We start from the raw sequence: 288,358 nt of genomic DNA, 5'->3' as shown, positions 1-288,358 counted from the left end.
CGACAATTTTTTTTTTTTTTTTTAATCTCACGTTAACGCCGTTTTATTATTGTTCTGCCTTTCAAGCAAGTCTTAGTTAATTTATATATACAGACTCTTATTTTGAAACTCATGCTTTTATTTTGCCGGTCCACACGCCGGTGCTGTGTGTATGGCTGAGAGGAGAAAAGCGAACTTTACAAGTAATGCTGAATCAAACTGTGTGTAACTCCTGCAGTTCAACGCCTGTATGTATCAATCATTCTGTTGTTTGCTAAATAATTTCACATGCAAACGTACCGTTAGAAACATGTTTATGACGTTATTTTGGATATGTTTATTACAATGTGTTATTAACATGTTTAAGCTAATTCGTTTATGCTAGCAGTCGGAGATGGGTTGTTAATTCTTTATGCAGGTTCATGCTAAGTTTATATAAATTCATTGATTGTGTTTAAGTATAATATGCCAGCCTTTGAATTAACCTTTACTTATTTACGATGTGAATGTTGTATTAGCAGTCATTTTATCTCGATGCAAACTTGAATGGGAAAATCCATAGGCACGCTAACGATTAGCATTTACAGGTTAATTTAAGATTTACAACGTCTTTTTATTCAGCAACAAAGGCTCACATCAGAGATATTTGATACTATTCATTCTTACAACAACTGAACATAAAATACTCACAGGCAAACGTTTTTGGGGCCATACAAACAGAGTGAAAGAAACATGTCTGTTAGTTCTATGTCCGAACTGACTACGGTATTCTGATCACTTCAGGGCCCCTTTTGCTTGCTTTGAACAACTGAACATCAGATATTAATGGGCTTATTAGTATTAGTACTTATTAGTGGGTTTAAGACTCCTGTCAATCACTCACAACTGTAAATAAACTGGTGGGGACATAAACATGTGTAAAAGTAGTGGTTTTTTACATGGACATTTTCATTTTAAATGTCTTCAGATGGTGGGGTTGAGAAGGACACAGTTGTTTGGAAGCACTGACATGCAATTATTTTTATCACCAGAGTACTTCCAGTCTGGAATATCACTGAAAGGCAATACATGCTGTTGATGCGCCCCCCCCCCCAACAACTATGCGATTAATTGCAGAAATCCACGCGATTAATCGCAATTAAAAATTTTAATCACTGCCCACCACTAATAAAAATAGAAATTTAGTAATAAAAAAATATACGATGAGTTGAGAGAGACAATCCCAATCCATAAAAGACATGACAAACTGAAGCACTGTGGTACTGTTTATCTGTCAAATGTTCATTGTGGTCGGTTTAAGATGCTGCAGCTCTTTCATAATTCATAGTTTTAGGTATCTTTTTTTTCATTAATTATCAGCCTTGTAAATACAAGTTGAACTGACTGTACATATCAATAAAATTCTCACTTTGTGCAGTAATCTACACCTGGCTTTTCTGCCTCTGTCCATAAAAATAAACATTATATAGACTAAATGCTATCTAAAACAATGTATATTTGCAACATAGTATAGCAAACTATTACATGATCAAAAACAAATTAATTTGAGCAAAAAAAAAAAAAGTCTCCGTTTTGAATGTCTGGGGTTGCCAGAAATTTGTGATGTTAAAATGGGATCACGAGCCAGAAAAGGTTGGAAACCACTGATCTAATGACTAAACTTGTTAAATACATTTAATTAACCCTTTCATGCATAGTGGTCACTACAGTGGACAGCTATTCTCCAGCTGTTCTCTTATATATTCATGTATTTTGTTGTTTTACTTCCATATCAGCCAAAACAGTGGACACTTATGCATCATCCTAAACACTGAAATTCATACCATTACTGTAAATTTGCTGTTCTAGATAAACTTGATCTGCAGTAACATGTTTGAGCGTAAATTAATTGCTTGTTATTGTTATTAAACTGCAATTAAAAGTTTTTTTATTATTATTATTATCATTATTTTGCCTAAAATCTCCATGAAGTGAGTAATGACTAGTATTAGAGTATGTTAAAATGTGAGAAAACAACAGATTAGCTGCATTAAAAATACTTTTATTTCATAGTTTTCACACAATATATCAGTAAATACATGTTTCTTTGCTTCCAAAATTAAATGCATGGTGTCCAGCTGAGTGGACATTTTTGGAACTGCATAAAAAATAGGTTCATTAAAAAAAAAAAAAAAAAAAATTCAATTGGAATTCTTTTTTTCATGTCTAAAGAAGAAAAACACTCAGGAAAAAAATCTTGATTAAGGTTCTCATAATTCATGCATAAAAGGGTTTAATGTTTGTTGCACTTCATGTTAAAATGACACAAAAATAAGCTCACAAAATCTGTGTTGCTATGTGGTCTGCTAAATCTCGTGTGCACACAAACCGCTGTCACACTGGCAATGGATTGTGGTACCCAACCCTAGCGTTGATATGGAGCGGTTTGACTGGATAAAAAAACACTAAGGGGACACAGAATGATATTCCTCCCGGGCAATAAGAAGAGGAGATAGCAGCTGGTAAGGACGCTAGTGGGGGAGGGACGCTAGAGCTACAAGACGGGATGAGAATGATGATGGTTGAGTAGAAATACAAAGGCCTGGTTAGTTCGGACATGGAGGTTCTGCAGCGCTCGGCAAAGACTCAATAGGAGACTCAGCATATTAAACTTAATTGAATCTACACTCATCTAGTCTTCAAAGAAATTGGTCCAATATATGAAAGAACACTGGTGTCATTCTCTTTCCATTTCTACTAAATTGACTCCAGGTATCTGTAGCACAATCACACATTTTCTCAGTTCTTATACCAACCAGGGTAGTTAACAACAAACTATAACACGTTTGAACCGACTTCTCCAAAGGTTTTTAGACGGCGTATGCATCGTGTTGTGTCGGCCTTATGTTGCTGCTATTTGACAAAAACCTCAGCATATTTGTACTATTTTGGACCAAATACATGGGCTATATTTTGACAATAGTAAGAAGAAGCCAAATCACTGTTGGAGTAAATAATATTCAACATTTTCCTAACTATGCATACATTTGTGACAGCTGCGGTGTTTCCTATTCCAATTACCTAGACCAGTTGTTCTCAGTTGGTCTCACTTTGGGACCTACATTTTGCCCTGGATATTAAGTCGTGACCCAGTTAAAATAGAAGGGTAAATATATGCAAAGCCACTGTGACTTAAAAAAACAAAAACAAAAAAAAACATATGCATATTTTCATCCCTACCCTCATATCATATTGGGAAATAATGACAATGCAACAGTAAAGAATAGTGTAATAAACTGGCTTTTTTACTTTCCATATATTTTTGGATACTATTTTTTTCTAAATATTCAATGTATTTCAGTTTTTTCCATCCGTATTTAACCTGTAAGGACCCAGTGTGACTTTGTTGTGGCAGTTCCCAAATGAATTTTTCTCTCTATTTAACCTTTCCTAAGTGATTTGTCACCATTTATTATAATATTTTCCACAGAATTTTGCTTTTTTTTCCCAGTGAAAATCATCTATTTCTTATATTTAATTGACTGATCATGAAGATGTTCATAAAATGTAAAGTCTAGATGAACTGGGATTGTGGGTGTGAAATTATGGAATGGACCTTATGATGCATTTAAGTTATCCACTCCTTTGGGGAAGTATAAAAAAAAAAAAAGGTACCTTAAGTTTAACATTATTCAGAAATATTGAATTGAGACGGTACATATGTTTTTGGTTTTTTTTATTTTTTATTATTATGGTTTGAATGCTCAATGCTGCACACATTTAAGTTGGTGTAAGCAGTGCATTAGTTGAAAAGGATAGGCAAAAAAAAATAAGCTTTTGCTTCTAGCCTATTCCTTTTTTGATTTTTATGTTTGTTATGATTAATGTACTGAGTACAATGATTGATGTGAAACAAAAAAATAAATTCATTCATTCATTCATTCATTCAAAGCTCAGAGTAAAGTCAAAGGTTATTGTATTAAAACAAAAAAAAACTGAAGAAAGGTGTCTTTTTCAGTAAAATATTGCATTAACTGGATATAAACCAAGTGTCTCCATCCACCGTCATTGATCCAACTCCATGGGTTTTACTGGTGAATCAATGTTGTAGAAGGTGACGGTGTTTCCACGTTCACTACGGAGCTTCTGAACGTTCAAATGGGTCATATCTGATGACCATGAAAAGATGACAAACTGCATTTTACAGTAATTACCTCCGCCAAGGAGGTTATGTTTTTGCCAGGGTTTGTTTGTTTGTCTGTCCGTTAGTGTGCAACATAACTCAAAAAGTTATGGACAGATTTTGATGAAATTTTCAGGGTTTGTTGGAAGTGGGATAAGGAAGAAATTATTAAATTTTGGTAGTGATCGGGGGTGGGGGGGCCCACGGGGGGGCCACTGATCAGCCTTGGCGGAGGTCTGCGCTCTCCGAGTGCTTCTAGTTATTTACATGGATTGATAGGATTAGTGGATTAACAGTTTAGATCAGTAGATGCTTTTGGTCGACGATGGATGTTTGGGTTTTTATGGGTTAATACATTTAGCATCAAGTTTGTACTTCATTTTTCCTACAAACCTGCCTCAAACAAATCTTTGATAGAAGTCTCACATCAGGGATCTATGTATTTTTTTTCCTCCATATATTGTGACCCACACAGAATGGGATTGGAACCCAGTTTTGAGTCAAGGCCCACTGGTTAAGAAAGCAGGACCTAGACCGTAGTGGCCTTGGTCACACCTTTAGTGTTCTATATTTATTCAAAATGTATTCACACTCTAAAATTCAGTTCTGTACAGTTTCTTTTCCAAAACATGAACATAAATCAAATTTAGTGCAGAAGCAGCACCAGCAGATCATGGAGTTCCTGTGGCTGTTATGCTGTCATTTTTTCATTAGCAGCAGCAAAAAAAAAAAAAAATAGGATGCACAAAAATTGTAGGTTGAAGTGGATGAAATTAACACTTTCAGGGCATAAAGGTAATAAAGAATACTGTACTTTCCGGAGTATAAGACACTACTTTTTTCTCGTTTTGAACCCTGTGGCTTATACAGCGATGCAGCTCGAGTATAGATTTAGATGGGCTAACGGCCTCCAGGGGGCGCTCTAGCAGGAAGCGCAAAAGTGACAGACAGATGGAAGAGGTGATGAAGAGGAGAAGTTTTAATCTTAACTTTTAACAATCATTTTGCGTGTCATGCACAAACTCTCATCATGGAAAATACATGAAGAAATGCATATTTTGCAGCTTTTAAGTTAAAAGCAATCGATGTGTCTGTCTAAGAAGGAAACAGAGCTGCAGCACGGAAGTGCCATTGAGCAACAACAGAGGAGAGACGTAGAAGGTGTGTGACGGAGCCTTTGAGGCTGTTCAACTCCAACACTGAAGAAGACGACTGCAGTGGTTTCAATGAGCAGAAGGAAGATGAAGATAGAGATCAACGACTTTTCTGGGTTTTTGAACCGGCCTGTGACTGTCATTTTACTGCCGTGTTACAGGCACTGTTTGGGAAAAAAACAGTTGAGGTATGGAAATAAATATTCAAATAATCTTTCTGTTTACCATCTTTCTGTGTAAATATCTCATGTCACAATGTGGACACCTGCGGCCTATAGTCTGATGCGACTTAACCCTTTCATGCATGAATTATGAGAATATTAAAGAAGACTTTTTTTTCCTCTTTAGGCATGAAAAAAAGTATGAAACACTTTTATGAACCTATTTTTCATGGCGTTACAGAAATATCCACTCAGCTGGACACAATGCATTTAATTTTAGAGGCAAAGAAACATGTATTTACTGATACACTGCATGAAAACTATGAAATAGAAACATGTTTAATGCCACTAATCTGATGTTTTCTCACATTTTAACAAACCTGCATGGAGATAGTATTAAAAAAAAAAACAAAAAAAAACTTTTTGTTTAAAAATTACAAAACAGTTAATTACATTCTAATAACAATTAGCAATTTTTTAAACTCAAACATGTTACTGCAGATCAGGTTTATCTAGAACAGCAAATTTACAGTAATGGGACGAATTACAGTGTATGGGATGATGCGTAAGTGTCCACTGTGTTGGCTGATATGGAAATAAAACAACAAAATCCATAAATATACAAGAGAACAGCTGTAGAATAACTGTCCACTGTAGTGACCACTATGCATGAAAGGGTTAAAGTCAGCCGCGGCTTATAGTCAGTTGCGGCTTATATTCCGGTGCGCCTTATAGCCTGAAAAGTACGGTAAATATAAACACTTCTTGCTTCTGTTATAGTTTCTATACCTGTTCTCCATTTTACCACAGATGACCAAAGTCTATGCGTTTCGGCACTTTCTTAAAAATCTGCAGGCCTTGACTGTTTATATCCAAAATAGACAGAGTTCATAAAATGGGCGTGGTGGTCACATGATGAGCCCATCTTGAATCAATACAACATTGCACCCTTGCAACAGCTTTTTCAGTTGACATTTTAAAAGGACGTGTTTGCTGGGTGGGCAATAGAATGGTGGCTATTGTTCCTTTGTGGTGCTCAGATTGTTTATCGACTAGGTGAGTGTGCATCCGTAGCCCTCTGTCAGTGTTCAAGTCCTCTGGAGACGACTGAAAACTGCTGTTCATCTGTGCATCAATACACGAGTTGCATCAGAAAACTGAGGGTCAAACAACTTTTTCCAGTAATACAAACACGTATATAGGGCATGCCCAGGCAAAAGAGTAAACACACAGAGGTATACCCCAGAAAGAGGCAGCCGGACCTCCAAAGAAGGAGGAATCTTTCCCAGCTCATATAGTCAGGTTTTTCATAACCTGATGCAAGCATAGGGCAAACTATTGTAACATCTCAGGCTGGTGGTTCTATGACAGTTCAACACAAGATTAGAATTATCTCATTCACATCTCATTCAGTCTCTGAGTACTGACATCCTGGACACGTGAACTGTCTAAAATAATGCACATCGTCACCACTGTGGATTGATCGACTGTGATACTTTATTCTCTAGTTACTTCATTACCATCGGCAGCTATAGATGGGTGCAGTTAGTTATTCACTGAGGGGATGATTAAAAAAGATTCCAAACATGCACCCACTCAGATAATTACAAATTAGCTAGTATTTGCATAAATAAAGCACTGCATCGATTATTAAAACATACCTCCTACCATGCCTATTCTTTATGCATCTCTTATGAATTGCTTTCATTTTGCATTCAGGGCTGCATTAGGCAACTTCAAATTAATGCCATTCAGTTCCCAAGTCTAATCCCCAATATCATGATTAAAATTCCCATGGCTTTTATTCGCCTTATCAGAGTTGCTCCATGTTGAGATAATGCGTGTCTTTACGACTCTGACAAAGTTGCCGTGCCATTTGTAGGTACTCCTGTGATATTTGATGGTTGACATTCAAATGCGTTCCTTTCTACCTGGTTGCTGCTGCTCGCTGTTATCTGTTTCGGCTAGGTTGAGCGAAAAGGTGCATAGGTTGGGCGCTGCAGGCGATGACAGATCTTCAAAACATAATGAGGGTTTTGCCGGGGCGCCTCTGTGCCTGGTCCCTTTACAGAAAAGGAGGAAGATGCTTCTGTACTCTGAGTCGGGGTGTATAGAGGCCTTACCTTGGGCTAATACGCTGGGTTTTGAATATATGCAGATCACTCAGTAATTAGAATACCAAAGGCTTCTTCTCCTGTTTTCATTTTAGTGCTTGTTAAATGAAATGTCGGTACTGCTTTCTCATTGGCTGACCATTACACACTATGACGGTATGTTTTTAAGTGGTAGAAAAAAAAAAAAAGGTAAGTCACAAAAAGAAACTAAGAAGCAGTACAAAGAATATTCCTGTGTGTCTGTGTGTGTTTGAAAGCTTTGATTGTTCTTATATGCTCGACTGCACAGGATTTCAGGCAGGCAACCTTTATGCTTGAAGCTCCAAAACTTCTCCTCTCTTATCTCTCTCTCTCTTTCTGTCTCTGTTGCTCTGCCTGTTTGTCATTCTCTTTTTTTTTTTTTTTTTTTATATCCCTCTTTCTCACAGTGTTGTAGTTGTATGCCTCAGCTAAGGTGAAACAGCAAGGATGTGATTTCTATAGCTCTGTTGGAGACCAGAACCTCATCACAAACTGGTCTCGGCTGGTTGGGTGAGCGAATCAAATCCTAGATAGCACGACCAAAATGATTTCGGTTGGAGACTGGAGACTCTGCCTCACATCTCAGCCATTGGCGCGCGTTCAATTGGATGCATTCGATTCAATTCAGGTCATGTACAGGAAGGAACGGGGGGGGAGAAAAATGTTGAAGGACGGATGAGGTTAGGAAACAAAAGCTCGAGAGGGATATGAGAACTTATGAATTTTAACCAGTGGGATGTTCTCTGTTTTGTCTTGTGTGTATACAAGATTAAAAACTCAGCATCTATATTATAAAAGCCAAGCGGCATCTGTGTTTGTGCGTGTGTCTGGGGATTCACACAAAATCCGGAAAGCGCTGACTGCTACAGTTTGGCGTATTTATAAATTTATGGTCAAGGAACAGACTAGTGAAAACGGCAAGTTGATAGGACCAGTATTTTGGGAGATATTAGTAATTTTGGAATACAATAGCCTTATAATCATGTTGCTATGGACAGAATGCTTTGGTGGCAACTGCTGGGTAAATGCGGTATAGCATGCATGATGGCTAAAATTTGCTTAGAGGTCTTATTTATGTCTTTGTGCATAAGAAATCAATATAAGTGAATCCCCAAAGGAACTTTGTGTTGGTAAATGCAAGTTATGCAAATTTACAGGATTTCAGTTCTGTTGCAACATGTTGATGGTCATATGAACTATGTTTTCAGCTCAAAAATGTCCAATTTCATCACAATTAATGCTATATTTTCATGTCACAAATGGCCAAGTTATATTTTAACTGAATTTACCTGAAAAACAAATATTCTATTATTTTAGATTCCCCAATTTTTCTTACAAGATTATATACTACATATGACATGTTTTATTTTTACAGGTTGCAATATGGAGTATGGTGCTGATCCATCCTGCTTATGTTACGCCAATACATACATTAAGAATGTCACACGTCACTTTTTAAATCAACAGTTTTCTAATAATAAGCATTTTATAAAGAAATAACAATTCTATATTGTTATTTACTCTTTAGTATGATGATAAACTATACAATAAATAATTATGATACTAGTTTTTGCACAGGGATCATTTGTGGAAACGGTGACATGGCTGCCGAGCATCAGTATGATGGGATCTGTAACAACCATGTCACATCCATCCACTGCCACATTTTGTGTTTTTGTGTCAGCTGTTATTGTTTTAGATCCACAATACTAACATTTATGAATAAGAGGAGAATTAGCAATAGTAAGTATGTAAGTTTATTCCTAATAAAGTACTGGTACTGACCAGATCATCATGGGTAATGTCACGTCCGTCCACCAGCAAAAGTTTTCACATACACATGCTATTCCAAATCCAATATTTCTGAAAATATAGCTTCCACTCTCAAATAATATCAGTAGTCTGTGCACAAATGTATTAGCATTATTTCAACATAGTTCTATGCATTTCTTACAACTTTTTTTTTTTTTTTTTTACAAAATAGCCACTCATTGGACCCCCTAAGTAAATTTTAGCCGCTGTGTAAAAGGGGCTAATGTTGTAGAAGATGACAGTGTTTCCACGTTCACTACGGAGCCTCTGAATGTCCAAATGGGTCATATCCGATGACCATGAAAAGATGAATATCTGTATTTTACATGTATTGATAGGATTAGTGGATCAGCAGGTAGTCAACATTCACATCAGTAGATGGTTTTGGTCCCTGGTGGATGTTTGGGTGTTTATGGGTTAATATCACATATTTTTTTTCTTATTTGCTGTTTTCTATTTGGTAAATTTTAGCTGATGAATACACAACAGCATAAAAACTACCCCATCTAGAATGGGTCAACGCTCTAGTTACCATTGAAACTCACTAAGCCACTGAATTCCCATGAACAGAACTGTGCAGATTCATGATCAGTCTGTAGAAAGAGCAGAAACAACTAAAAACATGATGTTGTTAAATGATTTTTTTTGCTCCTGCGACTGCCAGTATCAGCAGTTATTGTTCAGTTGTTGCGGTATTTTAGAAAATCATTTAACAACAATTGAAGGCTATTTAAAGCAGAGCGCCTCAGTACAAATGTAAGAAGGCAAATGTGGTTGACGTCATACTGTGGTACTTAAATGCATGACTTTGTACATTATTAATTGGGATTGTTCTTCTTCTGAGTAGTTAAGTGGCTGTTAAATCCTCCTGGCTCCTAGACTCGCCGTATTTTCTCGGTCTTCTGCCGCTGATGTCATTCTCGTTATGTCACCAGTGCTCCACCATGTTAAAGGGCTACCACCACATTGGTATCAATCTGATATGAGATAAAGCCTTTAGATGACTTTATTCGTACTCATTAAAATACTGCAGGTGAAGATCGGTCCATACAGCAGGACGTAACGCAAGAGACGACCAAAGGTTGAAGGTCTCCATTAAGGCTGACCGTTGTGGTTCTTCTCAACCTCCTTTACCTCCTCCACATTTTTATTTTCTTTTTACCCTCTTTCTACACCTCCTTCTTGACCTTCTTCATCTTCTTCACCTCCATCTTCATCTCTGTCTTTACCTCCCCCCTTCTTCATCTCCTCCTTCAGTGTTTTCTTCACCCCTATCTTCACCTTCTTCTCCAAGTTCTCCATTTCATTGTCCTCTTTCTTCACCTCTGTCCTCACCTCCTTTTTCTTCGTCATCTCCTTCATGTCCCGTTCCTTCATCCTTTTTTTCACCTCCATTTTCACCGTCTCCTTTTTATTCTCCACCGTCTCACCTCTGTTTTCACCTTACTTTCATCATTCTTCTTCACCCCCATCTTCATTTTTTCCTACTTCATCTCCTCCTCCTCCAATTTCCCAGTTTGGGATCAATAAAGTCTATCTATCTATCTATCTATCTATCTATCTATCTATCTATCTATCTATCTATCTATCTATCTATCTATCTATCTATCTATCTATCACCTCCTTTCCTCTCCTCTTTTTTCCTTTTTCACCTCCTCCCTTTTCTTCTTCATCTCTTCCTTCTTCTTTAGTGAAGAAATTACATTTTTGTCACTTCATTATAATGTTAATTAACAACATTTAATCACCACCTTGCAACCAAATAGTATTACAAAAATAATAAACCATATCCCCAGTTATAGTTCGGTTATATATGGACTGTACCAGCCTGTAGTCTGTAAGCAACTACCTTTAGGCGATTGAGATTGATTGTCTGTGTGTCTGTTTAAAAGACTTCCAGTCCTGAATCACACCTTCTCCGTGGTGAATAACGGAAGCTCAGAGCATCACCTTTGCACACTCCTGTTGCCCACGGATCCTTTATACCTTCCAGTACAGTACGGTTCAACAAAATCATCTCTTCTGTGTGTGTTCACTTGTTGGTGATGTTCATGTCTAGTATTTTAGAGTTAAATGTTTGTCCTGACCTGCAATGTCTTTTCTATTGTGAGTCTGTTATTAGTCTGACGGTCACCACAGACACAAAGAGAATTCCTTAAAGGATAATAAATAGAACTTCAAAGCATCTCAGAGGGAACTGATGTATACGGTGTAATAGTGTACGCAATGCTGCAATAGCGCAAAAGAACTACTTAGAAAATGTGACGAAATGGCACCTGGCATGTTGTTATGCAAGGACGACAGTGGCCAGTTGGCTCAGTAAACTCCAGCTTCTCTGTGTATATGTGTTTGTGTCTGCACTGACCTTTTTGTTGATTGTGAATTAAGCGTCAGATCGTGCTTCGGGGTCTCGGCCTTTGAAGGTTATACAGACAAACTCCTTAGCTCTGTTTACCCCTCGACTAATAAACAGCAACGACAGAGGACGACTAAATCCCCCTCCTCTCTTCTCCCTGACCTCTTGTATCCTCACGTCTTTTTTTTTTTTTTTTTTTTCTGAACACGGGATATCCTCACACTCGCTCACTGGGAGATGGAGAGATGCTGAAAATGAAAAGAAAAACAATTAGTAGCGCTGATGGGTCTGTGTGAGGTAATGAAATCGCGTGTCTCATTGTAGCGTGTAATGGAGAGCAGTTTGAAGTTAATTGAGGGAAGATAGGACACTGGGCCACTGTCTGTCTGAGTATTGTAGTCGGGCACAGGGTTTATCAGTGAGAGAATCACTGAACCCAGAAAAAAACCAATTCCTTATCAGACCTCACAAATGAGAATTATCTTGCTTTAACAGACCAGATTGCGAGATCAATTGTTATAGTAATTAAATTCATATTCTTTTCATCTGTTTCTGATTGAGGCTCTTGAAGGACTTTCCAGAGCACCACTCAAATAAATGTTTCAGCCACCCCATGTCCAGATGTTAAAGATCCTTTTCGTTATTTCTTATTTTCTATATATATTAAAGCTTCTTGACTTCAATGTAAAATGAACATTCATTTTTAATAGTTTACATTTTCAGCAGCCAAGAATCTGAGGAATATGTGTTAGCGGTTTACTATTGAGCAACTTCTCTGGCTGAGAGTGTGAGTTGGTTTATAGAAGGAGATAGAGTGCCACCCTCTGGTGAAATCAACAAATGATATCAGAGTTCTGGTCCACAAGCTTATATTTAGTGTTCTTCTGAATGTGACTTATATAAAAAAAAGCAAATATAGCAATTAAAAAGCAACTGTCAACAAGTACATGAATAATAAGAGACACTCTAACACAGTTATACTGCAAATGTGAGATTTTGGAGCATAAAAATTAATGATTTTTTATTTAAAAAAAAAAAAAACAGATCCCCTGCAGGAGTGCAAAAGGTACAGAAACTACACTTTTTCACTTTGTCCTTAAACAACCTCATAAAACTGTTGAATTATTAATCCCTTTTTTTCTCCACATTGAACCTTTCCTAAGTTATTTATCGTCATTTATTATAAATATATCCTCTGCATTTTGCATTTGTCAGTGTAAATCAGATACTTCTCTATATCTAATTTACCAACCATGTAGATCAGGGGTGTCAAACTCATTTTAGTTCAGGGGCCACATACAGACTAATATGATCTAAAGTGGGCTGGACCAGTAAAATAATGTAAATACTAGGATAAGAACTTAGAAATAATATCAACTCCAAAGTTTTTTCTTATATTTTTGTGTGAAAAAAGTCAAATTCCATAATGAAAATGTTTACATCTACGAACTGTACTCGAATATACCACGAACAAATATGAACAACCTGAAAATTCTTAAGAAAAATAAGTACAATTTTAAGAATATCACACCTTAGTTTATCATTTATACAGATCACAATGGGTCTACAAATACACAAAACATTTAGTAAAAGGCAGAATGGTGGTAAAATTTCACATACTTCTCTTAAGACATTTTAGGGTGTTCGCATTTTCTGTAAAAGGTTAGTCTGTAAATGTAAATATTTGTGTAATTTTACCTTTTTTACACTAAAACAAAGAGATAAATTTGTGGTTTTCTTTATTTATAGGTTATTCTGATAGTATTTTACTGGTCTGACCCACTTTAGATTGAATTAACCTAAAATGATTTTAACATCATTGATCATTAATAACTTCAGTGTAAATTTTGCATTTCACAAATTCATCCCACGGGCCGCATTGGACCCTTTTGCGGGCCGGTTTTGGCCCCTGGGCCGCATGTTTGACACCTGTGATGTAGATGTTCATAAATGCTCAGAGAAAATTCAAAGGTTATTATATCAAAACAGAGAAAACCCAAGAAAATTCGATTTTTTTTTTCAGCAAATAATCATTACTTGGACATAAAACAAGTGTTTACAACCATTGTTACTTGTCAAACTATGTGAATTTTACTGATGAATCAACGTGCGGAAGATAACAGTGTTTCCACATTTACTACAGGGCCTCTGAAAGTCCAAATGAGTCTTATCTGATGTCTGTGAAAAGCTAAGAAATTACATTTTACCTGAATTATGTACTGAACTGATAGGATTAGTGGTTCAAATTAAACATTTTTGAAACATTTTAGATAAGGAGATACTCTTTAGGTCTTTGGGGGGTTAAACTGTTTTATCTTTATAACCTGACTTGTTAAACTTTTCAAGAAAACAAAAAAAGAACATTTAAGTTGTAATGCAGAGAAAGAGCAAAAAAAGAAGAATAGATCAATGCTTGGCGGATATGGAGGTTGGGCAATGCGCTTCTCTCCTCCTCATAGTGTTGACAAAAGACAATTAAACGCAGCTTGCCTACAGTATTGATCATGTCTCCCTGATAGGCAGAGCAGAACCACAGCACCTGTATTCATTAAACAACCTGTTTAGCAGCCATGCGGCGGAAGGAGAAGTCAGGCTCTGTTTGTGAAACAAAGTGCCACAGGCCAACGCACACACACACACACACACGCACAAGATCGCACGGAAACTTTTCAATGGAGCGTGACGGAAGGAAAGGAACAGAGAGGAAGCAAAGGACAGCTCATGACCTTGTCTTGTACAGGGAAAAGGGAAAAAGAAGAATGGTGAAAAACAACAAACCAAACACCATCGAATGTCAATTATTTGTACGTTTATAATTGGAGTACAACCAAGGTTATTTATTGCTTCAGTGTTTAAGATTTGCAGGTGAATGCTCAAAGTCTGACGTGATTTGGCAAGTCAAATGAGTCTATGAATATTAAACAGATCCTGTATATTGAGGCCTGATTTGTTTTCATAGACTTCTTTTATACAGAGATGGCTTAAACCTGTGCTTCACCCACTTAAAATTCAACAGAAGGCCTTTCACTCTTCAGTGGTGACTCTTCTTTGTGAAAATCTCATTGAAAATAGGTCATTTTCTTACAGATGTACTATAAATGGCAGCTCATGGACGTGTAGGTGCCCATAAATAGTCAGGGGGTTTAAAATGCACTGTTATAGACCCACTTATGTAGTTTCTTACTATATGTGCTGAATCTGTTGCTATAATTATTAAAGAGGTTAACATATATTCGCTCTTGTGCAGTATTTTGCAGCTGGATATAGGTATAAAAGAAAACATGAGAGAAGGAAAATGTGTCAAAGCTGCAAAAGGTTTGATTTATGGTCCTGCATAAAAAGGAAAATACACAAAGATTTTTGTTGAAATGTACGACATAAACAAGAGGTTATTTCAGGCCTTTTTTTTTTTTTTTTAACTGGTCTTCATCTCTAATGAGCCTGACCCCACACTGAATCATTGGGAAGCAAAGCGCAAAGGCTGCGTGATCTCAATTGTCCTCATTTAATTCCTAAATCTAACAGACTGGAGCGAGTCTATAAATTAGAGCTCAATAAAAAGTCGTAAAGCTGTGACATGAGGGAGAGCTCAGTGACTGCCCTTTGTTGTCTGCTGTTATCCATCAGACTCGACCCTGACCCCATGCTACAGCCGAGGACATCTCAAGGGAAAGTGAAGACTGAGACAACCTGAGGTGGAAAAGATTTTCATATGCCACTGAATGACCTGCTCATAGATGAAAGGCTGCACTCTGAATTGATTTTTGTGTTTTTTTTTCCAACAGAGGTGACCTTTGGGTGCAAGTCTGGAATGAAGTAAACTCAGTCAAAGGGGCGAAGAGGTGCTTGAATAAGGGCACGAGAGGAGGGGGACCGTTTTTTGGAGATCAACAGACAAAAACATTTCATAGGAGATAAACTTACCAAGGCTAAAAAAAGAAAAGAAAAAAATTCATTCATCATTCAGCATGTCATTGTCATTTACCAAAATACCACAGGGCTTACTAGGGGTCTATTTTTATCTACAATAGTGAGACAAGCAAAAAGGGAGGTGGTTGGGCTTATTAACTGTTAGTCATGGGTCATGGCTCTGAAATTCCACAGTGCTCTTTTGTAAAGCCTTTAGTGTAATATTATGTTCTCGGTATTGACCTTTTGTTACTCTTTCTTCCGCTTCAGGTTGGTGAGGTTGATTATTAATGGTCCTCCAGTTTGACAGCATGGCCTCGTATGTATGTAATAATTAGCATTTTCAAAACAACTGTCGTATTTGACATTATAACTCAATCATAAGTTTTAATGTTCTTTTAATGTTTAAGTTCTAATGAACCTAACCCCCAAGTATATTATTGTATTGTGTTATTTTTTTGATAAAAAATGGTTGCAACATTGGTTAGTAATAAGATGGATCATTATGGTTTACACACACTTGTGTATATCTTGATAAAGACACTTGAACGCGCTTGACCCCAAGATAGGCCTTATCATCAGAATGACAATTCCGATTCATCATAAGTTTACAGTCTACATCTTATGTAAAACCCACTCCTGAGGCACAACTGAGTAGTGGTTAAAGTAGATGTTTAAGACATGCACATGAGTGTGTGTGTGTGTGTGTGTGTGTGCGTGCGCGTGTGCGTGTGTGTGTGTGTGTGCATGGGTAAATGTGAGGCTTTGTAAAGCACTTTGGGCACCATGAAGGTGTATAAAATGCACTATATAAGTGCAGTCCATTTAACATGTCATATCTAGGAGCTTCCATTGGTGATGAATTTGCTATATTAGGCTGCTTAGTCCAACTGTAGCAACAATTAATAATGTGTTTGTTTTCCTAAGAAGAACATGCTGATGCAGTGTTTTGATCTGTACACCCCTAATTAAACAATGATTATCCCTCAAAATAATTGCTCTGCCTTACATATTATTATTATTATTATTATTATTATTATTATTATTATTATTTGCAGATGCATTCAAAAAAATCTCCCTAATTATTCTAGAGTGAATAATTCAGTTAATTCCTCTGCTGAAACTTCCTGATTTTTTTCACATTGCAATATATCCATATACATATGAATACATATACTGCAGTATGATGTGTGATGGTATGTGGACTACAGTTATCTATCCTCTTATTGGAAAATATAGAATATAGACAAGTCCAACAGTTGTTCTTGAGAAGGTCCTGTGTATTTTGTCATAATTACCTCTGCCAAGGAGGTTAAGTTTTTGCCAGGGTTTGTTTGTTTGTTATGTCCGCCAAGGAGGTTATGGTTTTGTCAGCGTTGGTTTGTCTGTCTGTTTGTGTGCAAGATAACTCAAAAAGTTATGGACAGATTTGGATGAAAATTTCAGGTGATGCTGATACTGGCACAAGGAACAAATGATTAAATTTTGGCGGTGATCGGGGGTGGCAGGTGGGGGGTGGCCACTGATCTGCCTTGGCGGCGGTCTGCGCTCTCTGAGTGCTTCTAGTTTGTTTTTTTGTTGGTTAGTCAGCAACATAACTGAAAAAAGTAGTTACAGTTCTATGTGACTTGTAATCTTATATGATTCACAAGTTGAATCATGTCTGTGTTGGCTGCTGTGAGTGATAAGAATTGAAACCTAATGTCTGTTCAGCGTTTACATCCATGTGCAGTAGCACATTTACACAATTTGGGACTGAAAGCTGTTTATTTAAAAGCACCAGTTTCCCATCTTTGCTCCTACTCTTTGACAGAAACGTCATCTTCTTTGGTGTTGAACAAAACCTGTCACTCAACCAAGGTTAAGAGGTCGTGAGGTGGGATCTGTGGGCCAGTGCTTCCTCTGGGTTCTGGCCCATTCTCTTAGTATCTTTCAGCATATTCTGATTCATCTGGTCTGACAGGACACAAGTTTCTGCATGTACACTTTCCTCGCGTTATCAGACTGCAGAGAATCTACTCCATGATGGTGATCACATTCAGTCAGATGTGAAACAGACACAAACTACTCGTTTCAACAGGTGAAACCACTCGTCTGTGTGCATATTTATATGTATATTTATTTATTTAGTATTGATTTGGATTGAGAGGAAAGACCTGCAGACAGAGGGTGTGTATCTTCAGATGGTGCCACTTTTACCCACATGTTTTATGTGGTGCCGCTGTAACATCTGCGTGTGTGAAATCAAACAAGGTGTTCATGGGTGTAATTTCTCACTCTCTTTTGATAGAAACATGATGCAATAAACAAGGATTATGGCATCAAGTGATCACATATTTTATTATGTCCTCTAACTGACCTACTTACTGATTCTTCCACTTCATGGGAGTGAGATTGAAATTAACGGCCTGTCAGTTTAGTGGTGTGGGCAAGTGTACCATATTTAAAAAAAACAAAAACTAAACATGATTTATATTTATTTACATTTATCAACATATTTCCATTGAAACTTAATTAGAAATTGTTATCCTTCCTTAGTGCAAGGGTGTCAAACTCATTTTAGTTCAGGGGCCATATCCTTCCAATATGATCTGAAGTGGGCAGGACCAGTAAATTAATATCATAATAATATAAAAATAATGTCAACCCAGAACATTTCAATATGTTTTATAGTGAGAAAAGTAAAATACATTATGAAAACATTACATCTATCTTTTTAAAAATGTGAATAACATGAACAACCATGAAAAAACTGAAATTTATTAAGAAAAATAAGTCCAATTTTAACTATATTCTGCCTCTGCTTATCATTTATAAATGTGCATTACAACTTACAGATCACAATGGATCTGCAAATACACAAAATATTTTAGTAAATGGCAGAATATTAGTAAAATTGCACTTACTTCTCTTGGGACATTTCTAGTTTTTCCTATTTTTTGTGAAAGACAACTTTGGAAATGTACACATTTTCATGGAATTACACTTTTTTTACACTAAAACAGAGGAAAAATTTGGAATTGTCATTATTTGTAGGTTTTTATGATAGTATTTTACTGATTTGACCCACTTGAGACTAAAGTAGGGCTTTTTATGGCCCCTAAAGTAAAAGGATTGACTGTTTTGTATCTTGAGTGTAATTTTTGTATTTCACAAATTCATCCTATGTGCCGGATTGGAACCTTTGGCGGGCCGGTTTTGGCCCCCGGGCTACATGTTTGACACCTGTAATTTAGTGGGAAAAAATTGTTGCCACATCCATCGTTACCGGTAAGAAGCATCATTATGTTTCATATGGTTGCGCGTAAGTGACGATAAGTCGTCTGAACACACTTGACCTTGAGATAAGCCTTATCAGCAGACAATTCTTACTCATCATTAAAATGTTTATATCAAAAAATAGAGTCCTGCTGTACTATCATACCACTATCTTTTCTCTATGTAGGTGACTGTTGTTTTGCTGAGGTAACTCTGTTCCAACTAAGGCAATAAGTAACTGCATGTAACAAAACATTAACTGAATGAAGTCAAGCATATTTATGGTATTTGCAGATCTCTGTCAGTTGCTGCCTGGCAGACCGAGTACACGTTTTTGACTAGACACCGCGGTGCCAAACTTCATTTCATGCTGATGTCTTTTTCATAAATGGGATAAAAAGTCCTTCCTTCTGTGTCTCAGTTTCCGTGGTTTTCATCATACCCAAGACACCTGAGCAACACTTAAGAGTAAAGACAGATTATCTGTTGTGAAAATTGAGATTTTGTTTTTGATAAGGATAGCTCACTACCTGGATTACATATTTACTCAAATTTATACTGTGCAGACTTTTTATTACATGCATATTCGGTACGGTCGCTTCACGGATCCTCAACAAAGGCCTTCTTTGGTGTGGATGGTTTTAAAAGGTTCTAATATTTGTTTTTAGTCATTCTCTCTATTGGCACATACCAACCACACTCCAGGAATGTCATAATAGGTGGATGAGCCAGCACTCCCACACAAAGTATCTTTCTTATCACCCGTTTTTCCACAGTTCTTACTGTGTGCAATGCAATCAAGCTGACATACAATAGATATAGTCTGGCAGGTCCTACTTCAGGCCTGCTTTTACAACAGTGTTATCAGCTCCAAATGTACACATCCATGTATAGATACACTGTGGATTGCATAAGGTTACTTCTTGTTTCTTGTGTGTGTGATGCAGTTGGAGGCTTTGTTCAGATTTAAAGAGCAAAGGTTTATATTTAACCCTTTCATGCATAGTGGTCACTACAGTGGACAGCTGTTCTCTTGTATATTCATGGATTTTGTTGTTTTAGTTCCATTTTAGCAAACGCAGCGGACGCTCACACTGCAAAAATCTAAATCTTACCAAGTGTATTTTTCTTATTTGTAGTCCAAATATCTCATCACACTTAAAATAAAACAGAATCACCTAAAGAGTAACTTTTCAGTGAGATATAAGAACTTATTTTTAGACAACAGATCTGCAAAATCTGATTTCAAGTAATCTTGCCAAGATAATTTTCACTTGTTCCACTGGCAGATTTTTTTTGCTTGAATTAACCCTTTCATGCATGAATTATGAGAACCTTAATCAAGATTTTTTTTCCCAAGATTTTTATTCCTCTTTAGGCATGAAAAAAAAAAACAATGCGATTGAATTTTTTTTTTTTTTAAATCAACCTGTTTTTCATGGAGTTACAAAAATGTCCACTTAGCTACACCATGAATTTTATTCTTGAAGCAAGAAACATGTATTTAAAACCCAATATCATAAAGTGATATGAAAACAGTGAAATGAAACCATGTTTAATGCAGCTAATCTGATGTTTTCTCACATTTTAACATATTTTAATACTAGTTAAAACTCACTTCATGGAGATAATATGCAAAAAATAAATATTAACAATTGATTTCCACTCAAGAACCAATCAAGAACAGCAAAGTTACAATAACGGTATGAATTGCAGTTTATGAGATGATGCATAAGTGTCCACTGTGTTGGTTGATATGGAACTAAAACGACAAAACCCATGAATATACAAGAGTAAAGCTGTAGAGTAACTGTCCATTGTAGTGACCACTATGCATGAAAGGGTTAAGCAAAAAAAATAAAAAAATTAAAAATTACTCTTTAGGTGATTATGTCTTATTTTAAGTGCGATGAGATATTTTGACTAGAAATAAGAAAAATACACCTGGTAATATTTAGATTTTTGCAGTGCATGCACCATCCCATACACTGCAATTCATACCGTTACTGTAACTTTGCTGTTCTTGATAAATCTGATCTGCACTAACATATTTGAGTGAAAATCAATTGCTTGTTATTGTTATTAAACTGTAATTAACAGGGTTTTTTTTTTTTTTACTTGTTTTTTTTTTTTGCATTTTATCTCCATGAAGTGAGTAATGACTAGTGTTAGTATATGTTAAAATGTGAGAAAACATCAGATTATCTGCATTAAAAATGTTTTCATTTCATAGTTTTCACACAGTTTATCAGTAAATACATTTATTTGCTTCAAAACTGTAAACATCTAGTCATGTTCTTTGGTGGAGGGTGTGTTGGAGTCAGGGAAGTGCACATCTGTTGACATTAGCTGATTACATTTCTAAGCTAACAGTATTGGACGGGGTTGCAGATGTAGAAAAGCAAAAAAAGAGACACTGAAGAACATAAGAGGAACTCATTGGTTTCTGAACTGCCATTTTGAAGGCAGTTTATTAGTTTATTAGTTTTGATCCCCATTAGCTGCAACACACCACAGCAGCTACTCTTCCTGGGGCCATTGACAACATAAAAACAAAGCACCACAACTTCCCACAACTCGCTCAACAAACAGGATGTACGTACACTCAACACAACACGAAAACCAAAATTCAACAACAAGCACATAATGCAAAACAATCACAATAACAGTAATAGTACCAACGACAACAGAAAAAAAAAGAATAAATAAATAAAATAAACCCAAGAAACAGGCACAGAAAACAGCTCCACAACAAACAAAAGATGAAAAACAAACCATTTAGATGATGTCACTATAGGATGTGCAATAACTCAGACAGTTACTCTTGGGGAAATATGAAAAATCTTTTCTTTTAGAAAAACTAACTGCTTAAAAAATAATAAAATAAAATAAAATTAAATTAAATTAAATTTAATTTAATTTAAAAATATAAAAAATAAATAAATAAATAAATAAAAATTAAAACAATTTTAAATAAAAAAATAAGTAAATAAATTTTAAAAATAATTTTAAAAATTTTAATAAAAAATTTAAAATTTAAAAATAAAAAAATTTAAATTAAAGAAATTAAAAAATAAATAAATAAATAAATAATAAATAAAAAAAGAAAAACTAACTGCTTGAATTTCTGAAATTAAAACTTGTGGCAGTGTATTCCACGCCACCATTGCCCTATATTGCACACTTCCCTGTATTTGATTCGTCCTACAGGCAGGCTACAGGAAACGTCTCTCCACTGGTTGGTGTGTGGAATATTGATGGATGTCACAGACAAAAGTCAGTTTACTGTAAAGGAGTTCCAGTGTTTTTGTAATTATAATATTTCTAATAAATTTAACCAAAGATTATCTAATTCTACCCTTTACATGTAACCAGGCCAGACAGCTGTGAGTGTCTCTGGTACTTGTTCTGCTTTGTTTTGCGCAATTTGAAGTTTATTTAGATTTATTTCTGATGTATTTGGCCAAATGATTGAACAAGAATCTAAATGGGACAGAACTAATGATTCCACTAATGTTTTCCTGATTTGATGTGGTATGCAGTTTCTACATCGTTTAACAGCACCAATGCTTCAGCCCATCCTATTTAATATTTGCTTTATATCAGAATTCCAAGTCAACATATTATCAACAGTCACACCCAACAGCTTAGCCTCAGCTACTTGTTCAGTGATAGTTCCTGCTACAGACAAAATTCAAAACAGTCTTTTAAAAGATGTCTTGATCCCAACACCATACATTTACTCTTCTCAGTATTCGGCACTACTTTATTTTCTCTCATCCAATATGCAGTTAATTTTAACTCTTCATTTAGAGCTTTATTAAGTTTGCCAATATCAGGATCAGACAGATACAAGGTAGAATCATCTGCGTACAGAGCAACGGTGCAGTAGTTTGCATTTTGGCTATGTTGGATTTTTTTTTGAGTCAGAAGCATCTGCATGTGTAATGTTCCAGTCTTGTTAGTGTAGCCCAGGGGTGTCAAACTCATTTTCCTCTAGGGGCCACATTCAGCCCGATTTAACCCTTTCATGCATGAATTATCAGAACCTTAGTTGAGTTTTTTTGTTTTGTTTTGTTTTGTTTTGGGGTTTTTTGAGTGTTTTTATTCCTGCTTAGGCATGAAAAAAACAATGAGATTGAGGTTTTTTTTCATAGATTTACAAAAATGTCCACTCAGCTGCACTATGAATTTTATTCTTGAAGCAAAGAAACATGTATTTAAAACCCAATATCATAAAGTGATATGAAAACAGTGAAATGAAACCATGTTTAACCCTTTCATGCATTAATTATGAGTACCTTAATCAACTTTTTTTTCCGAGGGTTTTTATTTCTTTTTAGGCATGAAAAAAACAATGTGACTGAAATTTTTTTGTGAACCTATTTTTTATGGTTCCAAAAATGTCCACTTAGCTGGATACCATACGTTTCATTTTTGAAGCAAAGAAACATGCATTTACTGACAAACTGTGTAAAAACTATGAAATATATATTTTTTAATTCTGCTAATCTGATGTTTTCTCACATTTTTAACATACTATTATACTAGTTATTATACACTCAGATAATATGCAACAAAAAACAACTTTTTGTTTAAAAAAAAAAAAAAAAACTCTGTTAATTACAGTCTAATAACAATTAGCAACTGATTTACACTCAAATATGTTACTGCAGATCAGGTTTATCAAGAACAGGAAAGTTACAGTAATGGTATGAATTGCAATGTATGGGATGATGCATAAGTGTCTGCTGTGTTCGCTGATATGGAACTAAAACAATAAAACCCATGAATGTATAAGAGAACAGTTTTGAATAGCTGTCCACTGTAGTGACCACTATGCATGAAAGGGTTAATGCTGCTAATCTGATGTTTTCTCATATTTTAAAATATTCTAATACTAGTTATTACTCACTTCATGGAGATAATATGTAAAAAAAATAACAATTAACAACTGATTTCCAATCAAGAATCAATCAAGAACAACAAAGTTACAGCAATGGTATGATTTGCAGTTTATGAGATGATGCATAAGTGTCCACTGTGTTGGTTGATATGGAACTAAAACAACTAAACCCATGAATATACAAGAGAACAGCTGTAGAATAGCTGTCCACTGTAGTGACCACTATGTATGAAAGGGTTAATCTGAAGTGGGCTGGACCAGCGCAATAATAGCATGACAGCCAATAAATAATAACTCCAAATTGTTTTAGTGCAAAAAATAACATTCAATTATGCTAATATTTACATTTACAAACTATCCAAACAAAAAGGATGTGAATAACCTGAGAAAATGCAATTTGTTAAGAAATATAAGTATAATTTTATCAATATTATGCCTTGACTTATCATTTATACATATACATTACAGAGCAGATCTACAAAGGCACAAAACATGTAGTAACAGGCAGAATATTGTTAAAATTGCACTTAATTCTCTGTAGCCATTTCAGGTTGTTCATATTTATTCAGGTTATTCACATTTTATTGTTAAAGGATAGTTTGCTAATATAGACATTTTCATAATTTAATGTTTTTTGCATTAAATCAAAGGGAAAAAATGGTGTTGTCATTATTTATAGGTTATTATGATAAAATTTTTGAGTTTGATACCCTAACTTGCACTTTGCAAATTCATCTCGCGGGTCGGATTGGAACCTTTAGCGGGACGGTTTTGGCCCCCGGCCCGCATGTTTGATACCTGTGGTGTAACCTATTAACCACAACTGCATTCCAGGTGTCAGGAAAAATGTACTTTATTAAATAAATAGGAGGTCCTCAAATCCATCTCAGAAGGTCAGTGAGCTGTTATACCACCCTGTCAATCACAGCCCGACACAACGCATCAAAGCCTTCTATTTGACCTGAGATCGTATGAGATCTGAACCACTAAAACACTTATTAGAGGCACCATATAAAAGGAGTCCTGAAAAACATCATTAACCCTTTCATGTATAAATTATGAGAACCTTAGTCTAGATTTTTTTTCCTGAGTGTTTTTATTCCGCTTTAGGCATGAAAAAACAGTGCGATTGAATTTTTTTATTGAACCTATTTTTTATGAAGGTAGATTTGTTTCTTTTTTGCTCTAACCATAAAAAAATATTTTCGATCAAAAAAAAAAAAAAAAAGAAATGCAATAAAAAAAAACCTTTTCAATCAAAGAAAAAAAGTGTTGAATGCAAAAAAACATATTTAAGATCCAAAAAAATTGCATTTGAACACTTTTTTTTGTTTGATTGAAAAGTTTTTTTGTTTTGTTTTGTTTTTTTGAGTGAAGTGAATTTTTTTTTTAAATTGAAAATATTTCTTTTTGGTTTGTACTTGTAGCACAGTAAATGTACTGTGATTCATTCTACTACTAGAAAACAAAGTCAAATAAAGCAAGTTTGGGTGATTTAACTGATAAAATACTCAACAAAATAATCAGAAATATAATTAAAAGAAACAAAATAAGATGAATGCACAAAAATATTTAAGATCCAAAAAATTGCATTTAACACCTTTTTTTCTTTGATTGAATAAGGTTTTTTTCTTGAAGTGAATTTTTTTTTTTTTTTTTTTGGTTAAAGCAATAAAGAAACAAATCTACCTTCATAATTTTTCATGGAGTTCCAAAAATGTCCATTCTGCTGGACACCGCATGTTTAATTTTTGAAGCAAAGAATGCAATATCAGAAAGTGATATACTGTGTGAAAACTATCAAATCAAAACATTTATAACGCAGCTAATCTGATGTTTTCTCACATTTTATCATATTCCCAATTTTTATTAGCAATTGATTTACACCCAAACATGTTAGAGCAGATCAGGTTTATCAAGAACAACAAAGTTACAGTAATGGTGTGAATGTCAGTGTATTATTATGGGATGGTGCAAAAGTGTCCACTGTGTTGGCTGATATGGAACTAAAACAACTAAACCCATGAATATACAAGAGAAGAGCTGTAGAAGAACAGTCCACTGGAGTGACCACTATGCATGAAAGGGTTAAACTTATGGGAGACGGGAGTTTTTAGAGTCAGTACACAGAGGCCATCACCACAGTTATACTTCAGGATACTTTAAGTCTTTGTATGTCCTGTAGTGTGATCGTGTGATACTTCTGTATCTAGAAGATGATATTCTCCTCTTAAGATGTCTTCCTGTATGCTTATCGTTGTTTCATGAAAATTAGTCCATCAGATTTTAGAGAATCCTGCCAGGAAACATATAGACAGGAGTGATCAGATAACCTCTGTGGAATATCTGTGTTGAAGTGTGGAAGTTTCATGTATGCTTGTGTGCTCACATGACATTCATGTTGGTGTTTGTTTCCCACTGGAGGCTGGTCATTACACGACATGAAGCATTGATTTGTATATAGAGGCCATTGACCAAACTGTGTACAGAAATCCTGACCAGTATGCAATGACTGTGACTGCAAAATGAGGCTGATGGGAAAATTACTGCGTGTCCCTGTTGTGTGTTCGTAGTACTGATTAGTCTTACAGAAGTGTCCTTATCTGTTATGGTTTGTATATCTGTTTGTATATCCTGTAGTGTGACTGTTCTTTGTATCAAGAAGATGATATTCTCATCTGAAGTTGTCATCCTGTATCCTACAGGTGTCAAACATACGGCCCGTGGGCCAAAAGCGGCCCACTGAAGGGTCCAAACTGGTCCCTGGGATGAATTTGTGAAATGCAAAAATTACACTGAATATATTAACAATCAAGGATATTAAAATCATTTCAGTTCAGGTTCCACATATAGACTAATATGATCTAAAGTGGGTTGGATTAGTAAAATACTGCCAGAATAACCTGTACATAATGAAAACTTTTTGTCTTTGTTTTAGTGTAAGTAAGTAAAATTACATGAAACCACCATTACAAACTATGCTTTCACAAAAATGTGAATAACCTAAATAAACATAAACAAATAACTTGGAATGTCTTGAGAAACAAAAGTACAATTTTAACAATATTCTGCCTGTTAGTATAAGTTTTGTGGATTTGTAGATCAGTGGCGATTTCTCATAGACTGAAAGGGAAGCCCGGCTTCCCCTAAAATTATGAAAATTAAATGGTTAAATATGTACGGTTGTGTTGACATTTTATTGACTACAAACGTGTTAGAACACATTCATCTCAAAGATGAGTTCGTTCAGAATCAGCTTTATCACAAATCAACGGACTCGATGTTGTTCACTTCTCCTCCATTCCCATTGCGCTGTTTTCTCATACGATCTCTGCTCAGTGCATTTGTCCGTAGACGCCGGGCGTCTCAGGGCTTCAATGGGACTGAGTGGAACAGTTTTTTTCATTGCTTCAAAACTGGACGGTAATTAGATAAATGCCATGATGTTGTCCCGCCCCCGGACGCCGGGCATCTCTGGGGGTGAATGGAGCTGTGGGCGGAGCTCGGCCGGGCTGGACGCCAGAATCCCACGTGCTGATTGGAGGATCAGTCGAAAGGCTGAATCCCGTTTGATTGACAGATGTTTTCACATCTACTCCTTCACTGACACAGTTCAGTTTATTACCGCCGCGCATTCTGCTGTGAAATCAAGAGAGAAACCACTACGAAATTACTCGTTCATTTCTTGCACTGTAAATAAAACACACTCATTGTCCTTCCTTGTTTCAATTTAACATAATTTCAGCGTTTTCTTGTTTCAGTTACATAATTTAATCATTTCTTGTTCGAGTTTAATATTGTTTTGTAGATAGTTAAATCAATCAAACTGTCGGCTAGGTCGGAGTGAAAGGTGCATCTCTAGTTAAAAAAGGCTGAAGTCTTACACCCACAACACAATGGGCCAAGGCCGTCTGAGCAGCCTAGCTCTGCTGGACATTCAGAGGACACTGGTCCAGTCCCTGGAAAAGACGCCTACTTGGTATGATAAGGTCACTGACCATTTTCTTAAAAAGGAACGCAGGGCCGAACTTATGTTTAAATAACCTGACAATTTTTTTTTTCTATTTTTTTTTTTTTTTTTTTTATGTAAGCCGACAATGAGCTTCCCCTGTCTGAAAGACGAGCAGCCGCTGTTGTAGATCCATTGTGATCTGTAAATCGGAATATACACATGTAAATGATAAACTGAGGCATAATATTACTAAAATATATATTATATATAACATTTAAAATATTTCAGGTTGTTTATGTTATTCAGACTTTTAAGGAAACTTTGTAGATGGGTGCTTCTATGAAACTGGTCCCTAAAAACAGGATAGAGGGGGTAAAAATTCAAACCAGATGTAGACTAATGTTATAAATCCAGTTTGGAAGCACTTTGGTCTATTTTAAAAGTAAATATTTACTGAGATAAAAGAGAAACTATTTTTCAGATTAAACACATTTTTCATTATTTTTATATTATTTCTATACAAAATTCCACGTGTAACATGGCAAAAGGGAAAATTGGCAAAATTACGCGCTACTATTTATTTTTTTATACATATATCATTGTATTCTCTCACAGGTACATTTTGGGAATTGAACTAATGATGCAAGGCAGAGTGTTTCACAAAAATGACCGCCGTTGCAAAATCACTCACGATTTATATGTGTTTAAATGAGCAGGTTCTGCATGTAACACCAGTGGACACGACGGGTTACACACGAAACCTGGAATGAGACTGAGATTCATGAAAAACCCACATGTGTGGATTAGAAAAACCACTAGGATCGACAAATTTAGCACAGTGTCTTTATTTATAGTGGCATATAAGACCATTTCAAGCCATGTTTTCCAGACCAAATGCACTGACAGCTAGGCAGCTTTTCATGTCCCAATTCCGGTCCTATTTTTGGACCCAATATTTTATTAAAAATTCATTAATTTTGGGATGGCTCAAAGCAAGAGTAGAATTTTTTTTTTTTTTTTTTGCATTTATCTGAGGTCATCATTAGGTACATCCTGGGGGGAAATATGTCGAAATTTCTCTTTTATTATTGGGTCTAAAAAGCTGCCAGATACTAAAATGAGCCCAGTTTCATAGAAGCACCCATAATCTAATATGACTTTTTTTCACTGTTATTATTTTACTGGTCTGGCCCATTTCAGATCATATTGGGCTATACATGGCCCCTTTTTGACACCCCTGCTATATGCTAATTATCCCATGTGTGAACTGTTATCTTTATCATGTGTCTAATGCAAGTAAACACCTGACATAGAGACTTTTGGGTGTAAAAGTGTCTTCCTTTAGGATGGTCAGAAGAGATCTTTCCTCACATCTGTCTGTGGTTGATAAGTTAGGTGCTTACTGCATGTATTAGACACATGATAACAATAACAGTTCACACACAGGATGACGATTAGCTTACAGGATGACAACTTCACATGAGAATATCATCTTCTTGATACAAAGAACAGTCACACTACAGGATATACAAACAGATATACAAACCATAACAGATAAGGACACTTCTGTAAGACTAATCAGTACTATGAACACAAACAGGGACACACAGTAATTTTCCCATCAGTCTCATTTTAGAGTCACATTCATTGCATAATTGTTAGGATTTCTGTACAAAATTTGGTCAATGTCCTCTATATACAAATTAATGCTTCATATCGTGTAATGACCAGCCTCCAGCAGGAAACAAACACCAACATGAATGTGACATAAGCACACAAGCATACATGAAACCTCCACACTTCACCTTTAAAACCTTTAAAACGCACTTCAACGCAAATATTCAGCTTGATTCTAAAAAATCTGCTGTACTAATTTTCATGAAACTCTCAAAATCAATCAATCAAATTTTATTTATGTAGCACTTTACAACATGAAGAAGACAAAAGTGCTTTACATCTAAAAACACAATTAAATTATAAGATAGAAACAGTTTAATCAAATACCATAAATATGCATAAATCAATAAGACACAATTCACAGTGATAAAAAAAAGACCACACATTAAAACCTAATAGTGTCTCAGCACTAAGGGATAAAAGCCAGTCTAAACAGGTGTGTCTTTAACCTGGACTTGAACAGGGGCAGGTCAGTGAGGACTCGCAGGTCAGGAGGCAGCGAGTTCCACAGTTTTGGTGCAGCGACAGCTAACACTGGTCAACAACAAATTAATTGTTTAAGTTTTTGGAGTTGATTTAGGATAATTTTGGTGTGCTGAATCCAAAAATCACATTAATTTTGCTCAATCAGGTCAACTTTCTGAACTATGCTACATATTGGCTTTTTAACATTTTTGCTTATGTTTATGGGCATTTTCACATCATATGATACAAAATTCTTTCATATTTCTTGCAATAAACGAGTTCTGAAGATTTTACTTTTGCCAATTTATGATTAATGTTTTTTTTAATATTACAGGTGAATGAAATGGCTTCGACTAGAAGATCTTGCAAAAGTAAGCCTGACGTATTCTGCTACATCTGCAGTGAATACACCATTGTACCTAACAGGAATCCTGTTAGAAAATGATTTTTTTTCTCTGAAAACCTATTTTGGGTGAGAACTATATAAAAAAATCAACTGATAAAGTCACAAAAATGCAATCAATTTTGTGAGAAGATCACATTTTTCAAAATCAAATTAGCAAAAAACCTGACCTGATTGAGAAAAACAGATGTCATTTTTGGATTTAGCGGTGCAAAATGGTCCTAATTCAGTTCAAAAAACCTAGACAACTTGCAAAAAACATTTTTTTGTAACCCAGTGTAATGAACGATCACCCCATTGTTTATATCTGGACCTGAGGATGTCCAAAACCATCTGAGAGGACAATCGGAGGGCTCTGCTTGGGCGGTGAACTGTTAAAATCTCAAAAGATTCAGCCATACCCTTAAAATTTCAAGCAGATCCATAAAAGTAAGCAGAGGCTGAAATCTGCAGAATCACCTTAGCTTGGATTACAACCATTACAATGAATAATTCAATTTGATAATAATCCACTTTGATTCATTTACTTGGGATGCAGTGGCTTCAGTTTCACTATTTTTTCAGTTCAGTTTCATTTTTGTTTTATTTTTGTTTTTATTAATATCCGGTAGGAAAAGTTGTAAATGTGTATTATCATATTAGTATATAAAGGAAAAAGGATGTGTGATATTGTTTTACTGTTGTTATTGTTTTTGTTGTTGTTGTTGTTGTTGTTATATTAATATTCATACAAAATAATAATTGCTATATAATAATCATAAGGAATAGAAATTGGGGGCAGGAGTATATAAGTTTTTACTTCTTCCTGCTCCTTTTCAAGCATGTATAATTTCATTTCATTTGTTTTTATTATTATTATTATTATTATTATTATTATTATTTAATCATTTATTTTGTTGTTTGTTTGCTTATCAATCATTTATGTACCAGTACTTATATTTTGTTGGTAGATTTTTGTTTTGATTTCACTGTCTGAATGTTCGAAATAAAGATTTCATTCATTCATTCATTCATTCATTCATTCAATCATTTGCACAAGTTGCTCAAATAAAAGCTTGATAAAAACAGCAGAAAACTTTGATCATTATTTCTACTTTTTGGTGGTTTAATGATGTAGTGGTAGAATTGGTAGCAGAATTAATGATTGGCCTTTCTCATCTTGTTTTTTATTTTGTTTATTTTGTTTCTTTGTGTACGTTTACTGTGTGTTTTATGACTTAGCAACACAACACTCTGACCTAACCCTTTCACTATCTACCATGACTGTGTTATCTGACATCACTTGTTGAAAAGTTTACGCTCAACCTCTTGTCGTCCTGTTCTTTACTCTTCTTTCTCCACCCACTGCGAAGGTGGGCAGGGTTATAAATACGTAAAAACCTCCACTCTGTTCTGAGTACGGCACAGGTTGGACTGTCATCTACCAGTTTGTTTCTTCAGCTCATTAAACAAGAGGGTCAGTGAAGAGAGAGCCGCTCGGTGGTTCCTGTTAAGGGATCAACCATGCTTAGAGACATCTGCCGTGATTCACTGGTCCCACTGACTTTGCTTTTTCTAACTCTGACAGGAAACAAATGCAGGTGGGTCTTATGATAAACTTTCTATTTATTTAAAATGTATATAATTTACGATTTTTGCTTTTTTTTTTTTTTTTTTTTTTTTTTACAATTAATTGATCTTCATGTGTGTCGGATCTTATCCTTCAAAGGTCAATCATGATAAGTTTTTTTTCTTTAAATACAACTGTTTTGATGCTTGATGTTTTATTTCAGTGCTCAAGACCAGGTTCCATTAGTTACTCTACCAGGATGGAGGGCAAATGCAGGTATGAAGTATTGGAGTTTGTTGACAATGTAAATTGGCTAAAATTTACTTAGGGGGTCAAATGAGTGGCCATTTTTGTAAAAAAAAAAATAGTTGTAAGAAATGCATAGAACTGTGTTGAAATAATGCAAATACATTTGTGCACAGACTACTGATATTATTTGACAGTGGAAGATATATTTTCAGAAATATTGGATTTTGAATAGCACGTGTATATGAAAACTTTTGCTGGTGGACGGACGTGACATTTGAGAAAAGGGGGAGGGACATTGAAATTAATAAAATCAGTATAGAACAGAATATAGCATAGCATATAAAATAATAATACAGAATAGAAGAAAATAAATTAGAATAGAATTCTTAAAATAGCATTAGAAAGAGCATAAATAACTGGTGGACGGACGTGACATTACCCATGATGATCTGGTCAGTAACAGTACTTTATTAGTAATAAACTTATATACTTATTATTGCTAATTCTCCTATTATTCATAAATGTTAGTATTGTGGATCTAAAACAATAACAGCTGACACAAAAACACAAAATGTGGCAGTGGACGGATGTGACATGGTTGTTACAGATCCCATCATACTGATGCTCTGCAGCCATGTCACCATTTACACAAATGATCCCTGTGCAAAAACTAGTAGCATAATTATTTATTGTATAGTTTGTCATCATACTAAAGAGTAAATAACAATATAGAATTGTTATTTCTTTATAAAAATGCTTATTATTAGAAAACTGTTGATTTAAAAAGTGATGTGTGACATTCTTAATGTATTGGCGTAACATAAGCAGGATGGATCAGCACCATACTCCATATTGCAACCTGTAAAAATAAAACATGTGATATGTAGGATAGAATCTTGTAAGAAAAACTGAGGAATCTAAAAGAATAGAATATTTGTTTTTCGGGTAAATTCAGTTAAAATATAACTTGGCCATTTGTGACATGAAAATATAGCATTAATTGTGATGAAATTGGACATTTTTGAGCTGAAAACATAGTTCATATGACCATCAACATGTTGCAACAGAACTGAAATCCTGTAAATTTGCATAACTTGCATTTACCAACACAAAGTTCCTTTGGGGATTCACTTACATTGATTTCTTATGCACAAAGACATAAATAAGACCTCTAAGCAAATTTTAGCCATAATGTATATATGATAATTATGTGGTGTAATCTTTTTTCCTTTTTTGTAGAATATGTTACACAATGTTTCTACAACTCACAACACATTCGACAGTGCGACTGGAGCTGGGGCCAACAAAGTACAGGTAAAAAAAAAAAAAAAGATTAATTAATACAGTGATAGAAGGCGCTGATGATTGAAGCCCAATAAATGGGATAATGATTAAACCAAATATGCTTTATTTTTGTTATCAAGAAAGAGTGTTGTTCAATTCAGGTATAAGTTCACTCCCATATAAAAGATAAGTGAAGCAACCTTTAATTTTCTCCCCCGCTTCTGGAGATGAATTGGAACGCTGGTCCACAGTTCTATTTTAATCTCCAGGCAGACTGTGTGACTGTGTATGTGCTTTGCTGCATATCACTAATTGATCTGAAGCAGGCTAATAATCTTTTATAGCCTGATGTTCTCCTAGGGGCAAGCACAGTAGAGGACCAGCACTCGAGATTTAAATTTAGCACAAAATCCTCTAAACAGCTACTTTGCATTTAATTATAACTGCACCGCACAACAGATGTATTCATAGTTTCATTACAATAACAAAAAGAAGCTATTTATGCAGTGATTACAATTCTGATTTATAACTTGTCTGGTTTAACATGGTGCAATATAAAGTTATTTATTCTGAGTGAGTATTGAGGTCATTGAATTCTCCCCCAGAAACATAAAAATAATGTGTATATCTGCATTGTGTGTGGGGTTGAGTCTATCTAATACACAGGTGTCAAACATGCGGCCCGGGGCCAAATTCGGCCTGTCAAAGGGTCCAGTCTGGCTCTTGGGATGAATTTGTGAAATGCAAAAATTACACTGAAGACATTAACAGCCCTCATAGTTCAGGTTCCACATACAAACCAATTCAATCTCAAGTGGGTCAAATCGGTAAAATACTATCATAATAACAAATAAATACTGACAACTCCAAATTTTTCTCTTTGTAAATGTAAATATTTTCATGTATTTACACAAAAAAAACAAAGTATAATTTCGCCAAAAAATGTGAATAACGTGAACAAATATGAACAACCTGAAATGTCTTAAGACAGGGGTGTCAAACTCATTTTAGTTCAGGGGCCACATACAGCCTAATATGATATATAGTGGGGCAGACCAGTAAAAGAATAGGATAAGAACTTATAAATAATATCAATTCCAAAGTCTTCTCTGTTTTTGAGTGAAAAAAGTAAAATTCTTTAATGAAAACGTTTATATCTACGAACTATACTTGAACATCACATAAAAATATATGAATAACCTGAAAATTCTGAAGAAAAATAAGTGCAATTTTAACAATATTACACCTTAGTTTATAATTTATACATGCGCATCACAACTTACAGATCACAGTGGATCTAGAAATACACAAAACATTTAGTAACAGGCAGAATACTGGTACAATTCCACATACTTCTCTTAAGACATTTCAGGCTGTTCTTATTTGTTCAGGGTATTCAAATTTTTTGTAAAAGGCTAGTCTGTAAATGTAAACATTTTTGTGTACTTTTACTTTGTTTACACTGAAACAAAGAGAAAAAAATAGCTTTTTTCATTATTTATAGGTTATTATGATAGTATTTTACTGGTCTTACTTAAGATTGAATTGACCTAAAATGATTTTAACCCTTTCATGCATACTGGTCACTACAGTGGACAGCTATTCTACAGCTGTTCTCTTGTGTATTCATGGATTTTGTTGTTCTTGTCGTTGTTTTTTTTTTTTTTTTTTTTTTGTACACATATCTTTATTAAAGTTTTAAGACACTGCATATCTTTTCTGACATGAATTGGTAATATTATGTAGATCTCTACTGAGCATAAACCCCCAGAATCACAAACCCTCTGCATATTTATCAGTAAATACATGTTTCTGTGCGTCAAAAATTAAGCGTGTGGTGTCCAGCTGAGTGGACATTTTTGCAACTTCATGAAAAATAGGTTTGTAAGAATTTTTTTTTCATTATTATTTTTTTAATGTATTTTTTAATGTATTTTTTAAATTATTTTTATTTTTTAATTTATTTTTCAGAAGAAAATTTTCAATCGCATTGTTTTTTTCATGCCTGAAAAGGAATCAAAACACTCAAAGAAAAAATTTTGATTAAGGTTCTCATAATTCGTGCATGAAAGGGTTAACATCCTTGACTGTTAATATCTTCAGTGTAATTTTTGCATTTCACAAATTTATCCCACGGGCCAAATTGGATCGTTTGGCGGCCCGGATTTGGCCCCCAGGCCGAATGTTTGACACCTGTGTCTTAAGAGAAGTAAGTACAATTTTAACAATATTCTGCGTGTTACTAAATGTTTTGTGTGTTTGTAGATCCACTGTGATCTGTACGTAATAATGAACATGTGTAAATGATAAACTGAGGCAGAATATTGTGAAAATTACATTTTTTTCCAGTTTGTTCATGTTATTCACATTGTTTGAAAGGATAGTTTGCAGATGTAAACCTTTTCATAATCTAAATTGACTTTTTTCGCTCTTAAACATAAAGAAAAGTTTGGAGTTGACATTATTTATATATTATTATGTTATTAATTCACTGGTTCGGCCCACTTTAGCTCAAATTTAGCTGAATGTGGCACCTGAACTAAAATGAGTTTGACACCCCTAATCTAACATATTACATATTTGTGTGTCTTTCAGCTTCAGGTGTGACAAATGTTTTAAAGAGTGGGGCGCTGCAGCTTAAAGATGAGGCCTGTCTGGAGTTCTGGTACTTTTTCCAAAATGTGGGTAGGGTTACCACACTTCAAGTTCAGCTCAGAAACAGTAATGGTCTGATAGATATGTGGACCAAAACTGTTGTTTCCTCGAACTCATGGAGACAAGTGTTTGTCCCACTTACAATGATCGGGCAGTGGACTCAGGTAAAAAAAAAAAAAAAAAATAGAACACATGCTTCAATTGATTTAAAATCTGTACAAAACTTTATTGGTATGAATGTTACTTTTGTCTTATTTTTAAATCAGATTGTACTCATGGGGGAAGGGGCCACATTTGACTACATTGGTGTGAGGAGAGGCTCATGTGGTGAGTATTTATCTCTTTTAATAGCATCCAAATTACATTTACTCTTATTTTTTTATACGTGTACATGTATGGAAATGATTTCTGTAATGTGTCAGTCATAATCTTTATAAGAGTAGTTGTCAAATTACTACAGGGTGAGGTCAGAGGCGTCACAGATGAACAGCCCATTACTTTTTGATTCATAACTTTTGAATCAGACAAGTTTAAAACAAATATTGCACATAATTGGAAAGGTCTAAATGCCATCTTAAACATAAGATTTAGTTTAGAAGATTTTTAAATGAAAAATATCAAAAAAATACTGCGTCAAGGAAGGACAAAAAATTAACATCTATTTTTTTGCAAGAATTACAAAGTTCTCAAAAGTAAATTTTCATCCTAAATTTTATTCCGTTTATACCTTAAACCCTCTATTTTACAACTTAATAATCGGTTAGAGGAAAAAAATATTTGATCATACCTAAAAAGCAAGAGTTTTGACAAATGGCAGCGTCACAGATTTATAACAAAAGTAAATATCAAATTAAACATTTTTTATTTCAATTATCAATATCATATACTTTTTTCTTTTTTTTTTTCTTTTTTTTTTTACAATATTTACAACATACAAATAATATTAATATCATATTTAATGTATTTTGCATAGATATATGTATTTATTAATTTTTAAAACTGTGTGTTTAGAATATGACATAAATGATATAATAGTGAAATATCAATGTATTTTGAAAAAAATTAGTTTATTTATGAGAGTTTATAAAATGAACCCAGAATGATGGCAGAAAACTTTGTCATTTTCCCAAAAATTCACACTCATAAAACTCTTCAATTTTTTTTTCCACAAATTTTTTCTCCTTTCAAAATATATTTCCCTGAAAATATTAGTAATTACCTACCAAAAAATATAAATTTGATGTAGATTATTATAATTACATTTTTTGACCAGACGTTAACCTTCCCTTGACTTCGCCCTATAACTCCCCTCAAATGTCTTTGATTATCATTTTAATTAATTCATGTATCACATATATTTCTGACATTGTGCTGGTTTATGTGCTTGGAAAAAAAAAAGTACTACAGTGGTTTTTAAAATTCTGTCAGTTTCATGTGTTAAAACATTTCAGGTTTATCATGTATTATGATGGTTGTGTGAATATATGAGTTAAATGTGTTACTTAGTCATACAAAATGGAACCACGTCTGAAGTCATCAATATGCACAAAAAGGTGCAGATTGTGAAAAATAAAACATAAATTGCTATGCAAGCAGCAAAGTAGTAAAAACAGAACTTGTAAATAGCTATGCTGGCAACTTTAAACTGTATCATTACTATATAAATTATTAAATATATTAAATATTTAAGACAGTTTTACAAACACTATAAATTGGCCTAATGTATGTTAGTGTTACACATACCTTAACCCTTTCATACATAGTGGTCACTACAGCGGACAGCTATTCTCCAGCTGTTCTCTTGTATATTTATGTTTTTTGTTGTTTTAGTTCCATATCAGCCAACACACTGGACACTTCTGCATCATCCCATACACTGCAATTGATAACATTACTGTAACTTTGCTGTTTTTGGTAAACCTGATCTAACATGTTTAAGTGTAAATCAATTACTTGTTGTTACTAGACTGTAATTAACAATATAAAGTTTTTTTTTTTTTTTGCATATTATCTCCATGAAGTGAGTAATGACCAGTATTAGAGTATGTTAAAATGTGAGAAAACATCAGATTAGCAGCATTAGAATGTTTTTATTTCATAGTTTTCACACAGAATACCAGTAAACGTACATGTTCCTTTGCTTCAAAAATTAAACGCGTAGTGTCCAGCTGAGTGGACATTTTTGCAACTCCATGAAAAATAGCTTCATAGAAAAATTAAATTGCATCATTTTTTTTAATGCCTAAAGAAGAATCAAAAATACTCAGGAAAAAAATCTTGACTAAGGTTCTCATAATTCATGCATGAAAGGGTTAAATCCAGTGTTTTAGTCATCCTGAACCCATCTTCCTAAACTGCCAGTTACAGTGGATATGTGGATTAGATTCCAACTGTTGCCAGAAAGTTAAACTGCCAGTAAAAAGAGCAAGAAAAAGAGAGAAGGCTACTCAGTGAATAAAAATATGATTCAGTTCCTACTTTTGAACTCCATCTGTTTTCAGCTGTTACTGTGTGGAGGTAAATGAAGAAATCATCTAGTACAGGGAATTAAAATGCGTACACTGGTTCATTTGGTATATTACCCAGCACTAACTGAGCATAATTTCTCATTAACGATAGTCTTAATTGCAGACGTAGTGTTGCAGCTCTATTACAGTTATTGTCTGCTTGGTCACATCCATTACAGGACAACAGTGTGAATCTAACACAGTGCAGTGGACAGACGAATCCACCCTTTGTGTCTGCACGGCTGGACAACTCTCCTGCTCTTGCGTCGAATGTCCTGATGGCCAGATCTGTAGTCCTCAAACACAAAGCTCCCGTGGGACATTGAGCTCTGGGACATGCACTATACACAGTGATACAGACTGCAGCACGTTTGATGGAGTGCTGTTCCGGTTCATGGCCCCTTGCACTTACACACTCGCCAAGACCTGCTCACCGACTGAATCCCTTCCCCTGTTCGCTGTGGAAGTGGTCAATGAGCAGAATGGGAACTCATCTTTGACAACTGTGAAGCAGGTCATTGTGATCATAGAGGACTTCAGGATATCCCTGCTGAAAAGCCAGACCCACCGGGTTGCGGTGAGTTACTGTAGATACTACTGACGCCTCCAGCAACATCTAAAACAGGGGTGTCAAAGTAATTTTAGTTCAGGGGCCAGATTTAGCCAAATTTGATCTGCAGTGAGCCGAACCAGTAAAATAATAACATAATAATATATAAATAATGTCAAGTCCAAACTTTTCTCTATGTTTTAGAGCGAAAAAAGTGAATTTACATTATGAAAAGGTTTACATCTATAAACTATCCTTTCAAAAGATGTGAATAACATGAACAAACTGAAAAAAATAAGTGGAATTTTAACAATATTATGCTTCAGTTTATCATTTACACGTGTTCATTATAACTTACAGATCACAGTGGATCTACAAATACACAAAACATTGAGTAACAAGCAGACTATTGTTAAAATTGTACTTACTTCTCTTAAGAAATTTCAGGTTATTCACATTTTTTGCAAAATTATACTTTGTTTTAGTGTAAATATATGAAAATATTTACATTTACAAAGAGAAAAATTTGAAGTTGTCATTATTTATATGTTGTTATGATAGTATTTTACTGGTCCTGCCCATTTGAGATTGAATTGGTCTGAATGTCGACCCTGAACTAAAAGGATTGTTAATATTTTAGTGTAATTTTTGCATTTCACAAATCATCCCAAGGGCCGGACTGGACCCTTTAGCAGGCCGGATTTAGCCCCCGGGCCGCATGTTTGACACCTGTGATCTATAACAAGCATTCCCAAACTTCTGAATATCACATCTAATCATCAACAAAAGTATATTTTGCATATATTTATATATTCCTTAGTTCCCAACCAGTGATGAAGGAAATGCTTAACACCCTGTCTTGTTCTGCACTTTTTTAAATCAGCAGATCCTATATATCAGGGGTGTCAAACATGCGACCCGGGGGCCAAATGCAGCCCGCCAAAGGGTCCAGTTCGGCCCCTGGGATATTTTTGTCAAGTGCAAAAATTCCACAGTCTTGAATTCAATTAAGCAAAAAAAAAAAAAAAAAAGCTTGAAATAAGGAAAAAATCTTGAATTAAGCCAAAAAAAAAAAAATCTTCACTTAAGAAAAAAAATCTTCAATTAAGCCAAAAAAAATCTTCAATTGAGTAAAAAAATCTTCAATTAAGCAAAAAAAAATCTCAAATTTAGCAAAAAATCTTGAATTAAGCAAAAAAAAAAAAAAAATCTTCAGTTAAGTAAAAAAAAATCTTCAATTAAGTTAAGCCCAAAAAATATCTTTAAGGGAAAAAAATCTTGAATTAAGCCAAAAAAAAAAAAAAAACAATCTAGAATTAACAACTTAATTTTTTTCCCCCTTGTTTTAGTGCAAAAATCATTAAATTATGAAAATATTTACATTTACAAACTATCCTGTAACACTAAAATGTGAATAACCTGAACAAATATGAACAACCTGAAATGTCTAAAGAGAATTAAGCACAGTTTTAACTATTTTTCTGCCTGTTCCTCAGTGTTTAGTGTCTGTAGATCTGAGCCATAATGCACATGTAGAAATGATAAGTTGAGGAATAATATTGTTAAAATTGCACTAAATTCTCTTACATTTTTAATTTAAATTTCAGTTCATTCAGTTTTTTTTTTTTTTTTTTTGGATAGCTTATAAAAGTAAGTATTTTCATAATTTAATGTTTTTTTTACACTAAAACAAAGACAAAAATTTGAAGTTGTCATTATTTATAGGTTATTATATTATTATTTTTCTGGTCCGGCCCACTGGAGATCAAATGTAGCTGAATATGGCCCCTGAACTAAAATAAGTTTGACACCCCTGCTGTATATAAACAACATAATATTATAAACTTAATGGTTCAGCCTAAGAATCATAACACGCATTTACAGATTACACAAATGAAACTTGATCATTGACAAAATTGATTCCATCTAATGTAATGTTTTTGCTGGAAGCATATTTCTCTCCTAGTATCCCGAGTCTCCATTTCATATTGATCTCAGCATCATAATTACAACAGTAATGTCTGTGCAGCCTCATTTTGCGGTACACTGGCACTGGCTGTTAGGAGTGTTATAAGCTGAGTAATGTCCTGGATGAAGTAGGTCCTGTATCTGCAGATAAACTGAGGTTATCATAAAGTGCAGAGTTTAGTGATACAATGTCCTCAGTCTTTTGTAGATGATATATGTCCTCTGAAAGCTGTGTTTGGTGCGAACTGTTAAAGTGGGTCTATATTGCTGATAACAGCTGTTAAGAAAGTCTAAACTAGTGCTGTACTTTAGGTTAACGGAATCTGGAAGAAGCTTCCTCTGACCCTCTCCAGCGGCACTGTCATCCAGGGGAACCGTGCTGCTGTTGTCGTGGAAACCGGATTTGGTCTTTCCGTTTCCTACGACAGTGCCGGTGCCGTGCATGTCAACCTGCCAGCCCCTTACTCTGATAAAGTCTGTGGCTTGTGCGGAAACTTCAACCGCGACACAGGAGATGACCTCCGCATGCCTGACGGTACAGATGCCCAAAATGCCACAGAACTGGCTGAGAGCTGGCAGACGGGAGACACCACCTCGTCCTGTGAAACCATTCTCGTGCCTCATGAGTGTGACCAGGTGCAGGAGGCTGAGTACGCCAGTGAGCTGTACTGTGGAAGCTTCCTCTCCAATACTGGACCCTTTGCTGGCTGTCTGGCAGTTTTAGAGGTGGAGAGCTACTTCAGGCGCTGTTTGGCCGGCATGTGTTCTAGTCATGGTGACCCGGCGGTGCTATGTGACACACTACAGGCCTACACTGAGATCTGCCAAGAGGCTGGAATGAATGTTCCCACATGGAGGAACTCCACCTTTTGCCGTATGTTACTTTATTTCCTTTTGTTTTAACTTACACTGGTCTACAATTTTTTAGAAATGATTTGCTTCAGAGATTAAATGTGCTAAATGTTACGTATTTTAAGAAGATTAATTGGAAAATAAATGACAAAAGTACCGGTTTGCTGATGTTTTCAAGGTATATGATTAAGTGTTATTACACATACAGGGTGGGGAAGCAAAATTTACAATATTTTGAGGCAGGGATTGAAAGACAGTGTATGACCAATTAGTTTATTGAAAGTCATGAGAATTTATTTGCCACAAGAAAACTGACATAATAGAAAATGTTTTTATTCTACAGGGTGGGGAAGCAAAATTTACAATGAACATTTAGTTGTTTTTTTCTCAGCAGGCACTACGTCAATTGTTTTGGAACCAAACATATATTGATGTCATAATCATACCTAACACTATTATCCATACCTTTTCAGAAACTTTTGCCCATATGAGTAATCAGGAAAGCAAACGTCAAAGAGTGTGTGATTTGCTGAATGCACTCGTCACACCAAAGGAGATTTCAAAAATAGTTGGAGTGTCCATAAAGACTGTTTATAATGGAAAGAAGAGAATGACTATGAGCAAAACTATTACGAGAAAGTCTGGAAGATACTATTAAAGAAGAATGGGAGAAGTTGTCACCCGAATATTTGAGGAACACTTGCGCAAGTTTCAGGAAGCGTGTGAAGGCAGTTATTGAGAAAGAAGGAGGACACATAGAATAAAAACATTTTCTATTATGTCAATTTTCTTGTGGCAAATAAATTCTCGTGACTTTCAATAAATTAATTGGTCATACACTGTCTTTCAATCCCTGCTTCAAAATATTGTAAATTTTGCTTCCCCACCCTGTATGTGTGCATTCAGCAAATCACACACTCTTTGACGTTTGCTTTCCTGATTACTCATATGGGCAAAAGTTTCTGAAAAGGTATGGATAATAGTGTTAGGTATGATTATGACATCAATATATGTTTGGTTTCATAACAATTGACGAAGTGCCTGCTGAGAAAAAACAACTAAATGTTCATTGTAAATTTTGCTTCCCCACCCTGTATATATTGGTTTATGTACATTTATATAATAGTTTTATAAATCTTCCACTAAATAGAACCTGTAAAGTGAATGTATTCTAATGTGCAGACAGTGTTTTGAAGCAGATCTTGTAGCTCTGAGACAAATATTCCTTTTGAGTCAAACCCATTCTCTCGTTAATTCTTGAATTTCACATTTTGACCCAAGGCTGTATCTCAGAAAGTTCAGCCAACCAGCATTTTTTACTTGATTTTTCTTTATCAGTGACTCTCGTGGTAAAATTTCCTTACTTTTATTCTGGAAGCATTTTCCTTGTAGACCAGTGTTATCCACATTCTGTTACAGAAATAGCAGAAAAAGTCATGAATATTGACAATAACAATAAGGTCACGGTCCATGTCACTTTTGCATTCCCTGCAGCCTTTCAGTGTGACGAAAACAGTCACTACAACTCATGCGCAGAAGGTTGTCCAGAAGTGTGCTCCGGTTCAGATTTAGCTGGATCCTGTGGAAGCTGTGTGGAAAGATGCGAATGTGATCCTGGTTTTAAACTAAGTGGGGGAAAGTGTGTTCCAGCAGAGGACTGTGGGTGCTGGCTTGATGGACAACACTATAAGGTAAGTCAAGCTAAGTATTCATGAGGGGAGTTGTAATTTAAGGGGGAAAATTAACTTTAAAATTCACTTAATACGAACGACTAGGAAGGGTTTTTGTGTTTCTGTCAGTGGGGTGAGACTGTGGAACAAATTCAATATAGAGTTAAAGCAACGTCCAAGCATGAAAGAATTTAAAAGGAGGTACAAAGACACAATTTTTCAGAGGTACAGGGATGAGGGAGGTGTTGGGGATCACTGGGTGATACAAAGATGTACTAGTATGTGGTAAGTGTGTGTATATGCATGTATTAGTGTGTATATATATGTAGGTGTATATGTGTGGGTGTATAGATCTGTGTATGAATATGTATTCACATGTATGTGTTATTGTATTATGTGTTTATGAAAATCATATTATATTTGTTCATAATAATATAAAGCCAGAAACCAAATTATTTAATAGTAAGTATCAATCATATTATGGTATATAGCAGGGGTGTCAAACTTACTTTCATTCAGGGGCCATATTCAGCTAAATTTAATCTGAAGTGGGCCGGACCAGAAAAATAATAACATAATAACCTATAAATAATGACAACTCCAAATTTTTGTCTTTGTTTTAGTGTAAAAAAAAACATTAACTTATGAAAATACTTACTTTTATAAACCAGCCAAAAATAAAAAAAAAAAACCTGAAAAAAGTTAAATTTAAATTTAAAGTTTGTAAATGTAAATATTTTCATAATTTAATGTTATTTTTTGCACAACAACAAAGAAAAAAATAACTTGTTAATTCTAGATTTTATTTGGATTAATTCAAGATTTTTTGCTAAATTTGAGATTTTTTTTTGGCTTAATTCAAGATTTTTTGCTAAATTTGAGACTTTTTTTTTGGCTCAATTGAAGATTTTTTTTACGTAATTGAAGATTTTGTTTTAGTTTAATTGAAGATTTTCTTTTACTTAATTGAAGATTTTTTTTTGGCTTAATTCAAGATTTTTTCCTTAATTCAAGCTAAAATTTTTTTTTGCTTAATTCAATTCAAGACTATGGAATTTTTGCACTTAGCAAAAACATCCCAGGGGCTGAACTGAACCCTTTGGGGGGCCGCATTTGGCCCCCGGGTCGCATATTTGACACCCCTGGTATATAGTATAGATATGATTAGACTAGGAAGGTTATTATTGTTATTAATTATATAAGGAGAAGGGATGGGAGTTTATAAGTTGTACTTCTTCTCACTCCTTTTTGAATATGTATTATATGTCTTATGTTTAAGTGTTTTATTTATTTTCTTCTGTTTGACATTCATATTCAAAATAAATACATCAATCAATCAATCAACTACGAAAAATTTACTTCATAGCTCTGTAAATTAACCAACCGACTCTATTTTGCTTGCAGAAAGGGGCAGGATTCGTGCAAGGAGAGTGCACACGGCAGTGTCTGTGTATGGGGGATAATGTTGTAAAGTGCAGCGCAACAAAGTGTTCAGACAACGAGGTTTGTAAGGTCAAGAACGGGGTCAAAGGATGCTTCTCTTTTCAACCTGCCACCTGCAGTGTGTATGGCGATCCACATTATATCACTTATGACGGCTTCGGATATGACTTTCAAGGTGGTTGCTCATATACACTAACTACCACATGTGGAGGAGAAAGCTCAGTCAAATTCACAGTGACTGGACACAACATGCACCCCCCCCATCAGAACTACACCCGATCTAAGCTGGAAGCCGTGACTCTTCAGGTTGGCGATCTTCATCTTACTCTTAATCAGAGTGGAGCGGTCTATGTAAGTATGAGAAATCCCTATAACTCATCCAATGCAACACTCATACTGTTTTACTGTGGCACAAGCGGTCATAAAATACTGTTCCATGCTGTCCAAGAAAAAGTGTTTCTTCACCTGCAAGTGCCCATTTTACTGGACTGGACTGTCACTGTTCTGTATCATCTACTGTGATTAAGTTACGACACCTAATAACTTTAGTATCACACACCCATGTTTATGGGGTCTGTTATTACTCTGGGTCAGGCTAACAGAAGGAAGCGGTTGTTTGTCATTTGGGGTTTACAAGAATACACCGACTAATTCCTGCCCCACCTCATTTTCCCTGAACTTTTGTTTAGTAACTTAGTGGTTGCATAACTTGTCTTGTAGCAAAAGCATGATTGAAACTTCTGTTCTGTTAGAGCCTTGCAAAAAAAAAAAGTTTAATTTCTTATTATTCACAATATGCTGTCTTCTTTTCAGGCAAAAAATGGTCCACTGACCCTCCCCTTTTCTGTTCATGGTGGATACGGCACAGTAAAGGTCTACACACAGAACAACTATTTTACTTTGGAGACGACCTTTGGCCTCAAAATGATCATAGACGGGCAGAATAGATTATTCCTACAGGTGGATGAGCACTACAAATATGAGCTGTGCGGACTGTGTGGCACCTATTCTGACCACCAAGATGATGACATGGTAACACCAGGGGGCAAAAACGCAACAGGGCCGTTTGAGTTTGGGGACAGCTGGAGGGTACAGAGTGACACCGAGTGAGTATACACCGAGAATCTGCACGTTTCCCCCACAAAGTTCATGAGAATGAAGACCATAAGGCCAAACATTTTACAACAGCAAATAATAGATTAAACATATGGATGCATCTATTTATTTATTTGTTTATTTTTACAGAAGGTGTTCATTTGTGTTTTATTCATTGAGTTTTACAATAGGGCTGGACAATTAAATGTAACTGCAGTCAAATTCATAAGGATTATTACAATCAATAATGTGCAGTTTTTGCTTACTACGAATGGGATCTAAGAGCCTATCCAACAGCCATGGTCCAAAATTACAACAACTTAAGTGGCAGATGGGTCTGTTGTCTGCTTTAGAGACACATAAATTGGACCTTTAAGGTGCATTAAGGTGTACTTTTTAAACTGTGAAATCTACATTGATTTGAAAAACAAAATATATTAACAAAACTTTCATGATACATAGTTAAAACAGGGAAAATTTATACTTTATTTTCCATCAGTTAAGCTAATTTCAGTCTTTGCTTTCTTACTCTTCTAGTATTTTAAATAATTAAAACCTAAAATCATTGAAATATTCCATAAGAGGATTTGTTTTTTTACTCTATTAAACAAATTATGAGTCCATTCTTGAACAATAAATTCCCACATACCTTTGTGATAATTTTCAAGTTGCCTTACAGTACCAAAACAGTATTAATATTTTCAACAATATTTATATTTTTCCAACAAAAAAATTCAGTAGATTATGATAAACATTACTATTAACAAGTGGTGCCAGGCACAACAAACCCCAACCCTTGCACATATTGTAACTTATTTGGTAAGGATCCAGCTGATGTCAGCATATCAATTGCCTTTATATATGTGCCAAGTTTGAAATAAATTGAAACAAAATTGTTGTTTTTAAAAACATTTGAAATGTAATAAATAAATAGGAGATGAAAAAACATTTTAAAAATTAATTAAAAATTTGAACTTTGACCTACTTTTCCCAAAATCTAATCACATGTATTCTGAGTCACTATCAGTCTGTTAACTCAGTTTTGTATGAATTCAACCAACAGTTTTGCTGCTACAGACATGTGAAATTTCACCCATTATAAGTAAATGGGGCAAAAAAAAAGTTTTTAAAAATTCATAAAATAATTTTAACTTGACCTGTTGTACCCAAAATACAGTATAATCAGAACTATTCTGGGTCACTGGCAACCTATAAACCAAATTTGGTATGAATTCAACCAATATTTTGCTGCTAGAGTGTTAACAAACGAAGAAACAAACAAACAAACTAGAAAAGCACTCGAAGAGTGCAGTCCTCCACCAAGGCAGATCAGTGCACCCCCCCTCGATCACCACCAAAATTTAATCATTTGTTCCTTGTGCCAGTATCAACATTTCCTGAAAATTTTATCAAAATCCATTCATAACTTTTTGAGTTATCTTGCACACAGACAGACAGACAGACAGACAAACAAATAAACCAGCGCCGGCAAAAACATAACCTCCTTGGCGGAGGTAACTAGAAAAACACTCTGAGAGTGCAGACCTCTGCCACTACCCCCCCCCCCCCCCCCCCCCCCGATCACCACCAAAATGTAATCATTTGTTCCTTGTGCCAGTATCAACATTTCCTAAAAATTTCATCAAAATCTGTCCATAACTTTTTGAGTTATCTTGCTATCAGACAAACAAAAAAAACAGACAAACCCCGATGAAAACATAACCTCTGCTGTCCTTAGCAGAGGGAACAAACCACACCACACCCTTTGCCTCTCCTTCAGGGGGTGGGGTAATAACTACATCTGCATGATTAGATTTTCTCATTGCCCAGCCCTATTTTATAGCCCCTCAAGCTCTGGTATGAAAACAATATTATCAGATTGATCAACAGCCAATTCCCATGTGATTACCAGTTAGATGAAACATGGGAAGTTGAATTTATGGGTCATAAAGTTATAATGTTCCAACTTCATCTTTCTAAATGTCAAAACCTTCACCTCTAGGTGTGTCGCATATCCAAACAAACCCACCCAATGTGATGTTAATGAAGAAAATGACGGCTATAGGGAGTGTAACACACTACTGAGAGATGCCTTCAAGCCTTGCCATGAGGTTCTTCATCCAGAGGTGTACATCGACAGTTGTGTGTACGACTACTGCGCGACAAGTGGTGACCGATACACACTCTGCGAGTCTCTGAAGTCCTATGCAGCAGCATGCCAGGTTGCAGGAGTGGAGCTAGTCGACTGGCAGACCGACACCGCCTGTGGTGAGTGTTTTACTCAGACATGAGTCACAGACATGACAATACAGTCATAAACTTGCAAGAGGAAATTAGCCAGAAAGATTGAACTTATGATTAACTACTGTCACGTAACGAACATGACATTAATTAGCACTGAACATCCTGTTCTACTTGTCATATTTGCCCCTGCTTTGTTGCCCTGCCTCATTAAATGTCTTCTTTTTCAAATATTTATTTTATTTTATCATCACTGTGAGCACTTCTATCAGATGTATGACTGAAAGGGGGGTTTAATTGTGGAGGGGGTGGCTGAAAGTAAAATATTTTTCATCGTGCCAAAAAGGCCAATGTGAAGAACTCATTTCTTTTTTATTCCTTTTTTTGTTTGTTTGTCTGGGTTTTTTCTTTCTTTGTTATTCTCCCCATTTCAGCTGACCCCCCAACCACTGCGCCTTCTCCAACAACTTCAGCTCCTACCTCTCCAACATCCAATCAGACTAGTAAGAGCTTTCGTTGGGGAGTGTTTGGAAGATTCTGTTTATTACTGGTTTGGATAATCAGTGGCATAACTCAAAATATAATGGATAAATATTAAAAAATATAAATATTATGTTTATTAATATTTAGCATATTATAATATTTATTATTTTATGTTTGTCTGTGATTGGCACCAGAGGATTTTACAAGGTTTCTTAGTGATAAAGTTTTAAATAAATCAGAAAAGCAGAGTGTGAACAGATTGGATGAGTTAATAACTAAGAACATCCACTGTGTTTATATGTTTTTCCTTAGTCTGTCCCATAAACTGTGACTTTGACAAAAACCTGTGTGGGTGGGTGCAGCTGATACAGGACAGTTTTGACTGGACAAGACATTCAGGTGCCACCCCATCACAAGGAACTGGACCAAATCAAGACCACACCAGTGGAGGTAAGATACATCAAGTCACACAATCACATCCATTGTGTTTCTGTGCAAAGTTATTATCGTTAACGAAAACTAACGAAATGACAAAAACTAGGATTGTAAAAACATTTTTGTTAACTGGAATAAATAAAAACTATAATTAAAAGAAAAAAACGATAACTAACTGAAACTGTATGAGAATAACTGAACTGCTTACAAAACTAACTAAAACGTATAAAAATTCTGGATAAAATTCCCTTCATTTTTTGTCTTTGTCAATGTTGGATCGATACAAAATCAGTTTTATTTCCCTCAAGCAATTTTAGCTAGTGACACCATATGATATTTAACGGTCCGTCACTTGTGGTCACTTGTGGTTTCCAGTCGTCTTCTGGTCCCCACTCTACCTAGAAACATGGAGACTAAAGTTGGGAGAAAGCAGCAGAGTCCTGTCTTGGATTTATTTGAATACGACGGAGAAGAAGAGAAAAGACAGAAAGAAACTAAAACTAAGCATTTAGTAAATAACAAAAACAAATAAAAACTAGCAAACCTGCTCTAAAAACTCATTAAAACTAACTGAATTAGAGGAAAAAAAAGTGAAAAGTAAATAAAACTAAACTATAATGAAAAATCCAAAACTATTATTACCTTGTTTCTGTGTTGGTTTTTCATAAGTCATGCTTACTGCGCCGTTTTTCCCCAGCCGGCTTCTACATGTACATAGAGGGAAACAGTGCAACCCATGGAGACTCAGCACGTCTGTTTAGCTTGAAGTGCCTTCATAACGGCCCGGTCTGCTTCAGTTTCTGGTACCACATGTATGGTTCAGCCACAGCCATGGCCCTCAACATCTACGTGGTCACAGGCACTAACGCCCCAAAGATCTGGTCCAGGTTGGGCAACCAAGGGCAAGAATGGCATCCAGGTCAAGTGGAAATCACAGTCTCTGGCCAATTTCAAGTAAGTCTGTGACTATTATGAGCAGAATATAAAGCCCAAAAGATGTTGAAAGTTGCCTACAAAAAGACTTTATGTAGCTAATTTCTTTTTACATATTCTTTCAGTTCATCGTGGAAGGAATTCGAGGTTCTACAGCTGAATCCGACGTGGCTATAGATGACATTTCCATTCACATTGGATCATGCCCAGGTAGCACTGATAAAAACAAACTGTATCATAAAATTACATGTCACTTTATTGATGGTGAATTAGCACTGACATGATAAGAAAAAGGATGTGTACATAATCAATGTCTTCCCGTGGGTACTTCATCCAAACTGGTTAGTGGAGGTGTACTTTCCTCATCAACTAGAGAAGTGCTTCCCTCAAACTCGGGTAATAACGTAGGAAGTTACATTTTATGAGTCAATTGTTCATTAAAAGGATTATGCTTGGTTATAGATTAACACTCTTAGTTTAGGAATTACTGAATCTGCAGTTTTGCAGGTCATTTACCGAGCATTTTAGGAAGTTACATACAATAATAGCTGAGTAGTCCTGTTAATGTTTCGTAAATGTTTCCACTCCAGTTTCCAGACTTGACTGCAGCTTTGATCAGGGCTTTAGTACACAATTATAAGTAAATTGTTAGATAATTACATGATCAATCACTTCCCTTAGGTAACTCCCCAGGGCTGATAAACGCAACTGGACTTGATTCTGACCTTCCAGTTACAATTGCAGAAGTCCTCACTGCAAACACTGGTATGGGAGACTTTTTACTTTGTTGAAAACAAAATATGTTGATGTGTCTTTGTTCAATTTTATACTACTTTTAAATTACCTGAATTACATTATCTGGGATATGTCACCATGCAAGTTACATTGCTACTACAACTACTCACTAACTAATTGCACAAACATCTAATCATAAATGGAGTTGATCAACAAATGAACAGACTAATGGACAGCTAACCGGAGGAAGCTTATATACAAATTAAAAATCTTCACTTGTTTAACAATTACTGAATCCAGAGTTTCTGCAGATCATTTAGTCAATAGATTGTTGACAATTTAGGAAGTTAGCTAGAGTAACAATTCAAAGAGTAAAATTAATATTTATATTTATATAACTCCCCAGGGCTGACAAATACAACTGGACTTGATTCTGACCTTCCAGTGACAACTGCAGAAGTCCTCCCTGCAAACACTGGTAAGGGGGCAGGAAGGGAGATTGGATGGGTGATTTCTTGCTCTGTTGACAACAAAATACGTTGATGAGTCTTTGTTCCATTTTATACTACTTTTAAATGATCTAAATTACATTACCTGGGTCATATCTCCATGCCAGCTGCATCACCACTAACACTACTGACTAATTCCACAAACATCTAATCATAAATGGAGTCGATCAACATATGAACAGACCAATCAGTCAGTTAACCAGAGGAAACTTATACACAAATTAAAAGCATTAACTTGTCTGACAAATACTGAATCCAGAGTTTCTGCAGATCATTTAGTCAATAGATTGTTGACAATTTAGGAAGTTACCAAGAGTAACAACTCAAATAGTAAAATCAATGTTTGTAAATGTTTCCACTACAGTTGCCAGCTTTGACTGTAGCTTTGACCAGGACCTTTGCAACTGGAATCAGATGATCACAGATGCTTTTGACTGGACATGGCAGAGTGGCTCTACACCAACCCTGATGACTGGGCCCTCTGCTGACCACACTGGTGGTAATGAACTCTCCTCTGTGTAACACTTTAAAGATGACAAACTCAACACGGTGTTATGGTGTGAAGAACATCTGTACCACTGCCTGACAAATCTGCCAATATCACCTGATTTCTAGGTGGACACTACCTTTACATCGAGGCCAGCTCTCAGCCGTATGGAAACACAGCTCGTCTCATCAGCCCTGAGTCCTCAGACTCTGGTCCTCAGTGTCTACGGTTCTGGTACCATATGTACGGCTCCGCTGATACAATGGGCCTTCATGTGTATTTGGTTCAGGGCAGATGGGCTCAAACTGTTTGGCGGAAGAGGAATGACCAAGGAAATGTGTGGCGTGAAGCTTGGGTGGACTTTACCCCATCTGGACCTTTTCAGGTGAGTTAACTATAAAATACATGACTTCTTGTTAGGTGTCAGTTTCCTAGCAAAACATTTCAGAACTACAAGAAAGAAAATGTACAAATCTAATTAAAATATGAATAAAAGACTGACTTGAGTACTTGATCTCCACTCCCTGGGGTTTGACATGGAAAGTAATAACTCATGAGTCTGCATGTTTAACAGATATTTCGTACATAACGCTCAACAATTTTTTCTTTCAATGAATATCAGGTAAAGAACATACTTCAACCATGTTTTATTTTTCAGATTAATATTGTTATGCATCTATCTTTTATTGTTTAGTCTGACATTCTGTCACTATTATAAGCAACTTGTGTACTTGTACAATTGTAGATCGTCTTTGAAGGGAGGAGAGGTTCAAATGACCGGTCTGATGTGGCCATAGATGATGTAAAACTTCATCATGGGCCTTGTGCAGGTAATAATTTTCCTATATATTTGCATTATTTGAACTCTCTGCAGACCTGTCTGAGTCAAAAAACATATTTCAATAACATGGTAATATACCTGTGAAAGTACACAATTGTAAGTAAATTGTTAGATAACTACATGATCAATCACTTCTCTTAGGTAACTCCCCAGGGCTGACAAATACAACTGGACTTGATTCTGACCTTCCAGTGACAATTGCAGAAGTCCTCCCTGCAAACACTGGTAAGGGGGCAGGAAGGGAGATTGGATGGGTGATTTCTTGCTCTGTTGACAACAAAATACGTTGATGAGTCTTTGTTCCATTTTATACTACTTTAAATGATCTAAATTACATTACTTGGTTTATATCTCCATGCCAGCTGCATTACCACTACAACTACTGACTAATTCCACAAACATCTAATCATAAATGGAGTCGATCAAGGAATGAATGGACCAATTAACCAGAGGAAGCTTATATACAAATTAAAAATCTTCACTTGTCTAACAAATACTGAATCCAGAGTTTCTGCAGATCATTCAGTCAATAGATTAACAATTTAGGAAGTTACCAAGAGTAACAACTCAAAGAGTAAAATTAATGTTGTGTAAATATTTCCACTACAGTTTGCAGCCTCGACTGTAGCTTTGACCAGGACCTTTGCAACTGGAATCAGATGATCACAGATGCTTTTGACTGGACATGGCAGAGTGGCTCTACACCAACCCTGATGACTGGGCCCTCTGCTGACCACACTGGTGGTAATGAACTCTCCTCTGTGTAACACTTTAAAGATGACAAACCCAACATGGTGTTATGGTGTGAAGAACATCTGTACCACTGCCTGACAAATTTAGCAATGTCACCCGATTTCTAGGTGGACACTACCTTTACATCGAGGCCAGCTCTCAGCCACATGGAAACACAGCTCGTCTCATCAGCCCTCAGTGCTCAGACTCTGGTCCTCAGTGTCTACGGTTCTGGTACCATATGTACGGCTCCGCTGATACAATGGGCCTTCACGTCTATTTGGTTCAGGGCAGATGGACTCAAACTGTTTGGCGGAAGAGGAATGACCAAGGAAATATGTGGCATGAAGCTTGGGTGGACTTTACCTCATATGGACCTTTTCAGGTGGGTTAAATATAAAATACATGACTTTGTTAGATGTTAGTTTCCTAGCAAAACATTTTCAGAGCTACAAGAAAGAAACATAAGGCAATGCAATTTTTCTTTTAGTGAATATCAGGTAAAGAAGGTACTTCAGCCATGTTTTTTTTTTCATATTAATGTTCTTACGCATCCATGTTTTATTCTTTAGTCTTCCATACTATAATTATAATAAGCAGCTTGTGTGCTTGTACAATTGTAGATCATCTTTGAAGGGAGGAGAGGTTCAAATGACCTGTCTGATGTGGCCATAGATGATGTAAAACTTCATCATGGGCCTTGTGCAGGTAATAATTTTAATCTTTACAAACATGGGTAAACCAAAATATACATTCACAAAAGCTTAATCATATATATCTTTGATAATGCATCTTTAGTAATCAATTATTTATTATTATTACCATAATTGGTCATTTCCCTTAGATATCTCCTCTTCGCTGCCAAGTGCACCTACGCAGCCCTCTGAACCTTCCACTGCTATCCCAGACACCCTCCCAGGTAAGGACCCAGAAAGTTTCATTTAATGGGTGAGATTATATCTCATTTAGCAGTAACATACTACATGTTCTGTTTGACATCATTTAAATTACCAGCTTAAATTACCAACATTGTAAAAACCTCCTTACCTGAAAATCAGTGGTGGCTGCTCGTCTTTCAGAGACAGGAAGCTCATTGTCGGCTTACATTAAAAAAAAGTCAAGTTATTCAAACATAAATTCGGCCCTCCGTTCCTTCAAAGAAAATGGTCAGTGACCTTATCGTACCAACTAAACAAGAAAACACTGAAATGATGTCAAATTGAAACAAGGAAGTACAATGAGTGTGTTTTATTTACAGTGCAAGAAATGAACAAGTAATTTCGTAGTGGATTCTTCCTTGATTTCACAGCAGAATGTGTGACAGTATTAAACTGAACTCTGTCAACTGAAGGAGTATGTCTCAAAATAGCTGTAAATCAAATGGGATTCAGCCTTTCGACTGATCCTCCAATCAGTATGTGGAAGCCTGGCGTCCAGCCCAGCCAAGCTCCGCCCACAGCTCCATTCACCCCCAGATATGCCGAGCGTCCGGGGGCAGGACAACCTCGTGGCATTTATCCAGTTACCGTCGAGTTTTGAGGCAATGAAAAAAACTGTTACATGAAGTCCCACTGAAGTGCATGGACGCCAAGCTTCTACATGCAAATGCACTGAGCAGAGATTGTATGAGAAAACTGCGCAACGGCAATGTATGAGAAGTGAACAACATCGAGTCCGCTGATTTGTGATAAAGCTGATTCTGATTGAACTCGTCTGTGAGATGAACGTGTTCTAACACATTTGTAGTCAATGAATTGTCAACACAACCATACACATTTGACCATTTAATTTTCGTAATTTTAGGGGAAGCTTAGCTTCCCTTGCAGTCTATGAGAAATCGCTTCTGCTGAAAATATTTCAGGCAGTCTGCATTAGCACTAAAGTTATTTAGTTCCAAAGCTTCACATTTATCTGGCTTGAAATAACCAAAAAAAATATTTTGATCAGCTAACAAAATGGACATAATGGTCCACAATAAAACTTACCTTCTTCTAGAAGTTTAGAAGGTGCAAGTTTGGTCACTAATTAAGAATCTAGTTCAACAGTCGCTTAATATGTAGTGTTGGAGGTTATTTTTGTTAGAAATTCTTGACATTTTATATTGAATTTCTAAAATAATCTTATGATGTGTTGTTGTTTTTTTTCTTTTTTTATAATTTTTCCGCTACAGTTTGCAGCCTCGACTGTAGCTTTGACCAGGACCTTTGCAACTGGAATCAGATGATCACAGATTCTTTTGACTGGACATGGCAGAGTGGCTCTACACCAACCCTGATGACTGGGCCCTCTGCTGACCACACTGGTGGTAATGAACTCTCCTCTGTGTAACACTTTAAAGATGACAAACCCAACATGGTGTTATGGTGTGAAGAACATCTGTACCACTGCCTGAGAAATCTGTCAATGTCACCTGATTTCTAGGTGGACACTACCTTTACATCGAGGCCAGCTCTCAGCCACATGGAAACACAGCTCGTCTCATCAGCCCTGAGTCCTCAGACTCTGGTCCTCAGTGTCTACGGTTCTGGTACCATATGTACGGCTCCGCTGATACAATGGGCCTTCATGTGTATTTGGTTCAGGGCAGATGGGCTGACACAGTTTGGCGGAAGAGGAATGACCAAGGAAACATGTGGCATGAAGCTCGGGTGGACTTTACCCCATCTGGACCTTTTCAGGTGAGTTAAATATAAAATACATGAGTTCTTTGTGAGACTTTAGACAATTTCCTAGCAAAACATTTTCAGAGCTACAAGAAAGAAACATACAATATAATTTTTCTTTCAATGAATATCAGGTAAAGAAGGTACTTCAGCCATGTTTTATTTTTCATATTAATTTTCTTATGCATCTATGTTTTATTCTTTAGTCTTACATTCTGTCATTATTGTAAGCAACTTGTGTACTTGTACAACTGTAGATAGTCTTTGAAGGGAGGAGAGGTTCAAATGACCGGTCTGATGTGGCCATAGATGATGTAAAACTTCATCATGGGCCTTGTGCAGGTAATATTTTTCCGATATATTTGCATTATTTTTCCTCTTTACAAACGTGGGTAAACCAAAATCACATTCACAAAAGCTTAAATCATATATATCATTGATAATGCACCTTTATTAATCAATTATTATTATTTCATTACCATAATATGTCATTTCCCTTAGATATCGCCTCTTCACTGCCAAGTGCACCCATGCAGCCCTCTGAACCTTCCACTGCTATCCCACACGCCCTCCCTGCAAACCCAGGTAAGCACCCAGAAAGTTTCATTTAATGAGTGAGATTATATCTCATTTAGCAGTAACATACTACATGTTACGTTTGACATCATTTAAATTACCAGCTTAATTTACCAACATTTTAAAAACCTCCTTACCTGAAAATATTTCAGGCAGTCTGCATTAGCACTCAAGTTTAGTTTCAAAGCTTCACATTGATCTGACTTGAAATAACCAAAAAAATTGATTTTGATCAGGCAACAAAATGGTCCACAATCAAACATACCTTCTTCTAGAAGTTTAGAAGGTGCAAGTTTGGTCTCTAATTAAGAATCTAGTTCAACAGTCGCTTAAAAATATGTAGTGTTGGAGGTTATTTTTGTTTGAAATTGTTGACATTTTATATTGAATTGCTAAAATTATCATATGTTTTTTTTTTTTGTTTGTTTGGTTTTTTTTAATAATTTTTCCACTACAGTTGCCAGCTTTGACTGTAGCTTTGACCTGGACCTTTGCAACTGGAATCAGATGATCACAGATTCTTTTGACTGGACATGGCAGAGTGGCTCTACACCAACCCTGATGACTGGGCCCTCTGCTGACCACACTGGTGGTAATGAACTCTCCTCTGTGTAACACTTTAAAGATGACAAACTCAACACGGTGTTATGGTGTGAAGAACATCTGTACCACTGCCTGACAAATCGGTCAATGTCACCTGATTTCTAGGTGGACACTACCTTTACATCGAGGCCAGCTCTCAGCCACATGGAAACACAGCTCGTCTCATCAGCCCTGAGTCCTCAGACTCTGGTCCTCAGTGTCTACGGTTCTGGTACCATATGTACGGCTCTGCTGATACAATGGGCCTTCATGTGTATTTGGTTCAGGGCAGATGGGCTCAAACTATTTGGCAGAAAAGGAATGACCAAGGAAATATGTGGCGTGAAGCTCGGGTGGACTTTACCTCATATGGACATTTTCAGGTGAGTTAACTATCTACATCATTTCTTTTGTACACCTGTTAGATGTAAGGAACTTACCAAACAAAACATTTTTAAAGCCACAAGACTATATGTATACCTATCTGACAGGGGAATGATTAAAAAAGTATTGTACAAATCTGCAATGTGTATATTTTATGCGTTTAGATAATATTTGAAGGAAGGAGAGGTTCCAATACTCACTATTATAAGCAGCTTGTGTACTTGTACAATTGTAGATCATCTTTGAAGGGAGGCGAGGTTCAAATGACCGGTCTGATGTGGCCATAGATGATGTAAGACTTCATCATGGGCCTTGTGCAGGTAATTTTGTTCTTTCTCTACTGACATTTTTTGTACTCAAACCAATATAAAATACATCAGTTTATCTTACTACCCTGACTGAACCAACAGCCCTCACTGACACAACCTTTGGTCATCAGGTTCTGAGATGCCTCCTGCAAATAATCCAACAATGCAACCCCCAACCACAACAGCGGGACCACAACCTCAAACCACAACAGCGGGACCACAACCTCAAACCACAACAGCGGGACCGCAACCCCAAACCACAACAGCAGGTACAAAACCCCCAACCACAACCGCAGGTACACATTGCCCAACCACAAAAGCGGGACCACAACCCCAAACCACAATAGTGGGACCACAACCCCAAACCACAACAGCAGGTACACAACCCCCAACCACAACAGTGGGACCACAACCCAAAACCACAACAGCAGGTACACATTGCCCAACCACAACAGCGGGACCGCAACCGCAAACCACAACAGCAGGTACAAAACCCCCAACCACAACAGCAGGACCACAACCCCCAACTACAACAGCGGGACCACAACCCCCAACCACAACAGCTGAACCACAACCCCCATCTACAACGGCTGGACCACAACCCCCAACTACAAAAGCGGGACCACAACCCCAAACTACAACAGCGGGGCCACAACCCCCAAGTACAACAGCGGGACCACAACCCCAAACTACAACAGCGGGAACACAACCCCCAAGTACAACAGCAGGACCACAGCCCCCAACCACAACAGCGGGACCACAACCCCCGACCACAACAGCGGGACCACAACCCCCGACCACAACAGCGGGACCACAACCCCCAACTACAACAGCGGGACCACAACCCCCAACCACAACAGCTGAACCACAACCCCCATCTACAACGGCTGGACCACAACCCCCAACTACAACAGCGGGACCACAACCCCAAACTACAACAGCGGGGCCACAACCCCCAAGTACAACAGCGGGACCACAACCCCAAACTACAACAACGGGACCACAACCCCCAAGTACAACAGCAGGACCACAACCCCCGACCACAACAGCGGGACCACAACCCCCGACCACAACAGTGGGACCACAACCCCCAACCACAACAGCGGGACCACAACCCCCAACTACAACAGCGGGACCACAACCCCCATCTACAACGGCGGGACCACAACCCCAAACCACAACAGCGGGACCACAACCCCCAACTACAACAGCTGGACCACAAACCCCAAGTACAACAGCAGGACCACAACCCCAAACTACAACAGCGGGACAACAACCCCCAAGTACAACAGCAGGACCACAACCCCCAACCACAACAGCGGGACCACAACCCCCGACCAACACAGCGGGACCACAACCCCCAAGTACAACAGCAGGACAACATCCCCCAACCACAACAGCGGGTCCACAACCCCAAACTACAACAGCGGGACCACAAACCCCAACTACAACAATGGGACCACAACCCCCAACCACAACCGCAGGACCGCAACCCCAAACTACAACCGTAGGACCGCAACCCCAAACTACAACAGCAGGACCACAACCCCCAAGTACAACAGCAGGACCACAACCCCCAAGTACAACAGCAGGACCACAACCCCCAACCACGACAGCTGGACCACAACCCCCAACTACAACAGCGGGACCGCAACCCCAAACTACAACAGCAGGACCACAACCCCCAAGTACAACAGGAGGACCACAACCCCAAACCACAACAGCGGGACAGCAACCCCCACCTACAACAGCGGGACCACAACCCCCAACTACAACAGCGGGACCGCAACCCCAAACTACAACAGCAGGACCGCAACCCCCAAGTACAACAGCAGGACCACAACCCCAAACCACAACAGCGGGACAGCAACCCCCACCTACAACAGCGGGACCACAACCCCCAACCACAACAGCAGGACCGCAACCCCAAACTACAACAGCGGGACCACAACCTCCAAGTACAACAGCGGGACCACAACCGCCAACCGCAACAGCGGGACCACAACCCCCAACCACAAAAGCAGGACCACAACCCCCAAGTACAACAGCGGGACCACAACCCCCAAGTACAACAGCAGGACCACAAACCCCAACTACAACAGCAGGACAGCAACCCCCAACTACAACAGCGGGACCACAACCCCAAACTACAACAGTGGGACCACAACCCCCAAGTACAACAGCAGGACCACAACCCCCAAGTACAACAGCAGGACCACAGCCCCCAACCACAACAGCGGGACCACAACCCCCGACCACAACAGCGGGACCACAGCCCCCAACTACAACAGCGGGACCACAACCCCCAACCACAACAGCGGGACCACAACCCCCAACCACAACAGCGGGACCACAACCCCCAACCACAACAGCAGGACCACAAACCCCAACTACAACAATGGGACCACAACCACCAACCACAACAGCAGGACCGCAACCCCAAACTACAACAGCTGGACCGCAACCCCCAAGTACAACAGCGGGACCACAACCCCCAACCACAACAGCGGGACCACAACCCCCAACCACAACAGCCGGACCACAACCCCCATCTACAACAGCAGGACCACAACCCCCAACTACAACAGCAGGACCGCAACTCCCAAGTACAACAGCAGGACCACAACCCCAAACTTCAACAGTGGGACCACAACCCCCAAGTACAACAGCAGGACCACAACCCCTGACTACGACAGCTGAACCACAACCCCCATCTACAACGGCGGGACCACAACCCCAAACCACAACAGCGGGACCACAACCCCAATCTACAACAGTGGGACCACAACCCCAAACTACAACAGCGGGACCACAACCCCAAACTACAACAGCGGGACCACAACCCCAAACTACAACAGCAGGACCACAACCCCAAACTACAACAGCAGGACCAAAACCCCAAACTACAACAGCGGGACCACAACCCCGAAGTACAACAGCGGGACCACCTCCCCAAACTACAACAGCGGGACCACAACCCCCAAGTACAACAGCAGGACCACAGCCCCGAACCACAACAGCGGGACCACAACCCCCGACCACAACAGCGGGACCACCACCACAAACCACAACAGTGGGACTGCAACCCCCAACCACAACAGCGGGAGCACAACCCCCAACTACAAAAGCAGGACCACAACCTCCAGCCACAACAGCGGGACCGCAACCCCCAACCACAACAGCGGGACCACAAACCCCAACTACAACAATGGGACCACAACCCCCAACCACAACAGCAGGACTGCAACCCCAAACTACAACAGCAGGACCACAACCCCCAAGTACAACAGCGGGACCACAACCCCCAACCACAACAGCGGGACCACAACCCCCAACCACAACAGTGGGACCACAACCCCCAACCACAACAGTGGGACCACAACCCCCAACCACAACAGCGGGACCACTACCCCCAACCACAACAGCGGGACCACATCCCCCAACTACAACAGCGGGACAACAACCCCCAACCAGAACAGCAGGACCACAACCCCAAACTACAACAGCGGGACAACAACCCCCATCTACAACAGCGGGACAACATCCCCCAACTACAACAGCGGGACAACAACCCCCAACCAGAACAGCAGGACCACAACCCCAAACTACAACAGCGGGACAACAACCCCCATCTAATACAGCGGGACCACAACCCCCAACCAGAACAGCAGGACCACAACCCCAAACTACAACAGCGGGACAACAACCCCCATCTACAACAGCGGGACAACATCCCCCAACTACAACAGCGGGACAACAACCCCCAACCAGAACAGCAGGACCACAACCCCAAACTACAACAGCGGGACAACAACCCCCATCTAATACAGCGGGACCACAACCCCCAACCAGAACAGCAGGACCACAACCCCAAACTACAACAGCGGGACAACAACCCCCATCTACAACAGCGGGACCACAACCCCCAACCACAACAGCAGGACCACAACCCCAAACTACAACAGCGGGACAACAACCCCCATCTACAACAGCAGGACCCCAACCCCCAACCACAACAGCGGGACCACAACCCCCAACCACAACAGCGGGACCACAACCCCCAACTACAACAGCGGGACAACATCCCCCAACTACAACAGCGGGACAACAACCCCCAACCAGAACAGCAGGACCACAACCCCAAACTACAACAGCGGGACAACAGCCCCCATCTAATACAGCGGGACCACAACCCCCAACCAGAACAGCAGGACCACAACCCCAAACTACAACAGCGGGACAACAACCCCCATCTACAACAGCGGGACCACAACCCCCAACCACAACAGCAGGACCACAACCCCAAACTACAACAGCGGGACAACAACCCCCATCTACAACAGCAGGACCCCAACCCCCAACCACAACAGCGGGACCACAACCCCCAACCACAACAGCGGGACCACAACCCCCAACTACAACAGCAGGACCCCAACCCCCAACCACAACAGCGGGACCATAACCCCCAACCACAACAGCGGGACCACAAACCCCAACTACAGTTAGAACACAACCTGCAGAAACAACAAGTATATCACTATGAAGCTGGAACTTTTGTCATTTTATGTCAGTATATATGGGTGATTCTCCAACTATCAAAGAATTTGTGTCCCAGACAGAAATAAGAAAAACAAAAACACATTTTGTCTTTTTTATTTTTGCCACACTTACTTGACACCAAGATGAACTCTGTAAAATTTAATTATAGGTCAAGTACTATTTTTAGTTTATAAAATATGTTATTTTATGACTGTTTTTTGCTATGTTTTCTTTGTGCCTGGGTCAGATTTTGGACAAGCCTCATTATACTTATTTAATTTTAGTTTAATAGTAAGTTTATGGACAACACACACTACAAAATGTAACTTTATGGATCTTGCAACTGCTTCAGTTGTAATGTGACAGGAGCGCTCATGGACGGAGACCAGAGTTCGCTCCATGGACAGAAGTGAAACGAGGAAAATCAAGATAAATTCTCATAAAACCAAGAGTAGATTTATTGGTCATCATTTCCAAACAGCTCATATTTCTTTTCAATGTACAAATGAGAAAAATAACATTTAATATTGTGTATTTTGAGTATAGTTAACACTATCTCTACAACAGACATTGTGACATTTAAAAATAAAAGTTACACATTGCCATTTCCAAAACTAATTTCCATCGATTTATTTGTTGTGATGGAAAAGATGAGCTGTGATTGAAATGACAATGCCAGTGTCATAAATATATTTATTTGGCTAATGTCACTTAAAATACTGTGCTAAATAGTTATACTAAACACTTCAACTAATTTATATTGTGAGTATGTGAAACTACAAGAATAAAATTTTAGATTTAGATGTGATGCCACCTGTTCTTTAGATGGCACACATGGCCACAGCAGAGAGATCAAAGGCATACAGAGAGAGGATTAAATCAGATCCACTTAAATACCAAGAATTTCTCAGAAGACAGAGAAAGATACCTGAAAAAAAGAATGAGGTTGTCAGATCTGTGACACACAGAGAAAAGAAGCATGAGAAGACAATAGAGAACTTCTCAACAAACAGACAAAGAAATCTGAAAAGACTGGCTGAAGCTGAGAAGTTCTTTGGCTGGAACAACCACCACCCGAGTTTCCAGAAGACACTGGTGTTGAGTATGCCACAGTGGACAACTCTAGTTCCACTGAGCTACATTAAACACCTTTACTGCCTGCACCTTAAAACTGTACATGGACAAGAGGGAAGAAAAAGGTTGCAAGGACAAGGGTAAAGGTCTATAGGTCTTATATCTTTATGCAACTACTGTGAAGCTTGAAGGTTCTTTATGTAAAGTGGAAAGACAAGAAAAGATGAAAACAACTTCAGAAGAAAATGAAAATGGTCAATTCTCCAAAGCTCAAAACCAAACAGATGAAGCAAAGAACAAATGATTTAAGAAGAACTTTCCTGTTTCAGAGCACAATTATTTTACAGATAAAAAAGAAATACCAAAATATGTACACTGCTAGAGATCAACAAGTGATCTCTTAAGTTGTACCTGGTAAACTTCTGAAGAAATATCACCTGCTCTTCTGTACCAAAAAGGAGTTTAGGTTCTTCCCTAAGCTGATGAAGACAAATTTGAAATGAGCCACCAAACTCCAGTACACCCAAAAAAAAAAAAAATGCAATGCAACAAAGTCAGAGAAGAAGTGGAAGAAAAGATCATTTTTTGAGCATGATGACAACAGTAGAATAATAACGGGAAAGAAAGAGACAATTACAAAGGGCAAGAAACCAATGCAATAACGCTTCCTCTTTGAGTCCATGAGAATACTTCACCAGAAGTTTAAAATGGAGCATCCAGAGACTTAAGTTTCTAAGAGCAAATTTTGCAAAATGCAACCTTTCTGGATTGTTAAACTAACAATCAAGGACAGAGACACATGCAAAATACATGCAGACCTCCAGTTTATGGCAGAGAGACTTTTATCACAAAGTGATTACAAGTGCAAACCTTAATGACCTCATGGAGTCTGTAACAAGTCCAACAAAGGAGTGCATGTAGAGGGAGTGGCCTGACTATAAGGAAAAGAGACTACTGACCTCTGACTTTGATGGAGAAGAGCAAACCTGGCGGTTTGAATGGAGAAGCAAGGTTGAGGAGAGCAAGAACACTAAAAAACATGGAACAAACAAAAATTTTAAAGCTCATGTCACAGTCAGGGAAAAAGTTCATGGGACTGTACAAATTCTGCTGGATGATTTTTCAAACAAACTTTCAAAAAAGATGGGAAAACACATCTACCACATCATTCATCGATATTCTGCTCTCAGGACCCTGAAAGAAAATATCAAAGGAGAGGAGATTGTCTTACAAATTGATTTTGCAGAAAACTACAAATGTAAATATACAAATGTGATCCGTCCATTTTGGCGCCATTTTCCCACCAACAGGCCACTCTCCATACAGGTGTGGCTCTCACCAAAACTGGGGTGGTGTCTCTTGGTTCCATTAGCTCATCAATGTGCTACAACCCATCAGCTATCTGGGCTCATCACAACACAGTGCTACCTGACCTCAAAGGACTGAACCCAGTTGCAACCACACTGCATATCATCAGTGATGGGCTAACCAATTTTCCATGTCATTTTAAAATGGAAAAATCTATGGTTTGAGTTTGATCACAGTAAAGAGTCTTTGTTTTGTTTCCAGCAGCCAGTCCAACTTTTAACTTGTTTGTGGTTTAGAGAAGGAGCCATTTTCTACCCTCTGATTAAATGTCCACTATTTTTATAAAGTTTAAATAATGTTTTGTTTAAAAATTGATCATGACTTGTGTCATGGATAATAAAAGTGAACATTGTTCACCAGTGCTCTGTGTCATCATTTCCAACATTTGCTGTTTTTTCCATCATGCAAAGCCATTTCCATCACAACACATATTTTTGTATAAAAAGCCATAATAATAATAACAATAATAATAATAATAATAATAATAATAATAATACAGTCACACTAATAATATTTAAGGGTTTTGAAAATTATGCATTTATGATTGCAGTTCATTTTTGAGATTGAAAACTCATGATTGTGTCCCTCGATTGAAAGACTTCAGTAAAACGGTTAAAAGGTTTGTCCTCTAAACAATGGGAATGTGATGTTTGGTAACCTTCTTGTTTGCTGGATCCACAATGCAAGACTCGAAGCAAGGCAAAAATGCAAACAGAAGAGAGGGTTTATTGAGAAATCAGGGAAAAGGGGAAGGGGAGAAGAAAAAGGGTAGAGGTTTAACATAGCAGTGTTGATTGCGTGGCAAGACCTGATGTAGCTGTAGCATAGCAACAGCATAGTATGGAGACAGTGGCACAGTGGATGTAGCCGGGAGACTGTGGCTCAGCAGATGTAGCAGTAGTGTAGCTTAGCATGGAGAACAATGGCTTGGTGAGATTACTGGCTCTTGGAGGCTGGAGCAATCCATGGCTTGGTGGTACTCTCTGCAGGTGTGGTCCTTGGAGCATGCAACGAGCAAGCTGTGATTCCCATGTAGAGTGGGACAATCTGGCGATCTGCATCCATCCGACCAAATCTTTTAAGCAGCAGTAATTGCATATTGTCTGCTGCTGTGCACCGCATTTCCAAGGAAGGGACAATGCCTCCCGCTGCCAACAGATGGTGGCATTGGATGCATTATAGGGGACCAGAGAGATGTTTCCTAGTGTCTTACCTGGTTTCTTGAGATGGAGTGTGTAGAAATTCCTGAGTAGCGAGGCGTCAAGAATGAGAGAACAGGAGATCCAGGACCGTTCCTCTAGTCCATGTCCCTCCCAATCCACAGGGTATTGGAAACTGTTACCACGGCGCCAAACATCTAAGATGCAGCTGACGGTTTAGGCGGGGTGTCTGTCTATCATCTGGGAGGGAGTGTCAGTTGGTGGTTGCAACGGGCTCCCCAGGTAGTGTTTGAGGAGGAAGACACGAAAGACGGGGTGTACTTTTAGAACTGAGGGCAAACTGAGTCGCACCGCTACCAGGTTGATCACTTTGTCAATCACATACGGGCCAATGAATTGGGGAGCAAGCTTGTGACTCTCCACCTGTAAGGGTAGGTCACAAGAAGAGAGCCAGACTTTTTGACTTACCTGATACTTAGGTGCTGGGGTGCAATGGCAGTTAGCGGTCCTCTCTATGCCTTGCATAGTAGGGTGGCTCGAACTGTCTTCCAAACTGAGCAGCACCACTCGAGATGAGCCTGTACATAAGGGACTGACACTTGCTCCTGCAAAGGGGGTTGGAAACCCATAGCACACATGAATGGTGACATACCTATGGCCGTGCTGGTCAGTGAATTATGGGCATATTCGACCCAGGCGAACTGCTTGCTCCACGAGTATGGGTGTCACACTGTGATGTATCATAGAGCCACCTCCAGATCTTGATTAGATTGTCTTGTCTGCCTATTTGATCGTGGATGGTAGTCTGACGTGAGGCTGGGCAATGCTCCCAGAGCTTGACAAAAGCCATGCCACACGTGATGAAAACTCTGGTCCACAGTCCGACACAATATCAACCGGAATCCCATGGAGCCGGGCGATATGTTGGACCAGGATGTCTGCAGTTTCTTGAGCAGTGGAGAGCTTCTGTAAAAAGCATGAAATGTACCGCCTTTGAGAAGCAGTCGACAATGGTCAGAATGATGGTGTTACCTACCTATGGAGGTAATCCGGTGACAAAGTCGACTGCTATGTGGGACTAAAGCTGGGAAGGGATGAGGAGAGGATACAACAGCTCCACCTGTTGTTTATGCAAGGCTTTGTTGCAGGCACAGTCTCACACACAGTAACAAACTCCTGGGTGTCTGAGGCAATGTGTGGCCACCAGAACCTCCTCTTAATGAACGATAGAGTCCTGTGGATTCCTTGGTGACATGGCAGCCTGGAGGAATGTCCCTACTGAAGGACTTAGGACCTGGCATCTCAGGGGACAAAGAGTCAGTTTGGTGGGGTCTGTGAGGGAGCTGGTTTGGTTCACTGGTATTCCAGACATCAACTCGCGGGAACAAGAGTCAGAAACCCTAGACAGTGCATCAGATTTACTGTTCATAGTCACAGGGTGGTAGGTGAGAGTAAAATCAAACTGACCCAAGAACAGCACCCACTGTGCCTTGCATGAGTTGAGACACCTGGCAATGCTGAGGTAATCAAGATTCTTACGTTCGGTCCAGATAATGAAAGGATGCTGGGTACCCTCCAGCCAGTGATGCCATTCTTGGAGGACAACAGTTCTTGATTTCCTGCGTAATAATCTCTCTCAGAATCCGACAGGTGTCGTGAGAGAAAGGCACATGGATGGCAAGTTATTTTCAGCAATAGTGTCATCACATTTGGTGTGTGTTCAGTGTAGGAAGAGAGGGTAAAAATGGGCTTCTAAGGGAATTTCTTGTGTGCATCAGATGGACCAATCAGAGAAGTGCATGCTGTGTCCTGCGTAATACAATTAACCAGCTTCAAGATTTTAGAGATTTGTGCATATGTAGCATTTTTTTGAGTGTATAATTACAGTGTGAAGTGCAGTGTGAGTCTGTAGTGTAGTTGTTTTTTGTTATGTGCATCTGAAAAATGCTGCACTATTTCCTGGAGGATTCTGTTGGGTCTCTGTAAACTTGATTTGATTCTGATTTGAATTGATAAAGCACTTTGTGACTCTGTCTGTGAAAAGTGCTCTACAAATAAAATGTACTTACTTACTTACTTACTATTTGAGCAGGGAGTGCACATCAGAGCACATTAGAGACACGGTGCACAAGTCTGAACCAGAAAGTGAGTGCTCTGACCTTCTGTAGTTTTGGGAGAAGAGAGGAAGACAAGCCACCAACACACACCCAGGGTGCTACCTGGTGGTCTGCAGGTGGAGGAGGTTGGGGCAAGGGACACGCAGCACAGACAGGTCCAGATCTCTGCTGGCACAACTGTCAGACCAGCTGATCCAGTATTACTCCACACAAAGGATCTGCTCACTGGTACATTTACCGAGCATTTTAGGAAGTTACATACAATAATAGCTGAGTAGTCCTGTTAATGTTTTGTAAATGTTTCCACTCCAGTTTCCAGACTTGACTGCAGCTTTGATCAGGGCTTTAGTACACAATTATAAGTAAATTGTTAGATAATTACATGATCAGTCACTTCCCTTAGGTAACTCCCCAGGGCTGATAAACCCAACTGGACTTGATTCTGACCTTCCAGTAACAATTGCAGAAGTCCTCCCTGCAAACACTGGTATGGGAGACTTTTTGCTTTGTTGACAACAAAATATGTTGATGTGTCTTTATTCCATTTTATACTATTTTTAAATTACCTGAATTACATTATCTGGGATATGTCTTCATGCAAGTTACATTGCCACTACAACTACTCACTAATTGCATAAACATCTAATCATAAATGGAGTTGATCAACAAATGAACAGACTAATGGACCAGCTAACCGGAAGAACCTTATATACAAATTAAAAATCTTCACTTGTTAATTCAATAGATTGTTGACAATTTAGGAAGTTAGCTAGAGTAACAACTCAAAGAGTAAAATTAATGTGTAAATGTTTCCACTACAGTTTCCAGCTTTGACTGTAGCTTTGACCAGGACCTTTGCGACTGGAATCAGATGATCACAGATGCTTTTGACTGGACATGGCAGAGTGGCTCTACACCAACCCTGATGACTGGGCCCTCTGCTGACCACACTGGTGGTAATGAACTCTCCTCTGTGTAACACTTTAAAGATGACAAACCCAACATGGTGTTATGGTGTGAAGAACATCTGTACCACTGCCTCAGAATTCTGTCAATATCACCTGATTTCTAGGTGGACACTACCTTTACATCGAGGCCAGCTCTCAGCCACATGGAAACACAGCTCGTCTCATCAGCCCTGAGTCCTCAGACTCTGGTCCTCAGTGTCTACGGTTCTGGTACCATATGTACGGCTCCGCTGATACAATGGGCCTTCATGTGTATTTGGTTCAGGGCAGATGGGCTGAAGCTATTTGGCGGAAGAGGAATGACCAAGGAAACATGTGGAATGAAGCTCGGGTGGACTTTACCCCATCTGGACCTTTTCAGGTGAGTTAAATATAAAATACATGAGTTCTTTGTGACAGACAGTTTCCTAGCAAAACATTTTCAGAGCTACAAGAAAGAAAGTGTACCAATAAAAGACTGACATAAGTACTTGATCTCCACTCCTTGGGGTTTGAGATGCGAAGTAATAACTCATGAATTAGCAGATATTTTGTACATAACACTATACAAATTTAGTTTCAATAAATATCAGTTAAAGAAGGTACTTCAGCCATGTTTTATTTTCCACATCAATGTTCTTATGCATCTATCTTTGTTTCTTTAATCTTACATTCTGTCACAGTTATAAGCAACTTGTGTACTTGTACAATTGTAGATCATCTTTGAAGGGAGGAGAGGTTCAAATGACCAGTCTGATGTGGCCATAGATGATGTAAAACTTCATCATGGGCCTTGTGAAGGTAATAATTTCCTATATATTTGCATTATTTGTCCTCCTTACAAACATGGGTAAACCAAAATCCACATTCACAAAACTTTATTCATATATATTATTTAAATTACCATCTTGAATTACCAACATTGTAAAAACCTCCTTACCTGAAAATATTTCAGGCGGTCTGCATTAGCAATAAAGTTATTTAGTTCCAAAGCTTCACATTGATCTGACTTGAAATAACCAAAAAAAAATTATTTTGATCAGCCAACAAAATGGACATAACGGTCCACAATCAAACATACCTTCTTCTAGAGCTTTAGAAGGTGAAAGTTTGGTCACTACTTAAGAATCTAGTTTAACAATCACTTAATATGTAGTGTTGGAGGTTATTTTTGTTAGAAATTGTTGACATTTTACACAGAATTGCTTAAATTATGTTATGTGCTTTGTTTATAATGTTTCCACTACGGGAACTTAGCTAGAGTAACAACTCAAAGAGTAAAATTAATGTTGTGTAAATGTTTCCACTACAGTTTCCAGCTTTGACTGTAGCTTTGACCAGGACCTTTGCAACTGGAATCAGATGATCACAGATGCTTTTGACTGGACATGGCAGAGTGGCTCTACACCAACCCTGATGACTGGGCCCTCTGCTGACCACACTGGTGGTAATGAACTCTCCTCTGTGTAACACTTTAAAGATGACAAACCCAACACGGTGTTATGGTGTGAAGAACATCTGTACCACTGCCTGACAAATTTGTCAATATCACCTGATTTCTAGGTGGACACTACCTTTACATCGAGGCCAGCTCTCAGCCATATGGAAACACAGCTCGTCTCATCAGCCCTGAGTCCTCAGACTCTGGTCCTCAGTGTCTACGGTTCTGGTACCATATGTACGGCTCCGCTGATACAATGGGCCTTCATGTGTATTTGGTTCAGGGCAGATGGGCTGAAGCTATTTGGTGGAAGAGGAATGACCAAGGAAATATGTGGCGTGAAGCTCGGGTGGACTTTACCCCATCTGGACCTTTTCAGGTGAGTTAACTATAAAATACATGAGTTCTTTGTGAGATTTTAGACAGTTTCCTAGCAAAACATTTTCAGAGCTACAAGAAAGAAAATGTACAAATCTAACTAAAATATGAATAAAAGACTGACTTGAGTACTTGATCTCCACTCCCTGGGGTTTGACATATAAATTAATAACTCATGAGTCTGCAAGTTTAGCAGATATTTTGTACATAACATTAAACAATTGTTTCAATGAATATCAGGTAAAGAACATACTTCAACCATGTTTTATTTTTCATATTAATATTGTTATGTATCTATCTTTACAAGCAACTTGTGTACTTGTACAATTGTAGATCATCTTTGAAGGGAGGAGAGGTTCAAATATCCGGTCTGATGTGGCCATAGATGATGTAAGACTTCATCATGGGCCATGTGCAGGTAATAACTTCCTATATATTAGCAATATTTTAATTTTCTGCAGACCTGTCTGAGTCAAAAAACATATTTCAATAACATGGTAATATACCTGTGAAAGTATACAATTATAAGTAAATTGTTAGATAACTACATGATCAATCACTTCTCTTAGGTAACTCCCCAGGGCTGACAAATACAACTGGACTTGATTCTGACCTTCCAGTGACAATTGCAGAAGTCCTCCCTGCAAACACTGGTAAGGGGGCAGGAAGGGAGATTGGATGGGAGACGTTATACTCTGTTGACAACAAAATACGTTGATGAGTCTTTGTTCCATTTTATACTACTTTAAATGATCTAAATTACATTACTTGGTTTATATCTCCATGCCAGCTGCATTACCACTACAACTACTGACTAATTCCACAAACATCTAATCATAAATGGAGTCGATCAAGGAATGAATGGACCAATTAACCAGAGGAAGCTTATATACAAATTAAAAATCTTCACTTGTCTAACAAATACTGAATCCAGAGTTTCTGCAGATCATTTAGTCAATAGATTGTTGACAATTTAGGAAGTTACCAAGAGTAACAACTCAAAGAGTAAAATTAATGTTTGTAAATGTTTCCACTACAGTTTCCAGCTTTGACTGTAGCTTTGACCAGGACCTTTGCAACTGGAATCAGATGATCACAGATTCTTTTGACTGGACATGGCAGAGTGGCTCTACACCAACCCTGATGACTGGGCCCTCTGCTGACCACACTGGTGGTAATGAATTCTCCTCTGTGTAACACTTTAAAGATGACAAACCCAACATGGTGTTATGGTGTGACGAACATCTGTACCACTGCTTGATAAATTTGTCAATGTCACCTGATTTCTAGGTGGACACTACCTTTACATCGAGGCCAGCTCTCAGCCGTATGGAAACACAGCTCGTCTCATCAGCCCTGAGTCCTCAGACTCTGGTCCTCAGTGTCTACGGTTCTGGTACCATATGTACGGCTCGGCTGATACAATGGGCCTTCATGTGTATTTGGTTCAGGGCAGATGGGCTGACACTGTTTGGCGGAAGAGGAACGACCAAGGAAACATGTGGCATGAAGCTCGGGTGGACTTTACCCCATCTGGACCTTTTCAGGTGAGTTAAATATAAAATACATGACTTCTTTGTGAGATTTTAGACAATTTCCTAGCAAAACATTTTCAGAGCTACAAGAAAGAAACATAATGCAATACAATTTTTCTTTCAATGAATATCAGGTAAGAAGGTATTTCAGCCATGTTTTATTTTTCATATTAATTTTCTTATGCATCTATGTTTTATTCTTTAGTCTTACATTCTGTCATTATTGTAAGCAACTTGTGTACTTGTACAATTGTAGATAGTCTTTGAAGGGAGGAGAGGTTCAAATGACCGGTCTGATGTGGCCATAGATGATGTAAAACTTCATCATGGGCCTTGTGCAGGTAATATTTTTCCGATATATTTGCATTATTTTTCCTCTTTACAAACATGGGTAAACCAAAATCACATTCACAAAATCTTAAATCATATATATCATTGATAATGCACCTTTATTAATCAATTATTATTATTTCATTACCATAATATGTCATTTCCCTTAGATATCGCCTCTTCACTGCCAAGTGCACCTACGCAGCCCTCTGAACCTTCCACTGCTATCCCACACGCCCTCCCTGCAAACCCAGGTAAGCACCCAGAAAGTTTCATTTAATGAGTGAGATTATATCTCATTTAGCAGTAACATACTACATGTTACGTTTGACATCATTTAAATTACCAGCTTAATTTACCAACATTTTAAAAACCTCCTTACCTGAAAATATTTCAGGCAGTCTGCATTAGCACTCAAGTTTAGTTTCAAAGCTTCACATTGATCTGACTTGAAATAACCAAAAAAAATTGATTTTGATCAGGCAACAAAATGGTCCACAATCAAACATACCTTCTTCTAGAAGTTTAGAAGGTGCAAGTTTGGTCTCTAATTAAGAATCTAGTTCAACTGTCACTTTATATGTAATGTTGGAGGTTATTTTTGTTAGAAATTGTTGTCATTTTACATAGAATTGCAAAAATTATCATATTATATGTTTTTTTGTTCTTAATAATTTTTCCACTACAGTTGCCAGCTTTGACTGTAGCTTTGACCAGGACCTTTGCAACTGGAATCAGATGATCACAGATTCTTTTGACTGGACATGGCAGAGTGGCTCTACACCAACCCTGATGACTGGGCCCTCTGCTGACCACACTGGTGGTAATGAACTCTCCTCTGTGTAACACTTTAAAGATGACAAACCCAACATGGTGTTATGGTGTGAAGAACATCTGTACCACTGCCTGACAAATCTGTTAATGTCACCTGATTTCTAGGTGGACACTACCTTTACATCGAGGCCAGCTCTCAGCCACATGGAAACACAGCTCGTCTCATCAGCCCTGAGTCCTCAGACTCTGGTCCTCAGTGTCTATGGTTCTGGTACCATATGTACGGCTCCGCTGATACAATGGGCCTTCATGTGTATTTGGTTCAGGGCAGATGGGCTCAAACTGTTTGGCAGAAGAGGAATGACCAAGGAAATATGTGGCGTGAAGCTCGGGTGGACTTTACCCCATCTGGACCTTTTCAGGTGAGTTAACTATAAAATACATGACTTCTTTGTGAGATTTTAGACAATTTCCTAGCAAAACATTTTCAGAGCTACAAGAATGAAACATACCGCAATACAATTTTTTTTTCAATGAATATCAGGTAAAGAAGGTACTTCAGCCATGTTTTATTTTTCATATTAATGTTCTTATGCATCTATGTTTTATTCTTTAGTCTTACATTCTGTCATTATTGTAAGCAACTTGTGTACTTGTACAATTGTAGATCATCTTTGAAGGGAGGAGGGGTTCAAATGACCGGTCTGATGTGGCCATAGATGATGTAAGACTTCATCATGGGCCTTGTGCAGGTAATATTTTTCCGATATATTTGCATTATTTTTCTTCTTTACAAACATGGGTAAACCAAAATCCACATTCACAAAAGCTTAATCATATATCTTTGATAATGCACCTTTAGTAGGGCTGGGCAAGTTAACGCCTTATTACCGCGTTAACGCATTCATTAAATAACGCCGACAATTTTTTTTTATCTCCCGTTGTTAATGCTGTTCTGCCTTTCAAGCAAGTCTTAGTTGATATATACATACAGACTCTTATTTTGAAACTAATGCTTTTATTTTTGCCGGTCCACACGCCGGTGCTGTGTGTACTGGGCTGTACTGGGCTGAGAGGAGAAAAAAGCGAACTTTACAAGTAATGCTGAATCAAACTTTGTGTAACTCCTGCAGAAGCAACGCCTATATGTATCAATCATTCTGTTGTTTGCTAAATAATTTCTCATGCAAACGCTTCATTAGAAACATGTCTATGACGTTATTTTGGATGTGTTTATTACAATGTATTATTAACATGTTTAAGCTAATTCATTATGCTAGCAGTCGGAGATGGGTTGCTAATTCTTTCTGCAGGCTCATGCTAAGTTTATGTAAATTCATTGGTTGTGTTTAGGTATAATATGCCAGTCTTTGAACTAACCTTTACTTATTTACGATGTGAATGTTGTATTAGCAGTTATTTTATCTCAATGCTAACTTGAATGGGAAAATCTATAGACACGCTAACGATTAGCATTTACAGCTTAATTCAGGATTTACAACGTCTTTTTATCCAGCAACAAAGGTTCACATCAGAGATATTTCATACTATTCATTCTTACACGAACTGAACATAAAATACTCACAGGCAAACATTTTTGGGGCCATACAAACAAATGAAAGAAATGCGTCAGTTCGTTCCTATGTCCGAACTGACTACGGTAACACCGAAAGGACAAAACATACGTTAGTGACACTTATTCTGACCACTTCAGGGCCCGTTTTGCTTGCTTTGAACAACTGAACTTCACATATTATTGGGCTTATTAGTATTAATACTTATTCGTGGGCTTAAGACTCCTGTCAATCACTCACAACTGTAAATACACTGGTGGGGACATAAACATGTGTAAAAGTAGTGGTATTTTACATGGACATTTTCATTTTAAAGGTCCCGTATTATGCTATTTTTCAGTCACGTCATATAGGTCTCAGAAGCCCAAAAACATAGTATTTAAGTTTGTTCGCCCCAAAACCATCCTTTTTTCGGAGTTTCAGCGGTCGAAAAAGTCACTCTCACCAGCCCTCCTCAGAACAGGCTGTTTCTGGGCCTGCTTCCGGGTACGCAAATGAACGCATCTGTCCACGCCCACTCCCCCTCCCCTCTCTGGGAGAGGACAAGGCTTACGCTAGCGGTACTACGCGCTAATGTTGACTGTGAAGCCATCATTCACATGTCTCAGACAGAACGTCTTTCCAAACACTGGCTTTCTTTGCCTTGAGGCGTGATTGAGCCCCGAAGGAAAACGGCGGTGTTGTGTCGGGTTCGTGGACCTGACACAGAAAGACGCCTGCCGCCACTAATGCAGGCAGCTGCTAACAAGCTTGATGCTAACTATACTGATGCCAACCACAAAAGGCCCGTGTTCAAAGTAGTTATGTTGAATGTCTCTCGATATTATCAGCTCTTGCATGTTAACGGGGACGCAAACGTTAGCAGCAGTAACCAAGCTATGTTAGCTGCTATGCTAACGTTAGACGTACACATCAACCACCAGCTTATCCGTAATGTAGGGTTATGCAGTAAAGATACAAAAAAATGATAAGAACTTACATCTCCCACACTTGTACTTGGGTCACGAAGCGTTGGTACTGTGTCCATCTTGATTCAGAGTCTTTGTACTAAGCCGGAGCTGTATGGGCCCATGTTAAAAAAAACACTCGTCCGTGAAATGCCGGGCACACACATACAAGCGTTTGGGAATGTTATTTGGTCCATGACCGTCAAAGATATAATCCAGCCACTTTTTACGGAGAGGCTCGGAAGTGGGGGGCAAAAATAAACTATCGTGTTGGTGTGTGCAGCCAACAACACCACAACTTGCGTGTCTCGCCTTCGCCATGTTTGTTGTCCAAGAGGTACTTTGCCAGGGTGGGGCTCACCTTTTCATACAGGGTGGGGGCACAGTCAGGGGTAGGAGTTAAATCCGCGTATGTCGTCATAAGCGGACCCAACTCAAACTCGGCCGTTTGAGCAGGCATTTTCACAAAATGTGGTGTAGCAAGGCAGGGAGGAAACAGACAGTTTTCAAATTCGAACCTCATAATGAGGCTACTGCAGCACACACTACTATAAGAAAACTTTCACAAAGTGAGATTTGCATAATACGGGACCTTTAAATGTCTTCAGATGGTGGGGTTGAGAAGGACACAGTTGTTTGGAAGCAGTGACGTGCAATTATTTTTATCACCGAAGTACTTCCAGTCTGAAATATCACTGAAAGGCAATACACGCTGTTGATGCCCCCCCAACAACGATGCGATTAATCGCAGAAATCCACGCGATTAATCACAATTAAAATTTCAATCACTGCCCATCACTAACCTTTAGTAATCAATTATTTATTATTATTACCATAATTGGTCATTTCCCTTAGATATCTCCTCTTCGCTGCCAAGTGCACCTACACAGCCCTCTGAACCTTCCACTGCTATCCCAGACACCCTCCCTGCAAACCCAGGTAAGCACCCAGAAAGTTTCATTTAATGGGTGAGATATCTCATTTAGCAGTAACATATTACATGTTCCGTTTGACATCATTTAAATTACTAGCTTAATTTACCAATAATTGTAAAAACCTCCTTACCTGAAAATATTTCAAGCAGTCTGCATTAGCACTAAAGTTTAGTTCAAAGCTTCACATTGATCTGACTTGAAATAACCAAAAAAATTGATTTTGATCAACCAACAAAATGGGCATAACTGTCCACAATCAAACATACCTTCTTCTAGATGTTTAGAAGGTACAAGTTTGGTCTCTAATTAAGACTCTAGTTCAACAATCGCTTAATATGTAGTGTTGGAGGTTATTTTTGTTTGAAATTGTTGACATTTTACATAGAATTGTTAAAATTATTACATTTTATGGGGTTTTTTTAAAAATAATTTTTCTATTGCAGTTGCCAGCTTTGACTGTAGCTTTGACCAGGACCTTTGCAACTGGAATCAGATGATCACAGATTCTTTTGACTGGACATGGCAGAGTGGCTCTACACCAACCCTGATGACTGGGCCCTCTGCTGACCACACTGGTGGTAATGAATTCTCCTCTGTGTAACACTTTAAAGATGACAAACCCAACATGGTGTTATGGTGTGAAGAACATCTGTACCACTGCCTGAGAAATCTGTCAATGTCACCTGATTTCTAGGTGGACACTACCTTTACATCGAGGCCAGCTCTCAGCCACATGGAAACACAGCTCGTCTCATCAGCCCTGAGTCCTCAGACTCTGGTCCTCAGTGTCTACAGTTCTGGTACCATATGTACGGCTCTGCTGATACAATGGGCCTTCATGTGTATTTGGTTCAGGGCAGATGGGCTGACACTGTTTGGCGGAAGAGGAATGACCAAGGAAATATGTGGCGTGAAGCTCAGGTGGACTTTACCCCATCTGGACCTTTTCAGGTGAGTTAAATATCAAGACCATTTCTTTTGTACACCTGTTAGATATAAGGAATTCACCAAACAAAACATTTTTAAAGCCACAAGACTATATGTATACCTATCTGACAGGGGGATGATTAAAAAAGTATTGTACAAATCTGCAATGTGTATATTTTATGCGTTTAGATAATATTTGAAGGAAGGAGAGGTTCCAATACTCACTATTATAAGCAACTTGTGTACTTGTACAATTGTAGATCATCTTTGAAGGAAGGAGAGGTTCAAATGACCGGTCTGATGTGGCCATAGATGATGTAAGACTTCATCATGGGCCTTGTGCAGGTAATTTTATTCTGTCTCTACTGACATTTTTTGTACTCAAACCAATATAAAATACATCAGTTTATCTTACTACCCTGACTAAACCAACAGCCCTCACTGACACAACCTTTGGTCATCAGGTTCTGAGATGCCTCCTGCAAATAATTCAACAACACAACCCCCAACCACAACAGCGGGACCACAACCCCCAACCACAACAGCGGGACAACAACCCCCAACCACAACAGCGGGACCACAACCCCCAACCACAACAGGGGGACAACAACCCCCAACCACAACAGCGGGACCACAGCCCCCAACCACAACAGCGGGACCACAGCCCCCAACCACAACAGTGGGACCACAGACCCCAACCACAACAGCGGGACCACAACCCCCAACCACAACAGCGGGACCACAGCCCCCAACCACAACAGCGGGACCACAACCCCCAACCACAACAGCGGGACCACAGCCCCCAACCACAACAGTGGGACCACAACCCCCAACCACAACAGCGGGACCACAGCCCCCAACCACAACAGCGGGACCACAACCCCCAACCACAACAGCGGGACCACAACCCCCAGCCACAACAGCGGGACCACAACCCCCAACCACAACAGCGGGACCACAGCCCCCTACCACAACAGCAGGACCACAACCCTCATCTACAACAACAGGTACACAACCCCAAACCACAACAGCAGGTACACAACCCCCAACCACAACAGGGGGACCACAACCCCAAACCACAACAGCAGGTACACAACCCCCAACCACAACAGTGGAACCATAACCCCCAGCGGGACCACAAACCTCAACTACAGTTAGAACACAACCTGCAGAAACAACAAGTATGTCACTATGAAGCTGGAACTTTTGTCATTTTATGTCAGTATATATGGGTGATTCTCCAACTATCAAAGAATTTGTGTCCCAGACAGAAATAAGAAAAACAAAAACATATTTTGTCTTTTTTTCTTTTTGCCACACTTACTTGACACCAAGATGAACCCTGTAAAATTTAATTATAGGTCAAGTACTATTTTTAGTTTATAAAATATGTTATTTTATGACTGTTTTTTGCTATGTTTTCTTTGTGCCTGGGTCAGATTTTGGACAAGCCTCATTATACTTATTTAATTTAAGTTTAATAGTAAGTTTATGGACAACACACACTACAAAATGTAACTTTATGGATCTTGCAACTGTTTCAGTTGTAATGTGACAGGAGCGCTCATGGACGGAGACCAGAGTTCGCTCCATGGACAGAAGTGAAACGAGGAAAATCAAGATAAATTCTCGTAAAACCAAGAGTAGATTTATTGGTCATCATTTCCAAACAGCTCATATTTCTTTTCAATGTACAAATGAGAAAAATAACATTTAATATTGTGTATTTTGAGTATAGTTAACACTATCTCTACAACAGACATTGTGACATTTAAAAATAAAAGTTACACATTGCCATTTCCAAAACAGTAATTTCCATCGATTTATTTGTTGTGATGGAAAAGATGAGCTGTGATTGAAATGACAATGCCAGTGTCATAAATATATTTATTTGGCTAATGTCACTTAAAATACTGTGCTAAATAGTTATACTAAACACTTCAACTAATTTATATTGTGAGTATGTGAAACTACAAGAATAAAATTTTAGATTTGTGATGTGATGCCACCTGTTCTTTAGATGGCACACATGGCCACAGCAGAGAGATCAAAGGCATACAGAGAGAGGATTAAATCAGATCCACTTAAATACCAAGAATTTCTCAGAAGACAGAGAAAGATACCTGAAAAAAAGAATGAGGTTGTCAGATCTGTGACACACAGAGAAAAGAAGCATGAGAAGACAATAGAGAACTTCTCAACAAACAGACAAAGAAATCTGAAAAGACTGGCTGAAGCTGAGAAGTTCTTTGGCTGGAACAACCACCACCCGAGTTTCCAGAAGACACTGGTGTTGAGTATGCCATAGTGGACAACTCTAGTTCCACTGAGCTACATTAAACACCTTTACTGCCTGCACCTTAAAACTGTACATGGACAAGAGGGAAGAAAAAGGTTGCAAGGACAAGGGTAAAGGTCTATAGGTCTTATATCTTTATGCAACTACTGTGAAGCTTGAAGGTTCTTTATGTAAAGTGGAAAGACAAGAAAAGATGAAAACAACTTCAGAAGAAAATGAAAATGGTCAATTCTCCAAAGCTCAAAACCAAACAGATGAAGCAAAGAACAAATGATTTAAGAAGAACTTTCCTGTTTCAGAGCACAATTATTTTACAGATAAAAAAGAAATACCAAAATATGTACACTGCTAGAGATCAGCAAGTGATCTCTTAAGTTGTACCTGGTAAACTTCTGAAGAAGTACCACCTGCTCTGCTCTACCAAAAAGGAGTTTAGGTTCTTCCCTAAGCTGATGAAGACAAATTTGAAATGAGCCACCAAACTCCAGTACACCCAAAAAAAAAAAAAAAATGCAATGCAACAAAGTCAGAGAAGAAGTGGAAGAAAAGATCATTTTTTGAGCATGATGACAACAGTAGAATAATAACGGGAAAGAAAGAGACAATTACAAAGGGCAAGAAACCAATGCAATAACGCTTCCTCTTTGAGTCCATGAGAATACTTCACCAGAAGTTTAAAATGGAGCATCCAGAGCATCCAATTTTGCAAAATGCAACCTTTCTGGATTGTTAAACTAACAATCAAGGACAGAGACACATGCAAAATACATGCAGACCTCCAGTTTATGGCAGAGAGACTTTTATCACAAAGTGATTACAAGTGCAAACCTTAATGACCTCATGGAGTCTGTAACAAGTCCAACAAAGGAGTGCATGTAGAGGGAGTGGCCTGACTATAAGGAAAAGAGACTACTGACCTCTGACTTTGATGGAGAAGAGCAAACCTGGCGGTTTGAATGGAGAAGCAAGGTTGAGGAGAGCAAGAACACTAAAAAACATGGAACAAACAAAAATTTTAAAGCTCATGTCACAGTCAGGGAAAAAGTTCATGGGACTGTACAAATTCTGCTGGATGATTTTTCAAACAAACTTTCAAAAAAGATGGGAAAACACATCTACCACATCATTCATCGATATTCTGCTCTCAGGACCCTGAAAGAAAATATCAAAGGAGAGGAGATTGTCTTACAAATTGATTTTGCAGAAAACTACAAATGTAAATATACAAATGTGATCCGTCCATTTTGGCGCCATTTTCCCACCAACAGGCCACTCTCCATACAGGTGTGGCTCTCACCAAAACTGGGGTGGTGTCTCTTGGTTCCATTAGCTCATCAATGTGCTACAACCCATCAGCTATCTGGGCTCATCACAACACAGTGCTACCTGACCTCAAAGGACTGAACCCAGTTGCAACCACACTGCATATCATCAGTGATGGGCTAACCAATTTTCCATGTCATTTTAAAATGGAAAAATCTATGGTTTGAGTTTGATCACAGTAAAGAGTCTTTGTTTTGTTTCCAGCAGCCAGTCCAACTTTTAACTTGTTTGTGGTTTAGAGAAGGAGCCATTTTCTACCCTCTGATTAAATGTCCGCTATTTCGTAAAGTTTAAATAATGTTTTGTTTAAAAATTGATCATGACTTGTGTCATGGATAATAAAAGTGAACATTGTTCACCAGTGCTCTGTGTCATCATTTCCAACATTTGCTGTTTTTTCCATCATGCAAAGCCATTTCCATCACAACACATATTTTTGTATAAAAAGCCATAATAATAATAACAATAATAATAATAATAATAATGATACAGTCACACTAATAATATTTAAGGGTTTTGAAAATTATGCATTTATGATTGCAGTTCATTTCTGAGATTGAAAACTCATGATTGTGTCCCTCGATTGAAAGACTTCAGTAAAACGGTTAAAAGGTTTGTCCTCTAAACAATGGGAATGTGATGTTTGGTAACCTTCTTGTTTGCTGGATCCACAATGCAAGACTCGAAGCAAGGCAAAAATGCAAACAGAAGAGAGGGTTTATTGAGAAATCAGGGAAAAGGGGAAGGGGAGAAGAAAAAGGGTAGAGGTTTAACATAGCAGTGTTGATTGCGTGGCAAGACCTGATGTAGCTGTAGCATAGCAACAGCATAGTATGGAGACAGTGGCACAGTGGATGTAGCCGGGAGACTGTGGCTCAGCAGATGTAGCAGTAGTGTAGCTTAGCATGGAGAACAATGGCTTGGTGAGATTACTGGCTCTTGGAGGCTGGAGCAATCCATGGCTTGGTGGTACTCTCTGCAGGTGTGGTCCTTGGAGCATGCAACGAGCAAGCTGTGATTCCCATGTAGAGTGGGACAATCTGGCGATCTGCATCCATCCGACCAAATCTTTTAAGCAGCAGTAATTGCATATTGTCTGCTGCTGTGCACCGCATTTCCAAGGAAGGGACAATGCCTCCCGCTGCCGCCAGATGGTGGCATTGGATGCATTATAGGGGACCAGAGAGATGTTTCCTAGTGTCTTACCTGGTTTCTTGAGATGGAGTGTGTAGAAATTCCTGAGTAGCGAGGCGTCAAGAATGAGAGAACAGGAGATCCAGGACCGTTCCTCTAGTCCATGTCCCTCCCAATCCACAGGGTATTGGAAACTGTTACCACGGCGCCAAACATCTAAGATGCAGCTGACGGTTTAGGCGGGGTGTCTGTCTATCATCTGGGAGGGAGTGTCAGTTGGTGGTTGCAACGGGCTCCCCAGGTAGTGTTTGAGGAGGAAGACACGAAAGACGGGGTGTACTTTTAGAACTGAGGGCAAACTGAGTCGCACCGCTACCAGGTTGATCACTTTGTCAATCACATACGGGCCAATGAATTGGGGAGCAAGCTTGTGACTCTCCACCTGTAAGGGTAGGTCACAAGAAGAGAGCCAGACTTTTTGACTTACCTGATACTTAGGTGCTGGGGTGCAATGGCAGTTAGCCGTCCTCTCTATGCCTTGCATAGTAGGGTGGCTTGAGCTGTCTTCCAAACTGAGCAGCACCACTCGAGATGAGCCTGTACGTAAGGGACTGACACTTGCTCCTGCAAAGGGGGTTGGAAACCCATAGCACACATGAATGGTGACATACCTATGGCTGTGCTAGTCAGTGAATTATGGGCATATTCGACCCAGGCGAACTGCTTGCTCCACGAGTATGGGTGTCACACTGTGATGTATCATAGAGCCACCTCCAGATCTTGATTAGATTGTCTTGTCTGCCTATTTGATCGTGGATGGTAGTCTGACGTGAGGCTGGGCAATGCTCCCAGAGCTTGACAAAAGCCATGCCACACGTGATGAAAACTCTGGTCCACAGTCCGACACAATATCAACCGGAATCCCATGTAGCCGGGCGATATGTTGGACCAGGATGTCTGCAGTTTCTTGAGCAGTGGAGAGCTTCTGTAAAAAGCATGAAATGTACCGCCTTTGAGAAGCAGTCGACAATGGTCAGAATGATGGTGTTACCTACCTATGGAGGTAATCCGGTGACAAAGTCGACTGCTATGTGGGACTAAGGCTGGGAAGGGATGAGGAGAGGATACAACAGCTCCACCTGTTTTTTATGCAAGGCTTTGTTGCAGGCACAGTCTCACACACAGTAACAAACTCCTGGGTGTCTGAGGCAATGTGTGGCCACCAGAACCTCCTCTTAATGAACAATAGAGTCCTGTGGATTCCTTGGTGACATGGCAGCCTGGAGGAATGTCCCTACTGAAGGACTTAGGACCTGGCATCTCAGGGGACAAAGAGTCAGTTTGGTGGGGTCTGTGAGGGAGGTGGTTTGGTTCACTGGTACTCCAGACATCAGCTCGCGGGAACAAGAGTCAGAAACCCTAGACAGTGCATCAGATTTACTGTTCATAGTCACAGGGTGGTAGGTGAGAGTAAAATCAAACTGACCCAAGAACAGCACCCACTGTGCCTTGCATGAGTTGAGACACCTAGCAATGCTGAGGTAATCAAGATTCTTACGTTCGGTCCAGATAATGAAAGGATGCTGGGTACCCTCCAGCCAGTGATGCCATTCTTGGAGGACAACAGTTCTTGATTTCCTGCGTAATAACCTCTCTCAGAATCCGACAGGTGTCGTGAGAGAAAGGCACATGGATGGCAAGTTATTTTCAGCAATAGTGTCATCACATTTGGTGTGTGTTCAGTGTAGGAAGAGAGGGTAAAAATGGGCTTCTAAGGGAATTTCTTGTGTGCATCAGATGGACCAATCAGAGAAGTGCATGCTGTGTCCTGCGTAATACAATTAACCAGCTTCAAGATTTTAGAGATTTGTGCATATGTAGCATTTTTTTGAGTGTATAATTAGTGTGAAGTGCAGTGTGAGTCTGTAGTGTAGTTGTTTTTTGTTATGTGCATCTGAAAAATGCTGCACTATTTCCTGGAGGATTCTGTTGGGTCTCTGTAAACTTGATTTGATTCTGATTTGAATTGATAAAGCACTTTGCGACTCTGTTTGTGAAAAGTGCTCTATAAATAAAATTTACTTACTTACTTACTATTTGAGCAGGGAGTGCACATTGGAGCACATTAGAGACACGGTGCACAAGTCTGAACCAGAAAGTGAGTGGTCTGACCTTCTGTAGTTTTGGAAGAAGAGAGGAAGACAAGCCACCAACACACACCCAGGGTGCTACCTGGTGGTCTGCAGGTGGAGGAGGTTGGGGCAAGGGACATAATTGGCACAACTGTCAGACCAGCTGATCCAGTATTACTTCACACAAAGGATCTGCTCACTGGTACAAGACTGTTGCTGCACTCTCTGGACATTACCACAACAAATGCCTTCACCTTGCACCATGAGATCAGCAGTGCCAGACAGATGCAGCCCATGACGCAGAATGACTTCATGGTGGAGCTGCTGCATCAGCTTTGTGGTGTGGACAAGGCAGGTGTTCTCCAGAGCACGAGAGCAGATCATGGTCCTGTGTCCATTTGCCTGTGCGACAGACACAAGTCAGAGGGTCGCCAAAGGTAGACTGAAGTGCAGATGCTGCCTGGAGGTGAACAACAAGAGGGCTGACACACTGAAATTGTGAGGGCTGTGATGTGTCCCTCTGTGTTGAGGACAGGAACTGTTTTAGAGAGTGGCATAAGTGATCTATGTGATATTGTTTGTATATATTTGTAATAGTTGCATATTGTTTTCTGGGTTGTGAAAATGGTTCATTAAACATGTTTGTCCATCATATTGTGACACTAGATTGGTTTGGAAATATTTGTATATAGTTTTACTAAAAAAACACCTGAGGTATTGCTGCATTTTCATTTAAATAGTAAAATATAACTGTTATTTGTCAAATTTGTAATTATTGTTTGGAAGTTTTCTATTTATATGTTCATTCTAAGTTATGAGAATGGGTCATTCAACATGTTTTGGGTGAAAAACTGTAAAAAAGGACATTTTTTTCCTACTTGGATTTCGTGTTTTTTGTGTGATTTTTGGTTCAGGTTTATTAACACAGCATGTCAAATAAAAAAAATTACTGTACAGTCACACAGGTGAGGTTGTGCTGGAAAAAAATGAAACCAAATAAGGCAAAGTAAACAGATTTTTAATGAGAGATATGAAGGCAAAATCAAAAATCACAGACTCCAGAGGGTTTAACCATGGAGGAAAGTGCTCAGTAGGGCCAACTGATTCCAGCCACTCTCCACCGCAGCCATGCAGAATTGCAGGGTGCACTCGGTGACAGACATGCTTCCTTGTTTGAGGAAGAACAGGCACTGACCAGCTTCCTTGCCTTGTAAGGGATGGTCTAAGACCCTCTTCATCTCAGCTGAGAGCTGGCTGTAGTAATGGCAAATTGGGGAGTTAGTATTCCATACTCACTCAGAAGCCTTCCCCGTCAGGAGGCTGAGAATGAAGGCAACTCAGACTTTATCTGTGGCATAGGCTGTTAGTTGCCATTCAAAGATGAAGCTGCATTTTAGAAGGAATTCTCCAGAGGCACCTATGGAGCATCAGGTGAGTGACTACCTGAGGTTGAGGTCGTCTGGACGGTTGACTGCATGGCAGCCGGTCTGGTGGTCATGGCTTGAAATGGACGACTTTGTAATTGGGCTGAAAATTGCGCCATTAGGGAGCCTAATTGGGTGACCTGACTCGTGAGTGACTGTAGAGCAGCAATAATTCCTTGCAAATCCTGTCCACGCCTGCTGATTGCCCTACCCTGAGCACCAAGAACCTGGGTGATTGATTCCGGGTCAGCGGAATTCATAGTGGCCCAACTGACAGACTGTGATATTTGGTGAACCACCTTATTGCTGGACCCGCAATGCAAGATTCGGAGCAAGGCAAATGTGCACACAGAAAACAGGATTCATCAAGAAATCAGGAAAAAGGGGAAGGGGAGAAGAAAAAGGGCGGAGGTTTAGTATAGTGATGTTAATGGTGTGGCAAGACCTGATGTAGCTGTAGCATAGCAACAGCATAGTTTGGAGACAGTGGCTCACTGGAGGTAGCTTTGCCATTGCCTGGAGACTGTGGCTCAGTAGATGTAGCAGTGGAGTAGTTTAGCATGGGAGGACAATGGCTTGGTGAGATCACTGGCTCTTGGAGGCTATGACAATCCTTGGCTTGGCGGCACTCTCTGCAGGCGTGGTCTTTGGAGCGTGCAATGAGTGAGCAGTGATTCCCATGTAGGGTGGGGTAATCTGGCAATCTGCATGTGTGCGGCCAGGTCTTTTAAACAGTGGTAATTGCCGATCGTCTGCAGCTGTGCACCTCATCTTTAAGGAAGCCACATCTGCAAGAAAATGCCTCCTGCTACCACCAGATGGTGGCACTGGGGGCATTATGGGGGAGCAGGGAATAAGGGTAAAACGCAATGGGGAACCAAACTTTAATAGGGAAATTATTATCTTTAAAATATTTAAAATAAAATCAATTATACTTTTGGGCACATCTATGAGTGAATTTTCATTAAATGTTCAAAACTTTAGTTATATTAGTAATGTTGTCTGAAAAAACCCTTTTTGTGGTGTGATGGAAATGACACTTTCCTCTGAATGTTGGACTAAAATGACAAATATTATATAGTATTTAAATAATGTCATTACAACCACTATCAGAATGTGTTTCTACACATTATGGAGAAGTAAAACATATCAAAATATTTCCAAAAATATGTTCTTTGATTTTCTAACAATTTTCCATACCAAATTTGCCTGTAGTCGGAGAATCACCCATATATTTTTATATTTTCTTTCTCTCCCTCTCTCTAGCACCTTCTTGCCCAGTGAACAGTCACCACAGTACCTGCATCCCTGCCTGTAAACCGACCTGTGCACACCTGAACGGTCCACCTAACTGCAGAGATGATGCACATTGCCAGGAGGGATGTGTATGTGACGATGGTTTTGTGTTGAAAGGGAGGGATTGTGTGCCCATCCAGCAGTGTGGATGTGTGGATAGAAATGGAAACAAACATCAAGTAAGTAGCAGTTGTCATTGTCTTTTTGTCACATGAGAAATCATCAGAGTATATTCTGTTTTTCCATTTATGGTAGCAGATTGACTAACATTGTTTTTGGGGGTTTCCACTGCAGGAGAGCAGGGACTATGAGGAACTATCAGATACTATTACTAGCATAATTTTCATTGAGGTTCCAAGTGAGTAAAAAGGGATAGTCGATGTGATGTAAAACCATGAATGTAGAATCATTTCTGCATCAATACAAATATATGTCATTATGTCATGATGTGGAACACCAAGATGAAGGGTTATCTCTGAAAACATTTGAGCAAATTTTCCAGTAAGCTAAATAAAGACTATGCATCGTGATAACAAGAGACATGGTTAAAACATAGGTTTGAGAACTCTACTGTATGATACATTTTAAGTAGAAAGACCAATATTCTCACCTGAAAACATCTTGAACTGCTTTATTTTGGAAATTACAATTATGCATTTTTAAGATTCATCTTCCTCCATTGTTGCATTACTTGTGGCTACAGTCGCGCAGAAGATGCTCTCACAGTAGTTTACTCTGTATCATTATTACATCCAGCTATGTTGTGATAGTACTATACCTGCAGTGGAAAAGTAAAGTGCTTGAACGAGTTGAGCCAATCCTGACAATGGAAAAGCAGTTATGTACATTACCACTACTAGATTTCTTAAAGGGGTCATATTTTGCTAAACCCACTTTTATTAGTCTTTGGTACATTTATTTGTATATTGTATGCATGTAATAGTTCAACAAGTTTGAATTTTAACCCTCCAGGTGCTGCAAAGCTATCTTTATATTCATTCCGGCAAAAATCGAGTGGAATTCTACTACCCATTTCAATTCCTTCTTAATTTGTTACATTTTATAACTAGTTACGTCCAGAGTTGGGAATAACGGCGTTAAAATTAGCAGCGTTACTAACGCCGTTATTGTTTTCCAGTAACAGGTAATCTAATGAATTACTATTTGAAACGTTACAACGCCATTAAAGTTACCGGCAGTGAAATATGGCGCGTTACTCTACACTGATATCTAACAGCTGTTATCCATCCTGGCTTGCTCAGCCAGGCACTAGAGGTGGGACGTTGGCGGATGAGTCGAGTCTTTTGAACGGCTCTTTTCAGTGAACGATAAGAACCGATTCGTTACAAGTCGTTCGTTTACGAGCCATTCTTGTATTCAAATTGCCCACACTGCCTTCATGCTTCACCTGTGTGCCCCATGAGTCTGAGTTGTCCACGCTGCCTTCACCTGAACGACTAATGACATGTCCGAGTTTGAGTTGTCCGCAGCACACCCCATTCACTTGAACGCAGCTACGTGCACAGCTAATTTAGGGGAGGAGTTATCAGTGAGAGTCCGACTGACTGGACTGAAGATATTTACCACTATCAGGGAGGAGGGACTGAAAAAATTTGAGATGTGAGATTAACTGGAGGAGCATGTTCTTCCTATAAGTACAGATCCCCTTATGTGGTGGAAAAGCCGGGCCCTGGTGGACCCCAGCCTCACCAAAGTCATGGTATGAAGTACCTGTCTGCTGTTCTACTCTATGCAACGGGCCGTGAAACACGCTCAAAAATTAGTTTCCTTTTACATATTTGAAGGTGTTTCAAAAAAGTAACACAATTACTTTCCCTGGTAACGAATTACATTTATGAAGGAGTTATTCCGTTTTTGGGAAAGTAACTAGTAACTATAACTAATTACTTTTTTTAAGTAATTTGCCCAACACTGGTTACGTAACAACACGTCACATATAAGGTCAAGACTTCAGACGAACATTTCTCTGGGTATGACATAATTGTTTGTCAGCAGCAGCGGTTGTAGTCCATACTGAAAATATATCCAAACTTCAAGCCGATTACCGAAAATGTTCAGTTGTTGGTTGAACGGAGCAGAGTAACACAACCAACAACCTGGAGGGGGTGGGGCGTGAAGTGGCTCATTTGCAATTTAAAGGGCCAGCGCTCAAAACGTGTGTCATTACTCAGAAATAGGGTTGAAGATGGACCTATGGAGTTGAATTAATGAAGAATTCAGACCCAAGCATAGCATTTACAGTTTATGTAGACCACAGGGAAATGTTTTAAAATGCATAATTCTATTTAAAAAAGAAAAATATGACTCCTTTAAAGTCTAGTGTTCAGAAAGAAATGCATTCCCTACCTTATGGTGAGTCTCCCTGTCTTGTCAGTTCGATGAAGTGTGGCACAACAACCACTGCAGTGAAAGATGTAAATGTGAGAAAGATGATGGTGTCGGACAGATTGACTGTGATGACGAAGAAAAGTGTGATGGAGATTCTGTTTGTCTTCAAAGCCAAGAGGGCAATTATTATTGTCAGAAAACAGGTAGAGTGAGACCCAACACTAAATCTGTGATACTCATAAACTATGATCCAACCTTGCAGCTCAGTGTCATAACTGCTCTACACTTGTTGCTTCACAGATTTTGAAGATTGCAATATCGATGGAGACCCCGAGTACAGAACGTTTGATAATTTGAAGTATAGGTTTTTGGGTGAGCACTCATATGTGCTGGTACAGACCTACAACTTGCCAAATCACCTTAAAGACGTGTACATAGAGGGAATTAATTCACACATTGAAGATGATGGAGATGATGACAGCAGTGAGGAAAGCCATAGCCGCCAAGCCAGGGATGATGATGATGATGACAGTGAAGAAGATGAGGAACACCCAAGATTACAGGAACTCAAAATCAGAGTTTATAATCACACTGTGGAGCTCAAACCAGGAAGGAGGCTGGTTGTAAGTATGACGTTACTTATTGTGTCCGTTTGACAATATCAGGCTGTGTCTGCCAAACAAAAAATATTCAACTATATGAGGAAAAACAAAAACAAAAAATGTTTCCTGTGAGGTCTTATGACAGGGAGGAAGGGTTTGTTATGTGTTGGATTACACTGTCATATTTGATATTTCCCTATTGGAACGTTATGCATGTTTGCTTGTGTTTGTGTGTAAGGGCCAAATAAGAAAAACAGAGCAATGTGTCAGTGGTTCAGATTTTTTAATTATTATTATTCTCTATAAGGCTGTTTGAGAAAAGCAATTTTGAAGCTAGAATACAACATTTTGTCAGAGAATTTTTAGTTCATCTTTTGAATAGTGCTGGGCAGTGATTAAAATTTTTAATCGCAATTAATTGCATGGATTTCTGCGATTAATTGTGATTAATTGCATAGTTATATTGAGGGGGGGGGTTGCTGGCATCAACAGCGTGTATTGCCTGTCAGTGATATTTCAGACTGGAAGTACTCCGGTGGTAAAAATAATTCCACATGTCAGTGCTTCCAAACAACTGTCCTTCTCAACCCCACCATCTGAAGACATTTAAAATGAAAATGTCCATGTAAAGAACCACTACTTTTACACATGTTTATGTCCCCACCAGTTTATTTCTGCTTGTGAGTGATTGACAGGAGTCTTAAGCCGACTAATAAGTACTAATACTAATAAGCCCAATAATATGTGATGTTCAGTTGTTCAAAGCAAGCAAAGGTGGTCAGAATAAGTTGCACTAATGTATGTTTTGTCCTTTCGGTGTTACCGTAGTCAGTTTGGACATAAGAAGGAACTAACAGACACGTTTCTTTCATTTGTTTGTATGGCCCGACATACATTTGCCTGTGGGTATTTTATGTTCAGGTGTTGTAAGAATGAAAAGTATAAAATAGATCTGATGTGAACCTTTGTTGCTGGATAAAAAGATGTTGTAAATCTTAAATTAATCGATAAATACTAATCATTAGCGTGTCTGTGGATTTTCCCATTCAAGTTAGCATCGAGCTAATCACATCGTAAATAAGTAAAGGTTAGTTCAAAGGCTGGCATATTATACCTAAACACAACCAATGAATTTACATAAACTTAGCATGAGCCTGCATAAAGAATTAGCAACCCATCCCTGACTGCTAGCATAAACAAATTAGCTTAAACATGTTAATAACACATTGTAATAAACACATCCAAAATAACGTCATAGACATGTTTCTAACGGCACATTTGCATGTGAAATTATTTAGCAAACAACAGAATGATTGATACATACAGGTGTTGCTTCTGCAGGAGTTACACAAAGTTTGATTCAGCATTACTCGGAAAGTTCGCTCACTTTTCTCCTCTCAGCTACACTGGTCTACAGTGCGTGTGGAGCTCCAAAATAAAAGCATGAGTTTCAAACTAAGAGTCCGTATGTATAAATGAACTAAGACTTGCTTGAAAGGCAGAACGGCATTAACGGGAGATAAAAAAAAATTGTCGGCGTTATTTAATGAATGCATTAACGTGGTAATAACGTGTTAACTTACCCAGCCCTACTTTTGAATAAACATAATCTGATACTTTATCCAAAGTAATGAAGTAAACCTGTCTAAATGTTGCCAAACATAGCCCTTCTCATTTTCCTTACAGGTAAATGGAATAAGAACTGCTCTTCCTTTCTCACCAAGTCCGGGTCTTAACATCCGAAAGGGCACTCACATTTATCTGGAGACGGATTTCGGGCTCTCAGTAGAGTTTGACGGACGCCACAAAGCAGGTAACTTACCATCACTACAGTACACAAGCCTATCATTGAAGTCAAATGGCTCAGAATGAGAGAGTTACACAACAAATTAACTAATGTTGTTGTTCCTGCAGATATTACTCTACCACACCTGTACAGAGGGTTGGTGAGGGGTCTGTGTGGGAACTATGATAGGAGAAAGAGGAATGACCGGATGAAACCAGATGGTAGCATGGCTGCGACTGTTCAAGAGTTAGGAGAAAGCTGGAGGGTCTAATCATCAGATGGATGTAAGAAGATATGCCACAAAAATATCCTGAAGGGTTTTTCCATGAGAAGAAATACAACTGTTTCTGCTTAGAAGAGCCTTTACAATATAGTACTTTCCACTTTTGCTTAACCCATAAAGACCCAGTACTACTTTTATGGCAGTTCCAAAACATCCCCCCCCCCCCCCCATCTTTCTTAAATGACATATCACCATTTATTCTAACATTATCCTCTGTATTTGGCATTTTCAGTAAAAATCTAGTATTTTCCTATATTTAATTTACCAATCATGTAGATGTCCATAACAGCTGAAGGTTATTATATCTGTACTTCTATGAATCTGGTACCTAAAAGCAGGACATGGGAGCTAAAAATTCAACCAAGATGTAGACAAATATTACAAAGCAAGTTTAGAAGCACTTTGGGTGTGTTTTGAAAATAAATATTTACTGAGATAGAAGAGAAACTATTTTTCAGACAAAACACATTGTTAGATTATTTTTATACAAAAATCCGCATGTAACACGGTAAAAAAATGGACACAAAAATTATACTCTACAATAATATTGAATATCTTTTTATTCTCTCACAGGTACATTTTGGAAATCAAAGTAAATATGCGAGGGAGAGTGTTTCACAAAAATGGTCGCTGTTGCAAAATCACTCGCGATTTATATGTGTTTGAATAGGCAGGTTCAGCATGTAACACCAGTGGACACGATGGGTTACACACAAAACCTGGAATGAGACTGAGAATCATGAAAAACCCATGTGTCTGGATTAGAAAAACCATTAGGATCCTCAAATTTAACACAGTGTCTTTATTCATAACTGTATATACCAACATTTCTGTCCTATTTTTGGCCCCAATATTTTATTTTAAAAATCATTGATTTTGGGATGGCTCAGAGCAAGAGTATAATTTTTTTTTTGCATTTATCTGAGGTCATCATTAGGTACATCCCAGGTGGGAATATGTCTAAATTTCTCTTTTATTATTGGGTCTAAAAATCTGGCAAAGTATCAGATACAAAAAAAAAAAAAAAATCCAGTTTCATAGAAAGATCCATATCAGAAACAGAGAAAACTGAAGAAAAAGTGACATTTTCAGTAAAATATATCAATAACTGAATATGAAACAACCATCTCCATCCACTGTTGTTGATCCAACTCCATGGGTTTTACTGGTGAGTTAATGTTGTAGAAGATGACGGTGTTTCCACATTCACTATGGAGCCTCTGAACATCCAAATGGGTCATATCTAATGACCATGAAAAGACAACAAACTGTATTTACACCAATTATTTATATGTATTAACAGGATTAATGGATGAACAGATATTTAACATTTTAGATTAGTTAATGCTTTTGGTCACCAGTGGCTGTTTGGGTCTTTATGGGTTAATAACTGCCAACTGCCTACATTTTTAAAAAAAAGTATGTCACACTGTGGTCAAGGAAGAGACTGTATTTGACCAGTTTATGCAAATGGTTTTTGTTCAGTAAACAACTAGATTGCTCAAGAACCTGAAGTTGAGTGTACATTTGAGAGTTTGCATAGAACGTTATTCAAATCTCATTCAAATCTCTTCTAACATCACTGTATGTCAAATATGTGCTCCGAGGCCACATATGCACAGTACTTGAGAACTCTACTACTTGTTTCATGCATTGTATTTATTCAGAGATGATGTGCTGACAACTTTGCATTTATTAGTGTTTGCAAAATATACGCTAACGGCCACAATGTAACATATATACAGTACATTGTTTAATCGTAGAAAATGATTAATGTTGACAAATGGATTGATTATCACTTTCTCATACTGATGAAAATCTATGTTATAGCTCTAATATGGAATAAATGATTTTTTCAAAACACTGCCCTTGATGTGTTTTTACATCCTTGTGTCTCAGTCGCTTTTGTACTGAATCACTCCTGTCTTTCAAATGTGTAGTGCGGGAACAATTGTGCCGCCATCAGTCTAGCCGTTCCAGTTACAAGGGCAGCTAAAACAGCATTCTTTAAATAATTCCAGTCTGAAAAAGCCACCCACTACACAAATGTACCAGAGGAAATAAGAAACACATTATAGAGAGAGAGAGAGAGAGAAAAAAAAACAACTACTGAACTTCTGTAACATGATATTATTGTACAGTGGGAGGACAAGGTAGTCGTTTTATTCTCACAGACAACGCGATCATTGTTGTCAGGAGTGGATTACTGTGCGAGTGTGTGGGTTTGTGTTAATCACTGATGCTCAGATGCTTGTATAAGTTAGCCTCGGGTACACTCGGCGGCCGCACACAGTCATGGATGGGTTTTCATTATGCATCTGTATTCTGATGGGGTTTGTTCCTCTCTGTGCTGGTAAGTATTACACCGTCACATTTGCGGAACGATTTCATAAAACAACATGAAAAATATAGATATATCGAGAATAAAAGGTTAGAATTAGTTCAATTTTTTAAAACTTTTAATTATGTTTATACATGCTGCTTTTTTAAGAATATGCTAATCCATGGAAATTTGAAAAAACAATATTATGACTCAAATAACTGATGATTAAAATAAAATAAAATAAAAACTCAGAGATAAGCACTTAGGATAAAAAAATTATTTATTATAGGAAATAAATCATGGATCTTAACAGCATTTTCTGTGTCAGTTTCTTACTGTGACCTAAATTATAGTATATACTGAAGATAAACACATTGGTTGATTCACATGAGAGATTTTTGCTTTTTTGCCTCACCCATCTAATGTTCTGCGTCTTCCTTTCTGTTATATTTTTAACATCCCTTTTTAATTATTCATTGAAATACTAGGTAAAGACTACAACACGTGTGTATCTAAATTTTCAGGTATCAAACAACAGCTTGTGAAGGTGTGAAAAGATTGTTGTAAATCTTTTGTTAGACCTGGGTAGTGATCTTTCTGTAACTGCTTCAGGGTAACACACTTTTATTCATCTATATGGATCGAATATCAAAGGAAATTTCACTGAATTGGTACCTGCAAAATGTACTGCAACAAAGAAATCACGTCATTCTCTTTATCATTTTCTAGCTCAAACAACTCGCAGTACCAGACCAACAGGTAATTTCCACATTTTTTCCATCCTAGTCTATTTTCATCCCTCCAGTGCAACAGATGTTGGCTCCATCTCAGCCTTATTCTTGCCAAATTATCCCTAGACCATTGCAGTTGGAGTGTTTAAATAAGCTATAACTACCAGCATTTGTATGTACTAAGGATGTGTCAGTCGTTTGTGTGGTTGCTGTTGATGCAAATTTGACGTAGTGATCGTTCAGTAGTTGTTAATAAAACACAGTGCAGTGTTGATGGATTTAGTGTCATCTCTGCTGTTGTGTGTTGTGTGTTGCAGGCTGTGCTGGTCCACCAGTGCTGTGTTGCTCTGGGCAAAACTCCAGCTGTAATGGGGGGGGGTGTTTCTGTGATGAATTCTGCCGGCGCTTCTCTGATTGCTGTCCTGACTATGCATCAACCTGCAGAGGTGGGGAGTAACTACATACAAATATTTACTGGGATCTGGGAGGATATAATTGCTAAATGGAATGTAATATTCATAACTGCGTTTTCTGTAATAATTATAATTAGTGTACAATCAGACTAAAATGATTGAACCACTGTGTTTTTATTCTTTTGAATGAGTCTGGCATGTGGTGCCGGGAGGTTTTCACAGCTATGAATAGACTTTTTCTTCGTCTTCATCTTCTTCCCGTTTTATAGCAGGTGCCATCCATTTCTTGAGGTGTATTAACCCTATGAATATGCCTGAATGTAGACCAGAGTTAAACCTGCAGGACCCAAAAATAAAGGGTAAAAAAATGCCAAAACAACCCACCCATCCTTTGCAGGTCTCTCTTCTCTGTCCAATAAAATGACTGTGGGAAAGTGGAGACACTTTTCCAAGCTCCTGTGGTGACTCAAAAACAGATCCAAGAGGTAATTTACTAGATGTTTTCCAGTCAGACTGCTTGAGTACCAATACACTGAACAGTGGCGGCTGCTCGTCTTTCAGAGGGGAAGCTCATTGTCGGCTTAGATTTTTTTTAAAAATGGTCAAGTTATTTAAACATAAATTCGGCCCTCCGTTCCTTATTAAGAAAATGGTCAGTGACCTTATCGTACCAACTAAACAAGAAAACGCTGAAATTATGTTAAATTGAAACAAGGAAGTACAATGAGTGTGTTTTATTTTCAGTGCAAGAAATGAACAAGTAATTTCATAGTGGTTTCTCTTGATTTCACAAGCAGAATGCGCGACGGTTTTAAACTGAACTGTGTCAGCGAAGGAGTAGATCTCAAAATAGCTGTCAATCAAACGGGATTCAGCCTTTCCACTGATCCTCCAATCAGCATGTGGAAGCCTAGTGTCCAGTCCAGCCGAGCTCCGCCCACAGCTCTATTCACCCCCAGAGATGCCAAGCGTCTGGGGGCGGGACAACATTGTGGCATTTATCCAATTACCGTCCAGTTTTGAGGCAATGAAAAAAATTGTTCCACTCAGTCCCATTGAAGTGCATGGACGTCTACATGTCTACGGGCAAATGCACTGAGCAGAGATGTATGAGAAAACAGTGCAACGGTAATGTATGAGAAATTAACGACATCGAGTCCGTTGACTCGTGATACAGCTGATTCTGAACGAACTCGTCTGTGAGATGAACGTGTTCTAACACATTTGTAGTCAATGAAATGCCAACACAACCGTACATATTCAACCTTTTCTTTTTTTTTTTTTAATTTTAGGGGAAGCCGAGCTTCCTTTGCAGTCTATGAGAAATCGCCACTGACACTGAAAGCTATTTGTTTAGTGTCCCTTTAAAGTAAAAATCCCACGAGTAAAACAAACACTAGCTCCAGTAAGGAAAAGATCACATTGTTTTTGCTGAGGGGGTTACTCAGGGTACTGCTCACCCCCTCCCCACAAGTGACCACTAAAAAAAAGCCTCTTGTCTGAGCAAGAGCTTGTTATGTCTGTTCTTGGTTTAGAGTTAAAGGGATTTTAACTCTGGTCCATGATTCAACATGGCAGATGACAGTTTAATATGTACACCACCTGTGATTAAATGGAAAGAGGTTGTCTGTTCTGACCTCCTGTGGAAATGTGGTTCCACTACCTGGTCAGCAGGTAAAAAACATCACACTCTACGCTAACAAAAACACAGTGATTCTCATTTTATGAACACATCGGACAGTTAAGTTTTCCAGTATCTTCACTTGACTATTTAGTTTTGTGGCAAGTTTAGGGTATTTCTTCCAACATTTTAACTCAAATACTTGTACTTGCTGCTTTTTCCAGAACTAGCTTTTTACTTTAGTTTGAAGGCGAATTTGAGTATTGATTCGTGCATGTGAAATGTAACAAGATAAAAAACAGTGTAAAAGATGCAGAAAAAAATAACTGATGATCATTGTTTGCAATATATTTCTATTGTATTTTCAGGTAAAGTGGATTTAATCTGAATTATAATATGAGGTTCCATTAGCTTTGCACATCAGATATTTTATCAAAGGAATTAGGAGCTAAAGAAAATGTTTCACTTTTACTGAAATAGTTCAAGCATTTCTTATACTTTTGCCATTTAATAAACATATATCTGAACTTCTGCTTGAGCAAAGCACATATGCTCTTGTGCCACCTTTGCCAACTTGTACACAGTATTGCAGAAGAAGAACACAAACAGCAGAACCCCTGCACCATTCTGAAGACTCAACAACTGTTCAACAGATTTACTGTACATCAGCTTAGAGTTTGGGATTGAGGTAGAATTGAACTTACAATACAAACCCTTGTTCCTGCAGGTAATGTTGGGGCGCAGACCCAAACCCCCACAAGGAGCAGCAGTGCTGCATCTACAAATATCATCACAACTTCCTCTGATGGTTCTTCGACAACAGCACCCACTGCAACATCTGCTTTCTCAGATGTAAACGCAACCTCAGCATCCACATTCTCTGCTACTATGACAACCAGCCAAACAACCAATAACACATCTACATCAGCAGATAACAGCACAAATTCATCCTCCTATGTCTCTGGTAACACAGCAGACAATAGTACCATGTTAGCATCCACAGTCTTTACTACTACTACTACCTCACCTCATACAAGCAACAGCACCGTATATTCACCAGTAAATATCACTATATCATCTACAAATTCTAGTGTTTCAGAGTCAAACACACGAAGCAGTTTACCTACAACGTCAGATTCAAGCCAAACTTCACCTACTACAGACTCTTCCACAGCCACACCCAATACAACAAGCACCAACTTTACAATCTTAGTATCTACAGTCTCTACAACACCAGGCCAAACCATTAGCAGTACGACTACATCAGCAGATAACAGCACAAATTCATCATTCTCTGTCTCTGGTAACACAGCAGACAATACTACCATGTTAACGTCTACAGTCTTCGCTACTACTACCTCACCTGACACAAACAACAGTACCATATCTTCGCCAGTAGATATCAGTACATCATCTACAAATTCTAGTGTTTCAGAGTCAAACACACTAACTAGTTTACCTACAATGTCAGATTCAAGCCAAACTTCACCTACTACAGACTCCTCGACAGCCACACCCAATACAACAAGCACCAACTTTACAATCTTAGCGTCCACAGTTTTTACTACTACTACCTCACCTGACACAAACAACAGTACTATATCTTCCCCAGTAGATGTCAGTACATCTACAAATTCTAGTGTTTCTGAATCAAACACACTAAGCAGATTACCTACAACATTCGAATCAAGATTCATTTCACCTACTACGGACTCTTTGACAGCCACACCCAATACAACAAGCACCAACTTTACCACCTTAGCATCCGTAGTCTCTGCAACACCAGGCCAAACCATTAGCAGTATGACTACATCAGCAGATAACAGCACAAATTCATCCTCCTCTGTCTCTGGTAACACAGCAGACAATAGTACCACGTTAGCGTCCACAGTCTTTACTACTGCTACCTCACCTCATACAAGCAACAGCACCGTATATTCACCAGTAAATATCACTATATCATCTACAAATTCTAGTGTTTCAGAGTCAAACACACGAAGCAGTTTACCTACAACGTTAGAATCAAGATTAATTTCACTTACTACAGAATCTTTGACAGCCACACCCAATACAACAAGCACCAACTCTACAACCTTAGCATCCACAATCTCTGCAACACCAGGCCAAACTACCAGCAGTATGACTACATCAGCAGATAACAGCACAAATTTATCCTCCTCTGTCTCTGGTAACACAGCAGACAATAGTACCATGTTGGCGTCCACAGTCTTTACTACTACTACCTCACCTCATACAAACAACAGTACCATATCTTCACCAGCAGATGTCAGTACATCAACAAATTCTAGTGTTTCTAAATCAAACACACAAACCAGTTTACCTGCAATGTTACATTCAAGACAAACTTCACCTACTACAGATTCTTTGACAGCCAAATCCAATACAACAAGCACCAACTTTACAACCTTAGCATCCATAGTCTCTGCAACACCAGGCCAAACCAATAGCAGCACGACTTCATCGTCTCCAGTTTCTCTTAACACAGCACCCAGTTCAGCGAACAGCAGCATAACTACAACAGCAGATCTCAGCATAATTGCATCTTCTACCATTTCTAGTACTTTATTACCAAGCACAATAGGCAGTAGCATGACCTCAACATCAGCAGATATCAGCAGAACTTCATCACCTGCAGTTCCTGCTGCTACAACTCACAGAACAATGGGCGACAGCACAACATCTACAACGGTGGATGTGAACAAAACATCAGCACCAGCTGGGTCTGCAACGACAGCATCCACAACAATGAGCACAAGTACTGGTTCAGCAGAAACTGAACACACAGGCCCCATGACAACAGGTAAATAATAAGTATATGTTTCCATATTATCTCTTCTGCAAATAGGTTTCATGTGATCACTCCCATTTGTCTGCCACCTAGATTAAACTAAAACTACTGCATTAACTTCCATAAGAATTGGTGGACAGGTAAAGTATGGACCAAAGGCAACTTTGGACTGACTATGGTTTAATTTCTATTTATAATGGGAGAGCCCAGAAAAACTTTTAACTTAAAATGGCAAAATTAACATATATTTTAATGGGAAAAAAAAGTGATTTTGCTCACTGAAAGAAGTGCTTGTTTGATAAATAAGTGTAAAACTAGTTTGTTATACTTTTTAAAAATGGAAATTGTCATTTTCTTGAATCATGTAATTATTATAATTCCAATAGGAATTTAGTAATATTATTTTTTTAAAAAAGGAAAATTTGTAAAATAAATAAATAAAAATTTGTAAAGACTTGATCTAGTTGAAGGATGCTCAAACCTCCACCACATTTTGAGTCAAAATCCTGTTGATTAAGGTCTTCTAGTTATAAGGCATTAGATAAAGATCAATTAAACTATTCTGCCAATTATCGGCACCGATAGGACATTGTACCAACAGCTGGTTTCTGCAGAGCATGGCACCAGTAGTTCAGACATATAACCCATAAAGACCCAAACAGCCACTGGAGACACAAACCATTTATTCATGTAACTGTTTAATACCTGTTGATCCACTAATCCTATCAATCCATGTAAATAATTAGTGTAAAATGCAGTTTGTCATCTTTTCATGGTCATCAGATATGACCCATTTGGACGTTCAGAGGCTCCGTAGTGAACGTGGAAACACTGTCATCTTCTACAAACATTGATTCACCAGTAAAACCCATGGAGTTGGATCAATGACAGTGGATGGAGACACTTGTTTTTACAGTCAGTTAGCAATATCTTTGCTGAAAAAATAACTTTTTCTTCATTTTTCTCTGTTGATATAATTAACTTTGAATTTACTGGGGTTTTTTTTGGTTTTTTTTTTTAATTGGTGATAAATCAGTTAAGAAATGTAGGAATAGAGGAAAAATTCATTTGGCAACTGCCACAAAAGTAGCACTGGGTCTTCATGGGTTAGTGTATTTTTTACTTTGACTTCAATGTTCAGTCCAACAGTCATGGAGGTTTTAATTAATTGAAAGATAAGTAATGCCAGACATGGATAATGGATTTTCGCTGTCAAAATTTGGGAGGACGGGATACATTACAATATTGGCTATTAGCTAATTGGCTGTTGGCTTTCTCCTTCTCCTCATTATCATTATTATATCAGGCTTTAAGAATCCACTATTGCTCAGCCTCTATAAGGAATACATTTAATCTTGTTCAACAGTTGATGTAGAAGTTTATTGCTTTTTTTGTTTGTTTGTTTCATTTTCTGCTTTGGGGTATGAGTCAGTGAAAATCTTGAATGGTGAATGGTGCAGCTTAAAGGCGTGTGATTCAGGTAATGCAGCTGGTTTTGGTGGTTATAGACACTAATCCTTTCAACAGGAAAAACAACACTCAGTCCAACTTCAGATACTAGTACTGTCACATCTGTTCCAGAAGATGGCAGCACAACCTCAATATCTGAGAGCAATACTAACTTCTTAACCACCATCAGAGCAAATGAAAGTACAGTCAGTGACATGGTTGTCTTCTTATGCTGTCATTTTCTTTTTAAGTTATGAGTTAATTCACTTCTTTCTTTAGGCACCCAACAAGTGACTGTTCATTTAAGAGTGTCTGTTTTAACCAGTAAAGAGGAAAATGATGACACCATTTTGCGTTCCTTGTCTAATGTAAGTACAGAACCTCAAAATATGCTTCAAACCAGTATTTTATTATTGAGTTTTAAAAATAAATGTGTATGTTGTTGTCTTCTGTTGTTTCGCCCACAGTTTGTGTCCCAGGCTCTTCTTGCGCAAACATGTGAGGACTGCACTTTTACAATGAGACAGATCCAACGCACTTGAAAAACCATGCAGGCTGTGAACGCATCAGCATGCACTTCTGCTAGGACTACACACCACAACATTCAACTGCAGAATCATTTGTTAAATCCAATAAACGTTGACTGCCTCTGTTCAGAAAGCCTTTGTGGTTTTTTTGGGTTCAAGTGCTGATCTTATCCTACTTAGATTCCACTTAGACAACATTCACAAGAAAAACAGCATCAGTAAATTTATGATCACACATTCTCATATGCAACTAAAGCAGATGTTTACATTTTAAAACACTGTAACATTATAGCTTACGTCCATCAAGCAAAAGGTAGTACACAACAAACATATGGCAACAACAACACAACAGATGCACATCCAAAACTTGAAAAACAGCAAAGCAACAAAAAGATGAGGGACACCACCAAACTTAAAGTGCAGAGGCTTGGATAGTTTGTTTGACTTACCATAGTCTTTTCTGTCAAAAGTGAGGAAATCCATCAAGTGCTGTGATGGTCAGTGTCAAAACCCATCTTCATGTAGCCTAATTTTTATAAAATCCGGTTACATTTGCAGATAAATCACGTTGCTTTCCATCATTTATGTCTGCATGTGAAAGTGGCTTCAGTTTCACAGTTCACCTGTCATGGTCAGCTCACATTTCATCAACTTCACCTGTTAGTTTCAATGGGTGCAATACCATATATGACCACATAGGTTAAGTGACTCTAATCTGCCGTTACAACCCAGAGGGGCGCTGTTTCCCATCTTTTCCCATGACCCCCATCAGGCGAGTGTTTCATATTTAAACATCTGAATATGTGATAATATATGTTTAAGCTTTAAAATAATTGAAATACCCATAATATAATGTATATATGTATACATATTAGAAACATAATATATTTTCAATTGGCTACACTTATACAACTATGTATGAAATTGTTTGGATTTATATTATATTGTTTAATTTCTACATTTCAGTTTTTGTTTTTATATGTGCACATGGGTTTCACTCAAAATTTACATCCTAGATATATATATTTTTATATGGAAATTCAATTTATATACAGTGCTATGCAAAAATATTGTTTTTTCTTGTTTTTTGCAGAGTTGTAAATAGCATAGATATTAGATGCCTTCCCTTCATAAAAATGTGCACAACAATAAATCAGAACTAAATGGCTTCTACAGGTGAAACCAGAATTTAATGTGACCTCTATGTACCTCGTCTCACATGTCAAAATAGAGCCCAGACAATATGTACTGTTTGACCATGTGTTGAATGAAATATGGTGTAAAACACATAGAACACATAAAACAGTTCAAGACATGTCAAGTGCAAAAGAAGGTCAGACTAAATAATTAACCCTTTAAAAAAAAAAAAACAAAAAAAAACATATTACCTGTAAACATCTTAATTCCAAGACTGAAAAACATATTCTAGCTTGCTAAATCACCTAATGGTGACCTATTATGTTTCCATTTGGGTTGAGAAAACTCCATAATGATGCTTGTTATTAGTAGTAAATATCATTAACCCTTTCATGCATAGTGGTCACTACAGTGGACAGTTATTGTACAGCTGTTCTTTTGTATATTCATGGGTTTTATTGTTTTAGTTTCGTATCAGCCAACACAGTGGACACTTATGCATCATCCCATACACTGCAATTCACACTACTACAGTAACTTTTCTGTTCTTGATTAACCTGATCTGCAGTAACATGTTTGAGTGTAAATCAATTGCTTGTCATTATTATTAAACAGTTTTTGGGTTTTTTTACATAAAGGTTTTTTGTTTGGGTTTTTTTTTGCATATTCTCTCCATGAAGTGAGTAATGACTAGTATTAGAGTACGTTAAAATGTGAGAAAACATCAGATTAGCTGCCTTAAAAGTGTTGTTATTTCATAGTTTTTACATGATCTATCAGTAAATATATGTTTCTTTGCTTCAAAAATTAAACGCATGGTGTCAAACTTTGTGGACATTTTTTGAACTCCATGAAAAATAGATTCATAACAAAATTTTCAATTGCATTTTTTTTTTTTTTAATGCCTAAAGAGGAATAAAAACACTCAAGAAAATAAATTTTGATTAAGGTTCTCATAATTCATGCATGAAAGGGTAAAAATAAATTAGGATATTACTTTGGATAGAGAGGGAGAACACTTTTCCCATGAAAATGAAGAAAAACCCCTACCCTTCATCCTAACTTTTACTGTGATTCACAGTAAATGAAATAAATCCTTGTCTATCAGTCAGAAGTGAGCCACAGTTATGATAGTATCATGTCTTTACCAGCAGATGCCACAATATCCACAGTTTCAGGACCACCGACAAGTGACACAGAAGGATACTCAAGGACAAACTGCAAGATAAAATCCCAGTATATTTATTTTATTAGTAAATTGTTTTCATTAAAAGCCTGAAATTTAAACTGAGAAACACAAATTATTACATCAGAAGATTACAGTGATGATTCTACTCACTTTAACCCTTTCATGCATAGTGGTCACTACAGTGGACAGTTATTCTACAGCTGTTCTCTTTTATATTCATGTATTTTGTTGTTTTAGTTCCATATCAGCCAAAACAGTGGACACTTATGCATCATCCTAAACACTATAATTCATACCATTACTGTAAATTTGCTGTTCTAGATAAACGTGATCTGTACTAACATGTTTGAGTGTAAATTAATTGCTTGTTATTGTTATTAAACTGCAATTAAAAGTTTATTATTATTATTTTGCATAATATCTCCATGAAGTGAGTAATGAGTAGTATTAGAGAATGTTAAAATGTGAGAAAACAACAGATTAGCAGCATTAAAAATGTTTTTATTTCCTAGTTTTCACACAATATATCAGTAAATACATATTTCTTTGCTTCCAAAATTAAACGCATGGTGTCCAGGTGAGTGGACATTTTTGGAACTGCATGAAAAATAGGTTCATTAACCCTTTCATGCATGAATTATGAGAACATTAATTAAGATTCTTTTCTTGAGTGTTTTTATTCCTCTTTAGACATTAAAAAAAACAATACAATTATTATCTTTTTTTTATAGAGCTGCAAAAATGTTCACTAAGCTGGAGACCATGCGTTTAATTTATGAGGCAAAGAAACATGTATTTACTGATATACTGTGCAAAAACTAGGAAATAAAAACATTTTAATGCTGCTAATCTGATGTTTTCTCACATTTTAACATATTCTAGTAGTGGAGATAAAATGCAAAAAAAAAAAAAAAAATTTGTTAATTACAGTCAAATAACAAGGAATTCATTTACAGTCAAACATGTTAGATCAGGTTTATCAAGAACAGCAAAGTTACAGTAATGTTATCAAATGCAGTGTATGGGATGATGTATTAGTGTCCAATGTGTTGGCTGATATGAAACTAAAGCAACAAAATTCATGAATATACAAAAGAACAGCTGTAGAATAACGGTCCACTGTAATGACCACTATGCATGAAAGGGTTAAAAAATGTTCAATTGCATTTTTTTTTATGTCTAAAGAAGAATAAAAACACTCAGGAAAAAAAATCTTGATTAAGATTCTCATAATTCATGCATGAAAGGGTTAAACCTTGGGAAATAATAATAATAATTAAAAAAAAAAAAAAAAAAAAAAACAACTGAAGCAGTGTTTTGTGGCTTTAGGACAGGCTGATGAAACATCCCAACAGTGTTATTTCCTAGGTGGGTCTAAAAGTGGTGACCCCATCACTTCAAGGAGGAGGATGAGACAAAAATTTCATTAAGAGGGCAGAAGCGGAAACGGGTCCACATGGCCTCAGGGACAGGCATAACCTCTTGGAGCGGATAACTCAAATTAGACAGGCATTGTCAGTCCAGACCCACCTTTGGCCCTGGAGATTTAATGGGACAGAGGTTCAAAACGTCCCATCCATCCTGTGCGTCTTTTCCTGTGCGTCTCCGTGGGCATTACTGGATGGATGGGTGGGTAGGTGAGTGGGTGGGTTGCATCCTACCTGTTCATCTGCCACTGTGGCGCTAATCTGAAGCGTCCTCCCTCATCCCTCAGAGGTAAGGTTTTAGCGGTGTGTGGTGCAAATCAGAAGCGTGTGTTCCCTTTAAACTCCTCTCCACGATCCCGATACGCAATTGAAGTTAATTCACAGACCCAGTCTCGGGTTCACGTTTCGCCACAGCTTTGTAAACTTAGATCATGTGGGGTCACCAAGAGGTTGAAGCGGCCCTGTAGCTCTGCGTCAAGTCTCCAAATATCAGTTACAATGTAATCGCAAAGGAATGTCGCCCAGTCTTCAGCTCTGACCCACCATTTATTGCACGAAGCTTGGCTCTCATTAGAATCAATTTGAATGCACGATGTCATTTTATTTAACCCATAAAGACCCAGAAATATTTTTTGTGGTGACTTCCAAATGAATTTTCCTTTATGTTTAACCATTACCAAGTGATTTATCTTTTGTATTTTTTCAGTGAAAATCAGATATTTTCCTATATTTAATTTACTTAACATGTAGCTGTAAATAAAAGCTCAGTAAATTCACATTTTATTAAAAAATTCAAGGAAACATGACTTTTTCAGTAAAATATATCATAAAATCGACATAAAAACCTGTGTCTACAACAGGGGTGTCAAACTCATTTTTAGTTCAGGGGACACATACAGACTATTATGACATAAAGTGGGCCGGACCAGTAAAATAATATAAATAATAAGATGAGAACTGATAAATAATATCAACTCTAAAGTTTTTTCTTATGTTTTTGAGTGAAAAAAGTCAAATTCCGTAATGAAAATGTTTACATCTATGAACTGTACTCGAACATAACATGAACAAATATGAACAACCTGAAAATTCTTGAGAAAAGTAAGTGCAATTTTAACAATATTACACCTCAGTTTATATTTACACATGTACATCACAACTTACAGATCATAGTAGATCTACAAATGCACAAAACATTTAGTAAAAGGCAGAATGTTGGTAAAATTTCACATACTTCTCTTAAGACATTTCAGGTTGTTCACATTTTTTTGTAAAAGGTCAGTCTGTAAATGTAAATATTTGTGTAATTTTACCTTTTTTTACACTAAAACAATGAGAGAAATTTGTAGTTTTCTTTATTTATAGGTTATTCTGATAGTATTTTACTGGTCTGACCCACTTTAGATTGAATTGATCTAAAATAATTTTAGCATCATTGATCGTTAATATCTTCAGTGTAATTTTTGCATTTCACAAATTCATCCCAGGGGCCGGATTAGACTCTCCAGCAGGCCGGATTTGGGCCCCGGGCCGCATGTTTGCCACCTGTAGTCTACAACCATTGCCATTTGTGAAAATACAAAGACAACACTGTTTCCATTTTCATTGCAGAGACTGTGGATGCATCTGAAAAAGACACCTGATGCTGCTGAAATGCTAAAAAATGACATTTTCCCTGAATTACCTTACTGTATTGATAGAATTAGTGGTTTAAAAGATCAGTAGATGCTTTTGGGTCTTTAAGGGTTAATACATAAAACAGGGGTGTCAAAGTCATTTTCGTTCAGGGGCCCACATTTAGCCAAATTTGATCTGAAGTGGGCCGGACCAGTAAAATAATAACATAATAATATATAAATAATGTCAACTCCAAACTTTCCTCTATGTCTTAGAGTGAAAAAAGTAAAATTATGCAATGAAAATGTTTACATCTACCAACTATCCTTTAAAAAAAATCTGAATAACATGAAAAAACTGAAATTTCTGAAGAAAACTAAGTGTAATTTTAACAATATTATGTCTCAGTTTATCATTTACACATTAAATTACAATGTACAGTGGATCAACGAATACACGAAACATTTAATAACAAACAGAATATTGTTAAAATTACACTGTTCATATTTGTTCAGGTTTCTCACGTTTTTGTGAAATGTTAGTTTGTTTTAGTGTAGATACAGTAAAATGACATGAAAATGTTTACATTCATAAGGAAAAAATTTAGATTTATGAGTAATTATATGTTATTATGATAGTATTTTACTGATCCGACCCACCGGAGATTAAATTGGTCTGTTTGTGGAACCTGAACTAAAATGATTCATATCTTCAGTGTAATTTTTGCATTTTACAAATTCATCCCAGGGGCCAGACTGGACCCTTTGGTGGGCCAGATTTGGCCCCTGGGCCACATGTTTGACACATGTGTGACATAAAATGATGTCCATATACATTTTGAAACTTTATCTTCTTGGTGAAAATATTGGTCATAAATAAACTGCATTATATAAAAGCATGTAATAGAGTTTAGTCTTTGGAAAAACTTCCTTTTAGGCTTCATCTGGTCAGTTAAGTATTGTTTAAGAAATGGAAAATGCAGTTGTAGCTCAATACTCTCTGCCTTTTCCCCTTTCTCACACAGGGTCTATGCTGTCCACACCATCAGTCTGTTAAGGTATCCATGGTTCCCTGTGGTGTTTGCATGTCGAAGGCCCCGGTGTTATTGATCCTGATTGGGCCTCACAGGAGGAGATTCCGGCCTGCCATTGACCCACACTTTTCCATGTTTCCACCCTTCTCTCAGATCATCAGAGGCAGCCGTCTCCTTCTGACTGCCTGCTTGCGTGAGATTTCTGATTGTCATATGGAAGGGGAAAAGGGGGGAAAATGAAGTTACTACAGGGTTTGCAAAATCACTAGCAGGTCTTGCCTGAGAAGTGACGTTTTTCTGGCTTGGTGACTGTCAAAACATCCCCCATGCGTTCATACTCTCCCTCCTTCTGCTCAGAAAGCTTGTGGCTCACAGGCTGTTCTCTTCTTCAAAGTAAAACTTGTCTGCCATGTGGCCTGGGTTGAATTTTTGTGTTGACGGCTGCCCGGTATTTATGAACTCCTCGTAGGGGTCCTTTTTCTCCTCTTCACTGTCTATGAAGCACTTGAAAAGCGTCATGGCAAGGAAGGAGTAGAAGATCATGACGAAGAGGATGTAAAAGTAAGCATTGTCGTAGGTCTTCCTCGTACTAGAGATGTTTGACACTGAAGCGGAGCTGAACCCTGGGCTATCCGTGGTGTTGAATACATTCCTGGTGGTCTGATGTCCACTCGTTTCAATACCAGTGTCCTCAAGTATACGCTGGCATCTGGAAAGTACTGAAAGCAGGAGGGTCCTGTTCATGCCTTTCATATCCAAAGCGGTTCAAGAGAAAGTGAGCAAACCCTGGGAATCTTCACAAACAAACCAAACAACAACACAAAAGTGAACTAAGGTGTCTGAACTACAGATGGAAGTTGTGAGAGGCGCTACACCATTTTAGGAAAGGCACGCTATGAATCATCCACCCACTCTTCAAGGGTCTTGATAAGGTGGTATTTCACTGATAAAACCCACTCCTACTTGTTCCGATTGAAAACAGAAGCAAAACCATGACCTTTTGATCATAATAGCATGATTTTATAAATGTAAATGTGTAAGTATTTCCAACATAATTGATTAGAAATGTATTTGAACCAGTCATACAGTCTTATATTACTATTATCCATGGCTGAAAGTATTTTCCAAAACTCTCTTTTAACTCTTTTTCCAATCTAAAGCTTTTTTTTTTTTTTTTTTTTTTTCAACCCGTCCTTTTTGTGCTCCTTCCTTCACTTTCAATTTAGAAGCTTGGAAGCAGCAGAGACGCCTGGATTGTTGTCAGCTCCGGTCAAGTAGTCTACTCATTTCAAAGAGTGTTGGGGTCAGAGGTTAAGTTGTCTCCAGTGTGTTGCTGCTTGACTGACACTCCGCTCGAAAGCAAACCCTTTGGCTTTTTCACTCATTGTGTCTTACAAGTTGAGCACTTGTAAAAAGGAAAAAAAAAAAAAAAAAAAGTTTTCAGAGCGTAAAGGAAATACTGCAATGTGATCTTGGCTTGATCTTATCATTGGCCATGTTAGACACACAAATGCACCATAAACAAAAGCAAGAAAACAAGCTAACGCAAAAATATGGAATACAAATATATAACAATGGTCACAGTCTTGGCATCTTTATGGACGAATATCATGAATGACACAGACAGCTGCATATCTGATCCCTCAAACCTCTAGAAGTAAAAGGGGAAAAAAAAAAAAAAGAGGGCTCGGTAAAACCTTTGTAATCTTTGGAGGGGTTTGCCAACTGGGTGAACAGTGTTTTCGTTTCACTTTGGCAGCATGAGCAAAAGCCTCTGAACCTTGTACAGCCATGTCACTGACTGATGTCCCAGTGCGTCTGTGAACCACTGTGCTTATATAATTTACAGCAGCTCTGCTTTAGTCATTACAGGGTGTGAAGGAGCCCCTAGGGAGCAGGAATTTGTCCAAGAGGAGTGTTTATGAAAGGGGATATATTTATGATTTAGTGCTCCAAGAGTGTCCACAGAGCTCATTGTTCAGAGAGCAGGTATTGTCACTATACTGCACATCTGGATTTAGCTAAAGGAGAACAGCTGGAGTATTTGAAATTTAAAAAAAAAGACTGAAATTCTTGTTTAACTGATAAATGACTCCATAAATGATTCCCGACCAGATTCATAGCTTTATGCATTTTTATATAGTTTATTATAAATAGTAAATAGTGCTGTATTGTACACAAAACTTCTTACAACAAAATCATTTTATGCAGATGTAAAAGAAAATTATGCAAAACATGTAGTGAATAATGAACAATGTGTAAGACTTGCATAAGCACTTCTGAGCGCTTATTAAAGACATACATAAGGAGACACAACATTTGAACAATACTAAATAAATAAGAAATGGAGCTAGTGTTTGCAAGTTCCCGAAGAAAACCTAATTTAAACATGCAAAAAAAAAATTAACTGTCAAACTGAATAATGTATTCACTGGCAGAGAATTTTTTGGCTTAATGACATGACTACGTTTTTTTTTTTTTGTTTTGTTTTGTTTTTTTTAATTACTTTACGATTTCCCCTGACTGATCAAAGATCAACATAACTCAAAATGAATGACGATGAAACGAGAGAGCATATTTTTTTAGCATATAATCAGGGATGTTGACCTGTGTTAATTTACATCATATGAGGTATGAATGTATTGCACTTCTTTGGGTTGCAGTGGTTCCACTCCGACTCCACTCAGCTGCAGTTTGTGCCCTTCTGCTGGTTGTACATGTGTAGTCACATTTTGATCTTCAGTTTGTCAATGTCTTACACAAAAGTTACACGCATATAAAGTAAATATCATTATTCATAAGACACTGTGTTGAGGAAATACTTGAAGTATCAACATGTTTTCATCGGATCTATCAATGATATGAATCCACCCTTATCATAGTCCACTTCAACTTGCATTTCTGCCACTTATTACAAAAATCAAATACAGAATCTTGAATGTATTTACTCCCTCTTCCCCCCTTGTCCATTTTTCCTCTTGGAGCATGTACAACGAGCCACGCTTTGTCCTCGGAGCGTGACGTGACGCACAAAGTGAGTGCCAGGTAACAGGAGAGGTTCTGCCTTTGGTCCTGATTATTCCAGTCAACCTCCACCGTGGCTGTAACTACACCCGTTACACTGGTTCTCTTGCTGAGGGCGAACCCCTCAAATCCTCCACCCACCCAATCCTCTGGGTGTCCTCCAGCCCGGGGAGGTTTTAGCAAAGGCATGAGTGGGGGTGGGGGTAGGGGGGGGGGTCTCTGGCAATGAATGTCAGATTGACCGGAGGAAGCATCAGGCCATGCTGAGGCTTCATATAATGAAAGGCACCTGAGGAGGACAAAAAAAAAAAAACACAGGAGGGAGGTTATGGAGATCGCCCGATAGATTTTGCACAGTTACAACTGCTGAAAGACTTCGACAACAAAAAGTGTGAAGGGAAATACAAGTTTGAGCTGCAATATTGTCAGAGAGGAGTGTGAATGTGTGACAGGAAAAAAGTGTTTAAGAACAGGTGAGATCAGGTGAGAATGAAAACTGAGGTCTTAGGTTAAATAATAAAACTCCAAAAACTTGTGAAGAGTTTTGTGAATCTCCTTAGATGTTCTTTGAACCTATTGTGGCAGGTAAAACTAGCCTGAGACTAAGCTTCAGCCTGGATCTCTGGCTCTGCTCCACTGATCAATAACAACTCTAAATCTGACCTCCAGTGGGACACATGGTTCTAATCCTGCCCTGCCAAGGGCCATAATCGCCCCCTGTTAAAGAGCCCCTTACCTTCCCTTTATACACACACACACACGCCTGCGCTCACATATGCACGCAGACGCACACCCATTTCACCAAACCCCCGAAAGCTACATGCGAGACTCTCCCAAGACAGGCTAAATTAATGACATCAAGATGTTGCCACTGATGGGCAAGTCAACATGTGGTAGTGTACCTCAGATCAGCCCCTACAACACACAACCCCAACCCACACACTCCCCTCCCTCCTGTCAAACATGCTTTGGAAAGTGGCTCCTTTCATTTGGGCGGCTATCTTTGTTACACAGGGGTCATTACATGGCTAAGTGAGCTACACTAAAGGTTTGATGGGCGAGCTCATCATACAGGGTCAGGAAAGGACAGTGAGTGAAAATGTGTGTTTTGGGCTCTGACCCTGAGATGCCTCTACATTAGCCCACGTGGAGAGTTCAATGATGGTAATGTAAACTGAGGTAACCTGGCCGCAAGCACCGGCTAAAATACATGTAATTTTAGCACAGCGGGGTGATTTGAGAGGCTCGCTCATCAGAAGGGTTCGTACAATTAGCATGGGTTGTGAGTCAGAACTTCTCTGCTGAATAACACACACACACACACAGTAGGGTTTATAGACAGACTTAACTTCTAGTCCATTATAGATTACTTATATTAAAATTTAGAAATGCTGTAAAACTTCTCTTTGGCAGATTAGTGTGATACATAGTTGAGTAAATATTGAAGTAATATTTTGATTTCCACATAGAGCAGGAATCTGACAAGACAGAGGTTTATGATTCATAATTCATAAAATGTTCGCCATTTAACCCTTTAATGCATGAATTATGAGAACCTTAATTACAATTTTTACTCCCTGTTTTTATTCCTCTTTAGGCATGAAAAAAACCCCAATACGATTAACATGTTTATATGAACCTATTTTTCATGGAGTTGCAAAAATGTCCAATCACAAGGATACGATACGTTTAATTTTTGAAACCAAGAAACATGTATTTACTGATCTACAGTGTGAAAACTGTGAAATAAAAACACTTTTAATGCTACTAATCTGATGTTTTCTCATATTTAAACATACTCTAAGAAAAGTTATTACTCACTTCATGGAGATAATATAGGAAAAAAAACATTTTGTTAAAGAATAAATGATAATTACAGTCTATTAACAATCAGCAATTGATTTACATTCAAACATCTCACTGCATATCAGGTTTATCAAGAAAAGCAAAGTTACAAGATGCATAAGAGTCCACTGTGTTGACTGATATGGAACTAAAACAACAAAACCCATGAATATACAAGAGAACAGCAGTAGAATAACTGTCCACTGTAGTGACCACTATGCATGAAAGGGTTAAAGTATAATTTTAACTATAATTGTGGTTTAGAATATTACAGTACAAATGGTTATTTAGAACATATGTCACCCCTATAAAACTACACCATTGTAATCTTAACATTCCTGACATTTGTACTAAGTGTAATAAGGAAACAGGCACTTTGTTTCATTGTAATGTGGACCTGTGAGAAACTTCAGAATTTTTGGAAAGAGACTTTTAATTTGATTTATAGATTTACAGAATGTGTTATTCCTCTGGATCCAAAATGTTGTATTTTACACATCTTCCCTGAGTAGTTTCAAGTAATTGGAGGAAAAAGGAAACTTTTAAATTTTTGTTTATTACAAGCCAAATGAGTTATTTCTTTGAAATGGAAAGATATTCAAGGACCCACAGCGAACCAGTGGATTAAAGAAATGTCTTCTAACCTGACAATGGAAAAGTTGACGTACCTGGCTAAAGGAAAGATCAAAGACGTTTATAAGATTTGGACATGTTTGTTGCCAGTTTTAAAGGACTTGTCTGTATAGTCAATTAAGTTGTGTCCGTCAAGTATGTTTTGTTGCACTGGGAATGGATGCTATTGTGTGGATGAGGGTGGTAGGGATTGTTTTGATGTGTTATGTTTTTTGCTTGTTATTATAAAACAATGAAAAAGGACAATAAATATATCTATGAAAAAAAAAACTATAATTGTATAGTTTTATGTCAGGGCAGCTGTGGAAAGAAACATGGGTTACTATTGATCCATTATTCATTCACACTCTGATGGTGGTAAAGTTCGTTTGTAGCCACGGGGGCAGGTTGACGGAAGCATGGCTGCCAATTTGCACCAAACAGCCACTGGCCAACCCCTCCAAACATTCATACGCATTCATACACCAGTGTGAGTGACACTGGAGGCAAGGTGAGTGAAGTGTCTTGGACAGAGCGGGATTTGAACTGCCAACCCTTTGGTTATTGTATGACCCATACTACCTCCTGAGCCATGGCGCCGCAACTAATGAATCTAATGTATGCGCTTTAAGCAGGGGTCTCAAACTCATTTTAGTTCAAGGGCCACATTCAGCCCGATTTGATCTCCAGTGGGCTGGACCAGTAAAATAATAGTATAATAACCTAGAAATAATGACAACTCCAGATTTTTGTTTTTGTCTTAGTGCAAAAAAACCCCATTAAATTATGAAAATACTTACTTTTATAAACTATGCAAACAAAAACGAGGTGAAGAACCTGAAAAAACTGAAATTTCTTAAGAAAAATAAGTTTAATTTTAACAATATTCTGCCTCAACTTATCATTTCTACATGCGCATTAGGATCAGATCTACAAAGACACTAAACACTTAGTAACAGGCAGAAAATTGTTAAAATTGTGCATAATTTTCTTTAGACATTTCAGGTTGTTCATATTCGTTCAGGATATTCACATTTTATTGTTACAGGATAGTTTGTAAATGTAAATATTTTCATAATTTAATGTTATTTTTTGCAAAGACAAAAGTTTGTAGTTGTTATTTATAGGCATTTTGTAATTTTATTTTATTTTATTTTTTTTTTTCGCATCAAACCAAGAAGAAAATATATAGTCATTATTTCTTGTAGGTTATTATGCTATTATTATTTTACTGTAGATCATACTGGTCTGTATGTGGAACCTGAACTAAAATTAGTTCGACAGCCTTGACTGGAATTTTTGTACTTTGTAAATTCATCCCAGGGGCCGGATTGGAACCTTTGGCGGGCCGCATTTGGCCCCCGGGCCGCATGTTTGAGACCCCTGGCTTAAAGTATGCATTAATAGAAAATCAGTATATAAATCTAATCTATTATTATTATTATTATTATTATTATTATTATTATTATTATTATTATAGTTTTTGTATCTGAAATGTTTAACATGCATTATTATGGCACTACTTTGTCTGCAATCTGAGCAAAGGAACTTATATTTGCCTGAATCAGTATTAATGTGTTTTCATTAAGATTTCATACACAACACATCATATGTATAAGAGTATGGACATTTTAATTTTCCCATCATACCTTGCTCTGACTGTACTGTCCATACTGGTAGGATGGGTGGTGGTCCACAGCATAGGCCGGGGATGTGTAGGAGGGTGGGCAGTAAGACTGGGTGCTAGGCAGAGTGGGCATGCTAGGCAAGCCTGGTAGTGCCTCCAGACGCTGGGAACCGTGGCAGCTGGCAGCCATGCCCCCACTGGGCTCCAGACCTCCAGTCAGCGGGGAGAGGGCAAAGTCACTCTGGGTCTGATGTGGCACTCCACCTGGGTTCAGTAGTCCCATCACCTATGGGCAGAAATGTAGAAAAGATATGCATAAATATTAAAGACACAAATGCAAGGGATTTTCATAATATTCATGATAAGAGAATAGTTTATTGAATCCCAACAACTGTTACACGTGGAGTTAAATCTAAATGTGACGTGACACCATTCAATCAACGTCTACACTCCACTCAAGGTGGGCTCAACTGTAGCTTCTCTCCTTGTTCAGCGTTAGTAATACATTATTACTGGCTTCCTTCACACATGTGGTTCTCTTTACTCTGCTCGACTGACTGAGGAGCTGATGGTAGAGTTCAATCCTTCAGTTTTCTTGTGGTTTCTGTTAGAAATACAGTATATTTTCAAATATAGAAGAAGATTAACAAGCATATATTTCAGAATTTTTCTTTGTCTTGACACTCGTAGGCTTGTTATGAATAAGTTTTTTAAAAAGTCATTTAAGTCTGACTGTGGCCAAAAGAATATTATTTTAGAAGATTAATTTGAGAGAGTATAATTTGTTTTAATAAAATACGATGTCTGTTATATACACTTCCTCCACTGTCCTTGTCTCTTTCAGCTCTGTTCATCCTTTTTTCTGTTAATACTTTAACATTCGTATGTTCTTGTGGGGCCAGGGTAAAGAGGCCACAGTGTACGTGAGAACAGTTTGTGTTGGTGTATATGTGTGCGTGGTGTGTCTCCTGTGTGTTAAGTTGTGTATCTACCAGTAGGTGTGTGTGTGTGTCAGGGTATTGGTGATACATCATGAACAGCTGCACATAGGTTTGCGTGAGAAGTAACTCATGAAAATGTCTAAAAAAAAAAAAAAAAGAAAAAAGGAGAAGACAGGGTTTGGAGGGAAGAAGGAAGAGTTACAACCTATGTTGAAGAAATTAGAAGAAAAGTTGAGCTTTGGACAATAATAACCCCAAGAGCCTCGAAAGACAAGGTGAAACCAAAATATATGTACATATAGTGAAGAAGAAGCACTGCTGGGTAATGTAAAAACAAGGGTTTTCCCAACTGACAGCCAGCTGGCACACACACATGCACATGTACACATACTGAGGAAACCTCAGGTGTCTTTAATGTAAGAAATTTACAGTTGGTCTGTCAGAGCGATCTGACCTCACATATGTTGAGAACACAGCAACGCTGCCAACCGCTGACTCACTGGTAACTGCAGAGCATGTGTGACACAAAGTCAAACGCAAAGAGCCAGTGCCTATCAACAATAACTTACAGAGTAGCAGCTTTCTGGTGCATTTATAGACATTTTACTGTATAGTGTTGGAGTGTGTTATTATCCATGAAGTACAAGCATCCAAGTGTGTGCATCTATATGACTGGGTGTTCCTGCACTCTCTATTCTCAACTGAAACAGCAGCAGTTCCTGATGGTGTGTCTGTTTTGAGGTTGTTCCGGGGATTATGTCTCAGGGGGGTGCAAATCCCAGCCGCTCGCTTCCTTGGTGAGAAAGGATTCCTTTGGTATGCACCAGATCAGCGGTGAGACGCCAGAGACCCCGCACAACGGGAAACCATAGGCCTGACTGCTGCTCCCAATGCAAATCTAACTGCTCAGACAAGAATATCGCCTATCTAAAGCAAACCTTATCCGTGTCAAAACTGCGCTCTAATGTGACCATATCTGGAGTTAAATGAACCTCCAGAGAAGCTTTTATAGACAACACTGGAGTTAAGATTATCAGATAATTCCAAGTAAGGATTCAAACCAAATAGGCCAAGTTATGTAGATTTGAGAAAAATGCATTTGTAAAGTTTTCTAAGTGCATAGAGGTCTTCCTGTATTAACTGTCAATGTCAGTAAATTTAATCAATTCTCATTTCCTCTCCCTTATTAAGTTAAAATCAGGAAATTAATTCTATCCTCATCTGAAATAGAGAAAACTGTATTGCAATATACATTCAAACAGCTGCAGTGAATACATGAATTAAAACAAATTAGCCAACAAAGTGAGTCATTTGCATAAATTACACAGTTTGTTATGAGGAGATAGATTACTTCATTCCAATCAATTAAGACACTGGAACATTCTATGATTGCAATTCCAGACTGAGGAAACATTCCAGGCACGTTGTCCCTATGCAAGATGAGATGCCCATTCTGTACTGAGCTGCCCACTAAGGTTAATGTTGAAACCAGCCATGAGGCCACAGCACCTTTGGCCTCTTTATTGGAGTTAAAGTCACTCAGTGACCTTACGGGTATGTGAACTCATACCATAGTAATGCACCCTGTTACAGGCATATACATGTAGGCTCGCTCTCATGTTCCAAAACAAACGTATGTACTGATTACAAATACAGGGCTGACCCAGTTACTGTTAACTGTTACTCAGAACCACTCTGCTGAGGAGTCTATCACATCACTTACATCTTTTAGATTTGTCTGTTCCTTTATCTGTTCATTAAAATGACCAAGAACTGATGTTTATAGACCAAATGTGACCATTTCTGGAGGAAGATCAACAGACCCCAGCCCATAAGCAATGCTCTGAAATCAAAACTGTACCTCCAGTCACAGTTGCACCACAAACCAGTTTCCGACAGCGCAGCCCGGAAGCTGCAACAAAGATCTGCTGTTTTCAGTATACATACATTCTTAGGCATTTTCATAGAAACAAACCTGCCTGAGGCAGGTTTTTTATCTGTCCCTGACAGGAGTCTGAGATTCTCTCATGGGTATTAGTACCCAGCATGCATTGCATGTGGGCAAGCCACCCTTTGTGGTGGTTAAAAGCTCGTTTTCCGCCTGTTAGTCCATCTTCTGGGCTGGTAGGGAGCCACTGATGGACACTGATGACTGTGTAATCGACCATAATTGTCTTTTCAGTTTTGATTTGTGTCATCATCCGACATCCATACGTCCGTCCTCATGTCTGGTGTTTCTCCCTCCCCAAAGACTGACGTTTGCCACATTTTAAATTCATCAAACAACCCATCAGAGTAAACAAAAATGAAAAGCTACCGTGTTTTTTTGCCTAACAAGGTTTTCAATGTCACCACCCCGAGGTCACACAGAGGAGTGTATGTTTGTATGTATCATTATCCCTCCATATGTACCTCTCATAAACACCATAAACAGCAATTTGTCTCCTGTTTCCTACTAATGAAGTCAGTGTGTTTGTTGAGAAAGACTATCTGTGTGCATACAGCGCAGATATTCAAAGGTGTGGGTGTTTCTACACATATTTCTAAGTATTTCTTAAGAAGTAATGGTCTAACCTGTGGTGAGAGGCTGTTGCTGATGGTGGGGTTGACAGTGTTGGTATGTCCTGCGGGAGCCACAAAGCTCTCTGAGTATCCTGAAAAGCCGTGACGTCCAGAAGACAAGCAGTATGCAGAACCATCCTGGGAACTGGCGGATGAGCTGAGGCTGCTCTGGTGCACTGAGGTGGGGGGCAGAGGCTGTGGTCGGTGGACAGTACTGGGCTGCTCAGAACCTGATAATATGAATACATTTACTTGAAACCCCCTTTCTCTTATTAGAAATAATTTTGGCAGATGAATAATATATAAAGTAAACAAATAGACACAAAAGCATTCATTTTGTTTGGATATACACACCTTGAGCTATAGAAGTTGGAGGATAAGGGGTGTCGGACAGCTGATAGGGCTGCAGGCCCGACATAGCGGACGGAGGAAAACCACCGGGGATGAGGTGGTTAAATGCCATTAGCTGGTTGGCTCCTGCTTGCTTCCTCCACCGAGCTCTTCTATTACTGAACCACACCTGAGAGAAAATTAGTACAAGGTGTTTATTTATACACACACGAAGAATACTTAAACTTCTGACCAAGTCAAATGAATGGTCTGAAATGATAAGTGGTAAACAGACAGGGTTAAAGAAAACGGAGATGTAATAAAAATGACTTAAGGGTTTTTGTGTAGCAATTAAGACAAAGTAAGGAAGAACTTGAATGTTTTAAGAAATGATTCACAGACATGACATGTTGATTGCTTCTAAAACGTACGTATAAAAGCAGAGCACACTGTGTTGGTGCACCCTCTGCAGTATTATTCTGACAATACTGCACGGCAAGAAACAGTATATCATTTCCTATCATAATGGTGGCATAAAAAAGAGACAAACAGACCATTATACCTCCTAAAATTGAGGGTTTTCTGTTTTGAGAAAATGGATGAGAACTAAAACGTTTGACCAATAGCGTGCTTTGTGTGAGCTTTGCATCTCTGTATGTTTATGTGTGAGGCCTCCCTGACCTTTTACAAGAAACTGAACTGACAGAGATCCTACAATCTGCAGCCTGTAGTGAAGCCGCAGACATTACATCTTTGTGTGCTGCAACAAGTCACTGGGTTCAAAAATTGCCAGAGGGCTGCTCCAGCTGTTAAAGCCTGTATTGGCACACTATCTAACTGAGGCATCTATTTTTGGATCTTTACATAGCCCCTTTTGCAAAGAGTCGGACAAAAATAGGAAATTGTCTTGTACACAGAGGGTGCAGTGTATCTGTGTTTGTCTGTGTCTGTGTGTGTTTGTCTGCGTAGAGGGCCAGTAGCGCAGGCATGGGGTCGTCAGGGGGGAACACATGTCTAATAGCTGTAAGGAATGTGTGGCAACATCCCAAGGCAATTTAACGCCCACATGACACATATCCATGACAGACCAACACATTGCTTTCCTGTCAAGATTAAGTGTCTGAAACTTTAAGGTCAGAGAGTGTGTCCGAGTGTGTCCGTGTCTAACCTGAACTCGAGCTTCTGTCAGTTTGGCCCGCTGAGCCAGCTCCTCTCTTGTGTAGATATCTGGGTAGTGCGTGCGTTCGAAAGCGCGTTCCAGCTCTTCCAGTTGCTCTGCTGTGAAGGTGGTCCGACTACGACGCTGCTTCCTCTTCAAAGGGAGGCCGGGCTCCGAGTCCACATCAGAGCCCTCATCCGAATGACTGGCTGGAAGCAGAAAACAAACAAACTGATTAGATTAAGACTTAACATTCAGAGTCAAATGAAACTTAGGGGATACAAAAGCCTTAAAACAATACAATATGCTGACAGCGACACATTGCACAGTGCTACTTTAGATTGTCTCCTCTTGGTCTCTTAAACCTTTCAGTAGCTCCTGAGGGGATCAAAAGCCAGAGGCTGCTTGAACATGGATTAAACAGGACTAGATCCCTCCAGGGCATCTATTCCCTGGGACACTGTGTCTCTCCCAGTCCTTGCCATGCTGTGCTGTATGTTGATAGGGTCTCATACAGAAACACTGGCCGCCTTTTTGCAGGTGCTTCTTAATCTGTTTGCTCAGTTGAGGGCAGAGGAGAGAGACTGGGTAACTTGGAGACAGCTATTGGGATCTAATGCAGCAGAAGAAGGGAATCAATGAAGTCTTGGGATGAGAGACGAAGGACTATTGCTGTGTTACGGGGGGGAGGTTACCCATCTATTAAATAATGATTAGGCTCCACAAACTACCGTGACAGCCTGCCATTGTCTGCCATTACATGTCTGCAATCCCCCCATCTCTTTCTTAGCCATACGCACTCACAAACTTGCATCTGCTACGTCTGGGCTGTAAGCTTTCAGTCAATAAACCCAGTCTATATGACAATGTGTCAAACACAGATGGACACAAGGCAAAAAGAGTTGAAATCCACTCCCAAATCCACCAAAGACAGACCTTTTAGACCTCAAAGGAGGGTTCACTGCATCTTTTTTGACATTGAGACCATGCAGCGAACACCTTCACCGAGAAACAAGTGTATACGCAGAAAGGTTTCAGCTCAGGACTAAAGCTCGTCTGCTTTCCACAGACTTCTCATTCTCTCTCTGCCCTCCAGATTTAAAGCTTTAATTAAAAAGTGCCAAGTCAGACAAGGTGGAGGGGGGACAGGGATCTCCCCTTGCCTCTGGAGCCACTGGAGCCAAGCAGGAAATGTTTGTGCCGGTTGCCAGTGTGTGTCTGACCAGGCATTACACACGGATTTGGTCCCTGGGAATGCTGCTGCTGTGCTCTGGACCGCCGGCACACAAGATTCGGATGCTGAGAAGAGCTCTTTATTACATTTGAACCGAGGGCGCCACGCTGGCATATAGGCTCACAGGGGATTGGCTGGATATAGAGACACTCCTGGAACGTGCACTATGAGTTTGGGATGTGGTTTGTTTAGGTAAGGATGTGGCCCGAACCCAGTTGGAGCATTTTGGAATATAACAGGCATGAAGAGCAGGCCACACAGCGTGAAAATAAAACTTGATATTTTTCCTATAAACACATTTTAAAACATCTATATTGTTTTGATTAGTTAGTGCCACTCCAATTAATTAGTGTATAAACAACATTAAAGAAACAGCGAGCGAGGTAACACACACTGTCATTACCATTTTAATGACAGGGGAGCTGAAAAAGGCCAAGAACCAGTGACGGCGCAGAAATGAAAAGATTCCAGAGGGAGGGAATGAGAGCTCATAAAACTCATAGGAGAAAGCTCCCCATTGGTACTGTAACTCATGTTAACTGCAGAGTGGGGGTAGATCTCTCCTCCCTTTATTTCTGACTTTCCCTCTCTTTTTTCCCTCCCTGTTTTTATTATTAGTAACCAGAGACAAAACACCCCGTCACAGACTGTCTCTTAATGGCAAATGACAGTGTTGCTTTTGTCATCCTTTGGCTTGCGCTTTCTTTTTCTCTCTCTTCCTCTCCCACTCCCTGTCTTCTCTCTTTTTTTTTTTTTTTTTGTTTTGTTTTGGAAGTGATGTGGCCAAGCCTTTGTATCTTAGCAGGGAAAAGCCTGTGGCAGGGCTCTATTGGACCGATTACCACGCTCCATCTGTAGGAGCCATCAGGGACGCCCGGGCCCGCATTCAGGGGCCTGTCACCTGCCCAGCAGGGGAGTCGGGGGGGCTATAGGGTGAGATGGGGGCTGTAGGGCCAGGGGCTGAGTGGGGGAATGAGGGGTGGGAGGGAGGGGGACAAAGAGGTCCAGAGAAGGGCCACTGGGGGCTGTGAAGGGGCACAGCAGGGGAGCACCCCTTCATCCCCTCCCTGTTCAGCCTGAGGAGCACAGAGCTGGGGGGATGGGGGAGTTAAAGAGGTTGACATCGAAAGGAGATGGGAGGCTGAAGGCACCTGAAGAAGATGCTAGAGGAAAGGGTGTGTGAGTCGGGTGGGGGGGGGGCACTAAGGAGAATAGCGGTGCTGGTCATTCGTAAAATGGGCCTGTCCCTTCCATCTCATCCCTCTGTTTCCATGAACCCCCACCCTGCATCCACCACTTTTCCACCACTTCATTTCCAAACAAGGTTCTTACACTGTTGTTGTGTTGCGCACACTGATGCAGAAGTGGACTTAGAGCGGGTTGTTCCCACACATTCCCCACAACAAATGGCAGAAGAGGATACTAAACACACAAAAGGAGGCCTCGACCTCCTTACTTAAACACCCAAATCAAATTTTACGCTGCAGCTAAAGCACTGGGGAGCTGAAAATACTCCATAGCAGCTCACAGTTTGGCGGTGGCTCTGACAAGAATCTTAATAAGAAGATAGATTATTATCCCTCAAGCGGAAATTGGGGCTGCTGTAGAATTATGCACCAAAGTAAAATATTAAACAAAGTAGCATGTAAGTGAATAAACTAATTATAACCTAATTTAGATAGAAGATAGTGGAGCATTTATTTAATATTAGGTGTTAAAATGAGAAGCCTTCAGTCTGTGCAAAAGTTGAACGTGAAAATGATTCTAATCAGTCACATTAAAATGAGTATACATTAAAAACCTCAGGATTATGTTCAGATATAATACAATTGATTAAATATTAACAATAAATGATTGAACTACTGGGTGATTAATACTTAACAGTTATTAAAGCCACCTCACCTATTTTATTAAGTAAACGTTGCTTCTGTGTATTTACCATGTATTAATTTCACTCCAATTTCACTTTTTACAGCGTAACATTCAGTATAGTGTACTGCATACAGTAGGTGGGTACTCAACAAGTGACATCAACAGGTTCCTTTTATTAAACAAGTGCGATTACAGGTGTGTATAAGCACACACACTCACGCTATCACGAGCACAGCGTGGACAATGCCGTGGCCCCACCACTCCCTGTAAACAGAACCATTTATTGATCAAGAGAGGAGACTGACAGGCAGGAAAGATAAACTCCAAAGGGTCACAGATGTGAACTTGGGGAACGTCCAGATCCATTAGCTTCACCTGCAGCAGCCGTGCCTCTAACAGGCCAAAAAACCTAGCGAGGATTCCAACCACGAGAATAAAGACTGCTCTTGTTTACTGCGTCGACTACAGCCAATGCTCGCCTTGCCAAGCATTCATCCCCCTCCCACCCGTTCAAGAGATGTTAATATGAAGAGACATGCGCAGGCGAACAAATGTAAGCGTGCATGTGTATATAAATTCACACAGGCATCTTGAAACGGCAAAAAACGGCAAAAAGGGTGACACGATAACAGGAATGAAAATAAAAATGAAAATGAATGAGTGAAATTAGTAGTAAATTAAGTGAAGAGATAAAAGTGAGAAAGAAGGGAGAGAAGGGGTGAGCGAGAATGAACTGAAGAGCCACAGAGAAGACAGAAAGAGAAGTGGAGCATATGGAGCAGTTTATAGCATTGCCTTGGTAGGGGTTGGCTAGCCCTTCCTCCAGAGGCAGTTAATAGAGAAGGTAATTGAGCTGGTGACATGTGTTCGCTGCACAAAACAAAGGGCAGAAGAGACAAATGAACTAGTTATTTGCCCAGGGAAGTAGATCTGGTCCTTTCAGAGTGTAGGGCATGTTGTGAGAAGGCCACTGAATAAAATAGTAGCGGGCCACATAGAGCCAGAGCGAGCAGATGCACTGGGGGAAAAGAATGGTTAACTGACAGCTTATGGGCTCAGCTGGGGTTAACAGTTAAGGGAAAAATGGGAGTGAGTGGGCTGCTCACTTGACTTGCTAAAGAGACCCCAGGAACCCGCAGCTGCCTGGGAAAGAAGGGGGGCAAATAGAGAGAAAGAGAAGGAGATGATGATGTGATGAACGGGGGGAAAAAAAAAAAAAAATGGAGTGAATAAGCGCAGGAGGTTGGCACTTAACGGACAAAGAACTACCCGACGATATGACTTTGAAAGATGTATCTCTGTCCAATATTGGGGAAGTGACAAAAAATCACAAATGGCCCTGCATGGCTATTATGTGTGCCCAGTGTGCGGTGGTTATTATTTAGTTCCACTATGGTGCAGTTAGGTGACAGTTTCACGGTGGCATTTCCACCCCCAGGGCAGGGACAAAGCTAGAACGCAGGACCCACGCAGGGCAGCAGCAACAGGCCAGTCTGCCGCACGTTCCAGTCAAATGGAGACCGACCAAGAAAGAAGTTCACCTCATCACTACCTCATATAGACACGACTCACGACCAAAGAAACAGAGAATTCAGCCAGGGTCAAAACACAGTAATGTCCCGTCAGAGAGCGAACTTTAATCGATTGCCATTCCAACATTTATTTCAATATAAAGTAGCTCACAGGTGTCAAACATGCGGCCAAAGGGTCCGATCTGGCCCCTGGGATGAAGAAATTACACTGACGATATTAATAGTCAAGGATGTTAGAATCATTTTAGGTCAATTCAATCTCGAGTGGATCAGATCAGTAAAATACTATCAGAATAACCTATAAATAATGAAAACTACCATTTTTTCTCTTTGTTGTAGTGTAAAAATAAAGTAAAACTACTGAAAAATGTTTACATTTACAGACTAGCCTTTTACAAAAAATGCAAATAACCTGAAAATCCTTAAGAAAAATAAGTGCAATTTTAACAATACTACACCTTAGTTTATCATTTATATATATGCGTCACAACTTACAGATCACAGTGGATCTACAAAGACACAAAACATTTAGAAAGAGGCAGAACATTAGTACATATCCACATACGTCATATTTGTTCATGTTATGTTCAAGTACGTTTCGTCGATGCTAACATTTTCATTATGGAATTTGACTTTTTTCACTCAAAAACATAGAAAAAAAACTTTGCAGTCAACATTATTTATAAGTTCTTATCCTATTATTTATATTATTTTACTGGTCCGGCCCACTTTAGGTTATATTAGGCTGTATGTGGCCCCTGAACTAAAATGAGTGACACCCCTGAAGTAGCTCCTTGTTTTGGATAATCCCTTATGGTCCAACTAAAGCAAAAAGGAATTTAAAAGTAAAAATGTGGGTCATTTAGCAACACTAATCTGTCAGATAGTCTCTAAATGTCCCTTCTGAGAGATTTCGAATACCGTGTTTTGACCAGTAACAGTAAAACACGTGACAGACAACAGCTAAAAGTGGGAAAGTTATCGGTATGGATTCGTGGCTGTCTATCAGTCATCATTTTCACCCAAACATTATTGTAACCCTCTTTTCTGGGGGCCTGATAGTTTTAACAGTCAAGTGACCCTAGGTTAGCCCCTGACCTTTTCACAGCTACTGCAGAGAAAACAGCCTCACCACTGACCCCACAACAAAACTTCACAGACACTCAACAGAGATAGAAACCATCATCACATTCCATACCTTCTTCATTGGTCCTACAACATTTACAGAGCCTTATTTTTGGTTTTATGAGTTTTTCAAGCAAATTCACATGTGCAGTTTTTGCTCTATTCATTGTGCTTGAACAAATTTAATATATGCAGCAACTTGAGACATATGTAACATAGCCTAAATTTGTTCCTTACTTGTTAGCGTCTTTGTTGAGAGGGGAAAAGGCATTAATCAAAACAGCAGAGTTGCGCTGGCATGTCTATAATGTGCAATGTGCTGAACGAAACAGCGCTACAAAAAACTGAGGCTAAACAAAGTTAAGTGATTGACAACGCTGTCTGGCTTTACTCAATTAACTATCCTATTGTGCTCCTCTTTGCAGAGTCCCCTCGCCCCCGACCCTTTTCTCTTCACACTCCTTTATCCTCCCCATCACAGAGTTTTGCTTGGCTAATACTTCCAAGGAAATAGAGAGCTCTTTTTCTACCGGGGCTTCTCTCCTTGACCTTCCATTGCTCATTGCTCCTTTTTCAGTCACTTCACAGTGTCTGTGGGGTTAGTGGAGAGAATGTGGAGAGTACATCAGCGCTGAGGGGCCGGCTCAGGGCAGGACCCCGGCCCATTACTTCAAAGTTGGCCTGCATTCATTAATTGTCCTTTGAATTAATATTGGAGGATCACAATGTGGGTGCCAACAGAGAAAGAGGCTTTAATGAAGCATAGAGCCAGCATTCAGTTGCAGATCAGCTAGTGTGGATTTTTTCTTTCTTTTTTGAGAACGTGAAAGGCTTAAGAATCATAGCAATAAAAAACATAAATGTTTCAAGTGACAAAGAAAGTCCAGTAAATCTATCTATCTATCTATCTATCTATCTATCTATCTATCTATCTATCTATCTATCTATCTATCTATCTGTCTGTCTGTCTGTCTGTCTGTCTGTCTGTCTATCTATTTAGCTAAGTAGCTAGCTAGCTCTATCTCCCAAGGGACCAAATATATATTTCAGTTTGTTTTTCCCGACAGTCTATTGACATTATACACAGTATTAACACAGGAAAATACAGTGAGGCCCACAAATAAATTTCTCTATTATCCCGGCCTGGGAGGAAAATGGAAATGTGGCCGTAGCAGACATTCCTCTGGTTACATTGGGGCCTTCTGTCTCCAGTGACAGTCTCCTCTAAACCATCGATCTTTAACTTATTCACCGTGGAAATACAAGCACCGCTAATAAACACACATGTTCTAGGAGTTGGATGTGTATCTCACTGTTAACAGCTGTGGGTTGTTGCCCTGCTGCTTGACTGTTACAACCAACAGCGTATGAAAGGAATGTATCTGTTTGTGTTCTTTACGTCTCATGAGAATAGAAATTATGAAACCTTCAAATTGGATTGAATAGTTTGGATGTGCAAGATTACTACCGTTATCATTTTCCCGTTTAGTGATGCTCATAGAAATTCTGACCACTTGAAAAACAAAAATTATCTGTTTGCTCTGCTAACTCTGTAAATTTTCCTCACATTAAATCCATGCCAAAGTCACAGTAAGCCAGTAACTCGGTTTATTTACACAAACAAAGTTCTACTCAGCTCCTTTTACAAAAGCAGCTAAATCTTTCATGTTTTGTCAGCACTTGATTCCTCCTGTCCCTCTGGCTATTTGCCTGCCTCCAGACAATAGAGGCAGGAGAATGGCAGCAGATTGTTGGAATGCACCTCAATGAAACCAATTATTACATGTTGACTGCGTTCACCATGGCAGATTTGAAAGAACTGGGCTCATTCAATTTGGCACCGCAGGATTCCCTTTAAAGAAAAGTTATCCCTTTGACTGTTTGTATTTCTGAGCTTTCTTCTCCTTCTTCTTTTTCCCTTTCACCCCCACTGCCATAAATGGATTCTGCAAGAGTGGCTACTCCTCTGTGACTTTGGTTACTTTAATTAGTTAAATGGGGCTAAAGTGCTAACAGTAATAAATAGAGGAAAGGATGCTATCAATTTAGCCAGGAGCACTCATGACAAGGTTAAAATCTTAATATTCTTGCATCATTTCATCTTCCAAAGACATTTTTTAGAGTTATTTAGCAAAAACACACTTAGTAGGATACACTCGTGCTTCATGGATAAATATCACAAATAGCGTAAATCCTTTTAATCCAGTTCGCTTCGACTACAGCTGATGAGAATTACTCCAAAATAACACCAAATAAATCACTTTTAATTTAATACACCACTCTGACTTGTCCCATAACTCAATACTTAGCCTAAAGGACGCAAATAACTTAGCATCAGATTCAGCCCAGAAAACATCCTTTTCCCACAATGTTCCATGCACTTGCTAATGCCATGGAGGCCTGAGGCTGCCCAGTTTACTTTATCCCACAAACCTTTGCAGTCCTTTTCCCAGACAAATAAATCTAAATGAGTCAGCTTTGATCTTCGCACTTAAGGAAAGCCAACAATAGTGGTAGAGGAGAAAGGGGCAGAGAGCAACAGGCCTCTCTCTACCACAACAATAGCCTCTGCAAACACCTACTTAATCAATATTTGGCCAGAAGACACTCTCTCAGTCCCCAAAACCACTCTTTTCACATTCTAATGAAGAGCTATAAAAGAGAAAAACAACAACTACTTCCACAAAGAGACACAAGAATGAAATAGTGCTGTTCTGTATATGAATGGGGGAAGGCCTCAGAGCTGTTTGCATGTAGGATGTCACCCATTTGATGTAAAACAGTTAATATTATTTGTTTTCTCTGAAATATACAGACTTTTTATAAAGTGTGGATTAACTACAAACGTCACATTTTTACTGCATTTTTTACTTTTCTTATGTGCTATTTATATCCAACACATACTTCCATGATTGTCTCTTCTTTTTATTTACCTGAAGAGGATCATGAAGCTTAGATTTATTCACCAAATAAGAATGCATTCTAAACGGTAATTGTTCCTAATTAGAAATTTTCTGCAATTTGTCAAGGATGTAGAAAAAAAAAGACACCCTTTAAAGTGCAGAAACGTGAATTGAAGTTAAAGGAATTAACGGCTGCATCAGTATTGGGGATGTGCATCGCCTGGAAGAGGGAGAGGGAAGTGCCCACAGATACTGCGTGAATGTGTGCGCCCTAGGCAAAAAGGAAAGGGGCGGACTTTGTCTGAGATGAAAGTTTGGAGAAATAAAAGCTGAAATAAAAGGACTGAGCGTCATGCTCTCTGCGCAAAAACTATGACAAAAGCTCTGTGCGTAAAAGTAATGGCACTGTTCGGTTCGATTACGCACAAGCTTGGGAGTAAATTTAGCTCCCACTTTAACTTATTTAACCCTTTCATGCATAGTGGTCACTACAGTGGACAGTTACTCTACAGCTTTACTCTTGTATATTCATGGGTTTTGTTGTTTTAGTTCCATATCAACCAACACAGTGGACGCTTATGCATCATCTCATAAACTGCAATTCATACCATTACTGTAACTTTGCTGTTCTTGATTGGTTCTTGAGTGGAAATCAGTTGTTAATATTTATTTTTTGCATGTGATCTCCATGAAGTGAGTAATAACTAGTATTAGAATATGTTAAAATGTGAGAAAACATCAGATTAGCTGCATTAAACATGGTTTCATTTCACTGTTTTCATATCACTTTATGATATTGGGTTTTAAATACATGTTTCTTTGCTTCAAGAATAAAATTCATGGTGTAGCTGTGTGGACATTTTTGTAACTCCATAAAAAACAGGTTGATTTAAAAAAATAAATAAATAAAAAAAATCACATTGTTTTTTTTTTCATGCCTAAAGAGGAATAAAAACACTCAGGAAAAAAAAAAATCTTGATTAAGGTTCTCATAATTCATGCATGAAAGGGTAAAAGCAAAAATAATCAAATTACATCCAAATAATATTATTTTACATTTCTGATGGCCTAAAATTGTGATTTCCTGAAAATGATATAAGACAAACAAAAATCCACTGATTAACAATAGAGGTAACAAACTAACAAAAGACAAACTGAATAGTCTGCGACATAATTAAAACACCACCTAAAGGGGCTTAGTCATTAATAATTAACCATTAAGACACCAACAGTCACCTCCTCTCTCTTTGCGTCAACAGTCTCAGACCACAACAGGTCGTAAATCAACAGGTGTTTGCATAAAGTCTTCACTGTTTTACCCACAAGGCAATACTTTTTTCCCCTCAGAACACAAACTGTAAACAGTGGGAAAAGCCCCCAAAATAGCACTTTTTTTTTTTTTTTAGGAGTCTATAAACCAGGTCGCACTGGGCCTATTGGTGTCCCTGAATAATTCATCGCTCATTGCGGGTTCATAATGTCTTCTCCCGGTCTTTTGTCACAGCAGTTTTTTCTCCCTTTCTTTGCCTATTTTGAAAGGCCCTGGCGTCTTTTTGTACACCACTGAGCCGCTCACTGGAGTTTGGCTTTTGTGCGCGTCAAACTGAGGTGTGAGTCTCAATGGACTCTCCCTGCTTTGTTCCCTGAAGTTCATCCTCAAGTGTCCGATTGAGTGTAAAAAAAAGTTTCTCAGGCTTGGAAGTTAGACAAATGTTTGATTATCCACTTTAAAAAAAAAAAAAAAAAAAAAAAAAGTGTTCTCTGCACATTTGTTAAATTCCAGAGTCAAAAGCGCATGCCTAAACTTTAGTGCGTTTAATTCCAAACTTTACTGCGCAAGAAAAAAAAAATCTACAATGGCCTATAAAAAAAAGTAGATGATGATGATGATGATGATGATTACTATTATTATTATTATTATTATTATTATTATTATTATTATTATTATTATTATCAAAAATGGCTTCTTTTTGATAAATCACAGACGCCAAATAACTAAAGCAGCAGCGCCACTTGCATCCACAGTTAACTTTCAACAGATTTAAAACACACTGCCATCATTCTTTCAATCTTTAAAAAAAAAAAAAAAAAAACAGTTAAACTTACATCTGTCTCCCAGGATCCCGTCAATGCTGTGCTTGGTCCGTGGTTCGCTCTCCTCCATCTCCCTTTTCACCACCTCATCATCATCCTCATCATCGTCACCAACTCCGCCGAATTTTGACCTCATGATGCGACTAATAGCGCTCACTTAGACAAAAAGAAAAAATATATAAATAAAAAATATATATGGTCAAGCGTGTCGATTAATTAGAATTAGTAAAATATCCAAACTTAGTATCAATATGCCCACACATGATTTAACATTTACAATTTAATTTTACGAAATTTATTTATTTATTTTTAAAAATGCTTTACCTGAGGGGACGTTGTTCCTGTCGCAGATCCCATCTTTCAGTAATTTATCTCTGATTTCCCAGCTGAACATGCTTGGGTTGTCTCTTTTGTACTCTTCAATTTTCTTGTCGACTTCTGGAGAGGCGATTTGCTTTGGTGGAAAGAGAGAGAAAAGAAAAGTTTATTTCGTTTCTTTTTTTTTTTTTTTTTTTTTTACTACCTATAGACTAATATACAAACAAATACGTCAGAAAAAAAGTGTTTATTTGGATGAATTTTAGGATATTACATAGTTTGTTAGTGGTGGGTTATAAAAAATGTAATCATTTCATATATTCACAAAAAGGTAAAATATTGTCTAAAAGCTGCCACTGATTTTAACATGAATCTGTTTATTTATATATAAGTGTTTATTATCAAGTTGAAATATTATAGATTACAATATTATAGACGTGTTTTTTTCATGTACAGGCTTTATTTGGAGAAAAAAACTGGTAAAATCTACTTTTTTCAGTGAAAGTACGTGTTGTTGCGCATGCGTAAAATATTCCCTAGTATTTATTAGAAGTGGTTTTAAAAGTTTTACGCACATGTAAAGTGTCTCACCTTTGGTTTGCTGCCTCCGATGGCCCCCGGCCTGATGGAGCCGGTCTCCTGGTACCGACACAGGATTTTGGACACGCAGCCGTGGGACACCCGCAGCTGACGGGAGATGACGCACGGCCTGATTCCGTGATGGGCCATCTCTACGATTTTATGTCGGATATGGTTGGGGAGAGGTCTGCCGTTTATGAAGACCCCACCGAGCTGGTTGACCCGGCCCTGTCCTAATGGAGTGGACACTGGACACGACCCACGGGGACAGAATCAGACTGATGGTCAAAAAATGTGTCTGTAGTATATATATTTAACAGCATGAAACATAAACACTGAGATACAGGACATTTACCACTTTCTGGAAATGCAAAAATATTAATATAAACGCATGGTTGACGTTAAGTTAAATATTTTTTGCAAGTGCTGTGGAAATTTATATTTACAGACGTGAATTTAACCCTTTCATGCATAGTGGTCACTACAGTGGACAGTTATTCTACAGCTGTTCTCTTGGGTTTTGTTGTTTTAGTTCCATATCAGTCAACACAGTGGACACTTATACATATGTAACTTTGCTGTTCTTGATAAACCTGATCTGCAGTAACATGTTTGAGTGTAAATCAATTGTTATTAGACTGTAATTATCTTTTTTTTTTTCTTTAACAAAATGGGTTTTTTTGTATATTATCTCCATGAAGTGAGTAATAACTAGCATTAGAGTAGGTTTAAATATGAGAAAACATCAGATTAGCTGCATTAAAAGTGTTTATATTTCATAGTTTTCACACAGTATATCAGTAAATACATGTTTCTTTGCTTCAAAAATTAAACGCATCGTATCCATTTGAGTGGATATTTTTGCAGCTCCATGAAAAATAGGTTCATAAAAAGATGTCAGTTGCATTTTTTTTTTTTTTTCATGCCTAAAGAGGAATAAAAACAGGGGGGGGGGGAATCATGATTAAGGTTCTCATAATTCATGCATGAAAGAGTTAAATTGACGCATACTTTAGACATACAGGTTATAAGGCAATGAAAAGTAAATTATAAAATAAATCAAAATGAATAAATAAAATCACAGAGAGTCACTGAATCAGCGTTTGGAAAACTTTATAAACAAAATTAAATCTGATTATTTAAATTATAGATAACTGTGCAGATTATGCATGGTTTGTTTGTTTTTTTGTTGTTTTTTTTTTTTTTTTTGCAGACACTTTCTTAAAACTGACATTTCAACAAATTCAGCAGCAACTAGTGTTGTTGTCGTACCTTCCAGAGAGTATCCCCCCCTCGGGTAGTTCTGATGAGGAGCGGGTCTCATCATTCTGGGTAAACCTCCTGCCAAAGCTGTCATGGTTCCTGACTCCCTGTCAGGTGAGAACTCCAACTTTTCTTGTAGTTATAAGTCCACAAATACTTTAGAAGCGTTCTGTGACGTGGAAACTTTTCTACACAGACGCACACGGCACGCGCGTCCTACCACGGAGTAACAGGTTGGCCCCGTCACGACACGAGCTGAATCCCACAGAAAATGGATCCAGTGGGAGTCCGTGGGAGCTGAGGTGAGACTCCAAACTCAAAGCGCAGGTTGTTGAAGGTCCTGCGAGGATTAGGAGGATGGTTTGAGAGGATAGATGGAAGTCAAACATTTTATCTGCAGTCTCTGTCCCCTCTGACTCCGCGCTGCGTCTTCTGATTGGTCCAAAAGCCAGACGTCCAGGGTCTGGAGGAGCTCTGTGATTGGACGACACCAGCTCCCTTCAGTCTGAACTGACCTCATCAGGTCACTTTCTAGTATCACAAGCTTCTGCTGCCAACTTTTTTTAACCAAACTTTTAATAAAGTCGGTTAAATAAACGCCTAAGAGTGACATGATGCAGTTTTTTTTTTCTGTTGGAAACACCACTCATATGGTTTATTATTTAGATCAAGACTCCAGGGTCTAAAGCAGATCAAACTAAAATAAAATGATGGATGACACGTAAACAACGGTGGTTCTGGGTTAGTTTTATTATTTATAAAAGCCGAGCAGATTAACCCTTTCATGCATGAATTATGAGAACTTTAGTCAAGATTTTTTTTTTTTTTTTTTTTTTTCCTGAGTGTTTTTAGAGTGTTCCTTTTTAGGCACGAAAAAACAATGCAATTGAATTTTTTAATGAACCTATTTTTCATGCAGTTCCAAAAATTATCCACTCAGCTGGACACCATGGGTTTAATTTTTGAAGCAAAGAACCATGTATTTAAAATGCAAGATCAGAAAGTGATATACTGTGTGAAAACTATGAAATAAAAACATTGTTAATGCAGCTAATCTGATGTTTTCTCATATTTTCTCATATTTCTAATTTTTATAGCAATTTATTTACACTCAAACATGTAACTGCAGATCTGGTTTATCAAGAACAGCAAAGTTTGAGTAATAGTATGAATGTCAGTGTATTATGGGATGGTGTATAAGTGTCCAATGTGTTGGCTGGTATGGAACTAAAACAACAAAACCCACTAATATATGAGTACAGCTGTAGAATAACTGTCCACTGTGGTGACCACTATGCATGAAAGGGTTAAATACAAATCCGTTGACTTTATTAGTATTTCAGAATGAATGAATATTTAATTTTATAAACTGATAACACTTTGACATGCGCACTTTAAGCATTTCAATATAGTGAAGTTATTTGAAGAATGAATCCACCTACACAACTTTTATCGATAATATTATTCATTAGTCTGTTATTTTTATTTAAATATTAATATACCACAGCTTTTTCTGTTGTGTTAACCTATTTTCACTGCAGCCTACAAGTATTTGTTAAAAAAGAAAGTGACAGAAAATGTAAATAAAAATAATTAATCTATTAGACAAAAAGAAAACTATTATCAGTGTGTATTTAATAGTAGAATGGACAGGATTTCAGGGGGGAAACGTAGTTAAGATGATGTAGTCAGCGCATTTCAGCCACAAAAAACATGTTAACCACAGCTGTTTTAATGACTGGTCTGTCTACAGATGTTAAAAATATTTTTAGCACAAACTGACATTGTAATAAAAGTGCAACAGGTGGTATTACATGGATGTTGATTTTAATGCACAATAAACCAAGTGTAAAATGTAAATGACTTATTTCATGTGATTATTTTTTTATAATCAGTTGTATTTAAGCCTATAGTTTCAGCCCAAATTGCACATTTTACACTCAAAAGTTAGGATTTAGTTCAAATTCCTCTTTATATACATATTTTATTTATATTATTGAGGGGGAAAAGCGCTCCACTTTAATGCTCCCATGTTAATCAGTACTATCAGATTCATTTTTAGTCCTTCCTCAGTTTATATTAATACAAATATGACGTGATAATTTAAAAAAAATGGAATTTTAATCGTATTTTAATCAACATAACTAGGTTTGAGCCACCGTCAGGGAGATCTGGAGCGAAATCATGCATTAACCGTGTAGTGGATGCTTTGTCTTTTTTTTTTTTTTCACGAGTTTCCCCACGCATCACGCAAACACGCCACGGCCATCAAACAGTTGCACTAATTTAACAATAGGTGCAGCGTGGACCAATGGCAAAGCCACACGGTGGTGTAACACATCCGTGCAAAGGCTCGATTATGGACACAAAGAACCACATGAGAGATCATTTGACTTTAGTGGAGTTGTGATAATTATGATAATTAGCCATGTTTAATAGACCAATACATTTTTCCTTCTCCCCCAGGAATAATAGGAGTAATGGCTGATGCAGTGTGGAGATCTGTCTCCTAAACCTGCATGCATTCCATGAATGACTAGCTGGTCATGACCTCTCCAAGACAAACCCATGCATCATCAAAACTGCCACTAGCCTGCAAATTAGCATATGATCTGGTTTGTCAATACTCACAGAGCTTACTTACTTTATTATTGTCTAAACATAACAATGACAGTGAAATACTATTGTCAAAACCTCCAGATGAATGAAGCATTGTGGGTATGAATTTGAAAAGGCAAAGACAGCTGTTTTAGTGGTCCGAGGGGTGTTTGTTCGCAAAGAAAAAAAAAAAAAACACCAGTTAGTGACAGACCTCAAAGGATGTAAGATGATAATTTTCTGTTTATATTTTATTATTCTACATCCACATTTTATAGCCAAACCGTGTCATGTGTCTGTGCCTTTCACAGCAGCATGTGGCCTGATATTTTTATTCCTCTTATTAAACACGAACTTCTTGTAAGGAGAAAGAAAAAAAAAATTATGTGGTGGACACAGAACATATGGAAACATTATATGTCCATAAAAGAAGGAATGGGGGAGAAAGAAAGTTATCATGCTAAAGTTTGACTATCATGAAAAGGATATTGGATCTACCATGTCAAATCAATTAGAGGGGTAAGCTGAGTCAGAAATGTGCAGTGGTGGTAGACGAAATGCATCAAAAATAAAGAACAAAATGGCCCCAAACAGGAATAGTATGTTGTATCTATAGGCATGTACACCTACAATAGGCCAGGGGCTTTTGAGGCCATATTTCCGAAAATGCACACACTTATAAAAACACAATAATTTGCTCTGTATCTCTGACAGATAAAGTTAGTCTAATAGTCTGACAACCCACGGGCGGTTCTGATCTTGTCTGTATAGCACGACAGCGATAAGCAGGCCCCGTGTTGCATCAGACTAAGGCCTTTACAGACTACTGGAAAAATCTCCATTTTCTCCACAGCTGCTTTACGCTGCTCAGTATCCATGATTAACACAACAGATCAGATCATATACAGATAGGCATTTGGAAATAATCAGTGATTATCTGACCATAAATGCAGAAAATAAAGCCGAACTAACAAACTTCAATTCATTCTCAGAATTAAAACAGCCACTGATAAATTCCTTGCTCTAAAACGCTGTAACTGTAGCAGGAAAAATATTGCTCCAGCGTACTGTGATAAGCAGAGTAACCATAATTTGCATTATTCATTGGCTTTATATGCTATTAAGTAAAAAAACAAACCATTGTAAAACAGCATGGGCCTAATCTTTATTAGTCCTCAGAGAATAATACTACTGCAGAGAGAGAATTAATGTCAGTTTTTGCTCGGTACTCACCCACAGAGAACTAATTGTAGTTGAAGCTTTGACACAGAGTACATTTACTACTGCCAGTTTTTTCTTGTAATGCACTAAACACAATATTAGATAATATATAGTGTATGTCTGAGCCACATGTTACCTAAATAAAGCCATGGTCAGTCACATTTTATTTTAACCCATAAAAACCCAAACAACCACTGGCGACCAAAATCATACACATTTTTATTAACTTCTGATCCATTAAACCTATCAGTACATGTAAATAATTAGTGTAAAATGCAGTTTGTCACTTTTTCATGGTGATCACATATGACCCATTTGGGCATTCAGAGGTTCCGTAGTGAACGTGGAAACACCATCATCTTCTACAACATTGATTCACCAGTAAAACCCATGGAGTTGGATCAATAACAGTGGATGGAGACACTTGGTTTATGTTCAGTTATTGATAGATTTAAAAAAAAAAAAAAAAAAAGTCACATTTTCTTCATTTTTCTCTATTTCTGATATTATCACAATTAACTTTAACCCTTTATCAAATAATTGGCTATTTTTTTTGGTAATTTCCACCCACATTACAAGACAGTGACAGCAACAGTTCCAGTAAGGCAACAATCTCAGGTCCAATGTGGTCTACAGGGTCTGTAAGGTCCACCTCTGCATGAACAGTGAGTGTACCTGCTTTGTTAGGTACCATGAAGTAATGGTACTAATGTAAGGAATGATGTTAAAAGGGATAATGTGGATGTGGACAGGGGTCTGGATCAGCACTTATGTTGTTCTAATGCTCTAAAATACATATTTCTTTCACATTATGTGTGTTTTTCTTATATCTTTTTTATATTTACTTTTTGGGTTCTTTTTTTTTTTTGCCATTTACAGGGAAGGAACCAAATATGGTAACTTCACTGACCTTGATTTTTTACATAACTTTTTTTTTTTTTTTAAGTATTTCACAAAAGTAATAAAGTCTTGTTATGTAATCCAATAACACACTAAGGTTGAAATGTTGAATTTCTATGAGTGCCCTATAAAGGGTTAACCTGAGCTTTTATCAACATCTACATGTAACAGTGAATTAAATGTGGGAAAATACCTGATTTTTATTGAAGAAAGAAAAAATACAAAGGATAATATTATAATAAATGGTGATAAATTGCTTAAGAAAGGTTAAATAGACAGAAAAATTCATTTGGGAACTGCCGGAAAACTGGGTCTTTATGGGTTATCCATATGGTTTTCCTATTCATTCTTCACAGAATAAACAAAAGGAAAGGTTATATTGTAATATGTCATAAGAAACCTGAATATAACGCGATTGTTTTTAACAGAGGTTGAGAAAGACCACCTAGTGTGTGAAAAATGATTGCAACATATTGGCTGCACAACATCATGTGGAAAAAGGAGAAACAGATTAGATGAACGGCCCGGCCAGTGTTCAGATAAGCATCAGAGAAACATGGCATCTTCAGAATAAGGAAATCTACTCTGTGATTTGTAGCCTTGGGATGTTCCTGATACAAGAGGCACTGTTTTTCTGATGTGTTTGATGTTATCTAAAACATGTGACCTGCAACACTTCAGTGAGAACTCAAACTGAGAGCAGTTATCATAACAAAGACCTAGAAGGTGCATCCAGGTGAGCAACAGAAAAGGAAAAGAGAAGCACAGTATTTGTTAACCACACAGCCTCCAGGCATGCGGGGTTACTTTTACCGTTCAACAAATGAAGACTGAAAAAAAACCAAAAACTGAGCCAGTAGGTCGAGGTCCCATGATGAAAGTGCAGTGTTATCTGCAGTAAGATTATTATGTCTTATGAAGTGAGTATGTCTAAATGAAGAAATATCAACCCCTTGAACCCCTGGAATGCACTTTTAATTGTCACTTTACTTGTTGTACTATTTAGAAATAATAAATCTTAGCTGTTTATGGGTAACTTTTTAAGAAGGGAGGATATTTTTATTGTTTTTATCAGTATTTTTATTATTTTTGTTAGTATTTTATCAGTAATTTACTAAATGCTGCTGACAATTGGGACCTGAATAGATTATTTTGTTTTTGTGTATTTTATATACTGACAAATAAACTTGAATCTTGAATCTTAAAGAGAGGATAAAGGGTATCCTACCTCACAGACCCTTGATGTAGGGGTCTTTGAGAACAGTATTTTGCACCAGCATTGTAAATACAGATTTCTTACAGGTTATGCAGACGGACTGCCTTATACAGTCATGGAAAAAAATATAAAACCATCAAAATTCATCAAAAACAATGGTTATGCAATCAAGTGTGAACTCCTGTGTGTGTCATGTGACTAAAACAGACAGAAAAGAAAACATGGAATGCCTAAAAGCACTGTTTTTGTCAGTACAATGCCATAGCTATTGAGGTAAGAACTGAAGTGATTTTGGTTATTAGCAAGAAAACATGGAAAATGGCTAGATATCAGCTCTGAAATGAAACTTCTTTTAGTTATTTTTGTTGTTATCATTATATTTGTCTAAACAAATGTACATTTAGTTGTACCAAGTATTAAAATGAACCAGAAATTGAAGAATACAAGGGGTGGTCTAATAATTTTTTTTTCCATGACTGTATGTAAAGTGAGATATTCTGTTTTTATTCTATTAAGCATGTTGTAATAGTTGTTACAGTCACAAAGGGGATTTCTGAAAGCATAACAAACAAAACTATATCTACACAAACAATATATTGCATGCCTGGAAATAGTTTTACTCATGTTAAATCCAGATTAAGAATATAGCATATAAATGTAATGACAAAGATTTTTTTAAAAAGCAGCATGTCTTCATTGTCTGTGTCTTCTCACCATCTCACAACGCTAACTGAACATGTGTCTTCTAAAAGTACCATACAGTATGATTGTGTATAGCTCTAATTCAGTAACCTGCATACATGCATACAGAGTGGATTAAGACTGAAGAATGCATGCAAACATTCAGCCACAAGAGGGCGCATGTTAGTTCAATGTATGGGATGACATTCCACAGCACATACTGTTGCAGTATTTTTTATTTTTTTTACTTTCTTGCTTTTTTCCCCCACATACACATAACTTAATGAAAAAGAAATGAAAATTAATGACCCCACTGTGTGTTATTTATGTATTATCAGACATATATCATTAAAGCAATTTAAACCTGAGCCCTCAATCAAAAGAAAATATATCTGACTTTTGCAGATCCCTTTGCTAAGATGATTTTCCAGATGAAGAACAGAAATAATTAGAAATGGAAAAATTCACCCTTTAAAAAAAAAAAAAAAAAAAAATCTATAAATCTCTTATTTACAAAGTCCACTGAATATCTTTGTTTTCACATGCTAAACTCCGAATGAGCTCCATTTTCACATTGAAGGTGATATGGGATGGTGCTTTAGATGATGCCTGAACACGTCTTGTTTGCTGTTGTGTCCAACAGTGTAATAAAGAGGTATAGTGAAAGGAAAATACAGGGTAGATATGGCATCATTGGGACATGAATTAGAACTTCTTATCTAAAATTGTTTTGGGGCAACAAAAAGTAAGTTAAGTAAGTAATGAAGAGGAAGGACAGTTCAGCAGGAGTACTGAAACTGTCCAGTCTGTTCAAACATGTATTCAGCGAATGCTAATCTGCTGTGACTTCACAATGCGTGAACACAGTGATTCTTGAAGCAATACTGTTGAATAGATTTGTGCCATAATGAAACCACATCCTCTGTTTTACACTTGGTTTGTTGTTTAATAACTCTGGTCTGCAAGTAACATGTCACCACAATGAAAGTAGTGAGTGTACTAATACACTAATAAAGAAAAATTAAGCCAAAAATGCTGGTTGGCTGTAGATTCCATGATACAGTCTTGGGTCAAAATGTGAAATTCTGAGATGGGAGAATGGGTTTTACCCAACAGGAATGTTTGTCTCAGAGCAACCAGATTTACTTTAAAATATTGTCTGCACATTAATGATTACAATACACTGACTTTTCAGGTTCTTTCTAGTGGAAGATTTATATATCTGTTGAATAAATGTACATAAAGCCATACATATGTGTAATAACTAAAGCAGTCAAAATTAATTTGTTAACACAAATTAATCCATCATCATGATTAATCTGATTAAAAGTTTTAACGCAATTAACCCATCTGCAGTGCAGAATGACTCTGAATGTCCCTGACAACGCATTTCGGGCAGTTTGTCCCAGTAGAGTTAGTGTCGCCGCCGTCACACATGTGCAAATGAGCAGTTGATCCGGTAGAGACTGACAGCAGAACCAACCCATAAAGATGGAAGACACTAAACAGCACATTGAGCCTCTGGATGGAAATATGAGGACAAAAAAACCAAGATGGAACAGTTGTTTAAAGTTGTTTTATTGAAACTGTTGAAGGTGTTTAACAAACACATTAAGTGCATATACATTCCCTTCTTTCCTGAGTCTGTTCGCTCATGCAAAATGAAACGTGATTAATGTAGATTAAAAATGAATGACAGACAGACAAACAGACAAACCAACGCTGACAAAAACATAACCTCCTAAGTGGAGGTAATTAAGGATTTAAATTATCCTAATGATAAAAGTGTGGTAAGTTTCAGATGGTTTTGCAGAATGTTCCAAGTTGCAGGTGCACAGTATGAAAAACTGGACTTTCCAAATTCAGTACGCACTGAAGGAACCTGCAGAGTGATACTGACTTGAACTAAAATTCAGTTTAATTCAGTTTTATTTGCAGAGCCCTATATCACAACAAAGTTGCCTCACAGGGTTTTACAGAATTAGTTGAAAATGGAAACCATCAACAGTCATTAAACAGTAGATGGAGGAAATGGATTAATGTCCCGGGCACACTGTAAAATAAATCTGTAATTTAGCAGAAATTTGACTGTTTATTTTACAGATTTTTCCTGTATTTTTAAGATACATTAAAATATCAATGAAATTACAAAAATAGACTGTGATTTTACATGTCAAATGTAAAATAACATGAAAAAACTGCAACTGTGAATAATCATAACATTTCCATTTTTTAAAAGAAAATTTTTCTTTTTTCACAGAAAAATACAGTTAAAATACATCTGCAAATGTATCATAATTTCACAAGTATTTCTTTTCTATTTATGAGATTAAACTGTTAATTTAAAGTTTAATACTGTAAAAAAAAACAACAATAAAACGAGTTAAAATTACTGACAATTAACCATAAAAGAAGTATTTGTTCTGTAAGTTTGACAAGACTTGTTTGTTTATTGACAAATATCTTGTGTAATTACGGGAGGCTTCACAACAAAAATGTTGAATAAATGTGTGTTTGTGAACGTATAACATGTAAAGCACTGATAAACTGTCCAAATACAGTTTTTATCAGTGGATTGTACAACTTAGTCTCATTGAAAATTATTTATATATTTATTTATAGGTAATTTGGTTGTTTTAATACATGTAAATATTCTTTATTAAACATTAAAAAGTAAAAAAAAAGCAAAATCTCATGTAAAGTTAGGGCAAAAAACTGCATTTTAATTATGGAAAATTACCATATTTTTAATGAGATGGTTATTTTCCATTATTTAACGGTACTTTTTTGGCACCCCTGCTGCCGGAATATTACTGTTTTTTACGAGTTTATTTTTTATTTTTTTTCAGTGCATCCCCCATCTTTAGACCCTCCTTCTCGGCAAGGAAAAACTCCAAAAACCCAGTGGGAAAATAGAAACCTCAGGGAGAACCACAGTGAAGGAGAGATCTACTCCCATGGATGGACAGACTGTAGATGCACCAGGACTGATGGACGTCCATTTACAGATGTAGTTCCAGTCTGTAAAGATGCAGTAGGGTGGGGGCACATGAGGGGTCCATCTAATCAGATGAGACAGGTGAGGGTGGGGGAGGAGGTCCGGAGTCACAGGTCCAAGCTAAAAGATACTAAAGAATTAATATACAATGGTAAAAGTCCAATGAGGGCTTTAAAAACAAATAAAATCTAATGTTGATCATGCCATTCAACTTTAGAATACATAATAATTAGAAATGATCAGATCAAATTAGACAAAACTGTAAAAAAAAAAAAAAGTGACCTTTCAACAAAATATACATCACAAAACAAGTGTCTACAACCACTATCATTAGTCAAACTACATGGATTTTAAAGGTGAATCAATGTTGTAAATGATGACGGTGTTTCCATGTTCACAACAGAACCTCTGAACGTCCAAATGGGTCATATATGACGACCATGAAAAGCCGAGAAACTCAATTTTACCTGAATTATTTACATGTATTGACTGGATAAGTGGTTCAACAGTTACTTAACATTTTAGATCATTAGATGCTTTTGGTGGTTGTTTGGTTCTGGGGTTGTGGGTCTAAAGAATCAATTAGACAACTACAGCTCATTCAGAACTCTGCTGCTGGAGTCCTCACTAAGACCAAAAAAGCAGACCACATTAGTCCAACTCTGTGGTCCTTCCACTGGCTGCCTGTCCGTCAGAGGATAGACTTTAAAGTTCTGTTGCTGGTCTATAAACCTCTGGATGGTTTAGGACCAAAATACATCAGTGACCTCCTGACCCAGTATGAACCCACCAGACCCCTCAGGTCATCTGGATCCGGTCTGTTGTCAGTTCCCAGAGTCAGAACCAGACATGGAGAAGTTGTGTCCAGTTTCTATGCTCCACATGTCTGGAACAAACTCCCAGAAAGCCTCAGATCAGCTGAAACAGTTTATTTAAATCCAGGTTAAAGATCCAGAAGTTCAGATCTACACTGTTTATTTTAAGCTCAAAGTTTTTATGTTTTTTTTTTTTTTTCCCCATGCCTGTACTTTTTATTGCTTCCCCTGCACCCCGCTGTAATGCTTTTAATGTTTTATGTAAAGCACTTTGAATAATGTACTTTAACTTCCTGAGACCCATTTGTTAGAACACGACACTAGGTGTGGACCCAAATGCAGCGACACTCCAGGTTCAGTGGTCAAAAAAAGATTTATTTTACAAAAAACAAAAGCACAACAAGGACAACAAAAAGAGAAGCACAACGTGCTCTACAAAAACCTAAAAAAAAACTCTAATGAACTAAAAGAGAAGTACAACATACTCTATAAGGTCTACAAAGCCTGAGAGGATTAAAAAAAGGAACAAGATTCAAGATTCAAAATACTTAAGTATGAGGTGGTCTTCACAAGATCACAGATATGACGCACTGACAAGAGACGAAGGGAGCAGGGAGAATATATAAGGGAGGCGGGATCAAAAACAGGTGTGGACAACAACGAGGGAAACACCAGGTGCAGACAATGGAGGGAAAGGGAAGACAGAGACAAGACTGAGAGAGTGCAGACAGAACAGGAAGGAGACTACTATCACCAAAATAAAACAGGAAAAGACAAAAACCCAAAACTAAATCAGCATAAACGACGACGCATGACACCATTAAGTAAAAGTTTTTAGGTTTTTTTTTTTTTTTACATTGCATAATTGCCTTGATTGGAAACCGTAGGATGCCACAGTTTTTCAGGTAATTTTAATTTTTATTTAATTAACCCTTTCATGCATGACATCCACATTTATGGACGCATAGTTTAAGTTCACTTCCCAAAGGGTTATAAAGGCAATATTCTCCAGACCACAAGGGGGCAGTCTGTATAGACCCTAAGAAATACAATGGGAAAAAAAAGGATCATGTTAGTTTTAGAATTTGGACTGTTCTGTGATCTCCTAAAGTTAACCTCCTTTTACCCAGCTATGGGTTTTCTATTTGTGGAGAAGAGTTTCACAGCTTGAAAAAAAAAAAAAAAAAAAAAAAAAACCTGTCCACCGCAAAGGACATTCCATAAAAAAATCTAATTAAAAAAATGCATTTGAAAAAAACTGTTGCATCATGATGTTTCCAATATAGACAATTATTATTTAAAAAAAAAAAAAAAGCCAAAATGTACTTTCCCGGGTCTCAAGAGGTCAAATACCTTCTTAATAAAACCATATAAAAAAAAATTTAAAAAATAAAATAAAATAAAAATGCATTTCAACTTTAGCCTAATTTTGAGTAATAAGAAAAAAAAAAATCGAGATACTTTTTTTTCATAATTCATGCATGAAAGGGTTAAATGTCCTTTGCAGTGGACTTTTTTTTTTTTTTTTTTTAAATAAAGCTATGAAACTCTTGTCCACTACAAAGGACTTAATGCATTGCTGGGTCCCAGGAGGATATAAATAAACCTGTCTTGCCTTGCCTCTGTCGCGCAGGCGCAGCTGAAGGTGTCACTACTGACCGCCTGGAGCTGTCCACGGCCTGTGGTGCTGAAACGCACAGGGCCAAACCCACAGAGCTCCTCGGTATCTCTGCAGGCGCTAAATTCTAATTATACGGTTAAATGGCCCTATTATATCCACCTTTTACGCATGACTGGGTCTTGTGACAAATCAACAAGGTGACAAAAAAAAAGAAATTAGTGAATCAATTTCAACAAGTCTGTCCACTAACTGAAACTTTTTTTTTTTTTTTTGTCTCTGTTTCGTTCTGGTAATCTGATCGTGACAAAGCCTATCAGTCCCCGCTCATGGGTTGCGCCCCGGGCCGGTTACACAACAAGTCTGTGATCATCTGGAACCAGGACAATCACCGGGACCGGAATACGAAGCCGCTTTCCCCTCCTATGATTGGCTACTGAGCGCCGCTGCTTCCGTAAACACTCAAATATGCAGAGAAAACCCTATAGCTGCATCGAAATCTAATGTTTTTTCTTGTCAGTTTTGCCCGAAAATGGCGGAGGATGTTCATGCAGATGGAGACTGTGGCACAATTCCGACAGACTTTCGCAAATCGTCTTCCAGTGAGGAGTACGACTGTAAAATATGCTTCAACTACTACGACCTGGAGCGACACACTCCCAAAATCCTGGACTGTTCCCACACCTTCTGCCAGGAGTGTCTGGAAACTCTGCATTCCAGGGAAGGACGAGGATGGAGAATCTGTTGCCCAGTGTGCCGCCACCGAACCCCGGTACCGGAGTATCGGGTTCATAATCTTAACGACAGCACTGCAATGACAGAGGCGATCCGGCTCAGAAAACACGACCCTGTGTCTACTGCAGTAAACAGCGACGAGCAAACAGGTCCAAGTGCGTCCCCTGAGACCCCCCAGGACAGAGGGGACAGCTGCCAGACGTGCAAACACATTGCGTTTATGACCGGCTGCGTCTGCGCCATCTTCTCTTTCCTGTCCATGGTGGTGCTGCTGTTTCTTGGCCTCATATTTGTACATAATTTTAATAACCCCACGTCGCCTATCGGTCCTGTTTGCTTATTCGTGGGTAGTGTTCTCGCACTATTTTCCATTATATTCACGTGGTTGATGTGCATGTTGAAGTACAGACCTGAAACCGAGGGAAGCCAAGTTCCATTTGTTGTAATATGATGTCATTTCTGGCTGCAGTGGGGTTAGTATGGATGATACAGTCGTGGAAAAAATGATTAAACCAGTGGTTCCCAACCTTTTTTTTTTTTTTTTTTTTTTTTTGGCTTGTGATCCCATTATAACGTCACAAATTTCTGGCGACCCCAGACATTCATAACAGAGACTTTTTTTTTTTAAGCTAAAATTATTATTATTAATTTTTTTTTTTTTTCTAGAACTCACTTTTTATTGGTTTTTCTTTCTTTTCACCCATTATACATTTTACAGTGGTACAATGGGATACAATTATAAGAAAATATAAATAAAAATATGAAAATCAAAAAATTGATTTGTTTTTGATCATGTAATGGTTTTCTATACTATGTTGCTAATAAACATTCATTTTAGATGACATTTAGTCTATATGGAAGCAGAAAAGCCAGGTAGATTACTGCACAAAAGTGAGAATTTTATTTTCCTTGGTCAGGATATGTACAGTCAGTCCAGTTTGGATTTCCAAGGCTGACAATTAATACTGAACAAACAAGAACTCAAACTATGAATCATGAAAGAGCTGCAGCATCTGAGACTGACCACAATGAACATTTGAAAGACAAACAGTACCACAGTGCTTCATGATGTCATTTCTGGCTGCAGTGTGGTCATTATGGATGATACAGTCGTGGAAAAAATGATTAAACCAGTGGTTCCCAACCTTTTTTTTGGCTCGTGATCCCATTATAACATCACAAATTTCTGGCAACCCCAGACATTCATAACAGAGACTTTTTTTTTTTTGGCTAAAATTATTATTATTAACCCTTTCATGCATGAATTATAAGAACCTTAATCAAGATTTTTTTTTCCTGAGTGTTTTTATTCCTCTATAGGCATGAAAAAAACAATGTGATTGATTTTTATTTATTTATTTTTTCTTTATGAACCTATTTTTCATGGAGTTACAAAAATGTCCACTCAGCTGGACACCATTCATTTAATTTTTGAAGCTCAGAAACATGTATTTACTGACATACTGTGTGAAAACTATTAAATAAAAGCATTTTTAACCTGCTGAGACCCAGTAATACATTTTTGTCCTCTGTAGGGGACAAAAGTTTGACAGTTTTACTTAAAAAAATGCAGTCCATTGTGAAGGACATTCCATTAAAAAAATAAATAAATACGAATAATTTAAAAAAAAAATGTTTCAGGAAAAAACAAACCAAAAAAATGTTGTATTATGTAGTTTCCAATCAAGACAGTTGTTTAACATAAAAAAGCAAAAAAAATAAATAAATCACTTTCCTGGGTCTCAGGAGGTTAATGCTGCTAATCTGATGTTTTCTCACATTTTAACATACTATAATACTAGTTATTACTCACTCAGATAATATGCAAAAAAAGAAAAAAAAAAATTTTGTTAAAAAAAACAAAACAAAAAACCTCTGTTAATTACAGTCTAATAACAATTAACAATTGATTTAGATAAAAGAACAGGAAAGTTACAGTAATGGTATGAATGTCAGTGTCTGGGATGATGCATAAGTGTCCACTGTGTTGGCTGATATGGAACTAAAACAATAAAATCCATGAATATACAAGAGAACAGCTTTGAATAGCTGTCTACTATAGTGACCACTATGCATGAAAGGGTTAATTATTTATTTTTTTCTGGAACTCACTTTTTATTTTACTTTATTTTATTTTATTTCAAACATGCAAAGAAAATAAAACAAAACAAAGCAAATTAAGACATAAACAAAATAACATTTAAATAGACAGAATCTATCTTCTAGCACATACAAGTCTGAATTTTGCATGGTCGAAAAAGAGTAGGAAGAAGTATAAACTTATTTTTATTTTACTTTTTTTATTGGTTTTTCTTTCTTTTCACCCATTATACATTTTACAGTGGTACAACAGGATACAATTATAAGAAAATATAAATAAAAATATGAAAATCAAAAAATTTGTTTTTGATCATGTAATGGTTTTCTATACTATGTTGCAAATAAACATGAATTTTAGATGACATTTAGTCTATATAATGTATATTATTATGGACAGAGGCAGAAAAGCCAGGTGTAGATTACTGCACAAAGTGAGAATTTTATTTTCCTTGGTCAGGATATGTACAGTCAGTCCAGCTTGGATTTACAAGGCTGATAATTAATACTGAACAAACAATAACTCAAACTATGAATCATGAAAGAGCTGCAGCATCTGAAACTGACCACAATGAACATTTGAAAGATAAACAGTACCACAGTGCTTCAGTTTCAGCTTCAGTTTGTCATGTCTTTTATGTATTGGGATTGTCTCTCTCAACTCACCATACATTTTTTATTAGTAAGTTTTTTATTTTTATCAATTACTAGAAATTTCAGGCAACCTCCACGTGGGGTCCAGACCCCAAGGTTGAAAAACACTGTATTAGACCATCAAAAGTCATTAAAAACAATGGTTATGCAATCAAGTATTAACTCCTGTGTGTATCATGTGACTAAAACAGACAGAAAAGAAAACATGGAATGCCTAAAAGCACTGTTTTTGTCAGTACAATGCCATAGCTATCGATGTAAGAACTGAAGTGATTTTGGTTATTATCAAGAAAACATGGAAAATGGATAGAGATCAGCTCTGAAATTAAACTCTTATGAGCTATTTTTGTTGTTATCTTTATATTTATCCAAACAAATGTACCTTTAGTTTTACCAAGCGTTAAAATGAACAAAAAATTGAAGAAAACCAGGGTGGTCTAATAACTTTTTCCGCAACTGTACAGACTTCTTTTTTGTATTTATTTCCATGTGGTGATATGGTGTAGTCAGTGTTTACTATAAATGTACAGACTGTAACTTGCACTGATAATCAGCTTAAACCAAATTTGCCTGTAATTTCAACCATATTTACAACAATCCGGTAAACAAATACACCAGTATGTTGTAACCAGTGGTAACTAAGTGCATATTTGGGTTAGTCTGCTTTAGTTTTTCCATTTCACACAACTTAATACTTCTACTTCTTGTATTTTTTATTGCGCTACATTTATCTAACACCTCAGGTTACAGTTCTTCACATACTTCCTATCTACTGAAAGTCATGTACCATCTCCAGGTGTATCGATTTTGAGCATTTGTGATCATCTTCAGTCTTAAGGGATACATTTTCTTTAAGGTTGATAAAAGTGAGACAGGAATGCATTTCTGAAGTCATGAGAAAGTGATTAGATATATGTGGTTCTCACTGGACAGTGATGCTGCAAAAATAGATGAACTTGTTGAAAATGATGTCAGGGTTCCCATGCATCCTGGAAAACCTGGAAAATGATTGACAATTTTACAGTCATGAAAAACATATGGAAAATGAGAAAAAAAGGTCAAATGTCCTTTACATCAGGGGTGTCAAACTCATTTTAATTCAGGAGCCACATACAGCCTAATATAACCTAAAGTGGGCCGGACCAGTAAAAATGACATAAATAATAGGATAAGAACTTATAAATAATGCCAACTCCAAAGTTTTCTCTATGTTTTTGAGTGAAAAAAGAAAAATTCCGTAATGAAAATGTTTACATCTACAAACTGTACTCGAACATAACATGATCAAATATGAACAACCTGAAAATTCTTAAGAAAAGTAAGTGCAATTTTAACAATATTACACCTCAGTTTATCATTTATACATGTGCATCATAACTTACAGATCACAGTGGATCTACAAATACACAAAATATTTGGTAACAGGCAGAATATTAGTAAAATTCTGCAAACGTCTCTTAAGACATTTCATATTGTTCATATTTGTTCAGGTTATTCACATTTTTTGTAAAAGGATAGTCTGTAAATATGAACATTTTTGTGTAATTTTACTTTTTTTACACTAAAACAAAGATTTAAAAAATTAGCATTTTTCATTATTTACAGGTTGTCATGATAGTATTTTACTGGTCTGACCCACTTTAGATCAAATTGATCTAAAATGATTTTCACATCCTTGATTATTAATATCTTCCTTATAATATTTGCATTTCACAAATTCATCTGAGGGGCCGGATTGGACCCTTTGGCGGGCCGGTTTTGGCCCCCGGGCCTTATGTTTGACACCTGTGCTTTACATGGTTAAGTTATCCAGGAAAATTATTTATCCTGCCCGTGCCTTGTGACTTTGTGTGCTTAAACTGAGACGAAACAAAAGAAATTGTAAAACAAATATTTTTAGAGGAAGTGCAAGAGAGAAAGTTTAATTGGGAATTGTCCAGTTGAACATTGTAACTCCAGTTTGTCATGCCAATGAAGTGCTATGCTGTAATCTCTGGGTGTGTTTGCATTATTCTATGATACATTTGTCATAATTATTTTTCACAGATAAATTATAGCCATAGACTGCACATCACATGTCTGAGTAATAAACATAGAAACAATCTGGGTAAATGCAAGTTACAACTGTAGAAAAGAACACTTAAGAATGAGGGGGGGCAGGGGAATGGATTAGTGTATGATGTGATAACTTGTCTCTGTACCGGCTGAAAATGTCCTGGAAAATAATTTCTAGGAAAGAATGGGAACCCTGGATGTGTTTCAGTAGATGAAATGAATACTCAAAATGCCTCTACATCTACAGGTTTTAAATGTAATATACTCCTTATGATTGTAGTAATATGAATCCAAAACTTCATAAGAGTAAAACACTGTTAGGGAAGATTTATCTACTTTATTCAGAGACAGTGCACATTTATACATTAACATCATAACCAGGAAAGACACTTGTGCAAGTTTTTAACAGGAAAACTAACTTTTACATTTTACAGCATAAAAATTACATTTAGTGGTGGTTTAAATATACTTTGTCAGTAATACTTACATTCATTTACTTACACATAATTTTGACTTGTGGATTATTTTCACAATGTGGTGTCAGCGCTATTAAAAACAGACTCAACATTTCTTTCACCACTGGTTATGATCAGAAAGATCTCCCCATATATATTATACTTCCATCACTGAATACATATCTTACACTGTAAAAAATGACTGTAGAATTAACACCAAAAAGTTGTAAAATTGCAACATAAAAAAACTGTAAGTGACAATACAAAGCAACGTTGTTTATTTGAAAAGATTTTTGTGTTAACGATTGAATCAAATATAGCTGTAGTTTTTACAGGAAGAGTATGTGAACAAAACCAGATTTGTATGTAGAAATGATGTATTTCTATTGTTTTTAGAAAATAAAACTGTACATTGAAAAAGAATGTGATGCTGTTTAAATTGCAAGACCATAATGTTGAAATAACGGCCTATTTGCTTTTTTTTTTTTTTTTTTTAAAAAGCTATAAAAAAGTAAACATTTAACAATGTAACATTTTAAATTTGTAAATGAATGGATTGGTAGAGTTGGTAGAGTGGCTCGTCTAGTAACCAAAGGGTTGGTGGTTTGAATCCTGGCTCCGACTGTCCATATGTCCAAGTGTCCATGGAAGACACTGAACTCTAAACTGCTCCCAGTAGGACCTGGTGGGTTTGGACACCATGAAGGTGGATAAAATGCACTGAATAAGTGCAGTCCATTTACCATTTAAATCCAGTGTTAAATCTACATGTTTAAAATGTTAAATCTACATGTTACTCCGTAAGTATGTTTACAGTTGGATGTGTTTTTTACAGTATTGTTCTGGAAACCACAGCTGCCAGTTTTTTTCTGTAAAAACAGGATTTTTTTTACAGTGTATACACAACTCAATTTCCCGTATTTTCCCCCCTTTAAAAATGCACTTAATAGTTATTGGTTCTTTTAAGATAAATTTCAGATTTTAAAGATGCACAGTTATGACAAACAAAAGGTCCAGCTCCAGTTTTGCTTCTGTTGAAGCTGACAACATTAAAGTTATCAGTAACAGTTTATAATAATGGTGAATTTTGTGTGACTGATGCATGACTTATGTTGATTTAACGTATTAATTCATGCAAGATGTGTCAGAAATTATTTTCCAGCCATAAAGTAATGATGAAGTTATTGTGACTTTTTATTACGTTTTCATCGTGGTTTGTCTGTTTGTCTGTTATTCTGTCTGTTAGCAAGATAACTCAAAAAGTTATGGATGGATTTGGATGAAATGTTCAGGAAATGTTGATTCTGGCACAAGGAACAAATGATTACATTTTGGTGGTGATGGAGGGGGGGGACTGATCTGCCTTGGTGGAGGTCTGCACTTTCCGGGCACTTTTCTAGTTTCATTATATAACAATTACTTGATCATCACTTCATTTATTGACTTCTAAGTTAAGTGATATGCCACCAAATTCACTGGATTCCATTCATCTATTAACTTAAGAACCATGCATTAGTAGTACATAACAACTATCTCTTCATTTATGTATATTATTTACAGTTTTTCAGTTTGTTATATAGGCTTATGGAGCTTCCTCTGATGATTGGGTCATCCAGAAATATGGAGATGTTTAAGATTGACATGTTTTTATATAGTTAAAATAGTCTTACAGATAATCTGATCGAATGCATGAATCTGAATGAATGTTTGTAGAACCCGGCTAATCTTTAACCACATGATGTGTACCCTTTTTAAAAAGTATAATCAGGTCTTCATTAGGTGACTGTATGTGACTTCTCATAGTGCCACCACCACTTCTAGCAACAAGAGCTATTGTGCCAATGACAGAAATTTCCTACCCTATAATCTTCTCTATGTGATTACACTGACTCCCCATGGTGGACCAGGTCAGCAGGGGATCCCAGGCCAATGACCCTGAGGGGACAGGAGCCTACGGTAGATGAGAGAAATAACTTTGGGGTAGGGGGTCAAAATAAGTAGTGCTGTAAAGTAGGAAGACAATGGATGTGCAGATGACCTCCTATGGGTCTTAAATCATCTGATGGGCTTAAGTTTGGTTTCCCAAGTCATGAACTGTAAGATAAAAACTCCACTAATGAATGTCCCACGCCTATCACTTTCAGGTGTTATGCTAGGAGAACTGAGATATAAATAATAAAATTGAGCAATCCCTTCATATCTGTAAGGATGGATCTGAAGTGTAAGGTATAATAAATAATGTCCTCTAGAGGTCATATAGAAAAGGTAAATATTACAAAGAATGTGAGTTAATGTATGGGTTCCAGATGTTTGGACTATGGGGTTCACAAGGAGATGTTGGGACCTTTAGGACCCCAAGTTATGGGGGAGAGAAGCTAAGACCCTATACAGGGTGGGGAAGCAAAATTTACAATGAACATTTAGTTGTTTTTTCTCAGCAGGCACTACGTCAATTGTTTTGAAACCAAACATATATTGATGTCATAATCATACCTAACACTATTATCCATACCTTTTCAGAAAATTTTGCCCATATGAGTAATCAGGAAAGCAAACGTCAAAGAGTGTATGATTTGCTGAATGCACTCGTCTCACCAAAGAAGATTTCAAAAATAGTTGGAGTGTCCATAAAGACTGTTTATAATGTAAAGAAGAGAATGACTATGAGCAAAACTATTACGAGAAAGTCTGGAAGATACTATTAAAGAAGAATGGGAGAAGTTGTTACTCGAATATTTGAGGAACACTTGCGCAAGTTTCAGGAAGCGTGTGAAGGCAGTTATTGAGAAAGAAGGAGGACACATAGAATAAAAACATTTTCAATTATTAATTTCAATTATTATTATGTCAATTTTCTTGTGGCAAATAAATTCTCATGACTTTCAATAAACTAATTGGTCATACACTGTCTTTCAATCCCTGCCTCAAAATATTGTAAATTTTGCTTCCCCACCCTGTATAAAGGATGATAACAAAGAACCCCAGTTGAGACGGCTTTTGTGTTTGCATGTAACAAGGTCTCCCAGATCTGATTTAATAAATACCTCAAGGGAAGATTAAAGAAGTATCTGAGAATTGATTCACCACAAAGAAAATCATCCTATCAATATCAGTCAGTATATTTATGGTTTGAGGACAGCAATCGCTTAATTTGGGTTACTGGGTTATGAAGAGACAGGGTTCCTACTGTTTTACGAATCTGCTAAAAGCCATTGAAAAAGTCGGCATTTATCTATCTGTAATCTGTTGTTTAAGAGGCGACATCAGTCTCAGGAGTTAAAACCGTCTCTTTCGGGTCTCTCAAAGGGACCCCTTCATTTGGTCATCCAGTCAGTCTCAGTAATACCACTTAAATGCCACTGTGATAAAAGCTTGAGAAAAAAGGAGGGGTGTCAGGCTTCCACACGGGAGCCTATAGGCAAGACCATGTCTGGGGCAAAGGGCTTCATTTCAGAGGGACTGCAGGGCTTAAAGTTAAAGATTACTTTGAAATCTGCATCAAACTCTCCTGCTATATCCCATCCTCCCTCCCTCCCTCCCTGCAGCCGTCACTCCTTCTCTCAAAAAAATAAAAAGCTGTCGCCACAGAGCAGGGGATGAGTTGGGAGCAGATCCTCTTTGATGACAGAGAAGGATCCTTTTGTTCTCTAATCCCTACAAAACCCCAACTCCCCTCTTCCCTATAAGTCCAACTGGATGTCAAGGGGCTTCATAATCAGCCAGGGGCTCTAAAGTTATTAGTTTACCTGTTTTCCAAGAGAATGAAGTAAACATATCATGACACCTCTTGTAAAAACCTATGATTTTTTTTTTTTTTTTGAGTAAAATATTTTAAAAGCAATATTAAATCAGTTGCTTTGTGAGTCACATGATACAAGTCAGTGATTGTCATAGGTGGATTTCAATGAACAGCCATTAGCCAGTGACCACGGTGTCAAAGGGTCAACCGCACACGCACACGTTTAGGATGCGTTTTCTCTTGTCCTGTGGCTTTCTTTAAGTGTTTGCAAAGTGTCTCTGTGTCATTACCACATTGGACACACATATTTCACAGAGGAGATGAAAGTGTTCCTTTTTCTCGTAACATCTGCCCTCTGATGATTTGTGTCCCATCAAGATGACCTCGAAGACATAGCCTGAGGAGTGTGATTATCACTAGTATGTACACACACTGCCTTGTCATGTGATCACATGCTTGCGTGTAGTATGTGTGTCCAAACGTATTTGTGTGGAGAAAGACATATGTCTGTGTGCTTGTCGTTAAAATATATCTGTGAAGACATATGGCCTAAAAACACTGGAAACACTGAAAAGCCAGTGGGTATTAGGGATCAATGTCCAGGGTCAAAGTATCAAACACAACTTGCCTATCTATTTCACTTCATCATGTTGTGCTTCAGATATGAAAAGACTTTCTGCCATCATGAGCAGTTAAAGTCAGATCTTTAAGCCTAAAACTCTGATTGAAAATGAGTCCACCAACTCCCCCTAGTGTTAGAAAGTAGGAATGTAAATAAAGGACAAACCAAAAATAAAAAATAAATTATGTTTAAAGAAAAAGCATAAATCACAGAAAGAAGAAGCTACTATTTTTAGCTGGCACCCAGCAAAAAATGAACAAAATGAAAAACTAGAAGAAACAAAGAGCTACTGTTACAAGATCAAAATACTGCGGGCACAGGAGAACCATTCACACTGGAAAACAAATGTCAACATAGTCATAAAACATCTGGATCATGTGAATTAACAAATCTTTTTTTAGATATCTGTGGTTTTAGATGAGTGATTCAGAATACAGATTTTTTTTTTCTAATGACAAAGCAGCAGACCTGTATCCTTTCTCAACTCTAAATAAAGTAAGTTACTAGAAATGATAAAAGTTTTTGGGAGATTCTGGGGAGGATTGTTTGGATGTAGATGAGAACAGAGTCACTAGATTAACACCATTTGCTAATGCTTAATTTTATCATAACATTTTGTTTGCATTTTGAATGTTATGTGACTAAAGACTGTCATAACATTTGATAAACAGCCCTCCAACTATTTGTGTTTTAATTTCAGCTATTATATGGTTTTATTTTACCACAAAAAAATGCCTTGTGTTATTTCCTAACAGGCATGGTAACCCTTTCATACGTTAATTATGAAAAAGTTTGAAAGTGTTTATTATTCCCAAACTGGATTTTTTTCCATAAATGATTTGAACATGAAACAGGACTATTCACTGTAATGGTCACAGCAGATTAACACTTTAAAATTCGATTTCATGGTGAATATTAATTTCTAACATGTCCATAGGGCCCTCACCATAAAGAGATCATATGATTGGCTTAAGGGGACATGCGATTGGATTTTTGATATTGCTTGTATGTATTATTTATTGTTTGCGATCTGATGTTGCTTATACTATTGAAATTCTGTATTTTTATTGCAAAATTGATGATGATCCGTGTAGTGTATTTAGTACATTATATGCTGTTTGTCTGATATGTGACTGCAGATGGAATCTAGTCTTTTGGCAAAATCTGGTGAAGTGGATTTTTTCTCTTTCTTGAGATCAGTATACACTGCACACAGTCCTCTTAAATGAACTAAACTACACTAAATTAAACTAGTAATAATTAGTAATAATCACTGTGCTCATCAGGGCACTACAGTGGACATTTAACATTACAATCATCTATCTAAGACACAGGTGTCAAACATGTGGCCGGGGGCCAAAGGTTTCAATGCGACCCACAAGATGAATTTACTAAGTGCAAGTTAGGGCATCAAATTCAAAAATAATATCATAATAACCTAAAAATAATGACACCATTTTTTCCTTTTGATTTAGTGCAAAAAACATTAAATTATGAAAATGTTTACATTAACAAACTATCCTTTAACAATAAAATGTGAATAACCTGAACAAATAAGAACAACCTGAAATGGCTGCCATAGCTCAGGTGGTAGAGCGGGTCGTCCAATAACTGAAGGGTTGGCGGTGGTGTATGAATGTGTATGAATGTTTGGTGGTGGTCGGAGGGGCCGTAGGTGCAAATTGGCTGCCACGCTTCTGTCAGTCTGCCCCAGGGCAACTGTGGCTACAGATGTAGTTTACCACCACCAGAGTGAGAATGTGAGAGCAAATGAATAATGGATCAATAATGTAAAGTGCTTTGGGTGTCTAGGAAAGCGCTATATAAAATCCAATCCATTATTATTATTATTATTATTATTGTTATTGGTATTATTAATATTAATATTATTATTATTAATAATAAATGTCTGAAGAAAATTAAGTGCAAATTTAACAATATTTTGCCAGTTATTAAATGTTTTGTGCCTTTGTAGATCTGATCTGTAATGCATATGTATAAATGATAAGTCGAGGCAGAATATTGATAAAGCTTTACTTATATCAAGGAATCAAGGTTACTTTAGTTATACCCGTAGGTAGATTTGTTTTGAAGTCTAAGTGATTGCCTTGGCATTACAACAACACATACATTGAACATGCAAGACAGGCACTTGATCACGCTTACAGACAGGACAAAAAGACAGGACAAAAAGTGCTCAGCATTCCACCAGCATGGATAAGTAAAAGAATAAAATAAATAAGATCAAATAAATAAAAACAAGATGCAATAAAAACACAATAAAAACCAGGAAAGATAAAATAAAAACAATCTGGGATAAAACCAGGATAAGAACATAAAATTAAAAAATTTTAAAATTTTAAAAAATTTGAAGTCACAATAATAATAAATAGAGCAAAGAAATGGAATAAATAACAAAATAAGTTAGTAAAGTGCAATGTCACTATTTCTTATTGAGCTCAGTGACGGTGACAGGAACAAAGCTATAATTGCATTTTTTTCAGGTTATTCATATCCATTTTGTTTGGATAGTTTGTAAATGTAAATATTGGCATAAATGAACATTATTTTTTGCACTAAAACAAGTTGGAGTTGTCATTATTTATTGGCTATCATGCTATTATTTTACTGGTCCGGCCCACTTCAGATTAAATTGGGTTGAATGTGGCTCCCAGAAGAAAATAAGTTTGACACCCCTGATCTAAGATGTTATAAAAGACATATGTATTAAACTTTGAAATATTCCCCACGCTTTAGGTAGCCTAAGCAGAGTTTTTTTTTTTTTTTTTTTACAAAAAAATAAATGAATTATGCAATAACATCCACCTCAATTTCAATTAACTTATTCATGTATTTAGCTATTTTTTAAAGCTTTTTTTTAGGTTTTCTGTTATACTAAGCCAACATAAAAAAAATAAATAAATAAATAAATTAGGTCTCTGCCGTCCTTGTATCTGACAGTACTGCTGCTGCACACTAGGTCGACTCTGGACCAAATAAGATCAGTTCCCAGTTCAGTTTCACCTTTACTATAGGTCTGTGCTGTGTTTACATATGGGTGCACTCCATCCATTCGTAGCCTGATCAGTAAGAAAAAGAGACAAAAGCGACTGTAGCTCAATAAAACCGAATAAAAGGTATAGGATTTCAATAGTTCTGCATTTACCCGGTCAAGCGATGATAAAGTTGATCAAACAAACCGGTTCTACTTCAACACTTCTTCCGCTTCTACTTCTTCTGTTGCTGCTCGCCGACAGTTGTGACCGAGAGTAACCCCACTGACGTCCCCGCTGCCCCAAGCACGCGCCACCTCCAACGATCCAATCACTGAAGAGAACGGTCCTGACGTCATTTAATAGCTTCCGGGCTGGCAACACTGGCCCGGTGATGCTCAGATTTACTATTTTACTCAATTTTAGTTTCGTTTTATCACATTCATTTTTGTTAAATTTTTAACCGAATACACAACGTTGATAGATTACATCACTACAATGCCAGATGTTTGGTTACAAGGATAAGTTGTCGAGCCATCCCGCAACGATTCTCAGGCGTAGCGGTTGAGAAAAGAGGTGAGACTGTATTCCTATGTGAACGCTTTGCAGATGTTGGGGAGAGAAATGGATTGTTAGCAAGCGGGGTTTTCAGGGATGGAGTATATCGTCTTTTTTATTTTGAATACGTTTCCTTAACACAACACGAGTCCGCCTGTTAATTCTCAGGGGAATTCAGAACCATAAACATTATTGTGTTGTATATTAGCAGAGGGCCAACAACAGCTGCAGTGGCTAGCTAAAGCAGCGTTGTGCTATCAGCTAGCGGGGCTTGGAGCCGTCTGCTAACCGCTAATCTTGGTGCTGCAGTGCTAACCTGTTTAGCTTCAGAAACGCACAATGTGTAAAATCATTTAGCCGGCAGTACTGAAAATACACGTGTATGCTGACATGTCTGTGTAACCCCAGATATGCTTTCTAAATTATTATAGACTATCTTTCAGCAGTGTGTTAACGCTAGCTACGAGCCTCATGTTATTAACGATTATCTATCAGATAATGAGCGGCTGATGAAGATAAATGGAATATCATATTTGCTGTCAGTTAAACCAGCTGGAATGAAGTATAACAGATACGATCACACATAAAGTGATGGAACTATGTAAATAATAGGCTGGAAATATTTTTTGCGTTATTAAATCATTTTTGAAAGGCTTTTATTCTACATCATCCTGGTTTCCCAGTTTCCATACATATAATATGATTACAAGCTATTCTATTAACTCCGAAGGTATTGCTAAGTATATAATTGTCTGGCTGGCTGATTGCTCCACTTTTAGAAATATTGCTACACTGGATAATTTACAAATCCAAATTAATTTTTTTCTGTTAGTTTATAGTGCAATCATGGCAATAACCATAAGCCCACAACCAGTTTTGTGGTGTGGCATCTGTATTATAAAAGCATGTATGTGTGTCTGGGGATTCACACAAAATCCAGAAAGAGGTGACTGTTGCAGTTTGGCATACTTTTTAATTTTTGGTGAAGGAACAGACTAGCGAAAACAGCAAGTTGATAGGACCAATAGTTTGGGATATTTTAGAATACAATAGCCTTGCAATCAAGTTGCTATACCCAGAATATTTTGGCAGTGACTGCTGGACAAATGCGGTACAGCATGCATGAATACACAACAGTATAAAAACTACCACATCTAGAACCCGTGGATCCCCACAGGTCAATGCGGTAGTACCTGTATAACTGGCACCTCCTGTGCACTGGCCTGGCACTTAAACTGAGGAGTGTAATTTCTGCTCAACAGCTTTTTTATCTTTTGAATACATCTCATTGTTTTAGTTAAAGACAGTAATGGGTGTGTTTACTATATATAAAATTATTTACATAATGACTGAACCTGTATTACAGGCTCTATGCACAGCCCCACTACTTCCTGAACTTCAGGCAGCTCCTTTATTTCCTGTCTTTCATTGTTGGACACACTGATTAATCCAGGTGTGCTTGATGGTCTGACCACTGTAGTCACAACAAGAAGTAGCAGGCACACCTGGATTAATCAGTGTGTCCACTAATGAAAAACAGAAAATAAAGGAACTGCTTTGAGTTCAGGAAGTAGTGGGCCTGTGCATAGAGCCCATTACAAGTGTTAAGATGAAACCACCAGAGTTTTCCTGTCTGCAGTTGTGACTTAAAGGTGCGGGAGACTTTATGACCAATTTTTCGTCTAATCTGTAAAACCTCAGTCATAGCCTAAGTATCACGAATCTCTAAGTCTTTCTGTGATTACTTATCTGAATCTCTTGCATTACAGTCAACAATTTTAAAGTGCCACCCACCATAAACAAACAATGTGTTTACATTCTGAGCCGGGAGGTCATTCGGGCATCTTCGGAATTTTGTCGCGACGTGCATTGTGGGAAAGGGAGGTTCGCGCAGGCGCCTGGCAACGGCAGCGTAACCATATATTATATGGATGAAAAACACGATGCGGAAACGGCTGGAGGAATAGGCATAGAGGGAAGGGAGCTCCTGCTGTTTCTGCATCGTGTCTGTAGCAGCTGCCGCTGTCAGGTGCCTGTGTGAGCCTCTGTTGAAGACTAAGAGGAAACGGAAATGACTAAGTTTTAAGGAACGCTTTAAAAATGCCAGATGTGTCATGGTACACAACAGTCAGGGTTTGGTACACACATACCTTGGTTTTCTGGTCACAATGCAATACAATACAGTAAAATTCAGAAAGGCAACAAAAAAATCCAAATGCAAACACCTTAGTTTCGTTAATTTATTTTGAACACAGTGTCATGCACAGGTTAGTGGCAGAAACAAATGTAAGCTAATAGACACAGTGCATGAGATAAGGAATAAAAAATCTTGTTAGAGCTTTGGATGTCAGAATAGGAAAACAAATAATGATATTCAGTTTTATAGAATAACATCAATGAAGATACTTTTTTCAAGTTAAACACAGGCATTAAACTTCTAACCAGACAGACTGGACTGGACCCAGCTGGAGACGCACTGGATCACTGCACAAAAAACAACACACTGAATGACTGTTTACAACAACTGGAGCTGATTGTAGTCTTTGACAGAGAAAAGTACACACTGAACGACAAGGACAAGTCAGTTAATACACAACACACTAAACCACCAAGTAACTTACGTTAACTTAGCAATACAAGGATACTATCTACATCCAGGGCTCTCTGTCTCCAGAGTTTACCTGATGTAGAACAGTAGTGATATGTGCAACTGTAGAGATTTACCCCAACATGCTGGATTGGAGTGTTGCTACACTTGCCCATATGGTAGTAGTGTCTATCAGTTTCAGTGACAGATGTATTTATCATGCATGTACTGTCAAGTAAATAAAAGTACCATGATACCCCCCCAAAAAATGCACAGTTTTGCAAGTGTCAGCAGAGACCTTTTTGAAAACTGTAGTCTTCTATGGTGAGAGGTTATTGTAGGTAGTGCTCATATATAAATTTATAACTGAATCTACACACAGTGAGCCAATCTGCTATTGTTGTGTACAAATATGTCAGTGGTGTAATATCATCCTGGCCATGGCTACAGAATCCTGTTCATTACTGGAGCAGCAAGTGGTGAAACACAGATGAGAGAGTAGTGTAGTTGGCTATGACTAGGCTAGGAACATTTTTGTTTTCACAAACTCACAATACAATAAGCTTAGATAAATATTTCTTTGTGTAAAAGCTAAATGCTAAGGAATGTGCTGCCGCTCCCTAAATGTGTTTCCTACTGCCTGTGTTTGCATAAAGGTAGGAGCAGCCCAACTCTTAAGTCAGTGTTAGATTCTTCTTGGTGCTGTAACATTAGCTGGCCAGGTTATGCTGACCTCTCACACGACCCCTTGGCCACACCATCTACTCTGCAGAATGAGCAGGATGAGAATGTAATATATCTGAAGTCACTGGCTTAAGTGCTGGAGTACAAATTACACAACAGCCTGAAGGATACACTAGAAAAAGCTGAACTCGAAGGGAAACATTGATACAGAGGTTTTTCTAAGAAAGCCTAAGAACATGGTGAAGTCCTGCATTTGGAGGAATAAAATACCATATGCATTCACAGAGTTGCAAAGTAATGGAAAGGCATGTGCTGAATGATATGCACAAAAGTATATTGCAGTTAATTTGACAGATATTGTGATTTCAGTGCATCATATTTCAGGTGGAAATAGTTAGGCCTACCTCTCAATTGAATTTGCACTGTGGGAAAAATATAGATCGTCTATGATTTATACCAATTAAGTATAGTTGTTCCCTGAAGTCCACATATTATTTATAGGTTGGCTCTTTGTGATATATTTTACCGAATGTGCCAAATATTGTACCTTCTGAAATGCCTAAAATCTGTTTTAAAAAACAAAAAATCAGACATGTAAATTTCTAATGATGTTTATAAAAGTGTTGAGGCTCACCAAACAAAAACTGGAACTATTTTAATGCAGTAAATGTTAGCAATTTGGGTAAATGGACTTCAGTAGTGGTTTAAATGATAAGTCTTTTCAGTTCTAATATTAAGTGTTATTGCATCCTTCTTCTCCCGTAGGCCTGGCCTCTGAGCAGCAGGTCTTGTGAGATAAATACTGCTGACTGAGACAGGAGCTAATAATAGGTAAAGATGTGCTTGAGGCAGACAGGGATTGATTTACTGGGATCTTTTTTTATGTGTGCACACAGACATTTGCTGTTACTTGATATTTCCAATGTGCTGATTCAGCTTTGATGTGGACCCTGTTTCTAAAATTCCATGTTTGCTCTGTATGTTACAGGACTGATTGACTTGCTGCACAAAACCTCCGCCTGCAACCCCTCACCCACTGCAGCAAGTCAAAATACATTTCCTCCAGTCTTTCCACTCACAAAGCAGTGATCCTTCATCCACAGCTTTAGCCTGACTCCATCCTCAAATATGAAGCTGAAAGAGGACATGAACCCCCTGCTGCTGCAGGTTTTCCGCTCTGTGGTCTGGGTCTACTCCGTCATCACCTTCATACCCTGGTACTTCTTCTCCGGGGCTGGCACCAACTTGGAACGGGCTCGTCGGATCAAGGCGCGTTCGGTTAGCAGACACCCAGCTGGACCTTACAGAGCCCTAAACAGCCAGGAGAAGCTGGTGGCATGGCTGCACCCTGGGGTGGACACTCTGGACAAAATGTTTGAATACGCTGCTAAGAAGTTTCCTCATCGAGACTGCCTCGGCACAAGGGAGGTTCTCAGTGAAGAGGATGAGGTTCAGCCCAATGGCAAGGTTTTCAAGAAGGTGAGAAATGCCAGCCTGTTCTCGGCAATATGTGAATGATTTCTCGTCAAAAATAATCTGTTTTGAGTCAGTGAGTTATGCATTTAATTACTTTGTAGTTTACATCTGTGGGAATACAAGAACCGTGGCTGTGTCTCTGAGGCTCATGGCACAGTCTGCTGCAGAGAGCAGTGACAGGAATGTGGGTGGAAATGAGCGTTAGTGATTCGTTTTTACAGCTGAGAGGTTTCACATTTAGACATGTATAACTGCAAAAGCCCTACAGAGGGCACTAACTGCATGTGTATGACTGTTTTATTTCATGACTGGAAACGTCAACAACGTCCTCTATCAGATTCAGTTTTAGTTCATTTGCTCTCCTGAACATGCCTTTGTGTAGGGCTGCAGAATTTGGTTCACTAATTAAATAGCTTTTTTCCCCTCAGACTTAGCAACTCATTTATTATTTTAATAATAATGTTTTGGCCACATACAAATACAGATCAGTTTGATCTAACTAAACCCAGAAGGAAATTAATTTGGATCTGAAGACAAAACATGATTCAAATTTAGTTCTCTCTTTATTAAAACTATGCAATTTAAATGCAGTGTCATAAAGCAGCAGGGAATGCATCACATCAAACAGGTTATTGTTTTGTTTTTGAGTCCACAAAAAGCACTAACTTCAATTTTCTGATTTGGGCATTTTTCACCTAGTTCAAATCCTCACATTAATTTAAAATTGCACTACATCAGTGTATGTCAGGATGTATAATGGTCTTTCATTCCTGTGATGTTTGGCCTGGTGTATATGCCTTTGGTGAACATAAATGGAAATAGCTCTGCGTTTTTTGTGGTTTATGTAGGTAATTTTGGGAAAATATAACTGGCTGACATACGAGGAAGCCTACCTGGCAGCGAAGTGTTTTGGCAGCGGTCTTGCAGCTCTTGGCCAGAATCCTCAATGTAACATTGCCATCTTCTGTGAGACCAGAGCAGAGTGGATTGTAGCAGCGCAGGCCTGTTTCATGTACAATTTTCCGCGTAAGTGATGCACACAAGTGTTGAGTTACTGTTAAGCGAACAAAATATATCAACTATCTGTCTGACTGTGTGATTTGAATCCGACAGTTGTGACTCTTTACGCAACTCTTGGACCTACGGCTATTGCCCACGGCCTGAATGAGACTGAAGTCACTCATATCATCACAAGCAAAGACCTTCTTCAGAGCCGTCTCAAGGTACCCATCTTTATCATGTCTGCTATTTTAACAAGCAAAGCTGCTCCTGTGCTGTGGGATTCAATGATATGTTGCTAAGTTACCTCAATAAGGAGCTCAAAATTATTTGCCTAATTACTTTTGCTTCACTTATCTGCCTCCCTCCCACCTACATCCAATGCCACGTCTCAGGCCATACTGTGTGACGTGCCCAGGCTCCGGTACATCATTGTAGTCGACAGCAAACCCACTAGCTGGCCTGACATCCCCAGGGGCATCATGGTCTACAACATGGACACCGTGAAGGAGATGGGATCTAAGCCTGATAACAGTGAGTATTTGTGCAATGTGATTAAAAAGGTTTCTAATTTTGTCAGGGAAATGGAAGAACACTGATGGAGGCTTAATACAAAGCCGACACCCTCTTGTGTAATTGGAGTGATGTACTGCATGAGAGTCAGGAAGAGGTCAGATCACCATTTGCTGAACATTGAGTTCCACAGTGACACCCGCCATGTGTCACTTCGGCCATGTTTACACTTCTCTTAAATTATTGATAATTGACAGATCAGGCTAAATAATCTTGCCGTGTTGATGATGGTGACTGTAGATGTTACCCATCCTCCATTTAGTTTTGTAGTTTTACGTCTGCCGGTTAAATTTAAAGAACCTTTGACGTATAAAAGTCGATATTCATCCTAAGCTGTCTAAATGAAATGAAAATAAATATCTGTTTTACACACTTTAAGTCGATGCTCATGTGTTTATCATGACATGAAATCAGAAAGTGAAAAGGTGCAACCTGCTTGTGCCCTTTTGTTTATTTGCATTGAAATAGGATTTTCCCAAAGTTTTCCACCAGCACACAACCACACTCTCGAAAAGGTTGGCATAGTGATATTTACCCTCATTCAAAATCCTGTTTATATTCAAGTCTTTCATAATATTTGCACAAAGGTGTGTTCCTCCTCATGATCCCAAATATAGGCTTTTCTCTTGGACATGCATCACTCCACCAATGCAAACTGTTGATTGGTTGGTGTACAACACATGGAGCTGTAAACAGGCAACAGGCCAAGTGTTCAAACTGACACACACCACACACACACACTACTCAATTTAATGTATAAAACTAGAAAAGCACTCGGAGAGTGCAGACCTCCACCAAGTCAGATCATCCCCCCACCTCCCACCAATCACCACCTAAATTTAATCATTTGTTTCTTGTGCCAGTATCAACACTTGCTGAAAATTTCATCAAAATCCTTCCATAACTTTTTGAGTTATCTTGCTAACAGACAAACAAACAGACAACCCCGATGAAAACATAACCTCGTTGGCGGAGGTAAAAATGCTACAATTAGAATAAGGTCTTCCTCCTGTTTACATGACTTCTATTGAATGTATGATAGTAGTAGATAATTAGTGTGTATGCACTGTTCTGTCTTTTCTTATGGACGTTGCCTTATCTTGCTGCACTATTACAGCTAATTATGTTAATACAGGAATTTGATCCATTTCCTCTGTAAACATGCATTCTCTGGTCTCCTGTCTCTGCAGTATCGGTAGACCGCAGACATCCAGTGCCCTCAGACATCGCTGTCATCATGTACACCAGCGGCTCCACAGGCATCCCCAAGGGTGTCATGATCTCCCACGGCAACATCATTGCTGGCATCACTGGCATGGCTGAACGAATTCCTAACCTCAAGTATGGCCATTTCACATTCAGCACTATATAATTTTCTTCCTCTTGTCTTTACATCATATGCGAGTGTTTCCCTCCGGTGTATGACATGGAAATGAACATGCTGTTATTTCTCTCCTGCCAGTGAAACCGACACCTACATTGGCTATCTGCCTTTAGCCCACGTTTTGGAGCTCAGTGCTGAACTGGTGTGCATCTCTCATGGCTGTCGCATTGGCTATTCATCCCCTCAGACTCTCGCTGACCAGGTCAGTGTGTAAACCCACCGATATGCACCCCTTGCATCCTGTGAAGGGATTTTATGTTGGTTTGTTTGTTTGTTTATGTCTCCCCTTCCTGCATTCCAGTCACTGGTCACGCTTTATTGGATCGTGTGTGGCATCAAAACATTGGGGTTTAGTACTGCGGGACACTTTATACAAACAAGACATATCTGCTCAAATGTACCTTAGTTTAATTTTTCTGCCTCTGCTGTACATTGTGCAACAGTGAGTCAGTTCTCTCAGAGCTGTTAATGTTTTAATTTTTTACAGTCTACCAAGATAAAGAAGGGCAGCAAAGGTGACACAAGTGTGCTGAGACCTACTCTAATGGCTGCTGTACCAGTAAGTGTGGTTTTATTACATTCCCATTTAAGCATAGGCATCAAAAATGTCTCTAAAATTACCTCGGGTGGTAGTTTTGTGTGTATTTTCACTGATGTTTCCTTTTTATTATTCCCCGTCCTTGTGTATTTGTGTGTAGGAGATCATGGATCGTATTTATAAGAATGTCATGACCAAAGTGGAGGAGATGAGCAAGTTACAGAAGACACTCTTTGTACTGGCATATAATTACAAGATGGAGCAGATTTCCAAGGGCTACAGTACGCCTCTCTGCGACAGGTAACACATCTTATATACTCGTATAAAGACAGGTGACAATGTTCTTATTCATCAAGTCTAAGATGTCACTGAATTGTCTGATAAAAATGGAAATGATGTGAATCATACACCATGGCGACAGTCACCCCGGTGGAGCTTTTTCACAGCAGATATTTTGTGTCGTTAAGGTCTAAAATACAGGTCTAGTTAATATCATTAACTATGGCCACAGTCCATCAGGCCTCAGTTTTACACATGATGTCTCATTAGCTTTCTGGGACTACTGAACAGTTGGCCTCTTTGAGGAAAATCTGTATGCTCGTCTTGTAATGATGATGAAAATGCAACTTTTCAATCAGTGCTATTGAAGATAAATCAAAGCTTTTGGGTCAACACAGTGCGCTCCACCTCTCTTTAAAACAGTGATAGAATATGTTTTTTTAAGAATGATTCATCCCTCCAGTTGAGTCCTCAAATTTCTAAAGTCAATACCAAGGAGTACTGAAGCTGATCTGGCAGCATATGTTGGTCTAACACCTTACCAACAACCTTTTCATTTGTTGTGCCTCACATGTCAATCTGTCAATGTTTGCTTTCATTTTGTTGTAAATTGTTCATGTCATCTTTTTATACACTCAGTCTTTGCCGTTCTTTGGAGTTGTTGTTTTAGTTTCCTCCACCTTTCACTCAGCTTCTGCCTGATGTGTATTTTTGTCCTCTTCCTCCCCCCCAGTCTGGTCTTCAAACGGGTCCGTTCGCTGCTCGGTGGACACACACGGGTATTACTTTCTGGCGGAGCTCCACTCTCAGCTGCTACACAGCGTTTCATGAACATCTGTCTGTGCTGTCCTGTGGGGCAGGGCTATGGCTTGACAGAGACCTGTGGAGCTGGCACCATCAGTGAAGGTACAATAGATTATGGACATGTTTTCATCACCTTAAGGGTCATTAAGAGAGACTCAATTGTAAGAAACGGCTATGATATGATTTGTTGTCATCATTGTCAATTGCCTTTCTATTGCTGGTGTTTTTCAGTCTGGGATTATAGCACAGGACGTGTCGGTGCCCCACTTGTTTGTTCAGAGATCACACTCAAGGACTGGGAGGAGGGTGAGTCAAAATGTGACAGTCAGACACGGGGGCGGCAGCCTTTTTGATCTAAATAGCCATTTTTGTCCAGAAAGAGGAAAAAAATGTGTATGATGCACCTATTCATTGACAAAATGTTAAATGAGTTCATAATTGGTTATTCTAAGGAACACTTCAGAACAGGGGTGTCTACTCATTTTAGTTCAGGGGCCACATTCAGCCCAATTTGATCTCCAGTGGGCCAGACCAGTAAAATAATAACAGTGAAAAAAGTAAAATTATATTATGATCAGGTTTACATCTACAACGTTTCCTTAAAAATGTCAATAACTTGAACAACTTGAATTGTCTTAAGAAAAATGAGTGCAATTTTAACAATATTCTGCCTCGGTTTATCAGTTTATCATTTACACATGTGCATTACAATCAAACAAAAGATTTAGTCACAGGCAGAATATTGGTAAAATTGCATTTACTTTTCTTAAGACATTTCCATCTGGTCATATTTGTTCAGGTTTTTTGTAAAAGTATAGTTTGGTAATGTAAACATTTTCATGTATTTTTACTTTTTTACACCAAAAAACACTGAGAGAATTTGGGGTTGTCATTATTTATAGGTTATTATGATAATATTTTACTGGTTCTGACCCACTTGAAATCTAATCGGACTGTATGTGTCTGTAAGTGGAACCTGAATTAAAATGATTTTGACATCATTGATCGTTAATATCTTCAGTGTAAATTTTCCATTTCACAAATTCATCCCGCGGGCCAGATTGGACCCTTTGGCGGGCCGGATTTGGCCCCCAGGCCGCATGTTTGACACCTGTGCTTTAGAATAAGGAAGAGGAAATATGTAAGAGGAAATTTAAAAAAAAAAAAAAAAAAAGATTCATTTCCAGTTCAGTTTTTTGGCATAGTCAGAACAGAGCCACAGGTTGTCTGCCCTTCAATTAACTGTATAGAAAACAGAAATCCTCTCTAATACATATTTTATATTTTTAATGAGTTAGTTCTGTGCTGTTCTAGGCGGTTACTACAGCACAGACAAGCCAAACCCACGAGGGGAAATTTTGATCGGCGGACCCAACGTAACAATGGGTTACTACAAAAATGAAGCCAAGAACCGTGAGGACTTTTTTGTGGATGACAACGGTCAGAGATGGTTCTGCACTGGAGACATCGGAGAGTTCCACTCGGACGGATGCCTCAAGATCATCGGTAGATTATTCACAAAAACATTTGTGCGGCATGCTGTGCAGCTCATACACCTGCTACTAGTCAGAACTGTAACACGTTCTGTCCTCCAACAGACCGCAAGAAGGACCTTGTGAAACTGCAGGCTGGCGAATACGTGTCCCTGGGAAAAGTTGAGGCTGTTCTGAAGAATTGTCCTTTCATTGACAACATCTGTGCCTACGCCAACAGGTAAAGTCCTGAATGTGCTTCTCCTTGTGTCTTTACTGTGGGAGAGAGTGTTTATTTCTAAAACTCTGATCGTGCATATTTGTCTCAGTTTGTGGGTCTCAAGCTGTAACTCGACTATTTTTTTCTTCAGTGACCAGTCGTATGTGATTAGCTTTGTGGTGCCAAACCACAAGCAGCTAATGGCGCTGGCGGAGCAAATGCAAGTGATGGGCACATGGGAGGAGATCTGTAACAACTCCCAAATAGAGAAAGAGGTCCTTCGCATAATTACTGAGGCTGCTATTTCAGGTAAGAACAAAACCTAATTTCGTCTTTTGCTTTGACTGCATTTTTTTTTTTTGTACACAGAATATGCTTAATTACAGTTTTTCTCAGTGACTTTGGCATGTCTTTAAGATAACATTGAATACTCAAAAGTACTAGTTCTGTTTTAGTTCAGAAAAGCAAGTTCTCATTTCTCTGAAAATAGTCCTTTAAATTATGAAGGACACGTGTTTACTGTTTCCTACATCATTAATTGCTTATTCAGTGTTGATCTGAATGTCTATGCGACCATCTAAGCATGACTTCATTGCATAAATCACTGCATGTAAAATGGATGGACTGGTTTTTGTAATCTGTCAAGGATATTTTCTATTTTTTGTAAATATGTAAATAGCTTTCGCCACTGAATAAAGCATTAAATCAACCAGTTCTCAAAAATAGCTCACAGGTGCATCTCATGATGTCACATACAGTTCTGCCAAAAAGGGGTTTCCTATATTTACATTTCTAATTTTGTATTTTTCCCTGCTGTTCTGCAGTGCTGTTAAAGAGTCTTGTCAGTTTAGATATGTCCACACATCTCAGTAAGAAGGTTTATCTGTCAGTCTGTCTACCCACATTAAGTTGAAGAATGTGGTATCTCAGGAGCAGCTTGACAGAATGTCCTAAAATTTGGCACAGGCTTAAACGTGAGGACGAGCTGTTTAGTCCAATCTCCTATAGTCTGTGATGTTATACTGTTGAAACTGATAGAGGACTGGTATAGAAATGAAAAGAAGTCCAGCCATGTACATTTTAACTCACTGTCATCCAAACCTTAGGCATACTTTTAATACAAAAACATTTGCTTTCAGCGTACTTTCTTCCAACATGGCTACTGTATGTGTTATGCTTTCTTTGCAAGATTACAGGCAGGAAGTCTATTATGTGTATTTGTTTGTTGGAAGACATTAATTTACTGTTCTGCAAATGTTACGGATGATCTGAGAAGTACACCAAAGTGACTGAGAAAAAAACTGTAACTGGTGGTGCTCCTTTTCAACTTGTCGGTCCCGATTTTGTGTGACAGCATCTCCTGCTTTTGCCAGACTTTGACACTTGCACTACACTGATATGTCAGTCTAACTTGCGATTTTCTGCCCCCAACCAGCAAAACTGGAACGATTTGAGATCCCAAAGAAGATCCGGTTGAGCGCCGAGCCCTGGACACCTGAGACTGGTTTAGTCACAGACGCATTCAAACTAAAACGCAAGGAGCTCAAAACACACTACCAGGAGGACATTGAGAGGATGTACGGCGGAAAATAACAGACACACTCCAAAAAAACCCAACATAAACACACACACACATATATATAAATATATATATAATATACTTGCACACATACATAAGGAGCTCAGAAGCCACTACCTGGACTACTTGGAGACTTGTAATTTAGATACAGGTATTACACACATACACATTTGCACACACACACACACACACAAAACCACCCAAGCATCTCCTCCTCGGCTTCCTGCGACCAGCTTCGATCAAAGGAGGGGAAAACTTGAATCCAGCTTAATGCTCTCTGTCAAGACCAAAAGGCAGAAGGTCCCTTACAGACAAGTGAACCAGCCAAACAGGCATGGCGCAATGCACCCAGCTCTTTTGATGGATTTAGCCCATTGGGTTGTCATGACAACCAAGGCGGCACATGAAGTCGGACGGCCGCGCTGACTTGAAGTGAAGTAAATGTCAGGCTAGACGTATCTGGATCAATGTCCGCACACCCTTCTCTGTTGCTTTCCTCCCTCACTTCTCTCTGGATGGTCTGGGACTTGTGGTGCAGATTTCTGGCAGGGAAACGGGGTAGCATCGCCCGGGGTCTGATACAGAGATCCCTCCTGGGCTTTAAGTAACATTCAGGTTGGAAACTATGCAGGGATCTCCTATCTTTTTATTTTATTACTCCTTTTTTTGTATTTGTTGCTATGTTTCTTTTAATGTTCAATTTGTTGGCTCGCATTTGCATATTTTTTTGTGAGGAATCAGTTTTGCAAAGAAAAGATTGAGTATGAAATAACTTTTCTTACGGTTTATGGTTGTTACTCCAAGGGTTTTTATTTCTGTATGTTTTATATTACCATTTTATTAATGCTAATTGTACTTTGATGAGCTTTGTTTACAAGCTTTGTTTTCCTATTGTTTTGCCTCTGTGTCTGTTTTATTATTTGGGTATGTGCTTCATGACTTGACTCAAAGTGTTTTCAGTCCCTGCTGCTCTCAGGCCTCGCAGTAGGGTCAAACAGAAATACATCATGCATCCATATTTTTTTTTTTTTTTTTAAATCTCTGCTCAATCCTCTGAGCTCTCACAGGCCATTTGGTTTTGGTTAACTGACATTACCCTGCCACATCTGCCGCAGACCCCTCCTCTTCCTCCTCCTCCAATCTTGACCAATGCACCATCAGGATTTCTCCAAGGGAACTTAGCTTAGCGTAGAGACAGATAGTTAGCGTTCCTCTCATTCCCTGTTACTTTGGGTGCAACTGTACATGTTCTCCTTTTTCCTATAGCTTCTAGTTACGTTTGTCTTTTCTACTTACAAACATGAAATACGAAATGAATGTGCAATATTTATACACAAATTTTAATCTACAGTATGTAGGAAGGAAAACACCCCTCCTTAGTGTATGAATGTTTATAGGCCTGATTAGTGAAGGCTTATATTAATATAAACACAATGCATATAGGAATAGAGGATGGTAGAGACACACTGATAGGGAAGTGTAGGTGTAGCCCGTATGAACGTACTGTGCTAAAACTCATGACTGTAAAATAACGACTGATATTTGGCTTTGTAGAAATCGCATGATGGAAAGTGTGCAACTGTACCAAAGTGCTTGAATATATATATATATATTTGAGAGAGAAAGACTGATGTGAAATCACACTCCGGTTAAACAACGGAAGAAATTTCTTACGAATACACTCCGTATGTAATTATGAATTTATAGCATAAGCTCATTTAGGAACAATGTTTTTCACTGAGTGCAGATAATGTTTCTCTATCTCCAGATTGGTTCATGTGTGATACTGTATGTGCAATGTATATTATATTAAAAAAAAAAGGTCAGTTTTTTGGATTTTGTTAACTGCCATATATTTAAACCATATAAAACATACACATTTATTTCTTTAGGGTGGTGTAGGTAATCTCTGAGCGGCATCAGTACTTTTGACTCCTGTTTTGAGCCTGAGCTGCTACAGTCTTTCTTGTCTTTAGTTGCATGGACAGAAGATTAAGAAGTATTTGCCAGCCAGCCACAGTGATGACATAACTGTCACAGCCGCCCTCTTTGAATGCAAATCCAGCTTTGCTTATACTGAAGATATACATTACTAAAGGTACAGTCCGGTACTCTATCTACTTCTCTTATCAGATGTCTACTAGTTCAATGCAGAAGGGTTATTTTAGCATGTAAAAACTATGACAATACTCTCATACCAGTGGGAACCCCTCCTTCCTCCTGTGTTTTTATAACATTTCTCTACTCTGATATTTCAGTGACAAGGCGTTAGCTTACTGTGCTGTTTGCTGCTTTTGCTCTGCCTGGCAAGAGGCGGCTAGTTGCCTTCTGACACACATGAGCTGTCTTCAGGGGTCTTAAGAATGTGAAGTGCTCCCCGTGTTTTGTTGATAGCGCACATGCCGTGTGTCCTACTGACAACATCCTTTTCACTAATAATGGCAAGGTGAAGACGGTGGGTGGTGCGAAGATGAATTTCACCACTTGTTTTTACTTATTGTAAATAGGTTGAGTTGGGAGGGATTGATCAAAGTTCATTTTAAAACTACCAATAATTGTACAGGTGTAAAGCCTCCTGTTAACATATTGAATAATACTCTTTGTTACTGATCAGTTTTTGGGGTTTGCTCTTGTTTTTGTGTAGTTAAATGGCCCTTTAAGCTGGGCTATTGAAAGTGTCTCCTTCCTTATTTATTTGTGATTTGGCCTTGAAAATTATGTAATAAAATAAAAGTTTGTGTTGTAAAGACTGTTTTTTTTTTTTTTTTTATTTCTCTGTGAAAGATACATGTCTGTGTTGATCATCTGAATGCATCCTTTGAGGCGTTATGTGTGACTGATACGATCAGCAGCTTGATTAGAATCATCCTGAAACCAGAGTTTCTATGGCAACCAAGGCCAGTGTGCATATTTGTGTGTGTGTGTGTGTGTGTGTGAGTCAATGTGGTTTGTGACGGTGAGCTGTGTGGTGCGTCAACGCAAACAGAAGATATGGTTCTAGGACTCAACCTTCAATAATGGCTAGTAAACAAAGGATTTTCTCTCTTTCAGGCACATTCACAAAGTGCTTTTGAAAACATGTTAATTCACAAACCTGGAATTTTTCTCTTGTGATTAGTACAGATTGAAATTTACACTTTTCACTTGTATCTGAACAAACGTGTTAAGACGAGATTGTTTCTATTTTTTGGAATCAAGCCTCAGAACTGCAGAATTGTGATTTACTATTGATTTATTATGAATTAGCTTCTTTTCCTAATCAGTTAATTGAAAAGAAAAATGCTCATTCAAGTTTCACTACTAATTTTAACTGGTGTTTTGTTCAAAAACTACTCAAAAAAAAAAAAAATTACCTAACCAATAAATTCACAAAAAATAACTGGTAAATCAATGGTGAGAAGCTGGGAGTGTTCTGAAATTTCCATTTAAAGACTGAAAATAGTCCTTATTTAAGCTTTTAGGAACACTCAAGGTTTGACACTATTTTTTGCACTGTATGAAGGTGAAACATGAGGTCTAATGTTATAAAAGGATTGAAAATCATCTGCACAACTTAAGCAGCTTATACTGTGTAAAGATAATTGCTGCACTGATGGATATTATTACATCCACACTGAGATAAACCATAGCTTCATGTGTTTATTCACCTAAACAGCTTCATTGACAAATATGGAAATAATAGAATATGGGTGGTTAATATGTGTGACGGCTCTGTCTGTCTGTCGTTTTGTTTAAAATGCAACAGGAGCTACAAAATAACCAAGAGATTTTTCTAACCTCTCCTCGTGTCTGTATTCCCTCCATCCAACCCTATGGGACCAGAGAGTGAGTCAGAGGCATAATGCTCCCTTCATTAGCCCACTGATTCTGACGCACACGCTGCAGAGTGGCTCTACCACAAAGACAACAACAGCACCCAGCGGCAGAAGGATGAGAAGGACATCTTCCATATTGTTCTAAATGTGGTATGTGTGTGTATGTGTGTGTGTGTTAGGCTCATTGTGTTTTACCCTCTGTCTCTTTCATCCAACTCTTACTTTCTCTTATTCTCTGTCCCTCTCTCTTCCTCTCTCTCACTGGCTTGATTTTCCTTTCCTGTCTGATATGACTCAGAAGTACGCAGACAACTTTATCGGTGTTTGTACTTTATGCGCACACTCCAATAAGAGCCAATAAGCCACACTGGAGTTTACCCAAGGATGAGTTGAGCTGAACCGGAGCTGCTTCATAACTGGAGAGGTGGTGGTGGGTGTTGGCTGGAGAAAAAAGTGAGAATGGATATAAAAGATGGTGGTAAACTCGCACGAAGCTGGATTCATGGAGGGTGGGAAGAGAGGTGTTAATATACGAAACTATGAGGTTTATATCAGCGATTCAGTGTAGGATGTAAATGTCAGAGAAGAAGAAGAAGGTGGGGTTCTTTTGATCAGGTTTTTCCTTTAGAACAAGTCCATGGAGCACAGAAACTGAAGAAAAGACCAAAACAAAATAATAATACAGCAAAGTCTATAACACTACACAATCACTATTCTGTTTATATCTGTAAATAATATTCTCTTTCATCTATATATATATATATATATTTGTCTTTGTTAGTTGGTTTTCGTAGTCTGAGATCCAGATTGGGTTGGTATGGGGGTTGCCACTGGTTCTGGGGGGTTGGGGTTTATACTTTGTGTGTCACAGAATCTTGTATTATAAAATGTGAATTTATTTCTTTTTCTTCTGTATTGTACTTCTGAGATGCACAATGAAAACAAATAAAACATTGATAAAAAAAAACAAAACAAAACCCAATACACGTGACTCACATCTGTGGTATGTTCTGACTCATCATGGTCTACAATGTACCTCTTCATTTGAGTGTAATATAGAAGCAGTTAAACCCTGGAACATGCAGATAAAGGATACTTCCTTTATGTAATACTGTCACACACTACTTTCTGCCCCCTGAGCTGCTTAGGAGTCATTGTAAACAAACCCTGACAACATTTCTCAACTCATAATTACAAAGTTAGTGAATGTTGTGTTTCTTATTTTTAGCTGACTGAGTTTCTCATTTCGTGCGCACCCCTGCTGGTGTTGTTTTTGGGCTGTCGTGTGTCAAAGTAACCTTTGGCTGAGCTTGGCAACACCGCGGCAGGCAGCGGCTCAGCTTCACTCAGCTGGGTCATCAGGATGCGAGGGCCAAATTGGAGGTGGGAAAACGTGTGAGGTCTGGTAATGAGCTTGAGCAAGGGAGGGAAGCGAGGGAAAGGGGAGGGGAGGGGAGGAGGGGGGGGGGTTGAGGATGGAGAGGCAAAGGGAGAGGCAACTGATACGTCTGTGCGATGACTCACCGATGGTGGTATTTATAGAAGCAGGAGGAGGAGGAGGAGGAGGGTGGGGTGGGGTGGGGTGGAGGAGTGAGGGGCAAGCGGTTTGAGAGGCGGCTAGGACAGCATCATCGCACCGCCGACAGGGAGTGGTGAAGGCAGAGACAGAGACCGCAGAGATGAAGCATAAGAGAAGGAAAGAGGGAAGACAAAGAGGAGTAAGAGGGTGGAGGACAGGAGAGGGAGGGGCGGAAAGGTGGATGAATGAGACTGAACTGGAACACTTACATGAGAGAGTATGCTGTTATATCTCAGTCAAACAGCCATTAATACGCACAAACAACATATGGCTGTTTTTAATTTATGTGCAATATCTATATCTGTGAGAGCATTCTGGCACAAACATCCACGGACTGAAATAAAAAAAAAAAAAAAAAACACTTTCATGCAGCTTCTCATCAGATGGCCCCATGGAGAGATGTAGAAGACAGGAAAAGGTGGCAGAGCCTAAACAGAAAAATCACCCCAGTTGCCTAGACACTGTACGTCTCTAATAAATGTACCATACAAAACTGTGACATGCACAACCAATTAGGGTGGCAAAAAAAAAAAAAAATCCAATTACAGAGACAGATGGAACATTTGGACATTTAAAACGAAAAGTGGCAAGTTACAGATGCAGGGTTATCACTGCTTATTAAATTGTTTTTATCCTGGACAAACAGATCCCTTATTTGTTGGCAATGTTGCTTCTGTTTGTGCCCATTTAGCTTCTCGGTGTATCTGACTAGATTTCTTCATCAAAAACACATCCTGCCGGTAACGTCAGCCAGTGCGTCACGCTGCATCGTTCACTGTAGACACCAGCATAACAGCATAATCCGTGCACGTGTGCTTATACACATGCACGGTGAAAAAGGAGAAAAAAAAAAAAAAAAAAAACATCAAACGCAGCCACAGAGTAGAAAAGGGATGAGTCAGAGAACCAAGGTGACCATGGCTTACAGTCATTTACATGTACAGGGGGAGAAAATATAAAACGGATGGGGTAGTAATAATCAGAGGAATGGGCTAAATAGAGATTGGCAGGTTAGAGTTAGAGGAAGGCAAAGCGAGATGAGAGCTGAAACGGAAATGAACATCCAGGTGAAAGTGAAATAACGTGGAGGGATTTGTGCTGAAACTGTAAGAAAAGAGGGTGGTTTATGAGGGTGGTGGAAAAAAAACAGGTAGATGTGACAAAAATAGGTACAGAGGTAGGAAAGGAAAAATAAGAAGTGAAAGTGAAGTGAGTTTATATATATATATACAAGATAACAGAGCTGTAATATGGGGTCTCATTAATGCAGAGATATTTCTCCTCCTCCCACAGGTCTGCTGCTGGATTCCTGTGCCAGTACGTGGACATGTGCCCTTTTCACAAAAAGCCTGTATAGAATCTCCTACGTCATCTCCTTTCATTCTCGCACTTTTCTTCCTTCATCACTTTGAGTACTCTCCATATTCCTGCTCTGTTCTCCTCTGTCTAATGGCTCAGACAACATATTGCAGCTCTAATCACCCCCCCCCACACACACACACACACACACACACACCCCACATCCCCATCACTGTTCCACGCCAAAACCACCTGCCTCCTGAAGACAGGGACTGTTCCACCACAGTAATTGGTACAAAGAGATGGATGAGCCAGATGGGTACAACATAGAGAAAGTGTAATGAATACCAGCCACTAAGAAAATGACTGGCTTAAGAATCGAAGGAGGAGACAAGGACAGAAACCTGTGAGAAGAGCTTGAAGGTGGAGGCAGATGAAAGGATGTGCGGTAGCGTCACCATGGAGACGTTAGTTGAAAAGAAGGTGAGCCATGACAACAGGCGTGTCGCACTCATCCCATGACCCATAATGGTGTGATGGGGAGTGAAAAAGTGAAGATGATGACAAAAGGAATATGAACAAGGGTAGAATCACCACCACCTTTTAACATCATGATCCTTTCTTTCTCTGGAATAAATAGATGTGTCAATACCATAGCTGAATCTACGGAAGAGGATTAGGGCCACTGGGAAAAAAAAATATTAATTAACCCTTCCATGCATGAATTATGAGAACCTTAATCAAGATTTTTATTCCTCTTAAGGCATGAAAAAAAAAAAAAAAAATGATTGACTTTTTTTTTATGAACCTGTTTTTCACAGTTGCAAAAATGTCCACTCAGCTGGACACCATGTGTTTAATTTTTGAAGCAAAGAAACATGTATTTACTGATATAAAGGGTGAAAACTATGAAATAAAAATATTTTTAATGCTGCTAATCTAATGTTTTCTCACATTTTAACATACTCTAATACTAGTTATTACTCACTTCATAGAGCTAATATGCAAAAAGCAAACAAACAAACAAACTGTAAATTACAGTCTAATAACAATTAGCAGTTGATTTACACTCAAACATGTTACTACAGATCAGGTTCTTCAAGAGCAGCACAGTTACAGGAATGACATGAATTGCAGTGTATGGGATGATACACAAGCGTCCAATGTGTTGGCTGATATGGAACTAAAACAACAAAACCCATGACTTTGTAAGAGAACAGCTGTAGAATAGCTGTCCACTGTAGTGACCACCATGCATGAAAGGGTTAAGGTCCAATATATATATTTTTTTATTATTATTCTGAAAAAAAAGTCTGACTTTTTTCTCAGAATTCTGACTTTAAACTCAGAATTCTGACTTTTTTCTCATAATAATAATGGACTACAGATGGTAAATAGCTCCCAGTAGTGTTTTTATTTGTACTGAGTGTTCATTAAATATGCACTGTCCTCATCCAACAAATAAATAAATAAATAAATAAATAAAATATTGGACCTTAATTTATTTTATTTTTTATTTTCCAGTGGCTCTAATCCTCTTCCATATGAACCTTGCACCATTCAATAGTAAAGTAACTTTGAGACCTTTTCCATGTTTTCAAGACTTTAACCTTGGCTGCCAGTTGAATCTCTCGAGCTCATATTAAAGCATAAAAGGAAGAATTCTGAAGATGCACAGACAATCCAAAATCCTTGAGGAAGTGTGTGATTATTGCAATTGGCTGAGTGCGTGAACATATTGGGGATGTGCTTTTGCGCCACTGTGAAGCATACAAGCCAGCACTGAGCTGATTATATTTTCACCCTACAGCGCTGACTGACACGTTAGTAAACAGCAGCTGTGTCCCAGTTGACTGCTGAAGGTTTAGACGCCAAAGCAGGAGGAGGAGGAGTCCCATACTGTCATCAGCAGCACTTATTTTACAGTGATACCAAGGAGGTAAAGCTATACCAATGACTGATGAAAGGTGAAGAGCGAATATTAACTCTAATTCCATAATCTGTCTACTGTAGTGAGTCTGAGGGATCTGATGAGCTCATATCAGATGGAGACACTGCACAGCCCAGTATGGAAGTGAAGTCCTGGAGCAATAACAAAGAAGCTGAATAACAAATTCAGGATAACACCCACTAATTCCCAATGTTCAAATGATAAAAGTCACAAAATTCAAGAACTGCATGAAAAACAACTTCTAATGCCAAAAGATTACAGATGAAAGGGGTTCCTATCACCCTGCCAGCTCATCCTGAGCCCAGTGAACAGCTGCTGCGTCACTGACTCAGCTCCTGCATAAGCACATAATACGACAGATTTTATATACCACTACTTATGGGTATGTTGTAAAGGAAATCAAAAGGAAATCAGCTTTGACTACAGGGTCATATTGCAGACCATTTACTTCCCTGCCCCCCAAAAGGGAGGCAAGGGGTATTGTTACCTCTGCCAAGGAATGGCGGAGGTTATGTTTTCATCGGGTTTGTTTGTTTGTTTGTTTGTCTGTTAGCAAGATAATTACCTCCACCAAGGAGGTTATGTTTTTGCCAGTGTTGGTTTGTCTGTTTGTTTGTTTGTTTGTCTGTCTGTTAGCAAGATAACTCAAAAGGTTATGGACAGATTTGGATGAACATTTCAGGAAATGTTGATACTGGCACAAGGAACAAATGATTAAATATTGGTGGTGATCAGAGGTGGGGGGGCAACGGGGGTCCACTGATCTGCCTTGGCGGAGGTCTTCACTCTCTGAGTGCTTTTCTAGTTACCTCCACCAAGGAGGTTATGTTTTTGCCGGTGTTGGTTTATTTGTCTGTCTGTCTGTCTGTCCGTGTGGAAGATAACTCAAAAAGTTATGGATGGACTTGGTTGGATGAAGGTTTCAGGAAATGTTGATACTGGCACAAGGAACAAATGGTTAAACTGTGGTGGTGATCGGGGGGGGGGGGGGGGGGGGGGGGGATTCTGAGTGCTTTTCTAGTTTTTGCTCAGTTTGTTTCTTTGTTTGTTAACACTCTAGCAGCAAAACTATTGGTTGAATTAATACGAATTTGGGTTTATAGATTGCCAGTGAGCCAGAATAGATGTCATTACATTTTGGGAACAGTAGGTCAAAGTTAAAATTTTTTATGAATTTTTAAAATCTTTTTTTCCCCATTTACTTATGATTGGTGAAAATTCAAATGTTTGTAGCAGCAAAACTATTAGTTGAATTCATACCAAATTTGGTTTATAGATTGCCAGTCGCCCAAAATAGCTGTGATTACATTTTGGGAACAGTAGGTCAAAGTTTAAATCATTTATTTATTTATTTATTTATTTATTTAAATCTTTTCACCCCTGTTTACATATAATGGGCAAAATTTCACATGTCTATAGCAGCAAAACTGTTGGTTGAATTAGTACCAAATTTGGGTTTATAGATTGCCAGTGACCCACATTAGATGTGATTACATTTTGGGAAAAGTAGGTCAAAGTTCAAATTTTTTAAGGAATTTTTAAAATCTTTTTTTTCTCCCATTTACTTATAATGGGCAAAATTTCAAATGTCAATAAAAACATCAATTTTGTTTCAATTTACTTAAGACTTGGCACATACATAGAGGTAATTCATATGCTCACATCATCACATGCATAAACATGATGACATCAGCTGGATCGATGCCAAAATAAGCTACAATATGTGTGAGGGGTGGGGTTTGTTGTGCCTGGAGCCAATTGTTGTAAATGAAAAAAACTTAGCCAACAAAATACTTTTAACTTTACCATGTACATTAAAGGTCCCGTATTATGCTATTTTTCAGTCACGTCATATAGGTCTCAGAAGCCCAAAAACATAGTATTTAAGTTTGTTCGCCCCAAAATCATCCTTTTTTCGGAGTTTCAGCGGTCGAAAGTCTCTCTCACCAGCCCTCCTAAGAACAGGCTGTTTCTGGGCCTGCTTCCGGGTATGCAAATGAACGCATCTGTCCACGCCCACTGCCCCTCCCCTCTCTGGGAGAGGACGCGGCTTCCGCTAGCGGTACTACGCGCTAATGTTGACTGTGAAGCCATGGCTCTCTCGTCTACAATACACATGTGTCAGACAGAACGTCTTTCCAAACACTGGCTTTCTTTGCCTTGAGGCGTGATTGAGCCCCGACGGAAAACGGCGGTGTTGTGTCGGGTTCGTGGACCTGACACGGAAAGACGCCTGCCGCCACTAATGCAGGCAGCTGCTAACAAGCTTGATGCTAACTATACTGATGCCAACCACAAAAGGCCCGTGTTCAGAGTAGTTCTGTTGAATGTCTCTTGATATTATCAGCTCTTGCATGTTAACGGGGACGCAAACGTTAGCAGCAGTAACCGAGCTATGTTAGCTGCCATGCTAACGTTAGACGTACACATCAACACCCACCAGCTTATCCGTAATGTAGGGTTATGCAGTAAAGATACAAAAAAATGATCAGAACTTACATCTCCCACACTTGTACTTGGGTCACGAAGCGTTGGTACTGCGTCCTTCTGGATTCGGAGTCTTTGTGCTAAGCCGGAGCTGTATGGGCCCATGTTAAAAAACACTCGTCCGTGAAATGCCGGGGACACACATACAAGCGTTTGGGAATGTTGTTTGGTCCATGACCATCACAGATAGAATCCAGACACTTTTTACGGACAGGCTCGGAAGTGGGGAGCAAAAATAAACTATCGTGTTGGTGTGTGCAGCCAACAACACCACAACTTGCGTGTCTCGCCTTCGCCATGTTTGTTGTCCAAGAGGTACTTTGCCAGGGCGGGGCTCGCTTTGCGAGGGTGGGGGCACAGTCAGGGGGAGGAGTTAAATCCGCTTATGTCGTCATAAACGGAGCCAACTCAAACTCGGCCGTTTGAGCAGGCATTTTCACAAACTGTGGTGTAGCAAGGCAGGGAGGAAACAGACAGTTTTCAAATTCTAACCTCATAATGTGGCTACTGCAACACACACTACTGTAAGAAAACTGTCACAAAGTCAGATTTGCATAATACGGGACCTTTAAGAGGATGACCGAATTATGGACTTATGATACATTGAATATATGTGTCTCTATGCATATTAATGTTCACTGAAATGTGTGTATGGTACAATATATAATGCACATACTGACATTAGATCTTTTTGAGATCTTATTGAGGGTGGGAGAAGGGAGGTTAGAAGGTTTTTTTTGCTTGTTTGGAGTGTTATATTGTTGTGTTTATGATCGAATGTTCATTAAAATGGAAAATCACTCAAAAAAAAAAAAAAAATTATATATATATATATATATATATATATATATATATATATATATATATATATATAAACTTGCCATTTACAGAAAGTTAACAAGAAAAGAAATCATTTACTCCTGTTTAGAGTTCATAGCACAAGTTATAACTGCTGTGACCGATAGAACATCATTATCAAACTAAGGAAACTGTGAAGAGATAAAACAGCATGTGCTCATGAGCTTTACACTGTTCACTGCATGTATTAGCAAATGGGAAACAAATGCAGTTGTATTTCATGCCAATAAACTGAATTTACACGGTCAAAGAAAGAGAAAGCAAGAGAATAATGAGAAGAGAGAGGGTTAAATAGAGTAATGTGAACCGGGAAACAAAGACAGTGAGTGGCACTGAGAATTGTTAAACTAATTACTATGATTTTCCCTCTTTGCTGCTGTAATTCTCATATATAGAAAGAGAGAGAGAATGAGAGAGAAACAGTGCAGTACTAATCAGTGAGATGCTGCTGTTGTTTTTGATATCTGAAGTGAAATGTGTGGGACTGTATGGAACGGTGCACACAGACAGCATAACACCAGCCCTGGAGGGAAATCACAGACTCAGCCAGTGAATCCACCACCAATACGAACCTTCTGGGATGTGGGTTTGAAAACCTCTGATCCATCATTGAAAAGCATCATAAAGCCCTGGTGGCAGACCCAGACACAGATAAACACATAGAAATTTCAATGCAGTTCTGTCTATTTATTGTGTTTTATAATCACGATCATTGGGGCAAAAAGCGTAGTCCAGGAGTGTCAAACTCATTTTAGTTCAGGGGCCACATTCAGCTAAATTTGATCTGAAGTGGGCCAAACCAGTAAAATAACATGATAATATATAAATAATGTCAACTCCAAACTTTTCTCTTTGTTTTAGAGGAAAAAAGTAAATTTACATAATGAAAAGGTTTACATCTACAAACTATCCTTTCAAAAGATGTGAATAACATGAACAAACTGAAAAAAATAAGTGTAATTTTAACAATATTCTGCCTCAGTTTATCATTTACACATGTTCATTATAACTTACAGATCACAGTGGATCTACAAATACACAAAACATTTAATAACAGAATATTGTTAAAATTGTAGTTACTTCTCTTAAGACATTTCAGGTTGTTCATATTTGTTCAGGTTATCCCCCTTTTTTTTTTGCAAAATTATACTTTGTTTTAGTCTAAATACATGAAAATATTTACATTTACAAAGAGAAAAATTTGGAGTTGTCATTATTTGTATGTTATTATGATAGTATTTTACTGGTCCTGCCCACTTGAGATTGAATTGTTCTGAATGTGGAATCTGAACTAAAATGACTGTTAATATCTTAGTGTAATTTTTGCATTTCACAAATTCATCTCAAGGGCCGGACTGGACCCTTTGACAGAGCGGATTTGGCCCCCGGCCGCATCTTTGACACCTGTGGTGTAGTCGGATCAAGATGCATTTATATTGTATAGGACAAGTGTACTTCTTGCTTTTAAGCAGATTTAAGATAATCCACTGAAGGACTGAGAGCAGGCAAAGGGTATATTCTATTATCCATTTCATAATGGGTACATGAGAGAATGTAACCTTTAAATGATTGATTCTGCAGCATGCTGACTGTTGTGACCCTCAGAGCCAGTGTTGTAGCTCTGGGTGGAGACTATTTCTGAATGGAGACTTGTGATGTCAGAGGATGATGCTGTGGGATTATACAAGACAGTTTATAAACACCACCTCTTTCTGTCTGTCTTTCTCTATATCTGTGATTCAGTTTGTTCTTTTTCTCCTCCCTTTAGCATGCACATTCATAGAAATGAAGACAGACAAGCACACACACATACACACAACCACACACACACACAAGCCAGTCGGGCAGATGGATTTTTCTTCTAACATCAGAAGGCTCTCTGCAGCTCCTCAGCCCTGGAGAGCATGCGACTGACGGCACATTCAAGTAAAACGCACCCCCGGTGTTGTTGACGTCTCCTTCGTGTGATGACATGCTGTGTGCTCAGCAGTGAGGGGAAAGTGAAAGGATTAAGTGGGTGGGTTTTTACCAGTTTAATGGAGGTGAAGGGATGAAAACATGGAATAAATAAAGAGCATGGATGCAATTAAATGTGCACTGAACATTGCAGGGCTGAAATGGAAGAGCACTTATGTGTATGGAGTGTCAGAGGGCATTGATCAAAATGGCTCGAATCATTTAGAGTGTATAAAGGAGGCTTGACCTGCATCAAGTGCTGAGGTATTTGATACGGCATTTGGAGAGATAGCAGGAGAGTAACATTAAAGCAGGAAAAACATGATAAGAGTAGTGGAATATGACTAATAAATGAAATGTAGATATTTTTCTGTGTGTATCTACTAAACATGTAGCCATGATCTTCAAATCAGTGGTAGAAATGACATGGTTTTGCTTTCAGTTTGTAGATATAAAGTAGTTTTTATGCATAATTTCAATATAATTGCATAAGTTAAACGACATAAGGAAGAAACTTCACTGGATGATAGTAGTGATACTATGAATGAAGTATTGAAGTGATAAGGGAGGCTCTGATCTTGTCATAAAGTTTGTCACCACCCACGAGTGACCTTTTTATCGCCAGATGCCAAGCTGTGGCCCCTTTATCTTGGCGACCTATACTCCCGATCTACGCCCCCCTCCCTCAAAAAAAAAAACAAAAAAAAAAAAAAACGACAGGAGATTGTTTATCGTCGTCTCTGTCAGAGAGAGAGAGAGAGAGAGAGAGAGAGAGAGAGAGAGAGAGAGAGAGAGAGAGAGAGAGAGCTGCTGAACTGCGACAGCAACTCCGCGGTGGTTTTAGCCTGTGAGTCATCGCTAGAGGGTTTAACTCTTCATATGCTGCGACGACTAGAAGTGAAGGTGGTAAAAGTAATGAAAATGGGTGTTGCATTACACCGGATTGACAAAAAAAATGCCTCTTTGCGCTTGTTTTTCATGTAATTATTGTTATGTTATGCAGCATCTCACACAAAGAAGACTTATGTTGGCATTTGTTCAACTTTAAAATAAATAGGAAAAGGAAAAATGAAGGATCTCTCTGATATTTGTACTGTTTTCAAAGATGGTGAATATCCACTTTAACACACTGAAGGTATCAGAACATACTGTATCTGAAGTTCACAGACCTACATCTACCTCCAGACATCTCTTTAGCCAGTAGCTTTTACAGGGAGATGTATGCAACAGACAGAGAGGAGGGCTATTTTTAAAACGGAGGGCTTTTTAGTATGCCATATGATAAACCTGAATCATTTATATGGATTTTTTTCAAGGCGGTTATTGCGTGCGCTGTGTGATGACGCAGTGGTCAGGTGTTGCCTCATATAACGAGGGGAGCTGTCCAAGTGCTGAAAACAGCACCGCTCCTGAGGAGATGCCATACACCTTCGCTACTGTCTGAGCTTTATTGCCAAAGGTAAGATGAATATATTTCTATAGGAGACGAGACTTCACCTAAATGAGTGTCAGAATATTTAAGATGCGATGTTATATTTTTCTGTCTGGTTGCCTTTATGCTTGTGTTGTCATAATGGTGAAAGACATGCACAGTCGTCGATTTCAGCTTCTTGCTCGTATATGGAAGGAAAAGAAAGGATTTTTTTATTGAGATGTATGCCGATAGAAATAATAATAATAATAATTAATAATAAATAAAGCAGATGTTGCCTATGACAACGTTGTGTGACTCATCCGGTAATGTGAACGTCTCTTTTACGCACCGAATCGTATCATTCAATCTGTATACGGCAGTAGATCCAGCATCAAAACATACTGCGTTGCTGTCGAGTAAAAGCTATTACAGGTGAAAAGTACATTGTGTCTTGATCTGATTGTGTGTTCTTTTGATCCGTAGGTAATAAATAGCCTAATATGCTGCATTTCCACCATAAGTTGCCCGCGGGGGGAGCCGTGGTCCTGCTCGCCTTCCTCCTCCATGGATGCGCCGTGCAGGCTGCATCTCTCCCCCGCCACTACAGGCTGCGAGGCGGGGAGAGTGAGGGGCAGCCGGTTGCCTACCCACCAAGCTCCGATATGATGAAAGCCCTGGAGTACATCGAGAACCTGAAGCAGCGGAACGGAGGCCGACCTGAACCCGGGGATTACGACGAAGTGGATAAGTTCAGGGTTCTGCTTCAGCTCGCCTCGCAGCAGGACGAGGTTCCCGGGGACCGACAGGCTGCCCCCGGTCTGCAGAGGCAGGACATTACCGCCGAGCAGCTGATGAAAGCCCTGCTCAGGTCTCTGCAGGATCAGGCCGGAAAAGAGGTGAAGCTCGGCCCTGCGTCTGCGCCCAGGAACGACCGACGCACGCACAGGCACCGCACCAAAGACACTGAGATCCCCGAGAGCGCACCTGTAGACTACGGCAACTTCCCGAGGCCTCATAAGAAATACCCGCTGATGTTTGAGGATGAGGAGAACACAGACGCTTCCAAAAGGGCCACGGAGGACTTGGATGAGCAGTACACGCCCCAGAGTTTGGCCAATTTACGCTCCATCTTCGAAGAACTCGGCCGGATGCCCTCTCCCGCCGGACAGAAGAGAGACGTGTTCGGGGATGATGAAGATGAGGATGAAGACGCAGTGAGCCTGAGGAACCAGGCGTACGAGGACGTGGCAGGAGGAGAGGAGTGGGTTCCCGTGGAGGAGAGAGAAGAGACGGAGGAGCTGGTCAACGGCAGCCACGAAGAAATGGACAGGGCTTTGGATGAACAGGAGGAGGCAGAACGGGAGGAGGTGCAGCGTAGGGCAAACCAGAACCAAGAGGAGGCTGATGATGACACCAAACTGGTCGATTATTACCTGTTGAAGGTCCTGGAGATGAGTGACCAGACGCAGAAGAGGGATAAGACCGGAGAGCAAAGAAAGAGACTGATCCGCCCCTCCATCGTGGATCCTCGGACAGTCAAAGAGTTGCTGGAGCTCTCCTTAAAACTCCACGTCCCTCCTCAGGATCTTATCGATATGCTGCTTACAGAGGAGCTCAGAAAGCTTCACCGCGGCGACCCTCAAGGCTCAGCCCGTTACACCACCGGCCAGACCCCCAAAATCAGGTACTTCAGCCGCAGACTGCCTGTGAAGAGCAAGACCGCTCCTGAGGACATGGACAGGGAGGACTTTCTAGACATCATCGGTGTGGAGACTATCAGCAATGAGTACCCGGTGGTGCAGAGACCCGTGAAGACCCCCTCATCCTCGGATAGAATCCCAGTAGTGTCCAACCCCGCTGCAAATTCAGGACCAGTTCGGATCCCGCCTCCATCAGGACGCAGGGAGAACCTCTTTCTATCTGAGCTGAATAAAATGCCCCTGAAGCGCCAGGCTGATGCAGGTGATGATGAAGATGATGATGGTGATGTGGAAGATGAGGTGACCACCTACCTGGCGGCTAAAATCCTCACAGAGTACCCCAACATAAACAAGAGGGACACCCAGGCCCAGATGAAGGGCCAGTTCCCTTATGAGCTGTACGAGAAGGCCATGAAGGACTACTTGGGTCAAAGTGAAAAGAGACCAGTGGCCAAGAGGGAAACCGAAGAGGCCGAGGAGGAGGAGAGTGTAAACCCCACGGAGATGCAGCAGGGGAAGGATGCCGTGGCGGCCAAGACCTCGGCTCCACAGACCGTGAATGAAGAAGAGGAGAAGGAGCACCGTGAAAAAACAGCGGCAGGGATGTAGCCTGAATCATGCAAGACGCACGAAGTTAATTTAGTATTTATACTGTCTCAAAATAAAGTTTGGTGGACGTGATCTAGTTTACAGATTTCTATTATATGAACTAGGCTATAGCTGGTATTATATCACCCTCGAAAACTATAGCAATCTTACAAGTCCAATGCATTTGTATAAAAATAAGTCCCTACTTGCTGCAGGAATGTTACAGTGATACTATAAGAAATGAAGAGTACAATCTGTGACTGGAATGTTTTAAAAAAAAATATATATAGCTATATACACTAAAATAGTTTGGATTATAGCCTGTCATTGCCAAATTTATAATTATACCGACTAATATCAAATGTAAATTAAACCCAAAGTTATTGTTAAAGTTTTGTGCTGTTGTTTGAAGTTTGTTTACATCAATGGTGCAGAAAACAGGCCTATATTTTCAATTATAACCAACAGAGTAATGGTAAAAATGTTTATTTTTCATGTATGTCAGACTCTTTAACTACATATGTGAATATATCTGTAAATGATCACGTTAAATGCTGCCTGGGCCTTTAAAACACAAGCTATAGTCATTTCTATTCAATATTAATAAGTATCATAATGAAATGACAGGTGTACAATATAGGAACCATAGGGATTATTTGTTTAGACCAGTGTGCTGAGCTGAGAACAACTGTCATTGTGGCTCCTGAAATGTTCAGGGTTAGTGGATTTAATGTTATTATTATGGGTAATTATTTCCAAGTTTAAATATCAGACCGTCACCTGCCTTCCAACCCTTTCATACTGAAGCTCTGTATTGTTGGCCTACCAGTGGTTGTGCTATGTATGCTCATTTTTAAGCCATTTTGTACATGTTCAATAATGTGTGATGAATCACAGATGAATAAAGCATCAGCTGTATTATTTTTCTTCTTGCTGAGTTGTGTTGCCTTATTATAAAATCACGAACGCTAGAAAATCAGGGTTTAAAAATCAAGGAAATAAGAGAATACGGTGTAATCAGAAATGACACAATGAGGTCTAAAAAAAAAAAGTATAACAATAACTCGGTGGAAACTGTTTATCAAAATACATATTTTAATCATAAGCTTCAACCTTAAAAATTGCACATTATAAAAAGACAGAAATATTCACACCCACACTAGCAAACACTCCTTTAAAATACCCACACATATGACACAAGCTACACACACTAAAATCCTCTGAATCAGTCTTATTCAAAAATCAGTTAACAAGGAAAGCAAACAAATATATTTTTTTAGGACTGAAATTATGTTTTTTTAAATATATATATATATATATATATATATATATATAAAGCTGGATGATATTTCCCTAAAATTATCTTCAGTGTAAATGTATTAACTTCCAGTGTAATTCATGACTTAAATATACTGTTACTGATTTTATATGAACTCAACACACTTATAAATCCAATAATCACTTCATAGTTATGATTTTCACATCCCTGATCCTCTATTGCTACTTCATTTATAAATCAATATCGGCACACAGTGTAAAAGCATTTCTCATTCCCTTCTTCAGTTGAGCAAAAGATTTTAAAGCCATATTACACTCATCTGAGTTCGAACTGAGTAATGCTTTAGGCAGAAGGCAAGCAGACGTTCAGTAGGCTGAAATCAAAGTCAATCCCATTTTCACACTCAGAAACTCCTTTGACCCGTACGGTACATTTGGTTCCCATAATCCTCCCGGCGACATCCCAACTTTATCCTTTTCCACAGGTTAAAATGCAGGTTTGCTCATGTACTCCTCCATGGTCTGAGAAAAGGCACAAAGAAGAAAGACAGATTCAGGTTTGCGTTTCCCTCAAGATACATGATGGTGCAATGAATATTAACAGTCACACGTCTACACACATGACCTGTTATTAAGTGCTGAGAAACACTAACACACTGTAACTAACACAAGCAGAACATCTAACCTTTCTGTCCATATTCAAGGTCATCCAAACAGCTCCACCTCATACCACTCACTGCTGTCATCCTGAAGTGATAATGGTCAAAATGAATGGAAGGCTACACTGCACATAGTCCAACTCTAGATTCATGTGTTAGTCAGCCTTACTCAGAAGCACAAAACAAAAACAAAACACACACACCCAGTTCACTACTGTACCACACAGAGCCATGAATCTACAGGGAGAGCAGGAAGCATCAGCCAAACACTAAACCTATGCCACGTTCCAGGGAAATCTGTCTCTCACTCGCAATAACACTGGCAGAGAGAGAGAGAGATGCACAGAGGGATGAGAAAAACAGCAGTGGAAAAAAAAACAGCTAATATCCACAAGCCTTTTAGCTACGACAAAGACAAAGACACGCCAAGAACTCAACAGCACCATTGTTAATTGAACTCATTAGGACACTGACTACTTGTTGGATTGTTGGTAAGTTTACACTCCACACAAATAAAGGGAAACTAGTGTTCGGTAACATTTACAGAACTGATGTGAGCCATTTGGACCCCTCTAGTGTGGAAAGTTCCCCACAACCGTGATTTTATTCACTCGCCTACATAAAAACAGGTCACTTGTTTTTCTAATTACTTTGAGCCGTGCAACAGATGTTACATGCTCACACACACCGCAGAGACAAGTTGTTTACAGGCTATTATCGTCACAACTCACCTCCTGTAGCATGTCTGAGGATTCGATGCAGCGATTCACAATCTGTTTGGAGGTTTCCTGTATTTCTCCTCCCATTAGAAATTCATCCAGGATAAAATAGGCTTTCTCAAAGTTAAAGATTATGTCCAGCTCACACACCTGAGAGGAGGTATTGTTAAACATTCTTAAATAGGATCATTTGTAGAGCAGCGGGTATTTTATTATAATCTGTCATATTTTAAATCAGTTGTTAACCCTTTCATGCATACTGGTCACTACAGTGGACAGTTATTCTCCAGCTCTTCATGCATTTATTCTGTATATATTCATGGGTTTTGTTGTTTTAGTTCCATATCAGCCGACACAGTGGACGCTTATGCATCATCCCATAATACATTGTAATTCATACCATTACTGTAACTTTGCAGATCAGGTTGACAAACCTGATCTGCAGTAACATGTGTTAAATCAATTGTTAATTGTTATTAGACTGTAATCAACAGTCTTCTTAATCAAAAAGGTTTTTTTTGCATATTGTCTGCATGAAGGAAGTAATAATAAATTGTATTAGAGTATGTTAAAATGTGAGAAAACATCAGATTAGCTGCATGAAAAAAGTTTTTATTTCATAGTTTTCACGCAGTTTATCACTTTCTGATGATGGGTTTTAAATACATGTTTTTTTGCTTCAAAAACTGGTGTCCAGCTGAGTGGACATTTTTGTAACTCCATGAAAAATAGGTTCATAAAAAAAATTTCAATTGCATTGTTTTTTTCATGCCTAAAAAAGAATAAAAACACTCAGGAAAAAAACTCAACTAAGGTTCTCATAATTCATGCATGAAAGGGTTAAATGCAACATTAACATTTCTATGCTCTCCTGGTTAACTCTATGATCAGTTTTGAACTACTGCTCTCTAGGCTATACACTTGAATGTGAGAAAGAGTGGAATACATTGCCAAAGTATTTGTCCAGCAGCTCCACGTAGCGATGAATAACCTCCAGGGCTAACAGCTCATTCTCCTGGTTCTCTATAGCCAAACAGAAATACAAGCTCGCATACCTGAAGAAAATGGAGAAATGAATGATTAAGTAGCACATGTTAAACGGATACGGCCGATCTTCTTGCCTAAGAGGCGAAACACAGAGAGCAGAGGCAGCACTCACCTCTTGTAAATAATCTTCAGGTCTTTCCAGTGCAGGAAGTTACACGACCGTGGTTGCCGTGACAACACCATGGTGGTCATGTCCCTGATGATTTTCTTCTTCTCACGCTCTGACATAGGCGTGAACCACTTCTGCAGACGCAGCTTCCCCTGACGGCTGAAGAGCAGCAGGAAGCGCATCTGCCGACAGGGACACAACGTAGGGTCAGAAGAAAAGAGCAGGCGAAGTTCAACGCCACATGTACGAACAAATACACACACCTTCTCACAAAGTCAAGCCAGAGGATATTATTAACTGACTAACAAACCAAGGTTCAACAAATGGTCTGCTGTGGTCCTCCATTTCATTAAAGAGTAACTCAAGTGACCCGAAACTGTGCTTACAGGAAAAATGAAACCCCTCAAGGCCTGACAAATACAGGTCAATAAACAATTGAAGAGGAGGCTGAAGTGGAGTTTCCGTTTTTTGAGAGCAAAGGACTCATGTTAGATGTTTAGAGAATGTGTTTCCTTGCACTGGGGCAGTTTTGGCTACTTATCAAACTAGACATTTACTAGACAACCCCCCCACCACCACCGCCACTGGAAGAGAACTGCCACACTGTTTCCTTCAACTCTTCCGTGCATTGTTGATTTAAGAGTGTGAGGTAAGAAGGCAGCTGTGTGTTTTAAGAAATGTATCACTACATATCAGAGTCTATTTGTGCTCAAAGTTATCTTCAGTTCTCACAAATCCATGTTTTGAAGCCGAGGCGGGAACACACTGTTTGACCTGATAACCTCTGTAAATTCCACCTTAAAGCTTTTCCAGATCAGTGCAGGCCTACATAACATTTGCTGCTTGTCCAGGTGCAAACATAATATTAGCACAGAGTTTATATTTTATTCAGCGTACGTACCTTTAGAGCAGGGGTGTCAAACTCATTTTGGTTCAGGGGCTATGGAGGGATTTCACTATCAAAAGCAGGAGGGCACAACTTGCATAGAAACGAGCGTAAAAACTGAAACTGAAGAGGTAAAAATAATATTTTGGGGAGTAAAATTACTATTGTGGACACATAAAAACAACGAGAGGTGCACACAATTAAAATGTTCACTCACTGTTGCAAAATCACCTCTTACTTTCTGATTTCTATGCTCGCTTCTGTTCTCTTTGCTCTTGATTCTGTTTTCTGCTCATTCTCAGTTTTATGTTTATGTTTATTTTTATGTTCTCCTCGCTCTTGACTCTTCACTGAGCTACACTTCCTTCCAGTTTTACTGGGAATGACGTCACAGATTAAGACTCGACTAGACGATTGCTACCCGGGACCTGGGTTCAATGGTGTGTCTTAGCTGAAATCTACATTTGGAGGATAAGCACTACGTGGAGCCATGGCATCTGGAAAAAATGTGAGGCTTTTAGTCCGTCAACTAGCAAATATTGAGGCTTATGTACAATGAATGTAACACAAGGACCCCCTTTTAATTGATTTTCAACTGTACTGGCTGCTAAAAGTGTCTTCTTATAAAATGTAGATATTCAAGAGTCTACTCTGCTGCCAGTGTACTGTGTTCATGATTCTGTTACATTCTGCCACTTAAGTACTCAGAGGTCCAAAGTAACAGACCATATTTACTCATGTTACTGAGCAGGTTTTTGTGTACTTGTACTTTTTAAAGTAATTTTGTAAATGGGTAATTTTACTTTTAGTGAACAACGTTTTTTGTAATTATTGTACTAAATTACATTTTAAATCACATCAGTTACTGAGTTAAAAAAAAAAAAAAAAAAAATGTTGGCCTGAATTAAAAAATAATTCATAAACCATATATTTTACAGACTATAGGCTACACAATGCTGAAAAAAATAAACGACAAAATACACAAAGATGAACAAAATAAGAAATAAATAAGACAAAAATTAGCAAAATAAGGAACAAAATAGACAAACATAACGTGCTGTGCATATTTAATACCCCTCAGCTTAATATTGTGTAAGATTCTGTTGAAAGTTAGCCTACTGCTCTACAATTTAGATTAGACTGTCTTTGTGTAAAACTTAATACATACATATTTATATTTGAAAGTACTTAGATATTATAACTGCACAAGACAGAAGGCCATTTGACCTTGAAAAAGTACGTCAAGGTCATCTATTTTCAATAGGCTTCTGCTCCATGCCAAGATGCATCCATAGTATAAATTTGGTGCAGATATCTCGATGCATTCTTCAGATCATGCAATTAAGCCGTTGAATGGACAGACAGACGACAAAACGATTACAATACCCGTTGGTCAAGGGGTAAAAAATGAATAAAATACAGAACAAAATAGACAAATAATGAACAAATCAAATTAAAGTGACTGCTTCACCCTCTTAAAAAGTACTTAAGTACATTTTAAACCAGGTACTTTTAACTTTTCCTTGAGTGCTTATTTAGACCAGTACTTTTACTTAACTAAAATTTCATCAAAGTATCGGTACTTTTACTTGAGTAGCATATTTCTGTACTCTTTCCACCTCTGCAGTTACTATTAATAACTGAAAGAAATGTTAAACAGGCTCAATCAAATCTACTAAATGTCCAAAAATATTCACAGCAAATAAGGGTTTGTTGCAGATCAGCGAAATGTCAACACTGACTTTGTTTTCATTTGTCCCAGGGCACAATGAGAAAAATAGTGGCAACTGCACATCTACATTTGATAAGAAGACACTTAGCAGCCAGTACAATGACCTGTCACTTGACTGCTGATTGTTAGCTAGTTAACGTACCAGTCTTTTAAGTATTTAGTCACATACCACTTAACACCTCACTAAAATAGTAACGTTAGCCAATTCAAAAAACAATCAGTTAAAAGAGGGTCCTTGTGTCACATTCATTGTACATAAGTATCAATGAAATTAAATCAATAAAAATGTTTACCTCTTCAGTTTCAGTTTTTACGCTCGTGTCTATGTAAGGTGCGCCGTCCTGCTTTGATAGTGAAATCCCTCCATAATTTAACTTCTCAAGAACAAAATGTGTCGTTATCATTATTAATACAGCTACAATTTACTTAGGGGGTCAAATGAGTGGCCATTTTTGTAAAAAAAAAAAAAAAAAAAAAAAAGTTGTAAGAAATGCATAGAACTGTGTTGAAATAATGCTAATACATTTGTGCACAGACTACTGATATTATTTGACAGTGGAAGCTATATTTCAGAAATATTGGATTTTGAATACCACGTGTATGTGAAAACTTTTACTCGTGGACGGATGTGACATTACTCATGATGATCTGGTCAGTACCAGTACTTTATTAGTAATAAACTTATAGACTTACTATTGCTAATTATCCTCTTATTCATACATGTTAGTATTGTGGATCTATAACAATAACAGCTGAACAAAAACACAAAATGTGGCAGTGGACGGATGTGACATGGTCGTTACAGATCCCATCATACTGATGCTCAGCAGCCATGTCACCATTTATACAAATGATCCCTGTGCAAAAACTAGTATCATAATCATTTATTGTATAGTTTATCATCATACTAAAGAGTAAATAACAATATAGAATTATTATTTCTTTATAAAAATGCTTATTATTAGAAAACTGTTGATTTAAAAAGTGATGTGTGACATTCTTAATTTATGTATTGGCGTAACATAAGCAGGATGGATCAGCACCATACTCCATATTGCAACCTGTAAAAATAAAACATGTGATATGTAGTATATAATCTTGTAAGAAAAATTAGGGAATCTAAAAGAATAGAATATTTTTTTCAGGTAAATTCAGTTAAAATATAACTTGGCCATTTGTGACATGAAAATATAACATTAATTGTGATGAAATTGGACATTTTTGACCTGAAAACATAGTTCATATGACCATCAACATGTTGTAACAGAACTGAAATCCTGTAAATTTGCCTAACTTGTATTTACCAACACAAAGTTCCTTTGGGGATTTACTTATATTGATTTCTTATACACAAAGACATAAATAAGACCTCTAAGCAAATTTTAGATGATGTGGCCTTTGAACTAAAATAAGTTCAACATCCTTGACTGTTAACATCCTCAGTGTAAACTTTTGCATTAAAAGGGCCGGATTGTATACTTTGGCGGACCTGTTTTGGCCTGTGGGTCGTGTGTTTGACACCCCTGCTTTAGAGACACACAAGATGAAACTGAATGGATGATCACAGATCAGTTATTCAAGATTAAAAAAAGGACATACCTGTTTTGCAGGTAACAGAAACCGGCTTAAAAAAATAAAAAAAACTATTTGATTGACATACATAGTAAACCCACCCTATGACTGGTTTTTCCAGGTGGATCCTCAGTAAAGCCACAGGCAAATAGTTAGAAAAAGTATCCAACTACCCACAGGTGCAGGTAATTCCCATTTTATTGTGAAAAGACAGTTTATAAATGAGTAAATATTTTCATAATGTAATTTAACTGCTCAAGAACAAAATTTGTAGCTGTCATTATTAATAACTTATTATGATAATTTCACTTGATATCCCATTAGGCTGTATGTGGCCTTTGAACTAAAATAAGTTCAACATCCTTGACTGTTAACATCCTCAGTGTAAACTTTTGCATTAAAAGGGCCAGGTTGTATACTTTGGCGGACCTGTTTTGGCCCGCAGGCCGTGTGTTTGACACCCCTGCTTTAGAGACACACAAGATGAAACTGAATGGATGATCACAGATCAGTTATTCAAGATTACAAAAAATGACATACCTGTTTTGCAGGTAACAGAAACCGACTTAAAAAAATAAAAAAAAGACTATTTGATTGACATACATAGTAAACCCGTCCTATGACTGGTTTTTCCAGGTGGATCCTCAGTAAAGCCGCAGGCAAATAGTTAGGAAAAGTATCCAACTACCCACAGGTGCAGGAGGCAGGCGGAAACTGACGGAAACTGACGAAACCTGTTCGGTAGTTTTAGGAAACGTACACCTTACTTCCGAGTCGCTTTTCAACAGAATCCAAAAAATATGAGCTGCTATGAAATGTCATGAAAAATAAACCAAATATCGGTGTTGTATGGACTCAAATATATATATATAAGAAGAAAAAAAAAAACTGGCGTCATTTCAAGAGGAAGTGGTGTAGTTTTAGCATTAGCTACCTGTCAACAGGTGCAACAGGTGAAACGGGTTGACGGCACCTGACGTTAACAAACAAAAACCGGCACGTACACTCACCATTTTGACGCAGCGCCAAGACGCAGATGTTAAAGCATATGTGTAGTTAAAACTAAGCACTTTAACCCTCACCAGGGGTCAACTATCCGAGCCGGGCACATATCTGTCCGCCGTCCACTCCACTCCACTCCACTCGGTCGGTGTGAAAGTTTCTTAACTCCGCCCCCCTGGCAGCGCGAGGAGCGGTGCCTGCCGGACGCGTCACCACATCCAACACCCTTCCGGTTATCCCAGGTCTCAGCTTTAAGGATGCATCCGGCCTGTCATAACATTTACAGATTTATTCCATCACGTGATCTGCAAAGACATATTTAATGAATGAGCGGATAAAGACTTTTAATACACAGGAGAAAGTGTACATGTCATTTCCAGTTTTGGCCACTAGAGGGCAGTGTGTGCTCTGCTGCTGCTGCTGCTTTTCCATTCTACACATCTGTCATTGAAAGTGGCTGATAAGGACTGGAAAGATACTGGATTTCTTGGGATCTTCTTTTGATAATATGTCTCTATACCGCAATGCTGTGTGGTTTCTGAACGGAATTCATCAATACACAAGGTCAGTAGGCTGTAATTATCAAGATTTTCCATAAAATATTTTTAAATCTAATATCAGTTGTTTTTCTTTGCAACCTGTACTATTTGTGCAGCTGGAGGATTTGTTTTCTATTAGATATATGTCATTTTACCAGCTTATGTAGCCACAAACTGGCCCTTCTTCATGTTCACAATAGTTCCATCGACAATGACATTCCTATTACCTAATTCTACCAGAAAAACATTTATTTATGTATGTATGTATGTATGTATGTATGTATGTACGTATGTATGTATGCATTTGTTTGTTTGTTTGTTTGGTTTATTTGATAGGGACAGATACAAAAGACATAGACCAACTGTAACACCCCAATCCCATGCATGCATCATAGTGTTTATAGCAAAAGCTCATTTGCAGCACCGGTCCCTGGATGGGCTTTTATGAAAAGTTAAAATACACAGAGAGGAATGAAGAGACAATGACCTTTTACATACAAAACTGTGGTATAGGAAAGAAAATAATCAGGTTAAAGCAAAGAAGCAGATAAACATTATACAAGCATTAAACACAAGTACACTGCTGTTTCTGGCACATCCATTTTTTTGTAAGTTTTTGGAATAAATTTAAGATTGTCAGAGATTTTATTTCAACAGAGAGTAGGTTCCACAGATTTGCTCCTTTCATGCAGAGAGAGAATGCAGACCGAGCAAAGGCAGTTTTTCTGTGAGGCACCTTGCAGTCTCCGTTAGATAAAATTCTTGTGATTTCATGTGTGTAAGGTCAAACTGTCCTTACTGAGACTCTTATTATCACCCTTTTATCCACAGGAAAGGCTATGAGGCTGCATCTAAGCACTTTGAGTCCCAGGACTTGGATGTGTCCGTTGTGGGAAGGTCTTTTATGATCACAGGAGCTAATAGTGGTATCGGCAAAGCAACAGCCATGGCCATAGCTAAGAAAGGTACGTGTAGAAAAGATTGATCTGTCATGAAGCTGATATTGTTGGAAAATCCATATTTATGTTTGATTTCTAGGTGGGACTATTCATATGGTGTGCAGGAACAAGGACAAAGCTGAAGAAGCCAGGGCAGAAATAGTCAGGGAGTCTGGGAATACTGTGAGTGTGTGTATAGTAAATGTGAAAAAGCAGTGATTTATATACAAAAATGATGATTAATGTGGTTATTTTAGGAGGTGTATGTCCATATTGTTGACATGTCAGAGACACGCAAAGTCTGGGAGTTTGCAGAAGCCTTCAAGAAGCAGTATCGCTCCTTAAATGTTTTAGTGGGTATTTACTTTAATTCATTCATTCTTATGTTGCTGTTGCAGTCTGTTATTTGAACCACACTATCTTTTTTTGTTAGATAAACAATGCAGGATGTATGATACACAAGAGAGAAGTGAATGCAGAGGGACTAGAAAAGAATTTTGCCACCAACACTATGGGTGAGACCTGATTCTGATGTTACACCCACACTGATATTTAGTTGTGAGTTTCATGCAGTTTTGTTAAGACTGAAGATTCACGAGCGTTCTCTGTTTCTTAAGGGGTATACATGCTCACTCAGACCCTCATACCACTTATACAGAAGAGCCGGGATCCAAGGGTGGTATGGGCAGACACAAACACACACACTCAATCTCCTCATCTGCATCATGCGCACAGAATAATGACACTTTTGTCTTATTGCAGCGCCTCAGTACAGTGTGCTTCTCTTCTCTCCACCCGTTAGATCACTGTGTCCTCAGGGGGCATGCTGGTCCAGAAACTTCGAGATGATGACTTGCAGTCAGAGAAGGGCCGCTTTGATGGAGTCATGATCTACGCGCAGAATAAGGTAGACCAAGGGTGTCGAACATAAAACCAAAAAGTCCAATCTAGGTCATGGGATGAATTTGTGAAATCCAAAAATTACACGGAAGATATTAACGGTCAAGGGTGTCGAACTTGTATTAGTTCAGGGGCCACATGCAGCCCAATGTGATCTCAAGCAGAATAATAGCATTATAACCAATGGGCCTGGCCAAGTGAAAGTGAACATCAGGGTCAATTTCTTCTTTCTCTAAAACAATATTTTTGATTCCTCAGTATGAAAGACATATATCTCTAGTTTCTAAAACTGTGTTTATTTAATTTTTATCTGAATTACAACTGGATATATAAGAAAATATATGAGAATACAGTGTAAATTACAAACAGTATAGGTTGTAAATGAATGTATACAGCATAAATTCAGAATGTAAATAAATATGTTCAATATATTGAGTATGCCTGTGTCTAATCTTATATTTCATAATAATCAAATACTGTAATGATTTTGAATTTTAATTATTAGCTAAAAAACAGCAGAAAGATGTATATTAATTATAGCAATGAAACATATGTGGCCAAAGACTGATAATTTTGTCAGTATTTTAATAAAAAAATCTTTGATTATTATTATTCTGGTGCATCACTCTGAACAAACACCTCACTCTGTTACTTTTTTGGATTCTCACTCCATTACCATGAATTAATGTCTTTTAAAACCAAAATAAAAATGATATCAGTTTCATTTTTGGATATAATGTACTCATATATGAAGAAAAGTGTGGTCTGCTAAATATTTGCACTTTCCTTGAGGAACAGCACTTTTTGGTATTTTTTCCAAACCTTGAATAACTGCTGGATATTTTTCCCCACTCTGTTACTTTGTCACTGATGATAAATTCATGTTTTTATTAAATATTTGGTTATTATTTCTTAATGGTCTGTTAAAGTACTTACTTAGACCTACAGTTTGAGGTATTATGGTTATTGCTAAATTAGTTTTTAAAGACATACGGAATGATTAGTACTGCTGCACGGTGCTTTCTCACTCTGTTACTCACTTGGCCAGGCCCAGATACATGATGACAACTCCTTGGTTCTTGGTTTAATGTGAACTTTTTAAAAAAAAATGTTTAGATTTACAAACTATTTTTTCACAATAAAATGTGAATAACCTGAACTATGAACCTGAAAAAAGTGATTTTTAACAATACTATACCTGTTACTAAATGTTTTGAGCAATTGTGCGATCTGTGAGTTGAGTTAATAATAAGCTGAGACATAATATTGTTGAAGTTGCATGTATTTTTCTAAACACCAGGTTGTACATGGTTGTTAAGGTTTTTCACATTTTTATCATGTAATTTTACTTTTTTTCCACAGTAATCAAAATTTTAAAAAATCAGATTATAATTTATAGATTATTACGCCTATTATTTTACTTGTCCAACCCGTTGAGATCACATTGATGATGAGTGAATGAGTTTAACACCACTGAAGTTAAGAGTCCAGTCCAGGTCCTGAATGTAAACAGTCCAGACAGTTAGCATTGTAATGAATATGTAGCTCCAGATGTGTGGGAGTTTGCCATATGTTATCCACGTTTGCTTCATTGAGCTTGGTTTTTGTTCATCTTATGTGGTTAAACAGGAATAGTTACTAATCACTGATGCAAATACAGTATGTTAATGGGAAAACAGGATGTGCTGTTCAGTTTCTAAGACTGTTGTGTTGTTTCCTCTCAGAGACAGCAGGTGGTGCTAACACAGCAGTGGGCCAAAGCCAACCCTGTTATACACTTCTCTGTGATGCATCCAGGTTGGGTCGATACACCAGGTACTGCCTCATCGTGTCTGAACACTACATGTTTTTAATCTGTAAATGGAATCATATGACTCATCTGTAATGAAATGCGTCACTGCTGATGATGGTGGTACATAATAAGTTACAAATATGTTAAAAATTTGCATAATGTTGGTGAAAACAGCTCAACTCCCTTCTTCCTGTTGGAAAATCTTTTTGAGCTGTCAACCATTTTGACATGGAATTGCACTTTTACTTTTGTTTTTTGTATAATTCACAAAAATAAATGTCAGCACTTTCAAGTCTTTCTCTTTCTAACCTTGCAGTGGGTAGAGAGATACTCTTGAAGCACTCTGTTGTCGACCGTGATATTTTTCTTACAAAATAAAAAAAAAAAAAAATACTAAAAACACTAGGTTCATACACATTTTTCAAGGTAAAATTCAAGAACTTTTAAGAGTCATTTATTTATTTAGCACCTTATTGCTGGATTAAAATCCATATCTACAGGAATACATATACTTAGAATAATTGTTTTCATTTTTTTATCACAAAGATGTACATTGTATTATGCTATAAATATCGAAAATTATGTTTCATAATAGAAATAAGTTTAGAAATTAAAGGAGAACAAAAAGTTTTATCCAAAAAAAGGGAAGCCACTTTGGTGTTCTTCAGACACACTCGCACCGAGACAAAGATTAAGATAAAAATGTACCTGGAGTCGACCTGAGAGCACTTGGGAATTTTATTTTTTGGCATAAAGTTTTATTTTTTCAAAATGTATCACCTCTCTGTAAGTAGCTTTGGCTTGGCATCTAACCCGGTAGAGTTAATATTAAAAATGAATAAATATATCACATCACAAAGTTAGAATTACAAGCACTTTCAAGCACTTCAAAGACCTTGAAAACACAACACTGAAACTGAAGCATTTTCAAGGATTTCAAGCATCTGTGTAAACCCTGAGATTTCAGGCGCCACTATAGTTCAGTTTTCACAATTTGAGTTGTTAACTTGAGAAAGGACAGTGTACATTAATCAACAGTCAAATAAAGTGTGAATGACGCAAGTTAGCCACAAGGAAAATTTAACTGACACCGTTAGCGCCGTATATTTGATGTTATGCATCTACAAATACCTACAAAATGTACAATAGGTAAAACACCCCAAATCTAAGTAAAAGTACATTTACAGCATATTTAACATACTTAAATATTATAGAATACTGAGTTTTATGGAATACTGAAAGGAAACATCAGTATCAATCGTTTAGATTCTCAAGATTATGTTGAAATATATAATAGGATGGGAACTCTGATGATGATTTTGATTTCCATTGATGTAATGTTCCAAAAGAAAAGCAGGGTTTGTGCAGTCCCCTGTAGATGCACCTCTGGCAGATGTTTACTGTAAATCTGAAATGAATGAAGCCAGCCAGTGGAGGGGCAGCTAAAAACTAAACGTAATGGTTTTATTAGAACCTGCAATCACTGATTTCTTTAAAGGGGTCATATTTTGCTAACCCCACTTTTATTAGTCTTTGGTTCATTTATTTGTGTATTTGGACCCAAATAGTTCATAAAGTTTGAATTTGAACCCTCCACGTGCTGCAAAGCTATTCTTCTATTCATTCCGGCAAGAATCGAGTGGATTTCTACAACCCGTTTCAATTCCTTCTTAATTTGTTACGTTTTATAACTAGTTATGTCACGACATTTGCACATATAACCTCCTGAGGCCCAGGAAATGTCAGCAAAGTACAAGCTTTTTTTGTTTTATATTAAATAAGTGCCTATATTGGAAACATCATGATGCAACAGTTTTTTCAGATGCATAGCTGGGTCTTAGGAGGATAAGGTCAAGACTTCTCCGAGTACGCCATAATTGTTTGTCAGCAGCAGCAGTTGTAGTCCACACTGAAAATGTCCAAACTTCAAGCCGACCCAAGCATTTACAGTTTATGTACAGGGTGGGGAAGCAAAATTTACAATGAACATTTAGTTGTTTTTTCTCAGCAGGCACTACGTCAATTGTTTTGAAACCAAACATATATTGATGTCATAATCATACCTAACACTATTATCCATACCTTTTCAGAAACTTTTGCCCATATGAGTAATCAGGAAAGCAAACGTCAAAGAGTGTGTGATTTGCTGAATGCACTCGTCACACCAAAGGAGATTTCAAAAATAGTTGGAGTGTCCATAAAGACTGTTTATAATGGAAAGAAGAGAATGACTATGAGCAAAACTATTACGAGAAAGTCTGGAAGATACTATTAAAGAAGAATGGGAGAAGTTGTCACCCGAATATTTGAGGAACACTTGCGCAAGTTTCAGGAAGAGTGTGAAGGCAGTTATTGAGAAAGAAGAAGGACACATAGAATAAAAACATTTTCTATTATGTCAATTTTCTTGTGGCAAATAAATTCTCATGACTTTCAATAAACTAATTGGTCATACACTGTCTTTCAATCCCTGCCTCAAAATATTGTAAATTTTGCTTCCCCACCCTGTAGACCACAGGGAAATGTTTTAAAATGCAGAATTACATTAAAAAAAAAAGCTAAATATCACTCCTTTAAGCATTATACAACCTGCTGTTTTTCATACTGTACCTTATTCTCCTTGTATCCAGCTGTTTCTACATCGATGCCTGAGTTCCACCGCATGATGGGCGACAGGCTGCGCAGTGTCGGACAAGGGGCTGACACTGTGGTGTGGTTGGCTCTGTCCAGAACTGCATCCAGAACTCGCAGCGGGCAGTTTTTTCAAGGTTAGAAACATGAAATCATTCAAATACATGCAGAAATACCACATTTTCATTTGTGCTTAAGTCATGTACACATCGCCACCATCCTGAGTGTTTGTGTTGCAGATCGTAAACCTGTTCCTGCTCACCTCCCTCTGGCCTGGACTCACAGCTCTAATGAGGAGATTCAGAGGTTTATGGATCACATGGAGACTCTGGCCAAGGATGTACAACAACAACCACCTGACATACAGCTCAACGGGCCCCCAGATCTGTGCACACCACACATTGTCTGAATATATATGTACATGACCCATTAAGTTCTAATCTCAGATTAATCAGTCCGCTTTTATTCACCAGTTTGTCTTTTAACACATGCTCTGGACCATTCAAAGTTGTGTGACCTGATAATCAGCTGTGACGTCATCTGTTTATTACGTGTGTTTGCACTGAAAATGATTCAATAGAACTGAGGAATCAGACTGATTTAGACCAGGGGTGTCAAACATACTGCCTACGGGCCAGTGGCCACCCACCAAAGCGTACAATCTGGCCTGTGGGATGAATCTGCAAAATGCAAAAATGACACTGAAGATATGAACAGTCAAGGGTGTTGAATTAGTTTTCGTTCAGGGCCACATACATTTGTGGAAAAAATTATTAGACCACCCTTGTTTTCTTCAATTTCTTGTTCATTTTAATGCCTGGTACAACTAAAGGTACATTTGTTTGGACAAATATAATTATACCAACAAAAATATCTCATAAGAGTTTAATTTAAGAGCTGATATCTAGCCATTTTCCATGTTTTCTTGATAATAACCAAAATCACTTAAGTTCTTACATCAATATCTATGGCATTTTACTGCCAAAAACAGTACTTTTAGGCATTCCATGTTTTCTTTTCTGTCTGTTTTAGTCACACGATACACACAGGAGTTAGTACTTCATTGCATAACCATTGTACTTTTGATGGTCTAATAATTTTTTCCATGACTATACGGTCCAATGTGATCTCGAGTAAAATAATAGCATAATAACCTATAAATAATGACATAATGAAAAAAGTAAAATTCCATTCTGAAAATATTTACAATTACAAACTATGCCTTCACATTAAAATGTGAATAACCAGAATATGAACCTCAAATGTCTAAGAAAAATTGGTACAATTTTAACAATATTATGGTGACACCAAGTATTTTGTGCATTTGTAGATCCACTGTGATCTTTAACCTCCTAAGACCCAGCTATGGGTTTTCTGTCCACATTTGTGGACAAGAGTTTCACAACTTTATACAATAAAGAGAAAACTGTCCAAAACAAAGGACATTCCATAAAAATTTTAAAAACTGCATCTGAAAAAAAATGTTGCATCATGATGTTTCCAATATAGGCACTTATCTAATAAAAACCAAAAAAAGCTTGTACTTTGCTGACATTTCCTGGGTCTTAGGTGGTTAACTTACGTTAATAATGAGCTGAAATATAAAATTGTGGTAATTGCACTTCAAGTTGTATATTGTTCAGGTTATTCATATTTTCATAATTTTACTTTTTTCACACTAAAACAAGAAGAATTTTGAATATTATCTCTAGGTCATTATGCCTATTACTTGACTGGTCTGGCCTTCGTGAGATGACATTGCGCTGTATCGAGCCCCTGAACTAAAAAGAATTTGACAGCCCTGATTTAGACTGAGTATCAGTCACCTAAACGGTGAAGTACACATCTGTTATGTTGAATGTGTTTTTACTTATGACAGACATTTAGTGGCGTTCATACTGTACCTGGCAGTGCTTAAATGTTGGCACACACTGCTCTCCTTAGTATCTGATGAATCTGTGTAAAACACTCAAGCTGCATAATCTGCTAGCACCATCAATGAAGCTGTTTGACAAGTGCATTGAACAGTAAATGTGAAAAGAAGGCAATGTGAAAAATAGCCATCATCTGCTTCCTGAATATTGGTTCTCTCCATGAACAACAAATGTGTACTTTATTTAATAAACAAGTTAGAAAAGAAGCAGATGACAGCATTTCATTCAATTTGTCAGTTGTTTGGGACTCACCCTTCAAGACAGGATCGATGTGTTTTCACACCAACTGCTACGTGTCAATAACAATGAAGACTTGTGAGACGACTGGAAAAGAAATATCGAGACAAATGTTCAAAATAAGAAAACCACGTACGTGAAAGACTACAAAGCATCCATACTCGTTATTTTTTATTTTTGCTTTGTGACAATCCACATTTTTGCTCTTTTTAATAATTTTATTAATGAATCATTATTATTGAAACAAAAAAAAAAATAATGTGGTGCATTCACATTTTTCCCAAGGAATTCTTTGCAAGTTTGATCTCTACAAGGGTAAAACAGTGAAAAGCTTGAAGCTGGATCCAACCATGTTAAAATTCACAGGGAATGGGAAGACCAGGCCTGATTTAAAAATCATCTAGGAGATTTTTTTTTCTTCTGTGCCAACATTTTATTCCCCATTCATGTGTGTATATTGTGTTTTTTGTAAGGGATGATGAATCAGGTCAGCATTTGTCTTGAAAAGAAACTTCCAGTCCATGCGAAACAACAGTCCAAAGAAAACTAACAAATCCCACCCCCCCACAGTCTCTTCCTCCTCACATCCACAGTTATCTCTATGCGACGTAGGTGTACACCTTACGGTCCTCTGGTGTCCTTGCCAAGTATTCTCTTTCTATTAGTCCTTCTATACGCTTTTTTATAACCACAGGGCTGGGAAGAAAACGTGCCCGGAGCTGCTGAGTCACCTGAGGAAACAAAGAGATCAAGAGTGAGAAATCTGTGCCATAAGAACTGGAAGACTATGAAAGTACAAAAATGGACGTCACATAGGACTTCTTACCTCTGCTACCAGGACATTGTGTTGCATCTTCTTCCTTGACTTCATAATTCGGACGATGGCTGCCTCAATCTCATGCTTCCTGTCATCGTCCACTTTCTGCCGTGTTTCTTTCCGTTCCGGGTCTGATTCCCCTTGTTTAGCAGCAACTGGGGTGGAAAAGATGACAAGGGATGAAGTTTTAAGAGTGAAATTGTTGGATGTCAGTGTAGTTCTTTGCATTTATTTCATTAAAATGAAACTTGTGGTATATGTTTGTTTTTTTTTTCAATAATAGCAACATCTACAGACACAAATTATCAATAAACAAATTTCTGTCCCTATCTATGAATGAAACGTGTTCAAGAAACCTCTGTAGTCTGAGTTACATTTAAGACTGTAATAAACACAATTTAAATCCCATTTCATGTGCAGGCGAGCAGCAGCCTTATGCAGACATTTGCTAGTAGTGATGTCCCGATCTGGATTTTTTTGCTTCTGATCTGATCCAATTTTTTTAGGATTAGTTTGCTGATACTGATCTGATACCTGCTTTTTACAATAAAATTCTGATTTAAATTTGGAGTCATTATTTATAGGTTATTATGCTATTATTTTACTTGAGATCACAATTGGGATGAATGTGGAACCTGAATTAAAACAAGTATGACACCTTTGACTCTTAATAACTTTAGTATAATTTTTGCACTTTCCAAATTCGTACTGTGGGACAAATTAGAACTGTTGGCAGGCCGGTTTTGGCCCACGGTCCGTATGTTTGCCACTGCTGTAGTGCGTCTATGAACAGGTCCATCCAGGTATTATATGGGGGTGGGTTCTGTGCCGTACGTTAGTGATGCATGGATCAGCGGGTTACTCGCGGGTTGGGTCAAAAGAATGTCAGTTTATTTGTGGGGCAGGTTGGGTCAGGTCAAATAATTCCACAAAAGCCCCGCGGGCTGAAACAAAAAAAAGACTCACGCATCACGGACCTTAAAGTGAAAGGGAAACTAATAGATGTAATAATTCCTCTAAGTCTCCCGCTGTTGTGCAGCTAATTTTCCCTTTCCCTACCTTCAGAAACTTTAATTTGAGGGAGCAGGATGTGTATTTACCCCCCCTGCCCCAGAACCTGGTCTGGTTTGGCCCGATCTTTTGACTAAATCTGATCTGATCTTCTAAAAAATGCCAAATCGGCATCCCTATTTGCTAGTGCTTTTTCCTGACGTCCTCCTCTAAAGCATTCATACCTATTTGAGTTAAGTTATTTGAGTTATTTTTGTTGTTATTTGAGTTGTTTTTCCCCCAAAAGAGGTGGCAGGCTTCAAATTCATTCTTCAAAAAAGCTCAAAAAATTTATATCGTTAAAGACGTTTAAATGCCTTACACATAGATTGTTAGCATTTTCCACGATCTGCAGAAATCCTAAGACCATGAGCTTCAAACTACACGTACCTGTTTGTATTTTGACTCTGTGGAGTTTGGAAGTAAACTGATCATTGACTGTAAACACATGGCCATTCTCAATCTCCTTGGACTTTGGCTCCTTGGTGAGAACTCTCTGTGTGGGTTTCCCACAGGCCAAAGACTGTAACGCTCGCACCAGCTCTCGCTCAGGGATATCCGTCTCCTGCTGGATCTCCTGTATGCAGGCAGAGAATTAAGACAAATTGTTAAACATACCAATCCAGCGACATTAAGAAACCAGCAAAACAGAACCTTTGCTGAGTCCCCACCTCAAAAGTGCACTTTTCTCTGTTATTGAAGAGCATGAGGATGGTCATCTGGAAGGTAGAGACTTGCAGTATGTGCTTGCGTGTGTTGGAACCTGTTACCTGGGCACCTCCAACACCTAATTCTGAACCGTCCTCCTATATGAAAAGCAGAAATTATAATGAATATTCACTTGACACTGATTATACCGTCTTGAACATCACAGTGTGGTATGTGATGTCCCATTTTTACACCAAACAATAACCAGTGATTGCATAAATATTGCAATAGCACAAAGAACCTTATTAGAGCTACATCATCCATCTACCTTTTTAACTGCTCCATAGAAAGTTGCATTTAGGTCTGCCCCGCCCATGTGGTGCTGCAGTGTGAGCTGTCTACCACTGTGCTTGGCGAGATAAAACCTGCAAAACAGATGACACCATGTTACTAAGAAATTCCACATTTACTGTCATTAAGCCCCTTTATCTAGAAATATGGTTGAAATTAAATGAAAGAGCATCACCGTCTGAAGACTTCGAAGGCATGTCTGGGAGCAGGGGGGATGGTGCATTTGGGTGTTGCTGACTGTGTAGGCCAATAACCAGTAGTGAGTACTCTTACTGTGAGGTCCACTCCACTTAGAGATGCCTGAGGAAAACAAAAAAACAAAGGAAGGTTTTTACTTTTTTGAAAACATTAACAACATATTCTGACTCTATATAATGCTGGGTTATTAAACAACAGACACAACATTGTTTTTTGAGTCTTTGTGTGGAACTGCAAATGCCTCTGACATACAAGACCTATTTTAACCCTTTAGTCACAACAGGTAATTAAACCTTAAAGGGTATCAGAAGACAAATTATTCTGAGGTGTCACTTTAAACACTGCTCAATGAATCTAGAAATAAAATAATTTTACGATCTACCTTTTAAATCTTCTCATCAGTGCTTCCTTTCTTTACCACTCTACAGTTGTGGAAAAAATTATTAGACCACACTTGTTTCCTTCAATTTCTTGTACATTTTAATGCCTAGTACAACTAAAGGTACATTTGGACAAATATAATGATAACAACAAAAATAGCTCATAAGAGTTTAATTTAAGAGCTGATATCTAGCCATTTTCCATGGTTTTCTTGATAACAACCAAAATCACTTAAGTTCTTACATCAATATCTATGACATTGTACTGACAAAAACAGTGCTTTTAGGCATTCCACGTTTTCTTTTCTGTGTTTTAGTCACATGATACACACAGGAGTTAGTACTTGATTGCATAACCATAGCATTTGATGACTTTTGATGGTCTAACAGTTTTTCCTGTGACTGTATGTGTCTGATTAGATTTGTGTTGTTTTGTTCCCTTACCGACGTGGTCTGTATGTGTTGCCTGAACTCATCCATAGTGGTGTTTGAGATGCTCATGTCTCTGAACATTCCTTCCAGTTTTGAGGTGAACTGACAACCACATTCTGTCTGTAAAGAACAAAGACAGAAACAACTGAGTGGACATGCGGGGGAAAAAAAAAAAAAAACAGAACAATATGGACTTACGGTTCTTGTACTTGTACCTTTAGCTTCGAGATCATGTTCTTCTCTGAGTCGTCTGAGACACTCTTGTTACTGAGAAGTCTGCGGCCCAGGTGCTGCTTGTAGTACCTTTCAAACACATCCTTCTCCTGCATGAACCTGAACAACACCATGGCTTTGTCCAGGATCGACTCCACCTCCTGCTCTGTCAGCTGCACACAAGCACAGGTGGAAAAAGAATTAGGCAAATGAAGCAAGGCACCTTTGACTATATCTGCACCAAAGGCTCTACTTTATGTGTCAAAAACAGTAAAACCTGGGGAAAAAAAAGATATTTGCTGAAGGAGTGCTGATGTGTTTACTGAGTAGCCACATACCCCTTTGACACCCTTCTTGAGCTTATCATCAATGAAGAGTGACAGGTACTCAGGTGAGCGGGAGTTGAGGTTGAGGAAATACTCAAAGTCTCCAGCTATGGTTTGTTTGAAAAGTCTGTCGTTGTTGAAGGACTCGAGGAGGAAGCGGTCGAATCGCGTCTTCAGGTCGAGGAGACCCTGTTGAGGCGGCAGTTACACAGAGAGGCTTCGCTCAACAAAATAACACATTTCTCTCTCATTTACAGAACAGACAGAACACAACGTGCGTAATCCTCTGAGGTTGAAAAAGCATACCTGGATGTAGTCGACAGGATTCTTGCCTTCTCCTTCTTCTGACACCAGAGCTTTGCCCTGCTCCCTTAAGTAAGAGCTCATACACTCGCACATAGTTTTCAGGCCATTTGGCACACGACTGAACAGCTTGTACATGCATGCCAAGTCTAAAAGAGAGACATAAACCAGTGAGAAATTATGTGGGAAAGGCTGAGCAAAAGGTTACTAAATCTCTACTGGGAATGGACTGATTTTCGACATCATCGTTGACGTTTCTTTTACCTTCCGTTTTGCCATTTTTGAGCATATGAACAAGACCGGAGTTCTCCATCTCCACGATAGTCTTCATGTGTTTAGAAATTAGCTCCCGCTCCACCACCTTGACAATGGGCTCCTCTGTAGACTTGTCCAGGCAGTGCATAACACGCTCGATCTCCTCATTGATTCTGGCCTCGACCTTTTTGATGTAGACGCTGGCACTATTTTCTGCGAGGAACTTTTGGCTTTCCATCTGAAAGTACAGGCATTGTGGGTTTTATTACAGGTACTTTCAGCTGGCTTTAAAACGTAGTAGAGCTGCAACCGATTCATGGATTAGGTCCTTGAAGCGAATGCAAAAATTCACGATTCGATTAATCGACTCGAATTGATTGAAGGGAAATATTCTATTGCAGTTTTCCTGAACTGAAGCTTCTTTGTGCATCACAATATGCATCCATGTGAAACACAACAGTGGAACCAATATTTAACAGCAGAGAAATGACAGAAACAAAGCTTTGATTCAGGAGAATTGTGGTTGAATGATTTTTTTTTTTTTTTGATCACTTTGAGTTGATTAATCGTTTCAGCTCTAAAACACAGAAACACAAAGACTAAAGGAGACTCACCTGGAAAAATTCAGCAGACATATCTAAGAAAGGGCCTTCGAAGTCTTCCTCATATACAGACCTGCCATCCAGGCCAAGAATCATCAGCATCTGGCAGGCATTTCTAATGGCTCCTCTGTAGTGGATGAACACAGAAATGGCGTTGGTTCGACTTCATGTATTTCAATAGTATTCTAGCTTTTTGTACAGCCGTTTCCCCACATAACACTCTACTGCTAAATTATAGGCAACAGACTATGAATTACAATTGAATTAAGACTCTAATTACTGCAGCTTCAGGTAACCCATATAATTCCAAAATCTATACAATATGAACATGTAATCCTACCAAGTCTTAAGGCAGTAGTTTCCATTAAGTCATACTCATGCCTACCTGTCTACAACTTCTCCTTTCCTTTCACGTGCAATCATGTCCAGTAATGTCTGTCGAAGGTGGTCTCGAATGCAGCCGTAGCGCACGACCTGGTCCCTGAATATGATGAGGCCGAGGTTGTACACATTCTCTACATTGTTTTGCTGAACATAGACCCGATCCTGGATTCACAGAGAAGGAAGTTTTAAAAAAAAAAAAAGATGCATTAGTCACTGAATAAATGTGAAGAAAAATTATGACCCAATTCTGTTTAAATTGCATTTCTGCTAATATTAGAGGTAAATCTCTATGTTCAAAAGTATAAACCTTCTAAAAACAAATGAAATCACTTCCAGACACACAACACTGGCTTCTGTTGTGATTCAATATTGTGCAATATGAGAATGTCAATCGGCCAAATGACAATAAATACCGAGCTGTGTATTCCAGCACAGTTTTCATTTCACAGTATACAGCCCCACTGTGGTTGAAAAAGCTTTTATAAGAAGATTACCACCAAACATATGTGAGTAAGTTTACACCTTAGACACCTTCCAGATGGCATCAGTATTCCTGGGGGAGGCAGATGAAATAATAGTAACCAAGTCAGGTAGTAACAGGATTTAACAATATGACCATAACACCACAATGTCATGTCTAGGGCAGAACCAAATCACAAGGGGTGATTTTAACCCTAACTCTAAACAGACAGGACATTTCTGATATATGAATCATAAGAGTAATACGGCTCATGATAATTAATGTATATTTTTTTCTTTTACTTGAAGGCAGCTGGCTTTGGTTTTAAGCAATAAGCCTAAGTTGTGGAAACCAACTCACTACTACCTCGCTGATCCCCTTTCCAAGGACATGAGTATGATGCTATGTAGGAAGCAGCGTGGAATGGTACCATGTGGCACAGGTGTAAAAATGCATGAGGTTGTAAGAAATTAGTGCTGTCAAATGATTAAAATTTTTAATCAGATTAATCACAAGGTTGCTGTGGATTAATTTCGATTAATCACAATCTAATATAATTCATTTTTAATCTATATCAATTGCATTTCATTTTGTATGAGCAAACAAACTCAAGAAAGAAGGGAATATATATGCACTTAACGTGTTAATTAAGCATCTTCAACAGTTTCGACAAAACAACTTGAAACAACTGTTCCGTCTTGGGTTTTTTGTATTCACATTTCCATCCAGAGGGCCAATGATCTGTTTAGTGTCTTCGATCTTTATGGGTTGGTTCTGCTGTTTGTCACTACCAGATCAACTGGCCATTTGCGCAAGCGTGGCAACAGTAACTACAGGGTGAGGAAGCAAAATTTACAATATTTTGAGGCAGGGATTGAAAGACAGGGTATGACCAATTAGTTTATTGAAAGTCATGAGAATTTATTTGCCACAAGAAAATTTACATAATAGAAAATGTTTTTATTCTATGTGTCCTCCTCCTTTCTCAATAACTGCCTTCACACGCTTCCTGAAACTTGCGCAAGTGTTCCTCAAATATTCGGGTGACAACTTCTCCCATTCTTCTTTAATAGTATCTTCCAGACTTTCTCGTAATAGTTTTGCTCATAGTCATTCTCTTCTTTACATTATAAACAGTCTTTATGGACATTCCAACTATTTTTGAAATCTCCTTTGGTGTGACGAGTGCATTCAGCAAATCACACACTCTTTGACGTTTGCTTTCCTGATTACTCATATGGGCAAAAGTTTCTGAAAAGGTATGGATAATAGTGTTAGGTATGATTATGACATCAATATATGTTTGGTTTCAAAACAATTGACGTAGTGCCTGCTGAGAAAAAACAACTAAATGTTCATTGTAAATTTTGCTTCCCCACCCTGTATACTTGGACAAACTGCCCGAAATGCATTGGCAGAGATGTTCAGAGTCATTCTACGCTGCAGATGGGTTAATTGTATTAACATTTTTACTCAGATTAAGCATGATGATGAATTAATCTGTTAACGCTTTAATTTTGACAGCCCTAATAGAAATCAGATGCACAAGTGAGCAACAGACTAGCATAAAACACTCAGCTATCAATCGTTTGTGATGCAGTGTTGAACCATAGGAAAGAGGGTGCTGCAGAGGTCCTCAAGCCCAGTTTTTCTATATTTTAGGTGTGTTGACTAGAGACATCAACCTGACAGTGGATCAAAATCAATGATGGGTGTATATCCTCTAGACAAACCAGGATGAAGGGTTATGAAAAATGGTAAGAGCAGCTCTTTGGACAGGAGTTGAGTGTTCATGTCCTGTGGGCCAGTCGGCTTTACTCTGTCTTGCTACATTTACTGTAAACATGAGAATGGCATCAGATTCCAATAACTTAATGGTTTTGTTAGTGTTATTTGCTTATGAGTTCCTCTTAGTAAATGTAACATTAACTGATAAAATTGTTAGTAACTGGTACAATTACAAATTTCTTTGACATGTGACTTTTAAAGGTATGTCATAACCAGAACAATGTTTTTGAGTCCCGTCAGTGCCTGCAAAGACCACCGACTCTCAGGCAAATACGACAGCCTTTGTGGTGTATTTATGGGATTAAGCCTCCTCATGTTCCTACTTTTTATTTCAGTGTAAATAAGTTGTCATTATTGGATTATTACATCAAGAACCAGGTAAAAATACATTAAAAAAAACAAAAACAAAGGGATGCTTTTTTTTGCTTCAGACTAATTCAATGCTTAATTCAAAAAGCCCTATCTCCCCACGACAGATTAATAATGTCTACAGGGGCACAGGGAGAGACAAGGTAACAGAAGGAGAGAACAGCAAAGTCACTCTCGCAGCATCTGTCTAGCTCTCCACTTTAGAAGTCCTTAGGTAACACCACCAGCAGGCAGCTCTTATTGCACAGACCGGGTGAGTCTGCAGTGGTTAAGCAACAGAAAGCCAACTGTCTGGGGTAAAGCCAGGACAAAAAAATGAGAGTGTGGAATAAAAGAACCCCGGGAGAGCTGTGTAGTGTTAATACTCCCCATGTCACTGTTTAGCCTGCACTTGTGCCCAACTCCGGAGCTCTCACACTCACAAACAATCCTGCAAATGCTGTGGCCTTGCTGCTAGCTGAAGTAAATCAACTATTCTTGCCAGTGATCCAACAAAGCAAATAAATACTGATACAATGGCTCTTTGTTAGGGCCACAAATAAAACAGCACCTTACAATCAAAGTCCAGAGTAGGATGTATGTGAAGGCTAGCCAGAATGGAAAACAAAAAGGCCATTTCTTCAAAAGCCCAAAATAGCTAGTGGTGGGCTTGTTTGCAGAAAACAAGCACTTCAATCCACTTTCATTAGCAGTGGATTTTCTGTAGATATTCTATTACAATTGCATCAGTTCCAAAAAAAAAAAAAAGAGACACCTACCATGTACATAAGGATGTCTCGAATCATAACCATGGCTGTTTGATGGTCATTCCAGGCCTGATTCAGTGTTTGGAGAAAGTTATTATTTAAAGAGTTGAGCACATCTTCCCGTACCTAAAAAAAACCAAAAACAAAACAAGAATGGGCAGTTGTAGTTATTTTAGTCATCTAAGGTTTCTGATAAAAGTCTGGTAAAAGAGCAAATGTGAAATGATTAAAGGACCACAATACTGTGTAACACTTATATCTGTATGAAAAATATTCACCAAGGACATTACATTACTTTACACATAATGACAAAAGAACACAAATAGAGACTTGTGCTCGTCAGTATTTTTTGTCTAAACAGTAAATATGACTGATGTTGACGGCTATTATAAGTTTCCCAAAGAAGATCTACATTAGTTAAGATGATGCTCTTACTTTGTTGATGAGGTGCTCTGTGACAACTTCCCTCAGACCTGTGTACAGCTTCTCTCCATGCTTGTGGAGAACCATGGTGTATGCATTCCTGTACAGCTCCTCAAAGCTTAGCCCACTGTTGTTCTTCCTCTGGATCTCCTGGATGGCATTTTTTAGAAGGTCCCAGATGTTGTTCACATACTTCTCATCCATTGTCATCTAGAAGGGCACAAAACCGTTTACTCTTTTTTTCTGGAATAGGTAGATGAGAATAGTATAAAATCAACATATCAAGGATTAATCTTTAAATTTGTGAATATTTTTATAGACACTTATTTTTAAGAAATGATTTAAGTAACAAGACACCAACCCTCTCACACCTTCAAATGTCTTATTAATCAATATTACAATGTGATCCTCCGCCGTTACATTATGTCTAGATTCACTGCCAATATCTAATCATCAAAATTGTCATCAAGTCCTTTTTCAAATCATTTTATTGCCCATTTGGGACCCAACATAAGATGCTTTTGGTTTGATTCCTGCAATTACAAAAATAGGTAAAATTATGTGGACTATCTGTGTCAAGCGTCAGTCAAAAAAAGACATCACAGCTGCCACTGGCTCTGAAACATAGCACACTTGCTCAGCAATCCTGGCAGTGTTTAGAAAATGTGGACAATAAATAACCTACTTAACTTCTTTTGTTGAAGTGTTAAGCCTGTAACTACAGTGCCATCTTACTGAGGATAAAATTTACAATCCCAGCAAGCAGAATGCACTTTGCTTTAGTTAGGTAAACAAACAACGTAGAAGCACAAGTGCTTTTCCTGTGTCATTAATAAGTAATACATCATACACTCAAACTGCTAGTACGTGTAAAACAAACTTGGAAATACTGGATTTCATAAGGAATATCAAGTTTGGGTCTGATTTAATGCCCTAGAGTATAGATTTGACGTTTGCAGAATAAATGCTATACTAGTTAGTGACGTGAGGTGTCAGAACTGAGATCTGCAAGAAAAACATGAATCAGTGCATCCCTAGTGAGTTAACCTAAATAAGGCTAAGGTTTTGAGGACACAGGATGAGTAGGTCTCAAGAGTAATTAGAAATACAATGGCAAGAGCAATTAATAAAACTTTCTGATTTACAGTTCTAACACTGAATAGATTAAAAATGATCAAATCTTCATGTAAGGATTTTCTGAAAGTGGATTATAGGTGCCCACTGACTCACTTACTGAGCCAACAGACACCCACTCATAAACCTGGACATCCACTGAAAAATAAGACACTTGCCAAGGCTTCACACTAATCATATGATCACATGATAACTATGTACATAATGGGTATTAACGAAATACGTGGGCACGTTAGAAGTGTTCAATGGTTGATGAAATCATCGTATAACAGTAATTACATTAAGAGAGCCAACGCCAGCTCGGCAGAAAACGTCAACAGCCTTACTCAAGTTACTTCAGGCATGTTTACTGTGGTCTCAAATTTGGCTGAAGCTGGGTTAGCTCAACATGATAACGTGTTAAATAGTATGTGTGCTGCAAAAAATACCAACAGCCAAACAAGCTGGCCGACGTTGCCATAGTGTAACGATACTTGCTGAGTGACTGCAACTTAGCTACTGAAGTCAGCTAGCTTCATCAGGCCTGCTAACGTTACTTAGCTAGTGGCTATTTTCTAGTCTCCCACTGAGAAAGTTTCCTCAGATATGTTAACAACAGCAAACGCCTAATGTCGATGCCATTCTCGAACCAAGACGCTAGTTCACGTCAACTAAACTGAACTAATATTCTAGCTACTATGGTGCATGTATTGTCAAGCTAACACCAGCTTTCACTTAACAATTACATGTTTTTCTCGTTGGACCAGCTAGCTTGAGCACTTGCTAGCATAACGATATGTCATCCCCAGGTCCCGAGGCTCATATTTTGCGTCTCAGTGCTTTCAGAGCCAGTAAATACTTACAGGAAAGGCTCGTATCCTCATCTTGGTGTCCTTCTTGGTGCCGCCTTTGAGGTTGGACATGATTAGTTAACGACTGTCTCTTCTAAATTAGCTTATAGACTACATGAAAGGCGGTTGCTAGTTTCCTTTCTACCCCAGTAAAGCGGCAGGGAAACTCAGCGACCTCCCCTTTGGGAATTAGGTCGGTCTGTGTGTCTGTTATGTTGTTGTCACTGGCTCTCCGCTCAGTGGTTTTTAGCTAATGTGCTAGCTTGTATGCAGTGATGGCGGACGAGTATACTCCACTGCGCAACGCCGAAATCTCGCGAGAGTAAAGTGAGTCCCCCGACAGGTGCATTCCACAGGTTGGTAATATCTGTTATCTGCAGTTAACTACATAGACGTTAATATTTTTACTTCACGGAATCTGTAAGTATTTTTCAATAAAGAACTATATTAGCCCGAAAAAGTCATATTTTATGTACTGGTCTGAAAGGAATTGGCAACACCAAATTGATAAATTATTTATTCAGTTTATGACCTGCAATATTTTTGCTCCAACTAGCATTAGCCGAAAAAGCTAGGTAGTTTTTTTTTTTGGGTGCAGGCCTTCATCATTTTGAGGGATGAAAATCAATTCTACATGTTACAAGTTGTGGGACTTGTTTGTTGGGTTCATGCCATGTACAGTTTGATCGATATGATTTTCATTTTTGCTGTTTTCCATTTTTCTTTTCAATCTTTTTGTTGTCCAGGTGCAAATCCTCATGGGTGGGCAGCGGCTGGAAGACTGAATATCTCCTCACTGTCATCACCACACTCTCTAAATACGACAAAGGAGAAATTACAGGTGAGATCACATGTAAAAATTGGCACTAAGATATGATAGTGATAAATAATATGGGTGTATTATTGAAAACAAATTTTAAAAAATGACTCCCAAGTAAATCTTTCTAGTGACTACGCCTCTTCTGACAGTGAAAGGTAACAATATAGCCCAGTCTACCTCTGTATTTTGCTGTGATGACAGGGACTGTGGCGTTCTTTCTGAGATTAGCTCCAGCTCTTCTCCTCAGGCCCATGTTCTCCAGCTCCAGTTTTCGAATTTCGGACCGCATGGCTCTGATCACCTGGATTAGATTCTGTTCGCTGTCCATGGTGCTGACTGCACACATTTCCACCTTCTCTGCATCCTTCTCATAGTCATCCAGCCCACCACACGACCCCATCTAACCTGTAAAGACAAGACAGCATCCACACACCAGTGTTATAGCTGATTTCAATGCTCACCAAGGGGCAAACGAAGAAATAAGCAACTGATCAAAAGAAGCAATTTAGTCAGTCATCAGGCTATTGGTAGTCCTGTCACATGGTGCACAGGGGGTTATTTTCTTCTTCGTGATCTGATGCCCATTACTTTCCCTCCTCCTGTTAAATATTCATTTACTCTGTCAACATAAAGCAACAATAGGTACTTGGGAGAGGAGTAGATTGTGGACTGGGGGTCAAGGTTGTAGATACAGTTTCTCCTGAAAATGTTCACTATCTTTGATAGAAATTTACATTTTACTTTACAACAAAATAACACTGATTCAATTCTGTGACATTTTTCCTCCTGTACAACGACTTAAAAACTTCTGCACTGTTAAATGGATTAGCCCTAACTATAGAAAACTACTGTGCAGTAATTGTGTCTAACTGGCTGCTTATGTATTTTTTGTGTTTCTAATTCTGGTGCATGGGCATTTTTTCCTCTGCTGTTACTTTATAATGAGACTATTTTAATATAGATGTAGATGGGAGAACATGAGTCAGTAAAGAGCTCTTTGGTGGTGCTCTGCTGCTCTCTAGTGCCTGAAAGTTGCTTTGTTTTTAACTAATTTTAGATCTAGTCCATCTTCACTGATGTTATGAAGTCAGCATTTCAATCTCGTTGATATTTATTGTTTTTTATGCTTTATGGGTTTTTTTCATCATCTTCTAGATATCATCTTTATTTATTAACTTAATGGACTTAAATTGCATAACTGTCTTGTGACCAAAAATTGCAGGAATTATTTTTATGGCACCTAAACACCATCTTCCTCTGTCTTAAGAAGAACCTTTAAAATAAAATGATATATAGATTCGGACAGAGATTATATTAATGTTGTGTATTGCATTTAAAACAGTAGTGATATATGCAGTGTTTGTGGCAATGGGGTGCAGTGGCTGTGAGTGTTTGAAAGTGGTTGTGTGCATAATTTTTGTCTTAGAGATCACCAGATTAATGTAACTGGCCAAGTTATTTCAGTTGTAAAATCACAAACTTTAAAAGGTTTTCAAATTTAAAACAAAATGACCTCATTTTTATTGATGTGAATTTGAAGTATTTAATAGTTTTTCCTCATAACTTTGCCTGTGACATTGTAAACCATTCTTATCATCCATGTGTTGCACATAGGCGTCTGTTTTACACCACATTGCATACTTTAACTTCCTCCTGTTGCATCGTGTGGTGTGTAAGGTGTTTGCTGATAACAACCCTCTGTGCAATAGAGAGATAAACTCTTCCTACAGCAGAGATAAGTAGAGCAACATGAAATGCAGACAGCCTGCATGATGAAAACATATTTTGTGGGAATCAAAACTCTTGTTAAATGATAGATACGTGCATAAAGTGTTCTGTTTGCTAGTGCTATACTCAATATTCCCAGCAGGTGGCATGTTATATAGTGTGACTTGTAGAACATAAGGCCCGATATGCTTGAGCTTGACTCCATGTGCCAGCACATGACAACCTCCAGCAGCAGGGTAAACCCAGAGGACGTTGGTATAAAGTGCTGCATTTGAAAGCAGAGGTAATTGATTTTTTGTAAGTGATTACAGAAGCAGAATTTAATACACTGCTTTTGATTTCAGCTCTTTTCATCGCTGCTACTTGCCTTGCAAACATGACACCAGAGGGTCAGGACAAATGCGGCTCCCTTCAGAATCCTGCACTCATCATTTTAGCCAAGTTGCTGTTGACCCGGCGCCAACACCACAAAACAGGACAAGTAATTTAATTTGCCACTGCTGTCGACCTTGAAGCAGGGAATGTAGGCTACCAGAATCCCAATAGGGAGGCTTGAAGAAAATGTCCCGGGAGCTGTGAGAGGGGTCAGGCTGTTCTGCCTGTAACATCACACAGTCTAGTCACCTCTACTGGAATTCATTTGTCCTTCAGGCTTTCATGCAGAATGAATTTGTCTATTTTATCACATATTGTTATAATCAGAGCCAACACCAATTGTCGGTTTTTTGGCTCTGTCCTTCATTGTATACATTTTGAAAATATAAAATAGCAAAGTAACTTCAACTAATTGCTGCAAAAATGACATTTTCCAACAGTAGATTAAATATTAAATGAATTTGACCTAATCCCTGCCTATGTAAGCTTTATAGACTTTCTCACAAACAGACAGGATCATGACTCACTAGATACATCACACTGAAGTGATGAGGTACTAAATAAAACAAACTGAACAGGAGGACAGGGATGCATTGGCTTGTATTATGTGATACATGGCAAGGATGTGTGATGGTCCTTCTCTCAGTGGTGTTTACATCCTGAAAAGTGAATGTTTTCCAAAAGCATTGCAACAACTTAAAGAAGACATCAAGTGATTTTTCACAGTACTCAGTCATGGTGTAACCATTCAGCTCTTTGTCATGCTGACTTGTCACCACAGTAACAATGATGAAATGGCATTAAAAGGTCAGATATATTCTAAATTCCTTTAAGTGTTCAGTTTGTTTATAAGTTGTTACTAACGCTGGATGTGCAGACACATGCCCGATCCCATCGCTCATCACCTGGAAGGAACAAACATACTTACGTCCTTTTTCGACCATGTGATGTAATACGATCTAACCGTAACTACAGTCATAATTTGTTGCTCCATCGAAGTGACATCTTAAATCACACTGTTCAAAATGTCTCGGGTTAGAATTCAATATTGGTCATAAAATCTAAATATAAAGCCCAGGAGACTAAACTGTTTTGCAGAGCGCTGCAGAAGCTCATTACACTTTGGATAATAAGGTCTCAAAATGTAGCCGCAGTTGCTCATAAGAAAACTTCTGCTTGTTAGATTAGTTGTATAACATTTATGAAATATTATGTCTGTGGCAACTATTTGAAAAGACTTTTCAAATTGAGTGCTATGTGTCCTTGTTATCCAAGATGCCAGTGTTTCAAATAGAGACCTGTAGAGTTTCCAGCCACTCTGCACTGTGTTTAATGACATAGTTCAGAGCCACAGGCCCATCCACCAGCCTTCATTATGACCCAGTAATCATAGGCTACATTTGTTTTTCTTTTCCTCTCTCTTCTCTCTTTCGTTTTGTCATCCTATAGACTGCTGTCTCTCGCCTCTGGTCGTCGTCTTCCTCTGAGCAAGACAAATGCAGAAGCGAGCATGAGCTGCTACAGGAGAAAGTATTTGTTGACTTTTCCGCACAGACTGGTGCTCTGTAGGGGAGCAGTCTGTTATTTATGGCTCAGAGCCTTATGTGATTGGTTGAGGAGAGATATAATTATGTCTGGCACTCCCTTAGCTAGTTTTAGAATTACAATAGGTGCCATGTTGAGTTCACTGGTTGCTAGGTTACTAAATGAAGGTCTACTACTGTATAGAAAAATGTATTTGACATAGACTGTGTCAGATGGCGCTGCACTTTTTTTCACTTTACTTAAAATGTCCTCAGTTAGACAAAGTTGCTCAACATTGGGCAACATAGAAATATAATATTGACATTGCCATGTGAGACTAGATCCTATTTGATAATTCATTACACACATCATGTTGCACTATATATAGACTGTTTTTTTTTATTTCGTTGGTGCAGCTCTAAAAGCAGAATGTTTGTCATTAAGTAGTTTCTTATACCAAGCTTAGACAATAAGTAGATGATAAAATTATTATCTTGCCATTTCTTTCCACATATTTCATACATAAAATGAAGAGGTAAAAGGCATCCAAATCCTAACCTGTAAATCTAAAAGTAAAGTAAAGGAGTGTGTTTGTCAAAGTCTACATTTACTATTACAGCAATTAATATGCTCTGTTTGGAATAACCTGCCATAGTTGCTGATTTGTTGTACTTTACTTACCACCGCTATATCACAGAAAGACTAACTGTAGTCTGAATAAACTGACTTGACTAGAACAACTGTAATATCATTTGTTGCTTTAATAGCCTCCGGCTATAAAGTTCCATGATTGATTTCATAGCAGGGTGAAGACTGACTTATTCATTGTTTACATTATAGGATGTTGTGCAAGATGTGATTGATTTCTTTTTTGTGTAAATATTTTCTTTTGTTCATTTTTTTACATGGTAGGGTCTCTTGAGAAATATCAGGAAAAGGGAGAGGGAAAAGGGGACAACAATGAACTCCAGCTGGACATGAACTTGGAACGTCAACACTGAATGCATTTCAGCCCCGTAAGCCACAACAAGTTTACCAATATGTTAAAATGTCTGTAAATTCCTTAATAAGCCACGTTCAGGAGGGAGGTAATTTCATTAATGGTTGTCTATAACACAAGAGGCATGGATAATTCTCTTAAAAACTTTTGTAATGGGTATTTTCTTAATAGCTTTGATCTCCTCATTATGCAGGGTGGTCAGACAGGGACCCTGAATAGACTAATGGGATTATGTCAGTCTGAATCGGCCTTTGCTGTCATTATCTTACACAGTTGCAGTAAAAATGGCGCTTTTTGTGTGCAGCCCATAAGGAGTGGGTGGTGAAGACAAGACTTTAACACTCCACCATGGATAATCCAATTGTGTATTTTCATTCCATGGCTTATGTGATCAGTGTCGTTGGAAATACATGATCACTGCTAGAAAACAGACCTGGGACCAAAGGAGAAGCTCCAGAGGTTTAGGTTTATTTAAGCAAAAATTTGGGAAGAAATGAAACAATTTTAGGCCTAAGTGCTGAATTACTCTGCATTTTTTTGTGTGTGTGTTTACACACTCAGACTCTCTTTCTGTTTGTGTCACATGAAAATCAGCCAGGTCACGATGGAGAAAAAAACACTTCAAGGCTGGCAGCATCTCGTTTCAGTTCAGGCTGGGGTTATTAAAGATTACATGACACGGTGTCAGGACTTGGCTATCTTCACAGCTAATTACTGGTATTTGGTGTCAAACTGTTGTGACAGAATGAAATGGACAGTTGTTTTTTTAACTTTATAGGACCAAGCCTTTGTACCTGCTGAGAAGGTTCTGAAGGTAAGATGGATGTTAAAGTTCCAGTAGCTTTCAATATGAGGAACTTACATAAAATCAAAATATCTGCTTCGTTGAGCCTTTTAGTCTAGACTAGTCTGGACTGGTATTAAGAGAACGCCTCTGTAGAACAAATTTTGCCACCATACAAACCTCTCTCCCCTTTTCTAGTTCTTACTCTCCCTCTCTTGCTCTCCCTCTTTCTTTCTCTCTCTCTCTCTCTCTCTCTCTCTGTCTTTAGTTCCTTAGTGTAACCAGGAATGCAGTAGTGCCACTTCCAGACCGCAGTGTCCAGGGAGCCCTAAAAAGGGAAGGAGTCTCACTCTGATTTCTGGCAGCTCATGGAGGAGGCGAGGCTAAATTAGGCCTGGTTTCATTGACTTCCAATCCCCCGAGTCCCAGCAGCCTGGCAGAGGAGGGAGGCCGGATGGTGCTCAGGGCCTCTGATGCTCCCTCAGAGCTTCTCCACACACTGCTTGGTAACTTAAAGTGTCACATAGAGAAATGATATGCCCACAAATTGTGGGATCCCAATAACTGTTCCTATTTATCTTGATAACAATTCTGTGTGAAAGGAAAATCCAAATATGTTGTGATTTTAATATTAATAAGCAATTACCAGAAGAATATAGAGATTGAATTATTGTAAACACACACGCACACACACACATACAGTATATATAAATATAGTGTAACTTCTAGGGTATTAACTAAATTGCAAAATAAACATTTTTCCCATTTAATTATTGTTGCATAATTAATATTCTTTACTTTACTACCACCTTATAAAACTTAAAAGTATATTAATATAATAATGTGCAACAGCTTCCTTACTTACTCATCAATAAGCAGTAATTGTTGTACTATTGAGGGAAGCTGTTAGTTAATGGCCCAGTAATTGTGGAATATGGTAATACCAAATAAGGCAGTAATAAGTGCTTTGTAATGACTAATGAAGAGTCAATGTGCTGCTATTAATGCATGCTAACAAGCAGCCTGTAAATAGTGTTACCCTATTAATGTATGTAATGATATACTGTATAGTAGGATTGGATGATAGTAATGATAATTTTATATAATGCATTACGTAGTGACACAATTGTATGTATTATATCATTATAATTATACTTAGTCGTCAGACGTAATTTTAGGTAGGAATATATTTTTTGTCTTAAGGGCTATTGTTTTTATACTGTTTTATCAAACCAGTGGTTTATAGTTTTACTTAATTTTACTGTTTGGTCATTATAACTTTAAATATTCTGATATTGAAAAGTTTTTTTCTTTATGTGTTTCCATCCTCTTACCATAATAACAAGTTTAAAGCAACAAATCACCATCAATGTTCATTCAGAACCAAAGACCTTTCAACATGAGAAATGATGTGACATTTATTGTTATAATTAATGACTGTGACATTCTTATTGTAATAGTATTTTTTGTCCATGTCATCCAGCCATAATGTGCAGCATATAGTATCTGCTCAGTATATAACCTGGCCAGTATGTTTTGCTCTGCTGATGAAATGCTCGTTGTCTGCCTCCCACTCTTGTGCTCTTTTGCTTTTGCTGTGCTGTCCGGTGTGATTGACCGTGTCTCTTTCTCTGTGCTGGCAGTCAGAGACAGGTGCTGAGTGCTGCTGAGTGTTACTGTGCGTGTGGGCTCCAGGGGGCTGGTTCAACATTCCTGTGATAGTTTGATAGACACAATCCTTTGGGGAGAAAGCGGAGGAGGCCAAATGACCACACCAGCCTCAATGAGGAAGAACTGAGGGGGTAAGTGAAATCCAGCGACTTCGTACCTGCTATGCGGGGGTTGTGATCACACAATTCCCCTTTCATTTTTAAGTCTTTATACAGCAGCGTTTACCACCCCACACTTCCTGATTCACAAAGTTGTTTTACTGCTAATTTCTCTCACTTCAAACTGTTCTAATGTCAGGCACTTCCTCTTTTCACACCCTCACAGGCTGCAAATATGCATACATGCCTGCGCGCACATAGAGTGAAGATTAGTGACAAACCCTACACTCACAAATTTAACAAAATACAGAGGAAGAGGAAGTTATAAAGGGGGGATTCAGAGAGACTATAACAAGGTGACCATATTTGGCATCAGCAGATAATGCAAGCAGAAGATGCAAATGAGATAAGGAGTGGTTGTCATGGAGACTTGATGTTGCGCAGTGATGGTTCGCTGTAAACCTGACCACATTTGTGGTATGGCCGTTGCCAAGCAGAAGGTGCTATTATGAGAGAGTGAGCGAGTAGAGTGAGAGAAGTAGCGGAAGAGAGAAATGAAGATGTTAGTTCATCCCATAATGCACTGCGTCAGCATGACCTGTGCTGAAGTGGCTTTGTCTGTCCCAGTGGCACGTCAGCACTAGACAGACACACAGGTAAGCTCACGGTCCGTAAATTTGCACTCTGAAATGACTGTCTGTTGATCGTTTTATGTAACTGATGGTAACATTCAAGATCTCCTCTTTGTTTTGTTGTTATCTTCTTTAAATTTCATAACTGTGACCTATAGTTTCCTCTTTGCAAAAATTTATATTTCTACAAATTTTTAAGGAAGGTTTCTCTTTTTCAGAAAAGTCAAATGTCCACTACGTTGCCTATCACACAACATTGACTAAGTTTTGTCCATATTTTGAGGGGCATATGTGAATGAGATTTTGAGAGGATTATTTTGTCTAGTATACCTGCAAGCTACGTTTAGACAGAAAAATGCTGGAAACTCAAATGGAAGGCCTCTTTGCAAGAAGTGTTTCCATTCGTGCTCATTTTATCTCCAAGATAAGCTTCAAGTTCGAACAGTGTGCACCGACACACAAACACACATACACACACACACCCATACACAGTGGTGTCAGATGGGGACAAGACAGTGTGCTATTTCCTCTCTGTGTATTTCAAACCTGACAGCTTGAATTGCACCTGCTCTCCCTCACTGCGTCAAAGTGGAAGAAGTTAAGAGAAAACCACAAAGTATTCACTGAGGAAACATGGCTTCATACTCACACTAGAGTCAGAGTGCTTCTCTACGTTCACACAGTTATAACTTACTGAAGTTTTTTGTGATGTGCAATATGGACTATACACTCTTTTTTTTAGGAATCAGCATCTGTTAAATTTATTTTGCCGTTTCACTCTGCACCCTCCAAGACAAACTGTAGTGAAACAGCTGAAACTGAGTGCAACTCCCTGCTGTGGGCCTTTCAAAAAGACTGTATACTGTTGCAGTTGTTGCTGTGATGGTCTGTAATGGGAGTGTAATGTGTATTTGCAGCCTTAGAGATAGATGAGCCGTCAGTGCTTGGCACACAGAGGCTCTGGGACATTTCCTCAGTGGAGTGAGAGTTCAAATCAGCCAGCCAGTGTCATTTACAGAGGGCTGGGAAATAGCAGAGCGCTGAGATGATAGGGAAGCTTAAGGTGGAAAGTTGCATTCATCAGGGTGGAGGGAGAGAAAATAAGGGCGGATGATGGTGAATGATTTAGATTTGATGGTATGAGGGAGACAGAGGGTTCACCCATGTCTGGCCTTGGTTTAATGTGTTAATGAGCATTATAGTGTGAGTTAGGAAGTCTCTAGAATATTCTGAGCCTTCCTGTAAAAGGACTCTACCACCATGATTCATATCCAGTATATGGGTCGAGCTTGAAATGTGGTGTTGTTAATTTGTAATCTATTTTACCAGACTTGAGGAACTTCTCTCCACAGTCACATGGGACATTAAACAACAGTTTTCATAAGCTGAGCAGGATCCCCCATTACTAGATGTGTAAAAACGGTGGAATTCCCCTTTAACTGCGGTGCATGCATACACACACACACCTCTTCCTGTTTTCGGTTGGTTAACATTCGTTCTCTTTTCTCAACCCAGTGTGTTGATTCTTGCCGCTCTTTGCTCATACTTAAACAGCACTTTGACCTCATTGATCTGCTGGTGAACAACGGTCACTCCTGTGTGCTTATCTATGAGGTACAACACACACACAGCACAGGAAGTTAAAACGTACGGTTGATTTCACTTCAGATACAGAAACGTGAACTAGAAGAAGAGAAATAGGCTCATTCGTCACATTTGATCAGAGAGAAATTTAGAATGAAACTGGAAGCTTAAGCGCATTACTTTAGCTGAATGAGCTAACCATCTGTATAGCTTGGCTGTATACTCGTACCTCTAATTGGACAAGCAGAGTATGGCCTTGTCGGCTGTGACAAATTGACAAGTGGTTGCGCTACCTTTGGGGAAAAATTTAAGGGAATTAAGATTTTGTCATATGTGAGAGAAGGTGATGAAAAGAAAGAGTCAGAGATAGAAAAAGTGTATTAATGAAGAGGAAGGCAGAGGAGATGCAGATACAGAAAAGAGGAGACTGGCGTACACTCAGCTGCAGCAGAAGAGGGGAAATTCCACGTCAGTGTCTGAGTTTCACAGAAAGCCCAGATCTTTGGAGGCGTTACTAATGTGTCTCTTATTGAGCCAGAGCAGCATCAGTCACCATGTGTCTTCATTATGGGTCAAGGAAAAACTCCACTTGGAGGTTAGAGTGACCTGCTGTTCCCATTGATCAGCAGTCAAAGGAACTGCTGAAATAATCTGAAAGGGATTTACTGTACGTGTTTAAGCAGGGCTGTTTCCATGGTTGGAAATAGATCTTTTTCCACCTCTAATGAAGAGTGGTTCAAGGCATGCACTTTTCTGTCATAACTGATAATGTCACTGTCTGTCAAAATGTGATTAACTCACAAAAACAGCTGTATAGGATGTTTCTTTTGTTTGAGGTCCACAGCATGTTTTTTTTTTATTGTGAGAGTGCAGGCACATTGCACCAGAATACTGGCTAGGTATAGGGTGCACGCTACAGCTGGAGCTCTACCACAGATTGTCACCTGGGGTTTAAGGGCCTGCTGTGTAAATTAGAGATGACTTATCACCAGCTTTGTATTAAACAGAGCTTTGCAGCAGTAGAAACAAATCCAGAGAGAGTCAATGGGAGAGAGACAGACAGAGGCAGTGGAACAAAAAAAACAGCTGCAGCATGACAGCTTTACATGTAAGAGCCAGGGTATCGGGATAGTTTTTGCAGTATTATGTATGTGCGGATAAGCCAGCAAAAACGAGCACTTAACATGTCACCACCGCTGTGTGATATGGGGAGAAAGGGCTTATTTGGATTATTGTAGACAACATAGGATTTTGTGATTTTGTCAGTTTTACATATTTGGTTATTAGTGAATATAAAAACTTAAGAAAAGTACAGCCATTTTTACTCTGCTTTCATTATTTATTTTATACAGTGGTCCCTTCTGCTCATGAACTGAATCCAAAATATCTCCATGCCATACAATTAAGGCTGTGTACACAATTTGGCTACCACCTCAGCCCTTATTTACACTGTTTTACTAGGGTTGGGTGTCATTAAAAACTTTTCAATACTGATAGTAATACTGATACTATAGATTCCAGAATGATCCTACAACATAAAAATACACCTATTTATTATTCAGTGAACAAAAAAGTGTTTTTATATGCTCCTTGGACTGATGCTGATATTTACTATTTAGACATTGAAATTTAGATTTAGTGAAACAAGACATTTTTCAATACTTGATATTCGCAATTCAATCCATCCCATAAAAGTCTTCACCGTTCTCAGTATAAAAGACTGGTTTCATGGTTATATATAACTGATGCGTTGACCCATGGGGGTCCACGGGTTCTAGATGTGGTAGTTTTGATGCTGTTGTGTGTTTGTGCATGCTGTACTGCATTTGTCCAGCAGTCACCGCCAAAGCATTCTGGCCATAGCAACATGATTATAAGGCTACTGTATTCCAAAATTACTAATATCTCCCAAAATATTGGTCCTATCAACTTGCCATTTTGGCTAGTCTGTTCTTTGACCAATAATACATCAGTATGCCAAACTGCGACAGTCAGCTCTTTCCAGATTTTGTGTGAATCCCCAGACACACATACATGCATGCACACAGAGGCCACATGGCTTTTATAATATAGATTCAACAACGCTACATTTCGCTGTGATGTGAGACAGAGGTGTGATCTCAGGTACATCTGATTCTGCTACACCACGCTGAATTCGCTTACTTTGTAACTGAAAACACATCTTGACATTTCCAATACTCCAAACTCACAGTATTATCAGTGCACTTTCTCCTTAATCAAAATCAAATGGAGTAAGTCACAGACAATGTGCATGATCAGGCAGAAAACCTGGCATCAGCACACAGCCTAAAATCTGTAAAGATTCCTGCAGATGCCAAGGCCAATATCTCCATGGCTACCAGATATTGCTGCATCAGGTCCAAATCAAATTCTTTATCCTCTCTGGCTTTCCCCTAGATGCAAGGGTTGTGGTGGCAGAAGCCTTATGTAAACAGTACAGGAGAGTTGACTCAGTGTTGTCTCTGTTAGAACTTTTTATTTTTTATGTGCAGCTGACCAGCAACCAAACTGCAGTATTCTGCTTCACTGTGAATAAGCCTTTACAAACTATTTACAAGCTCTATATTTTCTTGAATGCATAACCCTTTACAGGGTAGTCTAGTTTGATTTACTGCAGTTTACTGTCTCTTGCTTTTATAGTATGGGCTAGAGTTGAGGGTAATGCTGGCTGAGGTGTCTTAGGGCTGCATGCCACAGTCGAGAAAAAGGGAATTGGGACAGAAGCTGGACCTATTATGCTGCTAAAACCCCTATAAACATTTCCATAAATCTTTCCTCCACTTTTCTGCCTTTGTGGTAGCTGTTTTTCCCTTCATTCTAACGTACCTCTGTTCTGTCCTTACATCACCCTTTCATCTCTGTTTATGATTGAAAGTGCTATTCAGACTTTTATTTGCAATACCCATTCTGCATGTTTTTGCCTCCCTTCTATTTATTTCACTATTAATTTACCTATTTCCTCTGTTTCCTTATCTTCAAACTGTGCTTTCCCAGTTTTTCCTCCCTCTGTCTTCCTACTCTCCTTCCTCAGCCTGAACTGGATAGGTAAGGGCAGTGTTGCTGTAACTGAGCCAGCACTTCCTGGTGTTGTTTTAGGGGGGGGGGGCGTGGCCAGACTTTAGCAAGGAAGAGAGGGAGGGAGAGGGGACTGCAGGATCTGTATGCCCAGTGCAGTCAGAGATCCCTCCTCCTCCTCCTCTTCCTCCTCCTCCTCCACAGCTGTTGCTACTGCCGCCCAGCGAGCACCACTTTTCCTCGGGCAGCAGACAGATGATCCAGAGGCTGGGGAGTCAGTAGAGGCACAGCCCTGCCCGTCTCAGCACAGCTCAGCACAGCCCAGCTCAGCCACTTCAAGAGGCAGGGGAGGGGAGACACTAGCGCACCCAGCCAACGCGCCAACACACACAGTCAAACACTCCTCCTCTCTCTCCCTCTCTCTCTCTCTCTCTCTCTCTCTCTCTCTCTCCCTCTCTCTCTCTCTCCACCGTGGTGCTCAGCTCCGCACAGCTCCTCTACTCATTCGCTGCTGATTCACTCGCTCACTCGCTTGCCTCTCTTCTGCCAGTCGCTCTGCCTTGCTGCGCTCTGCCTGCCTGCCTGAGAATGGTCCAGCCGGTGCCTGGGGGTCTGCTGTCGTGGCCTGTCTGAACACACGCATAAACACACAGAGTCAGTCGACACGCGGAAGCACACACACACAAGCCGGAGAGCAATGTGAGAGGTAAGAGCTTGGATCGTACCCTCCTCCCCGTCTCATTGGTTTATCTAGATCTTTCCTCCTGTGTGCTGCAGTCTTTACTTTTCAAAGGAAGCGCCTGTGTATTGGGGTATAGGTAGACATAAGGGGATTGTCTGCCTTGAGTGTCTGCGGTTTGTGTGTGTGTGTTCAGTATGTGGGCCACAGGGTTAACATCCATTTGTTACGGCTTGTTTTATAGATATAGGCACACGCGCACATACATGTAAACAGACACTCACACAGTGCAAGACACATTCTTGGCTCAAGGCAGACAGTCACACAATAGCTACTTCCTGAGGGTAGCGCTAGTTAGCAAGAAAATTTGCTGGTGCGTGTGCGCGTGTGTGTTTGGAGGGCCGTGGTTGTTCCAGGAAGCAGTGGAGAGGATCAATAGATCGCCCACTCAGTTTTCATTCCCTCCGTCTGACTCAACACTGGGCATGTTGGGAGTTATCCGGCAAGGCATGGTTAACAAGGAGAATGGTCAAATTTGAGCCTTTTCTACCTCTTTGGTCCCTCGCTGCGCCAGCCTTAGGGGAACGCGTGGTTTCACATGTGTGTGAGTGTATGTGTATGTTTCTACGTGTGTGTGCTGTGTAAGGCAAACTCCCGCCCCGCTGCATGTAAATTATGTGTGACATGTGAAGCTGCTGCTACCTTATATGGTGAGCACAGTATTTCAGTACAGTTGATTCTGGCCAAGCATTCCGGGTCGCGGGAGGAGAGAGTGTGTGAGAGGGTGACTGTCTGTGGGAGTGTGTGCGTTTGTGCATGTGTGTGACTAAGTGAGTGTTTGCATGCGCCTGACAGAGGGGGAGTAACTTAGAGAGAGGAAGAAAGTTGAAGAGAGAAGGAAAGAGGGGCAGGAACTCTAGAGACTCGGGGAGAAGGAGACCCAGTAAATGGAGGGATTTTACTTGTCCATATTCAGACTGGAGTAAAAGTAAGTCACTTTCACTACTTTCATAAGGCATTTGGATACTGTCCTATGATGGTTTTCATCTCCGGGGATCTATTCGTATAGGTTACGGGTGAAGTTAAATGAACAGAAAGTGTTTTCTTGCGTTCATGGACATTTTTTAGACTCAAAATTAATCTACAGTAGTAATCCTGAATTCAGAGTTCAGTCTAAAAAATACAGATCTTTAAACTCCAGCCTTCTTGCCCTCTTCTTTACTCTTTGTCTATCCTCACTGCCTCCGATCTCCTCCCCCTCACCTCTCTGGGTTTCCTCTTGGTGGTGCGTCCGTGGTTGGGGCGATGATGAAGAATGTTGTTGTTGTGACTTAGAGGGATTTGGGGTGGCTCAGACAGTAGCGCACACACACACACACATACACACACTATCACAAGTATACACACATTCCAGCATACGAAACACAGACAGATGTGTGGCAGATTGCTTTGTTGCGACTTTGTAAGCCCTCACAGTAGCTTTGCTGCAGGTAGACTGTCAAGTCTGTGTGGCAGAAGTCTGAGGAGTGTGGTGGTTTTTTTTTGTCAAAGTGAATACTGTCGGTAGCACTGTTGAAGATAAGATCTCTCTCTCTCTCTGTGTATATTCAATATAGGTGGGAGAATATTCGTGCAAATTGTTCTGCATTGATGTGTGTAGACTATGATCCAGGATCTGCCCTACAGACAGGATTATTTGCATGACTGTGTCTGCGCTGACAGGTTAAGCCTTTATTACATTAAGGACTTCTCTATATGTTCCTACTGTATTGAAACCTCACATGAACACCTCAGATCAACAGCTGAACACAGATTTGGCTGCATGAGAAGCCTGCACTTTGAACAGGATTCCAAACTAAAAGAAATTGGTTTCATTCTCTGTGTAAGACATGTATTATTATTATTATACCAATGTTTTAATGACTCCCATTAGGTACCTGCTTTAATATTAGTTTAAGATAGCCTCTAATAATTTTCACATATTGCAATGAGGAGTCAGTGTCCTCCTATATATGATAATAATATTATGACGAATAATGATGCAAATTGGCAGACAAGCAGCATGTAAAAGCTGCTTTTCATGTCTATTTTTTTTTTCTTTGTTGTTCAGTCCAGAGACACACATGTCAACACAAGCGTGTCCTGGTTTTTCCACGCTCTAATTGCATTGGATTCCTTACATCTTACAAACTCTCCATCGCCTATAGATAGCTGTAACATATAATGACATGTTTTGCTGTCCCAGTATGCTCTGACTCGCAGGCTTTTTTGAGCTACCTGTTCTCATCATTGTGCCTGTTTGCCTCCAGTGTATTACAAACAGGCCTCAACACAGACAGAAATGTAGATATGATACATGATATAATGTCCTCAATGAAAATAATTGACTTGGAAATCAGATAGCTAGTGCAAATAATAAAACCGGTCACCTGGAGAGGGTATTTACATTTAATAAGCTATTAATAAAGAAGCTAAATATATATACTGTTGTAATAACAATAGGTTTTGCTCTATATGTATAGAAATGTATGTAATAAAAGTAGATTAGTTCTTAGTTTTTGATCTGCATATAACATGGTGAGAAGGTAGTTTATCTCAGTAAAGTGGTCTAGTGTTGGTCAAAATTCTCAGCAAGGTTGAAATTTTTATCTGCATGTCAATAACATAAAACTCAAATGATGATCAAACATCTATACTCAACCAAACACATTTGTTATATTTATTTTTCTATAGTTCTTCTTTGTCACCTGCTTGAACGCGAACATGAGTAAGCTATGGACCCTGACTATTTCTCACAGTGACACAGAGACAACACAGATATGAGCCAATGAGCCACTCATTAAACCATAAGGCTAGTCATTATCCACACTGACCGTTGACTTCACCACATCCGAACATATACACACTCGCAAACACAAAAATGCAGTGTTGCACACAGGCAGATATTCACCACAACCTAAGAGTACTCAGTGTCAGGACACATAGAGCAGTTGTGTGTTTGTATAGTTTTGTGCTTCTGCATATCTCTCTGTATTTATGCTAAACAAGAGATTTCATTGTCCCTAGAAATTTGCTCTCAGTGGAATCAATAGGCATTGTTTGTTGTGTGTTCCTAGAATAAGACTCACTTTCTGTGCCATATTATTCACTCCGATGACATACCATTCAGTTAAACTAATAGTTAAGACAAAATGATGACTTGATAATGATGGGGCTGATAATACTGTGGTAAGGACATTCCATTTACGAGCGAATTGCAGAGGTTTTATTTGGCAGTGTCCCGCGAAGCTGCATCTTCAGTATAACCTTGAAGCATGACAAACCAAAATCAGGAGTGTTAAATAAATTCTACAGCCAATAATCATTTTTTATTTAATCTGTTTTCCACCTCTCTTATAAATGATTGAGATCTAAGTGGGTGTTACCGCTTACAGTCAAAGAAAACAGGTTACTTTGGAATGTATAACAGCACTGTTATAGATTAGAAAGCAGCCCTCAGAATGTATGCATGTATGCGTGTCAGAGAGAAAAGGATTAAGAGACACAGAGAAGATGCTCACGTGTCCATATGTACTTGTGTGTATGTGTGGAAGTAAAGGTCAGTGAGGGCGTTATTGACATGTTATATTCTGAGCACATGGAGCAGCAGCAGCAGCAGCATGGCCTGGGGTGTTGCATTTCCTCCAGCGTCCTCCACTGTGATGACCTGTCTCAGCTCTCTGTCACCCTGACTCCACCTCTGTCAATATGCTGAAACCACTTTTTTTTTTTTTACTTAACAGCAGCAAGCAAAAAAGACGAATACCTCTTTTTCTCTGCAGTCAAAGCTGAAGATAGAAACTCTGATTCTACGCTACAGTGTATTTGTTACTTTGTCAAACATTATGTTGCAAAAAAACAAGTATGTCCCACGTTAGGATCATGTCATGCTTCATTGATTGACCCTTTTTTTTATGCAGAACAAATTCTCCATTAACTCTTTACCTGTGGTTTCAAGCTGGGCTAACATAAATTATTTATTACATAGCCATATTTCAGGAAGTCTTATCATAACTGTGAACCACACCCTCTTAGTTGTTGTCACAGTGCTTTAGCCGTTAGTTATAATGGCAACTTCAAGGCCAACCTAGATTAGCAACAGTCATGATGCACTGATTGCTCTAGCTTTTCATTCAGTCAGTACATGCCTTCATAACAAAGCACTTCTCTGTTTTAAAACATCCTCCTAACGCCTTGGCACCATCCATCACAGTCCACCGTGAAAGTCACTGGCAGCTTTTTGTGCATACTTTGTGCTTTCTGTTAAGGTGAAGGGTGGATTTCGGCAGCGTCTTGTTGAGAACAGATTTGTTTTATGACTCATAACCAAGAGAAAGTAAAGAAAAAAAAAAAGCTGGCTTGGTTTTCATGTCAGAAATTGTTTGCTAGCGTTGAGGCATATGCTGGTGTCATATGACCATGACCTGATGATGATGGCGCTGATATTGTAGACACACTTCCTCTTTTTAGCAATGTAATGTTTCAACCACATGTCCTAAATGGTGATGGGAAGCACATGGTTCTCTCTCTCTCTCGCCATCTTTGCTTCCTCTAGTATGGTTGACCTTGCACCAGCTTGCAAGACCTTGGAGTGTCATGGAGCTCTGCTGAGGATGCTGGAAGGAAACGCAGGCCAGACAGTCACATTGAGGGCACAAGTGTAGAGACTGGTAGAGTGGAAAGAATAGGAGGACTGTAAAAGTCAAGAACCCGCTGCTTCAAACAGAACAATTTCTGCGGTAAAAACAGAGAAGTAGATCATATTAAACAGTCATCTATTTGAAATAGATGCCTTGGAGACAAAGAGCACCGACAGTTAAAGTGGAATTAGATAGAGGGAGTGGTGTACTGACAAGAAAGACCAAAGAGATGAAGAAATCAATAGAGGAAGGATGCCCATGTCCAGACATGATGGATCATAATGAGGCCGCATTATCACTCTGCCAGTGTCTTACACCATACAGCATCATCTCTTTCGTAAAGATATGTGATCATCGAACTTTAACAGAAACCATAGAAACCGATTAAGCAGTCAGACAGAATGTAGAGGGCGTCAGCGTTATATGCATCAAGTTATCACATTTGATTTAAACAGCCCCCGGCGCCTTTAACAATGCAGTAATAGAAGTGTGTACTTCACCTCACTCATGTGTATGCAGCTGCGGCTTCAGTTTGTCCTGAATAACTTCATATAAAGTACATTTGGGTAGTAAAAGTATTTAGACTCCAGCCATATCAGACTAAGCTCAAAAAACAGATAGATTAAAACAGTTCCTTGGGCATACTTGGTTACACAGAAAGTTTAGACTTAGCTGAGTTGACATTTTCACAGCAATAAAGACTAAATGATGAATGAGCGGGTTCATGGGAATAGGAACATGTCTTCAGAAATGCAAACAACACAATGCAAACAAAAATGTTATGACGTATGTTAGCAGGCACTCAACCATTTTTTTTCCAGTTTATAGTCTTCATCTCAAAGTGCAAAATATATCTGTGTGTGTGTGTGAGGAAATAAAACAGTTGTAGCATTCATGATATGACTATGCTTATGCTCCAAAGGTCGTTAGTGGCAGTAAAGAGACTTCCCAGTGCAGGGGTCATCCAAGGTGAAGCTAAGCACTCTCCTTCAGTTTCTCTTTTTCTCTCCACATATATCCATGTTGCTGGGTCATCATGACCTGCACTGCACTGCTGCAGGACTCTGATATAGTGTTTTGCAGTGATGCAGTGCTGTAAAGTTAGCAGTGGTTGGTTGGTAGCATTGCTGAAGGTGCACATGCTGTTCTGGGATAAGCGATTTCTCTGCACAGGGTGTGGTGAGTTCCCCTGCCTGTGCGATAAGAGCAGAATGGGCCCCATGGAGCCCAGTCACTCAAATTCCCCTCACAAACCCCTGTACAATGGGTTCACCAAAATAGAAAGTACTGGAAGTTTACAGAATTCTGAAAAAAAAAAAGACAAGAATTTTTTTCTGCATCATAAACAGAGAATTCGGTTCATGGGAGTAAAATAATAAACAGGGTATTATCACAGCAGGCAAGTTTGGATATCTTTGAGATCGTAGCAGTATTCTGAGTACCTCTTCACAGTGAACATTATGAAGCTTCTGTCATTAATAGTTGATTGTTTAACCATTAAGTTTATTTTCCACTCAAAGAAAAATCAGGTAGTCGTAGATATACAGCAGTGATTAGTTTAGCCTGTGTCCCTCTGCTGTCTCTCTCCCCAGCAGCAGGCAGGTCAGCCTCCTCTTCGCTCCTCCCCCCGCTCTCACCTGGCGCTCAGCCCAGAATGTTGCTGCAACTCTCCTAGCTCTCATTGGTCCACACTCCCACTCTGCTTCGCAAGAAGGGAAATGACTAACTCTGCCTTGACTTCCCCTCCTGCTTTCACTCTCTTCCTTTCTTTCACCTCAAAACACATTTGCAATGGCCGTGTTTGCTGTTTTTGACTGTAAGTGATACAGGATTTGATCGGATTCTCCTGCATCGCTCAGAATTGGTGAAAAAGTTCTGAATGGCTGCTTTGTGTGCTCCGCTCGGTGCGAGTGGCGTGGTGTGATGGGAGTGTGTTTGCCATGTGTGTTTAGAGCGCAGGGTGGTGGAGAGTTGTATTTGTTTTAGCTGACATCTTTGCATTTTTGACATTTTTACATATTCTTCTCTCCCACAGCTGCATAGTTTAGTGGTGGCATGACTTTAAGAATGCTGCAGGTCAGAACTCATGTAAAAGATAAATGGAAGTAAACACAAACCTGAAAGTTTTCTTTAAACATGTCTTATCAGACTAATCTGTCTCTTCCTCCTTTCTATCTCTCTCCCTCCTCGTAGGAAGTGCCTTCCCTGATGTCTGCTGCAGCTTTGACCTGCTTCTACAGCTGAAGCTCCACCCTCCCTCCCCCCCGCCTTGCTCGCTTGCTGCCTCAGTAACCTGAGTACAAGGACAGCGACCACACCCTCCTCGCAGCCAACGCTCCGACCCGCCCGTCCATCCACTCTCATCACCATCCACTCCTCGCAGCCGGGCTCCAGCCTCTGCTCTCCTCACCAGACGGCCCTGCTGCCAAGTGCTCTCCACCAGCTGACCAGCCTTACCACAGCAGCCCCACACACCACCAGGCCCTCGCAGTATCTCACCCACCTTGCCTTTAACCTTCGCCTTCGACCCTCTAAGCCTCCATTCGGTCCTCAGTGCCCTTAACCTTCCTGTAGCAGGCTACACACAGACTATCACCTTTGTTGCCTGCTTCACTGCACCTAACCAGAGGGCTTTGAGTTTGTTCTGCCTGTTTGCCGCCCTGTGTATACTGTTGATGAGACCACTGTGTGAGCAATAAACTGAAGAGTGGCGACTGAATTGCTCGGCATCACCTGGGTATAATCACTTCATCAGTGGTTGATTGATCAGGAAAATGGCCCAGTAACATCCGCAGTGAATTGTCGTCCTGCAACATTTCAGATTGGACAAGCAGCCCTGTCAATCAACAGGAACTTTTTTTTTAAGTTTCATTTCACCTCCAGTCACAGCTATCCCAGACAGTAACACCACCGACAAATACACAAAAAAAAAAAACGACTTCAAAGTTGTGGATTAAAACACTAGAGGTACTTTAATCACACTTGAACAGTTTGGAATACTTTTTGCCAGCAAGTTGCCATGGCAATGAACATAGCACACATCCGTGACACAAAGTGGCTGACACTGGAGGTATGTAGGGAGTTTCAGAGGGGCACGTGCTCACGCTCCGACCAGGAGTGCAAGTTCGCTCATCCGGCCAAGAGCTGTCAGGTGGACAACGGACGGGTCATCGCATGTTTCGATTCCCTCAAGGTAAGAACAGAGAAGTGCTGAATGATGAGTCTGGAGGTCAGATCTCAGACAGTCAAAGGGAGTTCATAGGCCAGACTGGGCGCATCGAGTGTACAAAGCTCTTTGAGGGAATATATGCAATTACAAAGTGGAAATGGCAGTAGACTTACAGTCTACATCATGCTAGAGCACACCATCTGGCCACAGCATGTGCTCTCCTTAGTTACGTCCATTTCTGGTCAGGTGACTGGAACATGTGACCAGGGGTAAAAAAGGAGGGGGGGGGGGGTGTTCAGCTCTTTCGATTCAGGAAGCAGAAGTCAGGCATTTGTAACAGTGCACTGTGGAATTTTCTAGGACAAGCTGAGGGGTTTTGGCTGATGTTTACTGCATTTCAGGAGTCATTTAGGAGTCAGTCACATTTCCAACTGATTACACTACACACAAACACAGCTGCGTGAATTCACTACATCAGCATGGCCCTTCTGGAAGTGATAAATACTGTTGTTTGACAGCTTTTGTATAGGAAAACATAGATGAATAGGTATCACATGTACAAACTCATATAGATGCCCTGAGCATAACACGTCTCAACTAGAGAAGGAGGTGATATCGTCACCGTGCAGATCTCATTCAGCCTAACCACTTCCTGTGCAGAGGCCTCAGGGCAGTTAGAGGGGGTGCATGTGTGTGTCTCTATGTAATGTGTGAGCGAAGTCAGGGGCAGATTTGGGGCACCGCATGCAGTAATTTTCCATTTTTAGTCAGAGGCAGGAGCATAAACACTTGTTTCTGTTTCTCTCCTGCTTGCTGTCTATTTCACAATCCCCCTTTTAATCGGCACTCGGGATCTCTACCCAAAGTTTCCAGCGCACACACTGGTGCACACATGTATGGCTGTGTGTGTTTTCCCTTCTGTTTGTTTTTTGCCCCTGCAGACATTGATGACTCGTGGTCATTGTTAGTGTGTGAGCAGGGCAGGGTTAGGATGAGGACAGTGTGTGTGAGTTGGCTTAGAGAACACTGTTTTCCAGATGTGGACAGAGAAACATTGTCAGGCCTACACTGATCTCTTCCAAAGCACTGTCAGATTGCACTAATGCCTGTGCATGTGTTTGTGTTTACATGTGCCAAATGAATAACCTCTGCCAAAGAGGTTATGGGATCATTTTCATTTGTCTGTTTGACAGTAGATTTACACAAATTACTGCATTGGTGTTCTTGAGACTTGGAAGGGTAGGGCATAGGCTAAGGACAAACCTTTGAAAATGTGGAACAGGTCCAAAAAGGGGTAGAGGCTAGAATTGTTTTTTTTTATTTTATTTTTTTTTGTTAGTATTAATACTAGAGAGCTATAGGCTCACTTAGACAACCACAAACATATGAAAATACACACATTCCACTTGCATCTTTCTCCTTTTGGTCCAAATCAAAAGACTGAATATATAGTTGATTCTGTTTAACACCACAGTGGAAAAGAGAAGTAACTTTTTTAAGCTTGTGTGTTGATCTATGGAGAAGAACAGTAGAACTGCTGAAAACTGCTATGATCAGTCAGTAAAAGGTTTCGGTTTATATTCACAGAAATGGGAAGAATTGTTTCCTAAATTGACCATTTCTATTAAAACAATGTGCTGACAAGTAATTTTTAAATTTTTGCCCAATGACATCAAAAAACTATAGATGTTAAAACATGTGCCTAATCATTGTCAATTCTAGATTTCTGTATTTAGATTCATTTACACAAGAGTTTGTTGATTGTTAGCGCAGATGTGTATTGCACAGTATGGAATAGGGGGCCAAGCCAATTTTTTATTAATCAAACATTTTTTTTGTAAAGACTGACTAATGGTTGGTTGGTTGTTTTAAAGTGTTTTACAAATAAAGGAGAGAGAGAGAGCAAGAGAGAGAGAGAGAGAGAGAGAGAGAGAGAGCTTAATTGTTAATCTTCCCCCTGTAAGTCGCTTTGGAAAAAAGCGTCTGCCAAATGCATAAATGTAAATGTAATGTATGGTGCCAATGAAACAGAAGATTTGCTACTTTCTGAAGTTTTTTTTGTTGATTAAAAAGGTGACATTGACACACATACTGTTTATGAATTATTTAGGTTTTTTAAAATAACTTCTCCAGCCTATATAGTATTTGCAATTGAATCTTATATTTTGTACTTACTGAAACCAAAGGTAATGTTTGCGCTCACTGTCTTTAAACTACACAATCTGCATTAATAGTAACTGTGTGTGTGAGAAGAGGAGAGGATAGCTTTCGAAGAGGTTTATGTCTTTTTATTTATTATTTTTCAAATGTTCATTTCTTTTTATTGTTGAGTTATATCTTGTCCTGAATAAGGCTGAACAATAGGCAAGATAGGATACTATGATATGAGTCACAATTTTAGTTGGAATGGTAATATTTGCATTTCATTTTCACCATAAAAAATAATTGTGCGATTTTTGCTGAGGTATGTACTAGCATGTTGTATAAGTATGTTCCCATAGGTCTAGAGAATATGAATATTTCATCTAAGTACCATAATACTTCATTTATAATGGCATGTTTTGACACATTTTACCTTTAAAATTGCAGCTCCTGCGATATGGATATTGCACTTGCCCATATTGCCATTAATCAAATTTTAATTAATTATTCAGCCACAGTTCTGAATCATGTTCTAAAATCCCAGTAAATATATATATATATATATATATATATATATATATATATATATATATATATATATATATATATATATATATATATATATATAAAAACTAAGAAAATACAGGCCATTTCAATACAGGGACCTTATACAGACCAGCACAGACAATTGAAAGGGACTATCTCAGAGGGATCTCAATGCTTGTACATACAGTATGTTTAATTTGTCTTCACTTGGAGTTGAAGGTCAGCCACTGGAAAGAAGTTGCTGGCAGATAAATGGAGTCTTTTTGGAGAAACCAAGGGGCCTATTTTTGTAGTTTGGACTCATTTTCCACTAGGAGTTGTGTATTAATGGAGATGGGCGATACTTTTTTTAACCATTCGCCCCATTTTTTCCACTGGTAATGAAAAACAGAGCAGGTCTCAGAAAAACCCACAGTGGAAACAGCAATAAAGAGTGAAAGAGAGTGAGAAAAAAAGATGATGGTGGAAATCAGAAACAAAGGCCGTTGATTCGCTAGTTGCATATACGCACAAGATCTGACCTAAAACCACAAACATAAAGTCACTAGCACATTCACCACACTGATATGGTTTTCCTGTTGCACAGACCCAGAAATACATACACTGAAAAATCACTTGTCCTACTTCAGTTTCACACAGGTTTGAAATAGGACAGAGATCTTCTTCTCAGTTTAGAGCGTTACATGAAGCCATGTCTCTCCCCATTACCGTTTTACAGCCTTTTACACACACATACACACAGAAATCGTCTCGGACACATGTGCACACTTTTTGCCCATGAGAGAGGATCGACCTTCTTCTCGAGAAGTGTATAATTAGAACAGGTCTCACATGATCACCAGTACATAGCTGAGCAGGTCACACCCAAACCCAGTCATTTCCCCAACAGCCACACACACTCTTTCTCTGGCCTCTTGTACACACAGTGTGCACACACATGCATGCGCAGACACAGTTTCCCACACAAAAACCATGTTCCCCACACTCCTCAAACATACGTCAGGAGTCCATACGGAGAGAACTGGAGCAGAGAATGTATCAGAACCAGAAATAGCCGAAACTGTTAAATTTCAATTTTTCATGGGAAGATGTTCACGGCACTAATCAGATGTGGATAATATCGCCTCAAGCAGGACAATCAATCAGACCCGAGTTTGCATCTAGGCCACAAATTTAAGACCAGTGTGTCCGTTTGCATTCGTGCACATACAATAGACATGTTTCTGTACGGGTGCATGTTGGCCTCAAACGTGGCCTTAACCCCAGAGTGCATCCCAGTCTGTTGCCTGTGTATCTGGTTGGTGCAGAGCAGACAGCTCAGCTATGTCAAAGCTGGGTAAATATTTGGAGAAGGATAATGGCTGCCTGGACTCCCTGATTTAAAGTCAGCTTTGTAGCTTTGTCTATTAATGATTAACTACTAAGTAGACAGGTTACGCTGATACTAAATCTGAATAAGCTGTTCATATTTATAGCAGGATATTTAGATTTGCTCTAATATAAACCCCAAAATAATAACTGATGAGACAGGTGGAAAATGGTGATGAAGCATGGGCCGCCAGTTTGAGCTGAATTGTACTCGACAACATCAACAATACAACCATGAGACTTTGAAACAACTTGGTGTGTTTAGGAAATACTTATTTTAACTTTTAGTCAATGTTATGGTGTGTTTTCTCCTTGCTTCACAAAGCTTCCCTACTCCGTTTGGAATATGGAAGTTAGATCAGGTTTCAGACAAACGTGAACTGCTGCTTGCCTCATTAGTTTTTACTAGAATGAACATTAAACAATATGTGTTACACTGTTAATGAACTGTAACAGCCCAACTCCACCCACACATAGGTAAACTGCCAGCTTGTTTCAGGCACGTTATGGGCCCACTTATTAATTTAATGTGAGCTTGTTCTGGTCCACTTCGACTTTTTCTTTCTTCTTTCTCTCGGTAGCTCCTTGTACTTGATTTCCCGCTCAGTCTGGTTTTTGCCTCATTTACTTCTGACCACACCCATGCCTGGACAGGATGGTTCACATTACACTATAGAACCATACACGTATATGTATGCACACACACACACACACACACACACACACACACAAACAAACATAGACCCATGTGGCATGACTTGAGGTGCTACAGTGACATCAACCATGACCCAGCAGCAGCATGTCCTTAATTACCCCCAACACTAGCGGCTCTGTAATAAAAAGGAGTGGTTAGTGTCTAACATGGATAACTAACTCTCTCTTTCTCTCTCTCTCTCTCTCTCTCTCTCTCTCTCTCTCTCTCTCTCTCTCTCTCTCTCTCTCTCTCTCTCTCTCTCTCTCTCTCTCACACACACACACACACAGTGTAGAACTTGTACTTTGTCTACCTGCCAGCCTGACACACCCACTGTCATCATGTCTGAGTTCTGAGAAAAACAGACCAAGTGTGTATTTGTGTATGCGTGTGTATGTGTGTGTGCGTGCGTGTGTGTGTGTGTGTGTGCGTGCGTGTGTGTGTGTTATATCTGTTTTAGCGCGTTGCTTTGTGTTACTACCTTGTTCTGAGCCAAGATTACATTCCTTCTGAACAGAGGGCGGGTAAATACCTCTTATTTATCTCTCTCTGTCTCTCTTTCTATCTGTCTCCCACTGTCTGAATCTCTATCTGTCTTTCCTCGTGTTTTGCGGACCATATTTTGACAGCGTGTTTATATTCAGTGGTTAGTTGGAACAGTCGGGTTAAACACACGCTAACTCACACACACACACCAAAGGGTAGTTGGCCAGACAGACATGTGGGGTAAATATTAGCCGCGTTGCTAGTCGACAGTGTTTTTTATGATTTCAAACAAATGATCCAGCTAGTCTCTGGGCAGTTAAATCAACATATCATGCTCTGTGTGTAAAAGCATATGGCTATGCGTTCAGGAGGCTAATGTGTATTTGACACTGCTGTCACACACTGCACAGTACATTAAAAGACACTCTACACATGGCCACATGTAAGGGACATTTATTGTGTGTTACAGATGAACAGATCATCATTTAGTTTACTTGACATGTTTAATGCGTCTGAGAACCATCTTATATTATAAACCCGGAAGAGAATCTGTAATGTGTTCAACAAATACAGTCTGGAGATTAAAACAGCTCAACCTCCTCTCTTCATGTTGTCGTTGCTGAAATAGATGTTAGCCACATACACACACAGTCCAAATGCACTTTGTCTGCACAACAGCCACAGATGGGCGTGTGGAATCTAAAGCCACTCACAGACGTGTGATCCTCACATTGCTTGCTTCACTGGCTCCTCGCCAGAAATGACTAGCCGGGAGAAAACTTTGAGAAGAAAAAGGAAATAGGACAGAGCTATAATGTTAGAATCAGACCATGACGAATGTGTTTTCAGTGCGAGCTTTCACCACACCTGCGATCAGCAATATTTGTTTTTCAGCACTAGTATTATCCACACTGATGCTATATTTCAGATATGCATTACTTTCTGCGTGATGTAGCCTTCATTCTCTAACACTTGGAGCCTCCATGCAAATTGGATTTTTAATGAGATATCTGTGGGTGCAACTAGAATAAATATTTCTCTGCTTTGCGTTCATAAAGTGTGGATGCAGTCATCCATAAGAAACAGCTATTAATAAGAGCTCCTCATAGCTATATGTGTATAGTCTTCTCAGTGACTAAAACGAGCAGCTTTCAATATGTAGAAGCAAAGTCACATTACATGGGCATCCTCATGTTGATGTATCTTATTCATATGTGTTTCTATTTGTGTGTAGACCAGTCTAATCCAGGCCTGCAGATACACACATACACAAGAAACAAACACAGACAGTCTCCAGTTTGCTTGTTCCATAGTGTGTGTGCATCCTTGTCAGATCTGCACTGCCATGCGTTCAGTCTGTGTGCTTATGTGACGGAAGATCAGCGGCAACAGCCTGTCTTTCTTCTCAGTGTCAGCCGTCGCTGTCCCTTCGTTACACTGGACCCTTTATAACATCACTGATACAATGATTACTTATCTGCCGCTCACTCTCCCACATCCCCCTCTCACTCTGCATGTGAACATAGCATGTGTTTTCCTTACACAGTTAAAATAAAGCAGACACTGACATTATTGTGTTGCGTAATATAAAACAAACGTGCACTAAATTTCCACCAGGTTTTCGTCATATCCATTTATATGGAAAAATGTTTTTTGTTTTGATACACAGGTTTATTTGCTAAAATATCTGGACTTAAACATGAATAGATGTCCACAAAGCAATTATTCACACTGAAATGTGTATCCCTATACATATAAAGAAAAGGGCAAGGTGAAGGGCATCACAGATGGACAGCCCACTACCTTTTGATTCATAACTTTTGAATCAGACAAGTTTAAGACAAATATTACACATAATTGGAAAGGTCTTAATGCCATCTTAAACATACTCAAAGGGCAAAATTTAGTTTCAGATATTTTTAAATGAAAAATATCAAAAACTACTGCGCCATAGATGGACAAAAAAAATTAACGTCTATTTTTTTGTTCTCAAAAGTGAAGTTCCTATGACATTTTCATCCTTAAATATATTCAGTGTATACCTTAAACCTAATAATTGGTTAGAGGAAAAAAATATTTGATCATACCTAAATAGCAAGAGTTTTGACAAATGGCAGCGTCACGGATTTACAAAGCCAAGAACGTCACAAATGAAAAACAAAAGTAAATATCCAGTTAAACATTTTTTATTTCAATTATCAATATCATATACATTTTTTTTTTTTTACAATATTTACAACATATAAACAATATTAACTATATTTAATGTAATTTGCTTAGATATATGCATTTATTAATTTTAAACACCGTGTTTAGAAAATGACATAAATAATATAATAGTCAAATATCAATGTATTTGGAATAAATTTCGTTTATTTATGAGAGTTTATAAATTGAACCCAGAATAACAGCAGAAAACTATTACTTTCCAAGCAATCACACTCATAAAACTCCTCAAATTTTTTTTTCAAAAGTTTTTTCTGATTTCAAAATACATTTTCCTGAAAATTTAAGTAGTTACCTACCCAAAAATATAAGTTTGGTATAGACTATTGTAATTTAATTTTTTTGACAATGTTTTAACTTTCCCTTGGCTTTGCACAAAAACATGAATCATAGCTTCATTCAACCCACTTTATATTTGGAATTAGGATGGAATGTGGACTAGGCTACATTCTATAGATATAGATAACACTGTGGGACCAAACAATCTACAAACTCACTGCCCTTCTCAAAATATATAATATAATAAATAAATAAACTCCCTTAGGCTGAATCTGGGAGAAATTTTAATAAAACATGGCACATATGTACAATATTTCCATTTGCTGAAATCGTGCACCCATAAAAGCCAGATTCCTGAGTTTTCAGAATACCTTTTGGGTTTTTCATTACCTCTCACGTGCACATAGTTGCATATCTGTTTAGTCAGCTCAGCTATTATCCTCCTATTAGACAGGTGAGAGAGGAGCTCGAGGGCACAGCTAGTCACTTAGCTCAAATCCCTCAACACCTTTTCACGTTGCCCCTCCCTCTCACCAGCTGTTAAGTCCATCAGTCAAGTTTACCCTTCCCCTCATCTCTCACTCTCTCTGTTGCTGCCGACCTGGAAAGATTTGATGCCAGGAGCTAAGGTGTGAGATGCCTGCTGGTGATGGTTATGAAAGTCATTAAATACCGAGGCAACGAGGGGAAACACACTTGATAGCTGTCCATCTCTCTTTCTCTTGAACACTTACTCCCTATGTGTGTCTTTTTTTAAAGTGCATTCCTTTACACAATCACAGTGTCTGGGCCTGTCAAACGCATAACACTGGTCATAATTACTTGTTCTGCTCCAACTTCACTGTCTCTGATGCCCTTTAAGGGAAGAAAACTTGCCATTTTATTCTCCTTTGGTGTGTGTTATTTAACTAAAACCTTCCAAAGTGAATTCTGCAGTGAGCTCAACATCCTCATGAATAAGGATGCCCCCCTTTTAGCTCGTCAGGATCCATCATGTGTCCTTGTTTTTTGACCTGAAACGGTGGTACCACCTGAGGTTTAATTAGTGTTAGCCCCAATTCGTTTTGTCTGATAGGAACAGACTAGATTTTTTCGTCTGACTGCATTGCAGAACATACATCGTACCTTACTCATTCTTGCAACCTGGCATATTACATATTGCTTTTTATATTCTTAATAATTACAGCTTTGTTTATTTGTTTATTTATTTTGAAGATCGCATTAAAATCAAACAACAAAAGAATTATATAAAAGAAAGTCAAGCATTCAAAAAAGGAGCGGGATGAAGTTTAATTTATAATCTCCCGCCCCTTTACCCCATCCTTCACCTACCCTAAATTCCTATGTCAGATTCCCTAAGTAACTCAAAATCCTCACATCAGATTAAATTCTGACTATGCACAAAACACGAAATTGCTGTACATATCAAGGATAGACTGTCCATTTTGCAGCAGCATTTCACATTAAAGTAAACTCCATTAAAATAAACTATTTACAGTAGCATTAATAGCATTAGTGAAAGCTTTATTGCACCGCGTTCCTTAACAAAATGTAATTTATCTCAGTAATGATTAATGCATTTTTAATACATCAGTACATCACATGCTGGCCTATTTTATACATGAGTTTTATTTGTTTTAGACTGGACTTTAAGCTGTTCCAGGTGGTTATTATACATATTTATATATCCTTTATATAACCAGGTGAAATGCTCATTAAGATCAGAATCTCTTTTCTAAGAAGCACTTGGCCAAGAGAGTTGTATAGATATAATTACAACAAATAAAGATATAACAAACCAACACCTTTAATACATTTCAAATTAATAAAATACATTATTTAGTATACACAATAAAAGAACAACATAAATAAAGTATGCAAATGCAAAATTTAGAAGCAATTACCTTGACCTAGAGTGGTGTTTTCCTAGTCCTTTCTGATTAAATTCTAAATTTTTTTTTACTAAATTAAACTAAAAAGTAACAACTTTAGACAGTTTCAGGTCCCTTTGTAAATCATGACATGAAGACAGGCCAGCGAACCGAAAGGCGTTTTTTTATACAATGCTGTTCTGACGCTGGGAACCACCAGAGCCGTCATTATCCCTCTGTATATTCATTAGTTGCATTAATCCACACATTTATTTTATAAGGAGCTGAAGTCCACACTTTCCACTGTGCCCCATGAGACCTAAGTTTGGAAAAAAATATCAACAGCGTTCAATGAAGAGATTAGTAATTTTTCATCCAGTTTGATTTGTGCCACCATCTGCACATATGATATTTGTCCATTTAAAAGGTAATTTTACTGGCAAGTTTAATAAGTCAAAAATAATTTCAGTCTGGTCTTGTTGAAGCTACAGAGAAATATTCAGCAACTCTGAACAGATTGTGGACAGAGACTTTACCTCTGCAACGTTTGGGTGTATAGTTTTCATATTACTTATACTTTTACTTATATACTTTGTGTATATGGCCCTGCGATCAACTGGTGTCTCGTCCAGGGTATACCCCACCTTTGCTCATAAGTAGCTGAGATAGGCAACCCCCACGACCCTAGTGAGGATAAAGCGGGTTCAGATGATGAATGAATGAATGAGTCTTTGTATAATGCATATTTTCACAGTCCAACAGTTTTACAATGAACTACAACTTTCTTGACCTGTGGAATTATCTTTTCAGTTGACAAATATAAAACTGTAAATGATGGCATAATTAAAATGGGATTAAAAAATGTAGGTCCCATGGGGCACAACTGGAATTGAATATAGACTACTGAAAAGACAGTAATTACTATAATATATAATATAATGATATACCAGACACCAGATATAATAATAATACATCCTCTGACACAACAGACTGCAGTACAATCCTTTTCATAATATTACATATTTCATGGTTATTTTCTCATCAAAAAATATGTGAGGATAAACTGCAATAAAACAGAAAAAGAGCGTGAAAGCATTCTGCTTGTGCCGGTGCCAAGTCTGAAGGCGATAATCGCATGCAGAAACAGGATTAGGCCATTTGACAGTGGGATTAGAGCTGTGGATAGGATTACAGTCTCTGAGATCAGATTAGCATAATATATGCCAGATAAATCTGTTAGCACTGCAAAGCAAACTAATCATCTGCCCCGTGGACGTTACTTGGCCAGTGATGGAGAAGACATTTTTGTTTGTGTGTTTCTGTAATCCAGGTGTCACTGAACCCTGGAGGAACTGAGCAGTGTGCAGATGGTAATGTTGTGGTAAGGATTTGGAAGAGAGAACAGCAAACCAGGATCAAAGATGGATATATACAAGAAAAAAAAGAAGTAGAAACATGCCTTCAAACTTTTCTTTTGAAGTATGTGGAATCATTGAAAAGCTGCCACTGAGAAGCAGCACAAACAGGGGCAGAGTCTGTATAAAAGGGAAGGAAATAGATTTGTGGCACACAGTGCACATTCTTATCTTATCAGAGGATATTTTTTTTTATATAGGCACTTTTATTACTCCTCTTGTTCACCCTTAATTCTATTTATCTGTATGTGACAAAGTTCATCCTATTTCTGCAGTTTTTCAAGACTAACATCATCCAATGCTCACTTAAAGTATGTGCCATAAAGCTGTAATCAATGTGACCTATATATCATCTCTATTATAACTGAACAAGTAAAATCAAGCGTTTGTGTCTTGTGTCTCTAGTTTGAGCATCTTTTAGTGTTTAGTAAGATGAAAAATCAGGATTTAATCTTAAGAATGCGAGGCCTACAGTCACTGAGAGAAGAGCCCACCTCAGTCATTTCAGAAACAACAGTACCGTTATTGACGCCTCGCTGCTGCCGAGACCTTGTGATTTCTGTGCAGTGACTCGTCTTTCTTGTTCCTACTGGGAAACAGAGCTCAGAGATGATTAAATGAACATTCCCAGCCTGCCCCATGTACTCACACTGCGAGTACTGGATGGCTTTCATAAAGCGCTGCAACTCGAATCAATACCTGTGTGATCGCCCTGTTATTACTGGTAATGAAAAGTTTAGAACTAACCTTGTTAGCCTTCGCTGGAGTAAAAGCCCCGGCTTTTCTCAACGGAGGGTGTAGTGTGAAATTAGTGTAGATAAAGTCACATGAAAGTGTGTTTATGTGAAAAGAGATAGCAAGAGAGGTTGGGGGAGGGGGGAGGTGGTGGTGGTGGTGGTGGTGGCAGGGGGGTGGCAGGGAAAAAAACAGAGAGGTCTAAGTTTGGATGCAGGGCTCCTGTGTACGTGACATCTGACCTGAGGCATTTCTGAGAACCAACACCCTCTCAAGTGTGAATAACTCATTGCAGCATGTGTGTGTTTGTGTCCACCTAGATAGCTAAACTGGCCGTAACTGTTAAAAACATAATTGGGGTTTATTAGTAGTTTGCTGTTATTTTCATCTTTTTTGCCATTTAGAGTGTTATCGGACTTACCTTATCGCTGTGTGTGTGGTCTGTGTTTAGCTCCACTTCAGCCTATAATTCTTTTCTCTCTTCGTTGTTGTTTAGTAGAGGGTGGCAATGCGTCACCAGGGGCATATTGTAACTATTATCATAGATTAACACTCCCTCCCTCCTCCATATCTCCATAAGCCCCGTGGTCACATCCACTCCCTGACCACTAAGCTGCACTGCATGGATTACTGTGTACATTGAGTCCCAGAAGGGAGATATAGACATAATCACATGGGTTTGAATGTTTGCTCGTGGTTAGATATAGAAATGCAAACCACAGAAATAACATCTCACAACAATATCTCCTTCACCACATGTAAAACTGCCACTTCCATATCCAACAAAAACCTACTGTTTGACTTACTTTGTTCATTTTAGCTGTGTAATGAGGGTATTACTGATTAGGAGTTGCTGATTATTTGATCAGTTTTGTATGGCTTTTCTCCACTGTTGGTTAATCTGCCAGTTCTCGTTCTGGTCAATAAATTGTCATTAAATGTTGAAAATATTGATCAGTGTTTCCCAAAGCCCAAGATGATATCCTTAAATGTCTGGTTTTGTCTACAACTCAAAGATACACTTTACAGATAAAAGTATAACATTGAATTCAGGTGTGACAGACAGAAACAAAGTTATAATTAGACGTGTCATTATTTTACTTTGAGATAAATATCATTGCAGAGTAAATTTTGATTACATTGTCATCTACACTTACAAAAAGCTTCAGAGTTTTTACTTGATATTGAAATTTTTTTATCATTATAATGAAAAAATAAATATATGTTCTACCTCTAGGCCTAGATTTCTGATATATTTGTCACATTCTGACCAGAAATAATCATTCTAAACCACAAATAAACAAATGGTTTCTTCAAGTCTCACTCAGAAAGGAAACTCAGAAAACAGAAATATGGATTTGACATTTATCATGACAATTATTGACTAATAACATGGATGTTTTTATCATGATAGTATTTCAAGTCAGCAGGGATGTGATGTGATGCGTTCCGGTATCCATATAGAGTATTCAGTTACAGAACAGGAAAGAAAGAAAATATTCCGATTTTTTTTGGTCAAAGCAATTATTCACATCAATGAATTGATTGTCTGCGATTACTTTAATACTTCATCAATGCATCAGCTCATCAGTGATTTATTGCAGCTCTACAGTATTGACAAAAGCCCTGAAATAGCACTTTACCACCATGTTTAGATATTCTATTTGGCTGCCAATAATTGACATGCTACTTCACCGGCTACCAGGATTTCCTGTTAACATTCCGTGTAAAATGATCTGCACACAGTCGATATTGTGGCTTAGGAGATATGTCTTATGTGTCTTGCTATATTTGTATGCACAGTAGACAAAGAGACCCACCGCTGGGTCTGGTCCTTTGAGTCTTTGCTGGTCTCCTGCAGAACAAAGCTTCATTCACAGTGTGTGTGAGCAGAGCAGGCTTTCATCTCTGTGTATGTTTAGACAGAAGTCACTGGAACACAGGGCAGAGAACAGTGTAGCTTCACACCAAAACCCAGCTCACACCATAACATCACACCACAACGCTGCTGCACCAATCCAAAGAAGGATAAAGGCTAACTGATTTTAGAGCTCTTTAAAACTGATATAATATACACCTTACAATAATACATACGTTCCTGTAACCCTAATTGACTTATACCAAAACGTATTGTTATTGTCCTGATCAATTTATTTATCATCCAGGCTATAAAACATTAGAAAAGAATGAATAAGCAACAGCTAAGCATTTGTACCACAGTTTTTATTTATTTATTTATTTATTTATTTATTTATTTATTTATTTATTTTCTGATTCTGGTTTCTTTGTTAGAATTACATTACTGGGTCTAAAATATTTTTTTTTAGCTTATTCCCCTGTGAGGACAACAAAGACTATAAAAAAAAACTATAATTTTGTAGTTTATAAGAAGGCTTTGATTAAAATAAGTTTTATGAGGCTAAACAAAATGATACAGTATATGAAGTAAAAAGGGTTGCAGGAAATAGAACTTAAAAATAAGGACAGATAACTTGCAGGTCAAGATTCTCATCTGGAACTAGACTCCACTAAAAAGAGGTACTGATCCACATCTGGTAGCTGTTTAGATTATCTAACTCAATTTCCCTTTATTTGAGATTTTTCACTGTATACATTAAAGACATAATATACATTTTTATCCATATAAACTGAAACATGCACCTAATTTTAAATGAACGCATGAATGTGAATTTTACAAGGGCTGTTTTTTTTTTTATCCTTGTGACCTTGACCTTTTCATCTCAAAATTTGTAGGTGACCAGGGTAGATCTTGATAAACATTGCAACCAAGTTTAAACATCTTAGCTCTGTTTGTTATGGAGTTATGTTACAAAGATATTCATCACCAAACAAACTAAAAAAAACATGCAGACAGTACCACACACCCTACCCACATCAGCCCGACTCCATTGCCTTGGGTAATAACTGACATTGACACAAAATAATGGCTCAGACTGTGGAAAACACTAGATTTTAAATTACTACACTAAGGTTCAGCCCCAGATTTATTGATACAATGACATTGGCATACAGTAGTTCAGTTATTCATTGATTTAATCATGTTGGTATTGATTAATGTGACTTCATCAAAAGTCATCTAAAACAATGGTTATACAATCAACTACTAACTCCTGTGTGTATCATGTGACTAAAACAGACAGAAAAGAAAACATGGAATGTCTAAAAGCACTGTTTTTGGCAGTATAATGCCATAGCTATTAATGTAAGAACTGAAGTGATTTTGGTTATCATCAAGAAAACATGGAAAATGGCTAGATATCAGCTCTGAAATTAAACTCTAATGAGCTATTTTTGTTGGTATCATTATATATGTCCAAACAAATGTACCTTTAGTTGTACCAGGCATTAAAATTAGGGCTGCGTATTGGCAAGAATCTGGCGATACGATACAAATCACAATACTAGGATCACGATACGATATGTCACGATATATCACGATACTGTTAAAAAATTCTATTTTTTTTGTTTGTTTTCTTTTTTTAAAAAAGATTATTTCCTGGAAGAATTGAATTACACCAGAAATATGCACAAATACTAAACACATTTTTATTTGATCAGAACAGAATCTAATGTTATATCACAAAATTATTTCTACTTCTCCTAGTTTCCAAAGAACTACCATCTGCCACTCTCAGTAAAAACAGTAAAAAGTGCTTTTAGGATGCTTCAAATAACCATTATTTAATAAAACAGTGTTGAATAATAAATAACATATAAACAATAAAGAAAAACAAAAAACAAAAATGAACCTCTGCCATATCTGCATTTGAATGAATACCTAAAAATATCGATACAGTACTTTTTAATATCCATACAGTATTGTGAAATGAAATATCACAATATATTGCAGAACCGATATTTTCTAACAGCTCTAATTAAAATGAACAAGAAATTGAAAAAAAAAAAAAACAAGGGGTGGTCTAATAATTTTTTCCGTAACTGTAGATGTTCAGTACAACCACTTTACAGTTGATGATTAAGTCAAAATTAGGTAATTTCCAACAATGCAATTTTTTTTCTTTCATTTTGTCGACCAGTTATTTTGCTATACTCTATTTGGCTTTTTTAAAACTCCATCAGCTAACCTTTAATCCCACCAACTTTAACAATGCTCCCTTATCCAAACAAAAACCTGACTGTCAGCAGTGAAATCTTGTCTTTACACGTCATGTGGATTCTTCCTGCTTTTGTAACGTCACTATGACAGTAAACCGAGGGTAACTGATTGTTGGTTGAGAAAGGGTTAACTCTCAGTGAACATGGTATAATTCACTGGCAGTTGAAGTGTTACAGTTGTTATTTTAGCTCTGCTACAGTATGATAGTACATGACAAATTCAACCAGTATGAAAAATTAGTACCTGTTCATCTGGTTTCTTCTAGCACTCCAGAGCACCCATTAATAGCCTGACAGCAGTCTAAAAATGTCTTACTTACCAAAATGTAAAACTGAGAAAATTAGTCAATTGTCACATAAACCTGGAATCATCAGGTATTTACTATTTTTAGCATTCTCCTTCACCTACAGTATCTTTAGCTCTCACCAATTTAAGAGCTGTCAGAATAGTAATCTGAAGATGTGGCATTTCCGTTGTGTGAATTACAGATGGAAGAATCAGATTTTAATTGCAACTCATTGTCATATGCCCAAGACTTAAAAGAAAACATCAGAATGTTGGGATAAGTTAGATTATGTAGGTCAGTTCCACTGCAGTGTTTTTTTTGTTTGTTTTTTTACATTTTATTTTCAGTTTTATATATGCAATGTATACAAACATATCAACATACCAACAGTATAGAGACATAACAAAAGGCAAGGCAAACAGGATAATCTTCTTACCCCAAAAAAGCAGTCAGTGTTCAAGGTCAGTACAAACAACTAGCTACATTAAGTACTTGGTGTAACAGATGTACCAGTATGGTCTAAATATGGCTGCCAAATTTCCAAAAAGGTGTTATATCATTTTCAGATTCAGAAAACTTTATTTATCCTATATGGGGAATTCATTTGCAGCTTACCACAGACATCAGCCCACATCCAAAGTGCAATGTGACAAACCTAAATAAATAAATCTCTGCACAAATACAAGATCATTGAAAGCAACTATGAATAATGCATTTAAATCAGGGGTGTCAAACTCATTTTAGTTCACGGGCCAGATTCAGCCAAATTTGATCTGAAGTGGGCCGAACCAGTAAAATAATAGCGTAATAATATATAAATAATTTCAAGTCCAAACTTTTCTCTATGGATTAGAGCGAAAAAAGTTAATTTACATTATGAAAAGGTTTACTTCTACAAACTATCCTTTCAAAAGATGTGAATAACATGAACAAACTGAAAAAAATAAGTATAATGTTAACAATATTCTGCCTCAGTTTATCATTTACACATGTACATAAGAACTTACAGATAAACAGTGGATCTACAAATACACAAAATGTTTAGTAACAGACAGAATATTGTAAAATTGTACTTACTTCTCTTAGGACATTTCATCTTATTGACATTTTTTGCAAAATTCTACTTTGTTTTAGTGTAAATACATGAAAATATTTACATTTACAAAGAGAAACATTTGGAGTTGTCATTATTTATATGTTATCATGATAGTATTTTACTGGTCCTGCCCACTTGAGATTGAATTGTTCTGATGTTGAACCTGAACTAAAAGGATTGTTAATATTTTAGCGTCATTTTTGGATTTCACAAATTCATCCCAAAGGCCAGACTGGACCCTTTGGTGGCCCGGATTTGGCCCCCAGGCCGCATGTTTGACACCTGTGATTTAAATAATCAACAATAAATAATCAATAAATACCAATACAGACTAAAAGACTAAAAGACCCTATTGGTTCTGCTAACATAAAAAAAAAAAAATCTCATATAAAATGACTAAAATGGCTGTTTGTCAGAGTCTGAGACAATAAGTGATGTTTTTTTCGAGGGGAGATGCAATTATTCTTCTCAAAAGACCACCTATCAATAAGAGAAGAAGAGTCAGATTTTCATGACGTCACAGTGCACTTCTTGGCCGCACATAGGGCAACTTCCATAAATTTGAGTTGTGCATTGTTTAGAGAACCTCAAATACTTGTAAAGTTCCTCAGTAGTTCCACTGCAGTCTTTAAGTAAATAAAGGTCAGTGTGTCTTCACCTGTTCGCTGTCCCCTCTCTCACAGCACATAACACATCTTGTCGCAGGCTTCATCTGTTCTCCTCAAAAGGATGGGATGCTACCCCACCCAGCATTCTTTAAACATTGGTTCATTGTTTGTTTTAATCCCACACAGTCACAAAAGCAGGGTGTGTGTCTACTACGGGTTAAGAGAGAGAGAGAGAGAGAGCAGTGAGGGTGGGACATGTTATTACAACTTCATCAATCAGACTGCACGGTAGCCAGCGGGATTATTGTTCCCAGTTTGGCCTGGTGTTTGGCAAGTCGAATCACACTGAGGGAAAGACAGACACACAACTATTAATATGAAACACAGCACGACCAAACATGAGGAAGACGGGGAAGTTCAATAGGGCACAATAGTGACATAAATGTAAATTATACTCATTTAAAAACATTGTATTTATGCAGTGTTCACTATTTCATTATATTGTATCACTATAACACATTACTGATTTGAGACTATTTATTCATATTTGTGTTTTTTATTTACAGTAAGCTTACGTTTGACAGTTTGACATGATGGCATAGATTATTTGTGAACACTGTCATGTATAAGACAGCTGGTCTGAGATGTAAAATAAAATATAAGTAAAGTAGTTTTGTTTGAGCATGAAAATTAGCACATACTGCACACAAAAAACACTGAAATGATGTATGTTCTTCCTCCTTCTCCAACCCTGGGATGAATGAATCATTATGTCACTCCTCACTCCTTTGTTTTCATAATTTCTGACTCAATCACACAACAGTGACAAACCAGTTTATTCACTAATCACATTCTCAACAGGTTTTTTCTCACACTGGCATGAAAAATGGATTTGGAGCTTTTCTATAGGTTTAGCATCACATATGCAAGTTTTTGTTTGCATAATTAGGTCTTAATTGTACGGGTATAATAGGAAAACAGTGGCTGTTTGGAATCCCTCTGTGCAGACAAGAGTCATGTTAGAGATTATATGTGTGTGTCATCCATCTGCAGCAAAATGGCGTGACAGAGAGGGGATGATGTTGGGTGCCCTTTCGTCTTTGAATAGTTACGACTGCGGGGCTCGTTGTGTCTCGAGTATTTTCTTTGCTGAGTTCTTGTATCTGCAAGCGATCAGGAAAATTCCAGGAATCACTCGTGTTGTTAGAGCGGGAGTGTATGCCTGCTCTGTTGCCGTGGACACCGTCTCTAGCTGCTCCTCAAGGCCGCTGATGTCACAATAACAACCACAAACATGATGTTAGTGGCGACGTCTTCCTCCTCCCTCCTTCTGTCTGCATCTCCACTTCTCTCTCCTTCCTCTACGTGATGATCCACACTAATCATTTCTTGTGCAAGTTCTAAAATTTCCCTGACGCAGCCTGGCTCTCGCTACGGAGTCAATATGGCTCTCACTATCTGTCTGTCTCTTTTCCACTCATGCAGCCTGACGTTTCCCCCTCTCTGATGTGATTTTTTATTCAAAATGGCAGCCATTATTGGTCGATGTCCTTTTTTCTTTGGATGCTTTCTTTGGTAAATGCCGCTGACAAGTCAAAGCCACATGTCTCTGTCTCAGACTTTGCCCTCTCACCTTTACTCACACACTGGTGTACACACGTATATCTACTGCTACAGAGGTGAATCCAGCAGTCGACAGACGGGGTCATACGAGGTGAACGCAACCTGATCCCTCGTGCTTTCGAAGCCACCCCTCCTTTGCACACACACTCATGCAATTCATACACACACTCACCCTCCCCTTTTTGCATACCATTGTCACTCTCTGGATGAACGCTATTGGAACCTGCTTTCAGCTCCTCTTTTCTCAACCGGCACACTTGCCCACTTTCCCTGCACAAACAAGCACAAACAAACACACACTTCTCAGTTTTATCAGTCAGTGTCATAATTCTTATGAATGCCAGCTCAGGTTAAATACAGGTAACATGCAAATATTTTGTTTTTCACAGAACCTGGTCAGTCATGTGTGTTTAACAAACGCTCTTTAACCCTGTATGCAAATGTCTGTATAAACATGCACTTATCCTACATCAACTAGTTGCTCACCAGTGGAATATTGACTCATTAAAAGTTAATACAAGGTACTTAGTGATGTTTTTAACCTTTTTTTTTTTTTTTTTTACTATCAATAAGAGTTAAGTAGGAGATTACTGAGCTAAAACATGAAGTTTTAATGACTGGCCTTGTAGTTGTGCAGTAACTGCTTAATGATGAGTAAAGAGGCAACATGATATTAATATTTGCGGTGGGAAGCAACCTTGGTGAATGTATGTAGTTAGTATAATATTAACTCAGCTTTTATGTGTGTAGTCGTGTTGTAAAGCCTTTATCATGATACACAGCCCCATAAATTTCCCTCATAGACAGACAGACGGATAGACAGAGAGATAGATAGGTTCCCTTGCCATATAAGTGTCCCTCCTCCTCACCCCCACCGCGTTACCCATCACACCTGTCTGGTGCTCCAGTGTCAGTGAAAGTGGAGGAGATAGGAGAAGGGGATGAAGTCATGGCAGGGTCTTGCCATGAATCCCTGTGGGGACAGCTCTGTCAGCGAGGGGAAGCACAGGCTGCCGCAGTCAGCTCAGCTGTGTCACAGGCTGAAAGTAAATACACATCTTTCCTAACTGCAGACGTGATTGTGCATGCACTTGTTTTATGTTTGTGTGACGTTTTATCTGCCACCTGTTACACGAACATGACCCTGATGTGCACACGTTAATGTGTGTGCATTCCCACTCGCATGAGAATGTGCATGTGTCCAACTTCTTCCTAGACTCCTCTACAGACTCAAGGTATAATTGGATACTCTCAGCAGGTGGCAAAAACAGAACCCTGTCTTAGATAATTATTCGCCGGCTTTGAAGTGTGACCTCAGGATGACTTGTTGATACAATATATATGGATCATATGAGTGAAATATATTTTTAGTTGCAGTTAGACATGTAGCTAAGCTGGACGTCTGGAGAGCAGCACCACATTGTCAGTCCTGACCTCCTGGGGCTAACACATGCACACACACACACACACACACACACACACACACGTACACATGTCCCTGCCGGGACTGACAGAAATAGCAAGCTGTTAACAATTAGTGCTAGACTCAGCTCAGGCTTAATGTGAATTTCAGTATCTGACATTGAGCGGTAAACAGGGTAGTGTGCTTGCTCATATAATCCCTCCCTTACACACATTCTAGCATTTTCAGCATGTTTAGTGTTACAACTTTGCACAAGACAGAAGGTGAAATGGATGCCAATGAAAATTTAGAGAGAAAATGTTGATGCAGGAACATATCATATTGCTTCCTCTTGTGATACATTCATAATGAACTGGCGCCACTTATCGATATTTTTATAATAAATACATTACACATGGACATGGAAGTTACAGTCGGTGTGTATATGTTAGAGAGACTCTAAGCAAAGACTTCTTTTTTCATCATTTCATCTCAATTATCCAATTCTGTGAATAATACATTATTCCTGCACTTTTACAACTTTTTTTATTCTTACACAAGCTCCATCATTTATATTAATGTTTGTCTTACTATTATTGTCATGAGCAAAATATTGTGTTAGTATCATCTACGAGTTACTCTATGATTCCCACCCAATAAATATGATATAACGCAAATGGGACACAAATTTCTTAAGGCTCCTACCTTATGTTTCAATCAGATTGCATGGATCGATGACAGTGTTGGAGTATCTAAAGATCGAAACAGTAAAAACTGCTGGTATTTTGAACATCAGAAACTGAATGCAGCCCAACACAGACTCATGTCTCTATTATCCTCTTCAGGGCCGCTGTTCCAGAGAGAACTGCAAGTACCTGCACCCTCCTCCCCACCTAAAAACCCAGCTGGAGATCAATGGCAGGAACAACCTGATCCAGCAGAAGAACATGGCCATGCTGGCCCAGCAGATGCAGCTCGCCAATGCCATGATGCCTGGCACACAGCTACCACCAATGGTGAGAGAACACACATATATGAGCACAACACAGCTACTGCCTATGGTGAGAAAATATACATGTACAAGTGGGCACACATACAGCTTCCTCACTCCTGAATAGTGTGTGAGTTTTGTTTTCGTATTGTATCTGTCATTTGTTGTTGATGTGTAACTGCTGGCTCTACAGTAATTTGCCCTAGGGGATAATAAAGTACCTTGAACCTTGAACCTTGAACCTTGAACACTGTCCACTCATCTCTCCGTCAGTCCCTCTTTTATCTCGTCCAAAAAGCTGACTCTTAGTTGGCTGCAGATATTCTCTGTCAATTCACTTGCCTTCATTTTGCTCTCGTCCTTCCTGTAGCCCATGTTCTCTGTGACGCCAGGCCTGACCACCAATGCCAGTGCAGCAGCAGCAGCTGCAGCCGCAGCCTTTAATCCCTACCTGAGCCCAGTGTCACCAGGCCTGATGCCGCCCGAGATCCTGCCCAGCACCCCTGTCCTCATGGCCTCCAGCCCCACCGTCAGCCAAGTTCCCAACGCTGCCGCTGCTGCAGCACAGAAACTGCTGAGAACAGACAGACTTGAGGTAACTACCAAACTGACAGCCAGGACACAGTTTTCTTCCTAATGGAGTGGGAATTATTATGCAGCATAAAATCAACCCACTCGTCCCAAATAGTTTCACCAGCACTCAAGTAAATTGTGCTCATGATGTGTTAGTGGGAGTGTAGTCGTCCAGGATGATAATGAGCCTGCACACAAGACAAGTGTTGTTAACACGTGTTTTAACAAGCAGAAGAATAATGTCATGTTTTACTGCTTAAAATACATCTGTGAGCACTGAATAAAGATATTAATAACAAGCACAATTATGCAAATATGGTAGAAGCCAAGTCAATGAAAATAAAGAATGTGAAACAGTGAAAGCTTCACAAACTCTTATATTTTATCATCCTATGATGTGGACATCAGACCAGCAGTGACTGTGTAATTACTTGTTATTTTCAACAAAATAAAATACCTTTAGACTAGCTCAATGAAAATGTAGTTGACTGAAAAGATCCATAATGATTTCTTTATTGGAGGTGACTATAATAACACTGTGGAAAAACAACACCAAGCAAAGAGGAAAAAAATCTCAAAATTATATTTGACTAATTCCATCCATCCATATTTTTCGTCTGCTTTACTAGGAGGGTTGTCTCACATAACCAGATCTGTCTCCACACATTGTTAGAGCTGTGCCAGCTGTGGTGATAAGTCTGGCACAAGCCACTTTCATTCTGGAATTAGAAGAAAAACTCTCTGTGTAGTTTGGCTAATTCTTAAATGACTCATACTCGTCTTGGGTGGTGCGGAGCAGAGAGTGCAGTGTGAAGTTTTTTGGGTGAAACATTTTCAAATGAGGAAGTGAGTTGTGTTAAAATGTCTACACCCCCTCCCTATATAAGAGTGTTCCTTTAGGTAACGAATGTGACTGTATACTCTGACGTGCAGATCGCAGAACAGACGAGAATGTCATATAAGTACATCCTGAGAACCAGACAAGTGGGATAGTAGAGAATATAAGATTTTTTTTTTTTTTTTTTAAATGCACCCAATCTCCAGCATACATCATCAGAAAGTAGTTTGTTTACCGCATTTACTTCTTTGTGCCCATGTGCTGGAGAACTAGTTTCCATCTTTTGATTTAAACAAGGAAAGCAAAAAGCAAGGTATTAATTTACCTGTTTTCTTCTGTTTATGTTTGCACTTTCATGCTCAGATAAACATAACACTGCTGACACATTCAGAGCATGAAAGCAGAAGTGGATAGGCCTCCTGGAAGCACTAATTTTAAAGAAAGTGCTGCCCCCTGGTGTTCCTCATGGGTAGTTTTAAAAAAGACCTCAGAGTAAACGTCACTACATAGTAACACATTCCAGGTCTTCGTAAAGAGTATCATGTTTATTATGACACTGAAAAAATGTACACTTGATCACACTCAAAAACTGTGTAAACCTTGTGGTTAAAACGGAAGTGTGATTAAGGTGTAGGAGGAGGCTGAAATGCTGCACACGGAACAAGGAATATGATCTAATCAGGCATTTTGAGCTATACAGAATTGTGCAACAGTCTAAGGTCAACATTAGGGTTTTTGGTTTAGTAAACTTAAAATGATTACACATGCATTTCTCAGTCTCTGAATTAAAATATAATCTGGATATATGGGAAGTATGTACAGATTTAAATAGAAAAAACAGCTTCTATGAATCAGAATGGTAGGATTTAGTGTGGCTCCACATGTCTTTAATGTATTTGTCCAGAAAATATAAAATTTATGGCATTAATCTTCTGATGTTTTTTCACCTGGTTTCCTTCAGCACATGTTAGATGTTTTTAATTGTTTGTGCTGCTTATTGTCACAAGGTCAAAGGTCACACTAAACACTGACTGCAACTTTTAGGACCCATGCAGTTTTTGTGTGTCTTTTAAGACCGTTGTTAACCTTACAAATGTAATAAACCGCAAATGTATTAAAAATTTGCAGCTTTTAATGTAATAATCCCACAAATGTAATAACTTTCCCACAAACGTAATAACAATTGCCTTTTTGTGTGATTTATTACTTTTGTGGGACGGTAAAAATCTTCAGTTTCAAAAATTGACATAACTTCCCATAAATGTAATACATTTAAGTAATACATGCATGAATATTCATTCATCTTCCTTTTTCTTCCTGTTTATTCTTGTCCTTTGGATACTTGCCTTTTTAAGATGATCAAATGTTGCAGTTACACCACATGGTATGAATTCTAGATTAATCTGTGTTTAATTACAAATACAAGTGGAGGAACAAAACAGAATGGGCAAAAATGTAGAAAAGGTTTTATTATAAAAGCTTCAGTATGAACTGCATATTATTTAATCTCATTAAGTATAATAGAAGACTATGTTTGAACCATGTAAATAAAATGTCTGGATATGATCATGATAACAATGGAGAGGGTAGGAGCACAAAGTGGGAAAATGAGGTATTGCGTTTATGGTAGGCAACTGTTATTACATTTGTGGGATTATTACGTTATAAGCTGCAAATTTTTTTTGCATTTGTGGGAGTTATTACATTTGTGGGGTTAACAACCATGCAAATATTTCCTCTATTTTCTTGTTGTATGTGACGAAAACAGAACGAAAGATAAATATGTATGCTCATTTCAACCTTGCAAACACAACAAAACTAGAGGTGAACTAAGACTTTTGCACAGTACTAGATCCAAAAACAGGCCAAATTTAATGCATTTTTGTAACACACCCTCTAATATACTATATTTGATAAGTCATACTATATATATTTGTAAAGACGCTGAAGAAACTCTGTTGTTTTCTGTAGATCTGCTTTATCCATATGCAGAATGTGTTTTAAATTACGTCTTCCACCTTTTGTTTTCAGGTGTGTCGAGAGTATCAGAGAGGTAACTGCTCTCGAGGGGAAAACGACTGTCGCTTTGCCCACCCCGCAGACAGCACCATGATAGACACCAATGACAACACAGTCACCGTGTGCATGGACTACATCAAGGGTCGGTGCTCTCGGGAAAAATGCAAGTACTTCCATCCGCCAGCCCACCTGCAGGCCAAAATTAAGGCTGCTCAGCACCAGGTGAACCAGGCCACAGCCGCCGCGGCCATGGTGAGCAGTCGCACAGGCATGGTCACACTCAGCCACACCCATATTACACATATTAGAAAGAGTACAAATCAGTCACGTGGTAGGACATGTGTTTTGTGGCTCATATTCACATTATATGTACAAGTGTCCTGTTGATTATGTAGCTTTTTCAGTTCTGCTTTTTGCTAGGTTGATTTCTAATGGTCTGCATGTTGTTTTGGGTGAAATCTGCTCAAAACGGGATGATATGAAGAAGGATCAGACAATGGCACCCTACTCCAGTTTTAATTCTAGTTTTGTTTTGTTTTTTTCTTCCTGCTCTGATTGTCTTGTTCCTAGTTCATCTCATCCTGAAACACAAGCAGAGAGTCAGTTCCTCTGTCCTTCTCTCTCTGATGGTCTTAATTTATTTGTGACTCCATTGTTTCATTGCTTCCTATCTATTACTTCTCTTCCTCTTGACATTATAGAAAAGGATTCATTGTGCTTTCAGTCCTGCCTCACAGTAACAGCACATGTGAATAATAGTATAGCCACACTTGTATTTTCTACATGCTCTTGTTGATGTAGCGAGGCAGAGAGCTTGGGGTGAATCATTGTAATGTGACACTGACTATGATGTGCACAGTGAAACAATATATATGAATATGTGCTTCCTTGTTTTCTGACTTCTTTATTATTGAAAGTAATGATTGAATAATTTTCTCATTGCTGTATTCATCCATCTTTGTGTGACAATAACTAATGTAGATCGGTAGATTATTGATGATCATTTAACTGTCGAGCAGTAGAGCTAGTGTCCACACTGTGCATGCCTTAGTCCTGTTATCCCCTTGTATATTGCATTCCAATGATTTGTTTTTTTATTTGTTTTTGTTTTTTCTCACCTATACCCAAACTGCACTGCTGCCCCCATGATGCACCTCTGCTTGCTGGTTTATGTTAATGCGCTTGAACCCCATTGGCCCATTGCCATCATGTGCTCGCTGCCTGCTAATTAAGACTCAGTCGGCTGTCAAATCACTGAAGCGACCCCTCGACGCAACCTTTGACCTGGTACTATGACCTTTCACCTTTTAGCTTGGCATGTGGCTTTGTTGTAGAGCAGTGTTTTAACCAAAGATACCTAGCTATTTTTGTTGTCGTTGTCTCAGTGCAATGTCTGTTTTTCCTCCTGTTGATCTGTCATTATTGCTTGTGATAAAATGATTGTGGCTTTTTCGGGGGTTCAGAGTACAAGAACAAATATTCTTCTATAAGTTGACCCCTCCGTCACCAAAAAAATACATGAATTCACTTGTGGAATTTATGATCAGGAGCCACAATCAGTTCATCACCTAAAGCCTATTTAACAACTGTCAGTGAGGGCTAGACAAGTAGAGCTTTTACAATGGTGGCATGGCTTTAAAGTCTTACTGTACGTCAAAGTCAGTGTCAGTGTTGTGGAACAGCTCAATCAAATGTGTGCATGTCTGTGTCGCTAGTGCATGTCAGATGGATAAGGGTGGGGCTAAGAGGAACAGTCTTTTATATCATACAGGAGTGATCTCACCATAACAGATGATTAGAGTTCAATTGATAGTTCACTCTATCATCAAATCACAGATATTCAGACCTCAAAAATGGCCTCACGCCAAGATAAAATCCACGTTAAGTCTGTTTTAAGATGTAAATATCCACACCAGACAGAATATTTTTGTTCAGAGCTGACTCGAATCCCTTGGCCTGAGACCATTTTTGACATTCGTCTGAGAGTGAACCATCACTTAAACATGGCTTACACAGTTTATCATGGAGCTAGCAGTGCAGCGTCCCTTTCTCTGTGCTTCCTACTTGTTCCACCTCTTGTTATTGTAGCAGACTTATTGATTTAAGAGTTAATGCTTGCTTATGTTGCATTAGGTCAGTCCTAGGAGAGCAAAGTCAATAACCCAGTAAGCTTACAGATGAAATAATGAATACATGAATGCTTGTTAGCCAGTAGCTCCAGTAGGCACCATGCTCCTGCTTGTGTAGTACTTGTGTAAGACTGCTGCTTGCTTGCTACTGATGATATGATGATATTGTTGTTGTACACACAAGGATGTTGTGATGCTGACCATATTATGTCCTCTAACGTATGTACTTTTTTTGTTTTCTTTCCTGTTTTGCTTCTTTCCAACACACCTTCTCTTTCTGTCTGTTCCACACACTTCTTCCTCTCTGTCTCTCGTTTGTTTTTTTTTTTGTTTTTTCCTCTTTCTCACTGACCTTCCTCCGTCTGGCTGGGCAGGGCATCGCCCCTAGTGTCATGGCTCCCCTGCCAAAGCGGGCAGCCCTGGAGAAGGCCAACGGGGCCTCTGCCGTGTTTAACACTGGCATGCTCCAGTACCAACAGGCCCTGGCCAGCATGCAGTTTCAGCAGCAGGCTGCTTTCCTTCCATCAGGTATGCCTCCAAAAGCAACCAACGCTAGTGCTCAGACCACCCAGAGGAGACCTGGATCAGTCTAACCCGGCTACCGCTTGGCTGAGGTTGGGCTGAGTGGTAGATTACAGTTCAGAACAGTTCAGTTTGTTTTCTTATAATGCAGAAAAAAACAATAATAACAACTGTCAAAAACTTTCAACCTGAGACTTAAGTGTGAGGGTTACAAAGTGCAGATCAGAAGTGAGGTTAAAAGCTACAAGCAATAAACTGTATGCTTTGTATGGCATTGCATGGCCACTGTGCGTGAAGGATGGGTTAAAATAGCTGTTTGCCTACTAATTTCCTCCATGTAACTCCACAGAGCTAACTGCTCCTCCTGGTGAAGGCAGCCCAAGCGAGCAAGTCATGTATGCTTGTGTTTGAAACAGAGAGGGCTTGTTTACTTCTTAAAATTAACTGCCCGGGTGTGATCACTCAGTTTTCAATAAGAAATGATCCTGGGGCTTTGGCTAGAGTTGGGATGATCAGGGCTGAATGGGAGGGTTAAGTTCTACCTCAGTTTGGCAACAAACAGCAGGCTGCAGAGTCTGGCTTCTGTACTCATCAGCTGTTCTCACTTCTGTCTAGAGTGTGTATATAATGTTTAATACTCGATGTGTACAATCATAACCTCTTGTGTATTATACATTCATATGCTTTACACTTCAGACAAAAGATTCAGAGTCTCATTTGATTAACAGATTGCCTGACGATGAGTTCACAACTTCGCTTTTTCCGATCACTGATGACTGTATCCAAAAGATATTAATCTTTTTTTTCCCACCTTATCTCTCCCCCCTCACTCTAACGAACCTTGTGATGGGCTGTTATGATTTCTCTTCCCTATCCAATCCACTTCCTGTTGCACTGCATGATGGGCAGGCTCAATATTGTGCATGACACCTGCAGCCAGTGTTGGTAGGTTCCAGCTTTCCTTCCTTAGTTTTTTGTAACCTCATGTCTGTGACTCACACATCATTAAAGTCTATCCAGCACAGCTAAAGCCAGTGAAAATTAATGTGTATGTCAGCTGTGTGTGCTTTGTTTTTACTGGGTTTGGTGACCAGAGAGTCACTGTTTCAACTGTGTGACAATTCATTCTGTCAATTGAACCATAAGAAAGAGTCCATATAAGGAAAGATGAATTTTAAGACATTGAAATGTTGTTGGTGTATATTTTACCTGTATGACAGATGTTTTTATTGATAATATATGATTGTGATTTATTTTGTGTGTTTTCCTGTGAACATTGACATTACTTGACTACTCTTGTCCTCATGCTCGTTCTTAACTTGGCTATTGGCTGGTCTAACCTGACACCTTTAAAAACCCTTTTTAAACATATTAAAAATACAGAGGGAGTTCAATTATAACCTCCCCCTTATCTCCTCTGCCTCCACATATAAACCTACATACAGTAAATTTTCAGTGTTATTTTTCAGTGTTAATAGAAGTTAGCTCTCCTTGCATCTTCACTAAGAGAGTACGTCATTCCTAACAAACAAAAATGTGAAAGTTAACTGTATTTATACTGTTCTAAAAATCACAAGACATCTTATTAGCGTCGGCAGAGAGAAGAAAGGGAACAAGTTAAATAGAATCCCTCCCACATTCCCTCACACTCTCTTTCTCCTTCCCTCATTTGCCTGGTGTGTATGTGGCTACACTGCTCCTCTGTGTATTTTTGCTTACATGATTTTCCCTCCAAAAAAGTTCCCATGATGCACGGTGGTACTCCGGCCACTGTGTCTGCAGCCACCACATCTGCCACAAGCGTTCCCTTCGCAACTGCCTCCACCAATCAGGTTTGCACCTCTACCGCCTCATTCTCTATCTATCTATCTATCTATCTATCTATCTATCTATCTATCTATCTATCTATCTATCTATCTATCTATCTATCTATCTATCTATCTATCTATCTATCTATCTATCTATCTATCTATCTATCTATCTATCTCCCTCATCTCTTTCAATGCACATGAATGATCAGGGGATGCTTGTGTCTTACAGCGAGGGGTGGGTTGGGTAAAAGGCGGTACTCCCTCTTGTTGGCCTACACAGGAGTCCAACATGCAGTCATGTGTACACATTTTACAACTTTTGAGACGTTTTATATCCACTCTTTGATATATCCACAATACTGTAGCTTTCTAGTATTTCTTAGCCTCTCTATCTGTCTTTCTGGAGAAAACTGTATTGCATTTAATGTGTGTCCTCATTGTAACCTCGATTTTTGTCCTTTCCCATTTTGAGGACTCTTCCTTATCAAAGTTGACTACCAACGAATACATGCAATTGGTATGTATGAGGTAGTTTTTTTCCATTTTTTAGAGCCATCTGCACCGCTTGTGCAAAAGTCGCTATCTGTGCCCTTTGGTGCTTGGCCTTTTTTTTTTTTTTTTTTGCTGCTGCTTCCAGCACGTAAAGCAAAGCTTTACCATGTTTCTCGTGTATAAAGCTAAACAGATATCAAAAACACATTTTGATTTCAGTTGTGGAAGGTATTTTGTAAGCAGCTAGCTATATTGCTCAATTTTATATTACCAGTGACAAGAGTTAAGGCAGGGCTGGATGACTCATCATGTTGAAATTCCTGACCCAGGGCCAGTTTTCTGCATTTCATTGAGGTGTGCAGGTCAACAACATGGAGGACTTTTGCATGGGGAGCCACCTCACTGACAGTTTCCTTCGTTCCCCCTCATCTCTCACTTCCCTTCACCGTTCTTTCTTTCCTTGCTGTCCAGAATTGTCTGCTGCCTCTTATTGACATGTCACAACGGAATGAACTGTAGCCGAATTGCTTCTTTATCTTGTTTTTTTTTTTTTTCAGCAATGAACTCATCTTAATGTGAGAGGATGTGGTTAAAATGTGTTGATCCACGCTCATGTTATCAGCCAACGCCCATTTATTGTTGAGAGGTTTTGGTTGAGGAAGCTTCATTTGATGTGTGTCTGTTGTTTACCCACAGATTCCAATAATATCTGCAGATCATCTGAGTAGTCACAAGTACTTGACTCAAATGTAGTTCCTCTCAAGAACAGTAAGTTTCTATTTCAGTCCCCAAATTGTCTGTGTTCATTAGAAACTGTTTATTTGCTCTGGTTAGCATTTAGAGTACAACTTTCACATTGCTTAATATGTTTTTCTAATTAATAAAATGACTATTCTGAGTAATTTTTTTTTTTTTTTGTCATGTCTTACAGATCAAATGAATGTGTGCTGGCACCGTCCAAGCCAAAAGAGTTCAGCCTTTATGTACATAACCTTCAGAATGTCAAGCAATGGGACGAGGAGGGTCTGCCATCTCTTAGCCGGTCCACAACGATGGTCTCATCACACGTGTAAACATCAAGAGTGCAACACATGATCTGTGCCATCAGCCCACATATCAACGTCAAGAAGACTTTGTTGTCAAATTCAGCGTCCAGCCGAGAGAGGAGAATATCTTGGTGCCAGGGTCAGTGTGCCTCTCCCTCTGTGAGAAAGGTTCACATTAGACCTCTGTGTCTGACTAAACCATAGCAGTCTATTCGTTCTAATCCTTACCATTACTACACACACAGAAGGTCAAGAGTGTGTTGCACAAAGTAACACTCAGTGCTGGTACGTTAGTAGACCAAGACTTTTCTTTCCTTTTATATTTTTTCTGCTTTATTTTTTTTAATTAATAGCCATATTTCATAGTTTACAAGTGAAATGCGAACATGCACCTTGAATTTGAATTTAAATCTGAAAGGCACAATAATTTTAACAGGAATTTTACTCGCCAAAATAATTAGGCATGTACAGTATTGTGTTTTTACGGCTACTAGTGAAACTAGATGTTGAAATGAGGGTCTTGGACATATGAATGTTCTGGGTAAACCAACATACCTGTGTACCTTGAAAGCACAGCCAGGCTAGCTTTTCTCACCTTGTGATGTGCCATCAAGGCCATACAGCTAAAACCAGAGTGTTATCTCAGCAGTGTTATTTGTTTACCGAAGGTAAAAGTTTTGTATGGCTCTTTTTGTATTATTTTGTTTTCAGAATCTCCATTGTGTGTTTTATTTTTTACTTTTTTCATTTCTTTAATTAATCAGTTTTAGAAGTGGGGTTCTTGCCAAAATTTTGATGTCTTTACTTTGAAAATGGAGGGTTTTTCTATAGTTTGTCATAAATCTTTTCCATTGCCTAGAGTAAGTGTTGTTTTTTTATCCAAAGGAATAATTTGTTGCTCTAGTCCATTGACTCTAAAGCCTGGTGAAGTAGAGGGTGTTGCTTCAGTTGACATTGTGTTACAGTGTTCCCCCTTTTCTAAAGAGGTGTAACTCAAACTGTGTCTGTAAGAAGCACTGTTGAGCCATGTGTTGATGGAAATCACAAACAATGGACCTGAAGGTCTACTAGGTCATTCTAACCACATGTGCACTTGGACGATTGTTGGTCTGGTCCCCTTTTTCTAATTTCACAACCGCCCCATGTGAACTTTCACTCTTGAGGAAGTAACAACAGATTAGACTTTTGTTCCCCAGCAAAACACGTAGGTCGACATTCACGTGTAGATCTGACCACAGAAACCAAAGCACAGTTTTTCTGTCAATCGTATTTGCAGAAAGTTACAGAAGCATCTCTCATAAGGCGAAAACAATTAAGGAAACATGTTTATCATCTTTCATCTTAGTTATTTGATCACGTATCTTTTCTGTGTTCACAGAGGTGTGTAGTGCGTCTTTACCGATTGTAATGTACCTAACAAAGCCTTAGATTACTGTTAATGGGTCTCAGCCCAATCAAATGTACTTTCAATCACCATGCAGGTAAAGAACACCAATGATGTTTTATAGTTCGGTCACATGCCGCTTATGATTTTTTTTCTTTCTCTTTATGTAAAAGTAACAATTACTCTTAAATTTCATTGAACTTATGTGTTATGTACTACTTAAGGATTTGAATCTATTTGAGGTATGTAGTTGTAGATTTTTTCTTTTTTGCCTTACTATATATTACTTGACAACATTGATATAGCTGTTGTAGATTTTGAGGTAGTATGACATTCATAACTTTTTCAAACCATATAGAAGATAATGTGTTGAGTCAGTTTTAAATATTCACTTCATTCATATAGCTGGATGTCTTTTCAGTTGATGTTACATTGTCAGATAATTTTGCTGATGAAAGACGTTTTTGATACAAGGAATGAGATCAATTAATTTGCTGCATCTGCAGCATCTCTGAGTAGACAAAAAATATAATGCTCTAACCAACATAATTTTCCTTGTAACATGTCGAGATCATGTTTGAAAATATATTGTATTGAAAATATAGATTGTCCATGTTTTAGAGTAAAAATTATTTTCTACTGTATCCATTTCAAAAAGATATGTACAAGATTATGTTTGTTTGAATATTTCTTAAGTTTGCCCTGAATGTCAGGCCAAAATGAGCAGTGAGATTGACGGATGTTTGGTGGATGGTGAGATTAGGAGAGAGAAAGAAAAGGCTTTTCCACAGCGGTAAAGTCAGTAATGCTGCAGATGATGAGTTCTAACCTAAGGGACGAAGGTTGACTTTTTGCACTTCTGTATATAGTCAAATGAACAGAGAAAAAATGTGTATCATATTGAGATATTATTTTGAATAAAAAAGATCTATAATTATAAGGAATTTTGTTAGATTAATTTAAATTCTTAAATTAGAAGACCAGCTAAAAAAAATTGCTTGCAAAGAAGGGCACTAGTTTCTTGGCCAATGCATTCAGAGAAAGCTATGCGCTTTTTGTCTTATTTTATCAGTGGCTAGTATTGCCAGGGAATGTTGTTGGGATTAGACATCCCAACGTCATGCGAACTCCACCCTTGTTGTAGGATGACATATCAAATGATGTCCATATTTCATTTGTTGGACTTGGTCATGCAGTATTGCTGCTCCCATGGTACAGTTCATACATGAAACTCTCAAAAGTATGTATTCTTTAATAGTTTGATTTGACTGCATGTAAAAGTACAAACATGTAAACAAAAGAAACTGCTTAGATATGTAAGGAAAGATAACACATTCAGACTACAGAATACACAGTAATGTTTATTTTCCAACTATACATACAGTAGATAACATCCACAGTGGGGAGAAATAATACTTCAAATACAAGTCATCTTACTCTTGTGTGATAAAATATTTTCCAAGCAAACATGTTATTTAAAAAATAATAAAGTATTAGCACTCATCCACCCCAAATACTTTCTCATAGCCATAATGACAGTCGACACTGACTCACAAGAAGTTGTTTCTGCTATCATAGCTGTGCACTCAGCAGGCGAAGGCGCTCCACACCAAATACGTATTTGGCAAATTAGTCATAAAAATGAATGTAACAGTCGCCGGGCAAAGTCAGCATGTTTCTGACTTCAGGCCTCTGTATCGTCGCTAGAACCAAAGCAGCGTTTTCTCCAAACCAGATGTTCAGTCTCTTGATTGAAACCAAGGCTTCTCTTCCCTGCTGGGGGCACATGTACGCTTTGACTGCTTTTTCCTTGTAAGTGCAACCACCAGTTATGTATTTGCTAACAAATGCCACACAATAATGTACTATTCTGTCTTCAGATTTGTTTATGCACATTTTACTGTTGCCATAATTGACTCTTGCTGTATGGATGAAAAAAAATCTGAATAAAACAATATTTGATTTGCTTATGCGATAACTCTGTGGTCTGTGCCTCTGTTCAGTCAAATCGATCTAGGACGTTCTGTTATAGGGGACAGTATATTCTGGAGCAGCTCCGTAGAGGCTGATGTACAGTATATTAGATGGGGAAAGTTACATGAATGGTGCTCTGGGCAATTTTCCTGAGATTATGTGCATTATCTAGGTCAGAGCTGATTAGGGAAAAAAAATAATTATAACACACCCTTTCTATTTAGTAGGAAATTGTGACATTTGGGCAAAATCAAGAGGTTTATAATGATTTATTTTAACTAAAAGGAAAGGAAGCACCTCAGGTCAACCGCTAAGTACATTCTGAAGCTTGGATATTATCACTATTAAGATCATTTTACCTTGAACTAGGGTTTTCCTTGTCATAATAAGTTTTCAATGCAGCAGCCAAGCTATTTTGGGAAACACTTCAGCCAAATGAATGTAATGTGTGGAGAGCATTAATAACTGACTTCTACCAGATATAATGTTGTAGGTCAGGGGTGTCAAACTCATTTTGGTTCAGGGGCCATATTTAGCCCAATTTGATCTCAAGCGGGCCAGACCTGTAAAATAATGACTTAATAACCTATAAATGATGACAAATCAAAGTTTTTCATTTTGTTTTAGAACAAAAAACCCCAATTAAATTATGAACATATTTACATTTTACAAAAAAGATGTGAATAACCTGAAAAAACTGAAATTTCATTTGAAAAATTAGTGCAATTTTAACAATATTATGCCTCGACTTATTACTTGTACATGCAGATTTACACAGTGTTATATAAACATTTGGTAACAGGCAGAATATTGTTAAAAATTTTGGAGTTTGGAACTAAAATTTGAACAATTTCTACGATATTCCATCTCTTATTATTAACACAACTACAGCTCACAGTGGATCCATAAATGCACCAAACATTTAGTAACAGGCAGAATATTGTTAAAATTGCACATTTCAGGTTGTTCATCTTTGTTTTTATTTATGTATTTATTTGCATTTTATTGTGAAAGAATAGTTTTGTAAATGAAAATATTTTCACCGGGTAATGTTTTGGTGGGGGGGGTTTCACTTAAATTTTTTCCACATAATTTTTCACAAAGAAAATTTGTAGTTGTCATTATTTATGGGTTACTGTGTTGTTATTTTTACTGCAGATCACATTGGTCTGTTTATGGAACCTGAAACAAAAGGATTTGGACAACCTGGACTGTTCAGGTTAATTTTTGCAATTTCATCCTGTGGGCCGGAATGGAACCTTTGGCGTGCTGGTTTTGGCCCCTGGACCGCATGTTTGACACCTGTGTTGTAGGTGGTCCTTATTAACTGAACTTCCCCACTTTTGTGTACATAGTTGGTAATTATGTGAATTTTTGCTGAAAAACATTACATTTTCTTGCTGAAGGGTCCTCCTCATTCATCAGTCTTACATAAACTCATGGAAAATGCTCATATGAATAAAAATACACCGGTGATTATAAGTAACCTGATGTGAAAAAATGTGAAAAAGCAAATTATTTTCTAACAAAAATAATAACATCAAACTACCACCATTTCCTGCAGCCTATTTAAACCCAATAAAAACATTAAGAAAAGAAGAAAAGCTGTAGGGCCATATTAAAATTACTGCTCATGTGGTAAAGATTACAAGTGCAGAGGAAGTATTCAGATTCTGTACTGAAGTAAAAGTACACAGTAATGGAACAAATATAAAAACATACAGTATGACAATTTAGACAAGATTAGAACGGTATGTTACTGCTGGAGCCAGTTTTAATTATTTCAAAAGTAATCTTAGACACACCAGAGAAATCTAAACACTCAGGAGATGATTCATGATTGGGGAAAGATGTTAAAACAAAAAACAAAAATCTGTTTTCATTTTTTGGAATTTTCTTGGATTTTTGCGGTAACATTTTACAGATGAGACTGTGGAAAGGTGAAAAGGAAATCTGGTTCATTCCAGGATTTTACAAACTACTTTTAATCATATCAGCTATTTGTTTCAAGATCAAAAAACTGAATTCGTCATGTTTCTACTGAGAAACATTTTGGCTTAGGAATCTTCTATTTATCACCAAAAACCCCACTTTTTTTTTTTTTTTTTTTACCTTAAACTTTAAAGACATACAATTATTTGTGTTTCCAAATAAATTCCCCCCCACATTTTATCTTTCCTATGTGATTTATAACTACTATTATATATATCATCCTTTACATTTTGTATTTTTCAATGAAAATCTGGTATTTTTTTCTGTATTTCATTTATTAATTATGTAGATATTCATAAAAGCTTATACTGTAACAAAACAAGCAAAACAGATGTGACCTTTTCAGCAAAAAATATCATTAACTTAACATAAAAACAAGCAACTACGGCCTCTGTTATTTGTTTACATGCGTTTCATTGGTGAATCAGTGTAGATGATGGTGTTTCCATGTTTAATATGAAGCCTCTGAATATCCAAATGGGTCATATCTGACACTGAGAAACTGCATTTGACCTGAATAATAATAGTAATATTAATTACTATTATTATTATTATTATTATTATTATTATTATTATTAGTAGTAGTAGTAGTAGTAGTAGTAGTAGTAGTAATAGTAGTAGTAGTAGTGGTGGTGGTAGTTGTAGTATGCATTGATAGAATTAGCTTTATATTTATGATTATTAATAAAAATTAAATGAACTACTTAACATATGAATCAAAGTTCATGTTCATATCAAAGGTGTAAGAAGAAAAAAGATGGAAAACATTGTTTTATCATCCACTGTGTGCAGTCTTCCTATAACATTACTAAACCTGCCAGACAAGGACACTAGTAAAAATATGCAGGATTAGTAATAGATTCATAAAGTACCTGAAATTACTCAAGTACTAATGAAGTAGTAGTCATGGATGTAGGTTATCAGTTCAACTTTAGACATATGGAGAGTCAAACTAATAATTCCCTGCATTTCAGTGCCATCTAGCATCAGTTTGTGAAGGAAATACTTCCATTTATGCAAAGAAATCACTGAATTCAGACAGTTTAGAATATAATGGGATACAAAGCATGTATCCTGTATTGGTTTCAAACATTGTTATATCTATGATAATACAGCATTATCTACATTATGAATCCAGTGTTTCAGTAAATGCACCAGCGGACATAAGTAGGTTAAAAGTTGACACAATGACCTCATTAGTTTGTCTTTATGCTTATGTTTAACGATGGTGAGTGTGTCTGTGCAGCTCAGGTAACTCTAGTTAAAATCAAGGATGCCATAAGGGGGAGAAAAGTCCCAATTAGTAATGATTTGTTTTTGGTAAAATAAATAAATAAAAAAGATGCAATATTGTGCTTCGGCTTCTCATTTCCATGTACGTTTCAACTTTCACATCTCAGTGGATCTGCAAAGGAAGAAAACCATCAGTAACACACATTATATTGTTAAAATTGCACTTATTTTTGTTAAGACATTTCAGGTTGTTCATATTTTTTCAGGTTATTCACATTTTGTCTGAAAGGATAGTTTGTAAAATGGTCGTATTTTCATGCAATTTTACTTTTTTACACTAAAACATAAATAAAAATTTGGATTTGGCATTATTTATTGGTTATTATGCAAAAATTTTACAGCCTTGATTGTTAGTATCTTCAGAGTAATTTCTTCACAGTCATCCCACAGGCCGGATTGGACCCTTTGGTGGGCTGGTTTTGGCCCATGGGCCGTATGTTTGACACCCCTGGTTTAGAATGAAATTAGACATAGCAATTTTCATGCAATTTTACTTTTTTACCCTAAAACAAAAATAACATTTTAGAGTTGTCATTATTCATTGGTTATTATGCTATAATTTTACTAGTCCAACCCACTTCAGATCAGATTGGGCTGAACTAAAATGACTGACAGCCTTGATTATTAATATCTTCAGTATAATTTTTGCATTTCAGTCATCCCACAGACCAGATTGGACCCTTTGGTGGGCTGGTTTTGGTCCATGGGCCATATGTTTGACACCCCTGATTTAAAATATAATGGGACATAGAAGGTATTTTATATTAAGGTTGATGTAAGATTGTTATAATTATGATAATACTACTCTTCTGCTTCTTTCAGGTTTTAATCCGTGGAAACAAATGCATTATGAATTCAGTGTTTGGGAAATAGTTCCATGTATACAAAGAAATCACTGAATTCAGACAGTTTAGAATATAATGGGATACAAAGCATGTATCCTGTATTGGTTTCAAACATTGTTATATCTATGATAATACAGCATTATCTACATTATGAATCCAGTGTTTCAGTAAATGCACCAGCGGACATAAGTAGGTTAAAAGTTGACACCATGACCTCATTAGTTTGTCTTTATGCTTATGTTTAACGATGGTGAGTGTGTTTGTGCAGCTCAGGTAACTCTTGTCGAAATCATGGATGCCATAAGGGGGAGAAAAGTCCCCATTAGTAATGATTTGTTTTTGGTATGAAAAAAAAAAAAAAAAAAAAAAAAAAAAATAATAATAATAATAATAATAATAATAATAATAAAATAAAAAGTATACAGTATTATGCTCCAGCTTCTCAGTTCCATATACGTTTCAACTTCCACATCTCAGTGGATCTGCAAAGGCAAAAACCATTAATAACAGACATTATATTGTTAAAATTGGACTTATTTTTGGAAAAATGTTTCAGGTTGTTCATATTTGTTCAGGTTATTCACATTTTGTGTAAAAGGATAGTTTGTAAATAGTAATATTTTTATGCAATTTTATTTTTTTGCACTAAAACATAAATAAAAATTTGGATTTGGCGTTATTTATTAGTTATTATGCTAAAAGTTTACAGCCTTGATTGTTAGTATCTTCAGTGTAATTTCTTCACAGTCATCCAACAGGCCGGATTGGACCCTTTGGTGGGCTGGTTTTGGCCCACAGGCCATATGTTTGACACCCCTGGTTTAGAATATAATGGGACATAGAAAGTATTTTATATTAAGATAGATGTAAGATTGTTATAATTGTGATACTACTCTTCTGCTTCTTTCAGGTTTTAATCCATGGAAACACATATTATGAATCCAGTGTTTGTAAATGTTCCACTGGACATAAGTAGGTTAAAAGTTGACACCATGACCTCATTCATTTAAAAGAGCAAAAAGAAAAATGTATAATCTTAATTTCAGGGAACATACAAATAAGTTGTTTATTAAATCAGGATTGTTTTAAGTTTAAAGAGTTAGCTGAATTAAGGACATTACTGATTGTGTTTAGAGCGAGAAACGGACTTTTGCCTGCATATTTGCAGAGATTATTTGTTTTAGTATCACTGGATGAAGAACATAGAAGGAGGTTGAATTTTAAACAGCAAAGGGTTCAGACTAATGTAAAGCAAATGTGTATTTGTGTTGTGGGTGTCAGAATGTGGAATTCTTTGGCAATGGAAGAGAAAAGCTGTACAAATATTTTTCAGTTTTAGAGGTGTTATAAGGAAAGAATAGAGAAGCTTTATAAAAGCATGTAATGAAATAATTTAACATATGGATTTTGGATTTGTTGTATTTGCATTGACTATCATGTAAACTAGGGGTGTCAAACTCATTTTAGTTCAAGGGCCAGATTCAGCCAAATTAGATCTGAGGTGGGCCAAACCAGTAAAATAATAATATAATAATATATAAATAATTTCAACTCCAAACTTTTCTCTATGTTTTAGAGTGAAAAAAGTTAATTTACATTATGAAAAGGCTTACATCTACAAACTATCCTTTCAAAAGATGCAAATAACATAAACAAACTGAAAAAAAAAGTATAATTTTAACAATATTCTGCCTCAGTTTATCATTTACACATGGCCATTATAACTTACAGATAAACAGTGGATCTACAAATACACAAAACATTGAGTAACAGGCAGAATATTGTTAAAATTGTACTGACTTCTCTTAAGACATTTCAGGTTATTCACATTTTTTGCAAAATTATAGTTTGTTTTAGTGTAAATACGTGAAAATATTTACATTTACAAAGAGAAACATTTGGAGTTGTCATTATTTATATGTTATTATGATAGTATTTTACTGGTCCTGCCCACTTGAGACTGAATTGTTCGATGTTGAACCTGAACTAAAAGGATTGTTTATATTTTAGTGTCATTTTTGGATTTCACAAATTCATCCCAAGGGCCGGACTGGACCCTTTGGTGGGCTGGATTTGACCGCATGTTTGACACCTGTGATGTAAACTATTTACTGTAATGGCTGTAATGGCAACCTATGTGATGTAAGCAGATGTTTCAAGAAAGGGGCATATATTAAAAATTTACTTAGGGGGTCAAATGAGTGGCCATTTTTGTAAAAAAAAAAAAAAAAAAAGTTGTAAGAAATGCATAGAACTGTGTTGAAATAATGCTAATACATTTGTGCACAGACTACTGATATTATTTGACAGTGGAAGTTATATTTTCAGAAATACTGGATTTTGAATAGCACGTGTATGTGAAAACTTTTGCTGGTGGACGGACGTGACATTACCCATGATGATCTGGTCAGTACCAGTACTTTATTGGTAATAAACTTATATACTTACTATTGCTAATTATCCTCTTATTCATAAATGTTAGTATTGTGGATGTAAAACAATAACAGCTGACACAAAAACACAAAATGTGGCAGTGGACGGATGTGACATGGTCGTTACAGATCCCATCATACTGATGCTCAGCAGCCATGTCACCATTTACACAAATGATCCCTGTGCAAAAAACTAGTATCATAATTATTTATTGTATAGTTTATCATCATACTAAAGAGTAAATAACAATATTGAATTGTTATATCTTTATAAAAATGGTTATTATTAGAAAACTGTTGATTTAAAAAGTGACGTGTGACATTCTTAATGTATGTATTGGCGTAACATAAGCAGGATGGATCAGCACCATACTCCATATTGCAACCTGTAAAAATGAAACGTGATATGTAGGATAGAATCGTATAAGAAAAACTGGGGAATCTAAAAGAATAGAATATTTGTTTTTCAGGTAAATTCAAATATAATTTAAAATATAATTTGGCCATTTGTGACATGAAAATATAGCATTATCTGTGATGAAATTGGACATTTTTGAGCTGAAAACATAGTTCATATGACCATCAATATGTTGCAACAGAACTGAAATCCTGTAAATTTGCATAACTTGCATTTACCAACACAAAGTTCCTTTGGGGATTCACTTATATTGATTTCTTATACACAAAGACATAAATAAGACCTCTAAGCAAATTTTAGCCGATAAGTTTTCTTCATCCTGCTCCTTTCAAATTATTTAGATTGGAATGAATAAATAAATGAATAAATAAATGAATGAATGAGTTTGTCTTTATGTTTATATTTAATGCTGATGTGTGTGTGTGTGTGTGTGTGTGTGTGTGTGTGTGTGTGTGTGTGTGTGTGTGTGTGTGTGTGTGTGTGTGTAAGGGCAGGGGTCAGCAGCTCTGGCCCCAGACAGACAGACATGTTTCCGGTCATCTGATGGCTGTGGCTGAGCTTTGGGGTGAACGGCTCCTTTAAGAAAACGGAACTGAGTCTGGGCTTTTGACGCGCTGAGGATGTGGGCAGGAAACGCCATGCAAGAGGGGAAAAGCGATCACGCTTCCCACAGCACCGTTGCACAATACAGCGCGATCAAAATGTGCGTTAATTTACGACGCTAAATGTCCAGGTGCGGCCTTTTCTCCTCGGATCTGCAACGCTCCGTCATCAGAGGAGGATTCGCCGGCGTAGGATCCGAGTCCTATCCCAGCCAGAGCGCACCCTTCCCGGCCAGCTCGGGTTGAAAACATCGGGGGCTGGTCAGCGGGTGGGAGAGAGAGGAACCGGAGGCTTCGTCGCGGAAAAAAGGAGGTGTCTACCCTTTTTTTTTCCTCCTCAAAACAAACCATGAGGGAGTACAAAGTGGTTGTTTTGGGATCGGGTGGAGTGGGGAAATCCGCGCTGACGGTTCAGTTCGTGACGGGGTCCTTCATCGAGAAATACGACCCCACGATAGAGGACTTCTACAGGAAGGAGATCGAGGTGGACTCGTCCCCGTCCGTGTTGGAGATCCTGGACACGGCAGGGACCGAGCAGTTCGCCTCCATGAGAGATCTGTACATCAAAAACGGGCAGGGTTTTATTTTGGTTTACAGCCTGGTGAACCAGCAGAGCTTCCAGGACATCAAGCCCATGAGGGATCAGATCATCCGGGTGAAGAGGTACGAGAGGGTGCCCATGATCCTGGTGGGAAACAAGGTGGACCTGGAGGGGGAGAGAGAGGTGTCTTCCGGGGAAGGCAAGGCTCTGGCCCAGGACTGGAACTGCCCGTTTATGGAAACTTCAGCCAAAAATAAAGGATCAGTCGATGAACTGTTTGCAGAAATCGTCAGACAGATGAACTATTCGACTGTTCCCAGCGGTGGAGATCAATGCTGCTCATGCATCCTGCTCTAAAACGCACACAAACACATCATTGGTTCAAAACAACAACAACAACAACAAAAAAGACTTATCCTGCAGGCTTTGTTTTTGCAAAAGTATTCTCTCCTCCTCACACTGTTGTCTTATTGTTGCACACAAAACAAAAAAAAATCAACCATGACAACAATCGATTATGTATAATAGTCTGGAAAAGTGTTTACATGACAAAGTACTTGAATGTTTTCGGATTTTTTATAGCTTTGTATATGACACTTCTCTGGAAATGTGCCTCAATGGAAATGTCTTATTGTGAAACCTAAGAGACACGTGATTTTTTGTTTTGTTTTGTTGTTTTTTTGCTCATGGAAAGCTGTTAAGGGTTTATTTGTTTGAGCTGTGATGTTTGTTGCATCTTCTGGGCTGGATGTGTCTGTCTCAGAGATGGGTGGAGGTGGTAATGTCAAATCCCCCCCCCTCCATTTTTTATTTTATTTCATTTTTATTAGGGCCTTGGACTCTTTGGGCTCACATCAGAGGCCTAAAAGTACTTAAAAGTCTTTCATAAACTTATCAGTCACCACTTAAGCCTTGCATAGGTTGCTCAAATCTAGTCCCGGTGATTTATTTCGTTAAAAGTTCAAGAGACGCAGACCCACCCACTCTGATACTGTATTAGAAGCTGTGGATTGTGGTGGAGTTGTGTTGCTCCTACACACACACACACACATACACATACACACACACATATATTTTCCCCTCTCTGGTGTGGTGAAAGTGGATTTATAATGGAGCTTGCACTTAGCTGACGGTGTCCCTCCTCAGTGTGCACTAACAAACAAGGACCCTGGTGCATTTCTGTCGCTGCATGGGGAACGCCATGACCCCATGTCAAGTGCCTTCCTCAGAAAATTCCTGTGACTGTGCCAACTGATGAGCCCTACTTCCTCTGCAGTGCGTCTTGATGGCAATCAGAACTTTTTAGCAGTTTTTCGCGATACGTTGTGGTTTCGTTTGGTGTCAAAGTGAAAGGAGCCTCTTCTTATTTTACTGTATAACAGACCTGCTGTTTCAGGGTCAGAGTCAGGCCGTTTCTCGAGGTACTAGTCCACCAAGAACAACTTAAACCCACTGGGATTTTTGGTTCACTGAATGGCAAGCCATGTCTGTCTGTATTATCTAGATTTATTTCTCTCTCTCTCTCTTTTTTTTTTTTTTTTCTAATAATGTGACATTTTGACCTACCGTAATTGTAATTTTCCCTTTGGGCAAATCTTCTGCCATCCATCTGTCAGTTTAAAAGACTTGTAATACAAAACACATTTTATGTAAAATGCTGTCTACTGTGTTTGTTTTTGCTGATACAGTGTGGACATTTTACTTAAGGGTCCTTGGAAAGATAATTTAAGACATGATTGTTGTGAATCTGGTCATTATTTTATAACACTGTCGCTCTGCTCTGTCTTATACATTGATAAATGTGTATTTGTAAAGAAAAGATTGAGTCAGTGAGTGTAGCAATACCTGTTTTATCTCCGTTGGCTGCAATATTAAGTTGCATCTCAGCCTTTCAGGTTATTTTATTTTTTTTACAAATATAACTAGTGAAAGCATAGAAAAGCCATATTTGATAATCAAAGTCATATTTATTTCTCAATACTTTTGCCTTTAAATGTGAAAATAGATATTTGACATTTGTATAGAAGACTGTTAAAGAGTTTGATGTTTACATGAGGACGAATGGCCTTCAGCACCTTCAGTTAGTCTTACCAAGTAAGTGATCGTGGCCGTGGTGGGCCACACGAATAAAAACCCACTCAGTCCAGTTGTTTGGGTAGTGGGTAGGGTTTCCAGTAAGTGTGTTTAGCTGGGGAGAGCTGTTTCCCTCTTCCCGCTGCATGTTTTCTGGGCTGCTGAGTGGAGGACAGAGGGGGCTTTTTGTGTCCACAGCCAAGCTCAATCAGCCTTACATACCGTCGGCTGGTATTTGGCGAGCCGTTCCTCAGACTGGCCAATCAGGTGCTGCCTCAAGTGTCCCCCTGACCACAGAGATGCAAAGTCAGATTACCAAATTTAACCAAAAGACATGCTCTATGACTACCGTTAAGAATTTACATAAAGGATTGATTCAGTGAGTGTAGTAAAGCGTATTTTATTGTGTATCTCCTGTAGCATCAACTGTCTGTGATAATTAAGTAAATCATGAAGATTTCTAATATTTCTGAAACTTCTCAAATGAACATTATTTGAACTACTTTTTGCATCCATTATTTCAAAACCAACATTTTTACTTAAGACAAGTACAAAAGAATTTGGTTCTGGTTTCAGTGAGGAAAAATTCACTTTATATATATTAACACACCCTGGCCAAAATTGTCAGACACTCATTCGTTGGACGACTTTTAACTTTGATTATGGGACTTTTGCTGTCATGCTTGTGATAGTACAATACATGTAAAAGCATTTATTTGTGCAGAATTGCATTGACTTTTCAGCAATTTCTTATATTGACGATGGGAGAGTCAGATCACTGCATAAAATGTTTCCCAGCACATCCTAATGGGGTTCAGGTCTGGACTGTAGTGTCCAGTCCATATGTGAAAATGACATCTCATGCTCCTTGAACCACTCTTTCACCATTTGAGCATCATGACTCTTGGTATTGTCATCTTGTATTATGTCTGCATCGGGGGAAAAAGTCACTTCATTCAATACATTCAGGTAGTTGCTAATTTCAGTTTTTGGACACATAATGTTGCTGAACCTAGACCTGACAAACTGAACCAACCCCAGATCATAACACTGACCCTACACACTTGTACTATAGGCTCTAGGCATGATGGGTAATTACTTTTCACCCTGATGCACCCATCACTCTAGAACAGGGTCACTCTGGACCCATTAGATCACATGATACTTTTCCACTGAAACAGTCAAATCTTTATGTTCTCTATGTTCTGATGGTTTTTAAGAAAGAGGAAGCTACTCATTGCATCAGTTAGAGTTTAAGAATGCGTTGTTACTAAAACATATTAATCACCGCAGTAAATGTCAAATGGAGGGCTACTTCCTATTTGCTTAGGTAATGACTTTTTTGTGTCCAGGCTGTGTTTACATATGTAAGAGCTACCTCGGTCATCACAAATGGAAAGAAAAGAAAAGGAAAGAAAAGAAAAGAAAAGAAAAGAAAAGAAAAGAAAAAAAAAGAAGAAAAGAGGGATAAAGTGTTGATGTCATGTCTTCAAATCACATTACATTTTCAGAAGTCACAAATACAGTCACTCGAATAAAGCAGCTTCAAAGGAAAAATGAAAAAAAAAGTCATAAAAAAGTTAAACAGCCAAGAGCACACATAAATAAAATCTTTAAAAGGACATAAAATAAATAGTAGATGGGGAAACTAAGAATTAGCTTAAGGAAAAAAACATTACTAAGAATTATGGACAAACAAAGAGAAGAACATTTGCTTCCCATTTATTGTATGTGGGTGGAAGGTGCTGGCAGTTTAACCAAGTGTGATTATTGCATGA

The 288,358-nt window shown here is 38.3% G+C and overlaps 11 protein-coding genes and 2 long non-coding RNA genes across 33 annotated transcripts; 9 read left to right on the top strand and 4 right to left on the bottom strand.

Moving 5' to 3' along the window:
- The first annotated feature begins 87,216 nt into the window (after window positions 1-87,216).
- On the top strand, window positions 87,217-92,864 carry LOC115437360 (zonadhesin-like). Its single transcript, XM_030160587.1, has 6 exons — window positions 87,217-87,277; window positions 87,685-87,893; window positions 90,110-90,266; window positions 90,364-90,686; window positions 92,352-92,478; window positions 92,580-92,864. Exons 1-6 carry the CDS (start codon window positions 87,217-87,219, stop codon window positions 92,720-92,722), a joined length of 1,020 nt encoding a protein of 339 aa, XP_030016447.1. The 3' UTR covers window positions 92,723-92,864.
- Window positions 92,865-99,926: 7,062 nt separating this feature from the next.
- LOC115436913 (cell wall protein DAN4-like) lies at window positions 99,927-102,645 on the top strand. The gene is made up of 3 exons (XM_030159904.1): window positions 99,927-100,643; window positions 102,360-102,448; window positions 102,548-102,645. Exons 1-3 carry the CDS (start codon window positions 99,962-99,964, stop codon window positions 102,620-102,622), a joined length of 846 nt encoding a protein of 281 aa, XP_030015764.1. The 5' UTR covers window positions 99,927-99,961; the 3' UTR covers window positions 102,623-102,645.
- An 8,857-nt stretch (window positions 102,646-111,502) lies between these two features.
- On the bottom strand, window positions 111,503-134,472 carry pax3a (paired box 3a). Its single transcript, XM_030159884.1, has 9 exons — window positions 134,040-134,472; window positions 132,780-133,015; window positions 132,195-132,324; window positions 131,883-132,026; window positions 121,120-121,319; window positions 119,976-120,141; window positions 119,634-119,851; window positions 116,141-116,404; window positions 111,503-112,323 (listed from the first exon to the last, which is right to left on the bottom strand). The coding sequence occupies exons 1-9, from the start codon at window positions 134,122-134,124 to the stop codon at window positions 112,306-112,308; spliced, it is 1,461 nt and encodes a 486-aa protein (XP_030015744.1). The 5' UTR covers window positions 134,125-134,472; the 3' UTR covers window positions 111,503-112,305.
- An 11,642-nt stretch (window positions 134,473-146,114) lies between these two features.
- On the top strand, window positions 146,115-148,007 carry LOC115436914 (E3 ubiquitin-protein ligase RNF186-like). Of its 2 annotated transcripts, none has more exons than XM_030159906.1 (2): window positions 146,115-147,315; window positions 147,931-147,970. In XM_030159906.1, exon 1 carries the CDS (start codon window positions 146,610-146,612, stop codon window positions 147,261-147,263), a length of 654 nt encoding a protein of 217 aa, XP_030015766.1. In that variant the 5' UTR covers window positions 146,115-146,609; the 3' UTR covers window positions 147,264-147,315; window positions 147,931-147,970. The 2 variants fall into 2 exon arrangements, with proteins under 2 accessions (XP_030015766.1, XP_030015765.1); XM_030159905.1 differs by having other exon boundaries at window positions 146,116-147,340; window positions 147,961-148,007.
- Window positions 148,008-150,015: 2,008 nt separating this feature from the next.
- Window positions 150,016-159,691, bottom strand: LOC115436918 (uncharacterized). 2 transcript variants are annotated; one of them, XR_003937885.1, is made up of 3 exons: window positions 159,601-159,691; window positions 153,933-154,024; window positions 150,016-150,561 (listed from the first exon to the last, which is right to left on the bottom strand). It is a non-coding gene; the product is annotated as an uncharacterized LOC115436918 (long non-coding RNA). The 2 variants fall into 2 exon arrangements; XR_003937884.1 differs by lacking the exon at window positions 159,601-159,691 and having other exon boundaries at window positions 153,933-154,553.
- Window positions 150,435-152,027, top strand: LOC115436919 (uncharacterized). The gene is made up of 2 exons (XR_003937886.1): window positions 150,435-150,539; window positions 151,724-152,027. It is a non-coding gene; the product is annotated as an uncharacterized LOC115436919 (long non-coding RNA).
- A 100-nt stretch (window positions 159,692-159,791) lies between the features above and the next one.
- Window positions 159,792-175,327, top strand: LOC115436907 (long-chain-fatty-acid--CoA ligase 3-like). Of its 2 annotated transcripts, none has more exons than XM_030159881.1 (15): window positions 159,792-160,003; window positions 164,245-164,735; window positions 165,581-165,758; window positions 165,846-165,955; window positions 166,127-166,265; window positions 167,504-167,645; window positions 167,767-167,890; window positions 168,176-168,247; window positions 168,387-168,526; window positions 169,239-169,411; window positions 169,541-169,615; window positions 170,624-170,815; window positions 170,908-171,022; window positions 171,153-171,310; window positions 172,437-175,327. In XM_030159881.1, the coding sequence occupies exons 2-15, from the start codon at window positions 164,385-164,387 to the stop codon at window positions 172,592-172,594; spliced, it is 2,127 nt and encodes a 708-aa protein (XP_030015741.1). In that variant the 5' UTR covers window positions 159,792-160,003; window positions 164,245-164,384; the 3' UTR covers window positions 172,595-175,327. The 2 variants fall into 2 exon arrangements, with proteins under 2 accessions (XP_030015741.1, XP_030015740.1); XM_030159880.1 differs by having other exon boundaries at window positions 167,495-167,645.
- Window positions 175,328-187,868: 12,541 nt separating this feature from the next.
- scg2b (secretogranin II b) lies at window positions 187,869-191,156 on the top strand. The gene is made up of 2 exons (XM_030159882.1): window positions 187,869-187,984; window positions 188,423-191,156. The coding sequence occupies exon 2, from the start codon at window positions 188,440-188,442 to the stop codon at window positions 190,246-190,248; it is 1,809 nt and encodes a 602-aa protein (XP_030015742.1). The 5' UTR covers window positions 187,869-187,984; window positions 188,423-188,439; the 3' UTR covers window positions 190,249-191,156.
- A 143-nt stretch (window positions 191,157-191,299) lies between these two features.
- On the bottom strand, window positions 191,300-199,401 carry LOC115436917 (AP-1 complex subunit sigma-3-like). Of its 2 annotated transcripts, XM_030159908.1 has the most exons (6): window positions 199,240-199,401; window positions 194,043-194,221; window positions 193,830-193,938; window positions 192,896-193,033; window positions 192,191-192,252; window positions 191,300-192,027 (listed from the first exon to the last, which is right to left on the bottom strand). In XM_030159908.1, exons 1-5 carry the CDS (start codon window positions 199,240-199,242, stop codon window positions 192,211-192,213), a joined length of 471 nt encoding a protein of 156 aa, XP_030015768.1. In that variant the 5' UTR covers window positions 199,243-199,401; the 3' UTR covers window positions 191,300-192,027; window positions 192,191-192,210. The 2 variants fall into 2 exon arrangements, with proteins under 2 accessions (XP_030015768.1, XP_030015769.1); XM_030159909.1 differs by lacking the exon at window positions 192,191-192,252.
- Window positions 199,402-199,476: 75 nt separating this feature from the next.
- On the top strand, window positions 199,477-206,777 carry LOC115436912 (dehydrogenase/reductase SDR family member 12-like). The gene is made up of 10 exons (XM_030159903.1): window positions 199,477-199,795; window positions 200,602-200,735; window positions 200,809-200,891; window positions 200,966-201,061; window positions 201,142-201,223; window positions 201,326-201,387; window positions 201,511-201,615; window positions 203,333-203,423; window positions 206,031-206,168; window positions 206,271-206,777. The coding sequence occupies exons 1-10, from the start codon at window positions 199,740-199,742 to the stop codon at window positions 206,438-206,440; spliced, it is 1,017 nt and encodes a 338-aa protein (XP_030015763.1). The 5' UTR covers window positions 199,477-199,739; the 3' UTR covers window positions 206,441-206,777.
- Window positions 206,778-208,360: 1,583 nt separating this feature from the next.
- Window positions 208,361-220,147, bottom strand: LOC115436905 (cullin-3-like). Its single transcript, XM_030159879.1, has 16 exons — window positions 219,924-220,147; window positions 217,960-218,157; window positions 217,537-217,650; window positions 214,163-214,323; window positions 213,790-213,904; window positions 213,185-213,413; window positions 212,924-213,069; window positions 212,630-212,806; window positions 212,294-212,464; window positions 212,091-212,198; window positions 211,244-211,368; window positions 211,046-211,142; window positions 210,741-210,875; window positions 210,460-210,646; window positions 209,029-209,174; window positions 208,361-208,933 (listed from the first exon to the last, which is right to left on the bottom strand). The coding sequence occupies exons 1-16, from the start codon at window positions 219,981-219,983 to the stop codon at window positions 208,802-208,804; spliced, it is 2,301 nt and encodes a 766-aa protein (XP_030015739.1). The 5' UTR covers window positions 219,984-220,147; the 3' UTR covers window positions 208,361-208,801.
- Window positions 220,148-220,699: 552 nt separating this feature from the next.
- mbnl1 (muscleblind-like splicing regulator 1) lies at window positions 220,700-276,388 on the top strand. Of its 17 annotated transcripts, XM_030159887.1 has the most exons (17): window positions 220,700-220,752; window positions 224,284-224,364; window positions 225,271-225,374; window positions 226,137-226,172; window positions 226,411-226,648; window positions 227,786-227,944; window positions 240,715-241,714; window positions 263,451-263,621; window positions 263,967-264,191; window positions 267,039-267,278; window positions 268,260-268,313; window positions 269,530-269,683; window positions 270,587-270,622; window positions 271,418-271,509; window positions 271,961-272,005; window positions 272,677-272,748; window positions 272,912-276,388. In XM_030159887.1, exons 7-16 carry the CDS (start codon window positions 241,541-241,543, stop codon window positions 272,731-272,733), a joined length of 1,248 nt encoding a protein of 415 aa, XP_030015747.1. In that variant the 5' UTR covers window positions 220,700-220,752; window positions 224,284-224,364; window positions 225,271-225,374; window positions 226,137-226,172; window positions 226,411-226,648; window positions 227,786-227,944; window positions 240,715-241,540; the 3' UTR covers window positions 272,734-272,748; window positions 272,912-276,388. The 17 variants fall into 17 exon arrangements, with proteins under 17 accessions (XP_030015747.1, XP_030015748.1, XP_030015761.1 ...); XM_030159888.1 differs by lacking the exons at window positions 220,700-220,752; window positions 224,284-224,364; window positions 225,271-225,374; ... (1 more) ...; window positions 226,411-226,648; window positions 227,786-227,944 and adding an exon at window positions 228,479-228,567; XM_030159885.1 differs by lacking the exons at window positions 220,700-220,752; window positions 224,284-224,364; window positions 225,271-225,374; ... (1 more) ...; window positions 226,411-226,648; window positions 227,786-227,944 and adding an exon at window positions 233,429-233,869.
- Window positions 276,389-283,959: 7,571 nt separating this feature from the next.
- Window positions 283,960-286,162, top strand: LOC115436915 (ras-related protein Rap-2b-like). The gene has a single exon (XM_030159907.1). The coding sequence runs from the start codon at window positions 284,316-284,318 to the stop codon at window positions 284,862-284,864; it is 549 nt and encodes a 182-aa protein (XP_030015767.1). The 5' UTR covers window positions 283,960-284,315; the 3' UTR covers window positions 284,865-286,162.
- The last annotated feature ends 2,196 nt before the right edge of the window (window positions 286,163-288,358 follow it).

Source organism: Sphaeramia orbicularis, chromosome 17, assembly GCF_902148855.1.
Source record: "Sphaeramia orbicularis chromosome 17, fSphaOr1.1, whole genome shotgun sequence".
NCBI classification, from domain to species: Eukaryota; Metazoa; Chordata; class Actinopteri; order Kurtiformes; family Apogonidae; genus Sphaeramia; species Sphaeramia orbicularis.
This window is presented reverse-complemented; position numbering and strand designations above follow the sequence as displayed.

Excerpts from the sequence above, each read along its gene's own strand:
- LOC115437360 (XM_030160587.1), top strand. The coding sequence starts at position 87,217 with ATGCCTCCTGCTACCACCAGATGGTGGCACTGGGGGCATTATGGGGGA. Across the intron at positions 87,278-87,684 it reads TGGGGGAGCAGGGAATAAGG|CACCTTCTTGCCCAGTGAAC; the intron begins GTAAAACGCAAT and ends CCCTCTCTCTAG. Across the intron at positions 90,267-90,363 it reads TTATTATTGTCAGAAAACAG|ATTTTGAAGATTGCAATATC; the intron begins GTAGAGTGAGAC and ends GTTGCTTCACAG.
- LOC115436913 (XM_030159904.1), top strand. The coding sequence starts at position 99,962 with ATGACTACATCAGCAGATAACAGCACAAATTTATCCTCCTCTGTCTCT. Across the intron at positions 100,644-102,359 it reads CACAGGCCCCATGACAACAG|GCACCCAACAAGTGACTGTT; the intron begins GTAAATAATAAG and ends TTCTTTCTTTAG. Across the intron at positions 102,449-102,547 it reads TTTTGCGTTCCTTGTCTAAT|TTTGTGTCCCAGGCTCTTCT; the intron begins GTAAGTACAGAA and ends TTTCGCCCACAG.
- pax3a (XM_030159884.1), bottom strand. The coding sequence starts at position 134,124 with ATGACAGCTTTGGCAGGAGGTTTACCCAGAATGATGAGACCCGCTCCT. Across the intron at positions 132,325-132,779 it reads TCGGAGGCAGCAAACCAAAG|CAAATCGCCTCTCCAGAAGT; the intron begins GTGAGACACTTT and ends TTTCCACCAAAG. Across the intron at positions 121,320-131,882 it reads CGGGATCCTGGGAGACAGAT|CCAGTCATTCGGATGAGGGC; the intron begins GTAAGTTTAACT and ends TTCTGCTTCCAG.
- LOC115436914 (XM_030159905.1), top strand. The coding sequence starts at position 146,610 with ATGGCGGAGGATGTTCATGCAGATGGAGACTGTGGCACAATTCCGACA.
- LOC115436907 (XM_030159880.1), top strand. The coding sequence starts at position 164,385 with ATGAAGCTGAAAGAGGACATGAACCCCCTGCTGCTGCAGGTTTTCCGC. Across the intron at positions 165,956-166,126 it reads TTCTTCAGAGCCGTCTCAAG|GCCATACTGTGTGACGTGCC; the intron begins GTACCCATCTTT and ends GCCACGTCTCAG. Across the intron at positions 170,816-170,907 it reads CGGATGCCTCAAGATCATCG|ACCGCAAGAAGGACCTTGTG; the intron begins GTAGATTATTCA and ends GTCCTCCAACAG.
- scg2b (XM_030159882.1), top strand. The coding sequence starts at position 188,440 with ATGCTGCATTTCCACCATAAGTTGCCCGCGGGGGGAGCCGTGGTCCTG.
- LOC115436917 (XM_030159908.1), bottom strand. Across the intron at positions 193,034-193,829 it reads TGGACAAATACTTTGGCAAT|GTGTGTGAGCTGGACATAAT; the intron begins GTATTCCACTCT and ends ACCTCCTCTCAG. Across the intron at positions 192,253-192,895 it reads CCTCAGACATGCTACAGGAG|GATGACAGCAGTGAGTGGTA; the intron begins GTGAGTTGTGAC and ends TTATCACTTCAG.
- LOC115436912 (XM_030159903.1), top strand. The coding sequence starts at position 199,740 with ATGTCTCTATACCGCAATGCTGTGTGGTTTCTGAACGGAATTCATCAA. Across the intron at positions 199,796-200,601 it reads GGAATTCATCAATACACAAG|GAAAGGCTATGAGGCTGCAT; the intron begins GTCAGTAGGCTG and ends TTTTATCCACAG. Across the intron at positions 203,424-206,030 it reads AGGTTGGGTCGATACACCAG|CTGTTTCTACATCGATGCCT; the intron begins GTACTGCCTCAT and ends CCTTGTATCCAG.
- LOC115436905 (XM_030159879.1), bottom strand. The coding sequence starts at position 219,983 with ATGTCCAACCTCAAAGGCGGCACCAAGAAGGACACCAAGATGAGGATA. Across the intron at positions 212,465-212,629 it reads TCAAGAAGGGTGTCAAAGGG|CTGACAGAGCAGGAGGTGGA; the intron begins GTATGTGGCTAC and ends GCTTGTGTGCAG. Across the intron at positions 209,175-210,459 it reads CAGAGTCAAAATACAAACAG|TTGCTGCTAAACAAGGGGAA; the intron begins GTACGTGTAGTT and ends TTTCCACCCCAG.
- mbnl1 (XM_030159887.1), top strand. The coding sequence starts at position 241,541 with ATGGCAATGAACATAGCACACATCCGTGACACAAAGTGGCTGACACTG. Across the intron at positions 241,715-263,450 it reads CATGTTTCGATTCCCTCAAG|GGCCGCTGTTCCAGAGAGAA; the intron begins GTAAGAACAGAG and ends TATCCTCTTCAG. Across the intron at positions 263,622-263,966 it reads GCACACAGCTACCACCAATG|CCCATGTTCTCTGTGACGCC; the intron begins GTGAGAGAACAC and ends TCCTTCCTGTAG.
- LOC115436915 (XM_030159907.1), top strand. The coding sequence starts at position 284,316 with ATGAGGGAGTACAAAGTGGTTGTTTTGGGATCGGGTGGAGTGGGGAAA.